The 242,690-nt window shown below is 52.8% G+C and overlaps 8 protein-coding genes, 2 long non-coding RNA genes, 1 other non-coding gene and 1 pseudogene across 26 annotated transcripts; 6 read left to right on the forward strand and 6 right to left on the reverse strand.

Moving 5' to 3' along the window:
* Positions 1–1,739: 1,739 nt before the first annotated feature.
* Positions 1,740–57,607, forward strand: ZC3H7B (zinc finger CCCH-type containing 7B). 9 transcript variants are annotated; one of them, XM_060413585.1, is made up of 24 exons: positions 1,740–1,912; positions 23,857–23,915; positions 26,070–26,125; positions 27,712–27,745; positions 27,864–28,061; positions 28,805–28,963; positions 31,772–31,852; positions 32,954–33,010; positions 35,860–35,902; positions 36,494–36,687; positions 36,970–37,291; positions 38,091–38,179; positions 38,951–39,050; positions 40,542–40,703; positions 42,714–42,919; positions 43,917–44,017; positions 44,978–45,159; positions 48,114–48,199; positions 52,982–53,118; positions 53,223–53,328; positions 53,468–53,576; positions 53,803–53,936; positions 54,064–54,227; positions 54,569–57,607. In XM_060413585.1, exons 1-24 carry the CDS (start codon positions 1,864–1,866, stop codon positions 54,813–54,815), a joined length of 3,075 nt encoding a protein of 1,024 aa, XP_060269568.1. In that variant the 5' UTR covers positions 1,740–1,863; the 3' UTR covers positions 54,816–57,607. The 9 variants fall into 9 exon arrangements, with proteins under 9 accessions (XP_060269568.1, XP_060269569.1, XP_060269570.1 ...); XM_060413586.1 differs by having other exon boundaries at positions 52,985–53,118; XM_060413587.1 differs by having other exon boundaries at positions 38,121–38,179.
* On the reverse strand, positions 57,498–61,540 carry LOC121819235 (uncharacterized). Its single transcript, XR_006059486.2, has 2 exons — positions 61,299–61,540; positions 57,498–58,904 (listed from the first exon to the last, which is right to left on the reverse strand). It is a non-coding gene; the product is annotated as an uncharacterized LOC121819235 (long non-coding RNA).
* Positions 61,541–61,776: 236 nt separating this feature from the next.
* Positions 61,777–84,921, forward strand: TEF (TEF transcription factor, PAR bZIP family member). 3 transcript variants are annotated; one of them, XM_015093768.3, is made up of 4 exons: positions 61,777–61,936; positions 75,197–75,529; positions 79,783–80,003; positions 81,350–84,921. In XM_015093768.3, the coding sequence occupies exons 1-4, from the start codon at positions 61,834–61,836 to the stop codon at positions 81,563–81,565; spliced, it is 873 nt and encodes a 290-aa protein (XP_014949254.1). In that variant the 5' UTR covers positions 61,777–61,833; the 3' UTR covers positions 81,566–84,921. The 3 variants fall into 3 exon arrangements, with proteins under 3 accessions (XP_014949254.1, XP_014949256.1, NP_001132923.1); XM_015093770.3 differs by having other exon boundaries at positions 75,212–75,529; NM_001139451.1 differs by lacking the exon at positions 61,777–61,936 and adding an exon at positions 71,662–71,818 and having other exon boundaries at positions 75,212–75,529; positions 81,350–81,565.
* LOC121819234 (uncharacterized) lies at positions 68,359–70,834 on the reverse strand. The gene is made up of 2 exons (XR_006059485.2): positions 70,665–70,834; positions 68,359–68,644 (listed from the first exon to the last, which is right to left on the reverse strand). It is a non-coding gene; the product is annotated as an uncharacterized LOC121819234 (long non-coding RNA).
* Positions 84,922–104,696: 19,775 nt separating the features above from the next.
* TOB2 (transducer of ERBB2, 2) lies at positions 104,697–114,875 on the reverse strand. 2 transcript variants are annotated; one of them, XM_027965732.2, is made up of 2 exons: positions 114,385–114,875; positions 104,697–108,567 (listed from the first exon to the last, which is right to left on the reverse strand). In XM_027965732.2, exon 2 carries the CDS (start codon positions 108,469–108,471, stop codon positions 107,434–107,436), a length of 1,038 nt encoding a protein of 345 aa, XP_027821533.1. In that variant the 5' UTR covers positions 108,472–108,567; positions 114,385–114,875; the 3' UTR covers positions 104,697–107,433.
* A 7,728-nt stretch (positions 114,876–122,603) lies between these two features.
* PHF5A (PHD finger protein 5A) lies at positions 122,604–131,561 on the reverse strand. Its single transcript, XM_004007013.4, has 4 exons — positions 131,475–131,561; positions 131,020–131,043; positions 130,358–130,524; positions 122,604–123,279 (listed from the first exon to the last, which is right to left on the reverse strand). Exons 1-4 carry the CDS (start codon positions 131,524–131,526, stop codon positions 123,190–123,192), a joined length of 333 nt encoding a protein of 110 aa, XP_004007062.1. The 5' UTR covers positions 131,527–131,561; the 3' UTR covers positions 122,604–123,189.
* A 470-nt stretch (positions 131,562–132,031) lies between these two features.
* ACO2 (aconitase 2) lies at positions 132,032–177,569 on the forward strand. The gene is made up of 18 exons (XM_027968150.2): positions 132,032–132,096; positions 156,599–156,735; positions 160,809–161,067; positions 164,166–164,258; positions 167,684–167,842; positions 168,072–168,222; positions 168,573–168,677; positions 169,556–169,647; positions 170,615–170,720; positions 171,869–172,026; positions 172,140–172,213; positions 172,806–172,917; positions 173,973–174,095; positions 174,275–174,430; positions 175,224–175,415; positions 175,805–175,937; positions 176,442–176,563; positions 177,037–177,569. The coding sequence occupies exons 1-18, from the start codon at positions 132,061–132,063 to the stop codon at positions 177,169–177,171; spliced, it is 2,343 nt and encodes a 780-aa protein (XP_027823951.1). The 5' UTR covers positions 132,032–132,060; the 3' UTR covers positions 177,172–177,569.
* On the forward strand, positions 135,831–135,902 carry TRNAS-GGA (transfer RNA serine (anticodon GGA)). Its single transcript has one exon. It is a non-coding gene; the product is annotated as a tRNA-Ser (tRNA).
* LOC114114269 (small nucleolar RNA SNORA11) lies at positions 154,139–154,290 on the forward strand (annotated as a pseudogene).
* Positions 177,570–178,643: 1,074 nt separating the features above from the next.
* Positions 178,644–189,938, reverse strand: POLR3H (RNA polymerase III subunit H). Of its 2 annotated transcripts, XM_004007014.5 has the most exons (6): positions 189,507–189,938; positions 186,740–186,836; positions 181,678–181,764; positions 181,228–181,291; positions 179,772–179,973; positions 178,644–178,908 (listed from the first exon to the last, which is right to left on the reverse strand). In XM_004007014.5, exons 1-6 carry the CDS (start codon positions 189,615–189,617, stop codon positions 178,855–178,857), a joined length of 615 nt encoding a protein of 204 aa, XP_004007063.1. In that variant the 5' UTR covers positions 189,618–189,938; the 3' UTR covers positions 178,644–178,854. The 2 variants fall into 2 exon arrangements, with proteins under 2 accessions (XP_004007063.1, XP_042103727.1); XM_042247793.1 differs by lacking the exon at positions 178,644–178,908 and having other exon boundaries at positions 181,215–181,291.
* Positions 189,939–201,502: 11,564 nt separating this feature from the next.
* CSDC2 (cold shock domain containing C2) lies at positions 201,503–215,684 on the forward strand. Its single transcript, XM_004007016.6, has 4 exons — positions 201,503–201,598; positions 211,316–211,614; positions 212,926–213,048; positions 213,808–215,684. The coding sequence occupies exons 2-4, from the start codon at positions 211,439–211,441 to the stop codon at positions 213,968–213,970; spliced, it is 462 nt and encodes a 153-aa protein (XP_004007065.1). The 5' UTR covers positions 201,503–201,598; positions 211,316–211,438; the 3' UTR covers positions 213,971–215,684.
* A 225-nt stretch (positions 215,685–215,909) lies between these two features.
* On the reverse strand, positions 215,910–225,890 carry PMM1 (phosphomannomutase 1). Of its 4 annotated transcripts, none has more exons than XM_027968152.2 (8): positions 225,767–225,890; positions 223,150–223,267; positions 221,622–221,698; positions 221,399–221,490; positions 221,106–221,205; positions 217,604–217,679; positions 216,822–216,937; positions 215,910–216,449 (listed from the first exon to the last, which is right to left on the reverse strand). In XM_027968152.2, exons 1-8 carry the CDS (start codon positions 225,851–225,853, stop codon positions 216,327–216,329), a joined length of 789 nt encoding a protein of 262 aa, XP_027823953.1. In that variant the 5' UTR covers positions 225,854–225,890; the 3' UTR covers positions 215,910–216,326. The 4 variants fall into 4 exon arrangements, 2 of the variants coding, with proteins under 2 accessions (XP_027823953.1, XP_042103729.1); XM_042247795.1 differs by lacking the exon at positions 215,910–216,449 and adding an exon at positions 219,191–219,284 and having other exon boundaries at positions 216,823–216,937; XR_006059487.1 differs by lacking the exon at positions 215,910–216,449 and adding an exon at positions 219,191–219,284 and having other exon boundaries at positions 216,890–216,937; positions 217,604–218,449.
* Positions 225,891–242,690: the final 16,800 nt, after the last annotated feature.

Here is a 242,690-nt window from a genome sequence, read left to right on the forward strand (position 1 = left end):
TTAAAAGACCCTTGCTCCTTGGAAGGAAAGTTATGACCAACCTAGACAGCATATTCAAAAGCAGAGACATTACTTTGCCAACAAAGGTCCGTCAAGGCTATGGTTTTTCCAGTAGTCATGTATGGATGTGAGAGTTGGACTATAAAGAAAGCTGAGTGCCGAAGAATTGATGCTTTTGAACTGTGGTGTTAGAGAAGACTCTTGAGAGTCCCTTGGACTGCAAGGAGATCCAACCAGTCCATCCTAAAGGAGATGAGTCCTGGGTGTTCATTGGAAGGACTGATGTTGAAGCTGAAACTCCAATACTTTGGCCACCTGATGCGAAGAGCTGACTCATTGGAAAAGACCCTGATGCTGGGAAAGATTGAGGGCAGGAGGAGAAGGGGAGGACAGAGGATGAGATGGTTGGATGGCATCACCAACTCAAAGGACATGAGTTTGGGTAAACTTCAGGAGTTGGTAATGGACAGGGAGGCCTGGCGTGCTGCGGTTCATGGGGTCTCAAAGAGTCAGACACGACTGAGCGACTGAAGTGACTCAGTTTTCTATTTGTGAAATGAGCATGATAAACCCAATCTTCCAGGATTATGGTGAAAATTAGGTAAACTGCTTAAGTTTCTTGTGCCTCCCAACATTTGCCACATGTTTCAAATTCATCTCAGCGATGTACCTCCAGTTCGTAAGACTGTATGGCACAAATGTGGAAACGATAACATTTACAAAGATAAAATCTTTACAAATCTCACAGTTGATCCTCACTAAATAATTTTCTTTTTTTGACCACACTGCATAGCGTGTGAGACCTTAGTTTCCTGCGTGCCTGGATCTCAGTGGCCTCTGACTCTCTGAGACCCCATCGACTGCAGCCCACCAGGCTCGTCTGTGCATGGGATTTTCCACAGGAATACTGGAGTGGGTTGCCATTTCCTTCTCTAGGGGATCTTCCCGACTAAGAGACAGTACCCCTGTCTCCTGTGTCTCCTGAACTGCAGGCGGATTTTTTACCACTGATCTGTTGGGACAAGTGCTCCATCGTGTCCGACTCTTTGTGACCCAGAAGACTGTAGCCCGCTAGGCTCCTCTGCCTGTGGGATTTTCCAGGCAAGAACTGGAGTGGGGTGCCATTTCCTCCTCCAGGACATCTTCCTGCCCCTGGGATTGAATGCACATCTCCTGCACTCCAGGTGGGTTCTTTACCTCTGAGTCACAGAGGAAGCCCCTTGGTTCCCTAATCGAGGGTCAAACCTGCCCTCCCTGCATTGGAAGTGCAGAGTCTTAACCACTGGGTCGCCAAGGAAGGCCCCCCTCAACAAAGAAATTCATGTGCATATATATACGTGTGTGTAAAGTGAGGAGGGACGAGAACTCTAGGAATCAATGGCAGGGTGGGATGGATGACACGGTGTTTGGATCTGAAGCTCTGGATTCAAATCCAGCCTGGACCTGGCCAGCTCTGAGGCAGTGCCAGGGCCTCTGACAAGCTGGTTTCTCCTTCGCGCGATCTCCCGTTAACTCTCGCATCTTCTTTGTTCAGTGGTCAAGTCGTGTCCCACTCTTTGCCACCCCATTCACTGGGTCTTCTAAGCGGCCTCACATCCTTTAGGGAAAGATCCTAGACAAACAACAACCTTGGGTCTCCACTCTTGAAAAGGGCACAAGGCTCCTAGGGTTTTGGGGGAGCCTACACTGAAAGCAGCTGGAAACTCAGGGGCCGGGGGCGGGGGGGAGGGTTGCTCTTTACACGCATGAGGAAGGGCGGAGGCGCTCGGGGAGACCAGCACCCTCCCAGAAATGCAGAATCGCCAAGAGAAAAGCCCTAAGAGGGCAGGACACTTGCAAAGAAGATAAAGATGAATTCCAGGCATGAGCAGCCGGCGAGGAAGGGGGGCTTCCCCGCCCCCTGCGCCCCCAGGTGCGCGGCCCGCGCCGCCCACCCCCGGCGCCCGGCGAGCGAAGCCGCGCTCTAGGACCCGAGGAGGAGGGACTGCAGGGAGACCGAGCCTCCAGCGGGTGCTGCCGCGAGCGGCCGGCCGGGGGGGCTGGAAATGAAAGTAAAGCGCTCCGGAGCCACATGGACGGAGCTGCCGGGGCGGCGGCGCCGGGAGCAGGATGCGGCTGCCCGTAATTAAATAGCATTTACTCTTATTATTACTAATAATAATAACGTAATCATACCTCTAGTCATAGCATACCATTTATCGGGCTCGGCGCAGGCCCGCGGGGAGCGCAGCCCGGCCGAGGTGAGTGCAGCGCGCGGCCCGGGCCCCGCGGGGCAGAGGCCGGGGGCCCGACCGCGGACCGGCGGCCGGCGCGGGAAGGGCTCGGGGAACCCGGGGGCCGCGCCGGGCCGGGCGGAGGCGCCGGGACCCCTGGCCTGGACGGAGCTGCGCTGGGGACGCCCGGAGAGTGCATGTTGCAAAAATAAAGACACAGCCTCCTCCCCCTCCGCAATCCCCCTTTCCTTCTTTTTGGGGCTCCCCCTCCCGGCCCCCGCGCCCAGCCCCAAAGTTTCAAAGTTATTGTGCGGCTGGGGGCACCTGCCGCTGGGTGATTTGGCCGCCTCTGCAAGCCCCCGGGAGGTGTCTCGGAATTTCTTGCGTGGGGGGCTCTCTCTTGGGCGTCCGGAGCTTTGGGGTGCGCGGAGGCTTTGCGGGTCCCCGCGATGGGGTTCGAGGGGATTGGCGATTGGCGGGGGCGTCGCTGGCAGCGCGCCCCTTCCTTTTGTGTGCGCCTTGGCCCCGCAGCGCCGGGAGTTGGAGGGACCGCAGCGCGGGCGGAGGACAGCGGCCGCCAACGGGCCGCCCGTGCGGGCTGCGGCGGCCACGCGAGCCCGGGGATCCGGGGCCTGCGGCCCGGCCCGGGGGAGAGGGCGGCAGGAAAGGGGGGCGCGGTCTGGGTAGGGGGGCATTTCCGGTCGCGGGATCGGTCCCTGGACTCCTAGGCCTACGAGGATTCCGTCGTCTGACCAGGTGCGCGCAGGGGCTTCGGGGGACAGCTCTAGCGCCTGCGGGGCGCCCCCTGAATGTGGGTCCCCGAGGGCCACCCACCACGGCGGCCTCGGACCCCTCTACTACCCTCCGCGGGCCTCAGGGCCCTTCCCGGCCTGCCCCTTTCTTTCCCTGATTTCCTCTTAAAATCTGACCGGCTAGGACGTTTATAGGTGCCTGATTTGGGGGTCTTTCACAGAGACAAAGCAGTATTCCCAGGAGAAAAAAAAAATCAGCATTCACTCTGATGGACTCTGATGGGTGTAATGCCTACATGCCATCAGTGGGGAAAAGTAGGGGCTGGAGAAGGGGGCTGAGCCCAGAGTGGGGGACTGGGGGCCCCCAGCAGCTTTGTCAGGGATTTCATCTCCCTGGGGCTGCTTACTGGGACTTTGGTCCTGGATACAAGACTTTGAACCCCAACTTCTTAGCATTTTCCCTCAGAGCTTGCAATTCATCAAGTTCCATGAAAATAGCAGAATGCAGATCCTTGAATCCTCACACAAATGGGATAATTATAGTATGTTTAGCAACTGTTGGACACAAAATTCCAGCAGAATCTTTCATTCTGTTACCAAGTCTTCCTCTTCCCCTCTCCGCAAATACAACCATACCCACCTTGGTTGTCTTTCCCCATTTTTACTTCCCTTGGAAATTGGACTGCAAGCTAGAAATGATGCTCAGCAGATCACAATTAGAGCAGGTTTGAGGTGTGGGCTTCCTTAAGCTGGGGAGAAACCTGTTCCAGAAGGGTTGAGATCTGAGGATGGGGAGAGGACTTTTGTGATCCTTGAGCTGGGATGAGGGCTTCCCCAGTGTCTCAGCAGTAAAGAATCTGCCTGCAATGCAGGAGTCTTGGGTTCAATCCCTGGATCAGAAAGATTTCCTGGAGAAGCCCATGGACAGAGGAGCCTGGCGGGCTGCAATCCACAGGGTCACGAAGGGTCGGACACACTGAGCATGCATGCGCGTTTGTACTGGGATGAAGTTCCGTGGATACTGTGAATGACTGCTGGCTTTTTGTTTAGGATGAACAATTAAGAATGTGGTTTTTGGTGGATTATTTGGGGCTAAGAAGCTCTGTGGGATGATCTGGGCTCTTGAAGCTTAAGTATAGGTCAGTTGAGGCATCAGTAGGTTTGGATTTGAGAATCCAAACATAATAATCCTTTAAATAGCACTTTTTAGTTTATAACAAAAGGGCTTCCACATATGTTCTCTCATCTGTCCTCCATAGCAACCATGTCAGCTCGACATTTTTCAATCTTAATTTTCCAGATGAGAGATCTGAAGCTTAGAGAGTTGAAGGTCTTCCTGGAAAGTCACACAACAGAGTTAGGATTCCTGCCTCATTTTCTGCCTCCAAATCTTCACCCTCTCCCAGACCCCTGCCTACCTTAGCAAATTAGTCTTCAAGAGCCTCTTATGATGTATAGTGTGATGCTGTGGAGTAGGCTTGGGTTGAGTTTGCCACTTAAAGGCTGGCTGGAAAGAGAAAAGTTAACTCTAGTGAACCAATGAGCGAACAAGATGATCAATACTGGGGTCCAGGCGGTGAGAGCAGAGAGAAGAGAGAGCTCTCAGGGTAACCTGGAAAAGTTAGGGAAGGTTTCCTCCAGCAGGTGGATCTGGAGCTTGAAAGAATGAGGAGGTGTGGCTGGGGTGGAGAAAAAGTAGGGCTCCTCACCACTGCTTCTGCGCCGGGACGTTGATGTACATTTTCTCTGATTCTTCCAGCAGCTCCGTGAGGGGTAGGCATTATTATTTCCATTTCACAGATGAAGAAACTGAGGAACACAGGATTTATGTGGCTGGTCACCCAAGGCCACCTGGCTGGATTTGAAGCCAGTCCTGTATGACAGTTGAGTGGGCTACATGGTGTCAGAATTGGACCATCTCCATCCCAAATACGGAGAGCAACAACAGGGACCCAGACAGTCTGAACTGGCAAATACTCTAGGGGTGGGGTCCCAGGCTAAAGGTTGACAGGCTCCCCAGGGCCAGAGAGTTTCACTGAACCAGCCTTGTGTCCCATGGTCTTATGGGGCTGGCCCAGTGCAAGTCCTCTCAGGCGGCTTCTGGTAGCCTGATTTTAGAAGGCAGACTGGTAATGGAAAGAGACTGGGTCCCGAGCATGGAGATCCGAGCTCAGTTCCCGGTGCCTGCCAGCGCCTGATTTGATACTGCCGAGGAGCTTGTAGCTTGGAAAGGAGAAGGATACAGATGATTAACCCGAGTCTCCCAAGGACAGAAACTGGTTCTGATTCACCCTCTGTGTCCCAGGCCCCCGTGGAAGTGCCAGGAAGACACGATCAACTATTGTCTTGTCAAATTGAATAATGTCCCAGTGTAGAGGAAGAAGATTTATTTTGCCCTGAGGGTTGGAAGGTCTTCCAAGAAGAAGTGCCATTTAAAACATCGGAAAGGAAAAAAAAAGAATAACGTGTTGGAAAGATGGGTTGAGAAAGGGCATTCTAAGGAGAGGCGCTGAGCTGGACAAAGGCAGGGCTGTGTAAAGTCAGAACGGGCAGGTTGTCTGGAACACCCCACAGTGCAGGTGGCAGATGTGAGTTCAGGTTCAAGTCAGGCTCTGCCACGTGGTCCCTTGGGTTCTCCGGCCCCAAGTTTCCTTTTCTGAAAAGGAACTCTGAGAGTTGATGATGTTTTATGGTAACCTCTGGGAGAAGCCCGGTGCCTGGGGATTGGGACAGGAGACTCATATGAGAGGAACTTTGTTGTTCAGTGGCCCAGTTGTGTCTGACTCTTTGGGACCCCATGGACTGCAGCATGCCAGGCTTCCCCATCCTTCACTGTCTCCTGGAGTTTGCTCAAATTCATGTCCATTGAGTCAGTGAAGCCATCCAACCATCTCGTCCTCTGTCGCCCCCTTCTCCCCCTGCCCTCTGTCTTTCCCAGCATCAGGGTCTTTTCCAGTGAATTGAGTCTTCGCATTAGGTGGCCAAAGTATTGGAGCTTCAGCATCAGTCCTTCCAATGAATATGCAGAATTGATTTCCTTTGGGATGGACTGGGTTGATCTCCTTGCTGTCCAAGGGACTCTCAAGAGTCTTCTCTAGCACCATAGTTCGAAAGCATCATTTCTTCAGTGCTCAGCTCTCTTTATGAGAGGAACTAGGGGAGTTTAAACATTTTTAGTAACTTCACAAACACCAATCCAGCGATTAGCTAGTGGCTAGCTGTTGTGAGTGCTTTCTCCTGGATGAGCTTATTGAATCTTTATGATAGCTGTATATAGGTGGGTGCTATAATTTATCCCCATTTTACAGATGGAGAAATTGCGGCACAGGAAGGTTAAATGTCATCCTGTAAGTGGCAGAGCTGGAGGGCAAACCAGGGCAGTCTGGCTGTTGAGTTGGCCCACTGGGGACCACATGAGTCTAGGCAGGAGAAAGGCAGGAGACTCGTGGGGCCGGTGGTGGTACAGTTGAGACAGCAGAGGGTGGAGGTGTCCTCTGAGGGAGTCTGACTGCAGCTTCAGCTGGGGTTGATGAAGTGACGGCTATGTGTCAGCTCCCTGGAGCCTCCACGGAAGCCAGCTCCTTTCATCACATTTAATGGTCCATAGAAAACGGGCTCGTTTTCCTTTTCTCTGTCAGCACCAGCTATGGGGCTCCTTCCCACCTTATTTATTTCTCCTAGTAAGTCTGTTTCTTTGCAAGCGCCCTGATGGCTTCTGCAGGTGTGTTAACGCCATTTCACCATCAGGCCTTGGAGGCCCAGAGGGAAGGGGAGGCAACCTTTCTGCATCCAGGAGCTGTCTAGAGGTGACTTCAGTTCAGCAGCAGTTCCCGAGCTCCAGATGGGAGCCTGAGATTCAAGCTGGATGGGCACAGCAGCTACAGCGCCAGCAACCACAGCTGGATGTGGCTGTGTGCCCATCCTGTGCTTGCACTTTCTGTGTGCCTTCTGTTACCAAATCTGCTAGCAGCCCCATTTTGCAGATGAGAAGATTAAGGTTCCCAGATCATACGACTGAAGTAGAGCAGGAGGGTCAGGGGCAGCCCAAGCCCGAGTCTGAGGTCTTAGCTGCCCTGTCAGAGAGATGCTGTCAAGCTGTTTCAGTTTCCAGGGAGCTCTTTGCTTTTTCTTTTTAAAATATTTATTTATCGATGTGGCTGCATGGGGTTTTAGTCACAAGATCTTCATTGTGTCATGTGGAATCTTTCCTTGCAGCACGCAGACTCTCTAGCTGTGGCACACAGGCACCTGAGGGTGCAGTCTTGGTTGTCCCGCAGCACGTGGGATCTTAGTTCCCTGACCAGGGATCGAACCTGTGTCCCTTGCATTGCACAGTGGATTCTCAACCACTGGACCACCAGTAAAGTCTCTTGAGCTCTTTTCTTACCTGCCTGGAAACCTTAGTTATCTAAGATTTGTGTCTAGTCTCTCGTTCACCCTCATGATAATCCTTCATGATAAGAGAAATCTCTGTTAGTCAAAAGAAACCAAGGGGTGACCCACCCACCGTCAAATTCTTCCTGCTCTGTCCGCAGCGTGACTCAGAGACGGGACCAACTGAGTGTCAGATTCCCTGAGACCAAGAGCTGGGGTCAGCCAGCGAGTGTCTATCAAGCACATCCCTGAGGGCTGCAGGCAAAGGCTGAGACTGTGACTCTTTTCAGAGGCTCCTCTAAGCTCTGGAACATTCCGTGTCAAACCCTGTCCCTCTGCAGGCAGAGGGGTCCAAAGTCCTGGCTTTCCTTCCCTGCTCCAGCACACACTAGCTGCATGAGGAGGGCACTAGCATCTCCTCAGTCTTGGCCTCAGTCTTCTGGTCTGTGAAATGGCCTTGCTGATTCAGTCCCATCTGCCTCAGGTTTGCTCTGAAACTTAAATGAAGGAACTTTGAAAGTTATAAAGACCACCCAGTGTGATGGCCATGAATACTGAATAACCTCCAGAATGTTCCTGAATCTTCTCCACTGCCCGCCTTGATCTGGGCCTTGACCCCCACAGCAGGCAGCCTCCTAACTAACCTTCTACCTTCGCCTCTTAGGACCCACCCCCAAGGCAGAAGCTAAGGGGTCTTCTCAAGATTTAAAGGAGACCCTGTCAGGACTCCCCTGGTGGCCCAATAGTTAAGACTTGCCCTCCCACTGCAGGGGCCATGGGTTCGATCCCTGGTCAGGGAACTAAGATCCTGCCACACAGCCAATATATAAAATAATAATAATAATAGATATTTTAAAAATAGATGCGATTGTCAGTCCTCTGCTGAAAACCTTCCAGTGGTTCCCCAGCACACGTGGAGCACAGAGCTGGCTCTCACACAGAGTGAGCTGCGTGTAGCTCTCTGACCAGGCCCAGCCTGTCCCCGGCCCCTTTTGCTTCCTGCTTGGCCTGCTCTCATTCCAGTCCTGCAGCCTCAACTGGCCTTCTGTCTCTTCCTTGAACATTCTAAGCTTGTTCCCACCTCAGGGCCATTCACCGAGCGGCACTTGGTGCCAGGTGCGCCCTTACCCACCTCCCGGGTCCCCGTGACTGGCTCCTTGTCTCTTAAACGCCACCTCCCAGGACAGGCCTTCCCTAAGCTCCCAGCCACCCCCACCCCCATCATTCCCTGCCACGATCCCTGTTTTAGTTTCTGTGTAACTCTTATCTGTATCTCTGCTTGTCTTGTGCATTTAACACTGACCTTTTTATTTGTTTTTCCACGCCTGAACCACAAGCTCCCCAAGGCCAGGGACTTCATTAATCTCATTCCCTCGGCTCCGGCAGAGCCCAACTGCACACAAAGGTGTTCTGTGGTTATTTGTTGAGTAAATGAACAATAGTAGCAGAGTGGTCCAGAACAGCCCTTGCCCAAAAAGAGTGGCCTAGACAGAAAGTAGGGCTTCCCTGGGGGCTCTGTGGTAAAGAACCCGCCTGCCAATGCAGGAGACACGAGTTCGATCTGTGGGTTGGGAAGATCCCCTGGAGGAGGAAATGGCAACCCACTCCAGTATTCTTGCCTGGAGAATCCCACGGACAGAGAAGCCTGGCGGGCTCAGTCCATAGGCTCTAGGAATCGGACACGACTGAACACACAGGTGTCGTCATTAGTCTTGCAAGGTGGATATCATTAGCTCCATCCTGTAAAGGACAAAACAGAGGCTCAGACTGATTCCGTGAAAGCTAGCATGGGTCAGGGCTATGATGGGAACCCAGCTCGGGGCCCTTTGCACTGCTCTGGCCTCTCTTCAGCCCATGATTCAGGCAGAGCAGCTCATGAAACTCTTGGTGCTCAGGTGTTAGGACCACAGGATTTCTCCTGCTATGAACAGGAGCAGTGACTTCAAATTGCTCAAAAAAATAAAAAAAGAGAATAGTAAGCAGTCAGTCGGAGCTCTGGGACCCTGGGTGAGTTCTGTTTTTTGTTTTTTTTTTTAATGTGTACATGCCCATAACTCCCAAGTGTAAGCTTCTGTTACTTTTCTATTTAAAAAAAAAAGAGTTATTGTTCAAATGTCTCACTTTAGCAGCGTAGCAGGTGGGTCTTGATGGAGAAGCAGGAGTAGAGCGTTGGCCCCCTGGAGAGAGATGTAGGTGTGAACCCTTCTGTGCAATTGGGCCCTTAGGTTGCTGGGAAGGAGAAAGACAAGGTGAAGAAAGTATTGAGTCAAAGCCCTTTGGAGCCAGGGTGCTGCGGGAGGGCGGGGATTAGGCCTTGCTGCTGATGCTTGCTTTTACTTTGGCTTATGGTGGGGTGCCGGGGGAGGCCTGGGGCAAGTTTCTTGAACCTTGGTTTCTGTTCAAGGTGGCCAATTAAAAGAAACAAATTACAGGTTGCTGAGGCCTGTGGGTATCCATTGCATGTCCATTCCCGAACATACCTGCAGCCTGCTTCCCTGGTAGCATTGTGGCCTTGGATAAGCCACGGAGCCCTCCAAGCCTCATTTTTTGTTTTTTGGCCACTTCACGCTGCATGTGGGATCTTAGTTCCCCGGCCAAGGATCGAACCTGCACCCCCTGCTTTGGAAGTACAGAGTCTTAACCAGTGGACCACCAGGGAAGTCCACAAGTCTCTTTATTTTTTTAATAAAAAGACTTCACATTTGTAGGCCTCACTTTTGGGTGGAAAGTGGGGATAAGAGCACCTATTTTTGAGATTACTGTAGGGATAAGTAACCTGATCCTGAGAGCAGGGCTTCTCAAGCCCCCTGTACCACAGACCTGTCAGGCAGCCTGGGGACACCCATGAATGCCTTCTCAGAATACTCTTTCTAGATTCATGCAGTGAAAACACACGGGATTACCAAGGAGATCAATGCTCTTGAACTACAGTTTGGCTGTTTTTTAAATCAATGCACTAACAAATAAGAACCAGCAGTGAGTCTATGGAACTACCATAATTTCGAAGTTGGGGTGAGCGCGAACCAAGATTTCGTTGTGTCTGCAGCAGCTGATACGTGACACGGAGAAAGCTGTGATTTCTGTGCCTGGCGCTCTTGGGGTGTTTTGCCTGTGTTCCTAACTTGGTGGGGGGGATGGTCAGTATGAGGTAGAAGTTTGTGAAAAAAGTTGTGTTTTCCCAGACTCCTGGAAACCGGTTACAGACCCCTGAGTTCTCTCCTTGGGACCCGTGTTCAAAACTCCTGCCGTAGAAGTGGCTGGGCACCCAGCAGGGGACCCCCAGAAAAGACTTCCCTGGAGCAGAGGGCAGTCCAGTGGACAGATGGGGACGGATGAGGATGAGGATGAGGGGAAGGGGTAGATGCAGACCCGGAGAGCTGACGAGTGAGGTCAGAGACCATGGAATTAAAGGCTTCCTGGGCTCTCTGGGTAGCCGTCGAGGGCCTGGTGAGTCGGGAGAAGTGCCAGGCGTGGAGATGACGTAAGCTCAGATAGTGTTCGTGCAGTGTGTAACCTGTCCGCACGCTGCAGTGGGGCAGGTGAGTGCCGGGGGTGCGGGGGGTGGGGAGGTGGAGTGCAGGTCCAGGCTAAAGGCAGCCTGCGGGGGTGGGGGAGCACTTTTGAGTTGGGATGTGACACTCTCTGAGCCCCAGAACCCAAGTGCCAGAGTTCAAAGCCCAGTTTCGTCACTTAGTAACTAACCCCGGCAGGTCACTTCATCTCTTTGTGCCTTGGTTTCCTCATCTGTAAAATGAGGGTGATAGTGGTACTTTCCTAAGGAGTGTTATAAGGATTAAGCATTATACTTAATGTTATATATAGTATCTTGTTATATATAGTATCTTATAGTATGTTATATATAGTATCTTATATAGTATCTTACTCTACTGGTATATAGTATCTTTTTAAAATTAACTTATTTTAATTGGATAGTATCTTAGTATAGCATTATAGTTAAAGCTCACCAGGGCTTCCCTGGCGGCTGAGTGGTAAAGAATCCCCCTGCCAATACAGGAGACGCAGGTTCAATCCCTGGGTCGGGAAGATTCCATGGAGAAGGAAATGGCAACCCACTCCACTATTCTTGCCTGGGAAATCCCATGGACAGAGGAGCCTGGCTGGATACAGCCCATGGGGTTTCCGAAGAGTCAGACAAGACTTAAACGGAACAAACAACTCAGAATAATATCCGGTAAGAGAAAGTGCTCAATAAATGATGACTGAACTCTGCATCTTCACTTTTATTCCAGGTTTCATGAGACTGTACTTACTCAGAGTGTATTTTTTTTTCTGTGCTGCTGAGAGATAAAGCAGATACAGCTTCTTCCTTCAAGGAGCACCTAGTTTAGGGAGAGAATGGGGATATGAACACATACTTTCAGTTAACTAGGATCACTGCCGTGCTTGTGAGCTTGAGGGGCTGAGCTTGGGTGGACTTTGGGGCAGACAGCCTTCCTGGTAGAAAAGCCACCTCAGCTGAGCTTTAAGAAACAGGCATTAATCAGGGTTGTTCTAGAAAGAGCGGGCAGCTTGAACAGGAAGCTGCGTGGTCCAAAGTTGCTGGAATGTCACATTCCAGACCGGGCCACGGGCACTGTGTGCCCTGGATGAACAGCCTGGCCTTTGTCCTCCTGGTAGTGGGTGTCATGGAAGGTTTTGTTTGTTTTTAACTTTTTATTCACAGGAAGTTGCGAAAATGGTAACAAAGGGTTCCCTTTACTCTGCTTCCCTTGATGGTGATATCCAGCCAATATCAGAACCAGAAAAATGACATTGGTACATTACTGGACCACAGAGCTTATTCACTTTTCACCTTTTTTAAAAAATTGATTTCTTATTTGTTTGGCTGCGCTGGGTCTTAGTTGTACCGTGCTCAGTGCTCAGGAACTTCACTGTGACAGGCAAACTCTTAGCTGTGTCGTGTGGGATCTAGTTCCCTGACCAGGGGTTGAACCTGGGTCCCCTGCATTGAGAGAGTCGAATCCTAGCCGCTGGGTCACCAGGGAGGTCCTCACATTTCTTTAGACCTACATTCATGTGGGTGTGCGCATGCATCTCGGAGGGTTCTGAGCAAGGGAGTGATGCTGACATGTGAATTGGACAGAGATCCCTGACCAGCAATTGGCAGCAGATTGCAGGGAGCCCAATGGTCAGAGGTGATGGAGGGCCTGCTTGTGGAGGTGATGGGAGAAGTGTGGACAAGTGTTTCAGAGGTAAAGCTAGAACTGGAGATTGACTGAGAGAAGGATGATGGTTGGATCTATGACTAGAGTTGGAGAATGACGGAGGAGGAGCAGGATTAGGGGAGAAGCTGCTGAGTTAAGTCTGGAATGTATTGAGTCAGAAGAACACTCAGCTCAACTGGAATGGGCACCAAGGAGGACTTTCTGAACACGGAGGCATCTACGCTGGGTCTTAAAGGATGAGTAGGAGTTGGCTGGGGGTGCAGGTGGGGAAGGGGAGGGCATTCCAGGTAGAGGGTTCGGGATTAGGAAAGGCACAGAGGTCATAAGCAGCCTGGGTATTGGGCATCTGGGTAGCATTTCCTACAAGGTAAAGGACGCAAATCTGAAATATTGGGGAGGGGGTGAGCCGGGTGGGAGGAATAGATTTGTGAGTCATCGACCTGACTCATGAGATCATGAGATGCAAGAGCTCATCTAGGGGGAGCAGGTGGAGTGAGGAGACCAAGAGCACTGTCCCTGAAGCCGAAGACCTGGGTGGACGAGGACAAGGACCCACAGATGCAGCCAGCAGTCCCAGCAAAGGCCAATAAAACACTGGCCCCTCCTGGGCTCAGCAGGTAGGAGGTCCCTGGGACGGGGAGGACCCTCGGCAGGCACCCTCAGTGGAGTGAGCGTGGGCTTGTCGTGAGTTGGGGAGTGGAGTGGGAGGTGTGGAGGTGGAGACAGCATAGACAACTCTTTCACAGAATGTGATCGAGAGAGGGAGTCAAGGTTGTGCTCACCGGAAGGGGATTCGGGATCTGAGGAGGGAATTATTTTGAGGGGTGGGGAAGACTTGAATGTGATAACAGATGGAGGTTCCTGGGGCTAGGCCTCTTTGCTTAATGGGCAACACTAAATGCGTGGGCCCCCATGTGCGTGGGCTCGGGGGCCAGGCTGCTAGGGTTTGAATCCCAGCTCTGCCTAGTTCCAACTGTGTGACCTTGGGTAAGTCACTTAACTTCTCTGTGCCCTCTGCTCCTCCACAAATTGGGAATGATAGTAGTCCCGATGTCATAGGATTATGCAAGTCTTAAGAAAGGTGTTATGTGGGTTGGGAGGTGGGCAAGTAAGTAAGTGTTAGTCGCTCAGTCATGCCCGACTCTTTGCGACTCCATGGACTGCAGCCCACCAGGCTCCTCTGTCCATGAGATTTTCCAGGCAAGGATACTGGAGTGGGTTGCCATTTCCTTCTCCAGGGGATCTTCCCAACCCAGGGATCGAACCCAGGTCTCCTGCACTGCAGGCAGATTCTTTACCGACTGAGTTACAAGGGAGGATGGGAGGGAGGCTCAAAATGGACGGGACATATGTATACCTATGACTGATTCATGCTGATGGACGGCAGAAACCAACACAATTGCCCTCTAATTAAAAATAAATATTAAAAAAAGAAAGGTATTATGTGTATAGGGATCATGACAGTCCCTGGAACATCATAATCACTGAGGAAATATTATTACCTGATTGTGAATGTATCTTGGTATCAGTTTTTTCATTCATTTATTCAACACTCATTCATTCTTATCTATGTCATGCTTGGGTTGAATGAACTGATACTCATTCATCCATTTCTTTTTCATCCAAACCACCATTTCCTGAACACTTGCTCTATGTCAAACATAGGCCAGACGTTGAGATTTTGGAGGACCTGGCATAGTCCCTGCCTGGTCTGATGAAGATCTGAGTCTCTAGATTCTGTCATCTTCAAACCTTTCTCCAAAGTGGGAAAAACATCGTGTTTCCTTCCTGGTTCCCAGGTCAATGGTTTGGTCTTTTTCTTAGGAAGGACAGTCCATGGACACTTGGCAGTCCCAGAGCACTGGGTTTAAAATCAGGCTACTGGTTCCCATTTGGCCCCTGTCCTACTGTTGGCCTCAAGTCAGTCATCTCATTTTGTATTTTAGATTGCAAGGCAAATACTTTCTCCCTGCAAAATGTCCAAACCCTGCTGAGGCATTTAAAGCAGAAGGGAACGTGGTCTGTGTGCTCTTGCCTCTTGGCAGATACTGATTCCCAGAAAGAACCAGTGAAACTGGAGAATATTCTCTCAAACGCCTTCTTTATATAAACACACATTACACACAGATGTAATCATACAAACCCAAATGTTCTGAAATCTGTTTCTTTTTCTCCTTTCTCAACCATGTACAGAGGCATCTCCATGACAGTACCTATAGATTAAATAGCTGCTTGTATTCCATAATGTAGTAGTTTGATGAAGCCAGTTCTTTACTGATGGACATTTAGGTTGCTTCTAGTTTTTTACTCTTTAAAAAAGTATGTCCCTGTACAAATATAATTTGCGGGCTTTTACAAGGATTTTGGTAGGTTAAATTCTTGGAAGAGAAATTTCTGGGTAGAAAGGAAAGGACATTTTATCATTTGAAAGGGGTTTGGCTGCAAGTAACAATTCTTTGCTCAAAATGGAGTTTATTATTATCTCAAATGACAAATGAGTTGGAGCAGTTCCAGGGTCAGTTAATTTATTATCAGACATGTCATCAAACACCTTCAGTCTATCTTTCTGGTCGGTCATCTTTGTAACTACACTCTGGTACACAGTACCAGAAAAGGGGATTATCACTGCAGTCCCATTTTATTTATTATTTTTAAGTTTTTTTTAAATTGAAGGTTAATTGCTTTACAGAACTTTGTTGTTTTCTGTCAAACCTCAACATTGAATCAGCCATAGATACACATATATCCCCTCCTTTTTGAAACCCCCCTCCCATTTCCCTCCCCATCCGACCCCTCTAGTTTCAGTCCCATTTTAAGTGTGAAGGAAATCTTGCCCAGAAGCCCCTTGGCTGATTTCCCCTCCTTCCTATTGGCTGGGATGATGTCACATGCCCTTGCCCAAGCCAATCACTGGTAAGGAAAAGAACCATTATGATTGGTTTAGCCCAGTGCAGGTTCACCTGTCCTGCTGTGTGCAGACAGAGGAAGTGATGCTGGCTGCTGGGTAGGCAGCTTGCTCATTTTGGTAGGTGTTGCTTCACAGAGACCTCACCAGTTCACAGGCTGAGTGCGTTGACAGTGTTGGAGAGTGCTCTTTCCTTCACCTCATTGACCAGGCTCTCTCCTTTCATTAGCCTCATAGGTGACAAGAGCTGTCTTGTTGTTTTAATGTGGTTTTTTTTTTCTTTAAATTATATTTATTTCTTTTGGCTGTGCTGAGTCTTCACTGCAGTGCATGGGCTTTCTCTAGTTGCCGAGAACAGGCTTCTCACTGCAGTGACTTCTCTTGTTGTGGAGCGCAGGGCTCTAGGGCTCAATAATTACGGTGCATGGGCTTAGCTGCCCCAGGGCATGTGGGATTTTCTCAGACCAGGGATAGAACCCGCGTCCTTTTCATTGGCAGGTGGATTCTTAACCACTGAAGCACTGGGGAAGTCCTCTGAGTATCTTTTCTTAATGAGTTATGTTCCTGTGAATTTCCTGTTTATATTATTTGCGTATCTTATTTTTTTAATTATCTTTTAATAATCGTATTTATTTATTTATTTTTGATTGTGCTGGGTCTCTGTTGCTGCGAGGGCTTTTCTCTAGTCGTGACTCTGTAGCTGCAGTGTGCAGGCTTCTCATTGTGGTGGCTTGTCTTGTTGCTGAGCACCAGCGTTAGGGTGCACGGGTTTCAGTAGTTGTGGTTCCCTGACTCTAGAGCGCAGGCTCAATAGTTGTGGCACATGGGCTTAGCTGCCCCAAGGAATGTGGGACTTCGCCAGATCAGGGATCAAACCTGTGTCCCCTGAATTGGCCGATGGATTCTTAACCACTGGACCACCAGGAAAGTCCCCTGAGTATCTTTCCTTAATGAATTGTGTTTCCTGTGAATTTCCTGTTTTATGTTCTTTGCTCCTCCTTTTAAGTAATCGTAGTGATTATAGAATAAAAATAGTTGATAGTAAATGCGTATCTTGTGTCAAACATGTCATTGAACTTTCACAACAACCCCTGACAGTAGCTACTGCTTCTGTTTTAGAGGCGAGGGAAGTGAGACACTGAGAAATTAAGCAGCTCATATGCAGTTAATAGGGAGCCAAATCTTGGATTTGAACCAGCATGCCCCTGGGTGTGAGGTCACATACCATGCTGACATATTGATGGAATCATTTTCTGTTGGTTCTTTTAATTCACAGCGGTATTTCTGAGACGAGCTTATTTGAGTCAGGTCCCACTTAGAATTCCTAAATTACAAGAAACTGGACCCAGAGCTGGGGGGAGGGGACTGCCCAGTCTGGTGATGGGATTCTGGGGAGACTGGGGCCTTGGTTTTCTCCTTGGACTTTTTTCTTTAGAAAGAAACAAGATTTATTTGGCTTACGTGCTCCTTGCCCTTCCACCAAGTGCCCTCTCCGAGTCATGCCTGACCCTCACCCTGGAGGAACTCACCTCCCTCTTTGGCTGAGAACCAGTGATCTTTTAACCACTGTCTTGGTCTGCTCTGACTGCTATAACAAAATATTATAGACTGGGTGGCTTAAACAACAGACACTTATTTTCTCACAGTTCTGGAGCGTAGATGACCCAGATCAAGGTGCTGACAGATTTGGTTTCTACTGAGAGCTCTCTTCCTTCTCACAGATGGCTAGCTGCCTTCTCACTGGCCTCATCTGGCCTTTTCTTGGTGATGTCTGCCTGTAGGGAGAGGGAGGGAGAACTCTGTGTTGTCTCTTCTAATAAAGAAATCAATCCTATCAGACCAGGACCCTACCCTTATAGCCTCATTGAACCTTAATCACCTCCTTCGAGGCCCTATTTCCTAACAGTCACATTGGTGGTTAGGACTGCCAACATGTGGTTTGCGGGGGACACAAACATTCAGTCTCTAGATTCTACTCTTCCCACCTCCCCAAAATTCATGGTCTCATCACATGCAAAATGGATTCATTCCATCGCATTAACCCCCAAATTATCAACTCGTTCCTGCATCAACTCTCAAGTCCAGAGTCTCGTCTGAATCAGATATGGTTGAGACAAGAGGGATGATTCCTTCTGAAGCAGAATTCCTCTCCAGCTGTGAACCTGTGAAACCAGGCAAGTCACAAGCTTTCAAAGCGCAGTGGTGGGACGGGCATGGGAACCACATTCTCCTTCTCAAAGGGATTCATGGGAAAGAAGAAAGAGGTCACAGGTTCCGAGTGTGTGCAAAGCCCAGTGGGGTGAATTCCATTCAATTTTAAGGCTTGAGAAGCATCTTCTTTGGTTTGATATTCCTCCTTCCTGGGCCCCTGGGGCGCAGCATCACCCCCACAGCTTTGCCAGCACTTTGCACCCCAAGACTCTGGGCTTGTAGAAAAGGAAGCAGCGGCCCCACCCTTTGAAATGGAGCAGGCAGCCCTGATGATCCCTGAATCAACTTAGGGTTATATTTCCTTTTTCTTAAAGAATAGAGCATGTTTTTAGCCATGTAGCTTTGTTGTCCTGTCCCGTAGAATTTCGGAAGTCCTACAGCCTTCTCTTTACTCTTTTTTTTTTTCTTTTAAGCTCAAGAAGAAAAATGATCTCTTTTTTCCTCCCAAACTTTAAGCTTTTTATTTTGTATTGGGGTATAGCCCGTGGACAATGTGGTGGTGGTTTCAGGTGAACGGTGAAGGCACTCAGCCACACGCGCACGCATCCTTTCTCCCCCAACCCCCCTCCCATCCAGGCTGGCACATAACATCGAGCAGAGTTCCATGTGCTCTACAGTAGGTCCTTGTTGGTGATCCGTTTTAAATATAGCAGTGTGTACATGACCTTCCTGAAGTCCCTAACTATCTGACAGCCATAGGCTGTTTTCTAAGTCCATGAGTCTCTCTCTGTTTTGTAAGTTCATTTTGTATCATTTCTATTTCTATTTATTTATTTATTTATTTTGGGGTATCATTTATTTTTAGATTGCACATATAAGGGATATCATGCAATGTCTCTCCTTCTCTGTCTGACTCACTCCACTCAGTATGACAGTCTCTGGGTCCATCCATGTTGCTGAGATGGGATGATTTCATTCTGTTTAATGATAGCCTTCCTTCATTCTGTCATTCAGTTTCCTCTGTCCCCTTCAGTTCAGACTGGCATTATTTCTGCTGCTATAATCCCATCTCTGTTTCTGATTTCTGCTGATGGCTGGTTTGATCTGTACTAATCTCCTTACCAAACAGTTGTTCAGCCACACACCAAACAGTTGTTCTGGTGTGCTTCTCAGAACACTCCTCATTTTTTTTTTTTGCAATATGAATACATTATGGCTATAGATATGGATCGTTCTGGTTCCTTTTGTTAAACAATCCCTTCTTCAATTCATCTCTCTTCTCTGCATTTTAGCATAAGCAGTAAGGAGAACCCGTGCCAACACTTCTAGACTTGGCTTAGACTTGGCTTAGACCCGTGCCACTGCTCCTGTGCGCCTCTGCTAAATACCAGTTTCATCACATGGAAAGTCTACCCTCCGCCAAACACAAGAACACAGTTCAGTGGAGTACTTGGTCACTTTTTAACAAGCATCACCTTTCTTTCAGTTTCAGGTAACCTATCCTTCATTTTCCTCTGAGTTCTTACCAGAATTGCCTTTCGTGTCCATGTCTTTACCAACGGAGAGGCAGGAGACTACAGTTCGGTCGCTGGGTCGGGAAGATCCCCTGGAGGAGGGCATGGCACCCCACTCCAGTATTCTTGCATGGAGAATCCCATGGACAGAGGAGCCTGGCGGGCTGCAGTCCACGGGGTTGTAAAGGGTCGGACACGCCTGAGCACACACACCTTTTGCCAGCAGCCCTTCCATGGCACTCTAGGGGTTTGGTAGCATGCACCTCAAAGCCTTTTCAGTCTCTACTCAGCATCCGGCTCCAGAGCCGCTTCCATATGCTTAGTGTTTGTTATAGCAACACTCCACTTCTCAGTACCAAAATCTATATTCGTCTAGACAGTCTGCCAGAACAAAACACTGGATCAGAACCCTCTGCTCGTGACTACATGAAACCTGAATTCCATCCTCAGAGGCTGTGTCTGCAAGTACAGCCGGTCACACTTAGGGCTTCAACACATGCATTTGGCCGGGAACACAAACATTTAATTCGTAACGACCACCTGTAAAAATGTTCTTCCCAGGGGAGGGAAACTGAGGAAAGGGGAGGCATGTGGGGCGTTCGGTGCCTTCTGGGGCTGTGGAGGGCATGTCTTTGCTCACGTGGGATTTGTCAAGGTGGCTATCTGAGGCTCATCTCTCCAGGCCTTTTGACCCAGGCCCCACCATCCCTACATGCTCATGAGCAACTTCCCTAGCCTCTTGGAAGCACTATTTTCCTGCCTGATGGGGTCGTAGTGAAATTTAAGTAAATCTCATTTGTTTAATGACAACACGTTTTCGTGTAGGGCAGAGTCTCCCTACTCACCATGCTCCCAAGTACCCACCCCGGTCCATCCACACTGGCCTCCCTGTTCCTCCTCAAATACGCCAACCAATTTCTACCTCAGAACCTTTGCACCCACTGTTCCTTTTGCCTCAATACTTTCCCCCAAACATTCACAATGACTTGTACCCTCTGGTCACTGAGGTCTCTGTTCCCGAGTCCTGTATATAATTATAGCACCCTGTCACTCTATCTTCTTATCTTCTCCTTTATTATTACAATTTAAATCTATTTGTTCCTTTGATTTTTAAAAAATATTTATTTATTAATTTATTGGGGTGCACCAAGTCTTTCATTGCATACAGCACTCAGGATCTTTGATCTTCACTGAGGCATGTGGGATCTAGTTCCCTGACCAGAGATTGAACCAGGCCCCCTGCGTTGGAAGTCTTAGCCACTGGACCACCAAAGTCCCCTAAATCTAAATGTGGTGTCCCTCCTCCCCCAGAACATGTGCTCTATAAACAGGGGGAGACCTTGTCACCTTTGTTCATTGCTGAATTCTCAGCAGGCCCACAACGGGGCGGCTTTTCTTTAGCTGATCGCAGGCGGCTGGTGGCTCTTCTAAAGCTCTTCTTCTCATCTGCATGTAATGGACATACTCTGAGTGTTGACTGGAATATTCAGCATAGGAATTCTGATCTAACGGCAGTCATTTATTGTCTGCTGTGTACCAGGCCCTGAAATGAGGGCCTTCTATGTATTAATCCTGTTGGTGGGCACTAGTTGTAATCTCCGATTTACGCAGCAGGAGACTGCCGCTCAGAGGGGATCGGAACCCCTCTGCATAGCCCACGTGTGTGTCTGCACTGCTGCTTTGGGATTTTGGTGGTCAGAGAAACGCATTCACGCCCACCAGCTGCGGAGCCTTCATACTGCCTGGGGCAGAGAATAAAGAGAATGTTTATTCCCTGGTGTGAGGTTCAGATTTGTCAGGAATTACCACTAGGATGGTTACAGGCAGCATTTGTTTGTTAAGTCTGTTCAGACCTCAGGGCCTAGAGAACTGACGCAGAGACGTATCTGTGACCCCCAAGGTTTTCTGAGAAGACTGTGGGCTGAATGGGGCCCAGGGGGGTTGGAGTAGGGGAGCAACAGGGCACGTGTTCCCATGAGGTGTGTGCTGGTGTGGGGAAGTTGACCAGCAAAGGTCAAGAGAGGCTCTCGGCTGGGGAGTACGGGGTCTGATCTGTGGTTTGAAAGACCCCTGTGATGGCATTGAGGAAGTGGGGGCAGGCACCACCCCAGGTGGTGGGGAGGGACGGATGGGGAGACCATGGGTGTGGTGGCCATGGGCATGACTGCTTCGGGGGAAGTCACTCTGGCCACGCCCTGGGCTGCTGCTGGTCCAGGCCTGCATGGTCCTTCTTCCCTCCCACCCCCCACTCTCCCCCAGCTTCCTGGCCAGTGCTGGGCTGCGCTGTTGTCTTTCCACCCAATGAGCCTCTCTTCCAGGGCAAGGGTTGGGTCTGACACCAGGTTCCCAGGAAATGGGGTAACTGAGTGTGCGATGGTGCTGTTGGAGAGAGTAGGAGCAGCTCCATGGAGGAACCGGGCTTGAAAGGATGTATGGAGTTTCATTAACAAGGATGCATGGAGGAGCATGGCAGCATAGGCAGAAGGAACGGCAAAGGCAAAAGCCTGGAGGTGGGAAACCCCCCAGGCCGTCTGGCTGGAGCCCTGATGTGGGGCGTGGGTGTAAGGATGATGAGCGCTTGTATCACAGACAGGGACACCGAGGGCTAGGAGACCGACCAAGAGGCCGGCTCGGGGAGACGCGGGCAGCCTGGGGCCACTGCTGCCCGCCTCCTGCAGGAGAACAGGGTCTCAGCGGTTAGGTCCATCGCAGGAAACACTTGCAGCATCTTTGGCAAGAGGGAGTGGATGACACACACGCGCACGGTTGTTGGACTGTCGCTCCGAGCCAGGACTTCCGCACGTGTCATCTTCTGAACCCATGACAGCCAGCGCGTCGGGAACGCCATCAGCCCCATTTTCCCCATCCGTCAGGCACATGACCACGATCCAGAGTCACGTGGTGTGCAAATGCTGGCCCTCACACCTGGGTCTGAGTCCAAGGCCCTGGCAGGGCCGGCAGACACATAGTGAGTGCTTGCCAGTGGCCCCGGTCCTGCCTGGAGAGGGGAACGGGTGTGAGCAGTGCTGCTCTGGGAGCCTGAAGACGCAGCATGGCTTCAGCCCTCCTCGCACGAACCGGCGGGGGGAGCAAGGTTCCCGTGGCCTGAGCCCCTCGCTCTTAATGCTCTTATCCGTCTCCTTGGAGCCTCAGGGCCACCCTGCCTGACCTGGGCCACATGCCATCTCACGGCTTGGAGTGTTGGTAGGGCTGTGGCCTCTTGATGAGCTGGGTTCCAGCCACGGGTTAAGTGACCTTGGGAAAGAGATTTCATTTCTTTGTGTCTCACTCTTCTCATCTGGAAAATGGGGATAGTGACCCCCTGCCCGCTTACCTTATGTGAGGACAAGGTGGTCGAACCCAGGGTGGGGAATAAAGAACAAGGAAGCAGAGAATTTTTAGAAAGTATCAATTTGGTATACTTGCTGCCTCTCCAAAGTAGTTAGGTGTTTTTTATACTTTTTTAGACCTCTTTGCCAGTGAGGCAGTGAGGTTCCTCTGCCTGTGTCTGCATATCAGCCCTCTGAAGATGTTGTGCGGGGCAGAGATATGAAGCTGGAGGGGTCCTGCAGTCCCCGGCTATCCCATCCCCCAGCCTCGCCTGAATCCTCTCACAGTAATGGTTTGATGGGCAGAGCCTGGAAAGGGCCTGGAAGTGGCTGGGATAAAAAGTACTGGCCAGTGGGGCAGTGAGTGCCCCGGACTCAGTTTCTCCCCTGGGGTAGGCCTAGCCCCCTCGGGGCTGTCACTGGGTGGGATCAGCTGAGCTCCATGGTGGCATGGAGGAGGAGCCCAGCAGGCTGTTTGGATCTGGCCAGGAACTTCCAGCTCCTGGGGGTGAGGGGGCCCCTCGCCCTGGGGTACCAGACCCCTAGCTGCTCTGCCTGCGCCTCCTTTCTCCTGAAGCACCCCCGCCTTCCGTTTTGACTCTCTTCATCTCTGGAGCAGATCCCTGCACAAGTTCAGCGCCATTCATTTACTATGCTGCCTTGGGCCACCCTTCAGCCTCCCTGAGCCTCGGTCTTTCCTTATCCATAACATGGGGAATTCACACCACCTCACCGGAATGGTGTGGGTACCAGGCCACCGCGGCCTGGTGTGGAGGCCAGCCAGCTTATGACGGGGGCTCCCTGAGCTTCAGTGTACTGGTAAAATGGGGACAAAGTGACACCCACCTCGAGACTTCCCTAGTGGTCCGGTGGTTAAGACTCTGTACTTCCAGTGCAGGGGGCATGAGTTCAGTCCCTGGTCAGGGAACTAAGATCCCATATGCCACATGATACCACACACACACACAAAATAGATACCCACCTCCTGGCAGATTCAGTGAGCCTGATACACAGTGTCTGGCCCACGTGTTATGCTACATTGCAGCTATAATCATGGCCATGGTGGCGTTTTCTGTGTTTCTTCTCTCTAAACTGTGCTTGCTGGTAAAGCAAGACTTTCCCCTTGAACTTGAGGGTGTCCTGTGCAGTTTGGCAGCCCCAGCCATGTGTGGGGAAGGGCGGGTGGCCTTCATGAACCCCCCTGTCTATTGAAAGTGCTGTACAAACTCAGGGTCCGGTGGGGGTGCAGGTGTGGATGGAGAGCTGTGTGCTGGAGGTCTGTGTGGTCCCTGAGATGGGTCACCGCCCTCAGGGACACTGCGACACCCTGTGAGATGGGGTGAGCAGGGAGTGAGGGGACACATGGTGGGGAGGTGGGGGTGGACGGTGACCAGCCCCACTGACTTCCTGATGGACGGCGTTCTCTCCGCAGAGACTGATGGAGAGGCAGAGACGGAAGGCGGACATCGAGAAGGGGCTGCAGTTCATTCAGTGAGTGTGTGTTTGGGGCGGGGGGTGTGGCGGTCAGGGGGTGGCAGGGCGCGGTCCTCTGGGACATCCCAGAGCACATCTTCTCCAGGGCTCCCTTTTCTTGCTTACTGAGCTTTTGCTGTTCAGACTGCCCTGTGTGTTGGGGAGTGAGGAGGTGGGACAGGTTGGGAAGGGGCTGGCGGGGCAGGGGCCGGGGGTGCTCCTAACCCTGAGTCATGATCTCGACATACACACACGCTTCCTGACCCGACCCTGGCCACCCTGTGGTCTTGTCCAGCATATCATTTTACCTTCCCTGTCCACGCATGCTCCTACGCTCCCTGTTAATTCTCTTGCTTGTCTGTGCACATCCCGTAGTCTTTGCTGAGCACGTCTTTCCATTCCATGCTGGGCCCTTCACATCCGTCGTCTCTCTTATCTTCACAACAGCTCAGTTCAGCAGGTGCTTTTATCTCCATTTTGCAGATGAGAAAGCTGAGGCTCAGAGAGGTTAAGAAACTGGTTTACAGTCACACAACTACTAAGCGATGGAATTCTAACCTGGGTCTTGTGGACTCCAAAGCCCAAATTTCTTTCCATTATTTGCCCCTGGTACCCATATGCTGTGTTGGTTTTTTCATCTTTTTCTTTACACACAAAATATTTTTATTAACTCTTTCCTCTCTCTTAAATGGACCCTCAGAGGCACGTTTATTGTGACTCTGATGAAGTGTAAGCTCCCAGCCCCTCATTTGTAAGAGTTCTTTCCAAAGCCCTGAAAGACTGCCTAGAAATTCTTTGTTTCTCATTTTGTGTTCTTTATCTTAGATATGACTCCCTACAAAACTGGAGTTTGCACATATGAACCCTCGTTGTTGTTTAGTAGCTCAGTTGTGTCCAACTCTTTCAACCCCATGGACTGTTAGCCTGCCAGGTTCCTCTGTCCATGGAATTTTCCAGGCAAGAATACTGGAATGGGTTGCCATTTCCTCTTCCAGAGGGTCTTCCTGACCCAGGGATCAAACCTGCATCTCCTGTGTCTTCTGCACTGAAGGCAGATTCTTTACCACTGAGCCACTGGAAAAGCCCCACAAAACCTCATATGCTCCCTGATTTTGTGCTCACGCAGACTTGCAAAATGCAACCTGCCTTTTCAGCACAAGCTGTGTCCTTTTCCACACACAGACACACACACACACACACACACACACACACACACACGATCTGCTGTGTGTTTATATTCTCACAACACGCTCTCCTTCCTCAACTTGCAAAACGGCCAGTTTTCCTGGCTTTTGCCAGCTCAGAGCTGTGGCCTCACCCTTCTTCACAGGGGGCTCGTCTTCCATCTGGGAGAGAGTGTTGATCTTGGTCAAATGCCCGAGTTTTGCCCAGAGGCCATTCTGGAGAACAAGGCAGGCCTTGGGGATCGTGTTTGTCATAAGAATTCTATCTTCAAGTCACTGATTTCTGCGTAACTGGACCTCCAAGCCCCGGACTTCAGCCCTCATCCTGGTGCCCCTGCTTCCTGTGGTCTCAGCATCTCCGAAACAGAGAGAGTGTCCCTTCCTTCTCCAGATTGTTGCGCTTGGGGTCAATGTTAGCTCCGTGTCCTCCTTCCTCTTCCCAAAGGGGAATTCTGAGGGGGTATAGCAGTGGGACACCCTCCCAGGAACCCACGCGTTGGTCTCCTGAGGGGCTACAGGCTATACAGTCAGGCCTGCTCCTTTAGAAATGGCTGCTTCCTCGCGTGCTGACCTCATGTGCTTAGCTGGGCACCGAGCACCGTAGGAGCCATGAAGTGATGCGGGCAGGTGGGTGAAGGGCTCGTGTAGAGCCTTAAACACCAGAATAAGGTGACCTTAAGGACACAGTGTGACCTACTGAAGATGAAGCTGAGGCTGGAGGAAGAGAGGCTGGAAGTGGAAGATGAGTTAGGAGGAGAGCGGCGGGCGGCCACGGCTGAGCGAAGAGGGCCAGGCCCTGGTTTCTGATGGTGGGCGGCGAGTGAGAGGGTGGGTGGCCGGCCCCACTGTCACAGTCAGGGACATCTCCCTCTCCCCACAGGGGACCTCCGGGGTCTCCGCTCACCACTTGTCACTTACCAGCTTAGGCTGCCTTTAAAAAATTTTTTTGACTGCTCCATGACATATGAGATCTTACCTGCCCAACCAGGAATTGAACCCATGCCCCCTGCGTTGGAAACAGAGTCTGAGCCACTGGACCACCAGGCAAGTCCCGTGTTAGTCGCTCAGTCGTGTCTTACTCTTTGCGACCCCATGGGCTGTAGACTGCCAGGCTTCTCTGTCCATGGATTTCTCTAGGCAAGAGTACTGGAGTGGGTTGCCATTTCCTTCTCCAGGGGATCTTCCCAACCCAGGGTTCGAACATACATCTCCTGCATTGGCAGGCGAATTCCTTACCGTCTGAGCGACCAGGGAAGTCCCTAAGCTGTTCTTTTTTGCCCAGGCATTCGCAGTGGCTCCAAGCAGTAGAAGGAGCCCCAGCCCTGCTCTCTGGCCCTGGCTTGGACCTGCTGTGTGACCCTGGGCCTGTCACTGCCCCTCTCTGAAAGTCTGATTTCCCCTCTGACGTGAGAGACCAGAAGACAAACCCCAGCTTCCCTTCCAGTGCTGCCTTGTAGCCTCACAAATGTGCCTTGGGCTCATGCTTTCCTTCTCCTTTCTCCCTGAAGGCCCTTCCCCTCCCTTCCTTTCTTTCACACTTTCTCCTGGGCTCAGCTGTTCTGAGCTGGCATTGTTTTGGCAGCTCACAGACAGGAGAGGGTGCCTAGGGACCACCTACTTTGCTGAGTCTGGCAGGAAGGGTTAGGTTCTGTGTGCTGGGCATTGGCTGGGGTTGTGTGTGTCTTGTAGGCAGGGACAGAAAAAGTGCAGAGACTCCTAAATGAATGATCCCTGAGGTAGGTTTTTGGTGCTGCCTGCGAATCTGAAGTTGCAAGTTTGGTTTGGGGGGGGGACATGGTCGTTCCCAGGGATTGGTTTCTTAGGCAGAGGACAGCCAGCCAGAGCTCCTTCTCAGCAATGTGCACCTGGAAAGGTCTATACAGTCAAAGCAATGGTTATTCCAGTGGTCATGTATGGATGTGAGAATTGGACCATAAAGAAGGCTGAGCGCCGAAGAACTGATGTTTTCGAATTGTGGTGTTGGAGAAGACTCTTGCGAGTCCCTTGGACTGCAAGGAGGTCAAATCAGTCAATCATAAAGGAAATCAACCCTGAATATTCATTGGAAGGATGGATCCTGAAGCTGAAGCTCCAATACTTTGGCCACCTGATGTGAAGAGCCAACTCATTGGAAAAGACCCTGATCCTGAGAAAGATTGAAGGCAACAGGAGAAGGGGGTGTCAGAGGATGAGATGGTTAGATAGCATCATCGACTCAATGGACATGAATTTGAGCGAATGCTGGGAGATAGTGGAGGACAGAGGAGCCTGGCGTGCTACAGTCCATGGGGTCACCAGAGAGTCGGACATGACTTAGCAACTGAACAGCAGCAGCACCTGGGAAAGCCTGGCTGCCAGGCCCTGGGGCAGAAGCAGGACCTTCCACCATCCTTTTGTAGGAAAGAGAGGGCCAGCATGGTATTGATTTAGGGGAAAAAAAAAAACAAACTGCTGTCCCCTCATCTCAATCCACAAGGTGATGTCTGAGGTCTGAGCTGGGGGAACCAGCTCCCAGGCACAGTCTCTAACCTGTGGCTCTGGCTCCTGGGTCTCTGGGAGGCTAAGAACCCTGGGCCCCTGGGAGGCTGAGAACCCTGGGCCCATCCAGACCTTGTGTCCTTTTTCCATAGGTCGACCCTACCCTTAAAGCAAGAAGAATATGAGGTGAGCATCAGGGGCTGGGCTGGGGGAAGGCAACGGGCAGGGTGTCCCTGGTGGGGGACATGGGGCTTGGGTGCAGAGGACCCCTGAACACCCCCATCCCCACACCCTGCCCCGGCAGGCCTTTCTGCTCAAGCTGGTGCAGAACCTGTTCGCTGAGGGCAATGACCTGTTCCGGGAGAAGGACTACAAGCAAGCACTGGTGCAGTACATGGAGGGGCTGAACGTGGCCGACTACGCCGCCTCCGACCAGGTGGCCCTGCCCCGGGAGCTGCTGTGTAAGCTCCATGTCAACCGGGCCGCCTGCTACTTCACCATGGTGAGCCCCCCCACGCCCCGGGTCCCACCCCGACGCCCCTAAGGCTGCTCCGCCCCATGCCCCTCTCCCCCGCCCTCTGCTCCCAGGACTCTCAGCCCCAGCACACCATCGACTCACCTGGAGGGCTTTTAAAGGACTAATATATAATACAAAGTGTTGGAATGATATGGAGCCCAAGCCCTGCCCCAGATGAGTTAAGTTAGGTTCTCGGGACGGCCTGGGCCCTGGCAGGAGTCTGTGGGCCATCAGAGCTGAGGACTGCCTTTCCCTTGTTCTGGCAGCTCCAGCCTTCTCCTCTTCTCTGTCCTCGCTCAGGGCCTCAGTCATTCCCCAGATCCTACGGGGCTCTGCAGTGGGCTCTGCCGAGGGTTAGGGTTAGGGGAGTCAGGGCTGGGTGAACGGGTCTACCAGATGCCCGTTCACGTGGTGTTCTGTGTACTGAGCCACCTTCCTGATGTTGCCTCCTCTGGAGATGCCTATGTTACTCGCAGTCTTTGATCTGAGTGGCCGGGCTTATGACTGTAGAATTTGAAGGCCCGTCCCCTTCATGTCCTGCCAGTGCTCCCTGGCTGGACAACAAACACCCTTGATTGGGTCTGAACACTGGAGCCATCTCCTGGAGCCCTCGCCCCGACCCCGTCTGCGAGGAAGGGAGGAGGTTGGTCCTCTGTCCTGGTGGAGGCAGGAGGCTGGGGCTGGGAGGGTAACAGGCTGACGGATGGCCCCCTGCTCCTCTCTGGCAGGGCCTATACGAGAAGGCGCTGGAGGACAGCGAGAAGGCGCTAGGCTTGGACAGCGAGAACATCCGGGCGCTGTTCCGCAAGGCGCGGGCCCTGACCGAGCTGGGGCGCCACAAGGAGGCCTACGCATGCAGCAGCCGCTGCTCCCTGGCCCTGCCCCACGTGAGTGCCGCCTTGCTTGCGGAGGCCAGGCTCCCCGTCCTCTCTGGGCCCAGGCACCTCACCCCTCTGAGCCTTGCTTTCCTCCGCTGAGATGCTGATATTAACACCAGGCACTGCTAAACATATACTTGTGTATTAACTTGCTTAATATTCAGGTTCTATATTAACTTACTTAACCCTTGAGAGAGTCCTGTGAGATAGACACTCTCATTATCCCCATTTTAAAGATGAGACAGAGGCATGGAGAGGAGGGAACTTACTGAAGATCCCAGTGAGGGGTGGCAGGGTCGAGACTTGAGCCCAGTAGTCTGACTCCCTTTATATATGTACATTATATATATATAATTTGAGGGGGCTTCTCTCATGGCTCAGCTGGTAAAGAATCTGCCTGCAACGTCGGAGACCTGGGTTCAATCCCTGGGTTGGGAAGATCCCCTGGAGAAGGGCACGGCTACCCACTCCAGTATTCTGGCCCGGAGAATTCCAAGGACTGTAGAGTCCGTGGAGTCGCGAAGAGTTGGACACGGCTGAGCGCCTTTCACTTTTGTTTGTGTTTGCCTGCGCTGGGTCTTCGTTGCTGTGTAGGCTTTCTCTAGTTGTGGCGAGTGGGGGCTACTCAAGTTGGGAGCATGGACTCTAGAACACAGACTCAGTAGTCGTGGCTCACGGGCTCAGCAGCCCCGGGGCACGTGGGATCTTCCCAAATCAGGGACTGAGCCCACACCTCCTGCATTGGCATTGAGCCACCAGGGAAGCCTGAGCAATCTGACTGTTTAATCCCCACCCCTCTCCGAGAGTCCAGGGTTGCAGTGAGCACCTAATGGGGTGTTGTGTGTGTGGGATCCTGACGTCCAGGGTGTCATTAGGTGGGGAAGGTCAATGGGAAAATCCAGTCAAAGGTCTTGCTTGCCCCAGTTCACACACAGCTGGGCACATGTCCCCTCCCCATTTATCCATCAACTTAACAAATGTTTACAAAGTGCCCACGGAGTGTCCAGATCTGTGCCTTCCAGGGACCCACAATCTGGAGGGAGACACGTGGAAACAGCCCTGAGGTCTAGGCCTGGCTGCACGGAGCCTGGCCCCTCCTACTCCATGTCTATAAAGTGCCCTTCCCACTTTGTCCCTGGAATTGTGGGTGTGAAAGGGCTTGAAGAAGGCTAAATGCTGCCCAGGAAGGACTAAGAGAGCTCTCACAAGTGGTCAGGATCCTGGAGGGCTCCCAGGAGGAGGCAGGGCTTGAGTGGGGCTGGAAGAAGCAAGAAAGATTTGAGTGGGCAGAGCAGAGACGAGGCTGGAGGCAGGGTGATCAGGAATGTCAGTGCCAGAGGACTGGTCTGGATTTGGGTTCTAATCATGGGCCTGCTATCTACGAGCTCTGTGCCCTTGGACACGGGGCTTAGCCCCTCTGAGTCCTGGTTGGCACCCCTTTGAAGTAGGGGCGATGACATGAAGCGGGGGTGATGGTATGCCGTGCACCGTAGGGCCGTGCTGAGGACTGAATCAGAAAGTCACACAGGGCAGCGGGCGCAGTGGCTGGACGCAGTAAGAGTCCAGCACACTCACTGTTGTTATACTTTCTGTTTATTGCTTCTCCACTTCCGTTCACTCTACCGTTGAGAAGCTCTCTTATGACCTAGTCCCCGACCTCCGCTGAGTTCTTCAGCATCTGCAGCAGGTCCGCATCTGGGTCCTGGGCCTGCCTTCTCATAGGAGGAGAGGGTGGCTCTCACCTCGCTGTACAGGCCAGGGAGCCAGACCTGTGAGGGCTGGTAACTCCCCAGAGGGACGTAGCCACACAAGGACTTCTGCCTTGGAGTCAGAGAATTCCCCTGTTTTCCCGGGGAAATGTTGACCAGGCCCTGCTCTGTGCTGGGCATCAGGACCAGAGGTGACCCAGACCCTGGGCTCCAGGAGTTGTCAGTGAGGTGGGGAGGTGGATGAACGAACAGCGTCCCCAGTGCCCGTCTGAAGCCAGGACTGCAGCCGCCATTTCTCTGTTAACTGACTGGTCTCCCCACTGGACTGGAGCCTCGGGGAGGCCTGGGTCCCGCCTGCCCTGTGACTGCGGTGTCCCTGGCCTCCAGCTTGTGCCTGGGACACAGATGGTGGTACAGACTTGGAGGGTGGAAGAGGTGCTGGGTGCCATTACTGAGCACAGCCGTGGGCCAGGTGCCTTCTAGACCTCACCTGGCCTTGTTCCTTGGCGCCTGTGCTCCATCTGCTCGTCCTCACTGCAGAGAGCTCCAAGACGTTATTTGATAAAAGACGCCCATTGTAGAACAAGCAACAGGTATAATATAATCTCACTTACGTACAAAAAGAAAGAGAAAATCCCCACAAAGCAAAACTAAACATCCTTTGTCATCCACGTGCGTGTGAGTCCCTAGCTGAGATCTGTAGGGACACACAGCACCCTTGTTGGCTAAGCTCCCCCTTTGCGGGTGGGAGTCCAGGGTGAGGGTCCAGGGGAGTCCTCGCTCCCTGTCTGACATTACTGCCTTCTGCAGTGACTGTTACTTGAATTGTGGAAACAAAAAGATAATATTGAAATGAAACCACAAACGTATTCCTTTCTACTTCCCATAATAAAGGGAACAGGAGAAGCACAGGTTCCTGGCCCCAGCCCCCCACGCACCGGCTGTGTGACCTGGGCAGCTAGTGTCCCCTCCCAGGATCTCGCTTCCGTATCCATGAGCTGGGGTAATGGGGACCCTGTCCCCCCTTGCTGGGCTGCACAAGCATTTGGAGCACAGCTTCGCAGTCGGAGCAAACTAACCCACCTTACCCTGTGTCTTGCCTTCTCAGGATGAAAGTGTAACTCAGCTTGGTCAGGAGCTGGCTCAGAAGCTTGGGCTTCGAGTTCGGAAGGCATATAAGAGGCCCCAGGTAGGTGGGCCCTGGGAGCTGGGGCTTGGGTGGGGCTGGGGGTGGGGAGACGTGTAGAGGGGGGCCAGGTGCCTTTGAGAGACATAGGTGAGGGGGGCCAGGGCCAGGCCAGGACAGAGTGGGTGATAGCAGGTAATCTTCCCTGTCTGTTGGCTGAAAGCCCTGGAATGACTTTCAGAGCCTCTCGGAAGAAGAAAGAACAGCCAGAGCTCCCAGCTCACCTTAGACACCAGCTGTTAAAGCCTGCTCAGTCCCCTGTCCTGGCCGACCTTAGCATCCCAGAGATGGCCTCAGTTGACACTGGCGTCCTTAAGCCTCCTGTTCTCAAATAACCCCTGTGTGGTGCATGTTTGAATTGGTGTCTGTTTGGCTCATTCACATCCACATGTATTCATTTGGCTCCGACTTTGGGCCAGGAGGCCACATGCAGGAGAAGGTATGGCTCTAGTCTCTGCTGTGACCTGGAGCAAGGTAGTTCCTCTCTCTCCCCCTTCTTTTCCACATCTGGGATGTGGGGATAATCGTGTCCCCTCTCAGAGGGCTCAGTGAATTGCTGAAGCTGAAGTTCCAGTACTTCGGCCACCTGATGTGAAGTGCCAACTCCTTGGGAAAGACCCTGATGCTGGGGAAGATTGGGGGCAGGAGGAGAAGAGGGCAACAGAGGATGAGATGGTTGGATGGCATCACCAACTCAGTGGACTCAAGTTTGAGCAAACTCCAGGAGACAGTGAAGGACAGGGAAGCCTGGTGTACCGCAGTCCATGGGGTCACAAAGAGTCGGACACACTTAGCAAGTAAACAGCAACAATAGAGGGCTCGTGGGAGGATCACAGGGAGAGAGTGTCTGAGACTGCCAGGCACACACAGGAAGTGTGTACCGAGAAGTCCTCTGCCCTGGTCGTGATTGTAGGAAGGAAACACCCAAATGGAACTCAGAGAGACAGGGCAGGTGACTCCCTGCAAGCCTAGGGGCAGGAAGTCTGGGGGGCACCGCAGACCCCCCCGCCTGGTTGGGGCTCCCTTGCAGCCCCAGCTGGTGGGAGCAGCTGAGCACCTTTGCAGAATCGCCATCTCTTCCTGTCTCTCTCCAATCTCTGGCAGGAATTGGAAACCTTTTCTCTGCTCAGTAACGGCACTGCGGCTGGTGTGGCAGATCAGGTAGGACGCGGCAGGACCCCGAGCCGGTCCCCCCAGTCTGTACCACCGCCCTGCACCCCACCCCCTTGCCCGGGACCAGCCTATCTTGGTTCATCCATCATGAGAGCTTTGGGTTTGTTCTTGGATGTAAACAACCTCAAGCAGCAGAGCCAGGGGCAGCACACTGAAGGGCTGGGCTCAATCTGTCCCCATTCTCACCACTGCAGCCAGTCCCCTGCCTGGAGAAGAGGCGTGATGATAGCTTGGGCCTGCACCAGGCTCTTGAGGGCAGCCCTGGGACCCAGAGCACCGCCCCCCTCCCAGGAGGGGCCTCCTGGGACCACAGGGGCAGAGTGGGGGTATGGAGCGCGTCTGCCATGCTGGGAGTGGTCCCTACACATTAGAGTCAGGGTTAGGTCACTTCAGGGGGACCGTTGGGGGTACCCTCACTCGTGGACCCTGAGAAAGAAGCCAATGGCAACAGGAAGAGTGGGAGTAGGACTGAGAAAGAAAGGCAGTTGAGATCGGACCCCCAGGCCTTGTCTAGGGGGCATGGTAGGGCCCTGCACATGTCAGACCCCCACCACCCACCACACAGGAACTGCTCAGGAGGACTTGGGGAGGGGGACAGGCTGTAGGAGCTGACCGTGGCTCGTGTCCCGCCTCCTTGTTGTACACAGGGGGAAACTGAGCTCAAGAGTGACAAGGGGACTTGGCCAGCGTCACACAGTAGGGCAGCTCATTCACTCGTTCACTCCACAGACTCCCAGGGACCCCTTCTTGGCTCTGGACTGCCGCTGGGCCAGAGCTGAGACAGGCATGTCCTTGCCCTTGGAGGCCTGCCAGGCTGCAAGGGAGGCACATGCGGGCCTGCCTGTGTCGCGTTCAGGATGGTTTGTAACCAGAATTGCCAGGCCTGCTGCATACTGGGTCCTCAAAAAAAAAACTAAATTAAGGGAAGGTCGTAGTCTGTTCTGGCCACTGTAACCAAATGCAAGGAATTTCCTGGTGGTCCGCTGGCTAGGACTTGGCAGTCATTACTGGGGCCCCAGGTTCCATCCCTGGTCAGGGAACTAAGATCTTGGCCACGTGGTATGGCCAAGAAAAAAAAAAAGCAGTCATGTGCTGGGTGACTTACGAATAAGAAATTCATTCCTCATAGCTCTGCAGACTGGAGGGTTTCCTGCTGTCACTGGTGGTATGACCTAAAGGAAATGACGTCATGTCCTGGCCTTAGGTTGCCTCTGTAAAATGGAAACAACGCTGGCGCCCGGGTCCCTGGGTGGGTGTGTGGCTGGCATAAGGGAGTGCGGTGCCCGAGGCAGGGCTGGGCCTTTCGGGTCTTTCCAGGGCAGTGCAGGGGAGCCCCTGCAGGTCCTTGGGGCCCATGAGGGGGTGTGTCTGCTCATTACAGCGGGCAGAGTGGCTGCTGAGAAGACATCTGTTGAATGACTGAATGATCATGGCCAAAGGGCCACAGCACATATGGGTGGGATGCTCAGCTCCACAGGGGCCAACCCTCGGGGTCCACTGAGTCTGCAGCCAGGGGTGCCGTGCATGGCAGTGGGCGTGCTGCCAAGACAGCCACCCATCCCTGCAACCTTATGGATCCCCCACTACATGTTGGTCACAGGGATGGGAGTCTTTAAGAAGCCCAGGCAGAGAGGACTCCACGGTGGAAAGGACCGGGTCAGACCCTGCCTCCCTGTGCTAGCATGGTGCCATGTGTGCGTGCACACGTGCACACGTGCACACGTGCACACACACCCCCACATCCACCACACACTCCCACACCCACATTCCACCCCCTACACAGAGTGGCCTGCGGACACACGTGGGACGGAAGGACGGGAGGGGCCCAGCCGGATCCCCTGACCTTCCAGAGGTCTCACTCAGATGCTGCATGTGAGCCTGGCTGCTGGGCTCCCCACCAGATTCTCCAGCGTGGAGGTGCCAGCCAGGCAGTCATTCCCTGCGAGCCCACAGGACGCTCCCTGTGGTCTGGAGACAGCGAGGCCCCGGGGCACTCTTGGCAGCGTGGGGAGCCAGATGCAAGGAGGGCTGTGAGATCCAGGACCAGAAAGAGCCTGAGGCAGCCTTGGCCTCCTGCTCACCTTGGACTTCACTGAGCAGCCAGGCTGCGGGCAGGTGCAGAGGAGGGAGCTGCTCACTTGAGGGCCTGGAGGCAGGTGGGGAAATGCAGGCCACAGCCCAGTGCTGGACACAAGCCAGGCGAGTCTGCTTGGGCCAGGCGTGGAGGCCGGTGGACGAGAACGCCAGCTTCCCCAGGCCAACCTCCTGGTGGCCTGGATTTAAAAGTTGATGTTTCACATTCGACTGACACACGTAGAACTCCCTGTTTGTCAGGCACTGTTCTAAGCTCTGTACAAATGTCAAGTGATCTTATCCTTTTAGCAGCCTGGGGAGGAGGGTGACTGTGCTGTCTTCATTTTACAGATGAGGAAGGGGGCCCAGAGAGGATGGGGGACTTGGCCAGGCCCACAGGGCAGGCTTGGGCTCAGCTTTTCCTCCAGTGGGAGGTGGCAGGGGAGTCCCACCTGGGCCAGTTGGGCCTGGGGCTATAACTGGGTGAGGGGACACTGGTCAATCAGGAGACTGGTGTTTTAGGCTTTGAGCTGTGACCTGTCCACGCCTGGCATGTACCTGTAGGGCTCAGTAAAACACCCCCTGGTGATAGGCAAGGAACCAGCTCAGAGGTTGCATCGCCTCCCTCCAAGGACACTCTAGTGAGAGGCAGACACAAGGCCCCTGCCCAGCCGGCCTGGTGGTTAACACAGCGGGTCACTCAGGGAGGGGGCCCTCCCAGCCGTGTCTGTCTGTCTGACCCGCCCTGTCCCCCTTCTTTACAGGGAACTTCCAATGGATTGGGGTCCATAGATGACATTGAAACAGGTAGTGTCCCTGACTCCAGATGACGGGGTGGAGATGCGCCCTGAGGAGAACTCAGCCCCTCCCCCACCACGACCCCAGGGGGTCAGCTGGGTCAAGCCCCTGCAGATCCCTGGCCCTGCAGACAGGGCTCCTGGGGGCTCTCTGCCCTGGGGACTGCCTGAAGCATGAAAGAAAAGAGTGGGTGCAGGAAAACAGACTCCCCTGCAGGGCGAGTCTCCAGCCTGGGAGGTACGGGGCCACCTCCATGGGACCCAGCTGGGGGTCCACCTCTCTTGAAGTCCCCCTCTCCTTTTATCTTCCTCACTGGCTTCCAGGAGGGGTCACAGTTACAAAGTGTCCTTGAGAGGGGGCATTGCGTACCCCAGAGATGGGCACTGACCTGGCCCATCTGGGAGATGCTGCAGGACTGAAGGCCCCTCCACCGGCTGAGCCTCCCCGTGGGGTCAGGCCACAGGGAAGGCAGGGCTCCAGGCTCCAGGGAGGCAGGGGAGGAGGGCAGGCGGTGGCTGAGGAGCCCAGGGCCCCAGGCCAGCTCCCCCATTCCCACCAGATGGGACCCCCTGCAGCTACTGAGCCCACCCCCATCCACAGACTGCTACGTGGACCTGCGAGGCTCCCCAGCCCCCCTCCCCTCCACCCCCACGATGCCCCTCTTCCCTCACGTTCTGGACCTGCTGGCCCCCCTGGACAGCAGCAGCAGGGCCCTCCCTGGCACTGAGAGCCTGGACGACTTCTCCGACGGGGACGTCTTCGGTCCGGAGCTGGATACCCTCCTGGACTCACTGGTGAGTGGGGCTGTCCCTTCCTGTTCCCGGAACCCCTCTCCCCCCTCCCCGCTGGGACCCCATCACAGCCTCATATCCCAGGTGAGGTGGAGGGAAGGCCCCGCATTCGTGTCGCAGTGGGAAGACTGAGGCCTAGGGGAAGGCGGCTCGCGCTGGACGAAACACGAAAAGCACAGAACATGCATCCAGGAGGGACTGAAGGTCCACCCTGCAGAACAGGCCCGGGCACTCACATCCCACTGGTGTTCTCCTCCAACCCCTCCCTCTGTTCCCATCTCGCAGTCCCTGGTGCAGGGTGGCCTGCCTGGCGGCGGTGTGCCCAGCGAGCTGCCCCAGCTGATCCCCGTGTTCCCCGGTGGGACCCCGCTGCTGCCCCCTGTGGTGGGGGGCTCCATCCCCGTGTCCAGCCCGCTGCCCCCTGCCTCCTTCGGGCTCGTCGTGGACCCCGCCAAGAAGCTGGCGGCCTCCGTGCTCGATGCCCTGGAGCCCCCAGGCTCAGGGCTAGACTCCCTGGACCTGCTGCCATATTCGGAGACCCGACTGGACGCCCTCGACAGCTTCGGGTCATCCCGTGGTTCCCTGGACAAGCCCAGCTCCTTCCTGGGTGAGGCCTTCTGCCACCACCTGAAAGTTGGCAAAATGCCATCTGTCTCTAGTCTCTGGAGAGTGCAGCTGGGATGACAACTCTTTCCTGGTCTGGGGCCCCGGGCTTTGCGTCTCCTGTGATGCCCACCACAGCGTGGGCCGAGACCTCAGGGACTGGGTGACTTGCTTAAGATCAAGAGCAGGGCTGGGATATAGTCTGGTGCTCTCTGCCCAGCCTCCCAGGACCCTGGGATCGCCAGACCTAGGTGGGAGGATGATCCTGGGGCTGGGGGCAGGATGTAAGGCCATGGGCTCCTCCAGCATCACTCTGACCTGGGACCCTGCAAGGAAGCAGACCTTCCTGGGCCTCTGTGGGACCAGTTTTCCGACAGACCTAGCCTAGAGTGCTCGCTGTTGATGGGAATTCTCAGGGGGCACAGGTGGGCTTCATGGAGACTTCCTGGAGGAGGTGACAGCTAGCAGGATCGCCTGCCAGCCGACGGAGTGATGCTACACAGGCCTGGTGTTGGAGGGTCTGGTGGATGAGCAGAGGCATTCCCCATAGGGTGGGTGGGCTGGGGGGCCTTGAAGGCCTGAGGCTGGTCTCGGAGGACCGGGAGCCAAGCTGAGGACCTCAGGCTTTCTCCCAGGGGCTGTCAGGGCATAGAAGGTGTAAGCGTGGGGTGGACGAGCCCGAGCTGGCAGGCTTCTCTGTCCCCGGGCCCACATAGGAGAGCATGTGTGGCCTGGATGGCTTCTCCAAGTTGGAAATACAGAAGAGAAATACAGAAACACTGAGGGCCCCTTACACCCTTCAGGGCAGGTGACCCCTCTGTCTTCTCGCCCAGAGGACGCCAACTCACAGGACCATCGTCCCCCGAGCGGTACTCAGAAACCAGCCCCCTCGGTGAGTGACTTGGCGAGGATGGATGCCCAGGTACCTCGTGCTCTCCAGGGGGTGGAGGCAAGGCGCTGTGGGCTCCAGAGTGGGGGTGAGCCCTCAGCTTGGGATGAGGTCCAGCATCCCTCAAGAGCAGGCGGGCCAGAGACAGTCTCTTCCCGGCCCTTCCAGACCCTTCCTGGACTGGTGGCATGCTGGAGCAAGCAGAGGGCTTGGCCCTCGCTTTTCTGACCAGAGAGGACACTGAGGCTCAGAGGGCTGAGTGATCTCTCCAGGGTCATTAACATCCCTGATCTCAGGATTCAGCCAGGTTTGAGTTGAGGAGAGCATCTGTCCAGGACTCAAGTGACCTAGACTCTGGCCTCAGCCAAGACAGTAGCTGTGTGGCCCTGGGAAAGCCACCAAACCTCTCTGAGTTTTGCCTCCTTCCCATCTAATGAGGCCGTGGGGGCTTGGGAGAGAGGATGGGTTGGGGGGTGGGGGCGGGCTGTGCTTAGGCCCCAGTCAGGGCCACTCCTGTCTCACTCCTTTTACATTAGACTTTGACTCAAGGAACGGTTCTCAGGCACCTCGACTAGGCTGAAGTAGCCCTGTTGGATTCTTGGATCATGTTACAAGAACCTCCCTGTCTGGGAGGCTGGGGGAAGAAGGAGGGTCCGGGCTGCGGTTCAGCTCTTGGTTGGGATTGTGGGGGAGTGTCACACTTCTGGTGCCCAGGCTGGCCCTGGTGGCTCCAGCCACTGTCCAGCACCTAAAGCCAGCCTCCTCCTGTTACAGCCAGAGCCTTCCATGCCCAACACCGCCTTGCTCATCAAGAACCCCTTGGCTGCCACCCACGAGTTTAAGCAGGCCTGTCAGCTCTGCTACCCCAAAACAGGTAAGGCCACACCTCCGTGCTCCACCCCTCTGCCCAGAGATGGCAGGGGTCTCAGGAACATAGCATCCCAGAATGACAGAAGCCCAGTGCACCCATCAGAGATAAGTCTGGGAAGACAGAAGCCCTGCTGCCTGTTTAGAGCAGCTGGGGATGTCGGGGGGTGGGGGAGCGGGGGCAGGGACTTTCAAAACTGCCAGAAAGGCTGGAGGAGTGGAAGCCAGGAGACACCATCGGGCTTGTAGGCTACTTCTCCACAAGCTGAGGCCCAGAAGTGGGGTACGCTGCTCACACAGAGCTCAGGGGGCTGCTGGCCAGTATCACGGCTATCCCACAGCCCAGAGGCTGGTTCCTGGCTGTGGAAGGCAGGGTCTAGCTAGCTGCCACAAACATATCTGCTGAGAAAGTGCAGCCTGCATCTCTGTCCACAGTCACCTCTCCATCCACCTCTCACTGGGTGAATTCAAACCTTGCCTAGAGTCCAGCGGACGGAGGAGTCTGAGAAAGGTTATTTCCTGGGCTCCCTGTCCCCAAACCCAAAGGAGACTGTAGGAGCAATTCTGGCTAGGTGCCCGGTGTTGGTAAACAATTTTCAACACACCTAGAATTTCAGATATCTAGACTCACATCATTTCATCTGCCAGAATTCCACAGTCCTGACGTTTCAGAATAATATTCTCTGGGTATCTCAGGGTTACAAATCTTCCCAGTCTGGAATTCTCCATCTCAGAGGGGCTGGAGTTGACAGGACCTCAGAGGTCATCTATTGCTGTCATCCAACCCCTCCCCGTCACATGCATGTCGCACCTGCCAGAGTTGTCCTACGAAGCCCATGGCCCTGCAGGGCCAGGGGGCAGAACGCCATCTAGCTGGGTGTCTGTGCCCACGAGGAGGTCTTTTTCCTTGTACGGAGTGCATCTACTCCCTGATCCGCAGGGATCTACTCCCTGATCTGCTTCCCTGCTAGGGAAGCAGAGCTTTTGCCCACCAGGTGCTGGCCAGTCACGTCGCGTGGGTCCCCGTGAGGGACCTTAGTCCTCCTGGTCTCTTTGGGGAGACTCACCCCACTCCATTGTTGGAGGAGAAGAGTCCCTTGGTCAGAAGACTGGGGAGGACCAGTGGAAAGAAGAAAAGGAGCATGGAAGGGAGGTTAAGGAAAGCCGGCCGCACCTCCCTGGGCAGGAAAAGGAGGAGATGGAGCCTGCTCTCTGCCAGGCTGTCTTCACCATTTGTTCCAAGGAGACGCTGACATGGTCAGGCTTTCTGACTGCAGAGTCAGGGCGGTGGTGGAAAGGGGGTGGGTGCTGAGAAGGGGCTCCTCGGAAGGAATCTCCGGCCAGCCCCGACACCCTGTCCGCAGGGAGCACAGGCAAGGAACTGGCGGGAGGCCCAGAGGAAGGAGGTGGGTTTCTAGGTGGCAGGGGCGTGGCCAGTCCCCGTCCCCCTTCAGTACTGCCTCGGGAACCATAGTCCCAGACCTCCCTTCCCCCACAGGCCCCCGGGCGGGCGACTACACCTACCGCGAGGGCCTCGAGCACAAATGCAAGAGGGACACGCTGCTCGGCCGGCTCCGGAGCGCCGAGGACCAGACGTGGAAGCGGATCCGGCCCCGGCCCACCAAGACCAGCTTCGTGGGCTCCTACTACCTGTGCAAAGGTGGGTGGGCCGCCGCAGGGGCGGGCGGCACGGCCAAGGGCCCAGCGGCCCACAGCCGGCCAGGGCTCTGCACCTCACCGCAGGCAGACAGGCAGACAGGGGTGGTCTGGAGAGGATGGAGTCCATGTAGGAACAAGCAGCTCCGGCCCTGACCAGCTCTGCAGACCGACGAGAGCCTCCGGGTGTTACACTCGAGCTGGGGCCTCAGCAGCTCCTGGGTGGGAGGGTCAGACAGTTCTGATACGCTGCTGGGCCCCAGAGGGCTGTATGGGAAGGATGCGGAGAGAATCTGTGTAAAGCACTGGAGACTGGACCGTAGTAAAGGCTTGACAGACACTAGCTTTTAAAAATTCATGTGTTGTCATCATCCTCCCTCCTGGCTCCTGTCGGGTTGACAGGTCGTGGATATTCGGCAGGTACCTCATTTGCTTTCTTCTTCTTGCCAGCCAAGCGTCTGGGTGCCGTCTGGGTGCAAGACCTGAACAGTCTTGATAGTGTTCAGAGCTTTAGAGTGTCACCCTTTTGTTCCCACTGTCACACGTCCTCATGACAACTCTGAGTGAGGAAACTGAGGCTTTGGGAGCCCGCCCCAGGCTCCGCCTTTGTCTCCCAACCCAGCCCGTGGCAGTAGCCCACCCAGGCTTTCTGAATCAGCTCGTTGTCTTCCCGGCTGGCTCTCTTAAGAGCTAGCTTCATTTTTTAAATATTTGCTTGCTTAGCTTTGGCTGTGTCGGGTCTCGGTTGCGGGATCTTCCTTTGCAGCATGTGGGCTTTCCTCTCAAGTTGTAGCACATGGTTCAGTTGCTCCACCACGTGTGGGATCTTAAGTTCTCTGACCAGGGATTGAACCTGTGCCTCCTGCATTGAAAGGTGGATTCTTAACCACTGGGCCACCAGGGACGTCCCTCAGCTGGATCTTAAAGGCTGGTCATTTCTGAGCTTGAAGGTCTCCTCTGGTCACGCCCCAGCCAGTGTGGATGAAGTCCCGATTCCACAAGGCCTACGAGTCCCCCATCGGCCCTGAGCAGTTGCCACATACCCTGAGCCCTGACTTTTGCACACGTTGTACCCTGGGGACCTGGTCTTCCTCTGCTCCTCCTTCAAGCAGTGCCCCGATCTTGGGAGCCCCCCCAGGGCTCCCCGATAAATGCAGAGTTGGTCACAGTGCAGAGCCCACTGACTGTGGGGTCTCTTGGCCACCGGCCTGCTCATCCCTGTGTGCCAGCAAGCCTGGCCAAGGGCCAGGGGCGACTTAGAGTGTGAGGGAGGGGGATGAAGAAAGAAAAGAAGTTCCCACTGCCAGGAAATGGCTGGTCTCCAGGTTATAAACCTGCTGCCTTCCCAGCTCCCTGGCGTCCAAGAGTTTTATTATTATTTTATTTACTATCATTACTTTTTATTTTATATATTATTTCACTTAATTCCTATAACAACCATGTTCTCGTTTCATGGACAGCTGAGGCTCAGGAATAACAGGGAATCCCCAGCCCACGTCTGCCAGACCCCAAGGCCCATGCTTTCCGTCACCAGTGGTATTTTCCTACTGACTAATAGTAATAATAGTAAAACCTCCCATGTTTATTTAGAGGCTTATATATGTCTGGGCTTCCCTGGTGGCTCAGACGGTAAAGAATCTGCCCACAGTTCGAGAGACCCCGATCCCTGGGGTGGGAAGATCCCTTGGAGGAAGGGCATGGTAACCCACTCCAGTGTTCTTGCCTGGAGAATTACAAGGACAGAGGAGCCTGGTGGGCTACAGTCCATGGGGTTGCAAAGAGTAGGACACAACTGAGCGATTAACACTTTCACTTTCTATATGTCTACAAAGCCCATTTGTGCCTGCCATCTTGCCTGGTCCATACACAGCAGCTCTGTGCAGGGGAGGAGTGGGGGGAATAATCCCCCAAGCCCCACTGGGTGGCTGCCTGGCCGGCCGGCCGCGGTAGTGGCCGCGAGGGTGCTGCGGTGCCGTCCGCCTGGCGGAACGTGTGTCCTGTTGCCTCTTTGCAGACATGATTAACAAGCAGGACTGTAAGTACGGGGATAACTGCACCTTCGCCTACCATCAGGAGGAGATCGACGTGTGGACGGAGGAGCGGAAGGGCACCCTTAACCGCGACCTGCTCTTCGACCCGCTGGGGGGCGTCAAGCGCGGCAGCCTCACCATCGCCAAGCTCCTCAAGGAGCACCAGGGCATCTTCACTTTCCTCTGTGAGGTACCAGCCCCTCCCCAGTCCATGCACAGACCGGGGTGGGCTCCACGGTGGGCGATGAGCCTGGGGACCCGAGGGTTTTGGAGGCCTGCCCTTACAATGAATATGTTCCTGGGACTATCAGAAAGTTAGGCCCATAGGACCCTATGGCACTAGAACCCAGACCCTATCCAGTCTCCTCATTTTGCGAAGGTGGAAACTGAGGCCACAAAGAGAAGGAACCACACCTGGCTCTTGACTTCTGGCTACCCGAGGCCAGACTCAGGTGCCCTAGGAACTCATGCTAAGCCCCCTGCACTTCCTCATTCAGCTATGCTGGCTTCAATGCCCATGGCGCCTTCCAGCCCACTTCCCTGCCCATGTCCAGGCCAGGCCCTCTCCCCGGGGTGCCCTCCCCATATCTCTGCGTCTTGGACCCTCTGAGTCTCAAGGGTGATGCCAGCAGCCCCACCAAGCTGTTCATTTCCTCCCCAGAGCTGTCACAGGAGACCCTGCTGGCCCCTGCCTCCCCACCAGGCATCACGTGATACGGGCAGGGACAGGCTCCATCTATGGGAAGTGAGGGGTGCTGGGTCTGGGTTGCCAGCAGGGTTTGGTGCTGCTCGGCCAGCCTCCATCCTTCACACAACCAAGCCTTTCCTCTGACTCTTAGAGCAGGTGGGCCTCCCGCTCCCTTCAAGGGACCACAGTCTGCAGCCTAGAGGTTGCGTAGACTTCACAAAGCACCTGCAGTTCTGTTAGATCTTTCTTCGGTTTCACAGTGAATCTGTGGGACAGAGCAGGTGTGGTTTTTCCCTGGGTTACAGCTGAGGAAAGGAAGGCTCAGAGATAAGGAGTAACCCCTGCCCCAGGCATTTGGAGTGGTGGGATCAGAGAGGTGGAGGCCACAGACCCTGGGGTTTCCTTCCTCACCCCCCTGACACAGGGCAGGCTTGCAGGGACCCAGTCTGTCCCTCTGGGGTGGCCATGCTGGGTCCCAGCCCACCCCCTCCCCGGGCAGATCTGCTTTGACAGTAAACCCCGGATCATCAGCAAAGGCACCAAGGACTCTCCGTCTGTCTGCTCCAACCTGGCTGCCAAGCACAGCTTCTACAACAACAAGTGAGTGAGGCCCACAGCCAGACCCATGGCCTGGATCAGAGAGTGGGCAGGTGAAGAGGCCCCCGGGGCAGCTTAGATGCCTAGGGAGCAGCTGTGGCCATAGGGTGGGCCTAAGGTGTCAAGGCAAGGGGCAGGATTTGAGACTCAGATCCAGCATCCCCTGGAAAGGACAGAACCACATGTGCTGAGCATCTACTATAGTCCAAGCATTTTCTTGCATATTTTAATGATCTCTGCAGTCATTAAAGTCCTCCTATGTGGAGGAGTGAGTGTCTCTGATACATAGTTAACAAAGCTGAGGCTCAGAAGCCACTTACTTTACTCAGACAGCTGGTGAGGGCCACATCCCTGACTCCCATCCAGCGCCCTCCACTGTCCTGACACAGGCATCAGACAGTGAGTGTGAGAGGCTGGTGGGGTCCAGCACCCACCTATGCTCCCTCTGATTCCTCTTGGCTGTGCCCCAGCCTGGGTTGATGAAATCAGAGTTGGGTCCAAACCCCAGCTCAGACACTGGTCTGTTTTATATCCTCTGACCTCTGTGACCCTTGGTTTCCTCTTCTAAAAAGTGGATGTTAATCCCCATCTCCCAGGGTTACTGGGAAGGTAGTTAAAATTCCCAGCCTAGAGGAGATGCTCAGGCGTCATCCCTCCGGGTACAAGACCAACTCTGGGGCATCAAGCTGGGGAATCCAAGGGAGATGCCCTTTCTGGGGGTCTGGTGCAGCTCCTTCCTAAGCCGATTCCAGGGTGAGGCTGGGAGAGGGGCACACTGCTGGGGTTTGTAGCAGACCTGCCTGAGCATAGGACCCCCGCCCCTTCCCTCCTGTGCCAGTGGTGAATAGGGGGAGGCAGCCGGGTAGGAGACCCTCATCAAGTGTCTGGCACAGATACCAGGGAAGGGGCCTCGGCCAGGGATGGGGGGCTGCAGACTGCATCATGCCCACCCCCGCCCGCCAGGTGCCTGGTGCACATCGTCCGCTCCACCTCCCTCAAGTACTCCAAGGTTCGCCAGTTCCAGGAGCACTTCCAGTTCGACGTGTGCCGCCACGAGGTGCGATACGGCTGCCTGCGCGAGGACAGCTGCCACTTTGCCCACAGCTTCATCGAGCTCAAGGTCTGGCTCCTGCAGCAATACTCAGGTGAGGGCTCAGGTGGGGGCTCAGGTGAGGATTCAGGTGGGGGCTCAGGTGAGGATTCAGGTGGGGGCTCAGGTGGGGGCTCAGATGAGGATTTAGGTGGGGGCTCAGGTAAGGGCTCAGGTGGGGATTTAGGTGAGGGCTCAGGTGAGGATTTAGGTGGGGGCTCAGGTGAGGATTTAGGTGAGGGCTCAGGTGGGGATTTAGGTGGGGGCTCAGGTGGGGATTTAGGTGGGGGCTCAGGTGAGGATTCAGGTGGGGGCTCAGGTCAGGGCTCAGATGAGGATTTAGGTGAGGGCTCAGGTGGGGGCTCAGGTAAGGATTCAGGTAGGGGCTCAGGTGAAGATTTAGGTGGGGGCTCAGGTGGGGGCTCAGGTGAGGATTTAGGTGAGGATTTAGGTGAGGGCTCAGGTGAGGATTTAGGTGAGGGCTCAGGTAAGGGCTCAGGTTGGGGCTCAGGTGGGGGCTCAGGTGAGGATTTAGGTGGGGGCTCAGGTGAGGATTTAGGTGAGGGCTCAGGTGAGGATTTAGGTGAGGGCTCAGGTAAGGGCTCAGGTTGGGACTCAGGTGAGGATTTAGGTGAGGGCTCAGGTGAGGATTTAGGTGGGGGCTCAGGTGGGGGCTCAGGTGAGGATTTAGGTGAGGGCTCAGGTGGGGATTTAGGTGAGGGCTCAGGTGGGGATTTAGGTGGGGCTTAGGTGGGGCTTAGGTGAGGGTGAGAGGACTTTGGGGTTCAGAGGAGGGCAGTGATGTTGTGATGGGGGCTGTAGAGAAGCCAGGACTTCCTGGACATCCTAGGACTCAAAGGAGAGTCCGGGACTCCCAGGCCCAGAAGACCCTGGGTTTACCCCTGTGTGGGCACTGCCAAGAGGAGCCAGGAGGCAGGGCTCCACGGGCCACCTGGGTGGTCTGGTCACCAGCGGCCCCTCACCGAGCCCCACTGCTCCTCTGTGAGGCGGTGATGCCAGCTCCGCCTCAGCGACGAGGAGGTTAAGGGCCATTCACTTGTTTGCGGGCTCACCTGACGGGATTCCTTGAGCACCGACTCCGTCAGGGTCCTGGGTGAGCATGTGGAGGCCCCTGGCCTCGGGGCCCTGGGATGTACACGAGAGCAAGGCAGACAGTCAGACGGGGAGGTGAGGGACCCTCCATCCTTCTGCTCCAGGAGGCACACTGTCCCCTGCTGCCTGTCATCGTTCACTTAGCGGCATGTTTGTTGTGTGTGTGGATCATAAAATAACAGTGCATCTAACAAGCCTTGTCTTCTGAGAGTTGATGGAATAGGGTGATAGAATTTCAGATGTACATCAGTAACATGAGGAAAGGAAAGCAGAGCAGGAGCACGGAGAGGGACTCGGGATGGGGCATTTGGGATTAGGAAGTCTGGGAGGTGGCATTTGAGCAAGGAAGGGCAGAGAGAGCGTTCCAGGCAGAGGAACAGCAAGGCTGGCAGGCCTGAAGTAGGAGCAAGGTTGATACAGAAGGAAGGACGTCTGTGAGGGCAGAGCAGCTTCATGCTGGGGGGAGGGCAGTGCCAGAGATGAGGCCTAAGAGGTGAAAAAGTCTCGAGATCATAAACAGAAATAGAAATAGTTGCATGCATGTGTGCGTGCTAAGTCGCTCCAGTCATTTCTGTAGCCATGGACTGCAGCCCTCCAGGCTCCTCTGTCCGTGGGATTCTCCCAGGCATGAATATTGGAGTGGTTGTCATGCCTTCCTCCTGCGGATCTTTCCTGACAGGGATTAAACACTGGTCTCTTATGTCTCCTGCATTGGCAGACGGGTTCTTTACCACTAGCACCAGCTGAGATTGTTCTAAATACAATGTGCAGGGTTCGGGGGTCGGGGGTTGAGCAGGTAGAGTTGTATGACCTGATCAGTGTTTTTAAGAATTCGCTCTAGCTACTGGGTGAACAGAGGGGCCAAGGGCAGATGGAGGGGGGCCCGGGGGTGTGGCTGAGGCCCGGGTGGCAGCAGTGGAGGTTGTAGAAGTGATCAGATTCTGGGTGTTTTGATGGTGGAGCCAGTGGGAACTGATGAACCAGACATGATGTATGAGACAAAGAAAGGGCATCAGGTTGACCCCAGTGGGGACTCTGTGCTAAGATGGGGAGGAGCAGGTCAGGGAATCACATCTAGGCTTGTGTGGGATGTGGGGCAGTCTGAGCTGCCTGTTGGACTTCAGGTGGAAAGGTCGAGCAGGCAAGCCAGATGTGGGGGTCTGGAAGGTCCCAGAAGAGCTCTGGGCTGGAGATGCATCCATCAGCAAGAAGGTGGGTGCCAAGCAGATGCCTGGCCAAGTAAGCCCCTACTGGCGAGCCGCCGTGGGGGAGCGGTATCCACAGGGCCAGACTGCAAATGAAGTGGGTCTGCAGAAGGAACTAGAAGACCAGAGCGGGGTTGGGAGGAGGGCAGGCCTCGTGGAAGAGGTTGTGAGCTGCCCCTCGGAGGTGCGCTCAGTGTCCACAGTCAGATTGGGAGGGTCTGGGCCACCAGGCTTGGGTGTCTGCCCTTTGCCAACTGGCAGCGAAGTCGTGGCCCCTTGGTGAGCGGGGCAGCTGGGCTGGGCCAGACATGAAGCTCTAAGAACCTGCGGGCTGGAGGCCACTGAGAAGGGGTCAGACTTGAGGTCCCTTCTGAGGGAGGCAGGGGACAGGGGAGGGACAGAGACACTGGCATGGGTACGGGGAGGCCCCTGTCATCCTGCAGAGCCCGCGTCTTACTCCTGCATCTTATTCTCTGTGGGGCCTGGAATCAGGCCTCTGTCTCCAGCGGCAGATGAACCAACGGGCCTAAAGAGCGTGCAGGGTGTCCCTGCTCCCCTTGTCTTTCCCCGGCCTAACTGGGAAGTGGGGCTCCTCCCTGGGCCTGGGGTGGCACCAACACCTCTTGGACCCCCCACCTTTCTCCTCACTGAGCTCCAGGGACGCCATGTCTTTCCCCCCTTCCCTTCCCAGGCATGACCCACGAAGACATCGTCCAGGAATCCAAGAAATACTGGCAGCAGATGGAGGCTCACACAGGGAAGGCCAGCAGCAGCTTGGTAAGACCCTGGGCTGGCATAGGGGGTGGGGTCAGCCCCCACGAGGGACATCCCCCTTTCCCCATCCCTTTGGTTTATCTCTGTGTAATGGAGAGTCCGACTGTTTGTAATCTCATGGACTGTAGCCCGCCAGGCTCCTCTCTCCATGGAATTCTCCAGGCAAGAATACTGGAGTGGGTTGCCCTTCTCTTCTCCAGGGGATCTTCCTGACCAAGGGATCAAATCCGGGTCTCCTGCATTGCAGGCAGATTCTTTACCATCTGAGCCACCAGGGAAGCCCCCATCTCTTTACCTAGTCATCATTTATCTAACAGAAAATTTTAAGAAAAGCACAAAGAATTTGTGTATAGCTTTTTCTAGATTCCCTGATGTTAACATTTTACACTGTCCACACTCACTTTGTGCTGTGTGTGTGTGTACATACACACACATACATTTATTTACAAAAACACACACTTTTCTGATCCATGAGAGAGTAAGTTGGAAACATGATGCCCCGTTACCCTAAAATACTTCAGTGTAAAAATAAGGACACTCTCTTCCATAATAGCCACAGGACAGTTACCAACATCGCCAAATTCACGTTGGGGTGATTATCCGATCACGCTGTTCTGTACACATGTGCTTAGTCGCTCAGTCGTGTCCGACTGTGACCCCATGGATTGTAGTCTGCCAGGCTCCTCTGTCCATGGGATTCTCCAGGCAGGAATACTGGAGTGGCTTGCTGTTTCCTCCTCCAGTGATGTACTGTTATTCAAATTTTTGTCACTCCTCCCCAGATCCCAGCAACACATTGTGTTCCTGTATTGTCTTGTGTGTGTGTGTGTGTGTCTGTCTGTCTGTGTGTCTGTGTGTCTGTGTGTGTCTTTGATCGCCTTTAATCTAGAGCAGTTCCTCAGTCTTTGTCTTTTATGACGTTGACTTTTTAATATTTATTCTTTATCTATTTGGCTATGCTGGGACTTAGTTGTGGCGCCTGGGGCATTAGTTATAGGATCTAGTTCCCTGACCAGGGATCCAGGCCCCTGCATTGGGAGCACAGGGTCTTTAGCCACTGGACCACCAAGAAGTCCTGACATTGACATTTTTTAAGAACCAGATGCTTTGTAAAAGGCCCACCTGTTTGGGATTGTCTGATTGGAGACATGTCACCTCCATTTGTCCCTTCCCTGGTAACTTGATTAAAGGTGCCTCCACTGGAAAGCTTTCTCTGTTGTGAAGTTAATCTCTCCTCCTTTGTCTTCCTGGAGGGCCTCTGAGACAATGTAAACGTCTTGGTGTCCCTCAACCTTTCCCCCCACTGCTCATATCACTTCCTATCCCTCTGGATCCTCACCTGGGTCCCCTGCCGTGAGCTGGGGCGTGGTGGTGTTTTCGGGAGGGGAGGCTGAGGCTCAGGACCTGCTAGAGACTTGCCCGGGGCACTCGAGCAGAGCAGCAGAGGTGGTCTCGGGTTCTCTGACAGCTCCTCTAGAGTCCACTCTGCTCCCGCCCCAGCCGCTCCATCCTCATCAGCCTGAGGGCGCCTCATTCATAAACCGCCGATCAGAATCCTGCCTGCCATCTCCAGGGCCAGAGTGAGGCTCACAGGAGTCCCTGCTCCACGCAGGGACCCCATCACCCCTGAAGCTCACACCCTCCCCAAGAGGCAGGGGTCATTGTAACTATCTGATAGAGGGGAGAGAGGGGTAGTCACAGGGCCCAGGAGACAGTCACGTGGGGGATGACTCCCTCACCATGCCCGGACCACCCGCTGGTCACCTAGGAAGGACCATGGGCCTCAGGCCCCTCTTAAGGCCCACCTGGGTATGGCTGGGAGCCAGGGAGCAGGGCAGGCTGGCCAGTAGGGTATGCCTGGGCCAGGCTGGCTGACCTTCTCGGCCTTCAGCCTCCTGGCCTACCCGCTCCTTCCTGGTCCTTTTTCTTTCTCTCCTCTTACTAGTGGCTCCTGTCCTCCACCCCTCTCCCATTCAGTCCTCTTCCCCACCCGCCATGCGGTTTATTTTTGCTCCTGGCCAGGAGCCCGGCTGGGAAGCAGTGCAGGACTCAGGCTGGACCTGCAACGTCGTCTGCTAGAGAGAGGACACCGACTCTGCACCACCGCCATTCCCCTGACCTCTCTGCATCCTACCCCCCCGAGATGCCACTCGGGCCTGGCTCAGGAACAGGCCTTCTGTGCCAGGCCTGGCTATGGCCCAGGCATGAGGAGTCTTGCTTGCCATCAGAGGGTGGGGCCGATGGCAGCTTGAGGTCAAGGACAGGATGCCAGGGTAGAAGCTGCTCAGGCCTGGTGCCCCCGGTGCAGCTGTGCCACCATACAGGGGAGCGGGAGCACCTGCCTCACATCAGATCTCTGTCCTCAGGCCACTAACCCGCAGCAGGGTTAGTGACCGCTCTGAGCCTCTGCTTCCGCTCAGTCCAGTGGGAATGACCCCAACCCCCAGGTCTGCTGCAAGAAGATGCTGAGTCTGCAGTTCTGAAAAGGAAACTCTGTAGGCCAGCGTGACTGTTCCTTAGAGCAGTGGCTAAGCCATGGGACTCCCTGGACTCCACTTATCTCACCTGTGAAATGGGCCCTCTCACACTTCTGTGAGGAATCAATGGGACGTCTTAAAATCACTGGTGACATGTAAACCTCCTGCCAGCTTTAGGCAGGCCGTGGGATCTGAACCACCTCATGTTGACTGACTTATCTAGTTATGAGGGCCAGGCCCGATGGAGAGCAGGGCCTAGAGGGTGGGGATAGAGGGGCCTGCCAGGTAGCTTTAGCCAGGTTACAAAGGTGGGATTTTACCTTGCTGTTGGGATGTGTGTTAACCTGGGGCTGAGCCAGGCTGCATGTCTCCCAGCAAGAGGGTCATTCAACACCCAGGAGGGACTTTCCTGGCAACCTAGCACTTAAGACTCTGAGCTTCTGACATAGGAGACACGGGTTCAATCCCTGATCAGAGAACTAGGCTCCCAAATGCTGGGTGGCAAGGCCAAAAAAAAACATCCAACAAAGTGAGAGCCCCCTCCTGCTCAGAGGAGGCCCTGGTCTAGGCAGTGCCAGGGACAGAGGATCCTCCCATGGCAGGAGAGGAAGAGGAGAGGGCTGCCTGGAGGGGTGACCCCACATCTGAGGCCCCAGGGAGCTTGGGGAGGTCTAGCCGACAGGAGGGCCAGCAGGGTGGCCAGCACAGCTGGGCGAGGGGTTGCAAGTGGTAGGAGACAAGGCTGGTGGGCATTCCTTCCATCTCTCACCCGCCCCCCAACCCTGCCCCAGGCAGGAGTGCAGAAGAGCAGGCCCTTCTGCCTGCAAAGGAAAGGCTGAGACAGAGAATGGAAAGGAACCTGGTGGGGCTTCAGAGAGGCTGGGACTTCCCTAGTGCTCCAGTGGCTAAGACGCCATGCTCCCAATTCAGGGGGTATGCTGAGCTAAAAGATCTCGCAGGCCATAATGAAGATTGATGATCCTGCATGCTGCAACTGAAACCTGACACAAACAAATAAAAAATTAAAAAAAAAAAAAGAGTCCAGGGCTGCTCAGAAGTCTGTCCCACAGACAGGCTAGCAGGCTTCTCCAGCCCCACCCTCTAGGCCCTGCTCTCCACCAGGCCTGGCCCTCATAACTAGATGAGGCAGTCAGTCAATGTGAGGTGGTTTAGGTACTATGGAAGCCCATAGGATGGCCAGCTGCCACCTAGGAGAACTTCAGGGAAAGCTTCCTGAAGGAGGTGGTGCTTAAGCTGAATTTCAAAAGTTTCCAGAACAAGTCTGATAGACAGGGGCATTCCAGGCATGTGCAAAAGCAGGGAGCTGAGAGGTCACAAGCCATGCCCAGGGACACTCCAGCAGCTCCACAGAGCAGGCCCTTGGCGACTAGCCAGATAAGGTGACAAGCACTTCTTCAGGAGACCAGAGCCCTGTCCCAGGCCTGGCCCACACGCTGAGAGGCCATGGGGCCCAGAGTTAGGGGGTCAGTTCAGTCCAGTCACTCAGTCATGTTTGACTCTTGGCGACCCCATGGACTGCAGCATGCCAGACCTCCCAGTCCATCACCAACTCCTGGAGTTTGCTCAAACTCAGGTCCATCGTGTCATTGATGCCATCCAGCCATCTCATCCTCTGTTGTCCCCTTCTCCTCCTGCCCTCAATCTTTCCCAGCATCAGGTCTTTTCCAATGAGTTAGTTCTTCACATCAGGTGACCAAAGTATTCGAGCTTCAGTTTTGGCATCAGTCCTTCCAACGAATATTCAGGACTGAATTCCTTTAGGATTGATTGGTTTGATCTCCTTGCAGTCCAAAGGACTCTCAAGAATCTTCTCCAACGCCACAATTCAAAAGCATCAATTCTTCGGCACTCAGCTTTCCTTACGGTCCAACTCTCACAGCATTCATGACTACTTGAAAAACTGTAGCTTTCAATAGCTGGACCTTTGTCGGCAAAGTAATGTTTTTGCTTTTTAATATGCTATCTAGGTTGGTCGCAGCTTTTCTTCCAAGGAGCAAGTGTCTTTTAATTTCATGGCTGCAGTCACCATCTGCAGTGATTTTGGAGCCCAAAAAAGTAAAATCTGTCACTGTTTCCATTCTTTCTCCATCTATTTGCCTTGAAGTGATGAGACTGGATGCCATGATCTTAGTTTTTTGAATGTTTTAAGCCAGCTTTTTCACTCTCCTCTTTCACTTCCCACCAGTAAGTGGGAATGGACCTGCTGACTCCAAGGCTCCAGGCAGCTTGTATGTCAGACCCCGGGGCCTCAGCCTGGTCCTGTGGCTTCACCAGCCCCTCTCACCAGCAGGGTGCCCCGCGGACCCATGGGCCCAGCACCTTTGACCTGCAGATGAAGTTTGTGTGTGGCCAGTGCTGGAGGAACGGGCAGGTGGTGGAGCCCGACAAGGACCTCAAGTACTGCAGCGCCAAGGCACGGCACTGGTGAGCCAGGCTCCATGCAGGGGCATGGGTGGTCGGGGGACGAGCGCCATGGGTGAGAAAGCTGAGCTCTCTGTGGAGGTCACACAGCCCGCTGTGTCCTGCAGCTGGACCAAGGAGCGGCGGGTCCTCCTGGTGATGTCCAAAGCCAAGAGGAAGTGGGTGTCGGTGCGGCCGCTGCCGTCCATTCGCAACTTCCCACAGCAATACGATGTGAGCACCAGGGCGGGGTGCAGGGTGGCATCGGGGCTTCGGATGTGAGGCCTTGGGGCCCAGGAGGGCTTGGCTGCTGGCTGGGGCCGTGACACCATCCAGCAGGACTCAGCAGACTCTCCCCACGCCCCCCTTGTAGCTCTGCATCCACGCACAGAACGGCCGTAAGTGCCAGTACGTGGGGAACTGCTCCTTCGCACACAGCCCAGAGGAGAGAGACATGTGGACGTTCATGAAGGAGAACAAGAGTGAGTGGGCGGGCGGGGTGGGGCGGGGCGGGGCTGACCCCCACCCGGCAGGCCCCAGGGCACCCGCTGAACCTCACTTTGCTGCCAGGGCCCTGCCCCGGGCCATGCCCTCTCTGGGTCTCCAGTGGACCAGGCAGCCCTGCAGCTGGGGTCCCACAGGGGTCGTGGGACAGAGTGGAGGGAGGATCCATGCTCACCAGGCCCTCCGTCCCTTCTTGCCCACCAGTCCTGGACATGCAGCAGACCTATGACATGTGGCTGAAGAAACACAACCCTGGGAAGCCAGGGGAAGGGACGCCTGTCGGTTCACGGGAAGGGGAGAAGCAGATCCAGATGCCCACGGACTACGCCGACATCATGGTAACGCCCACCCACAGGCTGGTCCCAGCTTGACCCGGCGGGGCCGAGGGGAGGGCCTCAGTCTCCCGGGGGAGGCGGTGTGGGCAGAGGGGCAGGGAGTGGGCACCCACGGTGGCCATGTCCCCAGATGGGGTACCACTGCTGGCTCTGTGGCAAGAATAGCAACAGCAAGAAGCAATGGCAGCAGCACATCCAGTCTGAGAAGCATAAGGAGAAGGTGTTCACGTCCGACAGCGACGCCAGCGGCTGGGCCTACCGCTTCCCCATGGGCGAGTTCCGGCTCTGTGACAGGTGCCCCCCGGGGAGGGCCGGGCCGGGGGGCCAGGGTGGCAGGGCCTGGAGGGCTGTGGGGTGGCTGGCTCTGGTTCTGCTTGGCCGGGAGGTGGCAGACGGGGGTGGGGTGTCCAGAAACAGTCGCTCCTGGCTTGAGGACCATGGGGGCATTGGAGGCAGGGACCGCTCCTCCCGGTGTGAGATCCTCGGGGAAGGCTAGGCCAGGCTCGCTGTCCTGGGGCTGACGCTGCTTGGGAGAGGCTTGTTGTTGGGGGGAATGGGGACTTGCAGCCCCAGGCCGGGCAGCCTGTGGAGGCCAGGGCACGGGGCTTGGGCAGTGAGCCTCCTGCTGCCCACAGGCTCCAGAAGGGCAAGGCCTGCCCAGATGGGGACAAGTGCCGCTGCGCTCACGGGCAGGAGGAACTCAACGAGTGGCTGGACCGGCGTGAGGTTCTGAAGCAGAAGCTGGCCAAGGCCCGCAAGGACATGCTCCTGTGCCCGCGGGACGACGACTTTGGCAAATACAACTTCCTGCTGCAGGAGGATGGGAACGCCCCTGGTGCCGCCCCGGAGGCCCCTGCCACTGCCGCTGGCACCGGGGACTAGGCCAGGTCTCGGCCACAAGTGAAGTCCTAGGATCAGGGGCCGGGGTGGGAACAGGGCGCTGTTAGGAGGACTGGGGCCAGCCAGGGCTGGGGGCGGGGGGCATTGGGCAGCCCCCCACCCCGGGGCCCCATCCATCCTCTCTGCCCCCACCCCCACCACCGCCCCTGTGCATACCCAGGTGCACGAGCTGCAGCCCACCCCCATGCCCCTTGGTCCCAGGGTTCTTATCCTACCGAAGCCCTGGGCAGTGCCTCCCCTCTCCGACCCCAGCTCTCCTGGTTGTGGAGGGAGGGGTCTGGCTGACCCCTCCAGCTTCAGCCTACAGCTTTAACTTCTGTCTGCTCCTCAAGGGGGCCCAATGCTCAGGTCTGGGGAGCCTGGGGTCCCCCACTTGAATCTGCAGCAGGAGGGTCCTTCTCCCTGCCCCACTCCCACCCCACCCTCCCCGCCCCTGGGGGCAGATCAGGACACAACAAGGGCAGAAGGCCCCCAACTAGCTTTAAAAAACAGCCCCAGGACAGAACTGGAGACACTGCACAGGTCACTTAACCCTCTGAGGCCTCAGTTTCCCCTCTGGTTGGAAGAATGGGAGCTGCTGGACTTCATGGTCTCTGCAGCCTGACTGGGAAGCCTGGCTCTCTGCTGAGGCCATCTGCCCAGGCCTTCTTCTCTGTGGGCCACCGATTGTAGATTGTAAATCATCGGAGCCTTCAGAGATAATACATCCCCAACCCCCATTTTGCGGATAGGAAAACTGAGGCCTAGGAGAGGGGAGTGATCTGCCCAGCATCCCCAGCATACGGCATGGCACAACTGGGACGCACATATGGTCACAAGACTCAGGGCCAGTTACCAGCTGGAGCCTCCAGGCTCTCAGCAGGGATGTGACAGTCTCTGAATCAGCAGCTGGCATCCCAGGCAGCCCCACCCAGGGGTGGGTTATGTCCACACCCTGTAGAGGGACGGTTCCCTCTGAGGATGGTCGGAAGGAGTGTAGCAGTGAAGATCACTTTCCTATGGCCTGCTCCCGAGAGGAGGAAGCTGGTAGGGCGCTTGTGAGCTCAGGTTCTGCACAAGGTCCTAGGGGGAAGGGACTGGGAGGGTGGGCAGTCATGGGACGTGGGGAGAAGGGAGACTTGACCGTGGGCACCATGGGCTGCTCCAGGATCGGACACAGCCCCTCTTTCTTAGGGACTCAGCAGAGTCCTTCCACCTTCTCCCCTCAACCCAGACATACAGTTAGGACTGTCCATCCCAGCCCCTCCCTGATCCGGCCCTACCAGCTGCCTGGGACCCCAGCTGAGCCCCAGCTCCCACCCGCCCCCCCTAGCCAAGCCCTCTCCTGTCCCTCCTGTCTGATGTGTCTGCGTGCACCCCCTCCTCTCCATCCCACACGCTGTGGGCAGACCCAGCCTCCCCCGGTTCCCTAGACATTCCAGAACGCCCCACACCATTGGCACAAGAGGTGGGGTCCCCCGAAGGAGCCAAGGACCAAGGCTGGAGTCAGTGGTGGGGGTTGGGGGGTGAGACAGAGAGAATGGAATACCCTTTATTTCTCCTCAAACAAGAATTTCGAGTGTGCGATGATATGATGACGGGCACCCTGGGCCACAGAGAACCCCGTTCTCGCCGCCGCTGCCCGACCTCTCCCTGATAATTGTGGCATGCATCTTTCTTCTCCCCACCCCTCTGCCCGGCAGGCCAGCACTGAGGAGTCTGGGTGCTGGTGGCGCGGCTGGAGGGGGAGGGGAGACCCGCGGTGGGGGCCGTGGCCGTGAATGCTGATGACACTTGTTTTCCCTGATCCGTGCCGTCGCAGTCTGTCGTCACCAGCCTTGTTTTTAGTGTGTATATATGTCGCCCCCGTGATGCATATATACACAGGTATTAAATATATCGCTCTATATAATATTATATATGTGTGTGGTATCTGAGGAATCACTTCTAATGATAAAGAATGAGGGCTAAAGATAAAGCATTTGGCCAGAAAACGCAGCCATCCTGGCATAATGAGGAGGACTTTTTGGGGTCAGCAAGACTTTTGCAAGGATTGAGGGACTGAAGCGGGGTGCGGGGGGCAGGTAATTTGGGCAGCAGGGGCAGAAGTGGTCCCTGCCTGGGCTCAGCTCTGCCTCGGAGCTTCCAGACCACCCCAGCTGAGTGGGGAGGGAGCACGTGTGCTCAGGGAAAGAAAAGGATTTGGTGTCTGTCTACCACCTGAAGGAATAGGGTGAGAATCCAGATTTTTCTTCTTCTCCAACCTGTTATCCATGCAGAGGCCCCTGGGATGTTGGGGGCACCCTGGGCTGGCCAGAGCTGTATCCCCCCATGGGGTTGGAAGCGAGCTAGAGGCAAGCAGGGAGCAGGAGGTGGGGTGGGAGACAGGCGTGTACTCTGAATGATGAGTGTGTTTATTTCCATTGTGAACCTGACCGAGAGGCTCAGAGAGTTGGAGTGGGCCTGTGTTCCCCCTGCCGGCAGGCAGGATCTAGACATCATGGCAGATATGGCAAAGGGGGGACAGGCACCCCTGATGTGAGGGTCCCTTAGGCATGGGGCCGGGAAGGAGGCTGCGTTTCTCAGGTGGGCAGTAATCAACTTAATGGTCCTTTAAAAATGTCTGTGTATTAAAAATTTAAGAATACCACACTTTAATATTAAATATTCATAAGGTCTAGTATCTTGATAATAATGTAGATGTTTTAATAACAATTTTTGTCCTTCTTAAAATAAAATGAAAGAAACTTGCTTCTTTTAGCCTTTGTTCTAGAAAATAAACACATGCACTTTGACCTTTGTCCCCGAGGTGTTACTCCTGTTCCTCCCTTCCTAGCTCTTGTGCCAGGGGGCCATGTGGGGTGGAGCTGGCCGGCTGGCTGGCACAGGGCATGCCCCAAGGCAGAAATTCCGAGGGGTGAGGGGCAGAAGATCTGTGTCCTCGTGCAAACAAGGCAGCTCGGCTGACCCTGGCTCACACAGAGCCTCGCTGGCGGGGACAAACTATGCTCAGCTTAAGTGGCCCCATGGGCCACCCTTTGCTGGCTCTTCTGCAGCCTGTCTGCTCGCGGCCTCTGTGTGGGGACTCCAGTGGTACCCACACTTTCCTGCTTTTACCCTGTGCTATCTCTGTGCCCTTTCTGAGGGTGGCTTATTCCAGAAAGGTAAGGGGCTCTGATGCGCTTTGGAACGTGAGCCTGTGTGCAGCCTGGACTCCTCAGTGCCTGAGGGAGGTCTGAGTCACACAGGACCAGCTTCCTTATCTTTAAGAGACAGCAAACTGGATCAAGGATTCTCAGTTGGGGACCGCTGTATCTGCCGGAGGCCCTTTTGCAAATCTCCTGGATTGTGTGTGGCTACAGGTGACGGAAGGGGTCCTGACGGGAGCAGCTGTAATTGAGAGTAAGCTCTCTCCAGACAGTTTCAAAGTACAGGGTGCAGTGGCTGCAGGGACAGAGGTCGAAGGTCTGTGAATCCTCTGAGGACAGGGAATCATCTGGGCTGGGTCCTCAGTAGGGGCTCAGATGCTTGATATATGACCAGATGAATAACAGGAGCAGCTGACTTGATGGAGCACCTTCTGCACGCCAGGCACTGTGGATATAGCAAGTCTGTCTCTATTAGCAACCTGAACATTTGGAGTCCACATCTCAGCTCACAGAGGTTCCGTGAAGGGTTCTAAGGACCCTCAGAAAAGAGAAAAAAAGATGGAGGACCAGTGGCAACTGGGTAATCAGCAAGGTCCCTTCAGCACTGGTGTTCTGGGGTTCTCAGCACCCCTGGCTGCACTGTGAAAAACCAGAGGGGTATGGAAAGGTCCAGCTCCCAGGAGAAAATGCAGACCCATCCTCAGGCTGAAGAGATCGTTAATGTGTATCAGAACCTCCGTTAAACTTAGAAAGTCAAAGATAAGCAGTACTTCAGTGAACCAAGCGGACTATATTCTCAAAAATTCCTCTAAATTCTCATCCAGTTTTCTCTTAGCTCAGGTTGGTAGGCATTAGCTGAACACTCATCCCATCTCAGATCTTACAGATACAAGACGATAGAACATGGCCTTCCGGGAATCCAGTCTGTGGGGTGGAGATGGGCCTGTAGGGAAGAGTGTAGGATGATGTGATAGACACAGTGGTGGGAGACACGGAAGGTCCCACACCCACGCTGGGGAGCTGGGGAGGGCTTCCTGGGGGGAGGTGAGCCTGGACTTGAGCCTTAAAAAGATTGGATCATCGTACTCAATGTGTACTTATTACTCTGCATCTTCCCTTTTCTTGGTTGCATTTCACACATGCATCTCCACGTGTGACATGTAACCTAAAAATGACCAATGTAACCTAGATATTTATGGTCAGTGGCCTCATCCATCAAGGTGCCCAAGCTGGCTTGAGCTAACTAACCCAGATATTGAATGTAGGCCCATTTCTGGCCTTTGGTCCTGTGATTAGGGGCCGCCGTGCATACCGCCATCACCATGGTTCCCCAGCTCCTCCTTCCTGCCTCTGGGGAAGCTGCTTGTGAGAGGCTCCCTGGGGCACCTAGGGGACTCTGCCCAAACTGCATGCACATAGAGCCCCCACTGGCACAGCCACCAGACCTCTGAGCCAGGAGACCCAAGGCATGCGGACAACCCCAGCACGCCTACCTGTGGGCCCCTCTGGGCATGTCCAGGTTTCCGTGTGCCGCCCCTCCCCTGCCTCTGCCCCCTACCCCAGCCGCCTGACCCAGCGTCCTGCTGATGTGGCCCCTGTGTGAGCTGTGGGTGATGCTGCCAGCTGGACACGCTGACTGTGAGTGGGGGTGCTACGTAGACTGACCTTCCATGGCATGAAAATTCCCTAATGGCAGGGCCTTGCCTGGCCCGGTCTGTTATTTAGCTTTGAAATCCTTACAAGGTCTAGGCTGGTGCCAGGTATGCAGTGAGCAATCATTCACAGTGTTAGAGGCTTCGTATATTCGTGCACTGGAAGGGGTCTGACAGGAGCGAACTTCCGAGAATGAAATATCACGCGGCAGGCAGGCACATCTGAGACACGTAGGGACTTCCTGCTGCCTCCCAAATCACACTCTGTGGGGACCTGCCCATTCACCGTTGGGATAAAGCCAGTCTGGCACATGAAAGTGGGCCAAGAGATGGTTAATGCACCGACTTAGCCCCAGCCCCAGCCCCATCCTGCGAGTCACAGGTCAAACTGAGGCAACCTGCACACCAGGTCTTCCACACTCTTCGCCCCCACCCCTCCAGGGTCACAGAGGCAAAGAGAACTGGGAGGATAAACAAATTAAATCTGTTCCAAGGAAAGGGAACAGATTCCTGAAGTGCACCTTTATCAAAAGCTTTGAGCTTTGAGCCACATACTGTCTTTTGTATTCAATAATGGAAATTAATTTTTAATTTGGGAAAAGAACAAATGGGTTGGGGAGGGCTATTAGGGTGGAAAGGGCTTCCCAGGTGGCTCAACGGTAAAGAATCTGCCAGCACAGGAGATGTGGGTTCAATCTCTGGATCAGGAAGATCCCCTGGCGGAGGAAATGGCAACCCAATCCAGTTTTCTTGCCTGGGAAATCCCATGGACAGAGGAGCCTGGCGGACTACAGTCCATGGAGTCACGTGAGTTGAACACAACTGAGTACCAGGCATGCACACACATGTTGGGGTGGAAAAGAGGATAACTGGGGAACAAGCTGGGGACTGTTGGGAAACGGAGAAGCTCAAAGGCATCCTGACTATCTGCTGTTTGGGCAAAACGGGATTTTGGAAAGTGGGGAAGGATGACATAGAAATCAGCTACAAGCGCAGGGAACCAAAGGCTTATTGCACCCAAACCAGAGTGTCAGAGACAGAACCAGAGCTGAAAGGAGCCATGAAGGTCGCCACATTTGGTGGTTTTGGAGCTGAAACTCCAAAGAGCAGCACAGCTTGTTCAAGATGCTACATCAGCGTGTGGAGGGGAGGAGCCCGATGACCCCACCCACCAACCTCCCCTACTCGGGCAAGGCTGGCGTCGGTCTTTGTGGAGACTGCCATATGCAATCATGGCTTCAACCTCACGTTCAAGTAAGTGGCCCAGGGATCACAGAGGCCAGTGTCCTGGTGAGAGGGCCAGGGAGGGGACTGTTGCAAACAGCCAATTGCTGCCCAGGCCCCCAGGCTGGGGCAGAGGCTGAGAAGAAGGACGGTGTTCCAGAAAGAGTCTCAGCCAATCTGCGGGGCCGCTCCCCTTCAGTGGCGCCTACTCTGCCTGCCTGCCAGTACCTGTGCGCTGGGCACCTGCCTCATCTCCCCCTCCCCTACGTCCCTGGAGGCCAAAGGGATCTCAGGCTGCAGGTTTGTCTCTCCCCTTAGAAGAGCAGGCTTCAGGCTCTGCAGATAGCGTAAAGCCCCAATTACCCATGCCACACGCACACCGTGTGCCTTGCAGGGCACGTGTGCATGTACACAGCCTATAGACCAGCATCAGAACACACCAACACACCCTCGAGACTCACAAACTCGCAGGAAAGTGCGTGACGCCCACTTGTGGGCCTGTGCTCGCCAACACAGTACATCCTCTGTGCCCAGCTGCCTGCGGCCAGGGTCGCGGGTCCCCGTGGGGCCTGGCCTCTGGAGCTTCTCTGCCGAGTGGGCCTGAGTGTGCGGTGCACGCTTGCTGTGGGCGGGCAGCCAGCTCACTGTTCTTACCTGGCAGGCCCGGCTCTGGCTCCCAGCCTGGGGGAGAACTTCCCTTTGCAAAGTTAGATAACACCAGGCTCTCTGTCAGAGGATTGGCGCTGTGGCTCCACGTGCTGATGCTGGCGCCGGGCCAGGCCCGCCCTGCCAGGCAGCGGGAAGGGAAGGCCTGGCTGCAGCCAGAGCTGGCAGGTGGCCGAGCCGGGGGTGGACGGGCGGGCCGGGGCCCGTGCTGCCCATTGGCTGCCTCGGGCTCCCGCCCCGCCTGCCTCCAGAGCCTGCGGCTCTCCCTGGGCCAGAGCCTGCCTCTCCAGCTGCTTCTAAACTCCCCCAGCGAGCACCTCCCGCCGGGCCATGTCGAGCTGTGACCGGATCGGAGTAGCCCCTGCCATGGACATGCCGGAGGTCCTCAAGTCCCTGCTCGAGCATTCTTTGCCTTGGCCAGAGAAGAGGACAGGTAGGAGCGGAGGTGGTCTGCAATGGCCGGCCACCCAGGTGCCCGAGGGGTGGGGGCTGCCGCGGGCACCGTGGCCAGACAGGCATCTCCAGGCTAGGGAGGGTCCTCGGCAGGGGTCTGCCCTTGGCTTCTTCCCCGGGCGAGGAAGGGCCGGGGTGTAGAGAGGGTCACGGTGGGAGGGCCTCTGCCTCTCTGGGGCTGCCCTCCCCAGGCCTGCTGGCCCTGGGAAGCTGCGGCCAGCATGCGGCCACTGACAGGTGCGGGGCTCACGTGGGACCAGGACAGGACCAGAGGGCCCTGCTGAAGGAACACACCGGATGCTGACGGCTTATTACGTTCCCCCCTCTGCGTGTTGGGGTGCAGGGGACCAGCAGAAGCTGTGGCTTCGGGCGGCCGGCCGCCTGTGTCCCGCAGGAGAGGCTGGCCTCTGGGCGCCTTCTTCAGCTCCCGCTCGCCAGAGGTGCTGGACCCAGCAATGGGATGGAGGCTGTTATGTAACAGGACCACAGGCTGGAAGCCCTGGTTCCTAGGATACCACAGGCAAACACGGGGCGAGGGAGCCTGTGGAGGAGGGTGTGGACGAGGGGCAGAGCCGGCAGCTGGCACCAGGTGTCTCCCGAGTCCTGAGTCCCGCCTGAGAAACCCCGGAGCCACGAGAACTCTGGGGGCCAGCCTGCTCGGGGCGCTCCCTCCCGACAAGTATTTCCCCTCATCGCTTCTGTTCTGAGACGTCAGGTCCTCATCGCTCAAACCCCCGGGGTGCCTTTAATGGAGCCCAGCTCCCCCTGGCTGCCAGAGCCTGACCTGAGTGCCAGGTGGCCCCTCAGGGGACCTTTCTCAGGCCTCTCCCTCCCCTGCTCACACCTCACTTCCTCTGTGGGCACCCCATCACCAGGCAGCCCCGGCTGGGCCGCAGGCCCCCCTTCCGCGGGACCCTTAGCCCACTCCAAAATTCTGGGGCCCAAGGATGCACATCACAGCCCCTGCCTGGACATGCCTCTCAGGGAGCCAGGCTCAGGAAAGGAGGGTGGCAGGCTCTGAGCATGGAGACGCCGCCTGAGGGAGGAAGGCAGTGCCTAAAGCCGGTGGCAGGGTCCCCTGTTGGGCACTCTCCCATGGAGCTCTGGGCCCCTTGGACCTCACCTTCCTGGCACTTAGGGTCCTGGCTGCTCGCTGGAAAGCCCATCCCCTCCAGAAACTCACGGCTTGGCCTGGAAAAGAACCATGGCTGACTTGTTCTTGCCATCCCTGAATGTCCCGCGTGGGGAGGTGAGGCGGGACGTCTGGATGTGAAGGGCTCCCTTCTTGGTCTGAGCGCTAGAGAAGGCAGAGTGGGCCTGTGGCCCAGGGCGGGCACAGGGGAAAGCTGGCTGCTGGTGGGTCTGCGGGGACAGCTCCCACCTGGGCAGGGAAGGGTTCTTGGGGGCGACTCAGGGTGCAGCTCCTCAGACCAGGGCAACAAGGCTTATGAAGTGTGGCAGCAGCTGCTGGTTGCTGGATCCCACCGGGTCCCCAGAGCCCTGGGGAATGTCCCTATCAGTCACTGTGGATGGCAAAGTCCAGGCCCAGAAACCCGTCCCCCCTCGCCAGGGTCTCAGGCAGAGCTTTGTCAAGAGCTGGCAAACTGACGGAGGACGGTGGGTCTGGTACAGCTGGGCTGGTCCATGGGAGACGGATCAGTCTCAGACCACCTCCTGTCTCTTCTCTACGTGGCCTCTCACTGAAGGTCCGAGGCATGAGACCCTGACAGATTGAGAGATGCCGACGGGTGGATAAAACGACGGAGTGAGGGTTGGAGACTCAGGGGAGCCAGTACACCCCACAAAGACCCCACTCTTAATACTGCCCTCCGTCTGCTGTCACCACTTTCCAAAGCTCCCAGACTCCCCAAATCTTTTATGAAAGTATCCACCTGAAGACAGTGTACCTTGGTGAAGACAGGGCACAGGTCATCAAAGCTGGAATTCCCAGCCAGCATGGAAGAAGTGTACTTGACCCTGACACAACTCGGGGGTTAGGGCCCAAGTTGAACACCTGCTTGTAACTTTATGGTCACCCCCAGATCCATGGTTCCACATCCTCATATTCAACCAACCGCAGATTGGGTAGTACTGTATACATTTAGTGAAAAAAATTCACATATAAGTGGAACCCGTGTAGTTCAAACCCGAGTTGTTTGAGGAACAACCTGTGCTTTAAAAGTTCTTGATGAAGCGGCTTCTCTCCCCGTGTGCGTCCTCATGCTGACTTCAATCCCCCGGGGAGGAGGATGACAGAGGTCTGGTTGCCTCCTGTTCTTCAGCTCACATGGGGGTCATGGGTCACGTGCAGAGCACACCTGGGGTCCAGAGGGAGGAGACATCCGAGGAGAGTCCTGGGGATGGTGAGACCATGCCCTCATAAGACCCTGCTTGCCCTGCAGACTGTGTTCAACGATGCTCCTTGAACCCCGGCCGTGGGGCCTCTGGCTATTGCTGTCCCTGGGCCTCCCTTCCCTCTCCCCAACTTCCTGGGGGAGCAGACTTTCTCCAACAGAGCTGACCAGGCTCCAGACTCCTTGTCTTCAGGCTATAACCACCACCCCATGGCCTGTCACTCTGGGCCACCCAGGCAACCAGCCTTCTTGTGGGCAGAGAAATCTCTGCCCAGCAAGAGAGTAGATCTGTGCCCCAAGCCTTGACTCACTTTCCCCTCTGTCTGTGGGCCCTGATCCCTAAGGACCGTTCTTCCTGCTCCCCTGCTTGCCTTTTCTCCTGTGGATCCTCTCCCAGGAGGCATTCCATTCCAGACTGCTCACCCTCCACTTTCTTCTCCAGTTTACAGAAAGACACAGCTTCTCAAACCGCATGGTTAGCGCTTTTACTCCCCAACTCCTTGGCTGTGCTCAGAGGCCGGCACTTCATCTTTCTGCCAGCTTTGGTCACTCAGGCCTCCTTCTCAGGAAACCACGGAGCATGAAAGCACACCAGAGGTGGAACAAGGCCTTCACTTTGAGCTGGGAAGGCGGGGTCCCCAGGTCAGGAGCTCCTAACTGGAATCACTGTGGGCTACCTAGCAGTTATCCCTGACATGCCTCTCTCCATCCCCAATCTGTGAAAAGAATACCTGCTTCACAGGCTTGTGGCCAGGATTAAATGACATATCCCAGATGAAAGCGTTTGCAAACTGTGAAGTGCTGCTCTATTTTCTCTGCAAAAGACAAACAGCAGCTGGGCCTGGTTGGGCTCCTTCCACGGACGTCACATCTGCCGTCTGACCCTCACTCCCTCCTTTCCGTGGATATTCTCCTGGAAAGAAGTGGATGTGGCAAGGCTGTGGGCACACAGGCAGGGCTGTCTCCATGGCAACACATGCTGAGGTTCCTAGGGTCACGGTGCCATCAGCCCTGTGCCAAGCAGGACAGCCCAGCTGAGCTGGCTCAGTGGGAGCTGCTGGGGCAGAAGCAGGGGTCTGGGTAACCTCCATTTGGGGAATTGAGGTGAGCAGGAGAGAGGGTGGACTCAGAGCAGCCTGGGCTGTCCTGGGCTTGGCCTCAGTGATAGTCTATGTGGTCGCCTCCACTCCCAGCCTGGGGGAACCAGAGCAAGAAATCGTGAAATGTGCTTCCATGGAAAAGGAGCCTGGAGAAGTGGCCTTACATGTGCTGCACGTGTTATCTCTAATCCTGGTTGTGCTGTGCTGTGCTGTCCTCAGTTGCTCAGGGTGTCTGACTCTTGGCGACCCGATGGACTGTGGCCCAACAGGCTCCTCTGTCCATGGAATTTTCCAGGCAAGAATGCCGGAATGGGTTGCCGTTTCTTTCCCCAGGGGATCTTCCCAACCCAGGGATCAAACCCGTGTCCCTTGTATCTTCCGCATTGGCAGGCAGATTCTTTACCACCACGCCACTTGGGAAGCCCCTAACCCTCGCTACCATCTCCTAATGGTAAGGAAACACACTCAGAGGACTGGCTACCCTCGGGGCCAGTACGCAGGCCAGCTTTTTCTCCACCTCCCATGTCAGGGGCTTACCTTTCTTCTCTACCTGTCCCCCTACCCAGCACCCAACACCAATCAGAGAAATGTGAGAAACTCATTCTCACCTAGTGCCAGACACTGACAGCAGTGTCGAGCAATCCAGATGACTTTTGCATCCTAATGGGCCTGTCCCAAGGCTAGGTTGTTAAGGGAATGAATCCTGGTTCTAACGGCCCCTGTTTCCCAGGTGTGGCTGGGAACTATACTCAGTGCTTTTATACTACCATCTGTGAGACGGCTTTGCAAGAGACCAGGAGACTGACGCTCAGAGACGGGAAGGCCGCACAGTTGTCGAGGGGCTCCAACCCAGCTTGGCCTGCTTCCAGGCTCCTCCCTACCCGCAGGCTTCCCTGGGGTCTCCGGAACCACGTCTCAGGGCAGCACCTCCCCAGTCATCCAAACATTCATTATGCTGAGCGCTTGCTAACGTGTGGCATGGGAGTGAGTGAGACAAACACTGCCCTGCTCGCCGCTGTTTGCATTCCAGTGGGGAGAGAGACAGCAATCAGGAGGGTCAGGGCCAACCTCTCTGAGAGGGGGACATTCGAGCCAAGGCCTGGAGGGTGAGGAAGGGCCAGTCACACCAAGAACTTTCAGGCTGGGGGAACAGCACCTGCAAAGGCCCTGTTTGGGTCAAGAACGACACGTGTCTGAGGAATAAGAGGCCACTGTGGCTGCAGAAGGTGAATCAGTGGGAGAGAACGAAGAGTGAGGTTAGAGAGACCCGCAAGGGGAAAGACTGCAGGGCCTTGAAGGTCATAAAGAAGAGTGAGACCATCTTCTCCCCGACTACAAGGTCCCACCCTCCCCCCAACTATTCTTGGGGAAGTGGCTGGTTGGGGGGAATGGGGTGTTGCCAGGACAACCCAACATGGGATTGTAGTCAGAGATAAACTTCAGGTGAGTGCGTGTTATGCTCCCAAGTGCTATTCTCAGCAGTGTGCCTGAACTGCTCCTTTCCATCTCAGGCTCAGAGAGGTTAAGTAACTTGCCCAAGGTCACACAGGAAGTAGTCCAAGCAGGAATCAGACCTACACGTTCCAGCTCCAGAGTCTACTCCCTACCAACACCGCCTCCACTGGAGAACCTTAACTGTCAGAAAGTAGCTGTTGGGATGTGGCAAAGCCTGGAGGTAAGGGCTTCTCTTTGAAAATAGTACTCTTAGGGTGGATATCATTCTATATTTCTAAGCTGGGCAGTGGATAAAATGCAAGCCAAACAGGAAATTAAGTACTCTTGAGAGTACTGAGAGATGGGCAAGAGTTGGTGAAGGGCCTCCACCCACCACCTCTCCCCTAAAACACACTGAGACCACGGTACAAACCGCAGCCCAGAACTATGCAGCCACAGGTATGTGGGCTGAACAGGAGGCAGTCATTGGCAAGGCCAGTGGTGAAGGACTCGCCGTAAGGGTGGGTTTTATTTACTATTCTAGGTTTGATTGTGAATTAAACACAACGAGTGTTATTTAGTGTTAATAATGTTCCAAATGTGTATGACCTAGCTCTGGAAAGATTTGTTAGCCCTCTTACTGGCACCAACAGCAAAGTGAGCCAACAAATATTTACTGGGTGACTACCCTGAACAAAGCTTTGTGCTTTCCTGCATTTGGGATCGCAAAGCACACAGATAACTGGCCTTTGTTAGTGCTCAGTGGAAGCCTTCTCATCGTCCTGCTCTTGCAGACACCAGGCTGTCACATTTTGCAGTAAGTCAGGAGAGAGGGTCATACTGTCCTGCAAGATGCTGACTATGAGGCCAAAGAGGTCATTATGGGGTATCTGGCCAAAGGCTCTCATGCTGGAGTTTTAGCTCCTCTGAGCTTCAAGTTTAACCCAAATTGGCATAATGGTTTCCTGTGAGGCCCTTGTTCTGCATATGTTCAATTGAATTAAATTTTTAACTTGGGTTGGTTAGCAAGTTTCTGGAACACTAAAGAGTAGAATTTAAAGCCAGACCAGCTCTGGAAAATGGACATTTCACATCCCTTCTCGACTCTAGAACCCACCTTGTCCCCCAGCTCAAAGAATCCTGCTCCTCACCCAACACAACCTGAATGAAGCGGAAGGGTGGAGGCCCACACAATCCATGCCATACACCATTCAGGCTGGCACTTGACATTGCTTCCCACACGTAATCCTCATAGCCACCCTGTGAGGTAGGCAGATTCATTTCTGTTTCCAAGAGAAAAATACGTGAGACTTAGGCAGCAGAAGTCACTTATTCGGACAAGAGGTCAGGCAGCCACTGAGGAGGGTCTCTACCCAGGCCTGCATCTCATCCCCACAAAGTCAGCGCTGCCCCAGGACCCCCACCTTCCTCAAGGAGCTGCTGCACTGAAACTCTAATACTTTAGAATGCAAAGGTGCTACTTCACAGTTTTAACATAATCATGTAACAACATGTTCTTTTCATAGAGTTTATTTCTTTGTCAGGGCTCTCTATGGAAATTACACTATGGAACACTATGAAACACTGTGGAAATTAGCTAACTGCTTCTCACACGTTTTCCTCCCCTAAGAGGAGGGGCTGCAGTGTTACTCCCACTTTACTGATAAGAGACAAAGGCAGAGAGAGGACGCTGTGGGTCTTCTCGGATCCGCTGGAGAATGAAGACATGAACATAATGGCGCCCGCCTCCTGGATGGTGCTGTTGAACGCTGCCAGTCGCAGCGTGGCTAACCCCCCAGCCTGCAAGTAAGCACGAGAGAGAACATGTTTATGACGTTCCTGCGGTGTTTGTGACACACCATTTACCCTGTGGTTATCCAGGGGAAAAAACCTCTTTGGGGAGTGTCAGTAAATGAACAGAGGACTAAATCAGAACAAAGTTTTAATGCCCTAACCTGTTTACCCAGCTTCTTAACCTGCTTACCAGTGCCACTTGCCTGTTAGATCAGTTGCTCCAGGCTGGGTGGTAAATGAAGTGGGTATTATCCCTTTTGAATAACTGAAGATTTTAAAAAAATGTTTTAAACTTTTTTTAATCTTAAAAAAAAACTAAATCTAAAATCTCATACTACATACCACCTTGGTCATAAACAAATGTTACAACTTTCTACTGTTTTGTTACTATAAATCCTCCTCTAATACCTTTAGAATTTTTTTCCCCTTCAGTAGTGTCATATTAGCTATGAAAATACACATTTAACAGTAATCCAGTAAGTCTCTCCCTGGCCAAACTAGCCATTGTCTTTTTTAAACTCATACTTTTTTTCCCCATACTTTAATTGATTTCCCTAGACTGTCCTTTGAAATTTGTTTCTAAAAACCTCTAGGTCAGTTTATCCTAAAGATATCTTAGTTTAGCCACAAAGAGAATTCCCACTAATAGCAACTCTGCAACACAACAGATGTTCTCCACATAATCCAGTACTTTCACTAAACAGAGAGTGACGTGAGCACTGTACCTGCCTCTAGGATAACGGACACATCAAGCAGTGGATCTGTACCCATCAAGGGTAGCAAAGCTATGAAAACGACTTGTTTACTGCATGTTTGCAATTGTGCATTTTAGGGTTTCCCTAGTGGCTCAGTGGTAAAGAATCCACCTGCCAATATAGGAGACATGGGTTCAATCCCCGGGTCGGGAAGGTCCCCTGGAGAAGCATTCTTGCCTGGGAAACCCCCATGGACAGAGGAGCCTGGCTTGCTACAGTCCATGGGGTCACAAAAGTCGGACTCTACTTAGCCACTAAACAACAAAACAAATACAATTGTGTATTTTACATGAACTGGCTTACACTAGCCTCACAAGGTCAGTCCTTCCCCATCTCTCTCAGACAAAGAATAGGAAAGGTGGCCTGGAGAGATGGAGCAACAGGCTGGAGCTATCAGACTCAGAAAGTGATTACAGTCTAAGTAGTGAGGCTATGAGAACTTGAATTTTGGAGTCAGGCTCCATCACCTGTCCTCCACGACCATCAGGAGTTCCTTCAAATCTTTTGCTTTCCAGGCTTGCTCAGGCACCCAGCCTTTTTCCTCAACTCCCAGTACTGATTATATCAGGCTGACAACTTTCAGCTAGCTGGTTGTCGCGGTCACATACCTACTCTATGAATCAAGAACTGTGCCCCGCATCTCACAGCCTCGCTCCTGGAAGGCAAGAGTCACTGGTCTCACAGGAACAAATAAAGTCACTGGTCTCATAGGGACAAATTAGCCAAAGTCCCTGCCCTCTCAGGCAGGGAGTACCTAGTATTGTTTGGGTTCAAAGCAGGGTATGATTCCTGCTATCAAGAGGTACAAAGTTTGGGTGGCCTGTAGGAGCAGATTCCTAGAAGGACTCAGCATGTGTCCGCCACCCAACCTCACGTTTGACATTTGTACGCGTTTCCTGATGAACTCCTAGGAAGCATTTGCATATATTTTGAAAGGGAGGAATTTTGTGGGATTTTTTTTTCCCCCCTAGGAAAAAGAGAGGAATGTTCTAGAGAGGAACAGAATTTCAGAGCTGTTTAGGACTTGAGATTTATCCAGCCCAACCCCTACATTTTACGGACGAGGAAACAGGCTCGGGTGAAGCAACTGGATTTTCCCAAGGTCACAGGCTAGTTAAGCGCGAGGACGGAAGCGCGTACTCCCGCCCTGGCTCAGGGCCCAGGGTCCTCTCTCTCCACCCGCGGCCTCAAGAATGCGCCCTCCACGCTAGTGTTTATCTGGCCGCCACGCCCGCACCAGAAACCCGGGATCAGGGGGTAGAATCTGATACCATCTTCAGCGGCAGCCAAGCCTGCTACGTCCGTCCCTACGTCCCTACGGGCGGGCAGGTCGCCGTCCCCGGCCCTGCCCTCGGCCAACCTCTAGGTCGCGGGCTGGGGGAGAGGCGGGGTAAACGCTGCGCTGCCCCGGTACCACGACCCTGGGCAGAGTCCCCAGAACAGAAAGGCCCGCCCCTTCCCTCCCCGCCGCAGCCCCGCACGTGCTGCGCCTCGTGCACCGCCCCGGGCCCCGCCCCTCGCCCTCCATTGGCTGCTCCGCGCCTTCCTCCTCTTCCCCGCGCTCCCCACGCCGCGGGACTCGGCTGCAGCTCCACGTGACCCGCGGAGGGGAGGGGGGCGAGGAGGGGGGAAACGGCCGCGGGGACCCCAGGGGTCTCTCTGATAGGCTACCCCCCACCAGCATGGCCGCTGCCAGCCCCGCCTCCTCTGGGTCGTGCGTCCGGAAGGTGGCGAGACTGGGATGCAAGGGAAGCGGGAGCGGTTACAGTGGTCCGAGAGAAGGGCAGGGGTTACGGCGAAGGCGAAAGCACAGGTTGAGGGGCAGTGCCTGTCGCCGGAAAGGGCCCCCTAGACCCAGACTTCGGCAGGCGCCAATCAGGTGACAGCGAGGAGGACGGGGCGGGGCCTGCGGCCCTGCTTCTCACCTGGCCCCGCACGTGTGGCGTTTACCCTAGGGGCGGCCTAGCCAATCACGATCTGGAAGGCCGCGCCTGCTCCCGCCCCCTCTCGCGGGATGGGCCAATCCAAGGCCGCCATCCGGGGAAGCTGGCCTGGCCTTATGAATAATTAATAAGCCAGAGCCTGTCCGCCTGCGGTGTAGGGATGGATGGGGAGGCGGGGGGGGGGGGGCCTCTGCGCGCGTGCGCAGTAGCTGCCTGTGTCGGCAGCTGCGGCGGGTCGCACGGCCCCGTCCCATCTTGGGGGGCGGGCAGGCGGGCGGGGGAGGCGAGGCGAGGCGAGGCGCGCGCGAGCCGAGCGCGGGGCACGATGTCCGACGCGGGCGGTGGAAAGAAGCCGCCTGTAGAGCCGCAGGCGGGGCCGGGCCCGGGGCCGGGGCGCGCAGCCGGGGAAAGGGGCCTGCCAGGCTCCTTCCCTCTGGTCCTCAAGAAGCTGATGGAGAACCCCCCACGCGAGACGCGCCTCGGTGAGGGGAGGCGGCGGTGGGTGAGGTGGGGTGGGGGTCCGCGCGCTTCTGGGGGCGGGGTTTCTGCAAGGGCGGGGCCTTGTGAGGGCGGGGCCGGTGAGGTCGGAGGTCCGGGTGAAGTGGTCCAGCCTGGGGGATGGGGCCAGGAAGGATTTGTGGACGGGAGGGCGAGGCGAAAGGGGGTCGGAAGGGGTCGCGGATGAGCTGAGAGAGGAGGAGTCACATGGGGGTTAGTGGGGAAGGGTTGGGGAGGGAGGCAGTCGGGTGGGGTCGTGGGGAGGAGGTTCATTGGGGAGGGTCCGGAGCACGCGCGACGTGAAGGGGTTACCGAGGAGGTTGATGGGGGTCGCAGCAGCTACTTCAGTGACCCTCCAGGGCGCCTGCCCTGGGGACCCCTGCATCAGAATCACTTGGGATGCTTGTTTAAAATGCCCATTTCTGAGCCCCACCCTTCACCCTTCACTGGATCTGCGGCTTCATAGACAGGACTCTGCATTTTAAGGGGCACCACCCCACTTCCGTGATTCCTCAGTCCGCTAAAGTTTGAGATGCCCTGATATACCGTAGCGAACTGCTTTCGTTTATGGCCGTCCTCCTCCCCGCTGGGAGAAGGACCTGCCTTCTTCCCTGCGTGTGAGTATCCCCAGGTTCTGGGTCCTCACTGGAATTTCTTGGAAATGAGTTTAAGGGCTGCTGCCGAGGTGGAGGGGGGTGTCGGGAGAAGAGACGGGAGGTACCTTCTGAGGGGCAGATTGGGATGAAGGGAGAGGGATGAGGGTCAGAAAAAGGCCACTGAGGCCCTTTCCCTGGTTGTTTGGGACTGACCCTGGACTTGGAGGCCGCAGGGCTGGTCTTTGTCCTGTTTGCTGCTCTGTGTGCTCAGTCAAGCCCCCACTCTTTGGAACCACATGGACTGTAGCCCACGAGGCTTCTCTGTCCATGGGATTTTCCAGGCAAGAATACTGGAATGGGTTGCCATTTCCTCCTCCAGAGTATCTTCCCGACCCAGGGATCGAACTGGGTCTCCAGTGTCTCCTGCAGTGGCAGGCAGATTCTTACCACTGGGCCACCTGGGAAGCCCTTGTCTTGTTTCCTAGGCCACAGAGGTCCCTGGGGCTTTTGTGGAAAGCAAGTTTGGCCTTGTTTTTGGTCTGAGAGCATGGGGTTCAGGGAGCAGCAGGAATAGCACCTATAGTGGAGGTTCGTATGCACTGAGGTATGCTTTCAATCTTCTGAGATTTGAATTTCCGAGAACCATTGGTGTCGTTCAGGGATTTGGGAAGGAATGGGCCTTCTGTGAATTACCGGTCTTGGGGAATTCATTTTCTTTTTAAAAATGCCATTTCTCTTCCTTTCTTGGGTGTGTTCTGAGACTCCCATCCCTATGGCTATCACGGTCGGGTTATAAATAGCTTCAGCACATTAGGTGAGGCCAGGCTCTCTCCTTCTGCTTCAGGACCTCATATGCACAGACCCTTCTGTTTATTTTTAAGGCAATGCTTTGTTCCAAATCTGGGGCTGAGGCAAGCTGCCCCAGGACAGGTGTGCAAATCTGTCAGGTTCTGTCAGATTACCGAATAATAACCATCCATAATAACTACATTTGCAGAATTCTTCCAGGGCCCCTTGACGTAATCTTATTTAGTCTTCTGCAGCCGTCATATATGGTATTACCCCATTTCTCAGATGAAGAAAGCAGAGGCTCAGAGCAGTAAGGATGTTTCCTTAAGGTCACATCACCAGTCCTTATGTTGTATCACTGGTAACCACTGCTGAACATCTCCTACAATTAAAATTCCATCTTATAGAAACACTGTTTAACAGTGTGCTTAATTGCTTAGGCCAGACAAACCTTGGAACTTGGTACTAGTCTTCCAGTATGACTGTCTTTCTGTCTCCTCCCTTCTGCCTCTTTTAATCCCCACGACCCCCACCCAACAGGAATCTCAGTCATTTCTGAACAGAATGTCGAGTCAGTGTCTCAGGGAAGGAGAACAGGGAGGCCATCTGGCCCACCCAGCCCACCAAAGCTTGGCTTTCTTACTTCCCGTTTGGTTTTAAACCGAAGCCTGGTACAGAAGGCAGTTGCAAGAATTCAAGTTACTTTGTATTAGTAGCCATGACCAAATTCTGTTTGTCAAAACCTCCACCTTTTCACTGGGTGTGTCCTTTTTTATTGAACCAACAAGCTGCTTTTTGGCTGTCTGAGGTCTAGGAGTCCATGCATGACTGGTTTACTTCCAACATAATCGTATTTGATTTCTGTTTCATTTCAGAAACCAGAGTTCAAAGTTGTCGCCCTCAATTTGAAAATCTATTATGAGCTTGTCATGATCTTATCTCCCACTTCTCTCATTTGCGTCCCTGTCACTCTGATTTTCCTCCAACCTTGTCACATTTTTCTCTTTTTTTCTCAATTTGCCCTTTCTTGGATATCCATCCACAGGTATGACTTTCGGGCTGAGACAGTTAGGTGGGTTCACGTCCCCACTGATTGATTAGTTTTGCTTTGAATGGGAGCATGCTTTCTTCTACAGCTCCATGCGTTTCTTTCTTCACAAAAAACCTGGCTTAAGTCTTTGCTCATTCAGGGATAAGCAAATGGTCTCTGGAAATGGTTGCTTTGAAAAAGGTCCTGAAAGACAGCTCCAGGCCCTCTCTATTTACAAACCCAGCCTTCTTCATTCAGTGTACTCATCTTCCTGGGGTCTGCTGTCTTGCCTGCTCCTGTATTGGTCCCCACCATCTAGAAATGAATCAAACACAATCCCTTCCCTGAGCAAGCTCACTGCAATAATGAATGCCTGGGGTGTGCCAGAAGCTCTACAAGACACTTTCAAATGTTACCTCTAGTCTTCACCAAAGAGGGAGCTTTATCCTTACTTACAGTGGAGGACACTGAAGCTGAGAGGGGTTAAATAACATGGCTAAGGTCACACATCACTGCAGTGGGTGGCAGGCAGGGTGGGGACAGGACAGAAGAACAAGCAAGTTCTTGGCTTGAGGAGTCATCCCTTTCCTAAGATAGCAGGAAGGGTCAGAAACCCCATTCCTGACCCCCGCCGGTAGCCTCTCTCCAGCAGATGCTAATCCCACAGCCCATTCTGAATTAACGCTGGGACTACATCAGGCCTCAGAGCTGATGCAAGCATCCTAGGAAGCCCAGGCATGGATGTGCAGCACATGAGGGTTTGCTGCCATCTCTAAAGGAGACCAGTGGTCCTGGTTCAAGGACCAGGTTATAACTGGGGAATAGTGTGGGCTCTTGAAATGCATGCATAGATGGATCAGGACTCCGAGAGAGGTGGCTCTGCCCTGTGAGGCTCACCACGTGCCTCCTGGGGTTGAGTTACTCTCTCAAGAGATGTCTCATCACAGATTTTGTGTCTGCAGATAAGGAAAAGGGGAAGGAAAAGCTGGAGGAAGACGAGGCTGCAGCAGCCAGCACCATGGCCGTCTCAGCCTCCCTCATGCCACCCATCTGGGACAAAACCATCCCGTACGATGGCGAGTCTTTCCACCTGGAGTACATGGACCTGGATGAGTTCCTGCTGGAGAATGGCATCCCCGCCAGCCCCACCCACCTGGTGCAGAACCTGCTGCTGCCGGTGGCTGAGCTAGAAGGGAAGGAGTCAGCCAGCTCCTCCACGGCGTCCCCACCATCCTCCTCCACCGCCGTCTTTCAGCCCTCGGAAACCGTGTCCAGCACAGGTTGGTGATGAGCCTTCGGGCAGGGCCACCTGCCTCATCCAAGGAGATCCACTTCCCAGGGGGCTGCGTGGTCCCATTGGACCAACCGTGAGCAGAAGCCCTCTGTTCCCCCACCCTTCAGCACAGTCCCCCATGGCTGGAGATAAAAATAGCCATCCCCTCAGCGGCAGCCAGAGCCTTCCTGTCTTTGGTTGCTGCAGATGGTCAGCCCAGTGGAGTGAGCAGTCCCAGTCGGAGGCTTCTCAGGTTAGCAGTGCCATCCTGCCTCTCCGCAGTACTGCTCTCTGCTGCTGTGTGCACTTTGCCTCAGATTCTTAGGAAGCTCAGGCAATAATAATGACAACAGCAAACATTTATTTAACATTTATTCTGTGCCAGGCACTAACACATAATCCTCACAAAACCTCCTTATGAGACTGATGCTTTTATCCCCATCTTATTTTATTTATTTAGCTGCACTGGGTCTTGGTTGCGGCACGTGAACTCTTAATTGCAGCATGTGGGATCTAGTTCCTTGACCAGGGATCAAATCCATGCATTGGCAGTGTAGAGTCTTAGCCACTGGACCACCAGGGAAGTCCCCTGTTATCCTCATTTTATAGGTGAGGAGACTCAGACATTAGGTCACTTGGCCAGGGTAACACAGCTGATGGGAAGTGGAGGCAGCACTTGAACCCAGGATGTCTGACTTTTTAGGAAGGCATTGCCACTGCCAGGACCAATACCATCTTTGGGATTCCTGCTTCATCCTCTTGTCCTTTTTCTGTTTTACCTCCAGTTGGTTGGTTTTCATGCCCCTGGGTCATGAACCCATCAGAGCGGACATGGTCCCTGTTTCAGGGGCTCTGCGAAGCTTTCCACAGGCTCAGTTCAAGGCGTATAGGCTGATGTCTCCTAGGAAAGACCCCAGGAGCTGGTGTGGAACCCAGGAAACCTGCACCCAAGGAATTCTCATGCTCTATTTTTTTCTTTTTATAATGGAAAAATGTTCAAATATGAAAATGAAGGGCTGCTATAATGAACCTCCAGTAACCATCACTCAGCTTCTGTAGTAATTAGCTCATAACCAGTCTTGTTTTCTATAACCTCCTTCATTCCCCTAACTCTGATTATTTTCAATCAAATGTATATGTAAAGTATAAGGATTTTTTTAAGAACAGAAATACCAGTTTTACATCTGAAATTGACAGTAAATCCACCAGCACTTAAATTTCCAAAAAGTTGTCTCATTAATGTTACTGTTTTACAGTTTGCTTGAATCAGGAGCCAAACGAGACCCACACATTTCAGTTAGTTACGTGTCTTAAATCTCTTGTAGTCTGTGGGGTCTCCTTTCCTTTTTATTTCTCTGCGGTTTGTTTGTTGAGAAAGCCGAATTGTTTGTCCTGTAGAGTTTCACACATGCTGGATTTTCTGGTTATATCCCTCTACTGCGTTTTAACATGCTCCTCTGTCCCTTGTTTCTTTGCTATAAACCATTCAGCTTCAGAGGCTTCAGCTGATTCCAGCCGAATTCTTGTTTGAAGGCAGCTCATTTTTGTGCTGGTCAGGTTGTCCTGAAAGGCTGGTTCCATGTGTGGGTAGGGGACAGAGCTGGAAATGAGCCCTCTTACACCTGAGGCCACCTAGGTGGAATTTCCCTCTGATTTTTAGGTGCCCATATCATAAGTGTACTGCTCGATGAATCTTCAGAGTGAGCCCACCCATGTAACTACCACCCAATCAGAGCAGAGAACACTGTCGGTATTCTGGAAGTTCCTCCTGACCCTACTTAGTCCTCACTCCCCAGAGGTAATCACCATCCTCATTTCCATCACCAGAGATTCATTTTGTTTATAGATGAACGTTCTGTAAATGGAACTGTATATTTCGTTCTCTTCTTTTTTAAGTAATTATAAATTAATTAAATTTACATGTTCATGTTTATAGCTTCCTATAGCTAGCTTTATAGTAACATATAAATCATGTGGGCATCAGTGACTAAAAATAGATTTATAGAACATATTTATGGACTACTCCTGTGGCAGAAAAACCGTGATACAAATAAAGTAAGATTTATACTGAAGAGTTATACATGTGGTAGAAATGAAACAGTTCATTTTTCAGTTCCTCTGTAGAAAGGACATAAGTAGTATCTATTCTTTTGTGACTAGCTTCTTTCCTCAACTCCGTTTGTGAAAATCATCCATGTTATTGCCTGTAGCAGAGCTGTGTTCACTTTTTGTTGCTGAATGGTATTCCATGTTTTATTTTGCCTCACTATGCGGCATTTGGGATCTTAGTTCCCACACCAGGGATCAAACGTGTGCCCCCTGCAGTGGAAGCACAGTCTTAACCTCTGGACAGCCAAGGAAGTCCCTCCAAATTGTATTGCATGACCACACCACAGTTTTTACCTACTCTTTAGTGGATGGACACAAGAGATGTTTCCAGGTCGGGGTTATGTCTAATAGCACTGCCATGAACATTTGTGTGTGAGTCTTGTTTTTTATAATTCTTATTTTGTGAGTCTTTGTATGCATTTTCTGTTGGGCATTTTCCGAGGAGTAGAGCAGCTGAGTCATCGGATACCCAGGGTTCGATGGGAAGGATTCTGACTTGCACCTAGATTCACTCTAGATTGTTTCAGGACCACCTGCCTCTCTGTCTTTCAGAATACTCCCTGGAAGGGAAGCTGAGTTGCACCCAGTCAGCTTTTTGTAGATGTTGCCAAATAGGATACAAAGTGGCTGTTGCCATTTATACTGCCACCAGCAGTACAGGGGAGGTCTAGTTGCCAGGCTTCGGTACCTCGCTGTTGGTTGTTTATTCCTATAGTTACCATGTTGGTCCCTGGCGTTCACTCCTCTGACACTCAGCCCTGTTTGTAATTAACCTGTCTGATAGGATACAAGTAGTTTATATGCACGATCCAGTTAAAACCTATGTCTGATTATGTCACACCTCTGCTCAGAACCCTCCAGTGACTTCTTTCACCTCAGGGGAGAGTCAGAATCAGTGGCACTGTTGACGTCCAGGCCAGATAGCTTTTGCTGGGGTTGGGGAAGGGCTGTCCTTGCATTGCAGCGTGTTTAGCAGTATCCATGGCCTCTGCCCGCCAGATGCCAGTGGAACACACCCCTCCACCCTAACAGGGTCATGTGTCCCCTGCAGAACAAGCTTGTTCCCGACTGAGAACCACTGCTTTACTGGGATTAAAGGTCCTACGCTTTCTGTCCCCGTCCTGTTACTCCTCCCTCTTAGTCACCCCAGCCACAATGGCCTCTGCTCTTCTCAAGCCTCCCAGTACTTGCCTGTGCGCAGACCATGCACTTGCTATTCACTCTTTCTGAAATGTTCTCCCAGACACTCACATGGCATCCAACACTCCTGTATGGATGTTTGTAATTTATCTAATGTGACGTCATCCTTTCCCATAGGATAACATTCCATGAAGGCAAGGATTTTTGTTTTGTTCACTGCTTTGTATTTGCCAGGACAGTCCTTGGCATATAGTAGATGTTTAATAACATATCTATTGGCTGAATAATTATTTTGTGTCATCTTATAAATAGCATTGAGCAAGTAGGCCAAAAGTATAGATTTTTAAAAAATAACTTATCCCTAATAACACGTAAGATTTGAATAGGGTTTTGCTTTTTGGGTTTTTTTTTGGCCAGACTTAAATTTTAGTTTATTTACCATGCATGTGACTGTGGGAAAACCTTGTCATTTCTCCAAGCCTTGGTTTCCTCATCTATAAAGTAAGGTTAACAGCCATCTCCCTTTCAGAGTTGTCAAGAGACTGAAAGAGCACAGCCACTGATTCGTCTCAAGGGATTCAGAAATGGAAGCCATTTCAGTATTCAGTCTGTGTCCCTAAACCATTATAGTTCCTGGTGAGATTCAGCTGTTTCTCATTACTTGAGAACTTGAAACCACAGGAAGTTAAGGGGGTATAATGATTTAATATTTCGCTTAACATTTCTAGGGGGGAAAAACAATTGGAAAATCTTGTCTTTTTCGAAGGCCCCTGTTTCCTTTTGACTTTTTGTTCCTAAAGGGAAGAATTCTTCCCGTGTTTGTGTTGTTGAATTGAATCACATATGCCAGTCTGGCTTTGGGGGCCAGTGCTCTTAGAGTATTTCTTCCTTCCAAGCAGCAGTAGCTTCTGTGACCTTGAGAGTCAAGTAGGTGTCTGGGTATGTGACGTGAGCCTTGGCTGTTCAGTGAGTCTAGGCTTTTTCAGGACCACCTGCCTCTCTGTCTTTCAGAATCCTCCCTGGAAAAGGAGAGGGAGACCCCCAGTCCCATCGACCCCAACTGCGTGGAGGTAGATGTGAACTTCAATCCTGACCCTGCCGACCTGGTCCTGTCCAGCGTGCCCGGCGGGGAGCTCTTCAACCCTCGGAAGCACAAGTTTGCCGAGGAGGACCTGAAGCCCCAGCCCATGATCAAAAAGGCCAAGAAGGTCTTTGTCCCTGATGAGCAGAAGGTAACTTGGTACATCTGCAGTAGTGAAGGTGCAGCATGGGCTCAGGGGTCAGGGGCTTTCCCCAATTTCCATTCAGTTTCCCCGGGAGGACCCACCCTCCTTGGGGACACATCGAGAAAGGCGTGCATTCAGAGCTTTGGGCCACATCCTGCACCAGTTGAGAGAAAGGCATTTGGGTGGCGTTTGGCCCCAGCTTGACTCCCTGCAACATCTCTTTCCATTCTGGTTGCCGGCTATGCCCGTGCTCCCACTTCCCTGGCTTCAGCCCAGCCCTTGGGCAAGAGCTCAGTCGGCCACAGAAACCGGGACTGAACAAGCCCTCACTTTGAAGGACAAAAGATAGCTGTACAATGCCATGCCAGGGATGATCCAGCAGCCTTCAAGCTGATGGTTTTATAGGAGCTGGGATGGGAGTTGTTGTTCAGTCACTAAGTCGTGTCCGACTCTTCGCGACCCCATGGACTGCAGTACCCCAGGCTTCCCTGTCCTTCACCAACTCCCGGTGCTTGCTCAAACTCGGGTCCATTGAGTCGATGATGCGATCCAACCATCTCATGCTCTGTTGTCCCTTCTCCTCTTGCCCTCGACCTTTCCCATCATCAGGGTCTTTTCCATTGAGTCGGCTCTTTGCAACGGGACTGGGAAGAGAGGAGGATTTTGTAGTTTTTTCCCTTCCCCACTGTGAAAAACTCAGAAAAGGGACTTTTCACCTAAGCTTTAGAGTCAGGCAGACCTCAGGTTCCTCACCTGTAAAATGGGAATAACCATACCTGCCTCTTGAGAGGTTTCTGAGGCTTTTACAATAATAACAATGAAAATGGAAAACCTTTATGGGGTCCTTACTATAAGCCAGGCATTGATATAAGCACCTTGTACATACTAACTCTTCTAATTCTCAGCCAACTCTGTGAGATAGTTAACTGTAATTACCCCCCATTGTAAAGAAGTGGTGGGGAGACATCGTGAGGTTAAGGAACTTGCTCGGTTCCACTGCTAGAGAGTGGCAGAGCCAAGATGTGAACTCTGGGAACTGGAGCCAGGGTGCAGACCCTCAGCCAAGCCTGAGGGAGGCAGGAGTACAGACAGCGCTGTGTATCGGAGCAGAGAGAGACCACTGGTGAGAGGAAGGCCCGTCCTTCCACCGGTGGTCCCACTTGGACTCTGTGGGATCTGTGGGTAACGCTCCCTGGGTGTAAGGGCTGGGCCCCTGGGAGTCCCCAGGTCCCAGCTGCACCATGTGGGTTAAAAGAGGAATCAGTGTAGGTGGGGTGGAGTGCTGGCCAGAGGGGAGGGATGGGTTCTCTCTCGGGAAAGAGGAGAGACCCACCAAAGACCCTTCCCCACAGGACGAGAAGTACTGGACGAGGCGCAAGAAGAACAATGTGGCGGCTAAGCGGTCCCGGGACGCCCGGCGCCTGAAGGAGAATCAGATCACCATCCGGGCGGCCTTCCTGGAGAAGGAGAACACGGCCCTGCGGACGGAGGTGGCCGAGCTGCGCAAGGAGGTGGGCAAGTGCAAGACCATCGTGTCCAAGTATGAGACCAAGTACGGGCCCTTGTAACACGCGCCCCCGCCGGGGCGCTGCCTCACTTCAGACCTCTGCCTGGGGCCCCTGAAACCCACCCCCGCGTGGAGACTTATGACTCGTCGTGGGTGCATGGCGGCGCACCTGCCCCGGAGCCTTCACGTTCAAGCTTCATTATCACACACGACCAGTGCGGCGACTTCCCTGGGGGCCGGCCTCCTCCCTGGCGGGACTTGAGAGCATCTGTGAGGCGGTGAATCAGCCTTCGTCTCTGTCCTTGGCTGTTGCAGCTGGCCCAGAAGGGGACCTCGGAGCACGGGCTCTCCTCTCCCAGGGGGCCAGGCTCCCGTGACTCTCCCTCTCCATCCTGGGCCGGACCAGGCCTGTATCTGCAGAGTGAGTGGTGATGGCTGTCGCCCTCACATCTTCTCAGGTAGCTGGGCGTGTTTCCAGGAAGGGCAGGTCTGTCATCCTCCCCAGAAAGTCTTAGAGAGAGAAGCCTCTGTTCCCATCTTCCTCAGAGGTAGAAAGACATGCCAGCTCCTCTGTAGCGCCCGTGTGGGCACCAGGCCATGGGGGCGTGGTCTCTACACAGCGGGGGATGACCTTTGCATCTGGGCCTACAGCAGAAGGTCACCCAGCCGTTCCTGGTTCCCTCACCCCTTTTCTCTGTGGCTCGAGGCCTGGGAGGAGGAGGCCCTGGTGAAGGGCTCCCTGTGTGTTCCATCCACTGCTGGGAGAGACTCCCAGGGTGGTGGTCTCTGCACCCTGGTCACCGTGCTCATCTACTCTTCTCCGGAGCACTCGTGGAGGCTGCCTGAGTCTCCTTTGTCCCACCAGACTGGGCCTCTGGGCCTGCTGTTTTTCTTCACCCAGTGACCAAGCTCAGATCTTGGATTTTAACAGAAAAGTCCCCTCATCTGGGAAGCTTAACTTCCTGGAGCGGGGACACACCTTCTGCATGGTGTTCAGATAACTGGCCTCCACGGCCCCCTCCCACCCTCCCCCAACACCGCGGGTGGAGAGCCGGGCATGTTTCTCTAGAAGCTCCCGTTCTTTCTTGCTCTGCTTTCTCATGCGGGCCATGCCTGAGCCCGCTCTCCCGTAAAAGCAGAAGAGGGCTTCCCGGTTCTCACTTCAGGATCCACCCATGTGTGAGCAGCCTAGAGGGCATCCCTGGGCAGGGCCCCGATCACCGGGTCCCACCCAGCTCATACGGAAGAACAGGCTCCTGGGACTTGGACATAGGCTAGAAACCCCTCCATCCGGGTCCTAGGAGACGGCCAGCTGTGCAGGCCTGGCCAAGACGTGGGTGGAGGGGCCCACCTCGCAGCTGCTCCTTCCTCTCATGTCCGGCCGGACTCATCCTTCGGTTCTGCCCGGAAGACTCGTTACGGACATCCGCGGAACCCTCTGCTCGCTGTGGTCAGCTGGGCACCTGGAGATGGGTGTATTTATTTGCTCAGGGCGGGCAGCCTGTGGTAAGGAGGGGTCAGAGGTGACAGGCACACTTTTGTCACGTTCACCACTGGTTTTATTTAAAGTGGTGGCTCCGAGTCCTGGGCCTTGACCCCTAAAGACTTTTTATAACAGATGTTAAGAGCAGGGGAAGCCATCCACTGGCCATGGACCACACGCCAGGTGAACACACGGCCCTCCGGGGACCTGCACCCCCGCCTCTCCGGGGGACTTGACAAGGGTCCCCAAGGCTGAGGGACGTCGGTGCCCCTCCCCCACCCCGACTTTGACTTCGTGGTTCTATGAAAATCATGTTAACACTTTTCACTCTTACAACCACAGCAGGGCAGTTGCGTCCAGCATGTCCGTGTCCTGTCCTGGGCAGCTCGCCCGCCCGGGCACTCTCACTCTGGTCTGGCCACCCACCCAGAGGGCACTTCTCATTTTGTTATTGGGAGAAGAGCCACCAGCTTAAAAGCTCTTCATTTTCTTTGGCCAGAAAGTGTATGGTTTGTGTTTTCTTGGGCTTTTCTCCCCCTCTAAGGGATGGACATTTAGTTTCTGGGTGGCGTCCACTCTCCGACCCCAGCAGGTGGGGTGATGGCCTGCTGTCTCTTCTCTCTGTCCCACCTTCTGCCTGTGTGGGTGCCCTCCCCTTGCACCTCCCCCAACCACCCTGGCCCCACCCCCACCCCAGGCAGTGGGTGTCTGGTTCCTTCCCAAAGTGCTCGCTTGGAAAGAGCGTGGCTGCTGGCCTCTTCTAGAAGAGCCCCTTTGAGTCAGGAGTCCAGCGGGGACAGGAAGGAGAGGTCCATGGAGATTGACATGCTGGGGAAAAGGGTGCTCAGGTAAGCGTGTCCTCTTAGTCCTTGGGGGAGAGGTGGTGCCTCCTCAGTTTCCTTCGTGAAGTTGGGAGTCTCCTTGACTCCCTGCCGGGCCCTCTCCATCTTAGGGCTGACGGCCAAGAACCGAGGCTCCTGTCCTCACGTCTTTGACATCCTCTGCAAAGCACCGGAGACAGAGATGCCAGTGCGAGTGGCTTTCCCTGGGCTTGCAGCAAGCTGGGATGGGCCATCCCTTCCTGAGCGCCCCCTTTCGCCTCAGTTGCAACCTCCAAACAGACAAATCATGAATGAGCTGGAATGTTGCAAGAATATGCATATAATAAATGTATATCTAGACATAGAATATATATATATTTAGGAAGAGCTTTCATAGTGGCCAGCAGTCTTATGGAGGACCCGGGTAACTCTTACCCTTGGCCCAAGGCGAAAGGTTTGCCTGTCTGGGGCCTGAGGTTGGGGAAGGCACGTAGCAGTGACCCTTGACTCTGGGTAAGCGTCATCCTGGTCAGGGGGTACCTGCTGTGGCCCTGGCAGGCAGCGTCTGCAGTCCTCCAGGCAGAGGTGGGGTAGCAGGCGAGGGGGCCAGCTGACAAGGGCCGCTCTGTGCTGGGCAGCTGTCCATCCGGGACCCTGGGAGCAAAGGGCTCAAAGCCCCCTGGTTTCCATGGCAAAGCCCCACCACCCCAGAGCTCCTTTAACATCTGTTAATTAAGTGCAATAAATTTTTCTAGAAAATGGCAAAGATGACTTCCAGGTGGATATTGCTGTCTTACAGTGTCGGGGACGCCAGAGCACCACTTGGTTTTATTTTTCTAAGTGCATGTGATGTGACAGTGTGTGGGGCTCTGCGCCCTCCCCCGGGAGCTGGCATTCCAGCAGGCCCCTCTCTCCTTCACCCGTGTCGGGGAAGGAAGCACGGCGCAACCCCTTCTCCCCAGCCGGCGGGGGGGCAGATGCGGAGCGTAGCCCACTGGCCTTATGTGCGTGTGTGCGTGCGAGTGTGCCACTGCTGGTGGGCCTGAGTGACGTGGCGGGAGGGAAGCCGGGAATGTATCCTTTTCAAACAAAATTAAATATTTTGAGACGAGACTCGCGGGGCTGTCTTTTCTGTCCTCCTTCCCACGTCAAGGCCGAGCCGCCCTAGCCAGTCTGTGCCTGTTTCCTCATGTGTCAGGTGGAAGTAATTCCTGCCCGCTTAGCCACACAGTTCACTGAGAAGGGACGAGTACTGGGCCCCAGCATCGTCCTCAGCAGGTGGAACACATGGAAGAGCAGCACAGCTGGTTGGAACGCCAGGGAACGGTCCATGAGAAGAGTCCCAGACGGAATCCTCAACGGCCATGTGCAAACGGTGCTCGTAGCGGGATTCTCGAGGTTTTCCTCATTTCCCTTTGCCAAATTTTCTGTCTACACCATGAGACCGTCACAGTCAAAAGACAAGGTTAAACATGGTGCAGCTGTCTGCTGGGCACCGGAACTGTCAGGCCGAGCCACTCAGCATTGGCGTCCCCAGGTCCCCTGCTCAGGACAGTCCCAGGCTCCTGGGCTGGGGGCAGAATAGGGTGTCCCACCCTTGGCTGTGCTCACTGCCAACTCCACCCCCCTTCCCGCATCTCCGCCCACTCTCGATGCTGCCTCTGCTCTGTCCGTGTGTGCGTGCCTGGAGCTGGTGCTGCCTGTGTGCGGCCGAGGCCGCTCTCCCCTGCTTCCCATGCAGCGTGCCGTTGGTGCTCCTGTGGTTTGATGGACCAGTAATCATTTCATTTCTAAGAGGGAAAACCTGCGTTTGGAGTTTGAAGATGGGCCGGCAAGGTGAACTTTTTTTAAATGGCCATTTTACAAGAAACACTGAAGCTCAGAAAAGCAAAGTGATATGCCCCCAAACCAAAGCAGCAGGGCTAAAGTTCAAGCCCAGAGTGGGTCTCAACTTTTCAGATTCAGCTTCCTAGACTGTCCTTGGCCTTGGGCTCAGGGCAGTGTCACTTACTCCCATCTTTCCACCAGCTCCTCAGGTCTTCCCGTTCCTGACGACTTACAGAGCCTTTCAGCTCAGCCTTCCCCTCCTCCCTGCTCCCAGGACTGTGAGCCTGGGCTGGGTGCTTTGAGGCACTATCTTATTTAAACTTCACAGCGGGAATGTTGTTCCCCTACCACAACCCCACACAGATGTGGAAACCAAAGTTTAGAGAGACGTCATTCAGCAAATATTTATTAAATGTCTATTTTGTGTCAGCCCTGCCTCCGGCCTTCACAATCTGCTTGGAAAGACAAACATTACACAGAAAAAAGAGCATGACAGATTGCAGTAAGTGGTGTGGCTGAGGAGACTGGGGAGTCTGGGAGAGACCATTTATATTGGAGGGTCAGGGAAGATGTCTGTGGGTGGCGTTTAAGCTGAGACCAGAGAATAAAGGGATGTGACCTGCCCCCAAGGCTGCCACACAAGTTGGTCACAGAGCCAAGTCCACGGGCAGCTTCTGACCCCATCCACATACCTCAGTTCCCCGGATAGATGTGACCCAACCAGCTGGCCGAAGAGGTGGACACAGGAAAGCAGTTACAAGAGGGCCCAGGGTGCGTGAAAGCCTGACACCCCAGCCTCCTGTCGCTGAGGTTGGGAATAAGATGCCAAGAGGCCCAGGGAGGCAGATGTAACTCAAACAGATCCTTTGGCCCAGGGGTCATATCTTCAGGCAAAGGCCTTGTGCAGGCCTGCCCCACCCCTGAGCCACCTTGTGGCATCCAGGGGCTGCCCACATGGTTAGCTGACCCAGGTGGTGCTAGTGGTAAAGAATCCACCTGCCAATGCAGGAGACAGACCTAAGACACACGGGTCAGATCTCTGGGTGGAGAAGATTCCCTGGAGGAGAGCATGGCAACCCACTCCAGTATTCTTGCCTGGAGAATCCCATGGACAGAGGAGCCTGGTGGGCTATGGCCCATAGCGTTGCAAAGAGTCAGGCACAACTTAGCAACTTAGTACACATGCAGCCCTGGGCACAGCTGATTGGTCAAGGAATGAACATGGGACCCAGCTGGGCCTATGAGGCCCTTCCCTGAGATTTGTGCCCTTGAGGTCTCTGGAGATCTGTTGTGATCACTGTTTTCTGCTCTGGGTGCAAATGCTCTCACCCAGAGTGGAGATTTTTGTGGTCTCAGGAAGCACGGGGGCTGTGGTCTGGCAAGCATGTGGCAGGTAAGAACACAGGCTTGGAGTTAGTCCCAGGTTCAAGTCTGCCTCCATCACCAATTTGGGGTGTGACCTTGGGCAAGTCACTTTCCCTGTCTGGGCTTCTGGGTTTTTATCTATAGAATGGGCCCCAGCCTCACAGGCAGCTCGCACAGCGCGGGTGCTCCCCACGTGGCAGCTGCCACTGTGGCAATGCTGCAGAGGGTGCTGACCTACAGGGACGTGAGCCTTCGGGGCCTGGCGGCCGTCAGCCATGAGCAGTGGGCAGGGTGGGGGTGAGGGGGTGTCCACCGGGTGATGTGGGATCCAGCCAGGGTTCCCAGGCCCCACCCCATGAGCTAGTTCCCTCTCTGTACAGCAAGGATGTGCCGCATAGATAATGTTCGAGTGCCTAACACAGGACTCCCACCTGCCTCCCTGGAGAACAAATCCCCCAAAGCTGGACACATGCCCCCTTCCTTGATTATACCCAGCGACCAGACAGCTCCACACACCTCCCAGCAGCTGCGCCACAGCGGCCCAGTTGGCAGCTCCTGATGTCAGCACCTAATCCAGGAAAGCTGCCAGCCAGAGGTGGGGCTGAGCAGCAGAGGAAATGAAAGACAGGTTTGAAGGTGGGTGCCCACAGCCCCCCAGCCAGCCCTCTCTGCGCCCTCCTCAGCGTCTCGCTTCAGCATAGCGTCCCAGCCAAGCTGGCCAATGCCTGGACCCAGAGGGGCAGGGACTGCTGCGTGGCGCACCAGGCTCAGCCTCCTTCAGCTCCCAGGCTGCAGGGGCCTCCAGGCTGGGGAGGGGCAGCCACTCCTATCTATACTCCAGGCTGAGTCCCAGTCCCAGTGGGGTGGGGGGCTTGGGGGCTGTGGGGAACAGAATGGGCTGGAAGTCAGCAGGGCCGTGTTGCTTGGGGCTGAAGAGCATGGCTGTTTTCCTGGGGTCTGACCCAGGTCTGTTGAAGGCTAGAGCATGCCCCCGAGTCCAGGTCTCTGAAGAACTGCTAGACCAAGCTCAGATCACCCTAGGAGCCCACCCTAGAGCTTTCCAAGGCCTCTGGGATGTGGCTAGAGCAAGTGGTGATGCCCAAAGCTGGGATCAGAGTTTTGAGCTGGTAGCCAGTGCCAAACCCATCAGACTTGCTAGGCTCCTCCTTGCTCAGGGCCTCAGTTTCCCCATCTGCCCAGAACACCAGATTTGTGGATCTCAGTACTGATTTCCATACTGGGGAACACCACAGGCCTTTGACTGGGGTGTTTGGGCAAGCCAAGCCTTACTTTTCCTCTCTTCTCTGCCTCACAAATTCCTATCCATTCCTCCTGGCCCCAGTCAGCTGTCACCTCCACCAGCAAGGCTTCACCAGCACTTCTGAGAACCAGTTGCTGCTCCTGCATGGTCCCACACCACACCTTCTTTGGCAGGTCCCCTCAGCTAGGCCCAGTCCCTCCCTTAACCTGAGGTGAAGATACTATGAGTTAAAACTTGTGAAATGCTTAAAACAGTGCCTGGCACGGAGCAAGCAGCCATGAAAAGTGAAGTGGAAGTCACTCAGTCGTGTCCAACTCTTTGTGACCCCATGGACTATACAGTGCATGGAATTCTCCAGGCCAGAATACTGGAGTGGGTAGCCTTTCCCTTCTCCAGGAGATCTTCGCAAGCCAGGGAATGAACCCAGGTGTCCCACACTGCAGGCAGATTCTTTACCAGCTGAGCCACCAGGGGAGCAAGCCGCCGTAGGTGCCAGCTATTACTCTCATCAGCATCTGTATTTTACAGGTGAGGAAGCCGAGGTTCAGAGAGCAGAAACTACTTGTTCTAATTCCACTTATTGTCAGTGGTAGAGCCAAGATTAGGACCCAGACAGTCCAACTCCAGGGCCCTCTCTCTCAGCCTCCCTGCCTCCAGTAACCCAATCCCTCCCCGAGGGTACCCATCCTGTCCCCATGCACCTGGGAAATGCCCCTGAGATTCTCTCTCTCCTGGGTCATCGTCCCTCTCCACAAGATCATTCTGTCAGCCCAAAACACACTATAAGATCTTCCATCCTAAAAATTAAATAACTGAGTCCTCATGGCTCCCCAGCTACCACCCTTCATCTGCTCCCTGTCTAGTGAACTTTCACAGGCCCCCTCGGACTTCCACCGTCCACTGAAGCCACCTTCGCAAGGTCACCCTGGAGACTCCCTTGGTGTAGCCACATCAACCTAGGTCAGTCTCAAGCTCATCTTTCTTGACTTCTGAGCAGCGTTCGGCCCAGTTGCCCACTCCGGCCTCCTTGAAACCTTCTCCCCACCAGCTCCAGGTTCGCCTTCCTCTCTGGCTGTTCCTCCTGTCCCCCGGAACTCTAAATATCAGAAGCCCCAGGGTCAGCAGGTGGCAAGGTCCACACCTGGAGCTCCATCCATACCCCAGCAACTTCCTCCGGTGTCTTCGGCCTCACCCTCTGCCGGGAGCTGCAGACTCAGTGCCTCCTCCCGCTCCCTCGCCAGCTCTGCCTTGACCTGCCCAGAGGCTCCTGGTCTCCCTACACCTGTCCCTCTTCAGTCTTCCCTTCAAAAGAAAGGACCCCACCATCCCCCGGGTGCTCATAACAGAGCCCTGGGGTCATCCTAGATCACCTGCTTTATCTTACAGCCCCGTCCAATCTGTCCATGGTTCTTGTCAGTTCTAGAATCCAGCCACGTCTCCCTGCCCCCAAACATACCCCATGGTGAATGAACCATCATATGCTCTGCCTGGGTTCCAGCAGCCTCCTCTGGCTTGCCTGTTTTCACCTTGCAGCCTGTCCTCCTCACAGCTGCCTACAACCACGTCATATCCCGTGGTTCCCAGCATGCTCAGAAACAAACTCAAACTTGTTGACACGGCCTAAAAGGCCCTTTGAGACCTGGCCACCTACCCCATGCACTTCCCCTCCCTCTCCACCCCTTTTGACCCTTTTGCTCCTCCTGGGTCACGGCCAAACCCTTCCCATCTCAGAGCTTTTGCACTTTCCATTCCATCTGCGTGGAGTGCTGTCCCCTAGATCTTCTCAGCCCAACCCCATCCTCAGTGCCTGGCCAGCCTGGTGCTTGGTACATAGTTGTTCCAATGCTAAGTCATGTCTGACTCTTCGTGACCCCATGGACTGCAGCACGCCAGGCTTCTCTGTCCTTCACTGTCTCCTGGCGTTTGCTCAGACTCATGCCCATTGAGTTGGTGGTGCCATCCATACATCATAATTACCAGCTCACTAAGTTCGTCCGCTGAACCTAAAGGGAAAGGATGACCTCACCAGGGGCAGTGTAGCAGGAGTGCCTTTGCCACCACAAGGTGGCGCTACAGACACGTCCCTGGGCTGTGACCTCTGGTCCAGCCTCCAGATTCGTCCTCGCAGCAAACCTAGCACAGCCTCCCGTGCCAGGCGGTGCTGAGAGGCACCAGCTGCCCTGGCCCCGCCCAGCCTGCCCCAGCTGCTACTGGCAGACACCGTCTAGGGGTATCCAAAGAGCCTTGGAAGGAAGGGAAAGCTGTCTGCCTCCGAGGGCCTGGATTCTAGGCTCTCTCTGGGGAGGGAGTGGATATGTAAGCCTGAGACAGTGGGGTGGGGAGAATGGGGGCTCAGCAAATGGGAGCAAGGCATCTGGGATGAGGAGTTCTGGGGAGTCTGCCCCTCGGGCCGGGGTTTGCATCCCACCTTCCTCTGTCTTCTGTATGACAAGCCCCAAAGAGGACATCAGCCCTTGCCCAGCCTTCCAGGGCAGCTGTGAGGAGTCAGTTCAGTTCAGTCACTCAGTTGTGTCCAGCTCTGTGACCCCATGGACTGCAGCATGCCGGGCTTCCCTGTCCATCACCACTGGAGACGGGAACGGCAAACCACTTCAGTATTCTTGCCTGCAGAACCCCATGAACAGTGTGAGGAATTAAGGCTGCCATTTTCAAATGGACTTTTCAAGTAGAATCTTGTTTTCAGCCACAGTCTTCTCCAGAAGGCCAGCATATGAAACTGATAAAAGAGGTGTTTCATCAGCATATGTTTCCAAGCTCAGGGTGCTGACAGGTTCTCAGTGTAAAGTCACTTGAGAGGGTAAGTGTGTGGCAGCTGTGACGGACACGCACCCTGCTCAGGGTGAGGGCGAGGGCCGTGGTGCCTCTGGGAGCTGCCCCAGCACCCAGTCTATTTCTGCAGCTTGCCTGAGTTGCACGGCATTCAGAAAGCCTCGAGGCCCACAGGCAACAAACTGTTTTTAAAAATGAATCCATATCAATCCTCAGTGACAACCCCAAGGCCCAGTCAAGGATTTCAGGTGTCTATAGAACCTGATCGGAGAAGGCAATGGCACCCCACTCCAGTACTCTTGTCTGGAGAATACCATGGATGGAGGAGCCTGGTAGGTTGCAGTCCATGGGGTCACTAAGAGTCGGACACGACTGAGCGACTTCACTTTCACTTTTCACTTTCATGCGTTGGAGAAGGAAATGGCAACCCACTCCAATGTCCTTGCCTGGAGAATCCCAGGGATGGGGGAGCCTGGTGGGCTGCCATCTATGGGGTCACACAGAGTTGGACACGACTGAAGCGACTTAGCAGCAGCAGCAGAGAGCCTGATGACCCTCCAGCCCTGGCAGTGGGACTCTGGCAAGCCCCTTACCTTCTCTGGGCTCCAGGAGGCACAGGGGGCTGTGATCCACCTCCAGGGGCCCATCTGTTTACTCTGGCAGGTCTGGATTTGGTGGTCAGATATATTTGGCCAATGGCCTGGCTCCCTGTGGCCCTCAGAAGCCTGGTGGATGCAGTCAGACAGCAGAACATGTGTGGAGAGAACTTTCAAGGAAGGGCTGGGGACTCAGCAGGGCTGTGCGAGACAGGGTAGGCAGGGTGAGGCGGGGTGGGGTCAGAGGGGGCAGGAGCTGACTAAGCCCTGAGAGTTTAAAAATAAACCCTGAGTGCTGTCAGCCACAGCCGGCCACGGCTCCCAGGCCCTGGTGACATCACCAGGGCACAGGATGTCCCTGGCAGGGCTGGAGAGGGGGACACGGCAGGGTGGAGGGGTTCTCATCTGCCCTTTCTGCAGCTGGGCGCTATTTGCATTTGGAGAGAGCCAGCCTAGGTTGTCACCATCCAGAAGGGCTGCCGGGGGCCCCTACTCCCCCAACACTCAGGAGTATTTCATTTTGCATTTGAGAAAACTGAGGACCAGGGAACTTGTGACTTGCCTGAGGCTCCCTTCTTTGAGGGATTTGGCAGCTCCAGAACTGGAAGCTAGCAGTGCTGGCCCTCAAGTAGTGACTCTTGAAGTCTAGTGGGCATGGGATGGGGAACCATTTGGGGAGAAGGCTCACTTGGACGAGGGCAGAGGGAGGCACCAAGTAAGCAAACGCCCAGGACCAGGACCGTGCTCAACACTGTTCAGAACACAGTCTGATCTGGAGGAGGGACTGGCAGGGCTCGGTGCTGCCCCCATTTTCCAGATGAGGAAACTGAAACGCAGGAGCACAGAATCACCTACTCCAGGCCTCACAGCACATCACGCCTGGTGCGGACGGGGTCCCGTCTCTCCTGGCAGTCCCCAGTTTGAGCATCTGGAGGCGGGTGGGGACGGTATGGATGGCTGCCATGGGGATACAGGGGAGAGGCGGGATGGAAGCCCTGCCACCTCTGCTGTCAGGGTGTCCTGTTCGGCCTCCCTCCCATCCCTCCTCCATGGGCTCCAAGCATCCACTCAGGACCACATCTGTCCTCTTGGCCTGGCCAAGAGTCTCCCTGAACATCCAGCCTCATCTCTCACCATGTTCCTTACACTCAGACCTGCTGAACTGCTTATAGATTCCTTCAGGGATTGCTATTTCAGGCCACTGAGCAGTTGAACAAGATGTTCCCGCTGCTGGAATGCCCCCTCCTGTATCGTATCTTCACAGGGAACTCCTATTCATCCTTCACAATTCCACTGTGAGCCATCATCGCTCCACCAGATCACAGTTATCATTGCGACGGTAATTGCTGTTTGCTGCCTGTCTCTCTTCCTGGACTGGCAAGTCTTAAGGCCGAGCACTACTCCAAACCCACCTTGGATGAACGAATTAGATTGAGTTTTATAATGTGGGGGCAAGGCCCATTTTGCAGGAGAATGGTGAGATCTGTTGTATCCCTTAGCTGGCTTTTCTGATGGGGTTGGGAATGTTACATGAAGGCCACAATTCATTCTCTGGCCAAGTCCCCCAGTCTACCCTCCCCCCAGGCCCTTAATTGCTCTGCCCTAACCTCTCTGATGGATCATCGAAAAAGCAAGAGAGTCCCAGAAAACCATCTATTTCTGCTTTATTGACTATGCCAAAGCCTTTGACTGTGTGGATTACAATAAACTGTGGAAAATTCTGAAAGAGATGGGAATACCAGACCACCTGACCTGCCTCTCAAGAAACCTATATGCCGGTCAGGAAGCAACAGTTAGAACTGGACATGGAACAACAGACTAGTCTCAAATAGGAAAAGGAGTACATCAAGGCTGTATATTGTCACCCTGCTTATTTAACTTACATGCAGAGTACATCATGAGAAACACTCGGCTAGAGGAAGCACAAGCTGGAATCAAGATTGCTGGGAGAAATATCAGTAACCTCAGATATGCAGATAACACCACCCTCATGGCAGAAAGTGAAGAAGAACTAAAGAGCCCTTGATGAAAGTGAAAGAGGAGAGTGAAAAAGTTGGCTTAAAACTCAACATTCAGAAAACTAAGATCATGGCATCTGGTCCTATCACTTCATGGGAATAGATGTGGAAACAGTGGAAACAGTGACAGACTTCATTTGGGGGGGGGGGGGGCTCCAAAATCACTGCAGATGGTGATTGCAGCCATGAAATTAAAAGATGCTTACTCCTTGGAAGAAAAGTTATGACCAACCTAGACAGCATATTGAAAAGCAGAGACATTACTTTGCCAACAAAAGTCTGTCTAGTCAAGGCAGTAGTCATGTATGGATGTGAGAGTTGGACTATAAAGAAAGCTGAGTGCCAAAGAACTGATGCTTTTAAACTGTGGTGTTGGAGAAGACTCTTGAGAGTCCCTTGGACAGCAAGGAGATCCAACCAGTCCATCCTAAAGGAGATCAGTCCTGGGTGTTCATTGGAAGGACGGATGTTAAAGCTGAAACTCCAATACTTTAGCAACCTCATGCAAAGAGCTGACTCACTGGAAAAGACCCTGATGCTGGGAAGGATTGAGGGCAGGAGAAGGGGACGACAGAGGATGAGATGGTTGGATGGCATCACTGACTCAATGGACATGGGTTTGGGTGGACTCCGGGAGTTGGTGATGGACAGGGAGGCCTGGTGAGCCGCGGTTCATGGAGTCCCCAAGAGTCTGACACCACTGATCGACTGAACTGAACTGAACCTCTCCTCTCCATCCTGCTCCATCAAACCAAAGAAGGGGTAGTTCCAACCTGCCACCCTCCTGCTGTCTGCTTTCTCCCTTCCCCCAAAGCAACCACAGGACAGATCGTTCCCAAATCTTAGAAAGCTCAGAATTCTCCTAGGGAACATGCTTCAGATGCAGAATCCCAGGCGTCATTCCCAGGAGGCCCACACAAAGGGACCTGGAGCGGAACCCCGGAATCCACATTGCAAGAAGCCTTCCAGTGGCCCCAGGATCCTACTTTTGGAGCTTTCTGGGATGCCATGACCACCAGGGAGGGAGAGCCAGTGCCGTCCAGGAGGGACATGGGGCTGGGGATGACCTCGGATGGTAGTTGCCACGCGTAGGCGCAGGGCTTCCTCCGTCTACGCACCAAAGGTGGGCCCAGAGGCCCGCATTTGCTGCACCAGCTGCGTGTGCAGGCCTCAGCGCCGGGCTTGCAGCCGCCTCCCCTCGGTGCTGGGGAGACAGACGCGGTTATAAATAACAGTGAGGCCGGGTGGATGAAGTAAGTGCGAGCAGGGAGGCAGGAACCGCCGCCGGCGAGCGGGGGAGGCAGAGGCGCTCCAGAGGGCCCGGAGCTCCCGGGTGACCTTAGGGACGGTGGGGAGGGGCGGGCTGCGGGGGAACTTCCAGGCCTCGAGGCGGGGCCGAGTCGCCGCCGAGCTTCCAAGCCAGGCCCAAGCTGGAGGAGTGACCAGGCCGGGTCAGGCTCTGGAGAGGAGGCTGCGAGGCGCCAAGGCCGGGCACTGGGGAGCCAGTGAAGGGCTGAGTACAGGGCTCCCCCACGCCCCGGGGAGCGGCCTCGGCCCCTCCGCACGCCCAGGCCCGGCCTCGGCGACTTCGCCGATTCTGCTTTAGGCCTTGGTCTCCCCAGTCTCAGGCCCCCCTGGTACGCCAGCTCTCGGGGGCCGAGAACGGGGTTGCGGGAGGTGAAGGGATGGGGGGCGCGGAGGGGGCTGCCCTGCTGTCGAGAGGACGGAACAGCCGGGCTCTTCCCTGGAACTGCTCTTCCCCCAGCGGCTCCCCTCCCCTTCCCCGCCTGCACTGACGCTCGCCCCGCCCCGTCCTGACGCTCGCCCCGCCCCACCCCGCCCTGACGTTCACCCCGCCCCGCCCCGCCCCGCCCTGGCGCTTGCCTCACCCTGCAGGGGCGCTCGCCCAGTCCCGCGCCACCGGTTACGTAACCCCGCCCCTGCCCCGCGCCTTCCCTATTGCTCTCTGCTGGTGTCTAGCAAAGGATCGGCCTGGGCCCTGTCTCGGCGTCAGTTTTCCTCTCGCAGCACTTTCCCCTTCTACTTAACGCCAGAGGGGAAACTGAGGCAGCTGTCCAGCAGAGCACAGCGAGCGGGGCGGTGCACGGGGGGATGGGAGTGACCGCTCTCGCCCGGATCTTGGGGCCCCCGGGGGAGCCTAGATTGCGGTGAGAGCCCCAGCTCCGGTGGGGCCCGCGGCTTCCTCCTCTGAACAAAAGTTCCCTCCCTGGCCTTGACCCTGGGGGCTCTGGAGCTCCCCTGCTGAGGAATCTTACGCACTGTGCGTGGGCCACTGGTATCTTGAATTCTAAAGTCAGGCAGTGAGGCCCAGTGGTGACTGATCCCTCCGCCCACCCTCTAAGTGACCTTGGGTAAATTGCCTCTGAGTCTCAGTGTCCCCACCTAGGAAATGGGGCTGCTCACGGGCCCTCCTTCTCATGTCATAGGGAAGAACCCTGCATGTCAGCACCTGCTGGGTACTTAACAAGGTAACTATGAACTGCCCTCCACTCACCCCTCCCAGGACCTGACACAGTGCAGGGCCTTGGCCGGGCGCTGGGCTGGTAGGCGGTGCCCCCGCCCGGCCAGTCAGCTTCCAGTGGACCTTGGCTTTTGCCCAGGGAGCACGTGGTCCCGGTCTGCCCTGTGGCCTGGCTGGCAGCTGCAGGTAGGGCTGATCCTGCAGGAGCCGCTGGTGACACACAGCAGACCCTGCCCAACTGCCCTCCCACGAGACCCCTGGAAGCACCTGGGCGTTCCCTGCAGGGCCACCCTTGTTTGCACTCTGAAGTAGCCCACCCAACATGGTTTGAGGACCTTTTACAAGCAGGCTTTGGGATGAGAGATATCTGTCCAGACCTTTGTGGTGCTTAGACACAATGGGAGCCTCAGTCTCTCATCTGCAACATGGGGATAATCACATCTCCCTTCCCTCTTGCTTAGCCTCTGCCAGGATGAGATGAAATGCCTCTAGCCCTGCTCCCCTTTACCGGGCCTGGAGTGTGAGCGCAGGGCTGTATATGTTCATTTTACCTTCAAACAGCAGGTTGAGGTGAGAACTGGTGCCCTTTTACAGCTGACGGCAAGCGGTGGAGCAACTCCTCCAGGCAGGTGATCAAAAGTCCTGGTCTGCCCAGGCCCAAAGGCACTTTCAGTGGGAAAACCAGGAGTCCCCAGGCCACACGCATCTCACAGGTGACAGTGTCTGAGTGCAAAATCTGGCAGTCCAGCTCTGGAGGCCGCATGCGACAGCACCAGACTGTCTTTCCCTCCATCCATATTTGCTGGATGAGTGAAAACATCTCTTCCCTGACCTGCCCCCAAACCTTGCTGAGCACCTTGGCTCACAGTCTAGTCTGCTCTCTGCCAAGAGAGTCCTAAGGGAAGCAATCGTGGTCTCTGGGTTCTGCTGCTGAGTGTCGAGGACCCCCTTGCCCTCTCCCTCATTCTGCTCTGCAGAGGGAACCCCCAGGGTCCACCCATCAGGCTCCTCCCTGTTGGGGGAAGCTGGGTTCCCTTGGGGGGGGCCCACTGCTCCTTGATATCATCTGTGTCCCTTTGTTCTACATCTCAGTTTCCTCACCTGTAAAAGGAAGGTGATAAAGGCTGCTTTCCCGGCACCCAGGAGGCCTTCAATATATTGATATAAATGTTGTTATAATGTGATTATAGCAAACTGTTCCATCAGTGGTTCCGTCTGTGAGGGTGACTATCCTGAATGCTTTCCATGCGCGCCTGCATGTGTGTGTGTGTGTGTATGTGTGCACACGCGTGTACCCACTCACTCAGCTGTGTCTAACTCATTGTGACCCCATTGACCATAGCCCATCAGACTCCTCTGTCCATGGGATTTTTCAAGCAAGTATACTGGAGTGGGTTGCCATTCCCCACCCCCGTCAGGGGATCTTCCCCACCCAGGGATCGAACCCTTGTCTCCTGCGTTTCCAGCATTACCCAATTATAGCAAACTATTCCATCAAGGGCTTCCTCTGTGAGGGTAGGTATCCTAAATGCTTTCAAGTACTAAAGCCCAAGGAAGGCGATGCCATTTTCCAAGTGGAGCTCTGTGTCTCAGGGAGGTTGTGAACTGCCTCAGGCCACAGCAGTGAGGGGCAGGACCTTGGTTTTCAGGGTTCTATATTCTTGGCGAACTTCGCTCCAGTGACAGTGGCTGCGGGTGACATGCAGCCGCTAAGGCCCAGTGTAGGGAGGGATTGCTGGAGTCCCCACAGGGCGCCAGGCCCCCTGCCTGCCTCCCAGATAAGCTGGCCCGCTCCTTGCCCAAGGTGGCAGGACAGGTTGTAAGAACCAGCCTTTGCTCGGGCCAGGCTGCTCCCCCACACTGGGCTGGCTGCCAGAAGCCTCTGCCAGCCACTGTTCCCTGTCCACCAGCCAAGCTGTGGAGTAGTCCAGGACATTGTGTCCAGAGAGAGGGCCAAGTGGGCCCCTCGCCCCTGGCCGATGACCTCCTGCTCCACCCCTCTGGGCCTCAGGCCAGCCTTCCCTGTCCCCGGGCCTGGCACGCCTTGGCCCCTCCTGCCTCTCTGTGAGCCCTGCTGAGGACGGGTGCCCGCTGCTCCAAACCATACCCTCTCCCCAGCAGATGACCCCAGTCCAGAGAGGCTCCCTGGTGTGCCTTTCCCACCAGGCCAGCTGGGTTCCTGAGAAGCATGTTTCCCTGCCCCTGGCAGTTTTGCTCTGCCTGTCCCTGTCCCCAAATCCAGCCAGGCCCAGGTGAGAGGCCCCCTTGGGCAGAGAACCAAGATGGGAGAGGCCACGGCCTTGTCTCCCCGCCCCTCGCGGCCCAGGGCTAAGAAAGCTGAGCTGCAGAGACAGGCGGGGGTTTGGGCAAAGCTCCGCGGTGGCTGAGAGCTGAGTTCACGGAGAGTGGGGCAGGCAGGGGGCTGCCTTGAGGAGTAGGGGCACAGAGAGGGGAGGAACACCGAGGCTCCGTCCCCCACGGCTCCCTGCTGCCCCCTCTGCCAAGTTCTCGCCATGTGGTTTTGATACTCTGAGGTTATTTTCTCATTTATCAGGATTACTATCTATCTTGCCCACTGGAACATGAGCCCAGTGCGGGCAGGGACTATGACTTCTCTCACAGCTTTATCGAGGAATAATTGATAAACAGTGATGATGGTTTCATAGTATATAATATGTCAAAACATGAAATTTTCAGTCACCCCCCCAAAATTTCTATGTTCCCCTCTTTAATCCCCCCTTCTGCCCCTTCCCCTCCTCCTCCTGTCCCCAAGCAACCACTTATCTGCTTTCTTTTGCAACCTGATTAGTTTACATTTTCTAGAATTTTCCATAAGCAGATTCAAACAGTATTTTTTTTTTTGCTCTTTCACTCAGCATTAATATTTTGAGCTTCATTCATGTATCAGTCCTTTTTTTTTTTTTAATTGCTGAGTAGTTTTCCATAATGTGGATTACTAGGGTTTGTTCAGCCATTCACCTCCTGAAGGACATTTGGGTTGCTTACAGTTTCGGGCTAACACATAAAGCTGCTGTGAACATTTGTATACAAGTCTTTGTATGGACATTTATTTCCTTTTCTTCTTGGTGAATAGAATGGAATGGGGGGGATCATGTTGTAGATAAATGCTTAACTTTTAAAGAATCTTCTAAATTATTTTCCAAGGTGGTTGTGCCACTTTCCATTTCCACGAGCAGTGTATAATAGTTACTAATTCCTGGAACCTATGTCTCCTGGCATTGGCAGGCAGATTCTTAACCACTGGACCACCAGGGCAGTCGGAAACTGCCCTGATAACTGACTTGTAACACTGTATTAGTTTCAGGTGTGCAACATAATGATTTGATACTTGTATATACTGTGACATAGTATAGTTGAGTCTTGAAAGTTCCTCATGGATTCTCTATGAAAACTCTTGCAAAGAATTTGTTTCGCAAATGTCTTCTTCCAGTCTGTAGCTTATCTTTTTATTCTCTTAATAGTATCTAAGGGAAGTTTTTTATTTTGCTCAAGTCCAACTTATCAGACTTTTATGGATCATTCTTTTGGAGTCCTAAGAAATCTCTGTATAACTTAAGATCACAAAGATTTTCTCTTCTCTTTCCTTAAAATTTTTATTGCGTGGGGTCTTCGTTTTGGTGCTGTGGGCCGTAGGCTTTAGGGCCAGTGGGCTCAGTACTTGTGGTGCATGGGCTTAGCTGTCCTGCAGCATATGGATCTTAGTTCCCCGACCAGGGATGGAACCTGAGTCTCCTGCAGGAAGGCGGATTCTCAACCATTGGACAGCCAAGAAAGTTTCTCTTCTGTTTTCATTTAGACGTCTTATAATTTTAGTTTTGCTTTTCCACCCTCTGGATATCTCTGTCGCTTCGTGAAGGAGGTCATCTGCACTTACTGTGCCCACAGCCGTACTCCCTCGCATCTCTGCTTTCGAGTCTTGTTCCTTTTCCTGCCTCTCTACCCACTGCAGGGAGCCCCTCAGTGCTGAGTCTAGGTGCCATTGTACTTGGCTTGTGTGCTGCGCTGTGGCTACTCCCCCATGACCCTCTGTCAACCCTCTGAAGAGCCTTTAGGCTGGATAGGAGCCTCCTCTGGGGCACTTAGGCTTCCCTGGTGGCTCAGATGGTAAAGTGTCTGCTTGTAGTGTGGGAGACCTGGGTTTGATTCCTGAGTTGGGAAGTTCCCTTGGAGAAGGAAATGGCAACCCACTCTAGTACTCTTACCTGGAAAATTCCATGGATGGAGGAGTCTGGTGGGCTACAGTCCGTGGGATCGCAGAGTCGGACACTTTCACCTTCACTGGGGCACGTATGGCTCCCTGAGCATCCTTCTGCCTTGGAGTTGAGCCTGCAATGGAAGCGCAGAGTCTTAATCACTGGACCACCGGGGAAGTGCCTTCATTCCCCCAGTAGTTCCCCTGTCCTCCAGCAGGCCCATGACCAGAGCCCGGGCCAGGACCTGCCACCAAGAAAGGGCTCTGGGAAGGTTTGTTGATTGAAGGTGTGAGAGAACTCTTTTTCTCTGCTCCCAGCCTGAGCAGATGGGGCAACCTGGGGATGAATGACAGCACTCACACTGGAGATTAGACCCCAGCTCGCCATCTGGGCTGGGGGCCCATGATGTTGCCCTGAGAACTTCCTCAACCTCATCTTGTGCTGCTTGCCTGTCTCTTTTTAGTCACTAAGTCATGTCTGACTCTTTGCGACCCCATGGACTGTAGCCCACCAGGCTCCTCTGTCCATGGGATTTTCCAGGCGAGAATACCAGAGTGGGTTGCCATTGCCTTCTCCAGTCCCTTGTTTATGGCTGGTCTTTCCATTCCCTGGGCACACCATGCTTGTTCCTGCCTCACCCGTGGATGTGGCTGACTCTTCTGTTCTCTCTGCTAGCACTCTTGTAATTCAGGTCGCAGGTTGAAATCTCCCTCCTTGGGATGGTTTGCCTTCCCCCGACCAGCCAATCTCAAGGGATTACTTGGTCACTGGCTGCCATCCCCAGTTTTGATTGTCTTAGTGGAGCATCCTCACCATCTGATATAACCATCACTTTTTTTTTTTCGTGGTTCATAGAAAATAGCTTCATGAAGACACTTGGGGGACTTCCCTGGTGGTCCAGAGGTTACAACTCCATGTTTCCAATGCAGAAAGTACGAGTTCCATCCCTGGTTGGGAAACTACCCGTATGCTGCATGCCTGGAACCGTGTCCAGGACTAATGGGGGCTCCGTATAGTATAGAATGGTAAACCTTGAATGTTGGGTGATTTCCTACTGCAGGTGAGGGCAGAGCCGGCCTCAGGAGCCAGATGTCCAGGTGGCTGGGCCAGGCATCTTCTCCTCCCTGGACTCACCCAGCCCTGCCACAGCCCAGCAGGATTCTGTGTGAGTCCTCATGCCTGTGGGGCTCTTAGCCCATCGCTTTTTGCTCCCCTCTCTGGGGAAGGAGCCACAGCCCATGGTCCAGGGCCCTTACCAGGGCTTGGGACCCAGTGGGGCAGGAAGAGGTGCTGGCCAAGGGTCCAGCCCCAGTGGCCTAGCTGGACAGGGGCCGAGACTCACTGCCTCTTGTACAAATGGGACAGAAGTCAAGGGGAGAGACGGATATCTGAGGTTACACAGAGTCGGCAGCTATGAGGACCCATTTCTTTCGCTGGCAGTTGAAATTCCCCAAATTAAAACCGAGCAAATCAGCAGGTTCCTGTTGCCCGGGCGGGTCCCAGCCTGCCCTTAGGCCCTGCCCACTCAGAGCTTGGCCAGAGTGGCCAGATCCAGGGAAGGGAGGACGGAGCACAGGCATGTGGCCCTCCACCCCATGACTCACTGGGGGGCGGTGGCAGTGAGGGGCCCAGACAGCGGCATCCCCTTGGCCTCGGAACTGGCACTGATTCAGGCAGGCGGTGGCGAATGGAGCTGGGTTCTCCCGCCACCGTGACTCACCCCTCCCCGCCCACCTGCTCTCCAGGGAGAAACTCCCAGGCGGTTTCGGGGCTCACATCCGGAGTGACCGGCATCCTTCCCAGGACACTGCCTTGCTGGGCGATAGCAGCTTCCCACCCCTGCGGAGGGCAGGCTGGGGGCCAGCCTAGCATCTGCCCTGAGAATGGAGTCTCTTTTTTCCACCCCAGCCTGGTCTTGCTGTCGGCAGGGTTGGGTTTCTGCTTGTGTGCTGAATCAAAGAAGCCTCCTGGACTTGTTGGCTGGTGGTGTTTGAGGATGGATGATTATGGCCTTGATGATGAAATGATACTTGTCATTCATTTACTCTGGGCCAGCAACCGTGCTCAGCATTTCCCACTCACTATTGTAGTTAATTTTCACAAGTAGGTGTAATTATTATCCCCATTTTAGAGGTGAGGGAACTGAGGCCCCTGAGTAGGTGGATTGGTTGCTTGCGGTCACCCAGCTTGGGAGTGGCAGGGTTGGGACTGGAAACCTCGTTTTTCTCAGGGAGCAGAGTCCAGACGCCTCCCTGCTGGGTGCCCTCTTGACACATTCCCTGGGGAGGGGCCATGGCCTTGCTCTGCCCCTTCCTGGCTCTTCTTCGCCTCCCGATCCTTGGGCTCCCAGGCCCCCTGTGCACACCTATCCTGTCACTGCTGTCCCCCTGCGCCCAGGGCAGTGGGTACTCACGGAGCGTTTGTGAATAAATGAGCCTTTTCCCCAAGGAATTCTGGGTCTACCCAAATGTTCTTTCTCCCCTGACGCCCAGGTCTCCCCCTGCCCCACTTCAGAGCCAGCCGTTGATGATTAAATGGACGCATGGACCCGTGAACCAGTCGCATCTGTGCCTGAGCTGCGGAGAATTTGGAGGTGTGCTCACATCTGGAGTCCCCGGTCAGCTCTCTCGTTGCAGCGCATGAGCTTCTCGTTGCAGTGGCTTCTCGTGTGAAGCACGCGCTCTAGGCTCCTGAGCTACAGCAGTTGCAGCCCAGGGGCTCAGCAGTTGCAGCTCCCGGCTCTCAAGCACAGGCTCAGTAGTTGTGGCACACGGGCTTAGTTGCTCCGTGGCGTGTGGGATCTTCCCGGATCCGGGACCAAACCGGTGTCTCCTGCACTGGCAAGTGGATTCTTCACCACTGAGCCACCAGAAGCTCTGGTGTTTGTTCTTTCAGCTGGAGGGGCTGGCTGGGGAGGCGATCTTGGCACCTGAACTGGGCCTCCAGGTGCCTCCCCCAGGCCTGTCAGCTCCCTGGCACGTGCCCAGGAAGTGGGACTGAGTAGCTGGGGGCCCCAGCTCTAGCAGAGTCTGTGCTAGGTGTTTTATTTATATTAACATAAGTAGGGGTGAACATGTGAGGGGCTCTGGGGTCCACAGGCAATGGGCTGCCTGAGCCCAGGGACACGGAGACAGGCTGGGCTTCTCCCTGCCAGGGCCCGGGAAAAGGAGACCTCTGCCAGGCCTGGCACCCTGGACTGGGGCCTCACTCCTCAACAGGCTCTGTTGGGGGAAGTGGCCCATGGAGGGGCTGGACATCAAGGGCTCCTGGGACCTTGTGCAGATGTGGTGCCTGGCTTGAGAGCTTCTGGGTCCAGTCCACACACTTGGGTGGGCAGGGATTGGTGGTGTCCTGTTTGTGGGGAGCGGTTAGGGGCCTGAGGAAACCCCCATCCTGCTGATGCCCCGGAAGAGCTGCTTGTCCCTGCCCCAGCCTAGATGGAGGGGGCAAGATTAGACCTCCCATGCCCACCCCGTGTCACTCTTCCATGACACTTACCATAGTTTTATAAAAAGGCCACACATGGGTCAAAAAATCGACTTCCCCATTTATCAGTTTTATGAATTAGCAGATAGTCTAACATGGAGGCCATTTCTCAGTTGTACTGTGGAGATCATACCTGTTATCATCAGGTTGTTGTGAGGGTGAAACAAAATTCAACAAACACAGCCGCCCTCTTCATTCCATGGGCCTTGCGGGGCTGGTGTGCATCCTGGCTGGGGAGGAGGTGCCAGGTCCCACGGTAGAGGAGATGGTGGAGGGTAGAGGAGATGGTGGAGGGTAGAGGAGATGGTGGAGGGTAGAGGAGATGGTGGAGGGTAGAGGAGATGGCTGAGTTCCTAAGAAAATCAGCAGATGGCAAGGCAGGGGGCCGGCTCCTCCCCAGGCCCAAGCTCAGGTAGGCCGCTTCACCCGTGAAGCACCTCGGGAATTGTCCAGCCAAGAAGCACCAGGTTTTTGGACGGAACCTGACCTAGGTAGGCGCTTCTCCTCCTCGCCCCCTAAGGGTCTAGCAGCCTGAGCTGGAGAGCAGGCTGGAGGCTGAGCCCTCCCTGGGCTGCTGTTCCACAAGCAGGTGTGTCCTGTTCTCACCACTATAGGCAGAGGAAGCGGGGCAGTTCCGCACTTCATGGAACCGGTTTCCAGCGTGGGAGTGGGCACCCCAAAGTGTCCTGTGCTGATGGGCTAGGTGATAAAAAGAGGCCCGCAACACCGTGACCCTCCAGGGGCTCACGTGAGGATGGCCAATCATTTCTCGAAGCTGACAGTGGTCACTTCCAACTCTCCCTCTCCCAAAAGGGGCCCCGGAAACAAAACAAGCAGGGAGCCAGCAGGTTATTATATATCATGCTTTTAATACAAACTTAAAAAAATCTGGAACAATATAAACTGTACAGATTTGATCAATCTTGTTTTGTTTTTAAACTAAATCTCTAAACACACCAATGTTCCATTCCAAAATATTGCACAACATTCTGAATACAAAATGCTTGATTGTATTCCTCCTTCACTAAAGAAAACAAGTTCATTACCCTGCTCCCCCAAGCTCCTCTGCGTGTTGCCTCAATGCCCCCCTTCCCATCCCTAGGGGTCACACTAGAGAATCTACAGCTCACTGCATTGAGAAAAAGACATCATTCTGGACTAAAAAGTTTACATTCTTTACAAGACAATCCACCTTTTGATTTGTTCCTGGGAAAGAGGGGTAGACAGAGAGAGGATGGGGAAAGGGGAGAAATAGGTTTTATTCTCCTCTTTTTTTATTTTAAAGTTTGTTTTTCCTGAAAAAATATCTTTCTCTCCTCTTTTTAAGAAAAAATCTTGAAAAGAAAAAAATTACGTTTTTTACGTTAGAAATATACATATATTATATATACCTCTTACATTTTACAAATGTAGCAAATTATTCAATACAAACGGACACCAAAAAATGTAAAAAATAAAAAAAAAAAGTCTTCCTACGAAACCAGGTAAATTAGTGCAGATTTCGGTTTTGTTTCCTTAAAAAAAATAAAATTGAAGCAAAAATGCCTAGATTTGAGACAGACACACTGAAGTGGGCCCAAGAGCCCAGCCGAGGAGTCATGCCCCTGAACACACATTTTTTCTTCTTATTTCAAAAGACACTAAGGGGTTGGTCTCCCCCTCCCTGTATGTGGTGAGAAACGAGCCGACCGGGTGTGGCGGGTGCCTGTGTGCGTGAGTGTGGGGGGAAGGGCTGGGAGGGGGCATAAGGCAGCATCCAACCTTTCCCAGAGAACAGCCTGGGCCTGTCACCTGTGCAGGAGCTGAGGGCTAGGGAGAGGGTGGCCCAGATTGGGCTGGCCCCTGAGAAGTCTAGGGGGACAGATGGTGCTGGGCTGAGGAGCCAGGGCATTGCCCTGCTCAGGGAGGTAGAGCTGGTGCCCACTGCAGGGAGAGGAGGCTGGCAGTGTCTGTCTGGGTGGGACCCACTGCTGCAGCAGTTGCCCACTTGGGGTCACTGGGGTGTGCCAAGGGCTTTGGGACTTTCTGGGGATGGGGCCCCTGGTGCCCACACCCACCTGCCAAAGCGTCATGGTGTGGAAGGCTAGCCCGTTGGGGTCGGGTCAAAAAAAACAACTTCTCTCCAGCAGAGGTGGGGGTGGGGTGGGGGCCACGCGCCTGTCCAGCCCATCACATCCTCAGAGCATCAGGGCCCAGGGGGACTGGGTCGGGCAGTGAGGGGAGGGCAGGAGGTTCCCCAGCAGGCAGAGGAAGAAATGTCCTAAAACAACAACAGCCCAAAGATCAGTCTCAATCCAAGGCTTAGGACTGCCCACCGCAGTGCTGACCCCGAACTCCCATCCCCTCCACCCCAGGTCCTCAGGGGAGCAGTTCCTACCCTGCGCTGAGGTCACACAATAGGAGGGTTCGAGTCCAGGGACTTCTTCTCTTAGGTATCAGAGACTGGATGTCTCCTTAGCCCCTCACTGCTGACCTTTTCTTTTTTTTTTGGTCAAAAACAATCGAAAGTGCAGATCCCTCTGCAGCTGGGAAACCAGTGGTTTCTGCACTGCTTTGCCCTGGGGGTGTCAGGCTCAGCCAGACTCACCCTCTACGAACCACGGAAGGACCGACAGCACCCCCTCAGCCCTTTCCCCAACCTCACACATAAATAAGCACTTGCTGCAACCCAGAGTCACACCTAGAGACCAAGTTTCACATGGCTTGGAATCCCATACAACAGGACAGCAAACCACGCACGCATACCACCGACACTCACCCCACCTCCCTGCCCACCAGCCCAGGAAAGAGGGGGCTGTAGGAGAGGCCGCCTGTGCCAATGGCTGGGGCTCCAGGGCCTCGGTGACTGTCTGGGCCAGGTGGGAATGGTGGCATGGGGCCACAGGGCAGAGATGAAAGGGACACCAGACAGACTGCTAACCTCCCTGGAGTCACAGACATCAGCTCAAGGGGGGAGGGTGTCAGGCGGCCAGCTGGCAGCTCCCTAAGGCCCAGGCCGGAGAGGGGGCGGGGGCTGGAGTCAGACCTATTTGGGTGGTAGGGCCCGAGAAGGTCTGATGAGGTTGGATGGCTTTGAGTCAGAGGACAGCCGGGTGATGGAGGCAGTGACACGGGGCAGTCTCTCCCTGTTCTGAGGAGGGCTGGGCTCCAGCTGCAGTTCTTCCTTCCCTGTGAGCTTGGACAAACCAGCTTTAAACCAGGCGTGTGAAGGAGGGAGGGTGGGAGGGAGCAGGGAGCAGCAATTCACATCTGGACCATTCTTAGCACAGGAAGCCACTAATTAAAGATGTTATATAGAAAACTACATGTAAAAAAGAAAAAAAAAAAGAAATATAAAACCCAAACCAACCAAATAAATCAAGAGGCAGGCAGGAAAACAGCAGGGGGGGCCGAGTTAAACCCAATTCGCTGCTTCGGAAGCCCCCTCCCACTCCATGCCTGGGCTGGATCTTGTTTCTAGAAGTTAGAGTGAGAAGATTGGAAATCTTGTTGTGTTATCTTGCTTTTCCTCTCCTTTCTTGGCCTTTCCTTTCCTTTCTCTTTCCTGTGGTCTTGGGTGCTCCTGGCCCCGTGGGCAGGTAGGCGGTCAGTTGGCCAGCACGACGGGCTGGAATGGCTGGCTGGGATACTGCATGGTGTTCAGGTTGTAGCTGAGGCCTTCCACGAAGGGTGTCTTCTCCAGAAAGAGGCTGTTGGCACCACCACCAAACACCTGGGCCACGTCGAAGCTGCTGCTGTTGCAGGTGCCAGCACCGCTGCCCCCAAAGGAGGCCGGGGAGCCACTGCCTGGGCCATCGGCCCCATCAAAGAAGAGGCTGGGCGAGCCACCGCCGTTGTACACGAACTCCTTGGCGTTGGGTGAGAGCTGGGACTGAGGGGCTGGGTTGGCGGTGATGAAGTTCAGTGAATGCAGGGACAGAGAGAGGCTCTTCTGCTTCAGCAGGTTGTTGGTGGGAGAGCGGGCCAGGCGAGGCTGCTGCTGTGGGGGCTGCGGGCCGCCTGCACCCCCGCTGGCCACCCCACCCCCACCTGTGGCCCCACCCCCCTTCTTCATCTTGGTGGAACCAAACTTGGTGGCTGCAAAGGAGGCGGTGGTGAAAGTGATGGGCTGGGCCGAGCGGGGGATGAAGGTCGGGCTGGGTGACTGGCCAAAGGACGGGGATGGGGAGTTGGACAGGGAGCTGTCCTGGCTGCCGATGGGCACGAAGACCTGGGCGTCGGGGTTGAAGCTGCTCTTGATCTCCTTGTCCAGCTCGGGGGCAACACAGCCCTCGCTGTCATCCACGTACAGCACTTTCACAGCCCCCTTCTCACCAATCTGGTAGGACACCTCGAAAGGGTCAATCCAGACACTCAGCTCCTCGGGCACATTGGCCCGCACGTCCTCCACCGCCAGGCCACTCCGCTTGGCGGCCAGCTCCACCACGGGGTCCACTATCTCCCCGATGTGGACACAGCGGAAGCCAGAGCCCTTCAGCGGCTTGTCGGGGTACCAGTGGCCTTCATATTTCTTTTTCAAGAGTCGCTCAAGCTCCTCGCCAAACAGGTCTGCCCGGCGCCGGGGCAGCTTGTTGTACAGGTAGGAGATGATGAAATTCAGGGCTACTTTGATCTCCAGCTGCATGGTCCTCTCCTAGGCAGAGAATCAGCGCAGGTGCGTGCACAAGTCGAGGCGAGAGGTAGGAAACGTACGGTGAGCAGCCCTGGGCTCCAGACAACTCTGAGAAATGAAAAAGAAAGGCTTCATGAGTGGACATGCAGAAAGCCGGGGGGTGGGGGGTGGATGACACCGAAAAGGCAGAAACCCGTAGGCCCAGGGTCCCATTTCTGCCCCACTAGTGGCAGGCTCGTATGTGAGGCTGTGGGTAGGCCACTTTCTTCTCAGCCTTCCTTTCATCAGTGACATGATATTTCAGGAGGCACTTGATAAATATTTTAAGTAATCCTAAAGAAATAGGGGTGCTGTGGTTTCCACTATTTTGAGAATTCAGGTCACTGTGAGTGACACCAAAAAAAAAAAAACCACCAAAAAACTGAGCTCCTAAATCAGAAGGAGAGGGGATGGTTCTTACTAACTGGTTCCCGCAATGTCGCAGGGAAGTTGTACTCCCAAACTGTCACAGGTTAAGACAGGAGTTTAGACTCTTCATTTCTCCCCCTTAAATGAAAAGTGATACGGGTCCCTGAACAGGAAGTAGCACCACCAGCATTTCATGGGAGGCTGATATCCAGTCATACCCCATTTGCTACCCTGGGCACCCTGGGTGTGTATGTGCTCTGGTTCACTCGGCATTTGCAGAACTGATTTTTTTTTTTTTTGGCAGAACATGTAACCAAGGTGTGCATTTCCATCCAGATAAATCTCCAAGAACAGAGACTGGAGCACAATTCCCCCCCAAAAAGCCAAGACCTATCACAGTCAGACACACAGACCAACAAGGGAACTGCTGACTAGGGGCTGCCCCACAGAAGCAGAGGAAAGGAGAGGGGAGCAAGCCTTTTAGGCAAACAAAGCCTCAGGAGCAGTACTGGTGTGGCCTCAGGGAAATCTCTGCAGTTTCTGGCTGTGATGGGGGGGGGCAGAGAGAAGAAATTTTCCATCACCCTACAGCCTCCAGCTGGGGACCCATCATCACTCAGACTCCCAGGGACTGCCTGACCACCTGTCCTTGGCACTGGACCAGATTTATCAAGTGTTTGGAGATCCCTGGAGAGGAGGCAGCCCAACAGAAACACTCAGCTTGTTATTTTGGGATTCTCTCACAGCCAGATCCACAGAGGTCAGAAAGGTTTATTCCTGGGGTCTGGGCCAGCCTCATTTCTCAGGAAGACGATCTGTGAGGTCCTGAGAGCAGTGATCCTAATCGGCTCGCTTTCTCCACAAGGGTAGACCCAGGCCCCTACCGTGGGAGACCTGAACCGAAAAGGGCCATCTTTGAGGCCGACAGAGTCAGAACATGTGACCCGCCAGACCCCTGGGTGAGACTGTGCTGCTGAGCTCAGCCCAGAAGCAAGACTCATTCACCACCCAGGACAGACATCTTCTGTCCCTGGAGCTGGATTTTTGACTAAAATCCCTTTAGGGTCCAGCACAGAGTATCCAGGTGCTCACTCTAGGCGTGAGGATCTCAAGCTTTCTGAACACTTGCCCCAGCTCACTACACTGCAATTGTAGGGTCTGGGCCCATGGTTCCCTGGGGGCACTTTAAGGAATGAACTCTCAGGCAAAGCTCTCTGAGGTGAGTATCAGAGAAAACGCACTGGGTCAGTATGGAGTATCTGATGACACTGGGCAAGTCTAGTGCCACCCTCATCTCAGGTCTGAGAGGTCACGGGCAGCATCAAAATAAATGTTACGAGCGTGGCCTCTCCAGAGCCCTCCACAGGGAGGCTCAGGGCTCAGGAGACCTTTTTCTTCTCCTCTGTTCCGGCCTCCAATACAGACTTACTCTCCATATGTCTTCAAATGCCTATTCATGGTCACCAAAGGTTAATTCCAGTGTCCCTCTAGGTTTAAAGAGAAGAATGGTAAAGATAAGCAGCCTTCTGTTTATGAGGACTGACTTCACCACCAGATGCAAAGCTAGCCACTGGGACTATGCCCCCCACTCCCCCAAGAATGGAGGTCTGTAAGGGCCACAGTGACCCACTAGGAGAGTCCAACACACAGGAAACTAAAGAGCTGTGCAGAAAGTTGGCACTGATTCCCACGAACGGGCCTGGATTTAAGGAGACCTTGAACATGACATATGACACTTCTCCCAAGGCACCATATGGCCTCTTGGTATGCCATGGTCCAAAGGGGCTCCTGTGCCCATCTATGCCTTCTCAAACTCTACTGCCTAACTGCCTTCCAAGTCACCTCCTCTGAACAGTTCAGTATCAAAATGGGAGCGTTTTAAATGCAGGCCAAAGTCATTGGGAAATAAGCCTCCCACCTCAAAATACAATAGAATCACTGTCATCAGCCCTGCCTAGCTAGCCATTTTCTGCAGCATAAGCAACTAACGCTGCACACCAATTTATACCTCTGTGATGCTGCTGCACAAATAAGGAAGTATATAATGCCACCTTCACTTCTTTAATTGGAGAACAGGCCAGGCCAGATGGCTGTGGGGTGGAACCTTAGAAAAAGGCCGGACAACCAGAATAAGCTTTTCTGCTTTATCAGCTCAGGCTCTAATTTTGACTTCAAGAAGCTTATGGAACAGAGGATTAAAGCACTACTGCTGTCTTTAACTAAAGACAGGAGTGACCGCTCAGATCAGTTTGTTCATTTTTTCAAGGCTATTGTACAAATTCTAACGCTTATCTACTAAATATTCATACAATGTGGTAAAATTAGAAAGCTTAAAAATAAGGACCTTTATGGAGAAGGCAATGGCAACCCACTCCAGTATTCTTGCCTGGGAAATCCCATGGACAGAGGAGCCCGGTAGGGTATAGTCCATGGGGTCGCAAGAAAAAAAAAAAAAAAAAAAATAAGGACCTTTCAATAAAAGGAACAAGTAGATTTAAGGTAAACCACAGGAGAGGACTCAAAGACTTTCTACAACTCTGACTCGGGTGCAAAAGGCAAGAAAAGTGACAAAAAGGAAAAAAAAGACTAAGTGCTTAACAATAGCAAAATTGACCTTTTGTCATTAAAAAACAGTTGAAATAGGAGATAAAAATTCTGTCTGCTTTTACTTTTTTAATATTTATTTTTATTCATTTGGCAGCATCAGGTCTTAGTCCTGTCATGTGGCATCTAGTTCCCTGGCCAGGGATCAAACCTATGCCTCCGGTATCGGGCGTGCAGAGTCCTAGCCACTAGACTACCAGGGAACTCCCTGTCAGATTTTATTTAGGATTTCATCCTCTTTCACTTGCTTTACTTCCAGCAGTAAAGTTAATCCTGGATTCAGATCCCTGTGTTGGCTTGTGTTTTAAAAGAGTAAGTGCTCAAGAGAATGTCAAAAAGCGGGGGAAGAAAGAAGCTGAAAGGTGGCTGCAAGTCAACGATATGGTAATGGAGACGCCAGAGAAGTGACAAAAACGTGAAGGACAGTTTTCAGAAGAAAAAGTTATCTTTTAAAGGCGAAAAAGAGGGACGGTGAGGGAACCCACTGGGCCCCTAAACTCTGAGTACGTGTAAATTCAGACACCACAAGCCGTAACATCCAAATCCTCCTACTGGATTCAAGTGAGTGTTGAAGGAGACTCAGCGATCTGTTTTGACAAGGCCAGTCGATGTCATTAACCGGGTGCTGGGCAGTGGGGGCCTGGCTCTCGCGGGACAGGGGGTGGCCCCACCCCACTGGTCTGGAAGGCGGTGGCCCAGACGGCGGGTGTGGTTGAAAAGCTTCCAGGACTTGCGGCGACCGACCGCAATACCCCGCCCAGTGTCTCACACTATGTCCCTCAAACATGGACCATGCAAGCCCAAGCTGGCATGCAAGGCTCCTTCCAACTAAGAGGGTTCGTCCTATGCAGACCAGGTTTCTCTGAATCCAGGAAGACCTGACGCCCCAACGTAAGACGGGCGGGCTCTTCATTCTGGGAATTGTAGTCTTTAGAAACCTCACGCTCAGGTTGGAGCAAATGACCTACTTTTTCTGCACACTACATTTCCCTGCGTACTTTGCGAAGACTCAGACAGGGAACTACGCATGCCCGACGGAGGGTGGGAGAATCCAGGAAAAGTTTCCGCTGCACATGCGCGCTGTGGCAGGCTGGCGCCCCCCCCCACCCCTTCCCCGCCCACGGCCTAATACATTTTATATAAATTCTATCCTTAAAGCCTACTCTTCATATTGTATCACCCCACCATATCCAAGTCTCGGCTTCTCAAGAAACTAAACTTTTCCTCCTTCTGTCTCTTCACTGCCTCGCATGACTGCTGAATTAAGGATCAGCTTCTAATGAGTTTTTTGTTGTTGTTTTTTTTTTCTGGGTGAAGGTGGTAGGCTGGGATAGATAGGGTCACATTCCTACTCCGCCTCAAACCCCCGCCACTTTAATCAGTATTCTTTGGGCTCGGTGGCTTCCTTTTGGAGTTGCTATAGAGCTGGTGGGTTCGAAGAGAAAAGAGCCTTTTCCCCTTAATGCTCAGCGGGCTTCGCTGCAGCACCCTCACAGCCAGGAACGGACAGGCAGAAATTCAACCAGTTCTCCCGTCCTCTCGGCCAAAGAAATTCCCAGTTTTGAGCTTCGGGGAGGCGCTGGGCCGACAATCAAAAGGCCCGACGCCAGCAGGGCCCAAGCCTCACTCCTCTCCTAATCCAAGTCCGAGTAACCGGAGCCGGCTAGGTAATGGGAAAGAGTTCCCGGGCAGGGAAGGAAAAACGGTACATCTGACACCTGAACAACATCTTTTAATACTTAAAATTGTTGATGAGTCTCCTCCCACTGAAAGACCTGCGCTATGGACCAGACTTACCGGATCCTAGGCAAAGCTCCCCTACAGGGTGTTAAACCTCCCTAATCCTTCCTCCCACACAAGCTTCTTTCCCCTCTCTGCTTAAGAGGGGGATGGGGGCAGGCATCCAAGAAAGCAACAGGGGTGTTTTTCTGCTGTTAAATCAAAGATGAGGGACCCTTTCCCAGGGTAGGGTGGGTAGGAAGGCAGGGGAAAAAAAGGTTAAGATACTGAGCAGACATCCGGGAACCCCCTCGGCTAGCCGCTAGATTGTCGCCTGATGTGTGGCGTTCTGGCTCTTCTAGGGGGTGAGAAAGGGCTGCCAGCTGTCGCTCGTCTCTCTGCTCCCTCCTCCCCCTCCGTTTCTGGTCAAGGGCACAGTCCATCCTCTGGACAGGAGCTTAGGAGTAGGGCTCTTCCTCTGAGGCACCTCACCAGGTCAACCAGTATCCACTGATACTGCTGGAAGGGTACTTTTTTTCCGCCCAGTTTTCCCTTGAAACACTGACGAGGATAAAGAGCTCAAGCCAAAATGGTGAATTCTGGCTTGGAGACCAGAGGACAGTCATCATTGACCGGTCCAAAAGGGGGTGTGTGGGGGGGTTGTCCATTCTCCATCCCTTAGGCTCCACAGGGCTCAAAATAAACCCTATTAATTATTACCACCACCCCCCCCTCTTCCCCGCACACCGGCAAAGGAGGAGCAAAGCTAGAAGGCCTGGATCCTCTTCCTTCCTCTTGATTTATTTAATGGTGTTGAGAGTTGTTTTGGGTGGGGGGCGGGGAGACAAGGAAAATCTAGCGACTCTCTAGGATATTAAGAACGGAGGGAGGAAACGCACCCCACCCAGGAGGTGGTCACAGTTGAAACTGGGAGAGACAGACTGTGGGATACCCCAGGATAAGAGCGAAAGCGAGGGAAAGAGGAGCACGGGCAAAACGTGGGCTCCAGTGGGAAGGTGGAAAGGGGGGAAAAAATGCTGGCCAGGTGTAAGGGGGTGCGACAGCAACGTGGAGCGTCCAACAGAGCGAAGAGCCGGAGTGGAGAGAGCGTGGGGGAAAGCATCTCCTGCCTGTTTGGGTCCTTGGGGGGGTGCACCCCACCCCCCTCCGCCCGCACGGCCCCCATTCACTCACTCGGGTCTCCGCCGCGGCGGGGCTGCGTGCCGGCCGCGGGGCGGCTTCTCCCTCCACGGTGTCTCCTGCGAGCCGAGCGGAGGTCGTTCTCCTTTTCCTGGGCACCGCCGGGCCCGGGGCCGATGTGTCCTTTGCTTCGTGGAGGGTTGGGGGGAACGAGTGAGAGGGGCTTATGGGCTATGACTCTCAGTAATTCTTTCCGCTTTTTTGGAGGTCGGGCTCAGCAGCAGGGCGGCGCGCGGAGTGGGCGGGGGGGGGTGGTTGGTGGTGGTGGTGGTGGACGCAGGGCTGGCGGGCCAGCCGGCGGCGGCGGCGGCGACGGCGACGGCGCGGGGATGGGAGGACCAGGAGGGTGGCTCGCGTCGCGGAGCGGAGGACGGTCCGGGCTGTGGCCGGAGGACGGTCTTGCCCTTCTGGCTGCGCGTCGCCCGAGCCGCTCGCTTCTCGCCGCAAGACGACGACTCGCACCTTCCCGCGCCCCGGCCCGAAGTGAGCAAAGTCAATGAAAAGTTTCACCCTTAGCAACCCTGCGCACGGATCCGGCTTCCCCACCCCTGCGTGATGCGTCCCTCCGCCCTGCAGGGGCGTGGCCCGGCGCCCGGCCGGGACTACTTCCAGGCCGGCTGGCGGCTTTAACCCCTCCGGGCGCGCGGCCAGGTGCTCGGCGTGGAACCCGGCGGTGGCCGGGCCCTCGCCCTTGTCCTACCCTCTGGTGGCTGGCCGGCCCGCCTCATCACTCAGCTCCCTCCTCGCTCAGATGTCTGCGAGGCTGCTTCTGGCCGGCCTGTGTCACGTGGGCCGTCTCCCCTCCCCATCACGACTCCGCATCGTAGTTTATTTTTTTTCTTCGTGCAACACCCCCCCCGCCCCACGCCGCACAAAACCACTCAAATCGTGCTTATCGTGTAGAAGTGTTTCCCGAGGTTAGACAGCAAGTTCGAGAGGGCAGGGGTGTCTGGCCTGGGACTGCGCGTGTGCTCACTTGGTGTGTTGGCTGAATGGGTGTGTCGCGGGAAAAGGGAGACTTTTCCCCCCTGTGTCTTTCGGCCCTGCACCTGCACGGTTCGGTTTTGCTCGGCCGAACCGTCCCCGCGGCCACCTCAGCGAGTCCTTCCGGCTCTGGGCCTCTTTGACTGACATTCCCCGTGGCGCTCGCACCGCCCCAGTTACGGGTCTCTTCGCGGGTCGGGGAGCTGAGGGGACGACTTGAGCTCTGGAAAGGTTTCGGACCTTTTTATCAAACTCGGCTCTTGGTCCGAGTCTTCCGAGCCCCTCATGCCTCGTCAGGAGGACCCTTAATGTCGAGGGGAAAACCTGGGCTCAGGCAGCGCGGGTGTAAGAAAGGGGTGACCAGAGGCCGGCCGGCCGGCCAGGAAAAGGAGCCGAGCGACACATGAACATGCCCCCTTGCCGCCTCTGACGCCCGTTAACCTCGCGTCTGGGGCAGCGCCAGCCCCAGCCCCGCGCAGGCGCGCGAGCGCGTCCCCTGCCCGCTCGGGGCAGGGCTCGGCCCCTCCGCGGACGCCCCCGTAAGGTTCTCCCCAGTCGGCGACCACCCGCCCCCCCGAGCCACATTTCTTCTAGTAACAGCCCCCGCTGGCGGGGGTGGCGCCTGCTAGGGCCAGAGGCACGGGGCTCGCGCGCCCGACAGTCAGTCGGCGTGCGGACCTCGGGCGGCGGACTCAGGTTCGCCAAACCCGAGGACCCACACACGCCAGACCTGAGCGCTCGGCTCCCCTGACCCGGCTATTGGCCACTCGGCTTTGTGACTGTGCGAGGTACCGCACAGTGGGGAGGATGTGTGTGTGTAGGGAGGCCTGAGTCTCCAGGGAGGTCACAGGCAGACAGGACTGCCCTTGGTGAAGCCCGGGGCCGCTGGGAGGTTGTACCTGAAGTCTTCCTATCCCTTCTTTAATCGCCCATTCCCCAATTCCCTCCCTACCCCCGACCTTAATTCTCATTCCAGACGGTTCCAGCCCAACGGCAGCCGCCAAACCCGCGTGGGGTGGCGAGATCCGAAAGTTTCCAGCTAGGAACGGTTTGCAGTTTTTCCTTGATCACTATTTTTGGCAAGGGCAGAGAGCAACGCTAACGAGCGGCTTTAAATGCTCTTCGCTGTAGAGAAACGCTCGACTGGAGGGCAAACTCCAAGGGGACCGAAAGCGGGAGGAAGCCTGAGCCGTAGAACCCCCCATCCCCCACACTCAGAGCGGCTCAGCCCCTGGGGCTCCTCCAGGGACTACTTGCTTGTGCGTCAGCGAGTGCCAGAACGTCACATACACGCCCCTCCGCCTAGCCTACTCCAGCCCTCCCCTTCTTATTCCTCCTCCACCTCCTTCCCCACCCTTCCTCTCCCCTGCACCCCCGCCCCCGTCCCGCCTCCCTCTCTTGTCCCCTCCCCTCGCGAGTTCCAACCGGGCAGTGAGAGTTGGCCGACTCAGGGTTCCGGAGCCCTGGAGAGCTAAAAATATACCCGATACGTTAGCAACAGTCTTTCCATTGGTGGGGAACAGGGAGCGGCAGCCCCTGATTGGGTATTCGAACCAACCTCTAGGACAGGGAAGTGGGGCCGAAGAGCCTAGGAGCCCAGCCCTTGGGGCCGGGGGTGGGGGCGGAGAGTGCGGTTGCGTATAGGGGCATTGCAAGGGATGCTGGTATTTGTAGTCATTTATTGGAGGTCGCTGTGAAAATTAGTGGGTTTGAATCCCAGTTCTGCCACCAGCCGTTTTATCTTGATTTAATGGCAGTAAATCTCTTTACATCAAAACGTTTTCTCATCCTTAAAATGGAGATCGTGTGGGGATTAAATCTTATACTGTATGTAAAGCCTGTCTCAAATAGTTGTTTCTTAAAGGTCACAGTCCTGGCCAAATTGTATCCTACATGTGCTGTGCTCAGTTCGGTGTGTATTCTGCAATAGGAAACCATACACGACAGAGAAAGGGGAGAGTGAGCTGAAACGAATTCTCCTAGGGTATCACAAGAAGGAGGGACGGAGTCCATGTAAGCAGATAAAGGGTACACATTTCCTACCACTCAGTGCATGTTGAAGGAGTGAATCCCTGGAACGAAGGTGTTGAATTTCTGCGCGTTCCAGCATTTATTCCAATCTCTCCTGCAATGCTGGAAACACACCAGCCTGGACCAATATCACTGAAACAAAACTGAGAAACTCAGCATCCCTGGCAAGTGGGAGCGCTGGATAAAGGGTTAGCATATAAACAGGAAAAAAAAAAAAAAAAAAGGAAAAAAGGTAATCATCATTTTTTACTGCTGAAGTCTCCATTTATCATGTGGTAAGGTGGATGTTTTTTGCTTTCCTCAACGTGTGATTTCCTCTTGTCAGGGCTTAATTGTGTGCTGAGTTCCTACTCAAGCATTCCAGAGTCCCCTCCTATTTTGAATAATCACAGGTTGTAAGACATACACTTTGTTTTCAAGATGGTGAGCTTCAGGAGTAAGCATGTGCTCAGAGGGTGGAGGCAGCTCCCCTGTCTGAGAGTAAGCAAGTTATGCCAGATGTTTTGTTGTGACAAGTCAGGCTGGTCATAATTAGCCCCAATTAATTCTCAGGGGTGAGTCACTCACACACACATGTCCGGGTGAGAAATTTTGTAGTTTCTTAAAGTTATCTAAGAAAATAGAAAATTTGATTCTTCAGATCCACTGCTCCAACTGGGCAGGAACAAAGACAGCCACAACAGAAATTAACTTTGGAGAAGAGTGATTGGATGGATGCTGAGGGCAAATGATATGCTGTTTATTGACCTCATTTACCTCTAGTAAAGGAGGTAAGTGAACAGACCTGTTTCTGGCTAAGACACTAAAACTAGAGTGTCCAAAGGGAAGTATCACTTTAGCCTTGGTGATGGCAGACAGGCCATTTGGGGATATAGTTGATAAGGAACTAAATAACTGGCAAAAGATGGAAACTGGAATTTTTTTTTAAGGCAGGAAAGTTCCAAAGCAAAGAATCTTTCACCTTTATGTCCTTGGTTCAAGCTCTAAAGAACTACAGGTCAAAATGTAGTGACATACAATCTCTTTTAGTTGAGTTTGATTCCCTGGGAAGTTAGTTTTCTTAATTTAGAAGCTACTAATTGCAGGCCAAGGTCCACATCTGGTGGCTCTATTGCCTTGGCATATACTGACACATTAAAAAAAACTTTATTTTTCTTGGCTGCGCTGGGGCTTTGTGTGGCTGTGCTCCGGCTTTCTCAATTTGTGCTGAGTGGGGGCACTCCAACTCATTGCAGTGGCTTCTCATGTCGCAGGACATGGGCTCTAAGGTGCTTAGGCTTCAGCAGTTGTGGCTTAGTGGTTGTGGTACAGGGGCTTAGCTGTTCCATGGCACGTGCGATCTTCCCAGACCAGGGATCGAACCGGTTTCCCATGCATTGCAAGGTGGATTCTTAACCACTGGACCACCAGGGAAGCCCCTACAATTTTTGAAGTGAGTTGACAGACAACACTTAAAAGTTGAGAGGTCGTACAAAAATGTCTTAATTTGTCACTTGTTCTAAATTCAAGATATGGTAACACGGCATTCAAACTGGCTATTGTTTCAGTTGAATAGCAACTGTTCCCTGTAGACAGGGCCTGTGCTCTCTGGTTCCAAGCTTCCTAAACTCCCTATTGTCCCCCATACACTGAGGCCCAGTGCCACATACCAGTAACCATCATGTTTGGGCTGCTCTTCTTACATCCCTCCCATGTTTTTTTTTTTTTCCTGCACCATGAGGCATGCAGGATGATCCCCGAGCGGGGATTGAACTGTGCCCCCAGCAATGGAAGGGTGGAGTCTTAACCATTGGACCACCAGGGAAGTCCCATCTCTCCCCTTAAAAAAAAAAAAAAATTTATTTGGCTGTGTTGGTTCTTAGTTGGAGCATACAGGATCTTTCGCTGTGGCACACAGGCTAAGTGAGGGCACAGTACTTGTGGCGCGAGGCATGTGGGCTCTTAGTTCTCTGACCAGGGATCAAACCTGTGTCCCCTGAACTGGAAGGCAGATTAACCACTGGACCTCCAATAAAGTCTCCCATCCCTCCCTTTTAATCACTTATATTACTCACCCAGACTCCTGTATTTGTGAGTACTTTTTCTAGGTGTTTTTTTTTTTTTAAGAACAGAATAGATTGGAAAATACTGTACACACAGTAAATACTTCAGGAAATGTTGGTTTCTGTTATACATATGTACCAGGCGTGAAAACAGTCCAAGTGAGAGATTGTTGTAGGGTATGGTGCATCTGGCAGCATTCATGTTGGGAGCTGAGAAAAGGTACAGAGTTGGCTGGATAATGTGACAGTGCAATGGTATTTCAAACAAAGGAAATGGAGAGCCAAAAAGATGCGCTATGTGTGAGGAATTCCCTCTATGAACAGAAGAAAACCTGAGGGGTAGGGAAAAAGGGGAACCATGTGGAAGACCCTCAATGCTAGGACTTAAATGCTTATCTATGAAGTAGAGGCCCTTTGTAAGAACTACCATTGAAAAAAGTAAAGCCTTCCCGGTAAAGGTCAGACATTTACCAGGTCAAATTTAATCCTTACAAACCAAAGTGGGAGGCATTAATGTCCTTATGTAATAGATAAGAAAAAAAATGTCCCCAGTACAAAGATCAGTATCACATCAGAATTCAAATACAGGGCGGATAATAAAGCCAATGCATTTCTCATTACACTTTTTTTTTTAGCAAGAGCAATGTGTGATGTTTAAAGGAGATTAAATTACCATATGTGTACCAAGCATATTTGAGAAGCTAGAAGCAAGACACTCAAAACACTGAATACTTACAGTAATCATAAACCTGGGAAATGAAATGGCTTTCTTACTGAACTATAATGAATTTAGTTATTTCAACTAGACTTGTGTAAGTAGTGTCTATTTCAACAAATGAGAAAAACAGTAATTTTTAAGACCATTCTGTTTTTTTGTGGCCATACAGTTGGCTGAGATTATTATTCTAATTATTTCCAAAGAACTATATACAATTGGAGGTTAAAATTCAGTTTGTAAGCAATATTTTCTCAACAGAGAATACTGTCATTATTCTGATTTTTAAAACTGAAAAAGATTTATTCTACGGTCCAAGGTAGACAATAATTAAGGACTTGAATTTGAACACTGTTTATTTAAGATGGTCTTTAAAAAAAATTTTTTTTTGGCTGCTCCAGCGCTTAGTTGCATTAGGAAGGATTTTCAATATTCATGGGCATTTGGGCCCTAGTTTCCTGACCAGGGATTGAACCCAGGCCCTTTGCATTGGAAACACAGTGTCTTAAGCCACCAGAGAAGTTCTTAACTTACTCATATCCTTCTCTTGGCCTCAAACAAATGGAGAACGGGATTGTGAAATTAGGTGACACAGGAACAGCGTTCAGCAGAATTCACTGGGCTGAGATTGAACTTGCCTGTCACTGATCAGTATGGAAATCTCACTGGGCATTAAATTTTAAGCTCCCTTGCAAGAACTTTTAGAGGCATGCACACTGACGCTCACACAACACAGTAAGGTGGTATTTTGCTAAAACTAAGCAGTAGCTTTTCAAATACTTGTAGATCCACGATGTTACATGGACCAAGGTGGTCAATAAGTCTTTTTTTGGCGGGGGGCAAACCTCAAGGCATGTGGGATCTTTTCTCTGACCAGGGATCAAACCAGAGTCCCCTGCATTGGAGTTTTAACAGCTGGATTGCCAGCAAAGTCCCAATGAACAAATTTCATAAATTGTTTAGTAAAACAAAACATTATGACTTAATATTACATGTTAAAACTAAAGTTAGTTAGAATCAGTGACAGATTCTAGTTATAATCTGGATTATCTGGTGTCTACAACTTTTGATATACCATAACCCTCACCTGATGCTTTAAAACTGCTCAGAGCTCCCCAAACACATCACCCTGTCCAAACTGTTTCCCCCACAAAAATGTGGATTATCAGCAGACCCCGTCCCCTATGCTGGGAGGTTCCAATGTGGCCTTCAAAGCCCAGTTTATTACTTGGTTTCTATGACTTCGATTATTCATTCAACACTGAGTACCTGCTACATGCTGGACACAACAGACTTGTTGCCTGCCATCATGGAACACAGCCTTATAGATGATAGTATCACCAAATGCTAGAAAAAAAATGCTCATGGTGATATGTACGAGTATGACAAGAGGGACTTTGATTGGGGGTTGAATGAGGCATCTTTAAGGAAATACTTAGCTAAGGTCTGAAGGATGAGTAGGAGTTAGCTGAGCAGAAGCAGAACAGAGTTTTACAGGTAAAAAGAACAGAAGCAGGAGGGAAAGCAGCCGTTTGAGGAACTGAAAGGAGTCCTCACGACAGTCCTATGGCTATGAACTTCCTCTAGCCTTCCTGAGGTGCCTCTCGCTAGGCCCTTGCTTTGTGCAGCCCGAGTTGCACTGAGCTGTTTCTGTTAAGCTCAGTCACTAAATTCCTTGAAGGCAGAGATTATCCTAATTCTGTTTTGGACATTCAATACATCACAAATAAGCAAGTATACATTCAACACAAAACTCCAACAGATGTCAGAAGACTCATCTCTTCCTTTAGCTCTGCCACTAAGTTGCAATGTGACCTTGGGCCAGGTCCCTGGATCCTGCAGGACTTAGAAGCTCTTTCAAATCCATTATCTTAAAGGCTTACTTGACTGGAAGTCTCCAGTTATGAATATGCCTTCTCCGGATAACTTATTGCCTCTAGCAGACAAAAAGTACAGATGGTTAAGTTAGGGTAGGATACATCTAAAGTTAAATCACACATCCGTTCACATCCTTTTTTTTTGGCCACACCCACAGCATGTGGAATCTTATTTCCCTGACCAGGAATTGAACCCACACCCCCTGCACTGGACCACCAGGGTGGTCCCTCCCTTACATCCTTAATGTGAGTATATATATGTACTTTACGGAAAAAAGTCAATCAAGTTCAGTCTTCCTAACTCATTGATTTGAATACGTTTTGTCTCACTCCCTTCACCATTACTGGAAGCCACCTCTTCAGTTCAAAATTCAAGTTGGGCAGGAAGGAAAAAGCGATGTTTCTAAAAATAACTTCGATTTACTTATCATAAAAGGCATGAGTGGTTTTGAATTACAGTAGTAATAAGAGAACAAGGTGCTTAGTTAATCCCAATACCTCTATTTTGAATCACAAATTTCTAGGTGACTAAAATTCCTAGTTAAAATTAAATTGGGAAGGGGCTGAAAACCAGAAAATAAACACCTACTTTATTAATATAACAGCAAGAAAAAGGGTTTCCAATTTTTTAGAACAAAAATAACATGAACCAGCACCACCTGGTAAAGGTTACAGGATGAAATGCCCACATTTATTGTTCTGCTGGCCCCCCCAACACTGCAGATATTAGGACAACTGCCATCAGAGATTCTCTAAGAACACGCTTTTCACTGCAGGTAGCTTCACAGCTGGCTCTTCAAATAGAAGACGGAAATGACATATTATTTCTATGTCTAAATAAATGACATATATTTAGAAGCTTTTGGTATGAAGAAATTCTTGATGTGGATAACACATCCTTGCTTCTAGAATTTAAGGAATACCATGAACTAATCTAGCAATTTTTCTGATATAGTCTGCCAGAGTGCTCTGCGAAGAATCTTTCTTCCATTCCTACCAGGTCCAGGTGAGAGGAGACAGTGGTAAGGTGCCCTGTGCTAACAGGCAGATTCAGGTGATGCTCTGCGCTCCGCTTCCTTTCTGCTGGCAGTGGTAGGCATTTCTTTTGGCAGCTGCAGCAGTTTGATGGGGGGAAGAGGCAGCCCACCAATCACCTCTTCTTGAAGCCATATTTTTTGCGTTCATAGAAGAGATCTGTCTTAGAGCTTCCCAAATTGACAATCTTTGGGCAACCATCTCTCTGGAAAACAGAAAAGTTGTTAAAAGTCTCTGAGCTTGAATTGAAAGGAATCTAAGATAAAAATCTGGGCTTCCCTTGTGGCTCAGCTGGTAAAGAATCTGCCTGCAACGCGGGAGGCCTGGCTTCGATACCTGGGTTGGGAAGATCCTCTGGAGAAGGGCAAGGCTCCCACTCCAATATACTGGCCTGGAGAATTCCACAGACTGTATAGTCCATGGGGCTGCAAAGAGTCAGATGTGACTGAGTGACTTTCACACTAAAATAAAAATAACTTTTGGATTAATGGTTCAGCCATTCATCTTACCAGTTCAGTTATCCTATTTGATCAATCAAGTATTTATTAAGCACCTAGAATTTGCCATCTATCCAGTAGCCTGCACTTAGAATGCTGGATTCTTAGCCCACTTCTGTTGCTAATATGATATAGTGGAGGCAAAATCTTAAACACTTTAAGGTGAACTTCCCTGATAGCCCAATGGCTAAGGCTGTGCTTCCAATGAATCGAGCATGGGTTTGATCCCTGGTTGGGGAACTAAGATCCCACATGATGTGTGGCCCCCCAAAGTAAACAAAACTCTTTAAGGTGTTCAAAGGATTTTCTCCAAGTGAGAGCTAGGAAATGGTAACAATCATCTACAGATCAAGCTCTTCAGCTTTCTTTCACCATCCCAAGAAAGGAGAGAATACCAAGGGAAAAAAACTGAAGACTTTAGGAAATAGTACCTTATATTTTAAGTATCATAGGAGAATACTAAGTTTGATGTGTCCTTATTAATTCACTTGCCACACGGTCTTGGGAGAAGAGTGCTCCTGTGCTAGAGATCGCTGTTGACAGTCCATACTCTGATTTGCAATGTCAGGCTCCCCTGGCCATTTTGTAAGCTTGAGTGGTTTCAGTGAAGCCCCTGGGAAACTGTGTTTTGCAGGGATGATGGCTCCATCAGTTGATTTGGGATGATGGGAAGAAAACTAGGGGAATTACTACCTGAAGAAGCCTTCCTAGATCTGATGATTTTATTAAATGTCCATGTCAAAGGTAGTTGCTTGACATTGGGCTATGGAATGAATGAATGAATGACTCCAGTCCTCAGACAACTTACTTCTAATTCAGCTGATTTCTTTTTTGGGGGACTGATACCAACACTGTAAAAAGCCACATGGTTATGTGGCTCTTCCAGTGGTTAAGAGCCCGCCTTGCAATGCAGTGGACACTGGTCTGATCTCTGATCCGAGAAGAACCCCCATGCTGGGTGAGAACTAAGCCCCTGCATTACAGCCATTGATGCCTGGCACCTGGAGCCTGTGTGAAGCCACACAGAGAAGCCACTGCAAGGAAAAGCCCACGCACCACAACGCAAAGCAGGCCCTACTTGCTGCAGCAAGAGAAAGCCTGTGCACAGCAGAAAGACCCAGCATAGCCAAAAATAAACTAAAACACAAACAAAAGTAATGGAAAACCTCAAGAACTTTTTGATCAATCCAGTACCATGTATTACATTGAGAACTACCGTCTGTGGAGCTCAGTGTGCTGAGGGAGCCAGGCTGTGGGGAGCCCAGCCCCACCAGTGCTAGGTGCTAGGTGAGCTCAAGTAAGCCACGTAATCTGTACTGGGAATCTTGGTACAAATGTCAGAAGAACTGCCTCTCCTGACCCAAGATAGCCTGCTACTAGACACAAGAGTGCTCAAAGCCCTTTAGGGATGCTATGAGATTCTGCAGTATGACGACAGCCTGTTCAGGTTTACTATGCCTCACTGACTTGCATGACTGGGCAAGCCACTTCTGTCTGGATTCATATCCAACTATAAAATAAGATGACTGGTTCAGGTCAATGTTTACAAACTGTATTTATAGAGCCCTAGAGTCCTGAGAGGTGCCAGGTGACTGCAGGACTCATCCCCTGATCTGTACAGCTATGTTCTCACTCATATTACGACTGTAGGCTCGGGAGACAGCCCACCTGAATTCTGAGAAGTTATTACCCTCTTTATGTCTCTTTTTAGTCATATTATTAAATTACTACAATGGTAGAACCTACCTTACAGAGTCAAGAATCAATAAATGTACTTAGAACAACACCTGGCATATAGCCAGCCTTTAATAAATTATAAGAAATTGCCCAAAACAAATAGCAGCAATTTCATAATGGTCCAACCTAACACACCCACGGCTTCTTTGAAGATAGAACTCCACGTGTTAAAAAGTTGAAAAAAACATCGGAAAACCAATGTTTTAGATTAGCTCTTTGGTTTTTATGGCATTTTCTCACTGACATAAATTTCCTATTTTCTTGCCTAAACTCCTGTTTTTATTTTCTACATATCCTGTGGGTCTAGTGGTTGTTCCCAAATTCTAACAATACTGTGAAAAGTGAGGATGTGTGCACTGGCTGGCTTTTGTAAATGTGCCTGTGAATGGAGACCATGAAAACGACGTTTAAGAAAACCTCAAGGACGGTACAGAGTATTCGTGAGCTGAGCTAGGGAGTATATTAAAAACAACCTGCAAATGTCTGCCTGGTGCCAGTAGCTCTTTTAGCAACTGTATGCCTGATACAAATTTCAGCCTTTCTCAGTCCTCCCAGAGGGTAACAAATTTCCCCATTCTGAGCATAGGGAGCTTTTATTTTAGGCAGCTACAGCTTGAATTGAGTGTACACGTTGCATGGCCACTTAATTTCTATAATTTCACACACAAAAAAGTAGACACTAGACTGCCAAATGCTTCTTTCCATTATACTAAATATGTCTGTGAAAACATCCCCATGTGTGCATGCTAAGTCAGTTCAGTTGTGTCCAACTCTATGTGACCCCATGGACTGTAACCTGCCAGGCTCCTCTCTCCATGGGATTCTCCAGGCAAGAATACTGGAGTGGGTTGCTGGGCCCTCCTCCAGGGGATCTTTCTGACCCATGGATTGAACTGAGTCTCTTATGTCTCCTGCATAGGCAGGCAGGTTCTTTACCACTTTAGGGAAGCCCCTAAAACATCCCCAGAAGCCTAAGGTGGGCTCCATTACCAACCACCAAGGAGAATTCAATGCCTATGGATTTACTTCCTGAGGAGGGCTGAACGTCAAGTCCATTTCTATGGCACGAAAGCAAGCTACAAAAATTACCCCGGACCTGGTGAAAATCCAGGACTTTATAAAGTAATACTTAAAAAACCAACACTGATTATGTACCAAAATATAACATACCATGGGGAAATGCGTACAGAACCAAAATGCAGGAAAAGGCAATTTACAAATTTTGAGATCAGAAACAGGATTATAGAAAATGGGTCCACACGTCCGTTTCTTATCATCAGTAGCAAAGAATTACCAACAGCAGGCAAGGCCTGCTTGATTAACAGAAACTAGAAGACGAAACACTGATTCTTCCAGCAACTGTTTAATGAATACCTACAAGGTAAAAACCAGACTGTACACTGGTTTGAGATCTTAACAAGGGCATCACATTTTCTATTTGAAACTTGAAGCTCTCAGTAATGTATCCAGGAGGTAAAAGGGATTACTACTACCCTTTGTGGGCTGGGGGTCAGGGTGAGATTTCCTCAAAGCCACACACAGTATCTTAGTAGCAAAGCCAAGACCTGAATTTGGGCTTTCTACCTCCTACTCTGGTGTTTTTTGTAACAGAGCTTCCTGGAGGCAAACCCCAAAACTTTCACAAGGTTTAGGCAGTTGCAGAGAAGGGTAACTTGTGAATTACCTTTGAAAATTATCACATATCTTTTCTATATATCTAACTGCTCTGCAGTTTACTTAAATGGGGAGAAGCGAATGGTAGATGTAGCATGAGACAGAGAGGCGCATCCTTAACCATCTCGAGAAGAGAAATATGATGAGTGTTTAGGGTAAGTGCTTTGAGTTAGTTGATGCATCTTCAATAAGGATGAAAACATCTTTGACATTACAGTGGTGTGTGATCTGAAGCTCACCCTTACCCAACAAAATCTTATCCAACTTTAATTCCTCTTGTTGTGGAGAAAATGTAAATAAAGTTTTTTGGCATTTGAGATCTTAGTTCCTCAACCAGGGATCAAATCTGTGTCCCCTACAGTGGAAGCACAAAGTCTTAACCACTGGACCACCAGGGAATTCCCAAGAAAATTTAATTTGGATTTTAACCTTTCTCCTTTAGTGGAGGGGCGATAATGAAAAACAACCACCACCCCCACCCCCCCCAAAAAGAAAGAAAAACAACCACCAAAAAAAAAAGGCTGAGAAAGAGTTACAGAGACCTGGGTTCTAATCCCATATCTGCCATTTATTCATCATGTGACCTTGGGCCAAATCTGCCTTTAGGCCATTCACTTCCTCATCTGTATCATGCACAACTTTTAGACAAGAAAGACCAGCACAGTACCTGGCATGCAGCAAGAGCTCCAAAAATACTAGTTGCTATTTTTCTTGTTATCGGGTTGGGAGAGTTGCGGAAAATGGTTAAGTAAAAGGAGTCAAGGGTACAGGGAGATCAGTAAGATGCCACATTATAAGAAACCACAAATTGGTCCTTTGGCAGCAGTGCCCACAGATATTGTCCCTGACCCCCGAGTATTCTCGAGGCTTTGAAAAAACTAGGGAACACCTAACTTAGCTTACTGGGCTAATTCTCTTATAAACTATGGAAGTGGCTGGAAGAGAGCAGTAAGAGGGGTTGCTTTGGCTGTAGGAAGATTTGTGTGTAGGGAAGTCTTGGGCACTTAATCTACATCATGATCTGTAAGGCTGAGAGGCTGGATCATGTCACTGGACTGTTTTGTGTTCCTTGGAAACTATTGCTGAGTAAACGCGAGCTAGATGCCATCTCAAATATCCTCAGAACATTCCTGTATAATGTGAAGTAAGGGAAGTGGTGACATCTAGAATGAGGCACAAGGATCCGGAGAGATCAGGTCACCTGCCACATGCAGACGAATCAGACAGCAATTAACCTTTATTAAGTACTCTCTGGCTGTAAGTGTATCAGATAAGAACTCCAGCTACAGTCATGGAAAATTCAAGAAAGTGTTGTCCTTAATAGATTCTTTGGTTAGTTTTAGCTAGTTTAAGACTTGCTTGTACTGTTTTTCACTGATATTGTCTCACCATGGTATAGACTGTAATCATCCAACACCTACTGTGTACCAGACACTCTCTAGCAGGAGCTCCTACAGATGATTTACAGGAGCAGCACAAAAATGTGGACCAGACTTACACTATATGCCGGGACTATACCAAGAGCTGGGGCTTCCCAGGTGGCTCAGGGAGATCCTCTGGAGAAGGAAATGGCAACCACCCCAGTATTCTTGCCTGGGAAATCCTATGGGCAGAGGAGCCTGGTGGCGGGGCTACAGTCTACGGGGTCGCAGAAGAGTTAGACACAACTTAGTGAACTAAACAGCAGCAGCATACCAAGAGCTAGAGAAAAAGGAAGACATGAGCAGGGTATGATTTGACAGTCAAAGACAAACGAAAATCAGAGTTTAGGATAAGAGAATGTTCAAATCGGGGACATCCCTGGTAGCCCAGTGTTTAAAAATGCAGGGGACATGGGTTTGATCCTTGGTCAGGGAACCTAGATCCCATACCTTGGAGCAAGTAACCCTGCACACCACAAGACCCAGAGCAGCCCCCCAAAAGAGAGAGAACGTTCAAATCACCAACTGAAATTATGTTTCTGGTACTTTATCTACGATCGTTCTCGCTTCCCTAAATAACAGAAGACTTTACTGGTGTGAAAAATAGGTTTATCTGCTCTAATATGTCCCACTTATTAGAGGTAGACAAAATCTAACTGCAAAGATTCTGAGGTAGCTGAATCGTCTCTCTTCAACACAGGCACATCACAGACTTATGAAAGGACACCACAAGGTTTAGTCAGAAAGCTTGGGACTTGACACTTATTAGCTGGGAGAGGGGCTGTAAAATGGGGATAATAATACCCCCTAATTAACAAAGCTATTGAAGAATAAGGGAGATAAGATCTATATAGAAGGGGGATCTTCCTGACCCAGGGATTGAGCCTGTGATGAACCCGAGTCTCTCACACTGCAGGCAGATTCTTTACCATCTGAGCGAACTGGGAAGCCCTATATATATATATTTAATTATCTACTATTTGTAAAAGGGAATATAAAGAATTATTTATCTTTTGGGAATTCGCTGGCAGTTCAGTGGTTAGGATTCTGCATTTCCACTGCAGGGGGCCTGGGTTCCACCCCTGGTTGGGGAACTAAGATCCCCAAAGCTGCCCAGCATGGCCAAAGAATTTCTTATTTCTTTTTTGCCTTATGTCTTATCCTAGATTAGGTAACCAGATACCTCATATTAGCCTATTGTTACTGTATCACACTTTGTTTTACTGTCATAAGAACAGAAGGTGATTCATGGGTTGTCCTCCTCTCCTCCAAGAAACCTGTTTTTGGTACAGATCTATAACTCTCTATTGTATCCTGGCAACTGGCTCAATTGCATTTGCCAGCATACAATGTTAAGGGGAAAAAAACGTCCAAACAGAATCCCAAGCAATTCTGAAAAATCAAAGCAAAAGTATTCTCTAGCTACTCAGAGCTGAAATCAACTTGAATAGTCCCAAATTCAGAAGTCAATACATCCACCTGAACAGTCCTTAATGATAATAAAGAGAATTACTGAATGGCTATTATACACCTTGCACCATGCTAGGACTTAAAAATGCAGAATATTGGGAGTTTCCTGATGGCCTAATGGTTATGATTCTGGGTTTTCACTGCTGTGGCCAGGGTTCAAGATCCTGTAAGCTATGTGGCACAGTTTAAAAAAAAAAAAAAAGATATTGTTTGTGAATAAAAATGAGAGAGACATCAAAGGAATAGAGGGCTTTCGAAATTGCCAGTGTTGACCAAAATTTGCTTCTCTTGCACTTTTGTCCTTGATACAAAATAACTGCCTTTTGTTGGGCTACACCCAGTTTGGCTCACAGACACTGAAGAAATTATAACCTAGATGACTAAATGAACATATTCATCCACGGACCATACAGTTTGCTGTGGATGGCAAAGTGATACTAAACACAAGGGAAAATCAGATGAAAAGCTTCCTATATATACTCACATCTTTCTCCTGGATGGTGCATTCCTTACAATAATAGGCATCTGAAACTCCAGGGCCTCCACAGATCACACAGCGTCCCTGGTAAGAGCCATAGTTACACTCGTCGCATATGCGCACCAGAGTGCAAGGACGCACATAGGAGTCACAGATCACACACTTGCCATCACCTATAAGAAGAGAATGGAGTTACACCCATGTGCAAATACCTCAAGTCCTTTGCCCTCCTCCCGCTATGGGGACTACACCAGTCTCCTAACAGTGACTTGAGGACCCTCTACTTTGGCATCACAAAACCTGACTTACCTCGTGTCCATCTCAATCGCTACAACACAAAGGAAAAGTTAATCAACTACTGGGTAAAGACCTTAGAGGAGCACCTGGTAGATACGTCTATATAAATTAGTTGGCAGAACGCTGTATATGTCGATGGGGTCATGCTACCTCTGGTCCAAAGCTAAAGATTCTCTCAAAACCTAGTGTCTAAAACGTGCAAGCTGGAGTGAGGGTGGTGGCCTTTAGTTGCAGCCTGGCACTGTGTTGACATTCTTTGGGTCACGTCTACTCCAAGTCCTCCTAGTGCCACCGCTGAAAATGCTCGTTTGCTTGCTCTACAGAAACTGAGTGGGCCAGGTGGGCTAATTGGGGAGGCGTGTTCCACTCACACTTTTCACACAGTCTTCCAATGGCTGCAAGATAAAAGACGGTAAAGAGCACAATTAGGATTAAAGTTTTGACGAAGAGGGGACAAACATCTTCGAGCTTGCGGTGGAGACAGGAGCAGCGACTGCAGTGAGCCCTGAGGGGATCTATCCATCTTATCCTCTTAAACTTCAATCCGAACCAAATCCAGAGCCTCCTGAAGCCCCTCACAGGTCCTGCGCAAACTAAGAATTTCTCCCAGCCCCATTCCGGCAGCCTGCCTCCGGCTCCCAGCACGCGAGCCCCCGCCCTCTTTTCATCAAGAGACCGCAAACGCGCGCGCTCCTGCACTTTCAACCTAGAGGCGGGAAACGTGGCGCCTCCCGGGCAAGACCCTAAGCAAGTGACGGGAACCCCGGACCTCTTAGGTCCTAATACCATTCCCACCAAGAGAGCCGGGGGCAGAAGGCTGCCTCACCAACACCAGCCTGCTTGCGGCAAAAGATCAAGTCCGGGTGATGCTTAGCCATAGCTCCCTCTCAAACCACCGGAAGCTTACAGAACTTCCGTCCGACCTTTAACCTCCGTTGCTCCTGCCTCTTGGTCGCCGTGATTGGTTCTCTAGACGTCCGTCAGCGTTTATACTCTTTGCACCAAGCCCCGCTGGTTCTCGCGAGTTCAAATTTCAAAGCCAGGTTTCCGTCCTAACGGGGGTCAGGTCCTGGCAGGTGTATGAAAGTTATTTAAAAAAAAAAATCACAATCTTTCCAGAACTAGAATGGGAGAGGCAAATTGCAAAGTACAAAGGTGAAATTTTCACTTCGATAAGACATCTCTTGCCCGGCATCTACTTCCTTAAGTGTTTTTTTGTAGTTTTGTCCTCTCCCCTTTCGAGTCCTCACTCGGGAACTCCGCCCAAGGCGCTCGCAGAAGTAGGCGCCTCGGCCGAAGCCCAGCCTTCACGAGGCCGCGTTTCTCTTCAGGCCACGCCCCCAGCCTGAAGGCTTTAAATACTCTGAGTGGCACGTCACTTTCAAGCGACCTCATCTTTGTCAGTGCACAAAATGGCGCCTTACAGCCTACTGGTGTCCCGGCTGCAGGTGAGCGAACTGAGGGCCCTCTGGGTTCGCGGGGGCGGGGTGCCTCCTCCTGTGATTGCGGCTGTGGGCGAGGCAAGACGAGGCAGGCCCGACCTCCGGCCGGCTTTTCGTGTACCTGTCCCTGTCGCGGGGCCAGCACCCACGCTCGCTCCTCCGGCGCCCGAGGTCAAGGCGTCCCTGGCTCTGTCAGCTCTCTCTCTGCTCTGTCCCCGCCCAGCTGGAAGCTTGGGTCTAAGAAGCGGCAGCTAGGTGAAGAGTGGAGGCACCTCTTTCTCGTTTTCGTGGACCTCACTTTCTACCCCATAGAGTTTTGTTTTCTGTTCCTCAAGGTGAGGACAAGGTGACTGGGGGGGCGCGGTGGTTGTTGAGCCCGCTAGGCCCAGAACCCGAAGGCCTCACTTCTCATCTCTCAGCAGCGGAGACTTGCTAGCCAAGTGCATCAATCGTTGTCAAACCCGAAGTCTGGAGAAAAAAACTATATTCCATCTTGAGGGGATCCTGCAGAACATACAGCCAAGAGTTCGAGGGGACCTTCCGTCCCCAGCCGTAGTAATTAGTAATGATAACAGTAGTCTCACCTTTGCACAGATTGCAAGACCATTCCTCATCATATCGCTTAATTTATATGATCATTTGGTAGGATGATTATTCTCATTTGATAGGTGATGAAACTGCTAGGTAAAAGTTCCTGCTCTGAGTGTTACCCAAGTGCTGTGGCGTTAGCATCTGCCCTACTACCCCGCTGTTCTCTTTGTTCCTGTCACCCTGCCCTCAGAACTTTTTGAGCCAGAGTGTGATCCTGGAGCTGACATTTGTATTTGTGAGAGTACCAGAATGGAGTATTTTGAGCCCACTTTCAATTGCTTTTCAATTACTAGATGGGGTGGTAAAAGAATCAACAGTTTGACCTTGACAGTCCTGTTATGAACCATCTAGAAAATTGACTGTGACTGCCAGATGGCTTTTTCACTCCTAACTTGACAACCCTAGGAAGGTGGTGTTACACACAAAGGTTCAATGTCAAGCGTGTATTTTAATAAAAATAAAGGAAGCAAGCATTTGTGGACATTCTGTGCAACTTTTTACATTTAACCTGTGCATCTACTTTGGATCAAGTAGCCAACTCTGCTTACAGGTTTGAAGAAGATGTACTGTACCCTCAAAAAGTTTTGTGTTACCAGAAGTTATTTATTAAGTCACATTGCTTAAATTTAAACCTTTTAAAGTGAAGTCCTCATTTATGTTATTTATACTTACGGTCTCTCAGTCCTGGCAGAAACGGGATTTGGCCTAATTGTCTCTTTAGGTACTTTGATTCTCCAGGTTAACAACGTGAAATAGTTGTTTCTTCCTGATCCTGCTGTCACATGATCTAGTGAGGTTATATAAGGTTGTTTGATAAGGTGAATTATTACAGATTTGTTGAGCTTGGAAGAAAGAACTGATATCACAAAGAATCTTGGAAAGCATGAGCATTAGATGCGCATAGGAAGAGAGCTGAACTCTTCCATGTTAACCCATATGCTAACCCATCTAAGTGACCTTGAACTCGGAAACTGGATCCCAGTTTCTTCCATCTGTCGTTTGGAAATTATGTTCATTGACAAACGTTTAGTGAGTACTTGGTGATCAGTTTCCATTCATATTGTTACAATAATTGTTACAAAGCAATGAGAAAGAATATATTTGTTTATGGTCATCATGTTGTCCACCTTCTTCTTTTATAGATAGACACTCCAAGACCTTGAGAGCCTGGGTCTCCTTGTTTCTGCATTTAGCTAAGATGAATGAACAGCATTGTACCACACTGTCTGCTATTAGCCAGGCTGTCTTAAGTAATGGCCAGCTTCCACTGTTCTCTAAAAAGTTGGTAAATTTACCTCTTTTATGTTTAGCTACATTTGAGAAGTGATGGTACTACCTTAGTTGTTGTATCACAGAACCCTGTCCATGCATGCAGTTTATTTACTGCATATTAACTGAGTACCCTCTGCTTCCTCCGGAGACAACGAGAAGCAGAAAGAGCAGACAATTCCTGTTCTCATGGAACTTCCACTATATTCTAACATATTCTACTGCAGAGGATCTTGGAGATCTTTCTCAGCTGAAGTATTTTGGGCAGACCTTGATTGAACCTTGACTGGACCAAAGGTGATGGCAATTACTACTACCACTAAGAGCAGCTAACATTTAACTTAACTGTGTGCCAGTAGCCTCGCATGACCCTGTGAGATATCACAGATTTATTAACCCTGTGTTATAGATGAAGAAATAGGAGCAGAGCAGAAACACAGTGTAATGGCTAAGAGTGTAGATTCTGGCATCCACTGTCTTACTTTAATGCTGACTCTGAGACGCACTAGCTGTGGCTTTGGGCAAGTTACTTCCCCTCTCTGTGCCTGTTCCTTACCTGTAAGATATGGATAATAGTACATCTGATTTATCTAGTAATCATAGTTGCAAAGTACTTAGAACCCTCGTTGTCGTGTCGTGAAGTCGCTCAGTCGTGTCCAACTCTTTGCAGCCCCATGGACTGTAGCCTACCAGGCTCCTCCCTCCATGGGATTCTCCAGGCAAGAGTACTGGAGTGGGTTGCCATTTCCTTCTCCAGGGGATCTTCCCAACCCAGGGATTGAACCCAGGTCTCCTGCATTCCAGGCAGACGCTTTAACTTCTGAGCCACCAGGGAAGCCCACTTAGAACCCTGCTTGCATCTAAAAGAGCTATATAAGTATTTGTTGCTTAAATTAAAATAAGCTTGTCTAGGGCCTTATCACTAGTTGTTAGTGGATGTGGTTTGAATCTGGTACTTTCTGACTCACAAGCTTGAGGTCCCAGCACCTGCACCATACCACTGGTTCCCTTTGCCATCAAGACTCAGCCTGTCAAACAGGGTACCATTAATGGTCAATAACCAGAGAACAGTGCTCCACAAAGGTTTGTATTGTTTGATACCTGCTACCAGGTAGAAAGATAGAAATAAAGTGTAGGAAATGGAAGTGAAATTTTTGAAAAACCATGTCTATTCTCCAGTTTTGAAAATTAACTTTCGTGTAAATGACCATGGATCGAAAATAAAAGGGGGTGGACACTTCCAGATACATTTTAGTCTTTGGTTTTGCCTTGAGATACTGGGATGCTGAGTTCTCACCATGTGACCTTGCGGAAGTTATGTAACTTCTTGCATGTAAATCTGAAGAGTCTGTTAACTACAAAGAAATCTGACACATTTGCAGGTGTTAAAAGTGCCTCTGTAAAGTGCCACGTTAAAAACAAAAATCTTGCTTTGAATTGGGAAATACATCATTCTGGTTCCCTATTCACTGTGGTACCTTCTCAGGTGACCAGTAGTTAGTTGTTGGTTTGAATTAAGTGAATGGATGAACAGATGAGTAAACTTCCAATCTGAAATTTGGGCAGAGTGAGTAGAATCTTGAGGATGAGGGGAGCACACCATTGCCTTTTGAACAGCCTGTTCCTAAAACATTTATTGAACACTTACTATGTGCCTATCTCTATTCTGGGCTTCCCTTGTGGCTCAGCTGGTAGAGAATCCGCCTGCAATGTGGGAGACCTGGGTTTGATCCCTGGGTTGGGAAGATCCCCTTGGAGAAGGGAAAGGCTACCCACTCCAGTATTCTGGCCTGGAGAATTCCATGGACTATATAGTCCATGGGGTTGCAGAGTCGCACAAGACTGAGCAACTTTCACTTCACATTTAATTGTTAGGGGCTTCCCTGGTGGCTCAGAGGTTAAAGCGTCTGCCTGGAATGCAGGAGACCCGGGTTCGATCCCTGGGTTGGGAGGATTCCCTGGAGAAGGAAATGACAACCCACCCTAGTACTCTTAGCTGGAGAATCCCTACAGTCCATGGGGTCGCAGAGTCGGACACGACTGAGTGACTTCACGACACGATCTCTATTTTACACTGAGAGAGTAATGATCAACAGGAATAGTGGGGCTTGTATTGTAGTTCTGGGGAGACAAACAAGTGGGCAAGAAAATTCAGCTGTGAAGTAAGACAATGAAGATACAGGATAGTGTGGTCGAGAGAGTAGAGGTGAGGTTGTGGCATAGCTTTTGACTGGAGTGGTTGGGGAAGGCTTCTCAGAAGAGGTAGCGTTTGAGCTGATTGATAAGAAGACAGCCCTTCAGGATTTTGGGAAGGGCCCAAAGTAGGAGGGGAAGGAGCAGTATGTGCAAAGCACCTGAGACGGATCTGAGGATAAGAAATAAGGCCAGTGTGGCTGAGGTGATGTGAGGAAGGTCTGAGCAAGTGGCAGGAGCCAGGGTCCTGTTGGATCTGGTAAGGAAATTGGGTTTTACTCCAAGTGTAATGAAAATCCACTGGAAGATTTTAAATGGTGAGGTGACAGGATTTGATTTATAAGTGAGAGGGATCATTCAGGCTGTATGAGTACTGGTGCTTGAGCAGTCTTGTCTTCATCGGCCCTGGTGGTCTTTGACACCCCTTGTTTTCCCAGCATGTGGTTTGGAAAGCAGTGGTGGGCTCTGCGCCCCTCAGCATGAAGAAGAGGAGGGACTGCAGGGCGGCTGCATTGGGGGAGGGGGGCGGGGAGAACTGGATGAAAGTTGTCAAAAGGTGCAAAGGTTTATAGTTATAACTAAGTACTAGGGATGTAATGTACATGGTGAGTATAATTAACACCACTGTATGTTGTATATGAAAGTTGCCAAGAGTAAACTCTAAGAGTTTTCATCACAAGGAAAAAAGATATGTCTCCATTTATTTGATTTTGTATCTAAATGAGGTAGATGGATGTTCACTAAACTTAATGTGGTAATTATTTCATTGTGTAAGTAAAATCATTATGCTGTACACCTTAAAACCTACACAGCTATGTCAGTTATATCGATAAAACTAGGAGAAAACAATTTTTTAAATAAAAATAAAACGAAAAAAGGCAGCACATAGGATATCAGGAATCTTAGGAGACTTCCTCTAACCCATTCTTACCATGTGGCTTCAAGCAAGGCCTCAACCCCCTGTAGCTCTCTGGTTACACATCTGCAAAATGGGACAATTCATAGCTACCCTCTGATTGAGAAGGCTCCTGAAGACCTAGTAATGTTGGAAAGCTCTTTAAACACTTGGTTTTCCCTGGTGGTTCAGATGATAAAGAATCCACCTGCAATGCAAGAGACTCAGGTTCGATCCTTGGGTCAGGATGATCCCCGGGAGAAGGAAATGGCAACCCACTCCAGTATTCCTGCCTGGAGAATTCTATGGACAGAGGAGCCAGGTGGACTACAGTCCATTTTTAGAATGGTCCTGAAGACCTGGTGATATTTGGAAGGTTCTTTATGGACTATAAAGATTTTTGAATAGTTTCTAATGTTATTTTAAAAATAGGCCTTTTCTAATATTGAGACAAAGGACAGATTTTTTTTTTTTTTCCCTAGATTATTCTAGAATGAACCTGTGGAAGCTCTTCTTTATTTAGTGGATCCGAAAAGGCAGGGAGAATGATTTTTTCTTGGATTCATTGTGCAAAGCCTGGGTCAAAGGAAAAGGTAGCAACGTTGCTGTGTGGCCCTGGGAAAAGTAGCTAAGTTCCAGAGCCTCAGTTTCTTCATCTATAAAATGGACACTGTACCTTCTGTCTCTGGGCGATCGTGAGTATTAGGTGGGACTGTGTGTATGAAGTGTTTGGGGGAAGTTGACGCAGGATATATGGGCACTTGGTGAGAGTTAGTCTGTGTCTCCACTCCTCCAGATGGTCTGCAGCCCCCATTGCCCAGCGTTTATCTTCAACTCATATGTCTAAAAAGAGCCTTGGGACTTCCTTGGCGGTCCAGAGGTCAAGACTCTGTGCTTTCACTGCTCTGGGCCCGAATTCCGTCCCTGGTCCAGGAACTAAGATCCCGCACACTGTGAGGTACGGCCTAAAAAATAAAGAGTGGCTCTAGTGAAACTGCTTGCTCCTTCTGTAGTGGCCGTGGATACTGGGTGTGTAGTACTAGTGCAGGAAAATCTTTTGGGTATGGCTCTAAGAGAGTTGGGAGAAGAGGAGCAAATGAACACGGCTTCCTGTTTTTTAATTTTCTAAGTTGAAGGGCAGCATTGAGAAGGCGAGCTCTAGAATAACATTTGCAGTATTTCCATCAATAAAGATTAAGTTCCTTGGGGAATTTAGGCCCAGTGAGGAGCATTTCTGTTTTCATCCAGCAGAAGTTGAGACAGTTTCTCAGTGGGAGCTTTAATTCTGTGGCCGGTTGTGGGGGGCCCAACGAGGCCTCAGGAGCTCCTTCAGCTCCTACACTTCTGTGCTCTGTTGCTGGGCACTTCACCTTCAGCTGGACACTGGTGTTACTGTTGTGTTGCCACTGCTCACTGAGAGAACTACAGAGCTTATTTAAAGGGCCTGGCCTGTGAATGAGCTTCTGTGCTGGTGAGGAAGAAACCGCGTCTTAGCAACTGTAATAGCTTGTGCTGAAGCGAGGAGTGTGGGGGCATGCTAGGTGGAGCTAAGTCCATGCCGGCCCGTCCTACTTGCTTGAGTGATGGCATGTTCAGTCTGCCCCACTGCACCCTTGGCACTTAGAAGATACTGATACTGAGCTGTACTCGTCACTGAACTAGGTCTTGTTGGACAAACACTGCCTCACTTGACCTTCACAACAACCTAAGATGTAGGTGTCATCAGCCTTGCAGAGTTTCGGAAATTAACTAGTTTTAAATCTTTGTATGTGGCCAAGGAAAGGAGGGCTGGAGAAGTGAAACAGTTAAACAGACCCCAGTTGGTTAAATGGCCTGCCCAAGGTCACAACTAGTATGCAGCTGAGCCAGATTTTGACTGCAGAACTCAGGGTTTTTACCCTTCAGTCAAACTGTTTCCCCAGAGGACTCCCCTGAGTATAGCAAGTAGAAACTGGATCTCTGCAGAGTAGGCTAGATGGAGGGGACACAGTTCGGTTGGCTTCGTGTCCTGTTGGGATGTGGAGATGTTTGAGGCCGTGATTGCCTCCTGCCCCAAATACCAGCAGAGCTTGAGAGGCAGGGCCCAGAGATGTGGGTCAGCCTCACAGGCTGCCTGTCGAGCTTTCAGAGGAAACTATTGCCCCAGGATGGGCGGTAGGGGCCAGACCAGGGCTCAGAATTTATATGCAGTTCATGGTGTGCCTGGAGTCTGCTTCAGATGCCAGCAAAGGAGAATTAGGCAGATGAGTGAATATATCAGCTGACTTCTTAAAGGAACCCCTACTGCCTTGGACCCCATTTAGAGGCTGTGTCTTGGATAGACATGGCTCCCTCCCCCTTCCCAAGCCTCTGAAAAGGACTGCATCACTTTTGTGCCTGCCTGTTGCATAGCAACCAAGCTCATTGATTGCCTAGGGATAGGAGGGAGTTGTTAAGCTTGGGAGTCTTAGGAGGGTTGCCAGACATTCTCCTACCAGGAGTGGGAGACAGTTGTTAGAAGCAGCAGAGATGTGGAGAGATGACGCTTCTTAAGGAAGGTGCTGACTGACGTGCATTCCTGCATTGCTCACCTAGACAGAGCCTCACTTGAGGCTTCCCTGCCAGGAAGAGCTGGTTGCTAAGAGCTGTGAGGCTAAAGGCCGTTGAGGGTTATGGTCAGAGGAACCAAGAGTCTTTCCCTTCCTGAGACCTTGAGGTCATCTTGCTGATGAAACGGGTGGCCTCCTGTGGTAGTGCGTTCCCCACTGCCAGAAAGGGTCTCTCAGGCATTCAGGGGCAGAATGGGTGGATAGATGGGACCTTTTCAATTCTGAGATGTGCTATCCTGGGGCTTGGGACCTGCTCTGGGGCTGGGAGGGACCTGCTTTGACAGCTGGGAGGGGGGCAGAGGGCATGGTCGGAAACAGCAGGTCATGTTCTTTCTCTTAACATGTAGGCAGGATGTATGTGAGAGGCAGCAACTCCTCCCAGGAGAAATGAGGAACAGCAGCTTACATTTATTGAATGCCTGCCAGGAACCCAGCTGCTGAGCTCTGTGTTTTCCATATATTTTTTCCTTAAAGAAGACTATGTTTAAAAAAGCTCTCTTCCCTTCTCCCAGTTCTGGTTCCCAGAGGCAACCACTGATAGGAATTTTGTATTTATCATTCCACACTTATTTTTTTCTGCTACATTTACAAACAATACATTGTTTCTGGGCTTCCCAGGTGGTGCTAGTGGTAAAGCCTTCTCCTGTCAGTGCAGGAGACGTGAGAGACCTGGGTTCGATTCCTGGGTCAGGAAGATCCCCTGGAGGAGGGCATGGCAACCCACTCCAGTATTCTTTCCTGGAGAATCCCATGGGCAGCGGAGCCTGGTGGGCTACAGTCTGTAGGGTTGCAGAGTCAGATGCGAGGGAAGCGACTTAGCACACACATTGTTTCCAATCCTCACAAAACCTCTGCTCTTTTACACCAGTTTTACAGAAAAGGAAGCAGAGGCTCAGAGAAGTGAAGACTCTGGTCTGAGGCCCCACAGCTAGGGGAGCTGAGGTTCTGGGCCGGGCCCCTCCAGCTCTAGAGCGGATGCCTTCCCTGTGGCTAGACTCTGGGGCTGCAGCATTGCTGCAGTGGCACTGGGCGGGCCAGATGGGGCCGGCGACGTCTCTGTCTCCTGCGGAAGCAGCTGCCTTCAGAGACCAGGCTGCTCCAGGATCCCGGCCTGTTTGGACAGCTCTGCCACCTTCTCCTCCGCTTGCTCTGGGCTGTAGCACCCTCTGACACATGGTTCCCTGAGGCAGCTGGCGTGTGGCGTGCTTCGCAGTGTGGACAGAGGTCAGACTGGCCCAGCCAGCCTCCCCCATGCTTTGGCTCTGTGAACAGGCACGGAGTCTCTGCACAGCCTCTGCCAGAGACGCTCACAACTTGAATTGGAAAGCAAGATGAAGAGCCTGTGTTCAAATCATGGTTCTGCCTTCATCCATCTCATCATCAAGGGTTGGTGTCCTGGACTCTGTGTCCTAAACTCTGAGCCTGTCGTGGTGACCACATGGTACAAGCCTTCTGCCCTCGTAGAGCTTAGCTCTTAGTGCAGTCTACCTTCTCACCTGTCAGAGTCTGTTTTACCCTTAAAACAGAAGACAAAATGACCTATGACACTCCCACTCGGCCCAGTTGTTGGGAAGGTGACATAAGATAACCTTTGTGGTCCTGCCTCACAGTTTTGTTGGTTCGTTTCATTTTATTTCTCAGTGATTCCCTGGCGGGTCCACTTGGGTTATAGTCCTTCCTTCAGAGTTTGTTCTGTGTCAGTTAAGCACAAGATCAGGAGAGCTTCCCTCACCCCTAGGAGCCCTGGAGGTTCATATCCCAGCCAGCAGAGGAGAGGGCACGGTCAGACCAGGAAGCCAGATTCCACCAGAGACACTGAGCCCCCTGGAGGACTGAGCCCACCTGGCTGCCGGGCCTGAGGTTGGGAGACATTGTCTGTAAGCACGCTGAGAAGGGCACGGCTCAGCAGGTTCCCAGCCATGTGACCTTGGGCAGGCCACTTGCTGTCACTGAACCTCTGCATCTTCAGGGAGGTTAGGGAGGCTGAGCTCTGTCCAGCCAGGGTTATAAGAGACACTGTCCTGAAACAGTGGGTCAGCTGTTGCTGTTTACTCCAAAACAGATCCAAGGGCTTTCTGGTCACCCTGAGGGGAGACTCCCACCCAAGTGGATGGAGTTTTGTAGCAAGGAAATACTATAGGAGTGCTTAGAATGGAGAAGACATGGTCATGGTTTTCAGTGATTTGAAGGGCTGAAGCGTGGAGGAGTGACTAAGCTCGTTTGATCTGGTTCCAAAGGACAGGGCTAGGAAGTGTGTCGGTGACTGGGCTGGCTGCTTTTACGTGGGTGCTCTCCTTTAATAACCCCCGCAGCGTTAGAGGGGTTCAGCAAAACCACACGGCATCACGCCACTTGTCGGGGACAGAGCTGGGATTTGAGCCCTGGTTTCCATTGCCTGATAGGAAGGAGGTGGGTTTCAGTTCAGCGTGAGATGCATTGGTTGTTAAGTGTTAGAACTGTCTAGTAGTGGAATAGGCTTTCTGGAAGAATATGAGCTCCTTAGAATAATCAGGTTGAATCCGGGCTCTGTAGAGGTTGCTGAAGAGAGGTTTTCTGCCTTGAGGCTGCCCTCGACTTCCTAGTTCCTGAGAAAATGGAGGTTGAGGGCTTATCTGGAAGTATCTGTTCTAGATAAGGGCCTGGTACTTACTCATGAGAATTTCACACGGCCTGGGACTTGGACTTCAAGTGTGGGGAAAACATTTTCCCATTTCCTAATTGTTGTGACATCTGAGTGGATGGCCAATGGATGATCGCTGGAATGACCGTGGGGCTAGGTTGAACCAAGCATTATGTTTTTCTTTTGGATTGAGAAAACGAAGACAAAACCCCAATAATTTTTTTTAATATACCCAAGTCATCTTCCTTCTTTAAATAATACTGATCTGGACTACTTATCCTCCAGCCACAGTGGTCAAATGTTATAAGACTCAGTAATAGCTATTTTTAAGGTAGAATTAATTTCTTACCTTTTTTTTTCTTATTTATAAAGATACCTATTTAGGAAGCTTGGAAAATACCGAAGTATAAAGAATACCATAAAAATTACCTGTAATTATTCATAATACCCAGAGATAACCCACCCCACCTGGAGATAACTACCATTAATATTTTGATAGATTTCCTTGTAAAGTTTCTAAAAATTTGTAATTAAAATTAAAAATGTTTAATAATAATGTATTTACAATTTATATTTCTGTAGGTTTTCTTCTGATTCTAAAATTAATCCATGTACAGTGTTAAAGGTTCAGATTACCTAAATACAAAAAACTGTCCATAATTTCACTCTCCAGGGATAGCTGCTGTTAACAGTTTGGCATCTATTCCATTTTGATGTTATTTGGTTTCTTTAATTCATTTGTGTCCAACTCAGTACTTAAAGTTGCCAGGGTTCACTTGGTACTTGGAGGTTTCGGTGTTTAGGCTTAGAGCCAGGCTGTCTTTGAATGCTGGCGTATCTGCAAGACCTTGGGTGAGTTACTATCCTCCTCCAGCCCTTAAGTTCCTCATCTGTTAAATGGGGCTCATATACATTAGGGCTGTTCATCCACATAACCCTTACTGCTGCTACTAGTAATTATTATTATTGCCATTGTCTTTGCTGAGACACCTCAGCTGTGGCACCCGTTCAGTTTGGGTTCAGTGGGTACCCTGGTCCTAGGGGTTGTGAGGAGATGTGGATTCAGCGAGGACTGGTGTTTAGTGCCCTTCTGGGAATCACCGAGTATTGAATTCCACAGGGTACCTGGCATCAGGCCGGGGAGTCTGGTGGAGGGGTGGTGGTGGTAGGTATTTCTGGATGATCTTCAAGGAGTTATAAAATTTTGTGTTTTCTAAATTTTCTCCAAGAAACATGTCCTACTTTTTTAAATGGGAGGAAAACCTCTAGTAAAAGCTATTTAATAAATAGCCTTCAGTCTCTCCCAGCGTCAGGGTCTTTTCCAGTGAATCAGCTCATCACATCAGGTGGCCAGGCATTGGAGCTTCAGCTTCTGCAGCTGACCTTCCAACTATTCAAGGTTGATTTCCTTTAGGATTGACTAGCTTGATCTCTTGTCCAAGGGACTCTCCTAAGAGTCTTCTCCAGCACCACAATTCGAAAGCATCAGTTCTTCAGCACTCAGTCTTCTTCATGGTCTAACTCTCACATCTGTACATGACTGCTACCCCAATAAAAACTTCAAAAGAGAAAGCTGGGTTCGAAGGTGAATCCTTGGCTTGACAGCACACAGCTAGTAAATGGTGGAGCTGGGCCTTTGAGCTGTATCTAAGTTCTTTTCACTGGGTAAATAAACCGCAGGTCTTAATTCAGCCTCCTTGGCCCTCCTGGGTGTCTGGCCTGACCCTCCACCACTGCCTGCTTTGTCTTTTACTTCGCACCATTTTGGGTGATTTCTAGCTCCTGCTCGCTTCGCTTGACGATTCTGTATCATCTTACATGCTAACTGTCCTCTGAGTGCCTTGCAAACCCTCCACGGCCCTGCTCAGTGGAGGCTTGCCCAGGAGAGTTCATTGTTCCCTCTGCTGTACTCCTGCCCCTCGTGTGTGTTTCCTTCTTCCTGCAGGTCACAGTGGGTGCACTGACATGCTGATTGTGGCCAGACTATGTAAGTGTAGGGACTGTCTTACTCTTCTTGGTATCCGTGTCCTGCTGACTGGCACAGGATAGATGCTCAAGTGTGAAAATACAAATGTGCTCATGGGACGTAAGTAGGTTACATGATAAGCCACTGTCAACCTGCTTTGGCCCCCTTGAGTGCATTATCTACGTGGCAGCCACAGTGACTTTTTATTTTTTTAAGGCAGTTATAATCCTGCTTCGATGGCTTCCCATTACTTTTAGGATCAAGTTAAATGTTTAACATGTCCTACTGTAAAGTTCATACATACTTATAAGAAGAGACCAAGGCCTGACTGCTTGATCAGTAAAGGTGCAGTGAATCCCTTTCATATTCAGACAGTTTGTTACTTAGATACAGAATGAGAAGAAGAACAAGCTGAAGGTGCCAGCTCCCTGGGCTCTAGTTGCATACGCTGAAAAGGGCCACACACCGGAACACAAGGAGCTGAGGACTGAACCGAGAGCCGTGGCGGCCTGGCACCACTGAACGGGTCTGTATTCTGCAGTTCTAGTCTAAAGAGTCCAGGGCAGAAAGCTCCATACCTCAGCAGGTCCCTGGGAGGCGAGGAGAAACTGTCTCATGACTGCCTCCCAGGGAGGTAAGGAGTCAAGTGGGAGATGACTTCAGAGCTCCTTTAGAAGCCTTCTGCCCTCTGGTGTTCCGAGATGTTTCACCAGGTATTCCACCAAGATGAAGAGAGGCTTTAGTCAGGGTTGCTGGGGGCCTTTCCTCATGGATCTGCAAGGTCCTTTTCGGTGCCTGGCTCTACTTTACCTCTTAGCTCTATCTTCTGCCCTCTCCACTGCCCTTTGCTCCAGCCAAGCTGGCTTTCTCTTTCTTTTTTCAACTACCAAGTGCTTTCCTGCCAAGGGGAATTTGCACCTGCTGCTCTCTCTGCCTGCCAGGTTCCCTGAATTCCTTCTCCTAAACCACACTTTATTTGCTTGACTAGTTCCTAGTCATGTTTCAGTTCTCAGATGAAAGATCACTTTCTTGGAAAAAGCCTTTCCCCCGCCTGGATTGGGCTCTCCAGCTTAATGCTGTAGCTGCCTCACCTTTCTTTCACAGCACTTACGTCATTGCTTCCATGGTCTCATGAGTGATATCTGACTTGATATCTGTCTTCTCCACCAAACTGTGAGCTCACCTGTGGGAGGGGCTGTGTCTTGTGTTGCTTATCTTATTAATTCAAGCACCATAGCACAGAGTCTTGTGTTTGTGCTTAGTCGCTTCAGTCGTGTCTGACTCTTTGCAACGCCATGGACTATAGCCCACCAGGCTCCTCTGTCTGTGGGGATTCTCCAGGCAAGAAGACTGGAGTGGGTTGCCATGCCCTTCTTCAGGGGATCTTCCCAACCCAGGGATCAAACCCGGGTCTCCGGCATTGCAGGCATCTCCTTCACTGTTTGAGCCACTAGGGAAGCCCAGCACAAAGTCTGAGGCTGGATAAATATGTGTTTAATGAATTAGGACTACTGCAGTTTTAATTAGGGAGAGGTAGTATGGTGGAAAAAGTTTTGACTTGCAAATTAAGTGACTTGAGTTCTGCTTCAAACTGCTGGATGTGTGTGTTTGTTTTGCTGTGTCACGCAGTGCGTAGGATCTTAATTCCCCAATCAGGGATCAAACTTGGACCTCCTACATTAGAAGTAGAAGTCCGAACTACTGGACTGCCAGGGAAACCCCCAGACTGCTATTAACTAGGTATGTGTGACCTGAGACACTCTTCATCTGCCAAGTGAATAAAAGATACTTGGTGGTCTGGGGTCACCTTGGGTTCTGATAATCTGCTTCCAGATGGACCATTTATTAGCCTAGTTCTAGAGGGAAGGGACCTAAAATGAAAATCCAGCTGCCTACTTGACCTCTCCACTTGGGGGTTAGACAGGCAGACTCCCAGGCTCACCCCAAACCAGCCCTTCCTGTTACCTTCCCGATTTCAGTGTATAGCAGCTCCATTTTTCCAGTTACTCAGGCCCAAAACCTCAGTGGCATTCTTGACCTACCTCTCATGCTTTCTTGGCCAGTTTGTGAGCAGAGCCTGTCGGTAGAACGTCGCCTCACGCAGCCCTTCCTAACTATCCTCCTTTGAGTTGCACCTCTCCCCACTTCCCTGGTTCACTCTCCCGTTGCTCTGCTTCCTTCTCTCTGGTGACACTTATTAATATCTGACTGAGATTGTGCTTGTTTCTCTGTCTCTACTTGACTGTCTCCCCTCCTCCCTTAACCTCCCGGAATGTCAGTCCCAAGAGGGCAGGGAGCACTGAAACATTTTATTCAGGGTTGTATCCTCAGTGCCCGGAACAGTGCCTGGCACCCATAATCACTCTAACCAGTTGATAGATGGGCAGAGTGAGTAAACAGATGGTAAAGTTTGGTGGTAGGAGGGAGGGGAGACAGGATGACAGTGAAGATAGATGTTTTTCACCAGAGTCAACCCTGCTTATCATTTCTCAGATTTCTGGCTGCTGCTGAGATAATAGGGGTAATATTAAAACCTAGCCTTTTCCTCCTCCTTGTATCTTACTTCTTCAGTGTCCTCCAAAGACACTTTTGTTCTGGGAAAGTTGCATGATAGGGGGCACCAAAGTGTACACATGGAATTGAAGGGATCAACCTGAGGTTACAAGTTTTAAATTTTTTAAAGTAAGGACACCAAAACAACAGCAAACCGAACCAAAAAGCCCATCAAATCACCCTCTACTGTCACCATTATTTCCTTAAAGGACCTTTTTAACATCAAAGATATAGGAAGGCTCAACAAGGGATGTGTTTTAAGTGTAATAAATTTGACTGAAAAAATAAAAAACTTGTTACGTCGTCTTTATTTATCCCATTTTCCCGGTGGATATTTGTGTGTGGACAGGCACCTACCTAGTAGGTGGGCTGAGGTGGGGGCCGCTGATGCAGGAGGTAGAACGCTGCAGAGCATCTAGGAATGCAGATGCCCTCGGTGGCGGTCCCTCGTTGTTTGGCTTTGATGTTTGTAAGTAACATTTTAAAAATTTGAGTTACACTTGACATACAACTTTCCAATAGTTTCATATATACAACATGATTATAGATATGTATGTATTGCAAAATGATGACCACAGTAAGTCTCGTTAACATCCATCGGCATGCGTTACGTAACTTGATATTTTTAATTGAAAGGGGTCCCCAACCTCAGGGATCTAATGCCTAATGATCTGAGGTGGAACTGATGTAATAATAATAGAAATAAAGTTCACAATAAATGTAATGCATTTGAGTCATCCCTAAACTATCCTGTAGAAACATTGTCTTCCATGAACCAGTCTCTGGTGCCAAAAAGGCTGCGTTAAGGAAGTACTTTCAAACTGCCTGTATTGACCTGTTACTGGATCATGAAATTAATGGGGTGCAAGTTACTTTCAAAAAAATACAGAAAGCTAAATGGAAAAAGCCTGACCCAGAAGGCCACCTATTGTATGATTTCGTTTATAATAAATAGCTGCGATAGACAAATCCATAGAAACAGCAGATCAGTAACTGCCAGCTGCTGGGACAGGGAGGGTGGAGAGGAGGAGCAGCCGCTCGCTTCGGGTGGTGGAGAAGTCCTGGAACGAGACCGTGGTGATGGCTGCACACTGACTTGTACATTTAACAGTTACAGTGGTAAATTTTATGTGCGCCTGTGTATTTTACCACACTGAAAATAATTAGAGAATAAAAACTGTCAGTATACATTGCATATGTCAGGTGTGACACTTTTGAGTTACATGCGCTGTCAAGTACCTGCTGCTGGATCACACCATAAAGTGTATTTTGTGCCTGTGTGTCTTCAGTCAAAACTGAAAAGTCCTCTCTGCAAAGGGTCCTTTCAGCCCAGAACACCTTGTGGCCAATATTTGGATGTTGCTAGGATACTACAACGGACTTTGAATGACTTCTTCCTTCCCTGATGACTCTCCACAAACGGCATTCGATTTGGGGCAAATCACTCATTCTCTGTTTGACTTTTGCATCTGTAGCCAGTGTTTTTGATTTAAAACCAAACATGATCTTGTTTGAGCCTCAAGGAGGTCTCAGCATCCTTTTCGCTTCGCCGTTGTCTTTTCCTAACTTCGCTGACCCCTGTATACAGCAGCTACCCTGACATACTGCCACGCTGTCTGTTTCCACGTCTGTCGCATCCCACCAACTTCTGGTCTTGAGGGAGAGCATTGTGGTGGTCTAGAGTCCAGTGTGGTACAACTAAGCTCCCTTCAGGAGTCTGTAGCAAAGAGCATACAGGTGTGCGGAGACAATGACCCTACCCCACCCCACCCCCAGCAACTGAGGCTGCCAGTTGCCTCCTAGCAACAGCCTGGTATGTTTACCACAAAGAATTTTGTTCACGGACCTTGAAGTTTGGAAACCACTCAGACAGTTTTTGGGATCTAGGAACATGTTCATTGTTTGTTAAATGACAGGGATTATTTTCCCTGTTTAATAATTATTTTAAAATAGTTTGACCAGGCAGGGAGCTAGTCATCACTGGAGTGTTCTGAATCTGGCTTGCTTTCTGTGACACTATACTGGGTTGCATTTGATGTGTGCACATGTGCACATCTGTGAACAAAGGGCGAAGGCTGTGGCTGCTCCAGAAAGACCTGAGCCCTGGGGGTTTTCTTCCTTGATGCAGATAAATCTGTTGTGATGTTGCTATGCTTTCCCCTAGGCTTTTGGGGAATTAGTGGGTTTATCTGAGAGTCCGCTTGCTGGGGAGGAGTATTTATAGAATCTCTGAGCTGGAACGCACTCTAAAGAGCATCTAGTCCAGTAGTTCCGAGACCCAGCTGTGTCAGAGTAACCTAGGCTCTTACTGATGCTTAGGTTCTGCCTCTGGTGACTCTGATTGAGCGGTCTGGGAGCCCGTAGGGGCTGGGCACCATGTCTGTGAAATCTCCCAGGTGATTTTGGAGAACCCAGAATAACCTGCTTCTCCCATTTTATAGAAATGGAAAAAAGGCACGGAAAGTCTAGGCTTTTTATCCAAGGGGACGTTGTGACCCAACTCTGAGGCCAGGTCTCTGGATTCCCACCCCTCAAATGTTCCTTCTTGGCCCCCACCGCCTCCTGTCACTGTCCACCAGACCACACACAGGGAAGTGACCCACAGAGTGGGCACTCTGAGCTTGGTACCTTCCCCAAATGTTGGATTTCAGAACTGAGGTTCAAGGACAAAAATATAATGATACTAGGGAACATTGGTTTTTTTTCTACACCGTCTGAAAACAGTATCACCTTGATGGAATTTGGGGAATTATAGGAGAAAATAATTTTCCATCTTAATCCAAACAGTTTTTTATAATGTTCATTGCCTTTATATATTTAGAATTATTTCTTGATGATAGAGTCTCAGATACAGAATTATTGGGTCAAACGTATGGATGAGCCCGTGGGCATCTTATTGACAAACTGCTTTATGAAAAGATTGAATTATCAATCTTTTGCTTACAAGCAGTCTATAAGAGTATTTCTTTGGTTCTGATTTAATTAAAAACTAATGCTATCTACATTCTTTCTCATTATAAGAAGTATTACAAAATGAATCTTTTGTAGAAAACTTGGCAAATACAGAAAAACCAAGAAGGAAATTTAGGCTGTTATATCTAGCACATGGATTTAACTGTACTTGATGCCTTATTTAAAAGATTTTTTTGTCATGACATTTTTTTAATTTAAATTTTATTTTTTTTACTTTACAGTACTGTATTTGTCATGACTTTTTACATGTAAGGAAATATAGAAAACAGTACAAAGGATACCCATATACCTACTGTCCAGAGTCAAAAGTTACCAACATTTTGCCTTATTTGCTTTCTTTACTTCTCCCAAAAGTATCTTTGGTTTCTTTCTCTTTCCACATCAAAATCTAATTAAAAAAAAAAATTGCACTGTACTGACGTGGCCTTTGTAGTCTCTCTTAACCTAGAACAGTCCCTCCTGCCCCCTCACACACACACACACCCCGTTTTCCTCTATGACATTGACTTCAGGAGGAGACCAAGCCAGTTTCTTGTAGACTGTCCACACTCTGGATGTAACTGATTATTCTTTTATTCCCTGCATTTGTCTTAAACTGGAAGTCAGGTCCCAAAGCTTTCTTCGGTTCAGTTGAATATTTGTTGGCAGGGACTCTTCCCAGGTGGTGCTGTCTGAGTGGAAGGCACAAACAAGGCGGGCTTGCTATTGCTGATGCTCTTTGGACTCTGGGTTAAGGTGGTGGTAACCAGGTCCCTGTAGTGTGAAGGTACGTTTTTTCCCCCCTTTTCCTTAGTAATGATAAATTCCTGTAAGTTAACTTGCTGAAACCAAGGGTTTGCACATTTTAAAAAACTAGAATGCTTTTGATTGTTGCCCAGATGCTCCTCCCTGATCTTGCTGTGTATGCTATACTACAGTAAACGTGCTTTTCCTTCAGTGATTTGTCTCGTCCATTTTTTCCCCCTGATTACAAAAAGAGCTCACATGTGTAGCATTTGGAAATACTTAGCCTAGAACATAAAAGTGCCCATAATTCTAATCTCTGCAGATAATTGCTGTGAACAATCTAAGCAGATCTTACCAGTTTTTTTTTTTCTGAGCATATTTACATTTGTTAATTACTATTATTATACAGAAATGGGCCCATACGATAGTACTATTTTGCCAATTATTTTCACCTAATGTCATGGAATTTTTTTTCCTGCCAAAAAAAGTAGATCTACTTCCTTTTTAAAATTATGGTAAAATACGTATAAAATTTGACATTTTATAACATTTTCAAGTGTCCAGTGGCATTAACTACATTCACAATGTTGTAAGACCACCACCATTACCTTGTTCCTTTTAAACAGCTGTAGAATGGCTTTCCTTCATGGGTAGACCAGAATTTATTCAACCAGTGCCCTATTTTTGTACAATTAGGTTGTTCTTTTAGAAACAGTGATGTAGAGAATGTTCCTGCCAGTCTCTGTGTTCTTTCAAATGAGTGTTTTTATGAGATAGCTTCCTGGAAGAAGAAGAAAAGTTAGTCATAAGATAGAGACATTTCACATTTTAATAGGTAGCGCCTAATTGTCTTTCAGAAATGTTCAGCCTGTTTACAATCTAACCAAAAGCATCTGAGACTGGTAAATTATTAATTTGTCTTGTTAGCTGTTTGCTGTTACAAGATTAACTGAACTTGCTCTGTATTCAACCTTGTTCAATAAGGAAGAACTGGTTGGTAAAGTAAAAAAAAAAATCCTTTGGTTTAATTAACCGATGTTTATGTAACACCTCCTGTGTGTCAGACCTGGTGTTCAGTCATATGGGGAATTTTATTATGAAGACACAGAGACAGTCTCTCCCTTAGTGGATCTTACAGAGTAGTGGAGACAGATAGCATCTCACAAATGAATGTTAGAAAGTAGTAAATGGGCATATATGAGAGGAGACTGCTTGGATTGAGAGTTCAAGAAGTTTCCCTAAGAAAGTGAAGTTAGTTTGGAACTTGAAGGATGAATGGAAATTACCTACATGAAGTGCAGATTGGGAAGGGATGGACAGAGCTTTCTAAGCAGAAGAAACAGCATGTGCAAAGGCCCAGTGGCAGAGCCCTTTGGGGTGTGTACTGGGTAAGGAAGTTCAGTGTGTCTAGTGTCCTGGAGGAAAGCAAATTCTGAGTTACTCAGAGACCAAATAGATGAGGTCTCACTGCCAGGACCCCATAAGTAGAAGGGATTTCAGAAGGATGGGAGACTTTCCAAGGCAAATTCTAACAAATTGCAAGTTGTCTGAAGGAGAGACAGAAGAGATGTACCTATAGACCTCAGCTTAGATTTTCAGAATGTCTTGGCCAGAGTTGGAAGGAGGGCAAATAACTAAGGAGAAATACTAAGACAGCCGAAATACCAAGACAGAAGAGGGTCAGGAATGTCAAAGGTCCACATGAGCTAAGGCTTCTGAAAAATGCTGATCAACCAAAAGCAGTGTTTGCAGTAAGCAAAATAAAAGGCATGCCTCTTCCGCCAGAATCCAGAAAAGGAGCACAACCTTATCTAATTTTGTGTCTGTCTCCTCCATGAAGGAAAAGAATACAGTGAGCACATATTCTATGAACACACTCTGTGCCAAGCACTTAGATTGTTTCATTTGAAGTTAATGCCAACATTTATCTCCCATTTTCTTTATGGGGAAGCTAAAGCTTGGTGAGGCTAAGTAACTTACCCAGGGCCACAGCAGTTTGGTGGTGCTGGATTGGGTGGTCTGACTATAGGTCTTGTATCTGAACCATCACACCAGGCTGCCTTCAAATGGGAAAGGATAGGCTCTGTGGGGCAAGAGGGCAGCAGAATCCAGGGGAATTGGCTCATCTTGAAAGAGGCCGGTGCTTGCATCCTGGATTCACTGCTTTCACGTGTCGGACTTGTGACTTAACCTCTTTGACCTTCAGTTTCCACATCTGTAAGGTGGGAATAACAATCATCTCACACAAAATCAGACACAGAAAATGCCTGGTGGCATAGAGCAGGTACCAAATAAGTAATGACTGGGTTTGGTTTTTTTTTTTCCCCCATCAATTTTGATATTTATTTTTTATTTACTTGGCTGTGTTGAGTCTTTAATGCTGCACGTGGGATCTTTGATCATCCTTGTGGCAAGGGAGATCTCATTCCCTGACCAAGGATCAAACCCAGGTCTCCTTCATTGGGAGCTGGGAGTCTTAGCCACTGGACCTCCAGGAATGTCCCTATTCTTATTTTTATTCTAAGATCACCCATAGCCTAGTGTTCATTTTACATGTGAGATATACGTGGTCTGTGAATGAATGATACGTGGTGTCTTTGCCCTTGAGGTCAGCCTCTTCAGAGTTACACGTGCCACTTCATGCACTCCAAACCTCTCAGCTCAGCTCTGAAGCAGGGAGTACGGCTGAGGTTTCACCCTTTGAAAAGCTGAGGCCTGGAGGAATAGAGTGAATTGCTTACAGTCTTACAGCCAAGCTAATAACATCCTTTTACTTTTTTGTTGCAGTTAGTAGATCAGTAAAACAGTGAGTGCAAGTGTTGATTTCTGTAGGACAATTGACAGGTCAGTCCGGCTGTCCCTAACCGTGAAACATAAGTGATGGCTTAGTGACATTTCAGTCAGGTGGTTATTATTATTGTGGGTTGAAGACCTGGGGACTGTCACTAAATAGGTTGGCCTGACCAAATGTCCACCCTGGGGAGCCTGCCCTGGAATGGGTCGCATTTGCGCTGAGACTTGAATGAACAGCCTGAGAGTTGGGCCTACTGTGTGTGTGGCTGACGTCCACTGGGAAGGCCAGCCTATCAGACCTGGGGCGACTGACCCGAACTCCTGTAGACCACAAGGGGCTAGAGGTGGATAGAAACCGGTGCTGAAATTAAGTCAAGGTTAAGATATAACACACCATGAAATTAAAAGACGCTTACTCCTTGGAAGAAAAGTTATGACCAACCTAGATAGCATATTGAAAAGCAGAGACATTACTTTGCCAACAAGGGTCCATCTAGTCAAGGCTATGGTTTTTCCAGTGGTCATGTATGGATGTGAGAGTTGGACTGTGAAGAAGGCTGAGCGCCGAAGAACTGATGCTTTTGAACTGCGGTGTTGGAGAAGACTCTTGAGAGTCCCTTGGACTGCAAGGAGATCCAACCAGTCCATTCTGAAGGAGATCAGCCCTGGGATTTCTTTGGAGGAATGACGCTGAAGCTGAAACTCCAGTACTTTGGCCACCTCATGCAAAGAGTTGACTCATTGGATAAGACTCTGATGCTGGGAGGAATTGGGGGCAGGAGGAGAAAGGGACGACAGAGGATGAGATGGCTGGATGGCATCACTGACTCAATGGACATGAGTCTGAGTGAACTCCGGGAGTTGGTGATGGACAGGGAGGCCTGGCGTGCTGTGATTCATGGGGTCGCAAAGAGTTGGACACGACTGAGCGACTGAACTGAACTGAACTGATAACACACCAAACAGGAATCTGGGTTATTGTGACAAGGGGCACAAAACTTGTGACCTTACTGTAAACAAACACCCAACACGTGTCCCCCTGTACCGCCACGTGGCTGCTGGCAGGACCTGTGGAACAAGGCTCAGTTTCGCTTAGAAAGCTACAGTGATTGGTTGCGGTGGGGGGGTTTGCCGCCTAGAGCCTGTCCGGTCCATGCATGCGTGGGCCATGAGAGGTTAAAGGCTTGAACCTCCCTTTTCAAGGAAAAGAAGAAAAATAGATTCCAGCTATATGGTATTCTGGAAAAGGCAAAACTATGGAGGCAATTAAAAGGTCAGTGGTTGCTAGGAATTTGGGGGCAGAAGGGAGATGGATGTACAGTACAAAAGTTTTTATGAGCTGTGAAAATACTTTGTATGACAACATAGGGGTGGCTGTAAATACTTTGTATGACAAAGTAGCAGCAGCAGTAATGGCAGATGGATGTCCTCATATTTTTGTCCAGACACACAGAATGTACACCACTGTTCACTTCATTAAAGTGGACCCTCAGATGAACTGGGGACTTGATGCGTTGCACAGTTCATCCGTGGTTAAAAAGGAAAAAAACTTAAAATGACTTAGGATAGACGATTTGTCAAAACCTTTGTTTCACTGTTATATATGTATATGTATTATACGTTTTTGTGTATTTGTTGGACGGTGATATAAAATGTACTTTTTAGATCAAAAAAGTTTGCAGGCTACTGTAGTTAAATTGTACTGGCGGATAAAGGCACAGATTAACCTCAAGGAAAAAAAAGATCAAGGTAGAGCTCTGCACAGCTTTGCTGGCTGTCCAGTGGTTAAGACTCCATGCTTCCCCTGCAGGGGACATGGTTCGCTCCACGGTCAGGGGACCAAGATCCCACAGGATGTACTGCCCCCTCCCCCAAAAAGCCCTTTGATTGGCGGGTTCTTCACCCAATAGAAGAAGGGCGGGCAGTAGAGTCCCTGGTGGATTTTGAGCTGGAGGGCAGGTGGGCCTGAGGTCTGCATTGGGAGGCCGGCCGCTCCTGCTGTGCTGGGTGGGGGGTGTGCTGTTTCCTAACAGGGTCTGCTCTCCTCACTGGGTGACCTGCACAGGGAGCGGCCGCTACGCACTCGTAGGGGTTCAGATACTGAGGTCAGCAGGGTTTGATGTCAGGGGCGGTGGCCTGAGCTTTGCCTCTTTGCTTGCCCGGGGTGTGAGCTGCTAGACCCGGGGCTCCACTGTTCTTTCCCCGCTGTCCCTTCATTGGATTCATTGATTCTTCTTTGGTCATAGTGCACTCTGTGAAGTTTGTCATCCAGTTTAAAATGAACTAACACAGACCTGACAACTTAACAATCATTCATCTGCTGCTGCATTAATAAGTTGTTTCTCCCAAACTTGGAGGATTCAAACAACAGTAAACATTTCTCGCTCCTAGTTCCCTTGGGCCAGGAATTTGGGAGCATCTTGCCTGGATTGTTCTGGCTCTGACTCACTCAATAAATTGCGGTCCAGATTGCTGGCCAGGCCCCTGGTTATCTGTGGCTTGTGCTTTGGCTGGAGCTCTTCACCTGCTTACAGATGGCGTGCTTACCTGCCTGGCAAGGTCATGCTGGGTTTTGGCAGGTGGTCTAGTTCCTCTCTAGGCGGGCCTCTCTCAGGACTGCCTAGATGTTTTCACTGCAGTGGTGTCTTGCCCTAGAGCAATCAGAGAGAGCCGGGCGGAAGTTATCCTTTTGTGGCCAGGTCTCAGGCCCCGTAGCAGCATTGTGCCGCGTTCTGGCCAGCTGTAAGTCTGCTGCACGTGCCAGGGGAGCAGGGTTAGCCACCGCCATCTCAGGGAGGGAGGAGCCATCCGAAGCTCATGTGCAGATTTTCCTCACTAATTTTTCCATCAGTTCAGCTGTTATTCAGTCTCTAATGTGCCAAGTAGTCCAGATAGAGATAAATAAGACAAAGTCCCCCGGACTTAGAGAGCAGGTAGGACAGCAGGGACTATTTGGGTGGTGCTTTAGAGCTCAGTGAGAGCCTCCACACACGTTCGCATTCTGCCTTGCCAGTGGCAGCTGTGTGATCACTACAGCTGCTTTGCCCTCGTGGCCCATCTCTTCTGGCCCTCAGATGATGGAGGGTTTTCTCAGGTGGATAGAACTTGGCTTTGTGACTATAAATAGCCATTGTGACTATAAATCTCTTGCACTTTCTCCTACCACAGGCTGTGTTCCTGGTGGCTGCTGTATCATTCTGTGCTCAGGCGAGGAAGCTGAGGCTGCACTCACCGAACAGCTCTTGACTCTATAATTCCTTGCTTTTTTCACCATTCTGCGCCGTCCTTTGGGGTGCAGCACCTTAAATACTCTGCTGACAGTCACTGTTGTCTTCTTGCAGAAAGCCCTGGGTGCACGGCAGTACCATGTGGCCTCAGTCCTGTGCCAACGGGCCAAGGTGGCCATGAGCCACTTTGAACCCAATGAGTACATCCGCTATGACCTGCTCGAGAAGAACATTAACATTGTCCGCAAACGGTAAGGCTGCAGGGCGAGCGGTGGAGACCGTTAGAGGGCTTGGTGTTTCTGGTGTTTCTTGCCCCTCTCAGACAGTGTGGGAGGTGCTTGGCGGAGGAGGATGGTGGCAGGATCTAGGCGTTGAGGGCATAGCGGTCCCTGCTGCGGAAGGGTGTTCTGGATCACTGGTGGGCCTTCCACCCTCTCTGCCAAGGAGAAGCCTGGAGATGTGGGCCCTAGAGAAGATCTCAGGCCCTCTTTGGTGCTGTGGCCTGAACGTCCCAGCTACCCTTTCCAAGACAGACAACTGGCTCTGGGCCATTCCTCTGGGGTCTGCCAGGTCCAGGGACTTCAGAATTACTATATTTCCTCTTTGGTCCATCAGCTCGGGGGAGAGCTCAACCTTGAGACTCAGAAGGAAGCTCAGATGGGCACTTGAGCATCCCTTTTTTCTGGACCTCTCTTTGCCCATGTAGTGAAGTGGCAGCTGTCTTGCTCTGCTGTCCTGAGTGCCAGGTTCTGGGCTGGATGCCGGCTCAGGAGGGGAGATGGATGAGATCCCACAAGAGGAGGGATGGGGGCTGGTCCTGCATGGCAAGCAGCACTACTCCTGGAGCTTGAACCCCTGCAGACAGAGCTGCGTGCCCGCCTGGCAGGTGGCATGGCCCTGGCAGCACGAGGGAGCCAATAGGAGCGCACACAGAATTCCCACTCAGAGCCGGCGAGCGGGCTTAGGTGGACGGGGCCACACGGTGAGAGAGCGACTGGACCTCACCCAGTGCTCTGGCCACTGTGCCGCACGTGCTCCCTGTTGGCACTTGCTTCCGCCTTACTGGTGTCCTCACCTCCGTTTTAAGGGTCAGGGACTATCTTAGTCTTTATCTCCAGCAGCCTCCAGCATAGCATCATCTAATTACAGTAAGGACCTATTCATGTCCATCAAGGGTGTTCATCTGATACAGGTGGCATGAACTTAACTAGTCAAAATGTGGCTCGTGGATCAGCAGCGTCGGTACCAGCAAGCAGGCCTGGGGGCTTGTTAGACGTAGAGAACCTCAGGCCCCGCCCCAGACCCACTGAGTGAGAATCTGCGGTTTTCATAGGAGCCCCAGGTGACTGAGTGGACATCAGACTGTGAGGAGTGCTGGCCACTTTCCCGGTTGGTTCTGATGTGCAGCCAGGGTTGAAACCACTGTCCTCATCACTCTGCAACCTTGTACAAATACTTTTTCCCCAGAAAACGCTATTTTATTTATTCTTAGAGCTCTCAGATCACAGCTCAGTGGAAAAAGAATGGATTTTCCTTTAGTCTGCAAAAACACCTCCCCCTGCTTGGGAGAAGTAACACAGAAGCTTGCTTTCACATACCTTGACAAAAGAGTCTTTACCATTTTGTCTTTGCTTCAAAAAGTTAATCAAAAAACTTTGATTTAAATTTTGGTTTTAAAATTTTTTTGTTTTGGTTTAAATTTTTGTTTAAATTTTTTTGGTTTTAATTTTTATCAGCGAAATTAACTCTCCCCTTAAAATTTTTCCTTTGCCTTTTTATTCCAACCCTGCACCAACCAGAAAAGTCCAATCAATAACTCTGGGCATTTTCCAGATTAGTATAGATTAGGGATGTTCCATTTTCATTCTTGTCATAGAGAAGTGGTTCTCATTGAGGGTGGGGGTGAGGGGTTGATTTTTGTCTCCCAGGGAAATATAGCAATGTCCGGAGACGTTGTAGGTTGTCCTAACCCAGGGTGGGATGGTGGTTGACTGTTATCTAGTGGATAGAGGCCAAGAATACGGTCAGATACCCTGCAGTATGGAAGACAGCCCCTGTAATAAAGAATCATCTGGCCCAAACTGTCAGTGGTGGCACAGTGGAGAGACCCTTCCATAGAAAAAAGAAGGCTAAAGTGGAGCCATTCTAGAAAGATGCTAAAGGATTAGGATAGATGTGAGGGTGTTTTAGAGGGCCAGGGGGCCTGCCTGGGGACGACTCCACCCCATGACAGAGGAGCCTGATTCTGTTCCTGGGAACCGAGTCTCTGTCGTTCAGGGAAGCTGGGCGACAGATGGACTTTGAGGATCCATTTTGCTGTCCTCACTTAATCCCCACAGAAATGTGGTGATGAACTCGTCCTTAGCTTTTTTATACAGCTTCAGGCATTTGCTGTCAAGGTCTTTGGTTTGAAAGCCCGTGTGCTATTTTTCATCGCCCCTGGGACGCAGGAAGAGGGGCCCTGCTCCGCGCAGTGAGTCACTGCCTCCTCACCAGCCAGGGAGACGCTCCACTAAAGGGGGCAGGCTGTACTCCAGGCCAGGCCTATTTTTACTCAAGTTCTCATGACAGCAGAGCTGAGAGGCTTTCAGAATTGGCGGTTGCTCTGCTGTTGCCCAGAAAACCAGCAGCCTAGGGAGCCCTTGCTCTCAAGGGGTGAAGCCCACTTGGGGGTGAGGGGCTGGAACCCAGGCCAGCAGAAGGGCCTGTCTTTGCTTCCCCACAGAGTCGTGTTGGTAACAGCAGTAGCAGTGAGGATAGTCGTGGAGCACTGGCTACAAGCCGGGCTGGACCCTGAGTTTCCAGGTGTAATTGAGAAGACAGTGTTAGGCCACGGTGGCTCCTTGCCTTCCAGCTCGGCCCCTCACTACCTCAGGACCAGGGTCAGGGTTCTTCACTTCACTGGGCCTCACCTTGCTCCTCTGTGTTGTGAGAATAAACTGACTTCTGTACATCCAAGTATAGATGCATGTAGACCAGCTCTGCCCTGAGCACTGAAAGCGCCAGGAAGAAACTAGGACAGAAAGCAGATCAGTGGTTGCCGGGGGATGGGGGCAGGAGGGAGGGGTCATAAAGGGGAAAGAGGAGACTTCGGGCTGGTGGGTGTGTGCGTCGTCTCGGCGTGGTGACGATTTCATGGGTACACTCATATGTCAGAATTGATCAGTTGTGCACTTAAATATGTGCAGTCTGTTCCGTACCAGTTATACCTTGGTGAAGCTGTTTAAAAAACGCGTGCTGTATAAGCTCTGTTATCTGTTTCCAGTACCAGCCCTCGACTTTAGAGATGGACTGGTGAGCTCCCTGGCTTATCTGGTTACACAGTGGGTTTAGTAATTGGGTCAGGTCTAAACCCAGAGCCTCTAACTCTGAGTCCAGTTTTGTGTGTGTGTGTGTGTGGTTCGTTGGGTATGAGTGGAACTCTGCCCTTTTGAGGAGGCCTTGGGTTTGGCTTAAGCTTTGCGAGTGGCGGAAGGCAGAGTGTGAGGTCCAGGCAGATGGGCTATGCTGAGAGGCAGTGGGGGTTGGTGAGAGGTGGCCCCCACAGAGGGAGCTTAGAGTGCAGCGGGGAGGCTGTAACGAGAAGGCAGCTGGACCTCCCCAGGGGCCCTGACGGGAAGGGAGGGGTGGGCCCCACAGGGAAACAAGGTCTAGGAACAGGGTCTCGTGAGGCTGGCATCAGTTTCTGTTCTGAGAGCTGGCAGCCTCACCCGTCTTAGTGGGGTGAGAGCCAGCGGGGCTGATGGGGAAGGCTTTTGTATAATAGGGTGATGAGGCCTCCACCACCTAAGGTGGAGGGTTGTGGGTGCAGGGAGGGGAGGATGGGGTGAGGGCGTCGCTGGGTGGATTCTCTGTGTCCCGGTGGGCCAACTGCATGGGGAAGGTGGCCGTGGCCCAAGAGATGTAGAGGATCCAGGGTGAGACTCCTCCTGCGAACCTGAGCTTTGAACATCACTCCTCTGAGTCTCCATTAACTCTAGGTCATTTTACTAACGACGAGGCTACAGTAAGGATTAAACCATGAGACATAGATGAAAAAAGTTCTCATCAGATAATAGGATTTTAATACACATGGGAAAGTAAATATCCTTTAGGGAAAAAAGAAAACCCTCCCCCTCTTGTGGTGGTGTTATTCCTCAAGTGATTTTGGACCCAGTGAGTGCCAGGCGCTATGCTGGGTGCTGAGGGTACTGGTTCGTCTCCACCTTGGACGCAGGGTGCCTCCCTGGCTGCCGTCGAGGTTGCCTTGTACTTGAGAGGGCCTGGCTGTGGGCAGACAGGATCGTGCAGCCGGAACCAGGCAAGCCCCTGCTTCTCCCACCAGGCTGAACCGGCCTCTGACCCTCTCAGAGAAGATCGTGTATGGACACCTGGATGACCCAGCCAACCAGGAGATCGAGCGGGGCAAGACGTACCTGCGGCTGCGGCCTGACCGCGTGGCCATGCAGGACGCCACGGCCCAGATGGCCATGCTGCAGTTCATCAGCAGCGGCCTGCCCAGGGTGGCCGTGCCGTCCACCATCCACTGCGACCATCTGATCGAGGCCCAGCTCGGCGGGGAGAAGGACCTGCGCCGGGCCAAGGTGAGCTGGAGGGCTGCAGAGGCGGGTGGTGGGGGTGACGCGGGGTGGGAGGCACCGCCCCCAGGTCTAAGGGGCTCTGGTTTAGTCTTGTTCTCTTCTGCCTCTAAAAACACTGCTTGCTCTTTGTGAAGATGTTAGAAAATACTGAGAAAACCTAGAGAAAACAAAAATCATCCCCAGTCTTAACCATACTAAAGGTATTCTTCTCAGGTCCTTTTTCTGTAATAAAACAGAGTATGAGGGAAATTGTGCAGGTTCTGATCCTTGTCTCCAGTTGCCCTGGAGAGTCATCACTCGTGTTCTTCCCAGGCCCCTGGGGACCTCGGCAGGGAGGTGGGTCAACAGTGTCGCTGTTGGTAAACTTGAGGCGTCCAAGTTGTGTGCAGTCCCACAGCTGCACGGGGGTGAGGCTAGGGCCAGACCCTTCTCCCAGCTCCCACTGACCAATAACCCCTGTGGGCTTTCTTTGTCTGTGAGTTTTGCTTAATGAGGTGGAAGGGGCTGGCTGCCACACTGAACACCTTGGCTTACCCTCTCTTTCTTAGGAAGCCGAATTCGTGCACCTTCCTCCAGGCTCTGCTGTGGCACCTTTGTGTGTGCCCACTGTTGGCAACATGCGGTCTCTCCCAGCTCTGGGCCTCCACCCTCTCCACCCAGTCATGGAAGTGGGCCCCGCTCCTGGGGGCCGTTGGCAGGAGCTGAGTGCTGGCAGGGCTGCAGCCCGACGGGTGCAGAGCAGAGTGCTCCGGCTCCCAGGGTCGGCGGCTCAGCCAGCCTCTCAGACCCCTGGGAGAGGCGCAGGGCAGCCTGCCCACTCAGGCCCCCCTGCCCACCCGCTCACTCTGTCCTGGCCACACGGCGACTCCCCTCAGCCGGCAGAGTCCAGCTGGCCGGCCGTGGTTCCCATGTAGCAGCAGCCGTGGCACCTGGTAATGTGACGGGGTCCTGCGGTGCTGGGGATTGGGTCCCCAGCTTCAGCCTGAGAGATGCATGACCGCCCACAGGAGAGCCAGCCCCCTCGGAAGTTGGCCCTCTCCTGACTTTTTGGATTAAAACCTACTGGAGATGAGATTCAGAGTCATGGGGTCTCAGAACCCAATTCCTGCTTTACTTCACCCATGTTTATTGAACGTTAATTTTACGCCAGGCACTGTGCTGGGATCCAGTATGAACATGGATCTTGGGAGTCCAGTAGAGAGACAGCAGCTAAGCAGTTAGCAGACTGGTAACTGCCAGTCTGTACGTGTGTTCTCAAGGAAGCCTGTGGGGCCCTGGAAGATACATGTGGAGTCGGGGGGATGTAACATGTTAGCTGAGACCAGGACAGATGAGGAAGCACATTCTGGACAGAGCAGAGTTCCTCAAGGCCTTGAGGCTGGAAGAAAGCTGATGCCTTTGTGGAGCTGGAAGGGGCCTGTGGGCCTGGGGCTCTGAGGTGGGCAGGGCAGGAGCAGGAGGGCCTTGAGGCCTCTGGGCAGGAGCGTGGTCAGACTTCCATGTATCTGTAAAGGTTCCCTCTGGTTGGAGCTCAGAGAGGCAGGTCTCTGTGTCCAGGGTCACAGAGACCACCAGAGAGGCATCTAGGCTGAGTCAGGTGCAGACAGCGGCGCGCTCCGTGCCCACCTGGCTGTCTCCCCCGCCCCCCGCATGGACACAGGAGCAGCTGCGGCCACAGCCGCCCGCCTCCTGCCCTTGGGACCAGTTATATCAGTGACTGATTTGTAAATGAGGAGACCAACGGATTAATTATTAATCAGAAAGAGACTGCTGTGGGGACCCAAGCTCTTTATCCGCCACTCTTTCACTTAGGGGAACCACACGTGCCCTCAGAAGGATGTGTGGTTGGTCTGCAGTTTTTTTTAATTATTATTATTACTTCTAATCTTTATTTATTTGGCTGCACCAGATCTTATATGCAGTATGTGGGATCTAATTCCCTGACCAGGGGTCGAACCCAGGCCCTCTGCATCGGGAGCGTAGAGTCCTAGCCACACTGGACCACTGGGAAAGTCCAGTTGGTCTGAAGTGTAAATGAAGGGGACTGCATGCTTTGAGGGTGTTCCTTGGAGGGCCTAGTGGAGCCCACAGTGAGTCCTTCCTCTGCCTATGGTCCCATCCCTTTTGTCCCTGAGGTCTCACCTGTCCAGGGACATGCTTGGTTGTCCAGTTAAATGTTGGCCTCATATCCATGTGCTGGGATAGCCTTCCCTTCCCCCTGAGGAAGTTGCCTTTGAATTATAGGCATACTGGTTACCGTCTGCTGCCTGTTTGGCTGAAACCTACAGTTGGGAACATGGTCCATCTGACAGTCTTTCATTTGGGGCCCATGAAACATATTACCAAGTGTTGACCACCTAGCACGCGTTAGACAGTGGTCTAGGTGTTCTGAGATGTCGCCTCTGTGAGGGCAGTAGCTTTGTTCCTATTACAGTGTAACGATGGGCTCTGGCTGGACAGGCCTGGATTCGAACTCTGACTTGTCTGTTTAACCCTAGGGTCTTGAGCAAGACCTCTGAGTTTCTGTTTTTGCGTCTGTAAAATGGGGTTTGTTTTGGCGTGGTACCACTTCAGTAGTGGGCATTCAGTAAACGTTAGCCAGAATTACAGGCAAGGCATCCGAGGCTCCAAAGGAGAAACAACACCCAGCATGAGGCGTGGTGGGACCGGGTGGTCCACTCCATCCCACTGCTTCCCCTCTGATGGTTTCCCTCCCCCCACCATGTCCCAGTTAGTCCTGTGGTGTCTTGCCGCCCCCTCGCTGCTGGCCTTGACCAAGGACTTGAGTGCCAGAAGGACCCTTCTACGATAAGGAAGCTGAGACCTGAGGGGTGGGGGAGGAAGGGATTTGTTCTGGACCTACTCCCTGGCCATGTGTCACAGAACTGGGCTCCGCCTCAGTTTCCTGGTCTTTCTCCTGGGCCTGCCGGCCGAGACTTGCGGGCCAGCATCCAAGCCTTTTGGGAATTATTTGTAGAAGGCCTCCAGGAGAGGGCCTGCCTTTCCAGTGCCAGCATTTCAGTCATAGGGGAGAGGAGGTGGAGGGAGGGAGGCATGAGCAAACTGTTTCTAATGCCCTGGTTATTGATTTCTCTCAACAGGACATAAACCAGGAAGTGTATAATTTCCTGGCGACTGCAGGTGCCAAGTACGGCGTGGGCTTCTGGAGGCCTGGCTCTGGAATCATTCACCAGGTAAAGCAGGGTCTGGCCAGCCTTTGGGGGTGGGCAGAGGAGCAGGCTGCCCTTTGGACCTGGGCAGCACCTCCCAGTCTGTATGAGCAGGGGCCTCAGCGGGCAGTTAGATGACGTTTTCCTCAACCCTTAGACTCCACTTTCATTTTACAGTTGATTTTCATTGTGTCAAGTTACACATTCTCAGTCTCCATGTGAGAATTTAGAGTAGTCCCTTCTGAGCGGCATTTTCAGGTTGGCGTATTTTGTGCTGTACCTTCTCTGAACGATCATGCGTATCGCGGTGGTTTTTGCTTTGCTTTTCTCCACGAGCGTCATTCCTTGGCTGGATTGCTAATACTTGGTGCGATAGGCACTCTGCAGATAGTAACTTATGTAGTGCTCGCCGGGACCCGGTGAGTCTGGTGGTTTTATTGTCCGCACCTTACAGGTGAGGAAGCTAAGAAATGGAGATTTAATCTCCTTACCCAGGGACATCCAGTTGACCAAGTGTGGAGTCAGGCTCCTGCGAGCATCCGGGCAGCCTGGCCCTGGGGTCCGTGCTCTGCCCACTCTGTGCTCTCCTGTCACACCAGGGCTCATCCCCTCTCAGTGCAGGGGGTGCCCCTCAGAGTCTGGCCACTGGCTGGAGTTCTGGAGGGGGAGGTACCCAGGTCATGTGGCCACATCAGCCAGGAGCTCTTCTGGGTCTCCCCAGGGGTGAATATTCTCTTGACAGGAGAATATCGTGTGTGCGTGCGTGTGGTGTGTGTGGTGTGTGTGTGTGTGTGTGTGTGTGTGTGTGTGTGTGTGTGTGTTTCTGGGGAGATAGTTCATTAGCTGTCATCAGCTGGTGTGTGTTCATCTGCCATCCATCCTGTGTGTGAAACCTGCCTCTTTGTACCTTCCCAAGGTGACCCTTCTCCCCACCTCCAGCCTAGGCCTCACTTCCAGATGCGCTGAGTCAGGCTGTAACCCGACCCTGCCTGGGCTCCCACACCGCCCCACTCTGAAACCAGAGCCCGCAGATCACCACTCTGCCCTTTGAAACCCTCACCCTCGCCAGGAAGGGGCTCCCCGCGAATGGCAGGTCACATTGGTCTGCAGGGGCCAGAAGGCCTCTCTCAGCAGCAGGGCTAGGGATCAGGTGGCCCCAACCTTGGCTTTTTGTCATCAAGGGGACCCCAATCCAAGCGTCCCCCATTCCCCCTGAGTACAGATGCCCAGGCCTTTTTGGGAGCTTTTGGGCCAAGGTTTTTAAAAAGAAAGTTCCTAGGGACTGTATGATCTCTGTGCGGCTTTCCTCTTCCTCCCCCCACCCCCCAACGTTAGGCAGCTTCAGTCGCCATGTCCACAGCAAACCTTACTCCCTTTCCCTCTGCCTCGAATGCCCTGGCTGATCCCTCCTCCACCGTGCTGCTTCCTGATTCCCTCTGTGCAGCCCTGGCCCTCCGGTGCCCAGCACTGGGGTCTCTGTGACCCTCTGCGGGACCCTTCGCGTTATGGCCACATAGTGTGCCGCGTGCCCTGTGGGGACCAGGCCTGTGGCTTGTTTACTCCACTCCGCTCTGGGCTGGCGTCCAGGTCAGTACAGAATAGGTCCTCAGTACGCGCGGCTCCTGCACATAGATGCTGCATTTCCAGTTTTATGTTCTCGGTGGTAGTCCAGCCTAAAAATACACTTCTTCCCCACCACACCCCCACCTGCCCAACCGAATGCAGCTAACCGCTGAGGTTGCTGTCACAACCAGCTTCTTTGTGATGCTTTCTGCTGCCCTCCAGTCTGCGCCGACCACTCCTTTCTGGATGTGGACCACACTCACAGTCTACACTGTGTGATCATAATGAATTCTGTGTGTCTGGTCTTCATGGAGCAGGCTTTTACAACCTTGAGTTTTGGAAATTAACTGACTAGTTTTAAATCTTTGTATTGGCTGAGGATAGGAGGGCTGGAGAATTGAAACAGGTAAACAGTGTTCTCTGCAGCAGTTGAGTTTGTTAGGGATTCCCTCCGTGTTGGCCTCTTCTCCCAGCCAGCTGGCTTGTTTCTGGGGAAGGAACCAGGTCTTCTAACTTCCGCATTCTCAAGAGGCGAGACCCCTTGAGCCTCACTCAGTCTGCTGAGCAAATGCCTCGCCCAAGGCAGAGGCCCTGGGATTTCTGTAATATTCCAGGGAAGCTGCCCACCTTTCAGTTGGTGTTGACAATTCATAAGAGCCTTTCACCACTCTGATCTCATTTAGCGTCCCTGACATCCATAATACGTGTATGTTGGGACATAAATCCATATGACGGTGAACCACAGAACCTCAGGTAAAGGCTTTTGGCTGCAAAACAAGAAGACTGCCTCTCCCAGGCATTGTTGCAGCTTGCTGCTGCTGCTGCTGCTAAGTCGCTTCAGTCATGTCCGACTCAGTGCAACCCCATAGATGGCAGGCCACCAGGCTCCGCTGTCCCTGGGATTCTCCAGGCAAGAACACTGGAGTGGGTTGCCATTTCCTTCTCCAATGCATAAAAGTGAAAGTGAAGTTACTGAGTTGTCTCCGACTCTTCGCGACCCCATGGACTGCAGCCCACCAGGCTCCTCTGCCCACGGGGTTTTCAGGCAAGAGTACTGGAGTAGGGTACCGGTGCCTTCTCCGATTACAGCTTGAGGGACATGCTTCCATCGCGTCCTTGCAGTGGTCCAGTGAGGAGAGCACTATTGTCAGCTGCTCTTTATAGATGGGAAGCAGAGGCTTGGAGAGAAGCACATTGCCTGGGGCCCACAGCTGGGTGGTGGGGCCGGAACTCAGACCCACACATGGTGCCCTTTGGCCGCAGCTCTCCTTGAGCAACCCCGCAGCTGCAGAGCGTCTAGCACCTCAGGTGGTGGGTGGGGCTGCTCTGGGATTGCTGCCCCTATGGCCGCATCAGGTATCTTGGGGGGAAATGCTCACTGCCAGCTCCTCCCTCCGCTGTGCTGGAGCCAGGCCATGGGAGACTGTCCGCTCTCTGGAGAAGCCAGATAAGCACACTCCACACATCCACCACGTGAGGCAGAGTGTTATCGAAGCACCTTTCAGCAGTCAGCATTGTCCCTGGGCCTGTCCCAGGACACACTTGGATCCCAGGTCATCTGGTTCTCACCACCATCCTGGGGTTGGGATGGTGCAGCCATTCTTAATACTGTACTAACAGATGAGGAAACTGAGGTCCAGGGAGGCAGTTACTAGTCCAAGTCATACAATCGGGAGCTTTCAGAGCTGTTCCTGAGCCCAAGCTACCAGTCTCCCAGGTCTCTGGCTCATCCAGGCTACACTGGAGAGGCCCCGTGCAGGAGGCATGCCTAGGACTAACTCAGTGGCCCAGTGTCGGCAGGGGGCAGTCTTGCAGACCCCACTGGAGCCCTAAGCTCCTTTCTCTGCTCAGGGCTTTTAAACAGAAGACCTTGGATTCTTTTTCAGATCATTCTGGAAAACTATGCCTACCCTGGGGTTCTTCTGATTGGCACTGATTCCCACACCCCCAATGGCGGTGGCCTGGGAGGCATCTGCATTGGAGTCGGGGGTGCTGATGCTGTGGACGTCATGGCTGGGATCCCCTGGGAGCTGAAGTGCCCCAAGGTGAGAAGTGGGGAGGGCTTGTGTTGGGGTAGCAGCAGAGGGGTGGTTGGTGGGGCGAGTAGGAGATGTGGGACCCACAAGAGCTGAGCGCATAGGTCAGGCTCAGCTCTCTCTGGGAAGGAGGCAGGGATAAACAAGCCCGAGTGAGAATTCCAGCAGATAGGTTCCTGGTTGGAATGTGGGGTGTGACACACAGGCCTGTGCCTGCTTTCTTGCCCCACCTATTCAGGTGATTGGTGTGAAGCTGACGGGCTCCCTCTCTGGCTGGACCTCACCTAAAGATGTGATCCTGAAGGTGGCGGGCATCCTCACAGTGAAAGGTGGCACGGGCGCCATCGTGGAGTACCATGGGCCTGGAGTAGACTCTATTTCCTGCACTGGTGAGGACGGCGGCCGCAGGCGTGCTCCCAGCCTTTGCGGGCCCATGGGCCTGTGGTTGAGCTGTAGATGCAGCGGCTGGCCTTCCCAGGATTGAAACTCTGTTCGTAGGGCTAGAATCTTGTGTTCTTCTCCCGGTATCCAGCAGCCACCCCGACAGCCGGGACACTGGGCTCTGGCCCCGTGGTCTCTCTTTCCCTGGCCCTCCTTTTAACCCTGGACCACAAGGGCAATGAGAGCGAGGGAAGAAGTGATGCCAGCTCCCTGGTGCAAAGATGTGTATGCGCCTCTAGCGGGTGTGGGGGCCTCGCCCAGCTGCTCAGCCAGCCCTGTGGGTTCTGTCTCTATACAGGCATGGCGACCATCTGCAACATGGGTGCAGAAATTGGGGCCACCACTTCGGTGTTCCCTTATAACCACAGGATGAAGAAATACCTGAGCAAGACAGGCCGGGCAGGTGAGCCGGTGGGGGTCCTAATCCCGTCTCTGAACTGACTTCAGGGTTCTGAGAAGCCCCTGGAAGTCTGTGAGAGGTTATGTGTGTGACTGCTCCTAAGTGGGTTTCTGGAGCTCTCATCAGCGTCTCAGAGGCTCTGGCCTCTCAGCGTGAAACATCATGGCTCAGGAATTTAGTTCCCCTGGATGGGCATCCTTGGGATTTAGTAACCCTGAAAGGGCATCTGAGTTCGGTTCTTCTTGGCCTGGTCCCTGGCGCCCTCTATGGGAAGCTCTGGAAATGACGTGGATTTAATTCCTACTCTAGCAGGGAAGGAGGAAAATCATTTGGTGCAAGAACCACTTTCTCAGCCTCCCCCAACAACTTCCCTGAGCTTAGCTTCTTTGAAACCCAGAGATGGAAATGGGGCCTGGGGAGAGCTTGTTGGGTCTTCTGAAGGGAGGCGACTGGTGGAGCCAGAGGCTGGGGGACCTGGGGAGAGCTTGTCACTTTGCTTCCGAGCTCTTTGTACACAGAATCCTACCTGGAAGACTCTTCCTTTAATTATCAAGTAACTTCTCCTCCTCTAAAATCCAGTGCTTCTCCTCTCCCTGACTCTGAACCCCAAGTCAGTACCTCTGCTCAGTGTCCCCACGTTCCTGTGCGTCTCCCGTATTGTGTTGTAACTTCTGGCTCACTGATGGCGCCCTCGCTAGACTGAATTCCTCGAGGTCAGGGACTGTGCCCTCTGCTGCTGTTTTGTTCCTTTGTTTGCCCAGTCAGTGCCCAGGGCCCGCTGTGTGTGGCGGGTGCTGGGTAACTGGTCCTTATGGATGGATGGAGTCTTGTGACCAGTTTCTGTCTTACATGCTTCAGTCTCCCTCCCTTGTTGATTTCAGACATTGCCAACCTTGCTGATGAATTCAAGGATCACTTGGTACCTGACTCTGGCTGCCATTATGACCAACTGATTGAAATTAACCTCAGTGAGGTGAGGCAGGGCATTGGTTCCAAGGACTTTCTGAGGGTGGGGGTTGTTCAGGCGCCATCTGGAGACTTCTGGTGGGCCTTGGGGAGAGCTTGGGCAGGTCCCTGGCTGCACACCCAGCAAGGCTCTTGGGCTTTTGGTTCCCCAGCTGGTCATTCAGAAACGTTCAGTTTGCCCTTGCCTCAGCTCTCAGAAAAGCCAAGATTTTACCCTTGAGCTTGCTTTGTTGTGAGAATTCAGAGGGCAGGGCCCTAGATTCCAAGCCTGACCCTGGTGCCCTGAGACCTGAAGATCAGGGTAGCATTTGGAAGGCCAGAGGAAGGACGGGCTAGAGGGACCAAAGTAGCGGAACAGAGCAGCTGAGGGTTTAGGCCCTGAAGCCAACCCGCACAAGTTCAAATCCTGACTCTGCCACTTGGCCTGTGACCTTACTTCAGGTCACTGTGGGTCTCACTTCATCACATGTGGAACCCGAGGCAGTCATGGGGACTGAATGAGCTAATTCACGTAATAACTGTTGCTGATATTTATTGAGGGCTAATTGGGTGCCAGGCACTTCACTCAGTGCTTCACGTTGGTGATAAGTAGCGTCACGGATAACATGTCTGGCCTCCAGATTTCCAGAAGTACCACCTCACGGGAGATAACGGGCTGAGGGAGCCGGCAGCCTTGATTCATCCCATGCCTCTGCTGTCTCCAAGCTCGTGACCTTGGGCGAGGCAGGCAGCTCTGCCATCTGCAGGCGGGAGATAATGACCTTGGGGGTGGGAGGGCTGCAGGAGCGGGTGCATGGACAGTGCCCGCTGCTCGGGCGCTTCCTGGGATGAGCTGTGAGCTGTAGAATGAGAGCTGGCCTCCCAGGCCCACCGTGACTGGGCGAGCAGGAGCCAGGCCACCGCTGAAGGGGAGAGGTGTCCTCACACCAAGCTGAGGTCCTCCCCACTGCCACCCCCCGCCTCTTTTGCTTCAGCTGAAGCCGCACATCAATGGGCCCTTCACCCCTGACCTGGCTCACCCTGTGGCAGAAGTGGGCAGTGTGGCAGAGAAGGAGGGGTGGCCCTTGGACATCCGAGTTGGTGAGTACCCCCTACCCCCAACCCCAGAGCCAGCAGGTCCACCCAGGGCTGTGGACCATCTCCCGTGCTTACCATGGGGCCCTTCCTGAATGGTTTAGGCACTTTGTGAAATAATTTTTTTCCCCTCCACAGCTTCTTAAAGAAACTACTTTTTCTTGGTGTAAAAGAAATACATATCAGTGTAGAGACCGTTGACAAAACAAGAATTTTAAAACACCCCTAATCTCCACCCTCAGCCAGAACCAGCTCTTTGTACATGCCCATACTGATGTGTGTGAGTTTTGTTTTACGAACATTTCCTCTTACCAATCACCATGCCTGATTTTACTTTACATGCTTTACACACACACACTGGCATGTTGGTACCGCTGTTGTCATCTTTTCGTGAAGCATGTGAACCCCGGTGGCCTGAGAGAGAATCTGACTCTGCCAGTTCATAGCTGGGTGGCCGTGAGCTCATTGCTTCACCCCCTGTGCCTCGGTTCCCCAGCTCTGAAATGGGGGTGATTCCGTTGACCTTGCTGGGAGGAGGGGCGTGTTGAGGGCTGGTGAGAGCTTTTGACGGCACCTAGCATGAGGCGCTGTACAGTGTGTGCAGCCTTATTAGCTGACGTAAATAAAAAGAAATCTTTGGGTAACTTAATAATCAGAAAATAAATCACTGAACTGGTAAGACAGTCTCTCTCTCTCTGTAGACAGTGTGATGTCATCCAGTCTTTTTTGGCTGTTTGAATAACTATGATAGACTTCTTTAAAAGAATTCTTTTCTTCCTGATTATAAAACCAAGTAGAAAGCCAGAGAATGTTACAAAATGTAAAAGAAAATGGGCCCCTAGGTCCTTCCCCAGCAGCGGCCCCTGTCAGTATTGCAGTGGGGGCCCTCCAGTGTGTGTCCACATACAGACGCTGTTCACTCTGAGACAGCGGGTTATACACTGCCAAGGGTGTTCAGCATCGTGCTCAGTGGCCACAGTTTCTCTTAAGTGTCTGGGTTGAGAGGAAAGACAGCGAGATAGCTTGCTTCCAACTTCTGTCTGTTGGGAGCAGGGTCGGGGAACCCTTGACCGGATGTGGATCGCTTGCGGTCAGGCGGAGGGCTCTGGTCACTCTCCTCCTGACGGTCCGTCCCCCCACCCACAACGCACCAGGTCTGATTGGCAGCTGTACCAACTCCAGCTATGAAGACATGGGCCGCTCCGCAGCCGTGGCCAAGCAGGCGCTGGCCCACGGACTCCAGTGCAAATCCCAGTTCACCATCACCCCGGGCTCGGAGCAGATCCGCGCCACCATCGAGCGGGATGGCTATGTGAGTGCCCGCGTGCCGCACCCCGGCTCCCCCACCTCTCCTGCAGGGGCCGGAGCTCTGGGGTTCCCGCCAGCCTGCCCCTGACCCCTCCCCGTCCTCTCTCCCCACTGCAGGCGCAGATCCTGAGGGATGTGGGTGGCGTCGTCCTGGCCAACGCCTGCGGCCCCTGCATTGGCCAATGGGACAGGTGAGAAGCACAGGTGTTTTTTTTTTAATATATTTTTAAAAATTAATTTATTTTTTAATCAAAGGATAATTGCTTGACAGAATTTTGTTGTTTTCTGCCAAAGAAGCACAGTTTTATAGGACGGCCCCTTGTGTCCTGGGGTACAGAGCCCCAGATGTGGAGGGAGACGCCCCTGGGGTGGAGCTTCCAGGGCTGTAGGGTATTAGAAGACTTTCCCAGGCAGGACTAGAAAGTTGGGCTGGAGGTAAAGAGGGTCCCCCGCAGCGCTGAGTGGCTGCCTGGCTGAAGCCTGGGCAGTGGGAAGAAGCCAGGGAGGCTGCATCCTGACGCACACACTGGGGGCTCAGGTGGACCCTCCTGAAAGGACGCCGTGGCCCCGGTCAGGGATCGCTTGGCCTCTTGTCTTATGTGTGGCTTCTAACGAACCTCAGTGATGCCTGAGGTTCCCTCCTGCTCCGTGGGTGAGTCGAGTCCTGGGAGGAGGTGACCATTTCCAGGTCTTTCCATTTCCCTGTCCTCTGCCATGAGCTTGGCAGGTCAGGCCACGTGATAAGGCCAGATGTCCCTAACTGTGTTCCCGCCACCCTGGCAGGAAGGACATCAAGAAGGGGGAGAAGAACACCATCGTCACCTCCTACAACAGGAACTTCACAGGCCGCAACGACGCAAACCCCGAGACCCACGCTTTCGTCACGTCCCCAGAGGTGAGGCTCCGCCCTAACCCGGGATGGCCTCTGGGGGCCCTGCCCTGGCCAGTCAGGGGAGTTGGGGCCCCACAGAGCTGCTGAAGGAAAGTTGGCATCACAGGGCCAAGGGTTGTCAGAGCAGAAACCAAGAGCCACAGGCCTTGCCGGCCCAGGCATCGAGCTCCCTGGGTGTGCCCTGCCTGGCTCCCCTCAGCCCCAGGAGTCTAAGGTTTTGTCAGCGTTACCACCGGGGACAGAAGGCAGTCCTGCCTCCACCCGGCCACATGGGCCAGATCCTCAGTGCCCCGGGGTCCCGTCGGTGACCCATGAACAACGCAGGAGGCGCTTGCACTGCCCGAGCCAGGAGGGAGGCTGTGTCGTCACGATGAGCAGCCAGTGAGCTGCGTGCTCTGGGCACTCGGTGGTTGTCCACACACAGCCAGCCCTGTGTGCCCCGTTTTTCCTGCGCTGGGTCTTTGTTGCGGTGCGCAGGCTTTTCTCTAGGGGGTCACTCTTGTTGCTTGTTGGGTTTCTCACCGCAGTGACTTCTCTTCCTGCAGAGCATGGGCTCCAGGGTGCAAGGGCTCCGTAGTTGTGGTGCACGGACTTAGCTGCCCCACGGCACATGGAATCTTCTTGGACCAGGGATCAAACCCATGTCCCCTCCTTTGGCAGGGGGATTCTTAACTAATGAACCACCAGGGAAATCCATGACTTGGTTTTTTAAATGAGCATTCCAGAAATACTTCAGTGAAGAAATGGCCCCCTCCACGTTTTCAGTGCCCATGAAGGAACCTAGTCGTCACGGGAGCATCTCTGTGACAGGGCCTCATGGGGTCCAGCACTGGCCCTGCCCAAGGAGGTGGTGAGATCCAGGCCCTGAGGGGCAGTAGAGGTGGGTGCGTGAATCCTCTGCAGGCCCTGGTCCCAGAGACATTGCTGCAGCTCCCGCCTGTGAGGGGACAATCTGGACATTTCCCGGCTCCATCTCAGTTTCGGCCTAGGCTTCTGCTGAAGTAACAGGATGGGTGGGGAGTTTGGTGTGAATGACAAACTGGCCGCCTCCATTCCAGATTGTCACAGCCCTGGCCATTGCCGGCACCCTCAAGTTCAACCCAGAGACTGACTTCCTGACGGGCAAGGATGGCAAGAAGTTCAAGCTGGAGGCTCCAGATGCGGATGAGCTTCCTCGAGCGGTGAGCAGGCACGGCCTCTGCCACCCGGCCTGGGGCTCAGGGCCGCCGAGATGCTTCTGGCCCGGGAGGGGCGCTCGCTGGGAGGGAGAGCTTGGCACCCGGGGAGCTTGCCTGCCACGGGAGTGTGTCCACGTGGGACTGAGGGCTTGGCACCCAACCTGCCCTGTCACCTGCTACAGGAGTTTGACCCCGGACAGGACACCTACCAGCACCCCCCCAAGGACAGCAGCGGGCAGCAGGTGGACGTGAGTCCCACCAGCCAGCGCCTGCAGCTCCTGGAGCCTTTCGACAAGTGGGACGGCCGGGATCTGGAGGACCTGCAGATCCTCATCAAGGTCAGCGGCTCGGGGACGTGCGAACAGCCCTGCTGCCAGGGCACCCTCCCCTGGTGGGCAGGAGGGCCCGGGAAACCACACAGGCCCCGTGGAGGACACGGTCAGGAGTCAGGCAGGGGCAGGAAGGGAGGCTTGGCTGCGGGGGAGTGAGGGGATCTGTGTCCCCTATTCTGCTGCCCTGTGCCATGCCAGCTGCTCAGGGGCCTCCAGGGGTGTGGGCAGTGAACGCAGCATTAGGAGGGCAGGGTGGGCACTGTGATCCTCACAGCAGGCCTCTGTGCACTGGGCTTGACCAGACAGGCTCTGGCGCTGTTGATTCCTGTTCCCGTGGTTGAGCATCGGGTAGGGCCTGTGTCTGGGGGCTAAGCTGACCGGCCAGAGGCCTTGGGCCCATGCCACACAGGCACTGTGCTGTTTACTGCGGGGTCTGCTGGCAGTGAACGGCCACCGTTAAGCCCACGTGGTAGACGAAACTGATCAGTCACCAGGCAGAACCCAGACACGTCCCCGGGCTCCTCTGTCTCTGGCATCAGTCTGCAGGTGGTCTTCCAACCTGGGCGTCTCCTACCTGGGTGCCTCAGGCGGAAGGGCGAGTGAGCAAACACACGGGTCCTTGAGGGGCGGGGGACAGCCTTGCCTGAACCCTCTTGGCCAGAGCGTGGTGACGCCAAGACTGCAACCCGTGTCAGAGCCTGACCCACTTCTGTCCCCACCACCTGCCTCCAGAGGGCCTGTCCATACACCACTCAAAGCCCACACTCCGACCTCTGTTCTCTCTGCTCACCCACCCAAGGTCAAAGGGAAGTGTACCACCGACCACATCTCGGCTGCCGGCCCCTGGCTCAAGTTCCGTGGGCACCTGGATAACATCTCCAACAACCTGCTCATTGGCGCCATCAACGTGGAGAACGGCAAGGCCAACTCCGTGCGCAACGCCATCACCCAGGAGTTCGGTCCTGTCCCTGACACCGCCCGCTACTACAAGGTGGGGCAGAGCTGGCGCTTCCTGGTGGCCAGGTCGGGCACTCCCACTCAGGGAAGGGGCGTCCACACTTGCAGCTCTGCAGTGGAATGGTGTCCCAGCACCACCGAGGCAGCCCCATGTCTGTTGCCCCTGCTGCCCTGAGCTCTGGGTCACAGAAGGGTGGGTCACACCTTCCCAGGCCCTGCGGACAGCCAGGCCCTGTCTCAGCCTGTCTTCCGAGGACCTGGCTGGGGCTGGATTCAGCTCTAACCTCCTGTCCTTGGGGTACAGGTGAGGCGGGGGGCTCTGGCCCCTTGACCTGTGAACCTTAGGCGGCCTGAGGGCTGAGCAGGAGGTGGGCCAGTGCCACCCTCTCCCTCATAAACTCACTCCTTACTCACCCCCGACAGAAACACGGCATCCGGTGGGTGGTGATTGGAGATGAAAACTATGGTGAGGGCTCGAGCCGGGAGCACGCGGCCCTGGAGCCTCGCCACCTCGGGGGCCGGGCCATCATCACCAAGAGCTTCGCCAGGATCCATGGTGAGCAGGAGCCTGGTCCCAGCCCTGCCCTCCTCCCCTCACTGGCAGCCCAGGGTCACTGGCCCGCAGTGCCTGGTGGGGCCAGAGCCACATGGCTGGTCTCCAGGGTGTGTCCACAGAGACCCCACAGCCCCCCGGCCTCCAGCCTCTGCCCCTTCAGGTTTGTCGGTTCTGACACCACAGCTCCCCATCCCTGGCATATACTGGTCTCGCTTCCACACTTGGAGCAGTTGAGATCCAGGCCATGTGGTCAGAGGACCGTCTCTGATTGTCAGTGGCCTCAGGGAAACACAGGCATCCAAGCACACTCGCCCAGGGCCCCACGTCACTGGGAGAGGGACCAAGCTGGCGCTCGTGGTCAGTGGCCCAGGTTTGTCCCCACGTGGCAGGACCCGGGGTGACCCTCCCAGAGCCCTAACTGGACTTGGTTGGTGAGGTTCCTCACAGAGAAGGGAGGGACGGGAGGGACCTGCCCACTATGGACGACTGTCCTCTGCCTTCTAGAAACCAACCTGAAGAAGCAGGGCCTGCTGCCCCTCACCTTCGCTGACCCAGCTGACTACAACAAGATTCACCCTGTGGACAAGCTGACCATCAAGGGCCTGAAGGACTTTGCCCCTGGCAAGGTCAGGGGGCAGGGAAGGAGGGTGGGCCAGCCAAGCCCATTTGTTTCTCCCAGGGTCCTCCTGAGAGGGGAGGGGAGGGTTGCCCTCCTACACCTGGCCCCACCTGTGCCTCCTTCCATGAGCCTTTGCTCTAGCTAGAAGGCCCTGAATTCTCCAGGTAACCCCTGAGAGGGAAGGGAAATGCCTTCCCAGAGATGAAGGTAAAGCCAGCTCACGCCCCCATTCCATCCAGTCCGTGGCCCAAGCCTGGTACTCCACGGCCAAAGCCTATACCCCACAGGGCCCTGTGGTCCCAGGAGTCAGGGCCTCTGGGTCTTCCTGTGGCCAGCTGCCGAGGCCCAGACCTGGCCTAGGACCTGGTTCACCTTGCTGGCCCCAGGCCCTGAAGCAGTGGCCCACGCCCCTGAGCCTCTAGCGGAACCGAGGGCTGTGCTCCCGAGGGCCTGTCCGCCCACACGCGTCCCTCCTCACAGCCGCTGACGTGCATCATCAAGCACCCCAACGGGACCCAGGAGACCATTCTCCTGAACCACACCTTCAACGAGACCCAGATCGAGTGGTTCCGCGCCGGCAGTGCGCTCAACAGGATGAAGGAGCTGCAGAAGTGAGGCCCCACTCAGCCGCCACTGCCGCCGACCTGCTCCTCGGACCCGCTCCAGCGGCACAAGGGCGGTTCCGCGTCACCGGAACCGGATCCGATCCGATCCAGCCGTGGCTCCACCCCGAGATGTGGCGGCCGGGCCTCCTGCCCTCCTCCCCTCGGCCCAGGGAGTGCCCCAGAGCCGGGGGTGGGAAGGCTCTTAACAGCGTGTCACCCCCCCACCCCGTCCTCCTGTTTTTAGTCCGATTCAGATCTTAAGCAGCTTCATGCAACTGTATTTATTTTTGATGACAGACGCCCATCTAAAGTTTTTTTCTTGCCTGTTCATTTCACTGGTGGCTGAAGGATCTGAAAAAATCCTTTTGCTCTTACGAGGAAAATAAGAATTCACATTCAGTGACTGTCGCTGTGTGAGTGGTGGTGTCTGCTGCTGTCAGCTCCAGCAAGGGGCAGGGGGGGTTCCTTCACAGCCAGAGTCAGTGGACACCCCCGAGAGCCATGCCACAGCGTTTGTTTCTCAGCCTCACTGCCCGTGGGGCAGCCTCCCCTCCCCATCCCCACATTCCAGTAGCTTCCCTGATGGGCCTGGGCCCAATATGGAGCCTCTCCTTTCCCCTGGGCTTTGGGTTGCCCTTCGGACACGCAGTGTGTGTCTGTCGTACAGACCGGCCACCACATCCAAGGTCACAGCTAGTCCCTGTGTGCCCTGCCCCCATCCCTTGGCACCGGGCGGCAGCAGGCATGGCTCCTCTCCCTGGAGTGCCGTCCACTGGCACCACCCACGGCTCCAGACCCGTGTCCACGTGAGCCGAAAGGCTGGGGTGGGAGGCAGGCTCCACGGCGACCCCTTCATCAGGACAAGACTTGCCTGACAGAAACATGGCGTCCAGTGGGGGCTATAAAACCATGTCCTAGTCCCAAGAGAGGTTTCTGGCAGAAATGAGTGGAGGGGCAGGAGGAATCTGGCAAAGCCATTCTGTTGAGTAAACGATGAGGCCCGCCTCCAGGATCTCAAATCACAAGGAGACAGACCCACAGCGTGTTCACAGTGTGGCCGAGGTCGCAAAGTGACAGCTAGCCCGAGGCTCCCCACTGTACTGCTGGTGGGAAACGACGGCAGCAGGTTGCCAGCCCTTATCCTGGCTCAGGGGAGCCCGCCGCTGCCGCTTCCCGATGGAGCTGCCTGGCTGAGTCCAGGCCCCCGCCTTCCACATGCCAGTGGGAAGGAAGGTGGTTTCCCTTGAAGGTCAGGCTGATGAGCACCTGGCAGCTGCCCCGGACCAGCCTCTTGCTCTCTGGGTTACTTGTGGGGTCACCAGGCTCAGCTGGCCCAGAGCTTGCCTGAGGCGGCCGGGACCTCTCAGCCCCAAGTCCACCTCTGGGTCATCTCTAGACGTGATCTGGGGTCAGGAAGGGTGTGCTGTCCCGGCTGTGGCAACTTGGTGACTAGATCACTAAGACAAGGGTGGCTCTCCCGGGTGATGCTGTCTTCATTTATTAAATGTCTGCTGTCACCAACGAGCAGAAGTCCGTGAGGACCGTGGCACTCAGGTGGCTCTGGGAGGAGCAGGGGAGGGGACAGCCTGGCAGGGCGCAGACTGCTCCCTGTCTGCACAAGCGGTGGTGGTCTTCAGGGCCAGCTGCGCCTCCTTCCCAAGGGCCAGGCAGGGTCCGTGGTCACAGCGCAGGGCTAGCTGCTCGTCCACCAGGAGAGGAGGCCCAGGCCCGGCTCGCTGATGGATCCCTGCCAGGGTGGGGAGAGGGAACCGGCGTGCTTCATCTACCGCTCAGCCTGGAGCCAACTCAGGCAGGAAGCAAAGAGGGGCCCTCTCTTCTAGGTGAGGCCCCAGGGAGGGTAGGGCACAGCCAGCCAGGAGGCTCTGGGAACAGCCGGGAGCCACACCAGCACCCCAGGGGGCAGGTGGACTCCCCTTGTGCTCCAGCCTCTCAGGCCTATAAGGACAGTGCTGGTTACCAAGGACACAGCCTCTGGCCCCTCACCTGCATGCCTGCCCACAAGGGCACCAGCATGCCAGTCCTAGGCCTGCTCTCCTGAGCTGCTGGTGGTCTGGTCCTGCCAGAAAAACTTAGTGACCTTGAGCCCAGCCTCCGAATCATGCAGAGGGGACCACCCCTCTTCCTGACAAAGACAGCTGCCCTGAAAGTGAACAACCTGGGCCCCATGTTACACTAGAAAACCCTTCCTGCAGGCCCCGAAACCCCACTTGGGTCACGTGTCACCGTCTGGCTTCACGGGGGTAAAAGACAAGGGACCCAAGTCAGATCTGGTGGGTTTCAGCTTCCCCAGGCCCTCGGGCCACTCGGGTTTGCAGTGGGAGCAGCCTTGACGGTCCACCCCCGGTTTCTTAACGCAGCCGGCTCAACAGCAGCCTCATCCAGCTGGTGCTGTCCTCTCATGGGCAGGGGCCTGACTCGCCCGCCCTCCCCAAAAGCGTGGCAGCTTTATGACACCGCCGCAAGGACTACTGCTGCCCTGGCCCACAGAAACTGGGTTCCCCAGGCTAGGTCCACCCAAGACGCCACAGCAGGGACTGCACCCCCACCCAATGGGCCCCCCCGCCCCTGGGCCTCATCAGGACAGCTCACCATGAGTGTGTACGGAGCTGCCTTCTTGGGCAACTCCTCGCTGGAAGAGGTGGCCTCAGCCGAGCTGGGTCCCGTGGGGGATGTGTCCACGAAGCTCTCGTCCACCACCCGGAAGCGGACCTCCTCGCCGATGTCCATGTACAGATCGTGGGCGCCCTCCTCCGTCTCGTACTCCCACACCCACACCTGCTCTGCCTCGTCGCTGGACAGGGCACACGGTCAAGGCAACAACCAGGCTAGTGGTGAAGCCCTGGGTTTGGAGGCAGGGGGTTCCTCCCATAGTGCCCAAACCCCCAGGGAGAGGCAATTGCAGGCTGACATGTTTTGCCCAGGAAGTCACAGGAAGAGAGGGCTCAGCCCCACATACAAGAGGTGAGGTCGGGCCGCCTGGAGCCCATGGAGTGACCAGAGTGCCAGGACCCAGGCCTGGAACACGGACATCAGAGCAGAAGGAGCTCGGAGCAGAGCACAAGCTGCACCGCCACCCGGACCCCACCTGTGTGCCCTCTCAGAGGCTGGCTCCCAAGTTCAAACCTCGCTCACCGCCCACCTCCAGGCCGGGCCCAGCCTCCGTGCTTCAGGGCCCCTGTCGGTATACCAGGGGCGCTAGGGAGACCTGCCCTCCGGGGCTGCGGCGGGGTGGTAATGACGCAGCACGCGTGGAGGGCGCCCCGCACAGGCCCCACGGTCGACCCGAGCGCTGGCCGGAGCTGGCCATGTGCTCCGCACGGCGCAATCCCGCACGCCTCTGCACGCCTCAGTGCTCTCTGCCGGCAGGCAGCCCAGGAACCGTCTCGGTTTCCAACAGGACAGGGCAAGTCTTCTGACAAGTTTCAGAGTCACACAAAGACCCTGCCCCAGGCCCTGTGCATGCGTACACACACACCATGCATGCACACACGTACACGTGGACGCACACGTGTGCACACACAAAACCAGGGCCCCTCCCTCAGCAGACCCCACACTGAAGGGACATACTGCCCTCCAGTGGCAGCCTGCAGGTGGGCCCTGCCTCTCCTCGCTGCCAGGTCCCCTGCTGGGCACTTTGGGCACAGCTGGGACAAGATGGGGTCTCTCCCGGTGAGCAGTCTTGGGGAGCACCCACAGAAACAGCCACCCCAGTGCAACAGGGCGAGGGCCGGGACCTGCAGCACCAGGCCCTCACACGCGTGCCGAGGAGGGGCGGCGGGCCAGCCAGGGGCCTCAGAGGGAGGCGACCTGAGATGCTTCCTGAGGGGACAACCTGAGCGAGGCGAGCTAGAACCAGGCCTGGCAGCCCCAATGCAGGCGCAGGCCCCGTGGCCCGTGTGGGACGTACAGGCAGGTCCGTGCTTTGGGAGCAAATGAGAAAAGAGGTGGACAGAGGCCAGCAGCATCAGGTCACAGGCCCCAGAGCCACCCTGAGGAGTGGGGACCCTTCTGTGGAGGGGTGCAAGCTCTCACCCTGGGAGGATACAACTTGGCCGGCTGCTGCAGCGACTCCGGAGGGATAAGAATGTCGTCGAAGAACCCTAGGGAGACTGGAAGATAGGCAGGTGACAACGTGAGTAGACCGGCCAGCCCCAAGTCTGTGCTGCCCGGGGACCCCTCCTCCACCTCGGAGCCCCACGCCTCTGCCCGGCCTGAGCAGCCACCCAAACTCAAGGTGGACCCTGCACTACTGGGGCCAGCAGCCCGGGTCACCTCCGCCAGCTCCGGTGCCTCCCTCAGGCCGTCTCAGCCTCCTGGCCAAGGCCCCGAGCTGGCTGGGGTCCGCACTGTTATAGGACGGACGGCTGAGCAGCCCCTCGGGAAGGTTCTGCTCGTCTAGGTGGCCGCTCCCCTGACCACCTGGAGAGGCTATGGGCCCAGCGCCTGCCCCCAGCATGCTCCCAGGTCTCGCGTGAGGACGCAGGGCCGATGTTACCGTGCACTCCCTCCGGGCTGCAGCCTTTGATCTTTCCGATCAGAATCTCGTCCAGGAACGGATGGAACACCACATAGCGAAAGTGAACTGGAAACGGAGACACCGTGGCGTGATGAGCAGGCCGTAAGCAAGGGCTACTCCGGCTGGGGGCGGCCTCACTCACTGGCATGCCAGCCCCCAGGGCTGCACCTAGAGCCCACCCAGCAGTCCATGCCAGGCCTCCCCATGGGCCTAGACCTCATCTCCTGCAAGGCCACTGCTTGGCCCCCACAGGAAGCCAGCAGTGCTGGCCCTGAAACAGGCCCGCTCCCAACCCATCAGCCATGCCTGAGCCCACATCCTGGCCATCAGTGACGCCAAATCAATCTCAGCCTTCCTCCGGGCGCTCTCCTTGAAATTCTAACAAGGGCAGAAGCAACTGGCAGAGAGAACCAGGTTTGGAAACAAGTTCCCCATCTCCCGCTGACCGGCAAAGTTTGCCCCAGGCGCAGCTCTGACCTGGAAAAGGATGCTAAAAATGCCCTGAAATTTGGGGGGGCAGGGAGGTTGGGGGAAGCCAATAAACCAGCAACAATGCCTCTGTGGGTTCTCAGGTTCTGCCCTAGGTGGTCCCTACTCACGTGAGCCCAAGGAAAGTACCAGGTAGGGTCTGTGCCCACATCACAGACTCTGACTCCACGGCCTGGCAGAAGCCGTCCCTTGATCACTGCTGCCCCTTGCAGAGCGCCTCAAAGGGGGTGCCCACTGAGCGCAAAAGGCATACGGTGTCTAGGGCCTGAACTTCGCCAGGGCTAGATAATAACCACGAGGCTGCCCCCGCCCAGCTGCCCAGGGCCCATCTCAATCCGCCCGTGTGAGTGTCACGCTTCCCCACTGGAAGCAAGCGGCTCCAGGAGGTCAAGTGGCCTGCCCACAGCCGCACAGCTGCTCTGCCAGCGGGAGACGCCAAGCCTTTCTGAGCCACCACCCAGATCCACGGGGTTGGGTCTGCCTCCCCTGTTTAACCCCAGACACAGGCTTCTGCGTCCAGCGCCCTCAGCTGCCTGGTCTGCGGCTTGCCCCAAGGACAGCGGGGTCCACCTGCCCCCCACCCCGGCTCCCTGCAGGCTGCTTCCCATGAGTCCACCAGGCAGGAAAGCGTGGGGGAAGGACAGGGGGCAGCTGGTGCACCTCCCTCCCGGTGAGGGGACAAGCACAGCTGTCCGAGCCTTAGAGACAGGAGAGCCGCACGCTGACCTCGGAGAGAGCAGCTGAGGGCCAATGTCCTTAATGCACAGAACGGAAAAATCCCTCTGCCCATGTGACCCAGTTCCATCAGCTCAGTTTAATAAGTCCCCACGGAGCCTCTGCCAGGGCTGTGCCAGGCTGGGCTTGGGCATGGAGCTCTCTGGGGCAGGACAACACGTGATCCTGTGCCCAGGGAGCTCGAGTCTGGAACGACCATAAGCAAAGCACGTGGCGAGCAGCCCAGGTGTCCGTGGACAGACGGATGGGTAATCACACTGTGACACAGCCACACAACGGAAGACTGTTCAGTCTCAGGAAAGGATAAAGGGCTAACACCGGGAACCACACAGATGACCCCTGAGGATATTAGGCTGCAGGAAATAAGCGAAGCGAAGTCGCTCAGTCATGTCCGACTCTTTGCGACCTCATGGGCTGTAGCCCACCAGGCTCCTCCTTCTGTGGAATTTTCTAGGCAAGAGTACTGGAGTGGGTTGCCATTTCCTTCTCCAGGGGATTCTCCCGACCCGGGGATCGAACCCGGGTCTCCCGCATTGCAGGCAGACGTTTTACCGTCTGAGCCACCAATAAGCCAACCACAAAAGGCCAGCACTGTAGGATCTTGCTCACAGGAAATGTCCAGGAGAGGCAAATTCAGAGACAAAGCTGATGGATGGTTGTCAGGGGCTGGTGGAGGGCAGGGAGTGATGGCTAATGGGCACAGTGTTTCTTCTGTGGGTGACGAAAACATTCTAGAATTAAGACAATGGTGACAGCCACACAGCTCTGTGAATACAATGCTGAAAGCCCCTGAACTGTATGCCTTAAAAGGGTGGATTTCACAGGATGTGAATTATATCTCACTTAAAAACCAAAAGGAGGCCACAGACCAGGTGGAGGGCCAGCTGGGGTAGTGCTGTGTTGGGGGCCACCTCCCAAGAGTCCCCCACTGAAGTTCTAGGGATGTTCAGCCTGAGTAGGGATGTTCAAACCTGAAAAGTCAAAAAGGATGGGTCTGAAGAACCAGTAAGAAGAGGAAGACCTGTTCTTAGTTGTGGGCCGAGGATAAGCAGGGGTGCCTTAGGATGTAGTGAGTGTCTACAAAGGACAAATACCTTGATTCCACTCCAGAGGTGCCTGGAGGAGCCAAATTCACACAGACAGAAAGCAGAGTGGAGGCTGGGGGGGTAGGGGTAGCGGGTGGGTAGGGAGAGGGGAGCGGGGAATCGGCGTTTAGTGGAGACGGAGATCCAGTGTTGGGAGACGATAAAGTGCTAGAGATGGATGGTGGTGACGGTCAAACAACAACGTAAACTGACTGTCACGGAACTATAGGCTAAACATGGCAAATGTTATGTTCTATCACAGCTTTAAAAAAAATAAAAAGGAAAAGAACAAAGCAAATGGCAGGCACAAGACAGGCTGCTCCGGAGCCATGAGTGCGGCCCTAGCTCAGCCGGAGGTGGGGGCAGCGGGCAGGTCAGAAGGGACTTCCTGGGGGCCGGGTCTACCCAGCTTGGAGGGCATGGGGCACACAGGGCTGGTGCCAGGTAAAAGTACCCTAGGTGACACGGGATGAGGCTCAGTGTCACAAATCAAAAGGCTGGCATCTCGCGAGCACTTACTATGTGCCGGACGCCAGGCCAAAGGCTTCCTGTGGTTTTTCTCCTTGGCTCCTTGTAATCTCTATGTGAGGCAGGTACTATGAGTATCATACTGTTTTCCCAGAAATGAGTCTCAGAGAGATAGGTAAAGTAACCTGGCCGGGGTAGAAGTAAAAATAGAAGAAGTAGAAGGCGACTGGCAAATGAATAACCCTCTAAGCAAAGGTGGAGGCCCAGTGCTGAGCACCCCTCAACACACCCTCAGCCACAGCCCTGGGGAGGCAGTGGGGGAAGGGGGCCCCGGCCCAGGGTCAGCCTCGAAGCCTGGCCACTACCCCACCACAGATCGACAACTCGCCCTGCACGATGCTCCATGGGCCCCGAGGAGCCTGACTGCCATAAGTGTTACCCCATTTTACAGATGAGCAAAGTGAGGCTGAGCCAGGTAGCCACCTGCCCGGGGTCCCCCTGCAGGGGGGTCAGAGCCAGAATTCAACCCCAGGAACACCGGGGACCCAGGCACAGGGGGTCAGTCAGAAAACCAGCAATGACACCAAACAGCAGAAACAACCCAATAAACAGACAGAATCTCTGCATATTTAACTTTTCTCTCCAGTCTCTCTTGAAGTTCTGGCCCCCATACCACTTGTCTCCTGGACAGCAAGGCCCCTGTTCCCCAGCAGAGACTGGCTCAGCTGGACAGCGTCCTTCGCTGTAAACAGGGCCCGCGTGGCCTAGTCTCCACATCACCATCTGACCTTTCTGCTCACGAGACCGTCCCGTCCACACACAACTCAGAGCTCCATGGCATCCTCGTGAATGAATTAAGTCTCCGGATTCCTGGACACACACACACCAGGCAGCCTCGCGGCACGTTCTGAAATGCTTGCACATCCCCGTGCCGAGGCTGAAGCCCCCAGTGGGGGTCAGGGCTGGGTGGGAATCACTGCGGGGCCCTCCCCAGAGAATCTGACTCAGAGGGTCTGGGGCAGATGGGCGAGCACCCAGCTGATGGCGAGTAGCATGTCTACACCCTGACTAACCCCAAACCATCTCAACGGCCTCCTGGCCCTCTGCTTCTGACTTGGTTTGTCCCAGCAGGAGAGAGATCAACGCCCCATTTCCTCCCTGAGAGCCCTCCTCCCATGGGGTGCACATCCCTTTGCAAAGTGACTGCAGCTCCTCCCACTGGGGGAGCCCTTCTCCAGCCCTTGACTCTGGCCTTGGCCACGTGACCTGCTCTGGCCAATGGGATCCGAGCAGAGGCTCAGCCCAGAGGTGCTTTGGTACCCAGTCTGTCTGCCTCCTGAAAGAAGAGACCACGTGGAGCAGAGATGAGCAGCCCAGCCGAGGCCTCCCACCCAACCAGTGTACCAACCACCAGACACATGAGACCACTCTACACCATCCAGCCCTGATCAAGTCAGCCCAGAAGACCACCACCGAGCTGACCGACAGAATCAGAGGAACAATTCAAATCAATGAGCTATCAGGGCTCACTATAAGCCAAGGTCCTGTCCTGAGAGCTTTGTGTGTGTTAACTCGGTAACCCTCAACAGTCCCGTAACTTAGTCTACTCTTAACTGCCTTTTATTGAAGAGGAAACAGAGGCTGCCTATTCCATACAGCAAACAAGCAGCAGAGCTGGTATTTGAACCCAGAGGCCATGAGTTTAACCATTATGCCCTCGTGTCCCTCAAGGTCTCCCACCCCCAACCAGCCTCCTGTGCCCTTCCTCCCTCTCCCCACTTTTATTCAGCAATGCCGACTCCACTATCTGTCCACTCCCCCTACCTGAGCGCACTGACAGCCACGCAGAGGGGGCTCAGACAACACACAGGACCGTAGGCGACATGTGAGCAGACAGAGCCACAGCCTCAGAGCTGGACAGGCCTTGATGGAGAGGCCTCGAGAACCACCTCATCCACCTCCCCGTTTTTATTGGTCACGTTGCACTGCATGTGGGACCTTAGTTCCCCGACCAGGGATTGAGCCCGTGCCCCCTGCAGTGGAAGCACCGAGTCTCAACCACTGGACCACCAGGGAAGTCCCTGCCTCTTTTTTTATAGACAGGAAACCGAGGCCCGGAAATGGGAAGATTCTGCCCATACCACCCAGAAAATTCCTGGCAGAGTGCTCAGGACTAGACCCCAGATCTCCTAAACCCAGACCAGGACCCCTCACCAAAAACTGAGCCCCAAGAAACCCGAAAAACCCAGGAGGAGGGCACCCACCTTTCGTGTGTGACGCACCATCCCCTGGGAACACGTACGCATCCTCCAGCTTGGTGATGTCAAACAGACAGATGCAGAGTCCCACGTTGTACACGACCTGTGTGTGTCCATGGACACGCCAAGTGACTCCCAGGCCCAGCTCCCCAGGCAGTCTTTCCTGAGATTCGCACCTCCCCCTCCACAGGGCAGGTATCCCCATTTTAAATGCACTGGGGCACTGCCTGAGACAAGGAACTCCAGTGGATGAGCTCTAAAAAGAACAAAGCCTTTGGTGACAAGACAGATTCAAGGCACAACACCAGCCCCACCACTCCCTGTGTGGCCTGCGAGGTCACTTCTCTGAGCTCAGTTTCCCCATCTGCAAAAATGGACATACCAGGCTGCGGGGCTGTTAAATCCAAAAAGAACAGATGTGAAGCACCTAGCTCAGTAGCCGGCTCACTTGCTAGAAGAAACCCTCTGCAATCAAGGATCATTACTACTAGTAGCAAGGACTGGGTGGGGAACCCCCCAGGTTAAAACTACACTTTTCCAAGGTCCCAAGTCCATCCTGGAGCTCACAGTTCAGAGTGTCAGAACCACAGCTAGTCGCTGTTCTGCTCACAAAGTCTCAGACACACAGATGTGGCCGCAGGGACTGAGGCTGGCAGAGTGACACACAGGAGGCCCTGAGACTGGGCAAAACAGGCCGAGGACATCCATAACCCGTTCCCACCCCACGATGCTCCAAAGGACTAGCCGCTCAGTGTCTGCTTATCTGACACCAGCATCATCACATCCCAAACGGAGACCTTGCAGGACTGTTTACGGATTAGCAAGAAGCTCCGAGAAGTGAGTCCTGGCCAGACCTCAACGCAGTGAGGCCCAGAGTCTGGCTGGTTTTGGAAGCACAAGGAGGCAGGCGCCCTTGCCTGCACCTTGGACCACTTTTGCAAGGTCTCCTCCCAAATGATTCAGTAATTCAAATGCAGAAATACTTGTCTGGGAATTCCCTGGCAGTCCAGTGGTTAGGACTCAGCACTTTCACTGCTGAGGGCTTGGGCTCAACCCCTAGCTGGGGAACTAAGATCCCACAAGACTCAAGGAGCAACAACAAAAAAAGAAATACTTGTCTGAACAGACCAGAGAAGGCCCTGTGCCACAGAAGGACCACACTCCCTTCTTGGACTTTTCATAGCTTCTCTCTTTGTCCCCTCAGAAGCCCCCTCTCCTTGTACCTTACAAAGCAACCAGACACCATCCACTAAGGACTCTGTGAGTTCTCGCCAACAACGCCCCAGGTCTGTACACCCCACCTTCTGTGCCTTCAACCTCTATGGCAGGACCTGCCTCCAGTCTCCAGCCAGCCAGTCTTCTCAGCCTACTGCAGATGAAGGCCATCACTCCAGTAGGGTCCTGTGGGCCCTGTATGGGCTGGCTCCCACCACTCTCCAGCCTGCCCTCCCCTCTGCCCTGGCCACATCAGCCTCCTCCAAGCTACGACAGGCTTGATATTCCTTCCTGCCACAGGGCCTTTGCACATGCTGTTTCTGCTTCCTGCATAGCTCTGCTCTGCCCAGAATCCCCTACATGAGTTCTTCCTCACCACCTGATCTCAGCTCAAGTATCACCGGCTAGCAAAGCCTCTTGTCTCCCTCATTGTAGGGGAAGTTCCCTCATTCCACAGGCTTATGAGAACACTCGTCATAATGTAAGTAAGTGAAGTAGCTCAGTTGTGTCCCACTCTTTGCAACTCCATGGACTGTACCCTACCAGGATCCTCCCTCCATGGGATTCTCCACGCAAGAATACTGGAGTGGGTTGCCATTTCCTTCTCCTGGGGATCTTCCCGACCCAGGGATCGAACCCGGGTCTCCCACATTGCAGGCAGACGCTTTAACCTCTGAGCCACCAGGGAAGCCCATAACAGTTCTCTCAGTTTGTCATCACACACTCAACTGTGAGAGTCTCTTGTTCATATCTGCTGTCCCCACCACACTACAGAGTAGAAGCGTGTCTGTTTTATTCATTCAACAAACAATTATGGAACATCTGCTCTGTGCCCAGACTCTATGGGGGTTACTTGCGGAGAAGAAAAAGGTCACTGCCCTCGTGTAGAGGAAGAGAGAAAAACAGTAACCCAGTAAGCAAGCAAGGAGAGAGTGTGGCGACTGCTAAGAAGGAAAGAGTGATGTGCCACAGAATAACTGCTTCAGAAAAGGCAGAGGGAAGGCCTCTTGCTGGCACTAAGGCGTGCTGGCCTGGCACGTAAAAGGTGCACAAACATTTCTGTTGAAGGAATGAATGGCTAAACCTCCTGACAGCTGAACTACCACCCATCTTCACAGCAACAATGCATGGTTGGACAACAATGATTATTTCCATTTTGCAAATGGAAACCGAGGCCCAGCGGGGGAAATGACTTGATTTAGATTGCAAATTATCAATAATTTGGAAGTGGGGACGCTGCTGCTGCTGCTGCTAAGTCGCTTCAGTCGTGTCCGACTCTGTGCGACTCCACAGACTGCAGCCCACCAGGCTCCGCCGTCCCTGGGAATATTCCCCAATTACAAGAGCCTTTTTCAAACCCAATTTTTGATTCTCTCCAACATCCTAGTGGGGTAAAGGATGAGTTCATCCCACGTACAGGTGAAGAAACCGAGTTCTGGGACGTTAAGCTCCTTGCCTAAACGCCAAGGGTTGGCAAGGCCAGGCCGGCGGCGGGTGGGTAGGCAGTGTTGGCCCTTCCCGTGCTAAAGGCCTGCCTGCGACCCCGCGGACCCAGTACCTTGTTGGCCAACTTTTTGTTCAACTCTTCGGCGATGGAATCGTTGAGCTTCCTCTCAAACTGCCACGGGGGGATCCGCACGGTGTCCACCATCTCCACGAGGACAAACATCCCAGCCTGGGCCGGGGGCTCTGGGAGCCGGAGGATCAGTCACGCACCAGGGCCTGCGGCGGTGGGGATCCCCGAGCCCGCTCTGTGGAGTCCCCAGGCCGGTAAGGCGGGCTGCGCCGTAGGGCTCGGGGTGTCCCGTGCAGGGCGCGCTCCGATTCGACAGATAAAGAAAACAGGCTCAGCGGCGGCGGGGAGGTCTCCTGGCTGAGCCGGAACGGCGCGCGGCCCGCCACATGCCGCCCCTCACCACGCGCCGCCGTCACACACCGAGCATCCAGACGCAGCCCGCTATGGCAAGACCTGGGGCGAGATTCCGAATTCAGTAGCTTCCGGAGGGCCGACCAATAAGAAGCTTCGGCCCGCCCCCGACGCGGGGCGGGGCTGCCTACTGGCTCTTGCGAGGGGCGGGGGGAGGCGGGGGCGGAGCCTCCCCTTCCGCCTGCGAGGAGCTGTCAAAACCCTCAGACAGCGCTCTCAGGTTGCTAGGCGACCTCGGTGCCACCTAGTCAGCTCTCGCCTAGCCTGTACGTCCTCTCCTTGCTGGTCTCAGACAGTCCTCTGCACTACTGCCCGAGTGATCCTTTCCAAACGCAAACACAGTCTGCTTAGACCCAACCGGATTCTGGAAACGGGGAGAATTAACCGGAACCGGGCAGGCGGGACCTTTTCGGATAATAGAAATGTTCTGTGTCTCCTTTTAGCAGGTGGTTACACAGATGTATCGGAGAAGACAATGGCACCCCACTCCAGTACTCTTGCCTGGAATATCCCATGGATGTAGGAGCCTGGTAGGCTGCAGTCCATGGGGTCGCTAAGAGTCGGATACGACTTCACTTTCACTTTCACTTTCATGCATTGGAAATGGCAACCCACTCCAGTGTTCTTGCCTGGAGAATCCCAGGGACGGGGGAGCCTGGTGGGCTGCCGTCTATGGGGTCGCACAGAGTCGGACACGACTGAAGTGACTTAGTAGCAGCAGACACAGATGTATGTAATTGTCAAAACTCATCCAACTCAACATTTAAGATCTTTCTTTGCATTTAACTGTAAGCAGATTAAATCTCAATTGAGAAGCAATACTAAATTGGGACCAAAAAGAAAAAGAAAGAAAACAACCCCTCAGTGGCTTCTTGTGCATACTAAATCATTTCAATCGTGCCTGACTCTTTGCAACCCTATATAGACTGTAGCCCACCAGGCTCCTCTGTCCACGGGTTTCTCTAGGCAAGAATTCTGGAGTGGGTTGCTGTGTCCTCCTCCAGGGGATCTTCCTGACCCAGAGATCGAACTCCTATCTCTTATGTTTTCTGCATTGGCAGGCGATTTCTTTACCACTAGCACCATCTGGGAAGGCCCAGTGGCTTCCCATTCAGTTCAGTTCAGTTCAGTCACTCAGTCGTGTCCAACTCTTTACGACTGCAGCATGCCAGGCTTCCCAGTCCATCACCAGTTCCCAGAGCTTACTCAAACTCATGTCCATTGAGTCGGTGATGCCATCCAACCATCCCATCCTCTGTCATCCCCTTTTCCTCCTGCCTTCAGTTTTTCCCAGCATCAGGATCTTTTCCAATGAGTCAGTTCTTTGCATCAGGTGGCCAAAGGATTGGAGTTTCAGCTTCAGCATCAGTCCTTCCAATGGCTATTCAGGACCGATTTCCTTCAAGGTGGACTGGTTGGATCTCCTTGCAGTCCAAGGGACTCTCAAGAGTCTTCTCCATGGGATTTCCTTGGTGGTTCAGTGGTTAAGACTCTGAGATCATAATGCAGGGGACCCAGGTTTGAACCCTGGTCAGGGAACTAGATCCCATATGCAGCAACTAAGACACAGTGCAGCCAAATAAATGAAAAATAAATTTAAAAAAGAGTTCTCCCACACCACAGTTCAAAAGCATCAATTCTTCTGCTCTCAGCTTTCTTTATAGTCCAACTCTCACTTTCATACATGACCACTGGAAAAACCATAGCTGACTAGATGGACCTTTGTTGGCAAAGTAATGTCTCTGCTCTGTCTAGGTTTACCAGAGCTTTTCCTTCAAGGAGCAACCGTCTTTTAATTTCAAGGCTGCAGTCACCATCTGCAGTGATTTTGGAGTCCCCCCAAAATAAACTCTGTCACTGTTTCCATTGTTTCCCCATCTATTTGCCATGAAGTTATGGGACTGATGCCATGATCTTAGTTTTCTGAATGATGAAGATCATGGCTTCCCATTGAACTGGTAATAAAATCTAAAATCTTTCTGGTAGCTCACAAGGCTTTGCAGGATCTTGACACTACCCACAGGCCTCCAGCCTCATTTTATTCTTTCCCGGCATTCCAGTCTCATTCATCTTCCTATGGTAGCTAACGCGGGCTTGGGCTAAGAGAAGTTAGTAACTTAAGATTATGGGTTGCTAAATGGCAGAAGTGGGCCCCACTGGAATCTCTACACTACACAGTCTCTAAAAGTTGGTGGGTCATGGAAATACACTGCAGGGTATTGTGTGTGGTTTAATATTTATTAATTTGGCTACATTGGGTCTTAGTTGTAGCACTCAGGATCTCCGTTGCACCGTGGGGAATCTTTCACTGTGGTGCACAGACTCTCCAGTTGTAGCCCATGGGCTCTGGAGCACTAGGGCTCAGCAGTTGCCGCCTGCAGGCTTAGCTGCTCTGAGGTCTCTGGGATCTTAGTTCCCCAACCAGGGATTGAACCTGAATCCCCTGCACTGGAGGGCAAATTCTTAACCCCTGGACCACGAGGAAGTCCCTGCAGTATGTTTTAAACAAATAAAAAGAGACTTGGAGTGCATGACAGAGACAGTCAGAAATGCATGGTCCTTCAATTTGCTGATTTTACACACATAGGGATATCTCTGTAAGTCTGGCTGCCGTGACCAAATTTGGCCTTCTCTGCATCTATATTATTTATAGGTCTGTCTGCTTTTCCTAGGATTTGAGCTTCTTGAAGTTGGGAGGAAATGAGACTTTGGCTCTTTATTCCCACAACTGCCCAACATCATTTCTAAGATGCCTTCAGTAAAAGTGTTTAGGAGATCATATTAATTCTTTCTCTCAAATCTCTCGAAGTTTTCCTTCTTCATTTTATTCCCACAACTTACTGCCCTGAAGGACTTTTCATTGCTGCCCCAGAGCTTAGCCACCACACATCCAAGCTACTGGCCTCAGTCTTTCTTGCAACTGACCCACCCACTGTCACAAAAACCTTCCCTTCGTGGATTTTTTTTGTCTACACAGAGAGTTCTGGACTATGCCCAACCTTCCTCTCCAGCCTAACCTCCCTTCTGTCCTCCAGTCACTGGGAGCTTCCAGCTCCAAGGATGGAGAAAGTCCTTTTATAGCCCAGTCTTGAATACTTCTTTACCTGAAAAGCTCCTACTCATTCATCAGAACCCAAATGTAATAACTTTCTCATTCATTTATTCAATACACTATGTGACAACTGTTAGAGTTCCAGTAGGGAAGGAGAACTGGTTTCTAGGCCCAGCTTAAGCTCAGAGGGGTTGGGAGAAGGAGAGGGAGGACAGGGCCAGAGGCTTTGAGAAAACCAAAAAACGTTTCAGTGGGTTTCTAGAGGAGATGAAAACTGGTAAGACTGAAGACCCCTGGGCAGGGTCCAGATCACAAAGGCCTTATTATTATATTCATTAACTTTTTGGCCACACCCCACTGTATGTGGGAATCTCAGTTCCCAGACCAGGGATGGAACCTACATCCCCTGCATTGCAAGGAGATTTCTTAACCACTGGACCACCAGGTCCATTAACTTTGAATTCTTACACCAGCTGTATAAGGTAGGGGTTATCATCATCATCATTATCTAATTTATCTCACTATCATTTATCTCATTTCAGTTTGCCTCATCTAAGGCAAAGGGCTTCTCACGTGGCACTAGTGGTAAAGAACCCATCTGCCAATGCAGGAGACGTAAGAGACACTGGGTTTGATCCCTGAGTCCAAAAGATCCCTTGGAGGAGGGCATGGCAACCCACTCCAGAATTCTTGCCTGGATAATCCCGTGGACAGAGGAGCCTGGCAGGCTACAGTCTGTAGGGTCACAAAGAGTTGGACATGACTGAGGTGACTTAGCACGCACTAGCGCACAAGGCAAAGAGAAGTTAAGTAGGTCACTCAAGGTCACACAGCTATCATTCAAGGTCACACAGCTAATAAGTGGCATAGCTGAAATTCAGACTCCAAAGCCCTCCTAACCACTGGGCTTATGCCACCACCTCATTAGCCCAGGGGCAGCAAAGGGAAGTGTTGGAAGGTTAGAACCAGGAAATAACACCAAGACATGTGAGCTGGAGGAATAGTGGGAGGGAGGAAGCTGGTGGAGAAAAGAATACCAGGGAGGAAATTACTGGGTGGCCCCTGTAAGAGGAGGCCCAAGCAGGTTGGTAGCCATGGAGAGCAAAGTTGGGCCGAGTCCAGAGGTCTTTAGAGGGTGGTCTCAGATAGGGTGCAGGACCTGGGGATGGAAGTGGGAGGAGCCTAGGCCTGAGGCCTTTCACTGAGATGGGAAACTGGAGGGGGGCCAGGTTGGGGCGAAGAGGCCAGCGCTACTGAGTTCGATGTTTTGGGTTCCCAGGCTTCTTTTATGGTGTTCAGCTTACGGGGTTGTAACAGTGATTTCTTGGCACGATCGGTTTCCTCATTAGTGAAAACAGGGACCAGGCCTCCTTGTTAATTCTCTGCGTCGTTCCATGGACACTTTGAGGTGGCTGACAAAAACACAGAGACTTAGTCTGCCAGCTCCTTGCCGGCCCAGGACTCTTCCGTCGTGTCCCCCTCCATCCTCCCGGCCTAGCCCTGTGCCTGGCACAAGGTCAGGGCTTGTAAATACGTGCTATTTGAAGGAACAAAAGGATACCAAAATAATTGCTAAGAACAGAGGAGTGAGGGAGAAATGGAGTTGGAAACTAATCCTGGAGGAGAGTCCAGTGGGTGGTTAAGGGCATGGAGTTCCCACGCCGCAGCGCACTAGCTGAGCAGCGGCGGCCAGTGAACCTCTCAGCAGCTCATGGCCTCCCTGTAAAGTGGAGATAATAATAGAACCCATCTCAGATGACTGTCCATCAGTGGAGGGCTGGATGAAAAAAGATACATGGTGTACCATTGAGTAAAATAATACAAAGCAGTATGAAAGGATGAGAATGCATTCTGTGTATGGATCGAGAATGATATTGAGAATATATTATTAAGTATAAAAATGCAAGGTACAGAGCAGTCTATATGGGATGTTACTATTCATGTCAAAAAGATAAAAATAATACTGTGTGTGTGTCTGTGTGTGTTTCTGTGTCTGTGTGTCTCTGTGTGTGTCTGTGCGTTTGTGTGTCTGTATGTGTATCTCTGTGGCTCTGAGTGTGTGTATATCTGTGTGTGTTTGTGTGTGTGTCTGTGTGTATATCTCTGTGTGTGTCTCTGCAACTGTGTGTGTATCTCTGTGTGTGTGTCTGTGTCTCTGTGTGTTTGTGTGTGTCTGTGTCTCTGTGTGTGTGTCTGTGTGTGTCTGTGTGTTTGTGCCTGTCTGTGTGTTCACCCAGGTATGTGTGCACTGATCACACTGGCTGTCTCCAGGGCAAGGAACTGAATGCCTGAGGGATGTGGAAGAGGGACCGGGTAGGAGGGAGAATGTTTTAAATGCCCTTCAGAATCTGTGATGTGTGGGATCATGGGTCACAGTGTCCACGGGCTTTGACCCATTAGGGTCACCAATCAGAATCTCAGGAGCAGCCTGTTGAAATCTCTGGCTGGGAGACGGGGATGTTTGAAAGCTGGAGTTCTCACTGCTGGGGGATTCCCATCACTAGGCGTGTCCTGAGTCGCTCAGTCGTGTCCATCTCTTTGTGCCCCCATGGACTATAGCTCGCCAGCCTCCTCTGTTGATGGATTTCCCAGGCAAGAATACTGGAGAGGTAGCCATTCCCTTCTCAGGGGTTCTTCCTGACCCAGGGATCAAACCCAGGTCTTCTGCATTGCAGGCAGATTCTTTGCTGCCTAAGCCACCAAGGAAGGGCAATGCAGGAGACCTGGGTATGATCCTTGGGTCAGGAGGAACCCCTGGAGAAGGGAATGGCTACCACTCCAGTATTCTTGCCTGGAGAATTCCATGGACAGAGGAGCCTGGCGGGCTACAGTCCATGGGGCTGCAAAGAGTCAGGACTGAGCGATGAACATACTTTTGTATTCTCGTGCAAAATGTGCAGTGATTGTTTTAACCTTATTATAATTTGTATCATGGGAACATATTACCTATTCAAATTCAAAGCAAAATAAAATTTAAATTAAAAAAAGCAATTAAGATTTTTTGCCATCTTAAGAAAACCCTCTCAAGCCCTCTTTCCCTCCAGCTAGTGCCCCATTTTCTGCTCCCTTTACCAGCAAAACCGCTTGAAGGAGTCAACTGCATTTACTGTTTCCAAATCCTCTCTTCTAGTCTGTCTTCAGCCTGCTCGGTCAGGGTTTTGGCCCTACCTCTCAACCCATGCTGCTTTCTCAGGGTCAACAATGGCATCCATGCTGGCAGATCCAGTGGCAATTCTCAGTCCTCAAGGACCGCGCTTATCCTGGCTGATCACTCCCTCCTCTCCAACACCCAGGTCCTCCTCCCACCTCCTCTCCCCACCTCTAGACGTGGGCAGGCCTCAGGGCTCCACTGAGCAGTCTATACACCTGTCTGCTCACATCCCCAATTGGAGACTCAAATTTCACCTGGGCCAAAATGATCATCTCTTCCCCCACAAACCTGCTCCTGTTAGACTTTCCATCTTCAAAATGGACTTCATCAGGGACTTCCTGCTGGTCCAGTGGCTAAGATTCCATGCTCCCAACACAGGGTGCCCAGGTTCAATCCCTGGTTGGGGAATTAGATTCTCTCATGCTTCAACTAAGTTTGCAGGCTATGACTAAATGTCGCACATGTCACAACTAAGAACCGGTGCAGCCAAATAAGTCAACTAATTTTAAAAAATAAATTAAATGTCACTCAGAAATTCTCAGTCCTCCTTTCCTGACCTGGCAATGCTCCATCTCACTGGAGGAAGAGCCAGTTCTTGGGACAGCCTTCTTAGCCCTGAGGGGTGCACCAGTGATCCCTATGACCGCGTGCACCCATGCCTCTGGCCTAGGGGCTGTTTCTCAAACCCTGGGCATCCTCCCCACTCACGGCCTCTGCCTGACGCTGTCTCCTCTCCCTAGAACATTCTCCCTCTCAGCACCCTCATGTCTTCCTTCCTCACCTCCTCCAGGTCCATCACCTCAATGGTGCTTTCTCTGGCACCACCCCTCCCATTTTAAATTGCAAACCACCACCCCCCACTCCCTCCCTCACCTCCCTGTGTCATGGCTTTCCATAGCATTTACTGTCTCCTGACATGCGACATGGTTATTTATTAGGTTGTTTTCCTGCCTCTCTCCTTCTTCCTGACTGTAAGTGCCACAAAGACAGGGGTTTGTGTCTGTTTTGTTCACTGTTGATTTCCCACTACAGTACTTAGAAAAGTGTCAAGTGCACAATAAGCCCAGGACAAATATTTATTGGATGATTAAATCAGATGAGGAAAAGAAAACATTAACCCTGAGATACGCATGGTCCTGTAAATGAACTTGCTATTGACAAAGGAAGAATTTGGCTCCAAGATTTCCAGCAGTCAAAACAAAGAGAAAAACATCTCAGTTATAAAATGGAAACAGTTGGTGGTTTAGTTGCTAAGTCGTGTCCAACTCTTGGGACCTCCTGCCAGGCTCCTCTGTCCATGGGATTCTCCAGGCAAGAATACTGGAGTGGGTAGCCATTCCCTTCTCCAGGGGATCTTCCTGACCCAGGGATCGAACACGGGTCTCCTGTATTGCAGGCAGATTCTTTACCAACTGAGCTACAAACTGCTGCTGCTGCTAAGTCGCTTCAGTCGTGTTTGTCTCTGTGCAACCCCATGGATTGCAGCCCACCAGGCTCCTCCATCCATGGGATTTTCCAGGCAAGAGTACTGGAGTGGGTTGCCATTGCCTTCTCCGAGCTACAAGAGAAGCCCCAAATAGAAACTAACCAATTTTAATTGGTTAGGAACGTTTCAATTATAAAATATAAACTAACCAGGTATCTGGATTTTCCTGATTCTGAGCTCTCGAGGGCCTTCTCCAGGTTCTCAAAGCATGGAAGCTCTGAGGAGCAGGATGATGCCCTTGACCATGTCTAGAAAGGCCCAGGAATGACACACACCCCGCCGTGGACAGCTGGGGAGCACTGAGGAAAGTAGTCCTAGAAGGGACCTAAACAGAGCATCCCAGGACATTACTCTGCTCCGGTTTGAGCCAGAAAGCAAAGTAGAGAAAGTTAATAGATGTTTGTTATGGTTGCTGTGCAGGAGGCCCTGCTCTGGGAGGCTTGTGCCCTGGCAAGGAGGACCCGCAGGAAACAGGAAAACAAACAGAGGCAGGTCCTCTCTCAGGCCTTGCTGTTGAGAAAGCTCACATGCAAAATCTGATGGTGAGGGCGGGGCGACTGCCCCTCTGGCCAAGGCGGTTGGGGACGGCCTTGCTCGGACGGTGAGCGTGGAGGGAGCACTCATTTGGGAAGGCTGGAGGTGTTCAGGACCGCGTATCTGCGGGCAGATGGCTGATCCAGGCCCGCCTCACAGCCATCCCAGGGCCAGGTCAGCTGGGGGTCAGCCTGGCTGATCCAGCCCCAGTCCTCTGGGAAAGGTGCAGGGGAGGCTGGCCGTGGGTCAGGGACCACCCCCCCCTCCCCTTCTCATCACAAAGAGCTCCTCCTAGTGGCTTGAGGAGACCCAGGCAGCTACAGCACGAGGAGATGCTCACCCGGGCACCTTAGGGCAGGCTCCAGCCCCAGGCAAGGCCAGGAGAGCCTCCCACACCCCCAGCAGCTTGCCTGCCCTGACCGCTATGCTGGACGAGCCGTGAGGCTGCCAGCGACACTGTCTCATTTCAGATGGAGGAGCGGACCTCTTGTCAGGCATCCCCCCAGACCCCACACAGCACGGCCTCTGCCCTTCTATTCTCTGCACCAGCCACATCAGAAACCCTAAGTTCCTTGAATATGCAGTGTTTTTTTGTTGTTGTTTTTTGGTGGCAGGGCATGACATGCAGAACTTCCTCATGCAGCAACAAAGACCAAGGACAGCCAAAAATAAAATAATAATAAAAAGAAGAATCCACTTTCCAATGCAGGAGATGCGGGTTCAATCCTGGATGGGGGAACCAAGATCCCATGTGCTTCGGGGCAACGAAGCTCACACCAGGCAACTACTGAGCCCATGAGCCTCAACGAAGACCCAGCGTGGCCAAGTTAATGAATTAACTGAAAAGTAAATAAATAAATAGGAGGCTTGTGGAGGGCTGCACAAACCAGTGACATTTAAAATGAATAAATAAATAAAAATAAAATTGCTAGTACAGGCTGCAGATGAGTCCCACAGCAGAGGATATGGGTGTCCAGGGAACGGAATACATTTCAGAACAGTGTGATACAGCAGAAAGAACAATAATAATGAAGCCAGAATTCTTGTGCTTTAATTCCAGCTCCGTTACCAGCTGTGTGGTGCTGGTTAAGTTTCTTAAACTCTCTGTGCCGAAGTTTCAGCATCTGTCAAGTGGCACCAACACCTTAGGAGGAGTGTACGTACCTTAAAGGGTTTTATGGATTCAAGGCCGTGGAAGGCTAGGACGGGGCCCCACGGGTGGGCTGATCGTCAGTAACAAAATGGGGATTTTAAAGTTCAGTCGGAACCAACAGGACTAAGGGGCTTCTCTCTCCTGACCCACCTCTACAGCCTCACCAAGTGAGGAAGGATTTCCAGGGGGTGAGCTTTTGAATTCTTGGGTTTTCACAGAAATAGCCTGCATGGCGGAGCCCCTGGTTTTAAGCAGATGATTTCTTTGTTACTCAGCTGCTGGTGGGTGGGTGGGTGGTGCCTTGGGCTGCTCATTTCCTGAATGAACAGCTGTGCCCTCTCGTCTTCATGGAGAATAATCATAATACTACTTCAAACCTCAGCCCAGCCTCCTTCATTCACGCTCCCGGCTGCCTGGCAGCCGCAGCACACGCTCGCCCGCCGGCGGGGCAGGGAGGGCCTCAGAAGGGGAGGCTGGACGTGCAGGGAGGGGTAAGGCCCTCGGCCCTAGTGTACAGCAGACCAAGCCACAGCGTCCTCAGAGCTGGCCTTTGAGGCCCTGCCTCTCGGCCTCCAGACTCATGGCCTACCTCTCCCCACCCGCACCCCCTCCAGCCACACCAGCCTTCTTCCCAGTGCCCTGGCACGCCAGCACTCACACCCACCGGAGGGCCTTCGGACAAACCACCCCCTTTCCCACAGTTCTCTCTGGACCCTGGCAAGACTGGCTGCTTCGTGTCACCAGAGGCTCAGCTTAAACATCATCACTCCAGAGAGATCCTCCCTGACTACTTCCCTCTGCTGGCCCGTGATCCACCGTGCAGCCATCAGGACTCAAGGCTGGCCCAGCTCCGGACCTCTCTACTTCAGGTACCGCCTTTGGGACTTCCTGGTGGCCCTGCAGCAGGGACTCTGTGCTCCCTACGCGGGGCCGGGGATCGACCCTGGTCAGGGGGCCAGAGCCCACATGCCAACACCAAGACTCAGCACGACTAAATAAATACACAGATATTTTAAAAATATGTTTTAAAAAGTCACTGCCCTTGTGCCAGAGAAGTTCTCTTCCTGCAGTTCTGACCACATCATTTGTCCATTGACTCCTACGTCACACAACTCACTGGCTCGCCCTCAGTGCCTCTTGCTAGCCTCTTTTATTAGGTATTTGTATCTTTCTGGTCTCCCTTAAGACTCTCTGCTCCTTTTTATTTTAATAAGACTTCTTTGGAAAATGCCAGGCTGCGTCAGCTGTACTAAAGATATATGAAGGACCGACTTTCTTCTTTCCTGAGGAGAAGGGATGGGTAGGGGAACGAGGAGCCAGTCTTTGGGGGGGGCCTCCTCCAGCCAGGCTTGTACACAAGCTGCCCTGGAGCCTCCAACAGCCCTCTCAGCAAGGGCCTCCTTCTCTGCTTTCCAGAGCTCATGGGGGACCAGAGTCGTGAGAAGCTTGCCCAGGTCACCCAGCTTGGAAGCGCTAGGGCGGAGACTCATACCCAGGCCTTCCCAGGCTGTGGAGTCTGTGTGTGTGTGTGTGTGTGTGTGTGTGTGTGTGTAGCTACCTTTCACTCCCTTAGGGGCCTCTTCAATTCAGTTCAATCCAGCAGAAACAGCTCAGGGTCTGCCACGGGCTAGACAGAGGAAGACATGAGTTCTTGCGACTAGACTTGCCCACATGGGTTCACTGAGGAGGAGCCCAGAGCCAAGGGAGGAGGGAGCAGTGGAGGGCAGGAGCCACTCTGCCGAGGGGACAGAAAGGAGAGGGAGGCTGGCGAGTCCCTGGGGCCCTGCTGCGGCCTCCACTCTTCCAGACTCACCGTCCACCCCACAGCCTCCTGGCAGACACACAGACAAACACACACACACACTCACCACCCTCCTTGCTCTCTAACTGCCAGGAATGCAGGCTGTCCCCAAGCTCTTCCCCCTTGCATTCCTCAGCAGCTACTCCCACCTGGCAGGGCAAATTATACCCTGGCCTGGCAATAAAAGCCACTTTCCAGAAAAAGAAGCTTCGGGGCCCCCGAGAGACGCAGCTCACTCTCTCACATCGCCCGTGTCTGACTCAGGGGCCCGGTGTCCCTTTAAGCAGGGAGTACAAATTCCCACCCCGGTCCCTCCCTCCTGCTCTTCCTGACGTCAGGAGGAAGGCGTGTGTGAGTGAGTGAGGGGCCTGAGGTGCCGCATGCTCACACACACACACACACACACACACACACACACACACACGGAGTCAGACACAGAGCACATCTCTCAGACCCATCCCTGCTCATCAGCTCCAAGCACGCCAGAGAGAGGCCGAGTCTGAACGGCTGCGGGAGGCTGTGTGGGACCTCGGCCGTCAGAGAGAGGTAAGGGGCTAGACCCTGGGGCCTCAGGCGCTCCGGCCCTGGAAACTGGCTCTAACGATGGGGGGGCAGAGGGAGGTGCAATGGCGGGGGTGGGGTGCTCTGGGAAGGTGGGCCCCCTCCCCTGGGGCTGGCCCAGCCCAGTCCAGTTTACAGAGGAGAGGCAGGCATGTGTGAGCGTGGAAGAGCCCACCCGGCCATCCCGCCCCCCTCCCTTGCTCTGCCTGGCCCCCAGGGGAAGCTGAGGCTGCATGGTTCCCTGTGAAAGGGCGTGGGTATGTGTGTGTGTGTGTCTGGGACTTATGTCTGGCTCAAGAGGCAGAGAACAGCAGACACCTGCCAAGCTGTAGCCGCAGCCTCCTGTCTGGGAACCAGAGGGGAGAGAAATGACTGGAGAATAATTGGGTTTCTACCAGACGCTGAAAGCAGAGTGCATCAGGGAGCGACATGGATCGTTCCCCCTGGAATTTGGGGCTGGGGCCAGGGAGGGACCGTCAGGGGTGGTGGTGGGGGGGCGGGGTGGCCAGCAGACAGTTGGACCTGGAGCAGCTGTCTCATCCTGACTCTGTTTCTTCCGCGATGTGTTGGGGATAATTGGGCTAATTGGCTTGGAGAGGTGGCTCCACGCTTTTATTTCCCCCTTGGCCTTGGAGCCACCCCTACCAGGAGCTTTTGCTTCTCCCAAGGCCACTCCTCTCCCCTGCAGGCTGGTCTCGAGCTGACCTCCACCCTTGCCAGGGCGCAGCCCCTGGAGGGCAGGGGTGATCAGCCAGGGTCCACTGGATCCTGTGCCGTGGGATTCATGTACTCAGGCAGCCTTGGGTAGTAGTGCCAAGTCCCCAAGTGGCCTGACCCTGGCACAAGGAGTCCAGGCAGAGATAAGGGGTGATGCTGGCACCCACAAGGGAGACAGCAGGTTCCTGCCAATCTGCCAGCCTGCAGACTCTTCCCAGGGAGAGGGGAGGGGGCCGCGGGGAGCGAGAACAATAATAAATACAGACTGTGAACTGCCTCATCCGCTGGGGTTGGGGGAGGGGAGGAGGAAGTGCACCCGGGTAGAGGGTGGGCCACCTTTCCGAGAGCTCCAGGGGAGGCCTCTCCCTGGGAAGGGACTGTCTGCAGCCCCCTGGGGGATGAAGCGCCTTTCCTGCAGGCCTGGCTCTGTCTCAGAAGCCTCTGAGTCCACCAAATTCTGGGTATCTCCTCCCCTCAGCGTTTCCTTGAAGTCTTTTCCAAAAACATCTATTTCCCATATCTGCCCCGCCCCTCTGGGTCTGTCTGACCCTCCTCCAAAAACAAACAACAAAAAGAAAAGACAGGTGTAAGTAGGAACCAGCTCACAAGGGCCTGGGAGAGGCCAGAGGACAATCTTGGCCACAGAGGTTTCTCCCAGGGATGGGCAGTGGTCACGGAAGTCCACTGGCCGTGGGGGGAGCCTCCCTAGGAGGAACTCGGGGGTCCCACACTGCTGGCTGGTGAGGGAGGGAAACCCGCAGGCTGGTCTGGAGGCAAGCCCCCAGGAGTGGCACCAGCAGAGGGCGCTCAGGGCCTGGCCGAGCTGATCATATTGGTCACAACTAGCACGGCCAGGATCTGAAGCCTGGTGGGAAGAGGGCTCGGGGCAATTCAGACCTTTGTCCACGCAGACTATTAGGATGGGAGACAAGAAGCAACGGGGCGGGTCTTCCCCCCTGCCCCAAGCCAGCAAAATGATGGGCACCAGGATAAGTGGCCTGGCATTTGAGTTCAAGCTCAGCCACTCTTAAGTGTGACTTTGACCCGTCCATTCCTCTTTCCAAGGAGGGCTCAGAGTGGGAAAGCAACTTGCCCACGGTCATACAGCCCGGCGGGGCTGGGATGTGAGGGCTCTCTCATGGTGCCCATCCTGGCATCCATACCCTCACTAATGCCCACAAAGCCCAAAGGCCTTGATCATAGGAGCCCTCCAGGGCAACCTGGGGACATGACAAGGAGGAGAGTTAAAGGGTCTCAATTAAGCTCGAGTATTGGCTGGGGCAGTGCCCCCCCCCCCGTGCCTGCCCCGTACACACACGCGCACACACACATGCACACACACACACACACGCTGTGGGAGAGGGAAAGAACCAGGTTTAATTAGGTCACCTCCAGCTGCTCCAGTAGCTTTGGCACTGACGTATTTTAAGGAGTGTCTGAGAGGCTGGGAGAGGGCAGGGGCACTGGGGAAGAGCCAGCTTCTGCCTGGTGGGCTTGAGGCTGTCTCCTCGCCTTCCTCAGGCCCACCCTGGGTAAGCCCTCAAAGTCCGGAAAGCCCTTCTGCCATCACCCCGTGTTCCCTGTCCTTCCCCCTAAGCCATCAGACTCACGCCTCCCACTGTCTGTCCCTTCTCAGTGGGGGCTTGGGCTGGGATGCTTTTATGGAGGGTGTTGTTTTTAAGCTTGCCGTAGTCGGCAAGTGACTCACCCAAGGTCACGGTCTGAGTCAGCACAAAGCCAGGAATAGAACCCCAAGCCCCGCTCTTCCTTCTGCAGGGGCGGCGGGAGCTTGCAGGGACGCGCAGGTCCTCCCTCCCTCCCTCCTGCCTGAGGCCTCTGTCCCAGCCCCCCCAACCAGGATGCTAAAGTGCAGGCCCCAACTGGCTGTGTGACCCCAGCAAGACTCTTCACCTCTCTGGGCCTCAGTTTACTCCTCTGAAGAATGGGGTTATAATGATAATTACCTTGTAGGGCTGTTGTGAGGAATAAATGAGGAAAGGGGGCAAAGGGCTTGCACACCTCTTGGCACGTGGTTACTAATCCATCGATGGTGGCCATGATCTTGTTGTGACCAGCCACCCTGTGTTCTTCTTGTCTGTCTGTTCCCCCCGGACCTGGGCTCTCTCAAGGCAGGGCTGTCTCTTCTGTTTGTTGTCCCAGTGCCTGGCAGTCACACTCAGTTACGCGTGTTTTTGACAACCTCAGAGGAGAGGTGGAGTGACCCTCATGCGTCATCAGGATCAATGATGATTCATGTACCCGAGGAGAAAATTGAGGCCCAGAGAAGGGCAGGTGCTTGCCCTAGGTCTCACAGCACCGGGTGGTTGAGCCAGCTTCGTTTCCCTGACCTGCCCAAAAGGAAAGGGATTCACAGGGTCAACAGAAGACTCTGACAGCCATCTCCTGCCCAGTTCTTTTGGGGGAGTGGATAATTGGAGGAGCCCCAACACCAGGCTGATGGTCACCTGCTGATGTGGCTGAATCACCCTTCACAGCCCCATGATGCTGTATCAGGACCTTGCCTAGGGTTATCTCTGAACAGCTCTGCTGTTTTATTTTTACCTCCCCTGGCCTTTTGTCTGCGGAATTACTGGGGCTTGATCTGCATGCAGGGAAATGAAGAGGAGCTTGGCTGGCAGGGTCAGAACCAAAATACTCTCGGGGCACCACTGACACAGCTCCTTGGCTCCTCTTGGAACCTGGACAGGGACTTTGATTCACGCTATTTGACAGATGGGTAAACCGAGTCTCTGGAGAAGGAAATGGCAACCCACTCCAGTATTCTTGCCTGGAGAATTTCATGGACAGAGGAGCTTGGCAGGTTACAGTCCGCGGAGTCACAAGAGTCGGACACGACTTAGTAAACCACCACCAGAGTCTCAAAGAGTAAGTGCTGAGACTTCCCTGAGGGTCCGGTGGCTAAAACTCCAAGCTCCCAGTGCAGGGTGCTCAGGGTTCGACCCCTGGTCAGGGAACTGGATCCCACATGTTGCAATTAAAGATCCCACATACCACAACTAAGATCTGGTACAGCCAAATATCTAAATAAGTAGATATATTGTTTTAAGGGAGGGTCACCCCGCTAGGATACTCTAGAGCCAGGAGTCAATCCTGGGTCATCTGGGACTCAGGCTGTCCTCTTGCCCTCCAGCTGCTAGTTCTGAAGAGCATCATTCCAGGCCAGAGATGGCCCCAGGCAGGCATACCAAATCCCTCGGGGGTCAGGCTCTAGCTCTGTTTGAGTTGAACCAAATGTTCTATGAACACATCTAGTTCTCTGCTCTCAGTTATTTCCCCTTTGCTTTCTCAGGGAAAATTCTTCTGGGAACTTATCCTCAGAGGAAGACACCATTTGCTTTCAGACAAGATCTGGCCTCTGTCACTTACCTGCTGTGTGACCTTGGGCAAGTCACTTAACTTCTCTGAGCTTCAACTTCCTCATTTGTAAAATGAACACAATTGTAATTTCAACCTTTTGTAGCAACTGGGAGATTTAAAAGTGGGAAATAATTTCTGTAAAGACTCTGTGGGTTTCCCTGGCAGTCCAGTGGTTACGACTTCACCTTCCGCTGCAGGGGGTGCTGTTCTATTCCTGGTCAGTGAGCTAAAATCCCATATGAATGGTGGCCACAAAATCAAAACATAAAACAGAAGCAGCTTTGTAACAAGTTCAATAAAGACTTGAAAAGGACTTTTTTGTAAAGACTATATAGCATTCAGACGATCAAAGCCCTCTCTTCCCTTGCCCCCTTCTGCAGCAACATTCTGGAGAAAGAATCTGAGCCGGAGGCTTGCTCTGCATCCCCTTGTTTGGCTCTCTCTAGTTTCCCAGGCTACCCTGCACTGGGCAGCTTCTTCAAGTCCAGGGCTCTGGCATGGATCAGAGAGGCAAAGACCCTGTCCAAGGTCACACAGCAAGTTGGTAGCAATACAAGGACTGAACCCAGGACCCCTGACTCCCCACTCCAGGGCTCCAGAGTCAGATTGCCCTGGTTCAAGCTCTGGCTCAGACATTAATTGCTGTGTGGCCTTGAGTGATTGAGAGCCTCCCTGAGCCTCAGTTTTCTCACCTGCAAAATAGGGTCATAATAGCAAGAGCCTTCAAGTACTGACACAGGAACTAAATGAAAGGAGAAACTGTGAGGGGCAGGGCAGGGACCTAGTGGGTGGGCGAGTCCTTGGGAAAACAGGAGAGGTGAGAATAAAGGGTGGGTTTGGCTCCAGGGTCTCTTCTTTCACCCACTCCCTCTCCCCCCCCCCCCCAACCCATGCCCACCTCAGCCACCCTGCCTGGGAGGAGCCCCCTCTCATGTAGCACCTACTCAGTGCTTCCCACACTCCATCCCGTGTCATCCTCACTGACGCCCTTGGAGGAGGGGCTCTTGTAATCTTCATTTTCCAGCAGAGGAAGGAGAGAGGGGAGATCCCAGCCCCAACTCCTTCCCGAAGGCCCATTCCCCACCTTCTCCCGGGGTGGGTGGGGTGATGGATGGGGAGTGGGAAGGCATACATGTTCTGTCGCTGCTGGTTTTTCCATCTCCTTCCCCTTCCCCTCTGCTGCCTGGCCCACTGCGGGAGGGGAAGGAGGAAGCTACCCTCCACCCCTACCTGGGATAGTGCCCCTTACCCCTCCCCACTGCCCGCATCGCATGGAACCTGAGAGCCGGGCTCATTCAGTCTCGGGTCCGGAGGCCCGGCTGGCCAGAGCAGGGCCCAGCTCAGCTGCATCTCCCTGGCAAGAGCTGTGGACCGCCTCAGCCCCTCCCCTACCCCCTTCCCTCCCCTCCACCCCCCGCGACCTCCCAGCACAGGCTGTCACTGCCAAGCACAATACCAGGCCTGGGAAAGCCGTGCAGTGGGCAGCCCAGGACCGCCTTGCTTCCTGGAGAAAGGGAGGCTGAGTTTCTCTCCCTGCCACCTGCCACCCTCACCCAGGTAGGGTAGGGGGCATCCAGGAGTGCACCCCAGGGCACCTCCTGCTTTTCTGCTGTCATCCTGGGTAGCTTTGCTCCCTGTCTGCCTTTTCCCTAACAGTGTTATCGAGGTATCATTCCCACACTATATAATTTATCTGTTTATGATGGACAAGTCAGTGGCTTTTAGCATATTTATAGAGCTATGCAACCTCACTAGAGTCAACTTGAGGACATTTTCATCACCCCCTAAAAGAAACTCTGTGCCCATTAGATGTCACTCCTCATTTTCCTTCGCCCTTCCCAACCCCTAGAACCACTAATCTTCCCATCTCCATGGGCTTGCCACTTCTGAACATTTCACGTACGTGGAATCAGGTAACATGCCGTCTTTTGTGACTGGCTTCTTCCACCTAGCGGCATGGCTTCAAGGTTCAGGGTTTCAAGTCCAGCTGTCGTAGAGCTCTATCAAAACTTCATTCCTTTTTATGGCTGAATCATGTTCTATTTCATGGGAACCACATAAAGACATAAACCACATGTTCATCTGTTTATCTGGGGATGGGCCTTTGGGTTCTTTCCACTTTGGGGCTTTTATGAATAATGCTGCTGTGGACATTCATGAGCAAGGTTTTATGTGATTGCTTTTCTTCTTGAAGCTTCAGTTTTCTTCACTAAAATGGGGACAAGGGGATTCCCTGGAGGTCCAGTGGTTAGGACTCTGCTCTTTCACTGCCAAGGGGGCGGGTTCAATACCCGGCTTTTAAAAGTTAATTGATTAGTTTGTTGTTGTTCAGTTGCTCAATTGTATCAGACTCTTTGCGACCCCACGAACTACAGGACGCCAGGCTCCCCTGTCCGTCACCATCTCCAGGAGCTTGCTCAAACTCATGTCCATCGAGTTGGTGATGCCATCCAACCATCTCACCCTCTGTCATCCCCTTTTCCTCCTGCCTTCAATCTTTTCCAGCATCAGGGTCTTTCCCATTGAGATGGCTCTTCGCATCAACTGGCCAAAGTATTGGAGCTTTCACTTCAGCATCAGTCCTTTCAATGAATATTCAGGGTTGACTAAATTAATACAATTAGTTAACTAAATGGGGATAACAATGCTAAACCTGGCCCCTGCCTGCCTCCTCAGGTGGGCTCAGAGAGAAAAACCGCACCTCAGCGTGAGGGACCCTGAGGGGCAATTCTGACCCTCTGCCTGCCTCCCCACACCCCTGCAGCAGCTCTCCTGGCTGGATGGGATGTGCTGGGGGCCTGCTGAAGGGGCGGGACACTGAATCTCCATCCCCAGGGACGGCAGAGCCAGCTCATCCCCTTGACCCAGAAAAGTCCCACCTGCTGTAGGACATTGAACAGTGGCCAGGAGACCTGCCAGGGAGTTGAGTGGCGGTGACTCCTCAGCTATTCCGGTCCATGCAGGGCTCTGGAGTCCGAAGGCGTCTTAAACTCTTCCCTGGAAACTACGGGTTTGCAGGGGGCAGGGCAGAGATGGAGGTCAGAAATAGACTTAGCTCAGAGGTTCACCTCTGGTCCCAGGGTGGTGGGGGGAGTGAAGGAATGGGGGTGAGGGGATGGAGAGCCTGTCACCCTCACTCCTATATGTCATGGGCCATGGGCAACTCTTTGCATCCCTGCTTAGTCAAGCCTCACCATAGCCCATGAGGGAGTGAGGCAGGGTGTCTCAGCTCCATTGTGCAGGTGAGGAAGCTGTGGCTGTTCAGTCACTCAGTCGTGTCCTGCTCTTTGCGACCCCATGGACTGCAGCACGCCAGGCTTCCCTGTCTTTCACCATCTCCTGGAGTTTGCTCAAACTCATGTCCATTGAGTTGGTGATGCCATCCAGCCATCTCATCCTCTGTTGTCCCCTTCTCCTCCTGCCCTCAATCTTTCCAAGCATCAGGTCTTTCCCAGTGAATCGGCTCTTCGCATCAGGTGGCCAAAGTATTGGCGCTTCAGCTTCAGCATCAGTCCTACCCAAGAGTACTCAGGGTACTCTTTAGGATTTTTTCCTTTAGGATTAACTGGTTTGATCTTGCAGTCCAGGGGACTCTCAAGAGGAAGCTGAGGCTGGAGGAAGTGCTACCCAAGCCAACAGCTAACATGCAGTGAAATTGGAGCTCTCTTGGTCCAGGCGTCCTACTGGCCCCGCTGTGGCAGGCCACCCGCTCCAGGCTCAACAAATAGTCTAGCATCTCTCGGAGCCCAAGAGTTTCCGATCCCAGGGGACCCTGAGGATGAGTGGGTGCACGGATGGGGTAACTACATTCTTTTCCTCCACAGAGAAAAATACAGGATGAAGGACTTCCCTGGTGGTAGAGTGGTTAAGAATCAGCCTTTCAATGCAAGAGAAACGCAGGTTTGATCCCTGATCTGGCAACTAAAATCCCACACACTCAGGGCAACTAACCCTGATCGCCCAAAGAAAGTTCCTACATACCCAACTAAGACCCAATGAAGCCCCCCCAAAATAAAAAGGATGATTTTTTTTTTAAAGTTTATCCAGGCCCTGAGCTGTTGTCAGGGGAACTTCTATTGATTAGCATTGATAATAACAATTTATTGGGTATCTGCACTAAATCACTGACGCCATAATCACTTTGCACGGTAAGCATTCTCAAGTTTCTTTTAGAGAGGAAGAAACTGGGGCTAAGGAAAAATCTCAAACATTACAAAGGGCTCACCATACCCCAGTCCTGTTCTAAGCACATAGAATGTCATCTAATCCTCACAGTGACCTCTCTATGAAATAAGAACCAATGCTTTTCCCATTTTACAGAACAGGAAGCCAAGTCAAAGGCCATGAGTGTTGACCAAGGCTGCACAGCCAACAGGTAGAGATGGATTCAAACCCAGGTCACTGGGGTCTGGAGCGCACACTCCCACCCGCCATGTTGCAACTGTTGAGTGGCTTGCTTGAGGTCACCAGGTTACAGGTGACAAAGCTGAGATTCAGACCCAGGTCTGTAGACTGGAAACTGCTGGCAATTGTGCCAAACTGTGTTCCAGGTCATCGGCCACTTTACACATCCCACCTCCTAGGCCCTCAAGTTGAAGAGCTGAACTACAGGCTGGAAGGACTTTGCGGTTAGTCTCAGTCAGCTCAGTCCACCATTAACAAAACACCACAGACGGGGGGCTCCATGGAGACATTTAGTTCTTCTGGTTCTGGAGACTAGAGGTCCAAGTTCTGTGTGGCAGCATGGTCTGGTTCTGGGGAGTGTTCTCCTCCTAACTTGTAGACCACCCCCTGCTAGGGCTTCCCAGGTGGCTCAGCAGTAAAGAACCTGCCAACACGGGAGATGCACGAGATGCGGTTCGATCCCTGGGTCAGGAAGATCCCCTGGAGAAGGAAATGACTCTTGCTTGGAGGATCCAATGGACAGAGGAGCCTGGCAGGCTACAGTCCATGGGGGTGGCAAGAGTGGAACAGTAATGAAGCAACTTAGCACGCACGCACGCCCCCTGCTGGCAGCGTCCTCACAAGGCAAGAGCAGAGGAGGCAAGCTCTTGGGAAGGGGTGAGGAGGGAAGGGTCTCTCCTTCTAAGGACACCGATCCCATAATGGGGGCCCCACCCTCCTGAGCTCATGTAAATACTTTTTTTATTTATTTGGCTGTGCCGGGTCTTAGTTGCAGCACTTGGGAATCTTTAGTTGTGGCACGAGAACTCTTAATTGCTGCACGTGGGATCTACTTCCCTAACCGGGGGTCAAACTTGGGCCCCCTGCATTGGGAGCAAAGAGTCTTAGCCACTAGACCACCAGGAAAGTCCCCTTCCTTACCTCATCTAAACCCAGTTACCTCCCAAACGGTCCCATATCCAAATACCATCACACTGAGGGCTTCAGATTTCAATAGGTGACTATTAGGAGACCACAGTTCAGCCTGCTACAAGGTTCTAAGACCCTTTTGTCTTTCTGGTGAGGACCCTGTGTCAGGGAGGGGCTGTGAGTGGCCTGAACTCACGGTTGGGAGCAGCAGGCAGGCCCAGCCCTCCAGACGTGTGTCCAGAAGCTGCCCACCCTGGACCACACTCACCTGTACCTCTCTCTTCCCCCTTCCAGACGGAGCCTGTGGCTGGTGAGGCCGCCGAGCAGGGCCAGGCCGGGCCCTGCCCGTCAGGACGCCCAAGCCCTTCACCGGCCCCTGCGCCTGGGAGCCCACCCGGCTCTCCCACTGGCCCCGCCATGACTTCGGAGCCTACGCCGCCCGCGGTCGTGCCCCCGCTGCACTCCCCCAAGTCCCCTGTCTGGCCCACCTTTCCCTTCCACAGGGAGGGCAGCAGGGTCTGGGAGCGAGGCAGTATCTCATCTCGGGACCTGCCCAGTCCCCTGCCCACCAAACGGACCAGGACGTATTCAGCGTGAGTACCAGCCCCTCGCCCAGGCTCTGCTGATCTTTCCCAGGATGGGGCTCCAGGTGGGGCTGTCCGGTCTCTTCCTCCGCCATCCCCTGCTACCCTCACCCCAGGGCAGGGGAGCTGTGTAAGGACCTTCTAGTAATTACGAGAGTTCATTCATTCAGTCTACCAAGCTGTATGGAGCTCCTTCCCCAGGGGATCCAGTGATAAAAAAGGCAACACTTCAGTCCACAAACTGCTTATAGTACAGGAGGAGTTTGTCCACAGTTCACGACAGCTGGCAGGGTTGGGGGAGAGGACCCAGTGTCGGGCATGAGGACCCAGTGTCGGGCTTCGGGGAAGATATCCTAGCTGGCCTTGGAAGATGTATCAGGAGAGGAGGGAAGCTGGGTGCTCCTGCTGGATGAAACAGCCTGGGCAAGAACCGTGGCACGTGGCTGACCTCTGGAGAGAGGTGGGCAGTCTGGACAGAGACCAGCCCTGGGCCTTCGGAATTAGGTCACTGGCGGGGTGGGGAGTCAAATTGAAGAGGAGGTTTGTGCCAGCCATCTGAGCTTCCCTGGTGACTTGAACAGTAAAGAATCTGCCTGTAGCGTGGGAGACCTGGATTCGATCCCTGGGTCGGGAAGATCCCTGAAGGGAATGGCTACCCACTCCAGTATTCGTGCCTGGAGAATTCCAGGGACAGAGGAGCCTGGTGGGCTACAGTCCAGGGGTCACACAGTCGAACACCGCTGGTGACTAACACTGTCACTCGTGGGGGCCACGCGGAGGCTGGTTTGGCCAAAGGAGGGGTCTGATGGCAGGTGCGGATTGTCCCGTGTCCACACCAAGGCCAGGTGCAGAGCAGAGGCTTAATAATTGATGCATGAAGGGCTGAATGACCAATGAGTGAATAGGACGGAGACTGCTGCTTCGGGAGAGAGTGAGCTCCCTGTTCTGGGAGGTATTCAAGCCTAGGCTGCACATTCTTCACTCAGCATTCTTACAACAGGAATTCGTGTCAGCCAGACCAGCCTCAGGTGGGGAGGGTCCTGTGTACAAAGAGGGGAACTGGCTGGCAGTCAGACGACCCACTTGCTGGGCCACCCGGGAGAACCAGTTTTCCCTCTCTGGGCCTGTCTCCTTATTGTCCAGTGGGGTGATGAGAGGACTGAACTAGTCGCAGGATAGGTGGTTTCTGCTCCGGGCAGGGCAGGGTTTTCTAGGCAGGCTCTGCAGGCAGGGCGCAGGAGGGCTGGGGTGGGGGGCAACCAGGGACGCAGGGGGCAGTGTGCTCAGGCCACACGTCCAATCCTCCTACCCGATCTTTAGGACAGCCCGTGCCTCGGCTGGCCCCGTGTTCAAGGGCGTCTGTAAGCAGTTCTCACGCTCACAGGGCCACGGCTTCATCACCCCCGAGAACGGGTCAGAGGACATCTTCGTGCACGTGTCTGAGTGAGTCCCTCCCAGCTCCCCGTTCTCAGCTGGGCCCTGCTACAGGGTCCCAGCAGTGCCTCCAAAATGCCTCCTTAGGCCTCTGCCCTCATTGGCTGAAGCCTGTGGTCCTGGCAGCTTTTTTTGCTCCTAGGGCCTTCAGGGACAGGGGTGGAGGAGGGCTGGGGCCAGGTGGAGAAGGGGGAACCCCAGAAGCCCTGGGACCCACCGCCTAAGTCCTGGATCCTATTCCCACACCATGGGGGTTAAGAGGGCTGGGCCAGCCCCTGGGCCTTTCAGCCTGGAGGGAGGCTAGGAAAGGCGGGGTGGTCTTGGTCTAGACCCCAGCCCTCATGCTAGGCATGGCCTGTGGAGTCCCTGAGCTCTGAGCCTTGGGGACCTCCCTGAGTCCCTCTCACACTCTCAACATTATGGCAGTGGTCCCTAACCTTTCTGGCACCAGGGACCAGATTCATGGAAGACAATTTTTCCATGGACTGGGGAGGGATGATGTCAGGATGATTCAACCACATTGCATTTATTGTGCACTCTGCTTCTATTATTATTACATCAGCTCTACCTCAGATCATCCGGCATTAGATCCTGAAGGTTGGGGACCCCTGCTTTATAGAGAGGGGCAGGTTTGATTTCTCTTTTACGAGTCTGGCTCTGGCTCCACGGCCTAGGGAAACCCAGGGTGAGGCTGACCTCAGACCAGACCACAGGGGTTGTCCAGGGCCAAGGCCTCTCCTGGGCTGACACCCCTCTCCCCACCACTAGCATCGAGGGGGAGTACGTGCCGGTGGAAGGCGACGAGGTGACCTACAAGGTGTGCCCGATCCCGCCCAAGAACCAGAAGTTCCAAGCTGTGGAGGTGGTGCTCACCCAGCTGGCTCCACACACTCCCCACGAGACGTGGTCCGGCCAGGTTGTGGGCTCCTAGGCTGGGGGGCCCCCGTGCCAGCCGCCGAGGGAGGGAGGGAGCCACACAGGGTAGACGGGCCGCAGCCAGCCCTGCGCCCCACCGCGCCGGCCGAGCCAGTCCCCCGGGTGGCCTCGGTGTGAACATCTGTGTGTCTGTGCTTGTGGACATGAGTGTGGGCCTCCATCCACCCCGTGACCCTTGTGTGAGCTGGACCGAGGCGGAAGCCACCAGACCTGCCTTCTCTGCTTATCTGCGCTGTCCTCCCGCCCCTCCCTGCCACATATGCATTGGACCCCCTTGCCCTCCTAACACCCGTCCCAGGGTCCACTGAGCCTCTGAGGGCCAGTGTCAGGCCTGGGGCTGGGTGTCAGGGCATTGGTGGGCTCTGCCCTACCAGCTTGCTCCCCTCGCCTCTGCCTCAGGCCTGGCCGGCGGGGTTGCGGGGAAGCCAGATTCTGCCTGTGCCACTCACACCTCCCCCTCTGGGCTGGGGTCTCCCCCTGGGACCTGGATCTCTTTCCCCCAGAAGCCAGGCCAGTGAGTGCTTTGGGGGAGCCCCCTGGCCTCTTGCAGGGGAAGAGGGTGAAACCTGGAGGCAGACAGCCCCCTTCCCCCACTGCCAAGGCCTAGCTCCGGCTCCTTCCTCCTCTCCCCCCAGCACACTGGAGAGGCAGGAGGCAGTGGGGAGCTCCTGGCCAGCCCTTCCTCCGCAGCCTGGCAATGGCTGTGAACCCCAAACTGAGGCCATGTCCACTACCCTAGGCCGTGCTGAGCCTCGCCGCCTCAGCTCTCCTTGGAGCTAAGGGTCTTCAGTGGGGTGGGGGCATAGCTCCCCCAGCCTGGATGGAGCCACCCCCTTTGCCCTGACTCACAAACCCCATGCCCACCCATCACAGCTGCGAGGACCCAGCGGTAGACACACACACACCCCTCAGGCAGGGCCAGGCAGGGGCACCCACCAGAATAAGCCGTTAGCCTGGGAGACCACCAGCCCTGCAGGCCCCTTGCTGGACCCTGTTCCCAAAGCCATGGGGTAGAGGCTCCCGCTGGCCCCCAACAGGCCAGTGGCCAAGGTGTGGTCCCGATCTTGTCCATCCCTTAAATGTGTGGCAGCCCTCTCCCCTTTGACCAGGACGGGTTTGTGTGCACTCTTGGGTAGCAGGCCCCCCACCACCACCACACTCCCTTCCAGAGAACACATCACCTGTGGGGGAAAAAATGCGGTTCAAAGGAGGGCTTGCCAGGGAGTCACCCTTAGGAGACCCAGTCTGAGTAAAAGAGGGGCCCAAATGCCCACGATGGGGGTCAGTGACTGTCTAGGAGGATCCCAGCCCTGTGGCTATGTGTACCCCATCCCTGTCCCGAGGCTGAAGACCAGAGCTGTTGGGGTGCACTGGCCAGCCCCCTAAAACTCAGAATGGCCCCAGTTTGAGCTGAGCCTACTCAAGCAAGGCCTGGAGCCTTTCACCTGAGGAACAGGCTCCCTGGCTTCCTCAGAGAAAGGTTTACTGGTGCAGGTTAACTCCTGGGAACCCCCAAGACACCCCCGCCCCCACCAGGAGTAGGCTCCCCCCTTTTAGGCACGAACCAGGAAGCAGACTGTGTTAACAGCAACCCTGGGCCACCCCACTCATGGCCCCACAGTGTCCAGTCAGACCTCCTGAGACCCCCACCAGCCTCCTGGATCCCCCATCCTTCCTGACACTGGCAATAAACCCTCAACTGTGACTCAGCCTGGCCCAGAGCTGCCTGTCTATCGGGTCCTGGGGGAAGGGGCTGGGGGAGGACACCCCAAACAGCTCTTGTTTGGGGTTCAGTGGCCCACCCTCCTGGACTGCATCACATCTGCTGTGACCTGGGCCAAGTCCCTGCCACATGCGTCAGTCTCATCTGCAAAGTGGGGGGCCGGAGCAGTGTCTGTGCCTGGGGCCAATTAGCCACTCGGATATCAGCCATATCACGCTCCACAGGGTTTAATATCCATGAGATAAAGTTCTCACGAATGTGCATGGTCCCCACTGCTCTGCACCCCATGGAGGGCAGGCAGGCAGGCAGGGCGGGCTCTATCTCGTACCAACATTCGCACACACTTCCCGCGTAGACAGAGACCTGTTCTGCCAAGAGTCCGGGCAGCAGCTGCAGCCAGGGCCATCGGGTCGGACTGAAGGCTGGAAGCCAGGCCCACCAGGAGCTGACCGGCTGCAGGTGGCTGTCCACACAGACCCTGGGCCCGTAGAGCTGGGCCTTCAGTAGCTAACACGAGGCAGGGGTGCTGGGCCAGAGGAGGGGCCTGGCACCCCCAGCGCTGGAGCCAGGGGCTCTCTCGGCTTGGCCAGAGCTCCCTGAAGTCCCGAGGGGCAGGTGTGGGCCCTGGTCACGCCTCGTGGGCTGTCTCTGGGAAGAAGAGCTCGCGGCATCGCTGCACCGTGTCCTGCGGTGACACCACGCTGTGGCCGACGGTCCGGGGGTCGGTGTAGATCTCAAAGTCGTTCCCGCCCTGCACACCGAGGAAGGGCAGTGGAGGCATGTGTACATGCGTGGTGCCTGGAGGAGGATCCCAGGCTCGGGGACCAACACCCACCCGGGCCTGGGGTCCCCTCCCCACACTGGCTCCTACATAGCTGCTCCTCTGGCCCCCCTCAGAACCGCCAGGAGGCCCACCTTCTTCACAGCATGGGCCCTGACTTGCTCTGTGACACAGGGCACGTGTGCAACCAGCTCTGGGTCCCAGCCTTCCAATCTGTATAATGGGGCTGGTGAACTCTGACTGCTTTCTGGGAGTTTCCCAGGAGGTGTGTCCCATTATCCCGTGTCCTGGCCCTGATCTGGGGGGCTAAGGGCACCTGGGCCGAGCCTGAGGCACACTTACAGGGCTGGTCTCGTTCCCAAAGAAATGGATGGTGTCGAAGCAGTCCTGGTCCAGGCTGTCGAGGCAGTAGCGCTTGTCCCAGCCCTCGGGGAAGACGTCAAAGCTGATCATGCCTCCTGCAGGGTGTGGGGAGTTGGGCAGACAAGGTGAGCAGAGGGGCGGCTCACGGGGCCTTGGGCAAGGCCCTTCATTCGTTCATTCATTTCAACAATGCCTGAGTGTCTACTGAGCACCAGGTGCAGGGCACAGACAGGCTCAGGATCCTCACGGGGTTACGATCCAGGTGGGAGGAGGGGTGGGAAGTGACCAGACCACCTCTCAGCTCATGTAAGTCAATGGCAGGGGTCAGGGGTGGAGGGGTAGGGAAGCTCCCCAGCTGGTGTGTTCAGGGGACAGCTCTCCAAGAAGGTGACACTGAGCTGAGACCTCAGCCAGAGTGGCAGCTGGCCGGGAGCCATATGATCCTCAGGGCAGAGAAGGGGTGTGCAGGGCCTGGATTTCATTAAAGTCAGAGGGAGCCTCGGAAGGGCTCTAAGCAGGGCTGTGACAGGCTGTTTGTCCACAAGGCTCCCTCCGGCCACTGTAGGGGGAAGTGGCAATGAGGGTTGCCTGGGTTTAGGGAAAGCTTTGGGGGCTAGGGTCCCTGCCTGTGTTGGCTCAGCCTGCCCTTGATGTACCTGGGGGACTGGGAAGGGTTTCTGAAAATGCTCAGGGTGCAGCCTGGCCTTGGCAGTGAGGCCCTGCGTGGTAGACCTCTCAGGCCCTCCATGGGGTGGACGTACCACGGGAGAATCTCAGTCCTTTGCCAGCAAACTCGGTTTTCAGGGCTTCCACGAACTTCTCCCGGATCCTCTCCTTCTGCAGAAGGGGAGGGATCAGACTGAGGTTTAGGGGGCCACGTGTGCTGGGCCCTGGGCTGGGCAGACAGCGCCTGTGAGTTCACTGAGCCTGCCAGGAAGAGGTCATGACCCCCACTTTACAGATGTGGAAGCTGAGGCTCAGAGAAGGCCGATGCCTTGCTCAGGGTCACCCAGCCTCAGAGGCAGGGCCAGAAGTCCTGCAAGTAAATTCAGTGCCAGGTGTGCTAGCAGAATCCAGGCAAGGTATCCTGAAGGAGGCCTTGGAGCAGAGACTCGAGGAATAAGGCTGAAGGGATGGGACGGTCTGAGTCCTGAGTCACAGTGTCCACCTAAGGTGGGGCTCAGCCCTATCAGCTCTGCCCAGCCCAGCCACGGCTCAGAGTGTGAAGAGCCAAGAGCATGCAGAGACCTGTGAGCAAGAGGCACTGGTGGTTTAGCTGCTAAGTTGTGTCCGACCTTTACGACCCCATGGGCTGTAGCCCACCAGGTTCCTCTGTCCACGGGATCCTCCAGGCAAGAATACTGGAGTGGGTTGCCATTCCCTTCTCCAAGGGATCTTCCTGAGCCGGGGATCGAACCCAGGTCTCCCGCATTGCAGGCAGAATCTTTCCCAACTTAGCTATGTGGGAAGTGGCAGCAGGCAAGAAGTCAGCAGGAGTTTGGGACGATCACAGCACCCACCACGGAGCAATGTGCCTTCACTGAGCACCTTCCACGTGTTCCTGGTTCCTACCCCTCTGGGCGGGACCTTGGAAGCCTGCAGCGTATCTATGGACACCAAGAAGGGGACACTCACTCACCAGCCCAGGGATTCCCCAGCCTGGCCTTGCTGGGGCCACAGAGGGGAACAGCCGCACTGGGCCTGGAGGGGAGCGTCTTAGCTGCTGAGCTGACGGGGCCCATGGTCGCGGGAGCAGACGGCAGGCTCGCTGTGGCCGAGGCACCAAGGTGGGCAGCCCCCTTCTGGCCACCTCGAAAGATCAGCAGGATGATCAGCACACAGAGGGCCTGGAAGCCAGGCTGGGGAGCTTGGACACATCCCAGGGGACCAAGAGCCACTGAGGATTTCAGAGCATGGGGGTTAGGGGCCCAGTTCTGCACTGTAGCCAGTCAGTGATGGGTAGGACTAGAAATGGAGGACAGACAGGTGGCGGCCAGCAGTCTGGAGCCTGGAAATGTGGTCCAGGGAGCACATGAGAGATAAAGGCAGGCTGCCTAGGTCCCAAGCCCAGCCGCTGTGCCTCCTGGCTATGACTCTGAATCGATTTCCTGGGCTTAAAGATAAGAGGTGTATTGAATGAACCCTGACATACTCTCATGGGAACAGAGATGAGGGATATAACCTTCCCAGAAAGCCTTGGCTTCCCAGGGAGATCAGCATCTATCAGAGGCCACTCTGTGGGTCCAGTGTTAGTGCTAAGGGTGCCCCAGGCTCAGAATAAATGGTCCAGAGCAGCTGCACTGTCTGTCTCCAGAGAACCAGGCTGGTCACCGGACAGCCCCACGTACCAAGTCCAGCCTTAGCAGAGACCAGCACGGTGTCCTCAGGCTGGTTCACATGCTCTCTGGCCTCAATGTCCTCAGACCCTGTCCTCTGAGGCGGCTGAAGGGAGGTAAAACATTAGTATTAGATCTGTGCTGGTGAACTGCACTCAGATCAGAAGGTTCATGTCCCTCTCCAGTATCAGAAGAGGGCAGAACAAGACCCAAAATATAAGAGAAGACCCTGAGGGCTGTGGGAAGAGTCAGTGTGTTCCACCTCATGAGATGGGAACTGTGATCATTCCCACTTTACAGGTGAGAAAACAGAGGCACGCAGCAGAGAAGCCCCTTTTCCAGGTTGCTGGGCAAGTCGGAGGTGGAGCTGGGATGGGAAACCTGGGTGGTCCGAGAAAGGGCCACCTCTCCATATGTGTGTGGGAGGAGGTTCTTGGCCAGTGGTCAATCACCCACTCCAACAAGGAAGTCTCCATGCCCGCGGGCATTGCCTGTGGGCCTTGGGGCCCCGGGTGGGAATGGGGATGAGCTGGATAAGCTGGGAGTTGTCACCAAGTCCCACACAGCCTCTGGGAAACATCGGAAGGAAGCAAGCAGAAGGCCAAGTTCAAATCTTTGGGCTTCAACTCATTCCCTACATAACCTTGGGCAAGTCACTTTTCTCTGGGCCTCAATTTCCTCATTCATAAAATGGGGATAACATCATCTACTTCATTCAAAAAGTATGTCTCGAGCACTTTTGTCAGGCTTACGCTGGGCCCATGGATCTAGCAGGCAACAGCCACAGAAATCCCAGCCCTTAAGGAGCTTACAGTTTTACTGAAAGAGACAGATAACCAAGATCTAAAAACAGGTGATGCACTGGATTAGTGGGTGGTAAAGGCTGCCTGGGAAGAAAGAAAACTTTGAAGAGGAGGAAGTACAAGGAGGCTGGGTTATGTGTCATGCTTAGGGAAGGTGATACTGGCAAGGTGACACAGAGGTGACACTTGAGCAGATGTGATGGAGGTGAGAAGACACAGCCCTGAAGCAGGAGATAGTCTGCTGTCTCTAGAATGAGTAGGGAGGGCATGGCTACGGCAGAGACAGCAAAGGGGGGAGCAGAAGGGCAGGCCAGGGCACCTCCCTGGCGCTCCAGTGGCTGAGAATGCGCCTTGCAATGCAGGGGACGGGGGTGCCACCCCTGTTCAGGGAACTAGATCCCACATGTTGCAAGGAAGACCTGAGGCAGCCAATAAATAGAGTTTAAAAAAGGGCAGCCAGTGGGAAGGTCAGAGACGGGCTGATATGAAAAGGCCTGGGGGACGGCCTCCAGCCCTGAGATTGGAGGGCAGGGAGTGATGAGCAACATCCAAGTCAAGGTCAGTGGGGGCAGTGCACCCAAAGGTGACAGGGACCTTGGTGTGTTCCAAAGACAGACACACAGGGAGAGAGTGTCTGAGCCAGGCAGACCCCTCAGGGCTCCAGAGACCACGGGAGGTTGGCCGGGGGCCCATGGAAGGACTGTCAGGCAGGGCAGCCAGATGTGCTTCAGAAGGTTCTCAGTGGCACTGCTGGAGAACAGGTGGGCAGGGCGCAGAGGCACACACAGGGGTGAAGGGTTTTTTTTGAGACCAACTCGGGCGGCTGAAACCCCAGGAATTACTGTTGGGCTCTATGGGGTGGGAAGGTGGAAGAGATGCCCCAGGTGTTGGCTCAGGCGAGCAGGCGGCTGGTGGTCCTGGTCGCCAAGGGCAGTCACCGAGCCAGCAGTGCTGGGAAGACACAAGTGCCGACAACCACAGCACAGAGCGGGTGTCCGAAAGGGTACCGGTCGAATCAGAACAGCCTGGCACCACCGATCCTTTTCACGGATGAGAAAACAAAGGCTCAGAGAGGTCAAGTGACTGAGGTCCTAGAGACTAAGGCTGACAGTGGGTGGTGGCACCTTGTCTAGTTCGGAGAACTCGATTCGCTCCTCCAGGGTGCAGCTCCGGCCGATGGGCGAGATGTTCAGCATGCCGTTCCGGAACTCGATGAAGGTCCCACTGGGGGCGAGGGGGCGGGTGGAGGGGCGGGGAGGCGGAGCCAGAGAGAAGAAGGACCCTGAATTCAAATCCAGTCCCACCGGGACTTCACCGGGGACACGCATCCACCCCTGGGCAAGTCAGAGCCCGTCTGCGAGAGCCCAGGCCCACCACTCCCATTCCGGGAGGGGGCCCAGGAGGGGCGGGGTCTCACCGCTTCTTGGGCAGTCTGAGCAGGGCCATGTAGCGGAGGCAGAAGTTGATCAGGTCCTGCAGAAGCTCTTCCCCCAGGTGGTTCTGGATGGTCTGGGCAAGGGACACAGGGCTCTGAGGGCAGTGGGCACGGCGCCCCTCCCCGCCCAGGACAGAAGGCACCCAGGGACTGTTCCACTGTGGAAAAGTGTCCCAAGACCCAGGGGGAGGGGCAGGGCACTGACCTGCTTGGAGAGCAGCCGTCCATGCTTATACTGCACCGTCCCGTTCTCAGCAAACACATAATCAAACTTCTCGATAACTTCAGGTCCACGTAGAGGCCAGGGGGAAAGACACAGTGTGAGACCAGATACCCAGAGCCAAGGAGAGAGGTGAAACCCACACTCCTTGGTCTGGCATTCAAAGCACCCTCGTTCCATCCCCAACCTGCTTTTCCAGCCTCCTCGCCTTCGCAACTTGGTTTTTTTCCAAACATCCACACAAGCCCGTCACAGCCCTGGGCCTTCCCTCCTGCAGCTCCTTCTGCCTGGGATGCCCTCCCCCCTCACTTTTCCTCCAAGCTCCAGTTCCCTCCTCTGGAAGTCCCCCAGGACTTCCCGGCAGAGGACATCATTTCTGTCCTGCACTCCTACAGGCCCTGGGCACAGGAACTTCCATCACTGTGCCATCGAGGCTGGTTGCACGGGGGATGTTTTTGACTCTGACTGCCACCAAGAATTGGCTGGAGCACAGCCAGGAGGCTGCTGCGGGTTTGGGTAGGGGGAGAGCACCCGGACGATGGTGGGGTGATGGAGACACAGATACAGAAGATCAGGGTGTGGGGAGACATTTTTGGACTTGCTGATAAAATAGACAAGGGGTTGGGGAAAGGGGGCTTTCTTAATGGCTCAGATGGTTAAGAATTCACCTGCAATGCAGCAGACCCAGGTTCGATGCCTGGGTCGGGAAGACGACCTGAAGAAGGAAATGGCAATCTACTCCAGTATGCTCACCTAGAGAATTCCATGGATTGAGGAGCCAGACGGGCTACAGTCCATGGGGTCATAAAGAGTACGACAGGACTGAACAACTAACACTTTCACCCTTGGGGAAAAGTCTCTAGGTCCGCAGAACTGCCAGGATGACTTTAGAATCCTCCTCTGTTAAATGAGATTATCATACCCACCCTAAAGCATAGTTGTGAGGATTAAATGAAAAGAAGTTAATACAAGGTCATTTTCAACCTGTGGTAGCCCACTTTAAAGATGAGGAAATCAAGACTCAGCAGGGAGAACTAGGAAAGGAGACTATGTAAGGGCTGGATTCTGTCTGCTTGGTTCCCTGCTGTTTCTCCAAAGTCAGCACAGTGCCTGGCATATAGGAAGTGTTGAGGTGTTCGTCACTCAGCTGTGTCTGACTTTGTGACCCCATGGACTGTAGCCTGCCAGGATCCTCTGTCCATGGAATTCTCCAGGCAAGAATACCATTCCCTTCCCCAGCGGATCTTCCTGACCCAGGGATTGAACCCAGGTCTCCCACATTGCGGGCAGATTCTTTATCGTCTGAGCCACCAGGGAGGCCTGGCACATAGTAGGTGTTGACCAAATGTTTGTTAAATCCCTGGAGCAAACACCTGCCTATTCACTCTGCTTCCTTTGCCCCACAGAAGCAGGACTGGGTCTTTGAAGGCACATTGCTCCAGGGGTCTCCCAAACTCCCCACACCCTCCACCCCCACCGCCCAACTGTGGAATGGGTTCTGGCCTCTCCTTACCTTCATCCCCCTCTCCCAGCTGCTCGGCAATTTTCGAGTAGTCAGAGCCGCCCACCACACCGATCTGCACCCTACTTCGCAACTTCTGCAGGAAGGCAGCCACCTCTGGGTCGATTTTCTGCAGGGGGCAGGGAAGCACAGGCTCCGTTGGCATGTCTGGGCCCTCCAACCAGCCCTCACTCAGGGCTCAGAGTCCTGGAAGCCCATATTCCACCCACATCTGGGGCCAGTCAGGGTTTAGAACCCAGATCTCCAAATTAGAAGCGCTTGGGTTCAAACTCTGGCTCAAGTTCCTCAATAGCAGAATGACCTGAGCAAATGGCTTTGCCTTTGCCTCAGTTGTCCCATCTATAAAACGGGGATCCCAGTAGAACCTGGAGAGGGTCACTGTTAAGGATTAAATGAGACAGTGCTTGGAAAAACAACTAGCAACTGGCTTCCCTGGTGGCTCAGTGGCAGAGGATCTGCCTGCCAATGCAGGAGACAGAGGGTCATTCCCTGATCCGGGAATATCCTACAGGCCACGGAGCAACTAAGCCCGCGAGCCACAACTACTGAGCTTGTGCTCTAGGGCCAGAGATATGCAACTACTGAAGCCCGAGAGCCTGTGTTCCACAGGAGAAGGCCCCACACTGAGAAGCCCAGGCACCTGCAGGGAAGAGTAGCCCCTGCCCTCTGCAACTAGAGAAAGCCCTCACTCACAGCAACGAAGACCCCGCACAGTAAAACTAAATAAATAAACAAAACAAAACAAAAACAACTAGTGACTAATCACTTGAAAAGATGTCCCCCCAAGGAAATGTAAACTAATGAGTTTCAGTCCTCGTTACTCAAAGCTGACACTATCTAGGGTGGACATAGGAGAAATGCACTCAGATGTTGCTGGTCAGAGTGTAAATTGGTATAGCCACTTGGAGGGTAATCTGGCAAGATCTAGCAAAACTTTACATGCCAGGACTCGTCACCCAGAATTCCCCGGGTGTATATGTTCACTGGGTGAACACTGAAAAACTGCAAATAAGCTAATCAATTGGAGAATGGCACACAGCTGCTCTGAAATTCTATCCTGTGCTTGCACAGAATAAGGCAGGACTGTGTTCCCAACATAAGAGAGCACCAAAACCCGCTGTTAATGGTTAAAAGCAAGTTGCAGGAACTCCCCTGGTGGTCCAGGGGGTAAGACACCGAGCTCCCAACGCAGGGGGCCCGGGTTTGATTCAGGGAACCAGATCCTGTATGCTGCAGTGAAGATCGAAGATTCCATGTGCCGCAACTAAGATCTGGTGCAGCCAAATTAATTATTTAAAAAAATTATGATATCGACTATTTTTTTTAAAGCAAGTTGCAGAAGGGCACACACAGTATGATACCAGTTGCTAAAAACAAACACACACACAAACTCACAACTCTGGGATGCGGCTGGGCCGCAATCCTGACTGGTCAGAAGGGACTTTACCCTTCTGTTACGCTTTCATTCTTTACAAGAGAATGTGTTTGTGAATATGCGTACAATTAAAAATTAACTTAAAATGTACTATGGACAGATCTTAGGTGGATGGACAGACAGCACTGACACTCTAGTCTTGTTTAGGCCCCGGGAGCAGTGGGATTGCCTCCTGTGCCCCCAGGGCTCTCATTCAGGGGCCGGGATGCTAAGACCAGGGTTCCTATAAGCCCCTGCCTTACCACCCAGATCTAGCGGCTCCTGCTCTAGGAGATCCCTCAGTAGGTCCTGGTGGACCCAGACCAGAGGGCAAGAAAAGAGACCTGCTTATCCACGCACCCAGCTGCGGGAAGCGGGGGTTGGGGGGGGTAGATGGGGGTGGGAGGCTCATCCTGAGTTAGATCCAATGGGAGAAAAACTAGGTGTGGAGCAGAGGTTGGAGCATCAACCCAGTGAGATGCTTTTAGAAAGAAAACCACACTCCCACCCACTCTGTACCACAACATCCCTAAGAAGACCAGACCAGCCCCCCACCCCTTACCTCCAGGAGGAAGAAGCCCCCAAACTCAGCCTGAATGGTACAGAAGCCCTCCCTCCCTGGAAGAGGAGAATGGAGGTGGGAGAGAAAGTAGGGAAGGGGCTTGAGAAACTAAATGCAGGCCAGCCCGATTTTGCAAAGGGATGGCTCCGAGACCCCCACCGATGGCTCTCGCGCCCCACCGATCGGGACTCTTAACGCTTGGGTGTGTTGTCCTGTATGGAAACCCAAGGTTCAGACGACAGCTCCGGGCTACTGGTGTGACCTAGGGCTGAACTGGGGGTGGGAACCAAGGCTGGGGAGACGGGGGCGGGGGCGGGGGTTGGCGTCCCAAGGCAGGCCTGGCGGGGGAGGGAATTAGGCCCCTGCTCGCAGCTTCTTCCCTCAAGAATCCGACCCATTCCCCTCGCACCCAGGCAGAGAAAGTGGGCGCCGATGCTCGGGGGGGCTGTGACGTGGGGAATCGGGAGGGCTCATTCCCAGCGTGCAGCCCTGGGGTGTCAGGGGCCAGGTGTTGCGGCAGCCCACGCACGGTCCCGGGGGATCTGGGATCACGCCGCTGCAAGTCACTCATTAGGCTTCTGGGTGTCCACGTGACACCCCCAACGGGAGCTTCTGAACGAGCGGGGTCCTACCTGGCGAGCCGGCGTGAGGGTCCCGTCCACGTCAAACAGGCAGAGGACGCGCTCCTTCCTGCGGGCGCCCTCAGCGGTAACGGCCATGGTTGCAGCTCCCGGCGCCCAGCTGAGACTACTGCTGGGGCCGCCGGAGCCGCTTGGGATAGAGGGCGGACTGGGCGGCGCCTAAGGGGGCGGGGCCAGCAGGCAGATCCGAGAGCGCCAAATTGGGAAGGGGCGTGGCCCGGATGCGGCCGACACCGGGCCTGCGCTGACGTGGGACGAGAATTCTGATGGCACCAAACGGAGAAGGGCCGTGGCATCGGGAGGGGCAAAACCTCGCAGGTTCCGTCAGTTCAGTTAGTTTAGTCGTTCTGTCGTGTCCGACTCTTTGCGGACCCCAAGAAATGCAGCACGCCAGGCTTCCCTCGGATTTTACCAAGCCGAACCGGAGGCGGGCCTAGGCCTCGGCCCGGAAGTGAGGGATGGAACCCGGAAGGAAGGGGCGGGGCCAGCTTTGGCCCTTGGCGGGGTGGTTCCGAAGGCAAGTGGGGGCGGAGCGGGGGCGGGGCCTCGGTCCCGCAGTGCAGAGTCCGCGGGCGAGGCGGGGCTCAGCGCCCCGCCCCCTCCCTCTAGCAGTATCTCTCCCCTGCCCCTCTCTGCCCAGTCCGCCACTCACCCCCCAGCAATCAGTGCCTCTAGGGCTCACCCCCTCCCTCCTAATGCCTTTGACCTACAGATCTCCAGCTTTAAGAAATCTGATGGCCTTTGCTCAAGGCTCTGTACTTTGCCGAATGGCCTTCCCTGACCCTTCTCCAGCTGTCATTCTGCCCACCCCATGAAGTGAAATGAAATGAAATCGCTCAGTCGTGTCCGACTCTTTGCGACCCGATGGACTGTAGCCTACGAGGTTCCTCCATCCGTGGAATTTTCTAGACAAGAATACTGGAGTGGGTTGCCATTTCCTTCTCCAGGGGATCTTCCCGACCCAGGGATCGAACCTGGGTCTTCTGCATTGTAAACAGATGCTTTTACCGTCTGAGCCACCAGGGAATCCCGTCCACCCCTATAAGGTGTAGCTAATGGTTTACTTTCTTTAAGAAACCTTAAGACTTCAGGCCTTCACTGCAAGGAGCACAGGTTCCATCCCTGGTCGGAGAACTAGGATTCCCTGCCAGCCTTGCGCTGCACTGCCAAAAAAAAAAAAGTATATATAAAAAAAGAAATTTCTTGGACCCCTCTCTATTCACAACTATTTAACCATCACGGTGACTTCTTCCCAGGTTCACGATCTATGTGACTTTGGACAAGTTACTTGACCCCTCCAAGCCTCTTACAGATGTGTTTCCATATGTAATGGAGAAGGAAATGGCAACCCACTCCACTACTCTTGCTTGGAGAATCCCATAGAGGGAGGAGCCTGGTGGGCTACAGTCCATGGGGTTGCAAAGAGTCAGATAGGACTGAGCGACTTCACTTTCACTTTTCCATCTGTAAAATGAAAAGAACACCACCTATTTTGTAGGGTTGCTTTGCTCATGAGAAAGAGCCCACAGAGTAGCCCCTCTCTGGATGTTGGTTTTATGGCAAATTTCAAAGTTCTTTCTGCTCTTTGTTTCCTCCTTAGAAGCCAGAACCAAAGCCCCACCTCCATTCCCCTCTGTATCCCGATGGGTTGGTTGCCTGCGTAGGCAGGCATTTTTGCTACACCCACCATCTTTACCCTGATACCTGTGATTGCCTCTGGTTGTTTTGGTCATACTGAGACACATGTATCCATTGCTGGCCAAAATCTTGGCTTTCTCTGCCTGCTGAAGCATAATAAAAAAAATACAGAGACAGAGTTTGGAGGAAGTAGAAAGGTGGCTTTAATTCTCAGCCAGTGGAGAGGGGAATACAGTGGGCTAATGCCTCAAGAACTGTGCCCCCTCATTCAGGAGTCTAGGGGCTTGTATAAGATACAGGAGCTGGTGATGAGAACAAAGGTGTTAGGATCTTGACTTCTTCCTCTCGCATTGTTTCAAAGACAGTCATAGACTGGCTGTCAGTAATCCAATAATTGAGTCTGGCTCTGTGGCCTTCTTTCTGATATGTAACTACAAAGGGAAAGGTGTTGTAAGGATAAATACCAGATACTGGGTGTATTTAGCATAGAGTCAAAGGAAAAATAGGTGTGAACTGTAGCTCCTACAGAAGTTCAGTTCAGTTCAGTTCAGTCACTCAGTCGTGTCCGACTCTTTCCAACCCCATGAATCGCAGCATGCCAGGCCTCCCTGTCCATCACCAACTCCCGGAGTTCACTCAAACTCATGTCCATCGAGTCAGTGATGCCATCCAGCCATCTCATCCTCTATCGTCCCCTTAAGAAAGCAAGCTTAGTTATAGACATGCACAGTTAGGAGCAGTTAAAAAAAAAAGGGCTTCCCTGATGGCTCAAACAGTAAAGAATCTGCTTGCAATGCAGGAGACACTGGAGACTTGGGTCCGATCCCTGGGTCGAGAAGACTCCCCTGGAGGAAGAAATGGCAATCACTCCAGTATTCCTGCCTGGAGAACCCCATGGATAGAGTCCATGGCTATAGTCCCTGGGGTCACAAAGAGTGGGACAGGACTGAAGTGACTGAGCTCACAAAGTGAAACAAACGCTAGGAACGTTCGCACCTGCTCACTGTTCTCTTTATCTTCTTCGTCCTCAGGAAAGGGAAAGAGAAAAACTCATTCTTTTTTCTTTCTTACTGAAACACATTCACACACCTGTGAGTCAATGCTCTTGATAGGCCTGTTTGTTTTCCCGTCTTGGTAGCTGTGGTACCCTGGGGAGATCCCTGGAGGCAGAGTCCGGAGAACTGCAGTGAGGGGTCTGATAATTTAGGGTCTTGGACAGGTCACCTTCCTTTGCTGGGCCTCTGTTTCTTCATCTACATTAATGAGGATGTAATCCTGGCCTGTTAGGACTGTGAGACCATTGTGGCCAGGGAGTGTTGCCTGGCATCCTCTTGCAGAGAATACCATACCTGACTCTGTGTTGGAACTGTTTCTTTTGACTTGCTTTTCATCGCTGTTACTATAATCATACATAATGGCCTGTCGCAGAGGACCCTGCCCCTCTACCTGACTGTTAAACTAAAGTAAAGCAAAGTGAAGTGGCTCAGTCGTGTCTGACTCTGCGACCCCATGGACTGTAGTCTGCCAGGCTCCTCCATCCATGGGATTTTCCAGTCAAGAATCCAGGAGTGGGTAGCCTTTCCCTTCTCCGGGGGATCTTCCCAACCCAGGGATGGAACCCAGGTCTCCCTCATTGCATGTGGATTCTTTACCAGCTGAGCCACAAGGGAAGTCCTGTTAAACAAAAGGACCTTTGTTTAGCTCACAGGGAGATTATCTGACCCTGCTCACCTGTGAAAAGAAGAGATTAACATATCCCTTCCAAAGGCTTCCCAGCTGGCTCAGTGGTCAAGAACCTGGCTGCCAGTGCAGGAGATGCAGGTTCGATCCCTGGGTTGGGAAGATCCCCTGGAGAAGGAAATGGCTACCTAGTCCAGTATTCTTGCCTGGGAAATCCTATGGACAGAGGAGCCTGGCGGGCCCAGACCATGGGTTGCTCAAGAGCCAGACATGACTTAGGGACTAATCAACTACAACAAAGGAGCCACAACTAGAGAGGCAAAGGGAAAAATCTTTCTTTCCAGGACCTGCATCAGAGTTTGTTTTAGTCATTAAACAACACGTTGGGCCAGATACCATTATGGGTCCCAGCAACACTGCAGGAACAAAACCAGAGCGCTGACTGTGGTGACTAAGCATGCACGGGACATGTGGGATCTCAGTTCCCTGACCAGAGATCCCTGGAAGCAAGGAGGCTTAACCTCAGGACCACTGGGGAAGTCCCAGGAAGCTTTTGTCTTTTGTTGGATGCAGATAGCAAATGGAACCCTCTCGGAGGAAGTGAAGACTGAACTCTTTTTTTCTGCACTTCCTGTTCCTTCTAGATCTGGCCTCTGGGACTCTGGGTGTTCCCAGGGCCCACGACCCCTCCCAGGATCTACCTAGTTTACAGGCAGTTGGTGGGGCTGGAACTACCTAGATCAGTCTCTAATATCTCACAGTCAATACCTGTTCCTTTGCTTAAGAATTCCTATAGAGATTTCCCTGGTGATCCAGTTGCTAAGACTCTATGCTCCCATGGAGGGGGCCTGGGTTCGATTGCTGGTCAGGGACTAGATCCTACATGTTGCAACTAAGACCCAGTGCAGCCAAATAAAATAAGTTAAAAATATATGTTACAAAGTAAAACGTACTATATGATTTCAGTTAAAAAATATGGGCATGAGAAATGCATAAATTGTGATATATTCCTACAATGCTATACAAAATCACAATTAAAAGAAATGAATTAGCCCTCATGTATCAGTTACATAGAGCTCAAAACTATATAGCTGAGCAAAAAAAAAAAAAAAACAACCAACAAAAACAGTAAGAAAAAAAAGAATTCCTATAATATCCATCACATGCTCAGTCGTGTCTGACTCTTTATGACCCTCATGGCCAGGCTTCTCTGTCCATGGGATTTTCCAGGCAAGAAAAGTGGAGTGGATTGCCATTTCTTTCTCCAGGGGATATCTCCCACCCAGAGATTGAACCCTAATCTCCTGCATGGCAGTTCAGTTCAATTCAGTCGCTCAGTTGTGTCCAACTCTTTGCAACCACATGAACTGCAGCATGGCAGGCCTCCCTGTCCATCACCAACTCCCAGAGTTTACCCAAACTCATGTACATTGAGTCGGTGATGCCATCCAGCCATCTCATCCTCTGTCATCCCCTTCTCCTCCTGCCCTCAATCTTTCTCAGCATCAGGGTCTTTCCCAATGAGTCAGCTCTTCACATCAGATGGCCAAAGTACTGGAATTTCAGCTTCAGCATCAGTCCTTCCAATGAACACCCAGGACTCATATCCTTTAGGATGGACTGGTTGGGATCTTCTTGCAGTCTGAGGGGCTCTCAAGAGTCTTCTCCAGCACCACAGTTCTAAAGCATCAATTCTTCGGCACTCAGCTTTCTTCACAGTCCAACTCTCACATCCATACGTGACCACTGGAAAAACCATAGCCTTGACTAGACAGACCTTTCTTGACAAAGTAATGTCTCTGCTTTTTAATATGCTGTCTAGGTTGGCCATAACTTTCCTTCCAAGGAGTAAGGGTCTTTTAATTTCATGGCTGCAGTCACCATTTGCAGTGATTTTGGGGCCAAAACAAATAAAGTCAGCCATTATTTCCACTGTTTCCCCAACTATTTGCCATGAAGTGATGGGACCAGATGCCATGATCTTCGTTTTCTGAATGTTGAGCTTTAAGCCAACTTTTTCACTTTCCTCTTTCATTTTCATCTAGAGGCTTTTTAGTTCCTCTTCATTTTCTGCCATAAGGGTGGTGTCATCTGCATATCTGAGGTTATTGATATTTCTCCCGGCAATCTTGAGTCCAGCTTGTGCTTCTTCCAGTCCAGCATTTCTCATGATGTACTCTGCATATAAGTTAAATAAGCAGGGTGACAATATACAGCTTTGACATACTCCTTTTCCTATTTGGAACCAGTCTGTTGTTCCATGTCCAGTTCTAACTGTTGCTTCCTGACCTGCATACAGGTTTCTCAAGAGGCAGGTCAGGTGGTATGGTATTCCCATCTCTTGAAGAATTTTCCAGTTTATTGTGATCCGCACAGTCAAAGGCTTTGCCATAGTCAGTAAAGCAGAAATAGATGCTTTTGTGGAACTCTCTTGCTTTTTCCATGATCCAGGAGATGTTGGCAATTTGATCTCTGGTTCCTCTACCTTTTCTAAAACCAGCTTGAACATCTGGAAGTTCATGTATTGCTGAAGCCTGGCTTGGAGAATTTTGAGCATTACTTTACTAGTGTGTGAGATGAGTGCAATTGTGCAGTAGTTTGAGCATTCTTTGGCATTGCCTTTCTTTGGGATTGGAATGAAAACTGACCTTTTCCAGTCCTGTGGCCACTGCTGAGTTTTCCAAATTTGCTGGCGTTTTGAGTGCAACACTTTCACAGCATCATCTTTTAGGATTTGAAATAGCTCAACTGGAATCCCATTACCTCAACCAGCTTTGTTCGTAGTGATGCTTTCTAAGGCCCACTTGACTTCACATTCCAGGATGTCTGGCTCTAGGTGAGTGATCACACCATTGTGGTTATCCGGGTCATGAAGATCTTTTTTGTACAGTTCTTCTGTGTATTTTTGCCACCTCTTCTTAATATCTTCTGCTTCTGTTAGGTCCATACCATTTCTGTCCTTTATTGAACCCATCTTTGCATGAAATATTCCCTTGGTATCTCTAATTTTCTTGAAGAGATCTCTTGTCTTTCCCATTCTGTTGTTTTCCTCAATTTCTTTGCATTGATCACTGAGGAAGGCTTTCTTATCTCTCCTTGCTGTTCTTTGGAACTCTGCATTCAAATGGGTATATCTTTCCTTTTCTCCTTTACTTTTCGCTTCTCTTCTTTTCACAGCTATTTGTAAGCCCTCCTCAGATAGCCATTTTGCTTTTTTGCATTTCTTTTCCATTGGGATGGTCTTGATCCCTGTCTCCTGTACAATGTCATGAACCTCCGTCCATAGTTCATCAGGCACTCTATCTATCAGATCTAGTCCCTTAAATCTATTTCTCACTTCCACTGTATAATCATAAGGGATTTGATTTAGGTCATACCTGAGTGGTCTCGTGGTTTTCCCTACTTTCTTCAATTTAAGTCTGAATTTGGCAATAAAGAGTTCATGATCTGAGCCACAGTCAGCTCCACAGTCTTGTTTTTGCTGACTGCCTGCATTGCAAGCAGATACTTTATTGTTTGAGCCCTCAGGGAAGCCCCAGGGAGCTGGTTAAATACAGATACCTCCATCCCACCCCCAGCTCTGGGATCTGGAAGCCTTAGGGTGGGGCCCACAACACAGGACAGATTATTCCCTTTAGGGGTTGGATACACTTTTCTAAAGACAAACAAAAATGAGCCCGTACCTTAGATCTGTAGTGAACCCGAGTTTCCTTACAAGTACTTTTCACAGTCTCACTACAATCCGTTTCACAGATTCAGTTCAGTTCAGTTCACTAGGTCAGTCGTGTCCGACTCTTTGCGACCCCATGAATCCCAGCACTCCAGGCCTCCCTGTCCATCACCAACTCCCAGAGTTTACTCAAACTCATGTCCATTGAGTCAGTGATGCCATCCAACGATCTCATCCTCTGTCATCCCCTTCTCCTCCTGCCCCTAATCCCTCCCAACATCAGGGTCTATTCCAATGAGTCAACTCTTCACATGAGGTGGCCAAAGTATTGGAGTTTCAGCTTCAGCATCAGTCCTTCCAATGAACACACAGGACTCATCTCCTTTAGGATGGACTGGTTGGATCTCCTTGCAGTCCAAGGGACTCTCAAGAGTCTTCTCCAACACCACAGTTCAAAAGCATCAATTCTTTGGTGCTCAGCGTTCTTCACAGTCCAACTCCCACATCCACACATGACCACAGGAAAAACCATAGCCTTGACTAGACGGACCTTTGTTGGCAAAGTAATGTCTCTGCTTTTTAATATGCTATCTAGGTTGGGCGCAGGAGGGCGGAGAGGAGCTACTCAACGTTCAAGGTCAGGAAAGGTGGCAGTGGTGAGGAGATACCCCTCCTCCAAGGTAAGGAGCAGCAGCTGTGCTTGGCTGGAGCAGCTGTGAAGAGATACCCCACGGCAAAGGTAAGAGAAACCCAAGTAAGACCGGAGGTGTTGCGAGAGGGCATCAGAGGGCAGACACACTGAAACCATAATCACAGAGAACTAGTCAAACTAATCACACGGACCACAGCCTTGTCTAACTCAATGAAACCAAGGCATGCCCGCGGGGCAACCCAAGACGGGCGGGTCATGGTGGAGAGGTCTGATAGAATGTGGTCCACTGGAGAAGGGAATGGCAAGCCGCTTCAGTATTCTTGCCTTGAGAACCCCATGAACAGTATGAAAAGGCAAAACGTTAGGATACTGAAAGAGGAACTCCCCAGGTCGGTAGGTGCCCAACACGCTACTGGAGATCAGTGGAGAAATAATTCCAGAAAGAATGAAGGGATGGAGCCAAAGCAAAAACAATACCTAGCTGTGGATGTGACTGGTGATAGAAGCAAGGTCCGATGCTGTAAAGAGCAATATTGCATAGGAACCTGGAATGTCAGATCCATGAATCAAGGCAAACTGGAAGTGGTCAAACAGGAGATGGCAAGAGTGAACGTCAACATTCTAGGAGTCAGCGAACTAAAATGGATTGGAATGGGTGAATTTAACTCAGATGACCATTATATCTACTACTGTGGGCAGGAATCCCTTAGAAGAAATGGAGTAGCCATCATGGTCAACAAGAGTCCGAAATGCAGTACTTGGATGCAGTCTCAAAAACGACAGCATGATCTCTGTTTGTTTCCAAGGCAAACCATTCAATATCACAGTAATCCAAGTCTATGCCCCAACCAGTGACACCAAAGAAGCTGAAGTTGAATGATTCTATGAAGACCTACAAGACCTTTTAGAACTAACACCCAAAAAAGATGTCCTTCTCATTATAGGGGACTGGAATGCAAAAGTAGGAAGTCAAGAAACACCTGGGCTGCTGCTGCTGCTGCTAAATCGCTTCAGTCGTGTCCGACTCTATGCGACCCCATAGATGGCAGCCCACCAGGCTCCCTCGTCCCTGGGATTCTCCAGGAAAGAACACTGGAGTGGGTTGCCATTTCCTTCTCCAATGCATGAAAGTGAAAAGTGAAAGTGAAGTCGCTCAGTCATGTCCAACTCTGACTCTTTGCGACCCCATGGACTGCAGCCTACCAGGCTCCTCCGTCCATGGGATTTTCCAGGCAAGAATAGTGGAGTGGGGTGCCATCGCCTTCTCGGAGAAACACCTGGAGTAACAGGCAAATTTGGCCTTGGAATACGGAATGAAGCAGGGCAAAGGCTAATAGAGTTTTGCCAAGAGAACGCACTGGTCATAGCGAACACCCTCTTCCAACAACACAAGAGAAGACGCTACACATGGACATCACCAGATGGTCAACATCGATATCAGATTGATTATATTCTTTGCAGCCAAAGATGGAGAAGCTCTATACAGTCAGCAAAAACAAGACTGGGAGCTGACTGTGGCTCAGATGATGAACTCGTTATTGCCAAATTCAGACTTAAATTGAAGAAAGTAGGGAAAACCGCTAGACCATTCAGGTATGACCTAAATCAAATCCCTTATGATTATACAGTGGAAGTGAGAAATAGATTTAAGGGACTAGATCTGATAGATAGAGTGCCTGATGAACTATGGACTGAGGTTCATGACATTGTACAGGAGACAGAGATCAAGACCATTCCCATGGAAAAGAAATACAAAAAAACCAAAATGGCTGTCTGGGGAGGCCTTACAAATAGCTGTGAAAGGAAGAGAAGCAAAAAGTAAAGGAGAAAAGGAAAGATATACCCATTTGAATGCAGAGTTCCAAAGAACAGCAAGGAGAGATAAGAAAGCCTTCCTCAGTGATCAATGCAAAGAAATTGAGGAAAACAACAGAATGGGAAAGACTAGAGATCTCTTCAAGAAAATTAGAGATACCAAGGGAATATTTCATGCAAAGATGGGCTCAATAAAGGACAGAAATGGTATGGACCTAACAGAAGCAGAAGATATTAAGAAGAGGTGGCAAGAATACACAGAAGAACTGTACAAAAAATATCTTCATGACCCGGATAATCACGATGGTGGGATCAGTCATCTCGAGCCAGACGTCCTGGAATGTGAAGTCAAGTGGGCCTTAGAAAGCATCACTATGAACAAAGCTAGTGAAGGTGATGGAATTCCAGTGGAGCTATTTCAAATCCCAAAAGATGATGCTGTGAAAGTGCTGCACTCAATACGCCAGCAAATTTGGAAAACTCAGCAGTGGCCACAGGACTGGAAAAGGTCAGTTTTCATTCCAATCCCAAAGAAAGGCAATGCCAAAGAATGCTCAAACTACTGCACAATTGCACTCATCTCACACACTAGTAAAGTAATGCTCAAAATTCTCCAAGCCAGGCTTCAGCAATACATGAACTTCCAGATGTTCAAGCTGGTTTTGGAAAAGGTAGAGGAACCAGAGATCAAATTGCCAACATCTCCTGGATCATGGAAAAAGCAAGAGAGTTCCACAAAAGCATCTATTTTTGCTTTACTGACTATGGCAAAGCCTTTGACTGTGTGGATCACAATAAACTGGAAAATTCTTCAAGAGATGGGAATACCATACCACCTGACCTGCCTCTTGAGAAACCTGTATGCAGGTCAGGAAGCAACAGTTAGAACTGGACATGGAACAACAGACTGGTTCAAATAGGAAAAGGAGTATGTCAAGGCTGTATATTGTCACCCTGCTTATTTAACTTATATGCAGAGTACACCATGAGAAATGCTGGACTGGAAGAAGCACAAGCTGGACTCAAGATTGCCGGGAGAAATATCAATAACCTCAGATATGCAGATGACACCACCCTTATGGCAGAAAATGAAGAGGAACTAAAAAGCCTCTTGAGGAAAGTGAAAGAGGAGAGTGAAAAAGTTGGCTTAAAGTTCAACATTCAGAAAATGAAGATCATGGCATCTGGTCCCATCACTTCATGGGAAATAGATGGGGAAACTGTCAGACTTTATTTTTGGGGGCTCCAAAAATCACTGCAAATGGTGACTGCAGCCATGAAATTAAAAGACCCTTACTCCTTGGAAGGAAAGTTATGACCAACCTAGACAGCATATTGAAAAGCAGAGACATTACTTCGTCAACAAAGGTCCATCTAGTCAAGGCTATGGTTTTCCAGTGGTCATGTATGGATGTGAGAGTTGGACTGTGAAGAAAGCTGAGTGCCGAAGAATTGATGCTTTAGAACTGTGGTGCTGGAGAAGACTCTTGAGAGTCCCTCAGACTACAAGGAGATCCAACCAGTCCATCCTAAAAGAGATGAGTCCTGGGTGTTCATTGGAAGGACTGATGCTGAAGCTGAAACTCCAATACTTTGGCCACCTCATGTGAAGAGTTGACTCATTGGAATAGACCCTGATGTTGGGAGGGATTAGGGGCAGGAGGAGAAGGGGATGACAGAGGATGAGATCGTTGGATGGCATCACTGACTCAATGGACATGAGTTTGAGTGAGCTCCAGGAGTTGGTGATGGACAGGGAGGCCTGGAGTGCTGGGATTCATGGGGGTAGCAAAGAGTCGGACACGGCTGAGCGACTGAACTGAACTGAACGAGGTTGGTCATAACTTTCCTTCCAAGGAGTAAGCATCTTAATTCCATGGCTACAATCACCATCTGCAGTGATTTTGGAGCCAAAACAAATAAAGTCAGCCACTATTTCCACTATTTCCCCAACTATTTCCCCTGAAGTGATGGGACCAGATGCCATGATCTTCGTTTTCTGAATGTTGAACTTTAAGCCAACTTTTTCACTCTCCTCTTTCCCTTTCATCAAGAGGCTTTTAGTTCCTCTTCATTTTCTGCCATAAGGGTGGTGTCATCTGCATATCTGAGGTTATTGATATTTCTCCCGGCAATCTTGATTCCAGCTTGTGCTTCTTCCAGTCCAGCGTTTCTCATGATGTACTCTGCATATAAGTTAAATAAGCAGGGTGACAATATACAGCCTTGACATACTCCTTTTCCTATTTGGAACCAGTCTGTTGTTCCATGTCCAGTTCTAACTGTTGCTTCCTGACCTGCATATAGGTTTCTCTAGAGGCAGGTCAGGTCGTCTGGTATTCCCATCTCTTTCAGAATTTTTAGCAACTTATTGTGATCCACACAGTCAAAGGCTTTGCCATAGTCAGTAAAGCGGAAATAGATGCTTTTGTGGAACTCTCTTGCTTTGTCCATGATCCAGCGGATGTTGGCAATTTGATCTCTAGTTTCTCTGCCTTTTGTAAAACCAGCTTGAACATCAGGAAGTTCACGGTTCATGTATTGCTGAAGCCTGGCTTGGAGAATTTTGAGCATTACTTTACTAGTTTGTGAGATGAGTGCAACTGTGCAATAGTTTGAGCATTCTTTGGCATTGCCCTTCTTTGGGATTGGAATGAAAACTGACCTTTTCCAGTCCTATGGCCACTGCTGTGTTTTCCAAATTTGCTGACGTATTGAGTGCAGCACTTTCAGAGCATCATCTTTCAGGATTTGAAACTCTAGAGGGGTCTAGTGAGTTGCCCTGAGGCACAGATGCAGGAAGAGCAGGCTTGGTAGGCCTTATGGCCATCGGTGTGTTCCTTTAAGAGGGAGGCTCATCGCTGGCAACTGGTGCTCAAGCAGGACCCAGGGGAGGCCCCAGCGAGCACCAGGAGCAGGGTTGGGCAACTGGGACCGAGAGGTCTGGCCAGAAGGATGTTTTCAGAGCAACAGAGGAAGCCAGGCCTGAAAGCAGGGGGCCTGAGACCCCAGCCTGGCCGGATCCTGCTCAGAAGGAAGGCTCTTGGCTCCTCTGGGCGAGACAGTGGCTGAAGTTTGGAGGTCAGTGACTTCTGTGTTTTCTCCGGGCGGTGTAGCTCCTACCTCGTGTGTTTCAGTTACTTTTATAAGAACCCTCGGAGGCGGGTACCCTTATTATACTCACTCTCCAGAGGTACGTGCTGACACCAGAGAAGAGGATCTCCCAGCATCACAGCAGAGCAGGATTCTCATCCAGTTCAGTTCCCGTAAAAGCTCACATTTTCCCCTGACCCTGACTGTCGGTAGAAGGTCACTAGTCACTGAGTTAATGAATATAGGAGATGTTGACCCTCTTTTTCCCTCCCTGGAATGTGGCTTTCCAAGGGTAGGCAGTCCCGGGCCCGTAGACAGGCAACCTGGGTGTAGTAGGTGTACAGTCAGATTGAGAGTTCTCCGCCACAGCCAGGTGACCTTGGAAAGCCCCCTCCCACTCCGAGCCTGGTCCATGTTTATTAATGAGCCTGCCGCTGCCAGCCCCCGTCCCCGGCTCTTAGGAAGATGAGGCGTGCAGGGAAGGAGAAGGGCTTAAAGAGGCTCAGGTCAGAAGAGGTCAGGGATGGTTGCTGGTTTTAATTCCATCTCAGTTCAGGGCCAGCGGGAAGCTGGAGAGACTGTGGATGTTGGCTGCTCTTTTCCTCCATTTTTCAAAATGCCAGCAGCACTTATATTGTTTTCACAGTAAATAGGTCCCTTGAGCTTAAGCTGAACAGCACTGCTCAAAGGTGGTGTTTATGGAGGGGGTGGAGGCTGTTGCTAGGTTGTCAGAGGCCCCTTTGGGGCTCCCTTAGCCAAAGCCAGTGGGGACAGGGATGACTCTGCCCTACTTGGGGCTGGGGGAAGGGGCAGCAGCCCCCCAAACCTGGAGTTAGTGGTCTTTGCAGATCAGAACACAGCCCTAGAACTGGGAGATCCTGGGCAAGTCACTCCTCAACCTTCAAACTTCACTTGTGGGATGAAGCTGGGTGTTGTGGCGGGGATTAGGTGGTGGTCAGGAGTCCCCCTGAGAGGGGCCTTAGAGGTTATCTGATCCAGAACTATCAGATGCAGACAGAGGCCCAGAGAAGGGAAGGCCTTGATCAAGGCCTCTGAGGTAGGTCTCTGAGGTCCAATCCAGGTTGGTCTACCTCCAAATTCAGGTTTTTATGACCTGCCCTCCCCTGAAATGTCAGCCCTACCAAGACTGAACTGCTGGGTTGATTTGTTAGGGGAGTGTAATCTCCTTGGTTCTGTCTCGTCACAACAAAGATTTGAAGCTACGGACATAAAAGCCCTCGGCGCCTCACAGCTCTCAGACAGTTTGTGTTATAATTCTTGGACAGATCAGTTTTATTTAGAAAATAAAAGAAAATACATCCTCGAGGCTTGAGAGCATGCCGACACAAAGACGCGAAGAGAAGAAAGAGAGAGAGAGAGAGAGACAGAAAGCATGGGCACTGGAGAGAAAGACCCCCAGCCCTTTGGCTCCTCTTTTTGTGCGTTTTTCCTCCTCCCCCAGGCCTGCCCTACGTAAATCGGGCCAGCCAGAAGTGCTGTTGTTCCACCTGAGGTCCTCACTAGCGTCCTCGGACCTTCCCTTGTTCTGCTTTTTGCGGGCTTTCCCCTTGTCCTTTAGCCACCGCTATTCTGGACTCCTTTTTCCTATTCTAATTACCTAACAGGTTCATTCAGAGCTGGCTTTGTGCCAGGCCCTGTGCTGGGCATCAGGTAATCAGAGCCAGACCTTGCCCTTGGAGAGCCCCAGCTGGTGGAAGTGTGTGGGGAGGCTCCTAGGGAGGAAGAGGTCTGCCCCCAATTAGGAAGGGCTCAGGAAGGCTCTGGGCTTCCCAGAGGCTCAGCAGTAAAGAATCAGCTTGCAATGCAGGAGTTGCAGGAGACTCAGGTTCGACCCCTGGGTTGAGAAGATATCCTGGAGGAGGGCATGGCAACCCACTCCTGTATTCTTGCCTGGAGAATCTCATGGACACAGGAGCCTGGTGGGCTACAGTCCATAGGGTTGCAAAGAGTCGGACACAGACTGAAGCGACTTAGCATGCACATAGGAAGGCTCTGCAGAGGAAATGTGGAAGCTGGGCCTTTAGCGCTGAGTAAGGGTTGCTCTGAGGACAGGTGGTAAACCAAGGCTGGAAGTGGAGGCCGGAAACCCTCTGCAGTGCTGTGCATGCTAAGTCACTTTAGTTTTGTCTGACTCTTTGTGACCCTAAGGACTGTAGCCCACCATGCTCATCTGTCCATGGGATTCTCCAAGCAAGAGTACTGGAGTGAACTGCCATGCCCTCCTCCAGGGGATCTGCACTGATAGGGACCTGCATGTGCCATTGGGGGTGGTGGGATGGAGTGGGATGTAGGTCTAGGGACAAATTTGGGAAGAACCTTGATCCATGAGAACAAAGCATGGCTGTTGCTGCTTGGACTCTACAGGAGTCACCGAGAAGTTGAGATGTGTGGGGAGCAGGGTAAGCTTAGGTGACCAGTAGGCAGTTCAGTTCAGTTATCTCTCAGTCGTGTCCGACTCTTTTTGACCCCATGGACCAAACCACGCCAGGCTTCCCTGTCCTTCACCAACAACCAGAGCTTGCTCAAACTCATGTCCATTGAGTCAGTGACGCCATCCAACCATCTCATCCTCTGTCATCCCCTTCTCCTACCTTCAATATTTTCTAGCATCAGGGTCTTTTCCAGTGAGTCAGTTTTTTGCATCTGGTGGCCAAAGTATTGCAACTTCAGCTTCAGCATCAATCCTTCCAATAAGTATTCAGGACTGATTTCCTTTAGGATTGACTGGTTTGATCCCCTAGACCAGTGGTAGCTCAGTTGATAAAGAATCCGCCTGCAATGCGGGAGACCCTAGTTTGATTCCTAGGCTGGGGAGGATCCCCTGGAGAAGGGAAAGGCTACCCACTCCAGTATTCTGGCCTGGAGAATTCCATGGACAGCCCATGGGGTCGCAAAGAGTCAGACACTGCTGAGACTTTCACTTCACTTCACTTCACCCGTGTTGTACCCAAGGCATTCCGGGAAGAACTGGGCCGCGTGAGTCCACAGCGCCACCTGGTGTTCATCTTCCTCACTGCAGCTTGACCTTACTGGGCTCTGTCTAACCAGGGAAAAGGCTGAGGACTCTGGGGTCCCAGGCAAACTTGTAGACCAGGACCATTCTGGGAACCCCTGCCCCTTACCAAAACAGCCAGTCTTCATGGGCAAGAGCTCACATTTCGTGATGTGCCCTCTCAGGCCAGGGTCCCCATGTGCGCATAAGGAGACATGGGTCTCCTGTTTCAACATGCCTGCAGGAATCCTCCTGTACCATCATGCCCCTCCCCACCTTCTGGCACACAATCTGTGATGAGCATCTTACTCTTTTTTTTTTTTTTTAATTGGCTGTTCTGGGTCTTAGTTGAGGCACCCAGGATCTTTAGCTGTGGCATGCGGGATTTAGTTCCCTGACCAGTGATGGAACCTGGGCCCCCTGCATTGGGAGCAGGCTTCTCAGCCACTGGACCACCAGGAAAGTCCCGAGCATCTCACTCTTTCCTACTAGCTCCCTCAGGCTTTGGGGAAAATTGCTGGAATGACTTCCTCTTGGAATTTCCTTGGTCCAGCACCCCCACTCCATGGTTCTCCTTCCGCTTTGCTAGGGGCTTCAGATCTTCGCTACATGTTGGGTAGAGAACAAAGCCAGGGATGACACAGCATGTCTAACGTGTACCTTTGAATCAACAGAAACATCTTGCAAGGATGTTCGCAAAACGTTAACATATCTTAGGATGATGGAATCTTAGATGACTTTTTTTTCATCTTTATACTTTCATGGGTTGCTTACATCTTCTAAATATACGTTATCTTTATACTTATATGAAAGTGCTTAGTTGCTCAGTTGTGTCCGACTCTTTGTGACCCCATGGACTGGAGCCTGCCAGGTTCCTCTGTCCATGGGATTTCCCAGGCAAGAATACTGGAGCGGGCTGCCATTCCCTTCTCCAGGGGATCTTCCCGACCCAGTTGCAGTTGTCTCCTGCAACTCCTGCATTGCAGGCAGATTCTTTACCGTTTCAGCCACCAGGGAAGCTCATATAATCCCAACTTTTTTCCTTTTGGAAAAAACAAACTAAGAAATCTAAGCACATCCAAATAGAGCTGGAACAGTACATTAAAAGCTCACAGAAGCGGGCCATGTAGCTGACAGCAGCCCTCAGTCCTGGTAGCTCTTGCCTTTGCGTGTTTCACAGGGGCTGTTCCATTTTTCTTGACATTCTAAGCGCCCGGGGGACAGGGACCAAACCAGTCTGAAGGGCTTCTTCACAGCTCCGGACACACGGCAGAGGTACAGTTCCCCTCACCTCTTGCCTGACAGCTATACTGTCCTCCTCCCTGATTTCCTGCTGCTCCTCTTGCCATCTGTC

Source organism: Ovis aries, chromosome 3 (assembly GCF_016772045.2).
Source record: "Ovis aries strain OAR_USU_Benz2616 breed Rambouillet chromosome 3, ARS-UI_Ramb_v3.0, whole genome shotgun sequence".
NCBI classification, from domain to species: Eukaryota; Metazoa; Chordata; class Mammalia; order Artiodactyla; family Bovidae; genus Ovis; species Ovis aries.

What these genes read in the sequence shown, in the direction of transcription:
- ZC3H7B (XM_060413585.1), top strand. Translation starts at nt 1,864, where the DNA reads ATGAGCAGCCGGCGAGGAAGGGGGGCTTCCCCGCCCCCTGCGCCCCCA. An exon ending in CTCCTACTACCTGTGCAAAG is followed by an intron (nt 40,704 to 42,713) that starts GTGGGTGGGCCG and finishes GCCTCTTTGCAG; the next exon opens with ACATGATTAACAAGCAGGAC. An exon ending in ACTTCCCACAGCAATACGAT is followed by an intron (nt 53,329 to 53,467) that starts GTGAGCACCAGG and finishes CCCCCCTTGTAG; the next exon opens with CTCTGCATCCACGCACAGAA.
- TEF (NM_001139451.1), top strand. Translation starts at nt 71,662, where the DNA reads ATGTCCGACGCGGGCGGTGGAAAGAAGCCGCCTGTAGAGCCGCAGGCG. An exon ending in GGAAACCGTGTCCAGCACAG is followed by an intron (nt 75,530 to 79,782) that starts GTTGGTGATGAG and finishes TCTGTCTTTCAG; the next exon opens with AATCCTCCCTGGAAAAGGAG. An exon ending in TTGTCCCTGATGAGCAGAAG is followed by an intron (nt 80,004 to 81,349) that starts GTAACTTGGTAC and finishes CCTTCCCCACAG; the next exon opens with GACGAGAAGTACTGGACGAG.
- TOB2 (XM_027965732.2), bottom strand. Translation starts at nt 108,471, where the DNA reads ATGCAGCTGGAGATCAAAGTAGCCCTGAATTTCATCATCTCCTACCTG.
- PHF5A (XM_004007013.4), bottom strand. Translation starts at nt 131,526, where the DNA reads ATGGCTAAGCATCACCCGGACTTGATCTTTTGCCGCAAGCAGGCTGGT. An exon ending in TGGAAGACTGTGTGAAAAGT is followed by an intron (nt 130,525 to 131,019) that starts GTGAGTGGAACA and finishes CTCTTCTTATAG; the next exon opens with GTGATGGCAAGTGTGTGATC. An exon ending in GCACCATCCAGGAGAAAGAT is followed by an intron (nt 123,280 to 130,357) that starts GTGAGTATATAT and finishes TCTGTTTTCCAG; the next exon opens with AGAGATGGTTGCCCAAAGAT.
- ACO2 (XM_027968150.2), top strand. Translation starts at nt 132,061, where the DNA reads ATGGCGCCTTACAGCCTACTGGTGTCCCGGCTGCAG. An exon ending in GCTCTGGAATCATTCACCAG is followed by an intron (nt 164,259 to 167,683) that starts GTAAAGCAGGGT and finishes ATTCTTTTTCAG; the next exon opens with ATCATTCTGGAAAACTATGC. An exon ending in AGGACTTTGCCCCTGGCAAG is followed by an intron (nt 176,564 to 177,036) that starts GTCAGGGGGCAG and finishes CCCTCCTCACAG; the next exon opens with CCGCTGACGTGCATCATCAA.
- POLR3H (XM_004007014.5), bottom strand. Translation starts at nt 189,617, where the DNA reads ATGTTTGTCCTCGTGGAGATGGTGGACACCGTGCGGATCCCCCCGTGG. An exon ending in TGGTGCGTCACACACGAAAG is followed by an intron (nt 181,765 to 186,739) that starts GTGGGTGCCCTC and finishes CTCCGTTTCCAG; the next exon opens with TTCACTTTCGCTATGTGGTG. An exon ending in CTGCAGCAGCCGGCCAAGTT is followed by an intron (nt 179,974 to 181,227) that starts GTATCCTCCCAG and finishes TGCCCTGTCCAG; the next exon opens with CGACGAGGCAGAGCAGGTGT.
- CSDC2 (XM_004007016.6), top strand. Translation starts at nt 211,439, where the DNA reads ATGACTTCGGAGCCTACGCCGCCCGCGGTCGTGCCCCCGCTGCACTCC. An exon ending in CGGACCAGGACGTATTCAGC is followed by an intron (nt 211,615 to 212,925) that starts GTGAGTACCAGC and finishes CCCGATCTTTAG; the next exon opens with GACAGCCCGTGCCTCGGCTG. An exon ending in ATCTTCGTGCACGTGTCTGA is followed by an intron (nt 213,049 to 213,807) that starts GTGAGTCCCTCC and finishes CCCCACCACTAG; the next exon opens with CATCGAGGGGGAGTACGTGC.
- PMM1 (XM_027968152.2), bottom strand. Translation starts at nt 225,853, where the DNA reads ATGGCCGTTACCGCTGAGGGCGCCCGCAGGAAGGAGCGCGTCCTCTGC. An exon ending in AGTTCTCCGAACTAGACAAG is followed by an intron (nt 217,680 to 221,105) that starts GTGCCACCACCC and finishes CCCCTTCTGCAG; the next exon opens with AAGGAGAGGATCCGGGAGAA. An exon ending in TTGGGAACGAGACCAGCCCT is followed by an intron (nt 216,450 to 216,821) that starts GTAAGTGTGCCT and finishes CTCGGTGTGCAG; the next exon opens with GGCGGGAACGACTTTGAGAT.